Here is a 204,674-nt window from a genome sequence, read left to right as displayed (position 1 = left end):
AATTGGTTTCTTACTGTTGTACCTGTAAAATAGTCTGTAAATCCCACCAACTTTATTACTTAACCCAGAGCAATGTTTTGAGAGATTACTGGAGGGAAGAAATGTAAAATTATAGTGCTTCTTTTATGCTTAAATTCTCAGGACTACATCAAGGCTATCAAGTCCATAAAATGGTAAAGAAGGATGGAAGCAAATAAAAATTGAGGTCTTTAAATTATTTCAGATAGAGGGAAGAATTTTCCACTTACATAGAAACGTGTTTTCATGCCCCTGTGAAATATGGACACTACTTGCAGAGTGAAAGTATGTGTTCATCCTAGTTTACTTCTGCCTGAGGTATCTGGGATATCTCAAGAATAAATACGATGACGAATACCCTAACTTGTTTATAAACTCCCTGCTGCCAATAAGTTTTGCAACAGGCATTTCATGTTGAAATCACACCCCATCTTGCAGTGAGATTTGAAATTTGATGCTAAAAGTGATGAGCACACTGAGGATGTAATAAGCATAGGATGTTATGTGTAGGTACAAAATGCTGGAAGATAAAATGTTCCTTACTGGGTCTCATCCCTATTGCAAGTGGCACCGAGCTCACCACAGACTGGCAGGACCATGTCTGTGGTGTCGTGGAGGAGTGCAAAATGCCTGCCTGGCTAGTGGATGATTTCCTGGCAAGCAGAGTGAGACACTGTGTTTTCCATGATGATGTCTCTCACCTGAGACCTGAGCGTAAGGGTCATTACAGTTATGACTTTGCTGCCATATGGTAGCTTACTTTCACTGCTCCAGAATCATCTTTTTCTAGGCTAAAGAATTCCTTTCTTAGGAGGAAATAATATGTCAGTGTTAAATAGAGGGCTAAGCAATTAAACATGCCACTGTTGAAAAGCTTAGCTGAACTCTTGCAGACAGCCTCCATTCTGCCTGCCTCTGGTAGGACAGCTGGAGTGACCAACACTGCCAGGAGTGGAGCTCACCACTATAACTAGCACTGTAACAAGATCCAGGAGCAGAAAGAACTGCTTTTTTCAAATATTTAAAAGCAATAAAAGCTCACATAGCTTTGTGATGTGCTAAACTCTTGTTGGCTCATAGAGGTGACAAGGTGAAGGGGGGGTGGGAAGAGGCTGACGCTGGCCCAATGCCAGGCACCCAGCCATGAGCTGCTTACACACTCCCCTCTGCAGCTGGACAGAGGAGAGAAAATTTAACAAAGGGTTCATGGGTTTATGTAGGGACTTGGAGAGATTCCCTGAGCAAGTACCATCATGGGCAAAACAGGCACAACTTAGAAATATGAAGTGAACTTACTACTAACAAATCAGAGCAGGATAAAGAGAAGTAAAATAAGCCCTTAAAAACCACCTACCCTCCACCCTTCCCTCCTTGCCAGCTCTACCTCCTACCCAGTTGGCACAAGGAGACAGGGAATGGGGATTACCATCAGTTCATCATCCATGGATTCTCCTGCTGCTCCAGGAGAGGATTCCTTCCCCTGCTGCACCATGGGATCCCTCCCACAGGAGACAGTTCACTAAGAACTTCTCCAGCATGAATCCATCCCACAGACAGCAGTCCTCCCCAGACTGCTGCAGCCTGGGTCACTCTTCCATGGGGTGCAGTCCTCCAAGGACAGGCTGCTCTAGCCTGGCAGCAGGGGCCCTCTCTCCACAGGCCTCCCACAGGATCACAACCTCCTCCAAGGCATCTGCCTGCTCCAGTGTGGGGCTCATCTATGGGCTGTGGGTGGATCTCTGCATCCCTGTGGATCTCCATGGGCTGCAGGGGCACAGCTGCCTCACCATGGGCTGCACCATGGACTTCAGGGGAATCTCAGTGGTGCCTGGAGCACCTCCTGTCCTTCCTTCTGCAAGGAACCTGGTGTCTGCAGGGTTGTTCTTCTAACATGTTCTCACTCCGCTCTTATCTGGCTATAGTTACAAGTGCACAACAAATTTCGTTTTGATTTCTTCTTAAATCTGTTATCACAGAAGCATTGCCACCATTTCTAATTGGCCCAGCCTTGGTCACCAGTGCATCCATCTTTGGAGCCACCAGGGATTAGCTGTGCCAGACATGGGGGAATCTTCTGGCAGCTTCTTACCAAAGCCACTCATATAGCCCCTTCTGTTACCAAAAATCCAAGCTGTGCAAACCCAGTACGCAAGGGCACCAGCAAGAGCTTGCAAGCTAGATTCCACTTTGGGTCCATGGTGGTGGCCACCCCCTGGCACAGCCTGGTAGGAGGAGGGGCAGCTGGGGCAGCTGCATCTGGCTAGTGCTGGGGCAGTGCTGCCCACCACTGAGGTTTTGAGGGCTTTCCTTTCACAGCAGTGTGGCTCTATAGAGTCAATGCTCATTCGGTGCTGAAAAAGTCATCCTGGGATGATGGCATGTGAAGGGAGTGATGTTGTCCTCCAAAATGAATGATGTTGGTGCCTACTCCATGATGAGGAATGAGGCACAGCAAGGGGAAATGAATAGAAAATCCTCTTCAAAGGTGTACTGACATGAGCTATAATGCTCTTATTAATCCACACATTTGAATGGCAATGCACTGCAGGGATGAAGCCAAGGTACAGGGCTCATAAATCAATCACTACATAGATATTCAAGTTCACCTTTGGGAGATACAGAATACAATTCAACCAGTGGCTTGTAGTTGATCTGGCCAATAAGATCTAATGCTAGGCCGTAGTACAAAAATTCCTTCTTTAAATTCAAGGGTTTTTTATGCATACAACTTTCATTTGAAAACACATGTGAGATCTCTTCAGCTGTGAGATTTGCAGTGGTGTTTTTGTAGTGTGATGACTATGAGGAAGTAACAGGCAACAGCTTTTATTAGACCAGATAGAGGTGGGGACACTTCTAGGCACACACAGAAAGGCTTTTATGCTTAAAACATTTAACACTTTTGTATGCTGCAAAGACATTAAGAAGAAAGGAAATACCAAATGACACTTTTGAAAAACATGTTTACTGCATATGGGAACAAGAGAGTAGGTCATGGAAAAAAGATCTATCTTTTTATTTGTGGAAATTGAACTTTCTTCTTCACTCCAGCTGTTCTCTTGAGGAGTAACTTCTGTCTAGAAACTACTTACTCAGCATCAAATAGCTATTTGTATATTCCTGCTGCCATCTCTTAAAACAAGCTATATGACTGTTCCGCCTATGATGTTAAGACCAAGTCTCCTTGGCTGAAAAACCAAGGTTTTTCAAAATGTTATCAGATTTTTACTGCATTTGGTTTCCCTGCATCATGAGGTAGGGAAAACACATTCTGTCTGGGCATGATGTTTGTGTAAGGAATCTTTGCAAGGAGATGCTTTATGTAGAAATTTAATGGCAATCCTGAAATGCTTCATGTGATATGGAAAGAATTTAATTCTCTTCAAACAGGACACATCACTAGGCTAAAAAGTCTGTTCCTTTTATGCACAGCTTTTTTTTCCAAATCCTTGCCATAAAACCAATATGGAGATGTGTTTTTAAGGAAAGAAACCATGTGTCTTAAAATTAATTTTTTATATTCCTGTTAACTTTCTGTCTCCCTTCCTCCATTATTAGATTTTTTGGTTATGTGATTTCAAGCCTGTGTTGGCCAGCAGACATTAAGCCTGGTAAATCACATCTCTGAGATGTGTGCTTAGCTGTAAGCCCGCACTCCTGTGCTATTCCCCTCAGTTAAAGAGTAAATCCTGTCTGCCTGTGAGTGCTGCACTAGCCACTCTTACTTCTCACTAGCAGGTGAACTTATTTGCACAGTTCTGGATGATGTTTATATAGTGTGACTATGTTTGCTAGGGAGGAGAGGAAGGTTTGTGTGGAGGCAGCGGGGGAAGCAAATTCATCTTCATTGCAAGCGAGTAATGGGGAAAAGTGTCAGTGTTTTTGTCTGCACTCTCAAGCCAGGCAAAGAGGAAGCAGAATCCATGCCATCTTCACACCTCTCAGATTTTATAAATTTGACAGAGACCCTGGCTTGCAAACAGGTCCTACCTCACCAGAACTGACTTGCTGGCATCATCTAACAGAGCAACTCACACCAAAGCTCCTGGCTGCTTTAGGGATGAGGAGAGCTGTACTGGAGGAGCAAGCATTGTGCCACAAGGGTCAACCAAACAGATACACAGCTGGTAGGGGAGTTAGCTTTACAATTTCTTCAGGTCAAAAATTACGTTTGGAAATGCTTTTGAAGAAAAAAGATTATTCCAGCCAGCCTGTTCAATTTTGTGCATCCTTTTGCATTTTGCCACCTTTCCTACCCAGACCTCCCAAAATGTCACTTGGAGAAGATGTGACAGCCTTACCCTCCTTACGGTCAGCTCCTGTGAGTCTCTGAGGGAGCAGGTCATATGGCCTCTAGATTCACCTGTGTACTTGTAACCAGCCCCACAACTCTATAAGAATAGGCTGATTCAGAGGATTCATTATTTTCAAGCACTGATTTCAAGCATTGAGGCTACAGTATTACTCTAATCCCCAGGCTGAGGTAAACAACAGAAAGCTACTGACTAGCTAACTCTACATAGGATAAAAATTCAAACCACTGTGTTTCTGTAGCGCACCTTAATCCTGTTTTTCATTGAAACCTCTTCACATGGAAGCAACTTATTTTTGTGATGCAAAGGTTGCCTTTTTAGGCTGAGTGTTATAACCTGGTTTTACTGTTCTCAAGGAATCCAAATCTGCATATTCAGGGACAATATAATCTGGTTTTTCAGGGTAACAATTTTTTACAATTTATTTTTCTTCCAGGGAGAGTGCATAGAACATCTCTCATTTTCTGTTAAAGAAACCTAGCCTTTATCCTTTATCACATCCTTCCTTCTCATTCTGAACCAGCCTCTTTCCAGCAGCATGGGAAATTCTCAGGTTTTGCTTCAAAGGCAGTGAAAAAATGAACTAAGTATCAAAGACATACCCAGTTATTAAATTAGTCATGTTTCTACAGTATCTGTGTGTCCTAATCCACTGCTCTCAGTTTCATTGCTGGATGAGACCCACAAACCCATTGAATACGTTACTACAGTGATAAAGAGGAATTACTGCTAGATGGGCTGGGAGATTTCACTTTATTTAAATGTTAGTCCTCACCAAGTCTCTCATAACGGAAGTTGTGATGATAGTTTCTGACATTTTCTAGGAATTTAATGGTTGCAGAAATACTGAACTGTGGGAAACTGGTAGTGAGGGGAAGATGTGCCCTATTTTTATTTTAAAAAAGGAAACCAACAAAAAACAAGTAGAAAAAAGAGGAAGAAAAGTGTTTAGTATCTTGAACTACTTCTAATGATCAGTAGTCCTGTCCAACATAAATCCTTTTAAATTACAAATGAGTAGCTCTGACAGGATTTAATACTTGCCACAAGGACACCACTGTGAGTTCTATGGCAGAAGAATTTTAAATTATTCATATATTATTATCACAAGAAAAAGTCTGTTATAGCCAATGCAAGTTTTTCCCAAAAAGTGGAGACTGGAATAGCCTACAACTCAATCCAAAGAGACTTGAAAAGAAAGTATATTAATTGCTTAAAGAGAGAGCAACATTTTGAAAAACAGTTGAAGTCAAATAGGCTTTATTACTTTGTCAAAGAAAGGCTTTCTGTTTTATATAAATATGTCTGTCAAGATACTTCCTTTCTGGGAATTGTAGCACACAATACTCCAGTTAAATCCAGAGGAAGTTGTGCAGGTTCTGGTCTACCAAGATAAGAAACTTAAGGAATGGCATAGACAGTAAGAGTTACAGTGAGTATATGTGTTGGTAGCTGGTGTGCAGGGGCCAGATCTGTTATTTGAAATCTCAGTAGTTAATCTCCTGAGTGTGGATTTTGACTTTGCAAATGCACTTCCATGCTTTAACATTTATTTTTTTAGAAGGGAGTGTTAATTGTGTTTACTTTCATGTATTTAAAAGCAGGTGATGTTATTTGCTTAGAACACTGAATTCCTCATTGATGAAGGTAAAATGTTTTTAGGACTCTGACTGAGCACTTGAGCTCAACAAAGTTGGTCTTAGAAAATGTACTAACCTTCCAGCCTTTTGTGTAGAAAAGAGAGGCAGGATATTAACTTCCCTGTGCTCATCTGCTCATCACTTGCCATTGCTTCTTCCTCAGCTCCACTGAAATTAAACCAAAGAGCTATCAGTACACATGAGATGGGATTTTCAATTCTGAAGTCATACAGAGAGAAAAAGAATTAATTCAGTGAACAGCTGATGAAGAGCCTGGATGGTGTTGGGAAGCATGGTGGGGTTGGCAGTGTGTGGCTGCAGAGGGGTGGTCCCACAGCAGCACTGGTTTGCAAGGCTGAGTTGTAGCACTGGGATGGGTGAAGGCTGAGAAGAAAGATTGTCTTCACATTTCCCGTTAGATGATTGCTCCTCTGGGAACTCTTAGCACTGAAAAAGCCCTTGTGCCTTCCTGAGGATATCATGATGTCAATAGAAGTGTGGGAAATGATGGTACAAATTACTCATACCTGCCTATATGAGGATTAGAAGATTTTTGAATATTGAAAAGCAATCACCTTGTTGGAAAGTATCAATTGCAATCTTACTTGCTTTGTTCATATTGTTTTCCTTTGCAGTAAATTTCTGAAGCAAAGTAAATTCATTCTGTCAGTTAAAACTGAAAACTGACACTTGCTTTCACCATTTGGTCTCTATCTTTGTCACCCTCACTTCTTGATCTTTCCCCTGATTGCCTTCTGGAAGAACCCAGTGTTCCTCCACGACTGGGAGGGGGAGAACAGATTAGGGCTAGCCCTAACAAGGGGCAGACTGAACTGGAAGGGCTGAAGACCAGCAGGATGCAGCAGTCTGTGGGCACTGTCTTCCCAAGAGCAGTTCCTGCTCCGTTTTCATGCCCACAGCCCCAGCTTTGGTCTGCCTGCTCCACCACAGCCACCCCCATAATTTCACCAGGGCTGCTCTGAAGAACAAGCAACAAAGGCTAATCCTGGGTGATTATTTGGAGAGTTATTTTCCACAGGCTTTTGTCCTGTTTTGCTTTGGGATTTTCTTCTGGTTTGGGTTTGCATTTTTTATTTCCCCAATATAAAATTTAAGCCAGAGATGATGGATCAAGCCAAACCTGTGGACAAAGTGCTTTGAACAGCTGTAGTTGATAGTTGACTGAGCTTTGTGAATATTTTTTTCCAAAATAAAGTCTGGAATAAGCATTCTTCAGTTCTGCTGTAGCGGTTCTTAAATTTCATGTGGAAGACAAGGCTTTTGACTCCAGTCCCATAAATCTACATCAGAAAACTAACTCTGCATAGGTGAAAACTTGCCATTTTTAGTGTCCCCAAAGATGCAGTGTAGCTAAGTCCAGCACAACAGAGATAAACAAGGTGCTGTGAGACTAGCCATGAGAACAGCCATGGCTGTGAGTGGGACCTGTGCTGCACAGCACTAGTATGTGAGTCTTGTGGAAAAATTTATGAAGCTTCTTGGCTTGTGATCAATCCCTTCTTGGAAGGATTTTGTTTCATCAATGCTAAGTTTTCCATGGGGATTTGAAATTTCACATTTACTGTTTTATTTATTTCCATTTGAAAATAACGTGAGAATTTGCCTCATCTAACTTCTAGAAAAATACTACCTGGAAGCAATACTAGAGGGTTTCAGCTAGCCAGGGCCATAATACACAGCTCCCCTGGTTAAAAAGTGGCAATGAAACACATATTACTCCAAAATGTTACAAGGGCAAGATGAAGAGAAATTATCTGCTGAATCTCCATCTTTCTTACCTTACACTTAAGAATCCTTACCTTTCTTTAAAGTGAAAATAAAAGGCATATTGGCTTGCCATTTTCTTTTTCCTTTTTATTTGTTCTGTAGCTATGACTAGTCCAGGGTCCCCATATTTAAATGTCTTCTAGATATTGTCTCAATACAAACAATTTCTGTTGCCTCACAGCTGGACATAAAGTAATTGAAACCAAATGTTGCTTTATTAACCCCCCTCCTTCATCCCTGAGATCTTGTTTTTTTTCAAGAATAGTTAATTTGTGTTTCAGTTCCCTTCTGTGGACCAATAGCACTTTATTGCTAAGCATGCTGATAAAGAGCTGAAACACTGTCTTGCCAAAATACATGTACATTCACCTAAAATTCTTACATTTGTCTCTAATTTCACTTTGCCCTCTAGTGCCCATTCTGTTTTTCTCCCACACTGCAAAATACTGCATTGACTGAAATACATCAAAACACATTTTTACTTGACAAGGAGATTTAAAAGGACAGCTATGAATTAAAAAGAAAACTTAATGATATGAAAGTTTCTGAACAATTAGTGGGCTATAAATTAACTTATTCCCATTGCAGACAAGTTAGGCAATAAAAACTGGAACCCCTCACAGGAATACAGCTGAAAGTTATTTCATGCTATTTCCAAATTCTGGTAAAAGTAAGACCATTTCAATAACAGTTTTCTGCATTGCAAAACCCACCCTAGGATATCAGAACCAGAATGGTAAGTAGGCTGAATACAATTTTGTTGTACAGGTTTGAAGAAGTACAAAAACAAACAAGCAATAGAAATTAGACTGGAAACAGTCAAACAGTGGCAGGGTGAGTCCATTTCAAATGCTGCTAGTTATGAAAAAAAGAAATATATATTTTGTTGTAACATTTATGGCAAGGTGTCTGATAATTTCCTCTGGTTTTTGGTCTTTTTTGTTGTTGTTGTTCTGATCATGGTGAAGTTGCTAGTTGTTTTTATTTTTGGTATTTCAGCTTCATCCATGAAATCCATGTCTGCCATCTCTTCTTTACCTTGCATTCATGAGTTGTAGAGAGCATGGGCGCCCTGCAAAAGAGACCTGTGTCATAGATACAATACCTGAGACCCCGTGCACCAGCACCGCTGTTCAACCAGTCCGTTTTTATCTCCTCTTTCTATGATACTTTTTGGAATGGCTGGAGCTCAGAAAAAGCTTTAAACTTGTTCTTTACCTGATGCTTAAACCAATCTAGCAATTTCAACCCTCCAGGACTAACACCACCCTCTTTTGGGATCCACAGATATGCTCTCTCCTCTGCTTCTTCATGCCAGACCCAGAAACCTGTGCCAAATGTACATCAGAGCATCCACAGATAGATTTTTTTTTTCTGTTTTAGAAGTCGTTGGGGTTTTACCGAATTTTTAACTCTGTTCTTTGGGTGAAAGAGGCTTGATGTAGCTCTGTTGCCCTCATAGCAAGTGATTAGGGAAAACCCACTGTTTGAAATGGAATTACCCAGGGGCAGTTTCCCAAGGGTAAAATCCAGGCCCAGTTTTATTGCAAGCTATTTTAAGGAATTTGGTTGTATTGTAATTATTACTGAAGGCTGTGTGGTTTGGAGGGGAAATTAATTGGAGGGCTATACATCTGTGTGGCTCAATTTGTGAGCAAAGGGAAAGAGGCATATTTCATGAAGCAATAAAGCACAGTACTGGGTGGTGATGATTGAGGTTGCAGTAGCCAGGATTAATATACTCATGAGCAAGTAGAATGTGCCACAGGCAGATGTGGCTTTAGGGTACTTTTACATAGAAAACTTACTTCAGATAATCTTGTGAAAAAAGTTGAAGTGAATTGGAAATACTGCAGGAAGGAGTAAACCATTTGCCCCCAAACTGTTAGAGGCAATATATTTCAATTAAAAGTAACACTGTCCAATTGGGAAGTTACTTCAGAAGTCATAACTACTGTGAAAAAATGTACTATATAGATGAATCTTTCTAGAATTATTTTGCATCTTTGAACAAAGCAGATGCTAGAATTACTTGAATGTAAACAAAAAAATTACTTGTTTGAAAGAGAGGATACAAACTTTCAAAGAAAATGCATACTCTCAGCCTAAGTCAGGATGACATAAATAAGCAATGCACTACTTTATCTTCAATGCAGTCTGAATCAGTACAAATCTAGCAATTCCTGTAGGGTGTGGGATGGGTAGTTCATTCACAAATATTTGATTCTCTACTTGTAGGTGAAATAGAGATGGAAAGTAGCTGCATGTTTTCTCTGCAGAAAACACCATAAGATGTCACTATCTGTCAAAGGCTGCAATATCTTTCTAGGGAGTAACCCTCACTGAAAATTCTTATAGATTAATTTATAGCTAGAGTGGGCAGCTTGCTTACCAAGGAAAAATATTTAATTACATTGAATAATGCATTACATTTGCAAAATTAAATTTCAGAAGCATAATTATTTAAATACAATAAAAATTAACTAGAGCACTGCCACAAAATAGATCGTAGAATAAATAATAAATGTTATTTATAATGTTTGTTTATAAATACTATAAATTATGTGAGGTTAAAATCTTTGTACCTTAGTTTTTAAGTTTCCTTGTCACCTTGTCAATCAGTTGGAGACATTTCCTCATTTCTGCACGACTGATCTCCCAAGAGCACAGGTCATGTTGTTTGTCTTTAAGAAAACAGTCTATTTTTTGGAAGTACTTTTTCAATTTCAGCCTGCTGACTTCTTTACTCCAATGGCGTTGGGTGTGCTTTTTGATTACACATTCCTCCAATTGCTCAATTTGCAGATAAAGTCCATTTTGGAGCTGATCCAGAGCTGTTCCATCCCAAGCAGCTAGAGTCAGATTTTTGCTAAAGATATAGAAGATATGTTGGAAGATCTGTTCAATGGCAACTCCAACAGTCTCTTTCTGCCTGGGCTGAAGAACCTGCATAGGAAATCTGAAGGACATTTTCTCTCTTTGACATTGTTGAGGAAATTCTTTTCCCATTTTATCCAAGAGTCGCAGGCTGTTCTCAATCACTTTCCTTTGCTGTAAAGGGAGGTGGTGGCACTGAAGGCTGGAGGTGATGGTGGTGCTTGACAGTATGAGGCCAATCTGTATCACGACCAAAGCATTCATGGTAAGCACAGGCTCTAATGTTCCTTCTTTCCTGTGTATAAATTCTGAGTGCTATGCTGGGTGCTTTGAAGTTATTTGTGGACTCCCATTTCTCCAAAATCTTGACATTTAATTATTCTGTAGGAGAAGTTTTCTTTCATCATTTGTTGGTTTTTAAGGTTTTCCCCCCTGTGTATGCTTTTGACAACACTTTCATTTTCTGCTTTATGACTTCATAGTCTTTTTTTTTGTTTTGTTTTGCTGCTTTCTTTTAATTTCAGCTGGATATTAGAGTATAATATATATATATGTAAGTTTATTTATTCTCTCTACTCCTAAAATTCCATTGGATGTGTAATGAGAATTCAAAATAAAGTGTTACAGAAACACTTCTTTTCTTAATATTCTAGCAGTGGAAGAACATGCTGAAATAAAGTAATATTTTCAATGATGTGTCAGGGACATACTGAATACTACTGCCATCTTGTCTCCTATAGTATGATTTATACTTCCAAGCTTCCATTAAGCTTTCTCTACCTATGTTTTTCAGGAAAAGTGTTTTATTTCTCCTCACTTTTATTTCTTATTTCTTATCAAGAAATATCATTAATACATGTGTGTGTGTGTGTGTGTGTGTGTGTGTGTGTGTAATTAAAATGTGCATTAATATATGGGTTTTGATACATAAACACTGCTAATTAAATGAAGCCTTGATCTCACTTAGACACCATAAATGCCTTGCAAATACAAACACACTGACAGGGGAATAATTGAGGTACTTGGATGAAATACTTTTTTCCCCTTATATGAGTAACTGACCGATAATTAATATCAATGCCAATTGATATATTCAGGTCTGAATTCGAACAATAACTGGGAAGAGAATGAATAGAGATGACAAAAAGTACAGTTCAGCCATTTGCTTTCCTATGCCATTTAATAGAGGTTGTTATGACTATCACAGTACTTTGGGGTATAAGGCCCCTGTTTTTGACTGTGTTTTGGTGAAAGCTAGTCTTAAACTGCCATTTTGTTGTCCCCCCTGTCTCCTGGCAATAGTCTGTAAGTCATTCTGTCTGAATGAAGAGGTCAGATAAACTAGTTTTTTAGTTTGAGACCTGGCTGAGTATTTTTTGTATAAAAAGTATAGAAGACTGGCAGAAAATAAATCCCCTTGGCTCCCAGCTGGTCCTCAGAGAACAGATTTGCTAGGTGTAGCTGGGCTTAATTTCTAATTAGAACCAACTTGTGACTGATTCTAAGTCCAGTCACGTTCAATGAGATTCCCAGAGGCACCAATGGTGTGGGTTACAGCATAAGTCTGGTGTCATTTGTGATCACAGGGTCACAAATAATGCAGTTTAATGATTCAACACAGTCTGGTCAACCTGACTAAGAACTTTCAAGAACCCAGATTCACCAATAGTTCAGTTTATTGGGGCATCGAGTTATAACTTATCGTTAGATTTCCAGAGATAGGTTCACTGGACATTAAAAAAGCATACAGTGCTATGTGCAAGTGTTCTCAGGTTCACTCTGACAGAATTGGGGGTCAAATCTTGCCAAAGAGGTGTCCCTTCTTTGGGGAGGAGGGAGGACCAAGCCCATTGTCTTGTCTGCAAGGTGCTTGTGTTGTCATCCTCTGCCATGAAGGATTCCAAATACCAGTTTACACATATGGGAGAAGGGAATGTGAGACTGCAGCCAAACACCATTACTGCCAGCAGGAATGCAGACAGGGAGCCGCCGGTTCACGTGTTAATGAAGGATACAGAGAGAAATTGCAAAACCTCAGTGGTCTTGTGCAAGGGTGGAACACAACACAACAGGGACTCCTTGGTGCAACTCCCTTTTTCACCTGGCCAATTGCAGCAGTAAGGGTCAACTACAATCCTCCTGATGACCTGTCACCCCGTCAGGAAGCCATCCTGCCCACAGACATCCATCCCTTCATGACATACCTCATGGCTCTAGGCCTAGCTCCTACAGTATTTTTGTTCTGTTGTTGCACCCACTCTATATGGTTGGCTTCATTCCCAGTCTGGTAGTCACTCCGAGAAGATTAATTATACTGTTTTAGAGCTTACTTTAGGTTCAGCATGTAAGTATTTGGGAGGCTTAAAAAATGTTGCTTTAGCAAACTTGGACAGGATGTACTGTCAGTGTAAGGAAAACTGTATCCCCTATCACCTATGACAACAAAGAGTAACAACAATCAGAGTGGTATACAAGAAGTGTAACATGAGATGAAATCTTTTCACTTACTGGGAACATTTATTAGTTTGGAAAACTGGTCTGAAGTGCCAGATCAGAAATCAGTAAAAAACTTATGTACTTTGAGAAAATTATTCCCTAGTGCTGCAACAATTTCCATAAATTATACACAAGTATTTTTCCAAAACTGTAATCATTATATGAGTTTAATCATTCTAGTGATTTAAACAGATAAGCTTTGTCATATTTATTATATCTCCCAGACACACAAGTTCTTACTTTCCTCTTGCAAAATAGTTTTGTCCAGGTTTCCTTCTTAGTGAAGAGCTGAGGACACCATACTGAATGTCACAGAGGAAAAAAAGAGAAGATGGTCTCTTCCCTATTTCTTAAGAATATTGGGTAGGTCCAGGAATCTTATTCTGTTTATATGTTGTCTACACTTTCTTGCAGAACAGTTACATTTGACTTACTCCACCAGGGTTTGGTTTCTGTTTGGTTTTGTTTGTGTGTGTGTTTGTCTAGTAACAGTAAATTGTTCCTCCACGGAACCAGCCAGTTTCTTGATTATTGCACTAAGCAAATCATAGTAGTGACATTGCGTGATTCAATACTCAATCTATACTAATCAGCTACCTTTACTGCTACATTCAGGAACAAACAATTGATTAAAAGTAATGACTGGAAGTACTAACTGAGTGATGCGAAACTGCAGCACAGATTACTGCTTATTTCTCTGCTTGTGGGTGAAGCACAGACCAACCACTCTAAGCTGGAAGGAAATGAGGAAAAGAGTTGACAAAACACAGCTCTGTTCCCAAGTAGACCTAACAGATCATTATTTTGGAAAGGTTATCTAGTCTTCAATTCACAAAAAAAGATTTGCTCCTAAAAGATCGTCTAGCTATGTATGTGTTCATTACAGGAAGACTCAAGCTAAACATAGGCACAATTTTGTCTTTCTAACATGTTTAAAATGCTGTAAATTACTTCTCTACTGGAAAGTTTTCATTATAACACAGTAGAGGAATTAAATTAGTATTTGCTATCCATGGCTTCGTCTCAGGAACCAAGGCAAACAGAAAGGCTGAATTCATCTGTGTATAGGATGGCAAGTGGAGTATTGAGACAGAACATTCCTACAAAATGGTCATCTTTTGACGTCTTATAACTACCCTCTGTTGAACCATTTAGTCTACACTAGATATCATTTTATTTTCTCCATTCAGTCAAAACACTAATTTTAAAAAGTCAGTGTGTAACAAAGGAGTTTGAGTAGGTTTGGCTTGGCACAAGACAGCTTCCTCCCCATCTAGCTTGACACTGCACATGTTAAAAGAAAATATTTTTCTTTGCTGTGCTTTTCATACAGCTGTATGTGCCAGTCTTCTCTCTTATAGGTGATAGAGTGGCTTGGGTTGGAAGGTACCTTGTAAGTTCAGTGAGGAGTGCCTGAGGGAACTGGGAATGTTTCGCCGGGAGAAAAGGAGGCTCAGGGGTGACCTTATTGCTCTCTACCACTGCCTGAAAGGAGGTTGTAACTGGGGAGGGGTGGGAGGGGGGGGTGGTGGTGTTCACCCCTTCTAGGGATGGGACAAGAGGATACAGCCTCAGGTTAAGGTTGGATATCAGAAGAATTTCTTCATGGAAAGGGTTGTTAAGCATTAGAATGAGCTGCTCAGGGAAGTGGTAAAATCATCATCCCTGGAGGTGTTTAAGAAATAACTGGATGACAATCTTGGTGCCATTGTCTAGTTGACAAGGTGGTGTTTGGTCAAAGGTTGGACTTGATGATCTCAGAGGTCTTTTCCAGTGTAACTGATTCTATTATCATGTGATCATCTAGTTCCAACCCTCCTTGCCTTGGGCGGGAACACCTTCCACTTAACTGGGTTGCTAAAATTATCCTACTTCAACCTAAAGTCATTGCCCTTTATCCTACCACTACATATCCTTGTCAGAAGTCCCTTCCCAGTTTCTGTATAGGTACAGGAGAGTACTGTAAGGTGACTCCAAACTCTTCTCCAAGCTGACCAACCATAAGCTGCCTCAGCCTATTGTTACAAGAGAGTTACGAGAGTCCATCCCCCACATCATCTTCATGGCCTCCTCTGGACAGTCTCCAGCAGGTCCGTGTCCTTCCTGTGCTGGGACCCCAGAACTGGATGCAGCACTGCAAGTTGGATCTCACAGAGCAGAGCAGAGGGGCAGAATCCCCTCCCTCCCCTGCTGCCTTGGTTGCAGCCCAGGACACAACTGGCTTTCTGAGCTGCGAGTGCAGTTACTTCATGTTCAAGTTTTCAGCCAGGAGAACCTACAAGTCCTCCTGTGCAGGGATACTCTCAGTGAGTTTTTACTTCCCACTCTGTACTCATGTCTGGGATTGCCCTGGTCCATGTGCAGCCCCTTTCACTTGGACTTGTTGAACTACATGGCTTCTTGTGGGCCCACTTCTTAAGTTTGTCCAGCTTCCTGTGGATGGCATCCCATCCTTTTACTTTTGTGTCACATGCAGCACCCAATTTCATGTCATCTGCAAACTTGCTGAGCAGCACTTGATCCTCACAGTGTCATTTATAAAGATCCTGTCTTACAGCTCAGGGGGGTGAGCACACAGAGGGCAACTGCTCTTACTGTTCCAGACTGAGGCAGAAAAAGCATTCAGTAGCTCAGCCTTTGCCTCATCACTTGTCACAGTGCTTCCCCACGAATCCAATAAAGTTCTGCCTCTTCATCCTGGTTGAGGTGGATGATCCCTGAGTGCGCAGGGGCTGGGAAGTGGGTGAGGGAGCTGCAACCCTGCCACACCAGGTCCTGTCCACCCATCCTGATGCCCACGGCCCCAGGCTGCGGTGGGAGCCAGACGGCTCCAGTGGCAGCAGTGCTGCAGCATGGACTGAGCTCTAACAGCTTCTCTAGGAGAGACCCCTCAGCTCTGTTACACAGCATTTAAATCCATATATTTCATGTGCTCTGTGTATCTATATCACATATTTGTATTATACTGGTATCTTCTTTATCAGAGATCTGGCAAGGGATCAAATGCCCCCTCAGTCAGTTTGTGGGTGATACCAAGTTGGGCAGGAGTGTTGATCTTCTCAAGGATAGAAAGGCTCTGCAGAGGGCTCTGGACAGACTGGATTGATTGGCCAAGGCTAATGGTGTGAGGTTTAACATGACGAAGTGCCAGGGCCTGCCTGTGTGAATGCCCCTCATTCTGGGTCACGACAACCAAGCAGTGCCACGGGCTGATGCCAGAGTGGCTGGAAAACTGCTCCTCAGAAAAAGACCTGGGGGTGCTGGTCTGCAGCACTGAACATGAGCCAGCAGTGTGCCCAGATGGCCAAGAAGGCCAGTGGCACCCTGGCCTGTATCAGCAACAGTGTGGCCAGCAGGACCAGGGCAGGGATTGTCCCCCTGTACTCAACATTGGTGAGGCCACACCTTGAGTGCTGTTTCCATTTCTGAGCCCCTCACTGCAGGACAGACATTGAGGAGTGTCCAGAGAAAGGTGAGGAAGCTGGGGAAGGGTCTGGAGCACAAGTCCTGTGAGGAGCACCTTGGGGTTAGTCTGGAGAAAAGGAGGCTCAGGGGCTCTCTGCAAGGAGATGGTACTGAGGTGGGGGTCAGGCTCTTCTCCCTGGTAATGAGTGACAGGACAAGAGGGAATGGGCTCAAGTTGCACCAGGGGAGGTTTAGACTGAGTGCTAGGAGAAATCTGTTCATAGAAAGGGGCTGCCAGGCATTAGAACTGCCCAAGGGAAGTGACTGAGTCACCATCTTTGTGGGAATTTAAAAGATGCGCAGATGTGGTAGGGATATGGCTCAGTGGTGGATTTGGCACTGTTCAGTTATGGCTGGACTTGATGGTCTTGGTCTTTTCCAGCCTGAAAATTATTCTAATTTGAGCAGCACAAGTTTACTCATCCCATTGCTTCAACAAGAAAATTCTACCTTTTTCAAGAGAGTGTTACAGAATCATGGACTTCCTGAGTTGAAGGGAGCCACAAAGAACAGTGAGTCCAGATACTGGACCTGCACAGAATCATCCCCAAGAGTGACACCATGTGTCTGAAAGCATTGTCCCAATGCTTCTTGAACTCTGTCAGCCTGGTGCTATGACCACTGCCCTGTGGAGCCTGTCAGTTCTGAACCACCCTCCCAATGAAAAACATTCTCCTAATATGGAATATAATGGTTAAGGTTGGAAAGCACTTTATTTTCAGAGGACCATTAGAAAACCATTTTTCATACTGTATGATCAAAAGAGATTTTTCTGTATGACACTTTCAGGAATTTTATTGTGAAAGGCTAAAGACCAGAAATGGTGAGGCAAAACTTAATATTCTAAAAGGTATCCCTTGCAGAAATTCTGTAGTTTTGCACCAGTTTCAAATCACAGCAGATTTTAAAATTATGTTCAGAACAGTGTGAAACACATCAATAGTGATGCTTCCCAGTTACTTGAACAGAAGAAGAGACCCTGAACTGAAACAGTATATTCAAGAAGTCAGCAATTCTAGACTAATACTGTTGAAAAGAAAAATTAGTTACACAAGGTTTGTCTAGAATATATACTTTATTATTTGCAGTCTGTGTAAATTTTAATATGTGACCGAATTTTCTACACCATTTTCTCTGTTTAAGCACATCCTGGTCTTTTCCAACCACCCAGTCAATTGCACCTTTAATATATACAGTCAGTATTTATGAATATTGCATATGCACCTATGAACTTAGAAAAATAACATGCAAGGAAAATTGTTACCATGAAACTGATAAAAAATAAAGATAGGTAAAACAGTCAATCCCCTTTTTAGTGTGTTATGGCTTTGCGCCAAGTATCAGATGTCGAAACAATTTCAGATGCTTCTTGTTAAAGGCACTTACTGTTCTTCAAATACACTTTCACATTTAGTTTCTATTGCATTAGGAAGCGTATCTCTGGGATCATACTTTCATAACACAGAAGAGAACAGTCCAAAAAGGCAGCATTAATAAAAAGGGAAGAGGAGGACTTACATTAAAATATGAAAATGCCAAGAATTAACACAAACTGTAAGGATTTGGTCCTTATAAAACAGGCAACAGCATTCAGGCAATAGTGATTTCTTTTCATAGACGCTGACAAAGTAATATCCCCAAAAAATGAACTCTTCCAGTTCCAGTGTATAGATATGTCTGAGTTGAGTAGCGTACCCTCTAACACCACCCCCGGTAAAAATACAGCTTTTCAAGACTAACTACTGTTCCATTTTGGCTGCGAAGGAAGAAACCTCAGAAGAGTGTTGGACATGGACATGCTAGCAAGCCTACAACTCAGTGTCCCTGTATCTGGAAGGCTGTCCATAATAGCCCTTCTTAGAGTGGTCTGCCAGCTGCCTGCGGTACTCCTCCTCCTCCTCCTCCACATCACTGCCGTAACTGACACGGTTCTCCAGGTAAGGTCTGACAGGAGGTTTCTGGGGTTCCGGAGGCCTGGAGCTAAAACAGCAGAACATGGAAAGAGAAAGAGATCACATCTACTCCCATTATGAAAAACTGAAAAATAGTTGTGCTTAATATCTGCTTTATGGCCACATACAACTTAGAAAGGCAGATGGAACAAATGAAACCCCTTCTAGTCCATAAAAAACCTGCATGACTATGGTAAACCTATCTGGAGAGGCATCCTATCTCCATCAAGCTGTGGGATGATGCTCAGATTTGATGTACACAACCTACCTGGAAAAATGCCAAATTTAAAATTTTAAACATCCCCGCACACAGACATTAATAGCCTTACACTACACTATGTTCCCTGAGCAGAGAGGTTTTCAGCCTTGCTACTAACCCCAGCTGACATCTCCCTTAAGTAGTTTTGCACAGGATTTTTTCTATGCCTCCTTCTTCTTGCATCCTCTGTCTTCTGTCTCAAAGTCTAAAGATTTCTTACGTGGCATTTCTTACATTGGTAGCCTTTTCACTCAGATTGGTAGCCTTTTCACTCAAGGCTCTCACTAAGGCTCTTAGCCTTAGAAGTGGGCAGAGACAACCCATATATTTGCTTTTTATGCACTCTGGTGCTACACATTTGACATGACATTAAGTGGACACAGAAAAATAGAATTTGTCAAGGCAGGGTGTCTCCTCAGTTTCAAACCCTGTGATTTTTGTAAACCCATGCTCCAGAAAAACAAGATGGTATTCTCCTTACATCTTTCTCCCAGGATTTAAATACTCACTTGTAGGCCAACCATTAACACTCTTGTAAAAAGCCAACAACACTGATTTCTATATGTAAGCAACACTCTGCAAATGTGGTGAAAGATTAATTTGCATTACTTTTATAAGGCTTTCAATGCTATATTAAAAAGAATGCTTTTCTGAACCTGCCAAGAAATCCAGAAAATACCAGTTTTGCATCTTTGCATTTTTGATTTTACTGTGACATCAAAGCATTTGACTCACTAGCAAAAAAAAAGTTCTATTTCTATTTGCTGTTGCTAGGATGCCAGAAAAAATTAGGAGTCCTGAAGAGCAGAAAACAAAATCCATAATGCAGTGGTTTAGCTCTTGTGTAGGTGTCAAGTCCTAGAAATGTGCAGTGTGTACAGATGACACAGTGGTCAACCCATCCAGAACTTACTGAATTTTAATGAAAGACTATTACTTCCATGATATTTGATGGGTCACCTGTATCAAATTTCATCCTTAGTTTACCTAGCCACACTACATATCTGTAAAGAATAAGCATTTAAGTAATTAAGTGTTGTTAGGATAGACTAGCAGTCATCAAGTATCTAGCACAGGTAGAATGGACATCAGGGGACATGAATGCAGGCCAGCTTCTGTAATACTGATTGGGCAAAAAACTGGCTTTGCAAGTATTTCACTGAAAGAATATAGCGTTTCCTCCTCAATGACTCAAATACTATAAATGATCTTACTATAAATGAACTAAAAGCAAAATAATCCTGGAATGAGTTCACTGAATAGTTTGCTAAAGTTCAGCCCCACCTTTATGATAATCTTCGAGGCGCCACAACAAAATGATATATCAAGGCAGGATGACTTGTATGCACAAAAACTGGGAAGATTAGTTTTCCTCCTGACAGTGAAGTCAGGAATCAGGACAGAATTCTTGGAACTGGATACACCTTACCTCATCGGCTGGGGCCAGTTCTGTTCAGACTTCTGTGTTTTGACAGGGACAGCATAAATATCTGGATGCTTCTGGGCTATTTCAAGCTTTAAAAGAAAGTAGAAGAAAATAATTGTTCTTTTTACTTCTTCCATTAGGGATCCTATATTAGGATCTAGGATCTAGCAGGTCACTGCTACATCTGAAACAATTAAAGCATGAATTGGTAACATCTTATATTGATATTCCTACAAAAATAAAACCTTTTTCTAGAGTAGCAGCTAAAATTCTCACACTTGAGAACAATGGATTGCCAAAAGCAACAGGATCAGGTTTTTATAGTTACAATAGGAAACCTTAAAATATGACCTCTTTTTATACACAAATACACACGAGTGAGAGTGTATTTCTGCGTGTGGCTTCCCAAACTTCTCCCTCCAAAAGCAACACACCACAAAGGGCATGATTTTAGTTTTCTGGACTCTGCCCATTCTACAGGTCACAAATTACAAGAGGGAGAAAGGCATCTCTTCATACCCTGGCATTTTGGGCCTCTTGTAGCTCTTGCATTCTTTGCATCCTTGCCTTGTGATCCATCTCCTCAAATATTTTTACTTTCCTCAGTACTGATTTTGGAGTATTTTCTTGTTCGCTTCCTTCCTCTTCCAACTTTGCTTCCTCCTCCTCCTCCTCCTCTGCAGGCAGGACTGCTGGCTGAGAGTTTCTCAGAATGGGACGCCCAAAGGCAGGTTTCACAGAAACAGGTGGTGGCGCTGCTTTAGCTGATACATTTGAAGTCTCACTGCTGATAGCAACATTACTTGATCTGGAGTCATAGTTCTTAGGGAAGTCATATGGATCCTCTTTGTTTTGTAACCTTCCCTACAAGTATAAAACCCACAAAGATTACATCAGCAACTGCATAATTTTAGTTTCAAAAGAAGGCTTTAACCTGAAAGTAATCACTTAGCCTATGTTTTATCATGGTCAATCTTCATATGAATGTAACACTTCAAAGATATTTGAACTGCTGCAACATTTTGGGCATATGGTCATAGACTACACATCAGCCTATAGAAGACCAGGACATTTAGACTTTTTAGACATTTGTTTGTCCTATTAGTTAAGGATTACTGGTGCTTTGTGTGTTAGAGTACAGCACAGAGAACACTGATGTCTCAAATAATATTACACTACTGCTTAATGTAGAGTATCATGACCCAGAATTTAGAAGTGCACACGCCCAATTCTGTTTTATATTCAGCTTCTGTTTTCCCTGTGCATGTCCTCCTCTGCCTTATCTTCATTGTCAAGGCACACTTGGGCTGTATTTTGAATATTTTGCGCATACGACAGAAAGGTCTTCAGGGTCAGGTGAATTCAGGTATTTCTAAAATAGAACTTAGTGTCCAAACACTGTAATTTCTTTCCTCTTGCATCATTCCTGAGCAATGTTTGAACAAACAGTTAACATAAATTTCTAGTGATGGACAGGTGGTAGATTCTGATTTTGTGCTTCACAGTAATCACAGTAAAAACATCAGATATGTTTTTCCTGGTGATTAGCCTACTTTTAATCTTGCTGAGTGAGAAAAGTGCCTCTCAGTTTGCGAGTAGATACAAAAGGAATTTACTTTCTTATTCCATATGGAAATTATGCATCAGAGATTACATGTATTTGAGAAGAACTGTTACCCAGTAAGTCTCTGCTTGATCCTGCAACACTTTCTGTCATTTATTCTGTCTACACTTCAAATGTTTTCTAGTCTCTAACAATGTCTATTGCTCTTTCCAATCTGCCACCCTGGAGAGTTCTCCAGAAAGAGGATGTCTGTATTCAGACTTGCTTCTATAAATTTACCTTAGGTGGTTCAGGCTTGAATGCTGGAGGTGGACTTGGTTCTCTAAGGATCTCCCTGCTACCAGCTTTTCTTAACTGAGCCCTTGGTTCTGGGGTAAACTTTTTTAAACTCTGTGAAAGAAAGTAAGAGATAAAATCACTGTGGTAGCCAGTAATTCAATCATTTTTCCTCTCTCAAGATTACAATTTTGGGAACAGCAACCAGGAGTCAAAAGACTGCCAGCAACCTGACTACAATCACTGGAAATGTGATTGAGAAGTTCAAGGTCATGAGACATCATCAAGAAATCTATAAATTTAGGCAGAAAAGCAGAGCTATTATTTTTCTCTTCACAGTGAAGCTCTAAAACACTACTAGAAGCAAGGTAAAGCTGCTGTTAAAAAAACCCAAAACAAAACAAACAAAACAAAACAAAACAAAAACATTATATTTAAGCCATACATAAAGGGTTTTCAGAAAGCCCAAAGTTCAGTCTTACTGAAAAATACAATCATCTCACCTCCTCGTGATGCACAGGTTCAGAGGATCGGCTAACAGATGAAATCCTTGGTTCCTCCAAAGGCTCATCAAGTTCATTGTCAGTGTATGCTCCACCTTCTCCATCTGTATCCTCTAGGTCGCTGATCAGCCGACTGTCACAGCTCAAATAGTCAGCACCCATGGCAGTAAGGTAAGACATACGATCATCTGCATCATCTTCCATGCCATCCATCTAGAGAACAGTCAGTAAGAATTCAGGAACAAAGATTAAATAAATAAGAATTCAAGTCCAGTTAGGACTCAACATCAGGCCAAACAAGCCCTTAGGAGTGACTTAGTGGAACTGAAAGAAACTAATGAAGAATCACAATGAAAAGTCCTGTAAAAATTTATACCTCAACATCATTCTCCCCTAGCCCAGCATTAGTGATGAAAGCTCCAACGTGTTACAGAGAGTAATACTTTATTTTTTGTTACAGACATACATCAACTAACAATTTGTTTAGCCTATTGACCACTGGCAATGAAAATTTGAATGATTTTTGCTGGCAAGAGATACTTTGAAACATCTGTACAGCTTTAGAGAGTACAGAGTGACTGCTTACCTTTCCTTCTGATACCCATACTGCTTCTCCTTGCTGCTGCTGAATTGTATCCTTCAGGCTACCATACCAGCTGTCGTTGGCTGAATTCAAATTAATGGTTGCTGTAAAAATTGAAGGAAAAGGTATATATATGCACAGGAAATGCAATGCAATCCTTTATCCATTCTTTACTGTTTAACACCTTTTGGTTTAGGTGTGTGAGAATGTTAAACAACCACTTCATTTAGATCATTGACAGAAGCACGGTATTTTTGTTTTATTTCTGGTCCATTTCCAAGCTTATTAAATCACTTATATTTTAATGGCAGTATACCAGCTCACAATTTCTTCTCCATTAGAATTTGGCAGAACAATGAACTTTGAAAGAAGTCAAGGAAGGCATTACTCATGATCATACCTTCATACTCTTTTAGTTCCAGCCTGTATGAGTTAATATGCAGAGCAGTAAGTAGATGTCTCAAGACTTACAGAGTCCCAACACTACTCTCTTAGTAAGCAGGTTAAACATTCTTCCTTACCTGTAAAGAGGTGGGAACAAGTTTTCTTCAGTTTGTTTGCTTGCTCATAAAGTTTTCTTGAGCTCTTGTTTGATGTAGAACATAGCCTTTGTCTCATGGTCTTCACACCCTGCTTACTGTCTGGGTTAAAGAAGACCACAATTGGAAACCACTGGGTGTAATTTAGCAGGTCCACTGCTTTAGGAGTGACATCCAACAGAGCATGTTTATCCTGTTAACAAGAAAGGACAGTCAATGTGGTGCATGTGGGAGCAAGTGGAGGTGACTGGAGCATGGGATCCTAAAAAAATAGGATATTTGTCCAAATAAGAGCACAACTTGTGGAATGTTTTCCCACAGTCATACCGTATTTAGAATGTTAAAAGCAAGTGGAGCACTGCATGATCATAAAGCCTCTGGCAAATTCAGAAAGCATATAGTAGAACAGATTCTCCTATGTCCAAATTTAGAATGGGCTTGAGAAGGACAACATAATTTCTTATATCAAGTTCAAAACCATAAAAATTACCAAAAATTGCTGCTGAACATTTTCAAAACAGGTTTATCATTAAGCTTATTACAGAAATAGATGCACTGAAAATTTGAGTACTCTCAAAGTTCTAGGAGCAAACAAATCAAACACCATGCCTTTGAGCATAAGCAATTTTCAGAGGAATGCCCTACCTGCTCAATGATTTGCCTCACAGTGTTCAAGCGCACTACCCCAGTTGACTTCTCCGAACCTGCATCTCTGGGCTCTGTCTCTGCAAAAACAACATTTTAGCTTATCTAAAGTGTCTAGGCAGCTGTGATTATTAAGTTACCCATTCTCTCAGTTAAGGATGAAAAAGACACTAAGAGGAAAACTTACTTGCTGTCTGGTACAGGTGAGGCAAATCATTTGACAACTTTTCCATAGCGACATCTGCAATAGGGCCAAATATCACCACAGGTCTCTTAAAACCAGCTGAAAGAAAAATATGTGGGGACAAGAGAAATCTAATAAGACTGGTTTTATATATAAAAGACAACACACTCAGTTACTATGCAAAGTTAAGAATTAAGTTGAAGTTATTAAAAATATATTTTAAAAAAATATTTCTCAGAGGTTTGTGCAACAGCATGATAGAGAAAACTACTTTTACCAGCTGAGAAAGTAAGAAACTGCTTTCTTTTCAACAGCTTTCTTACTCCTTCTAGTGGAATTGTATTTAGAATATTCTACATCTGAAAATGTACAGATCTTCCTTTATCTTTCCATCCATCAAAACTCCACGAACATTGAGACGGTAGGTTTTGTGTGAATAAAGACATAAATTATAAACCTACTGCAACGCAGCTAGAAGAAGCAAAGATATGTAAAACTGTTACTGCTTATGTTGAAGCAAATGAAAACAGTCTTCAGAGTCAATGGGGGAATGCCATTACCCCAAGTGTTCATCCTAAGGCATTTGGGATCTCTTTGAAAATACTCTTTACTGTTTCTTTTGTTCCAGAATACTGTCATGTGCTACTACTCAGAAAATCAGCATGATCTGCTCATCACTAGAAACATAGCTAGTTTACAGTCATGGAGATAGACCACATGAGGCATGATTATATTTAGACTATTGAAAATACTTGGGTTCTATTTGCTCTGATATTTATGAAGACTGAGATTGATCTTAGGCATATGGGTTGTGCTTTCAGAGCTAGCCAAGAAGAATCTGAGGAAACAAGGAAAGCCCTGCTGTTTCATTCCCTTTTTCATTTCAAACCTTAAAACTGGCAGGTGCTATTTGGAGGCAAGAGAGAACAACAGCAGTTTAAAAGGGTAAAAAAGGTTTCTTGTAGAGTAATTAGTAGCATCCAGAAATCTCCATTCTGAGAAAAATGTCAACCCTTCGTGTTTTTCTAATTTAACCTTGTTAGAAGTTGTTAGAAATCACTTTCTTAGCTGACCAAACATTTGGATGCTAAAGCAGCCATCAATAAATGGGCAGCTAGCTCAAATAAGTCTCACCTACCTTCACGCAACTGGACGCGCTCATAGGCTGGGAATTTTGTGCTCACAGATACAATAGCTGTCAGATCTTCACGGCTCTTCCTCAGATTCTTCTTTGCTCCAGATCGCTGGCCACGTGTTCTCCAGAAATCTGCCCTATCACCTGAGCCATCTTTTTGGGCATTTTGAACACTGGCCATCTGTTCAGCTCTGACAGAGAAAGCAGGGAGTTCAGAACTAGTCAGAGCGCAAGGATGCTTTCACTGATGAAGAGTGGATTCTGAATTTGCAACAGACAATTTGCCAGATAGATAGGAAGGAGTGGAGGTAAAAGCAGACAAGTTCAGGTGCCTTTGCCAACGAGGAGCAAACACATTGTCAGAAAAATGTGCTCCAACCTGCCACAGCTACAAGTTGCTGGGCAGGAATGAGGTCTTAAATTGGTCACTTACATAAGTGTAAACAAAAGAATGCAAATGCAAAGAGGTGGTGAGAGAGGACAGCTCAGAACTGAAGACTTAAGAAATTACTGTCACTATTCTCTTCTCCATTAGGCCTCAAAAGTTAAGTCACTACAGCATGGAAACAAAGGTTGGTTTGGTCAGATCAATTAATAGAGAGGAGAAAATGTACTCACAAGGAAACAGACAGGGGAGTCACACAGGAAGCGTATTTTGTAACTTGTGTGTATCATGTAACTGTGAGCTCTTTCTTCCATTATGTAATCACAACCACACTAAAGAACTCAAAAGCTACAATCTAAAATTTCAGCTACAGTCTGGTTGTGGTTTTAGAGTTTACGTTCTTTTCTTCTGATTAATTTTAATACTTTTATGCATGCACACATTTGAACAATTATTATTTCCTCCCATGAATTTTGATTAGGAAATCATATTTAAGCAAAAATGTTGCTGTGGCTCACTCAATATTTCACATAAAAATACAGAGTACAGCTACAACAATAACAACAACAACAAAAACAAACAAACAAACCAAAAATAAATACTTGAAGAATACTTGTATATCCACAAGGATATACATAAGAAATTCAAGCACTGAATTATTTTAAAATATTAATCATCAGAGTATTCTTGCACAAAGTCATGAGCTTCCTATGGTGAAGGACTTTTGTTTGCTTAGTTTTTTTGTTTGGTTGGGGTCTTTTGTTTGTTTTGATTTGATTTGGTGAGGGTAGACAGACAAAGAAGAAGGTGGGGAGAAGGTGGGGAAAAAAAGCAAAAACCAAACAAAAACAGGACCCACCCCCCATTTTCTGGAAGAGGAACTGAAGCAGCTACTGCTCAAAGCTTGATTGATTGCTGAGACAGAAGCTCTAGGTTTGTGATGCAAATAATAGCCTGATATGTAGATAATATCACCCTCTCTCACTGTCTCCTTGCATAAAGCCATGGTTCTAAAATATGCAGATTTTATAGGCACAATTCTTGTAAAAGTGAAGACAAATCAATTTATTCATTCTTGCAGAGGGGAATAAAAAGGAAGAAAGGTATGACATACGAAACAAAAATTACTTGGAGGGAAAAAAGTCTTACCTCTAACAATGGGTAGGAAGATATGGTTCCTCCTTACCTGCTCTTATTTGGAATGAGGCCCTTTTCCAGTTCATTTCCAATTCTTACAGCCAGCCAGTTTCCCAGTTTGCCATCATACAGGGTATCAACTACTCTAAAGATCTCCCCTCTGGTGAATGCTAAACTCTGTGGTGACTCTTTTTCACACTCAAAGTGACTCCTTATGAAGAATGAATCTCCTCTGCCACAGGCCATGATGTCTCTGTAGACTAAAACAAGACCTCTTAGTTTGCATCTTTTTACACTTGAAAGAAGGATTAAGCTGTGATTCTAGATAATACAGCTTTAAAATTCCAAGCATCTGCTCAGAAAGATGTAAAAACTCAGGTCTACATTCCCCTACACACACTGATCAGGAGTGTTGCATATTTGTATGTGCACAGCCCTTACAGCTCCAGGGCAAAATGCAGCTATGGTACTACAGTCTTGCAGCAGGCTATGTCTCCCAAAAGGAAAGCAAGAAGCTTTTCTTGCTCCTTAACCGCTCATGAATAAAACTGTCCATTTTCTGCTGACCAAATCCCTTCTGACTGCCAAGGCACAGCAGATCTTCTCCCAGCTGTTACAGACAGAAAAGCAGAAGAAAAAGCAGTACCTTACCCCTTTTCAGAATTAAGAGTTGCTATTTGATAATAATAAAAGACTTGGAGAAGTGCTCTGAAAAACATCACACATGCAGCCTTGTATATATAGAACACAGCTATCTTCTCAACTAGTGAAAAGGAGATAAACTAAAATGCAATCAAAAATAAGCACAAGAGAGATTATTTGTGGTTTCACTGACAAAGCACAGCTTAAAAGATTCACAGATACACATACACTTTTTTCAAAGTACCTACCTTCATATTTGCTTTGAGCCAAAATTGTCACGGTTTCACCTTTGGGAATTTCTAAGAGATACAAAACAGCTTCTTCCCGAACAATGCCTCTGAAGTCTTGAGTGTTTACCTATGCACCAAACAAACATTGTACAACAACTGAGAAATCAACAATAAAAGGAATAATCACAGATTTTTCTTTCATCTGAAAAATCTTAAATATTATCTTCCCTTATTATTTATATATCTATATCTATATATCTATATATCTATATATCTATATATCTATATATCTATATATCTATATAAAAAAGTCATTATTGTCTCTTATGATTATGCAATCCCAGCTATTAACAGTAATCTTCCTGAAAGAAAATGTTCTGGTCATACACTGCTAGATTGTTTCTTCAGCTTTAACAGCCTCTAGAAGGGGTAAACAAAAAGAGGCAGAGGGAAAATTATGTTAATCTTCCATGTGAATTTCCAGAAGAAAAAGCAGAATGAAGTGATTAAGTGGCACAGATGATATAAATCAGAAACTTCGAAAATAAATCATCATAACCTGAATAAACTGGAGAAAGAGGAAAGAAGAAAATTATGATGTCCCAAATTTTTCCCCCTCCAAATCTAGGAAGAAATATTGTACAAAAAATTTGTTGTCTCATCTTGCAGCATTTTTCTTGACTAATATTTAACTACTCCTTCCACAACACTATAAACAAACTTAAGTTTGGTATACAATTCTCCTTCAAAAACTCATTTCTGTAAGATCCCTCCACCACATATACCCCCTTCCAAAGCAATAATTTGATTCCTAAGATCATAATTTCTCCCATATTTCCACTAAGAAGCAAACTAGAGTATACATAAGTCATTTGCATTTCAGGGACACATACTCATACCTTAAGAATCTGATCTCCTTCCTGCAGTCCCTCCTGATCAGCTGAGGTACCTTCTTGAATGCCAGCAATAAATATTCCTACATCATTTCCACCAGCCAGTCGTAGACCCACGCTGTCTCCCTTCTTGAATCTCACCATTTTTGTATTAGGACTACAGGATTTACAAACAGAATAAGGAAGTAAGGCCAGGTTGCAAGGATATAACAATATTAGGATGCTAAAAAAAAAGCATCTCCTCAACAATATAATATTAATAATATTCTTATCTCCTTTCTTTCACTATACAGGCTGCATTTACTGCTGTATTTCCTGCCTTCAGTGAAGGCAGGAAGCAGAGAATCTACATTTTTCAGAGTGGAAAATGAACTAGGAATAGTGATTAAGTGGCATGCACCGACCTGACTGGGCAGGGAAACAGATCCCTGTTTTTGAGACCCCACAGTAGCTCCCTACCTAATGCTTCCTCTGTCACATTAACACCTGAGCTGAGTTATGAGTAATCATAATCACTATTTTTTCTTCTGTAATATAAAGAACTGTCATATGAATTAAACTGATACCTATTTTCTTTACTATTTAACATGTTTGCTATAAGTCTTCAAACTTTCTTGTCATGAAAGATATTTTCAAACATAATCTACTGATATGTTAACAATCAGTCTTTTCACATTGCAGTGGGAGAGACTGCGGGACTAGGCTCAGCTTTTTTGCTGTCAGAAAAGCAGTATGCTGGAGTGACCTTCCAACTCAGAGGACACTACTTATCTGTCAGCCATTCTCAGTAATACCCTAAGCCTGTATTATATTCCCCTTCAGCAAAATAATCACTTGATTAATTTGCACATCAATGACAACATATGCAGGTTGCAAGCCAGAAAAGGTCTGAGAAGAAAATCCATCTAAGAAAATACACCAAGCTACAGAACATTTTCAAAATTTAAGGCTTCTCCTGACAATTCCAATGCTCATATTCCTTCAATGTCTGTATTTGGAAACTCTCAAAAGCAAGCATGTAAATTGATTTCCTATTAATAAAGAAAAACCACCAAAAAACAGAAAACAAACTAAACCCTATAAACAAACAAAAACCAAGTAAAAACAAAAAAACAAAAAACCACAAACAAACAAAAAAACCCACCACTCTCACATATGTTTCCATGCAAGCCCAGAAACACAGGGTGTTCTATGCCTTTGAGGTAGATTCCAGGCAGATATTTCTAAAACCAAGTAGATCTCAAATATCATCAGTTAGCAGCCATGTCACCTCTTCTCAGCATTAAGCTGTAATGGGAGTATGACTCCAGATGGGAGAAAGAACACAAACCCATGCAGCCAAGAATCGTGTAGTGGTCATTGGAAGAATACTGAGTGCAAAAGAATTCAGCAAGTACAACCTTACCCATATATTGCTTCATCTTCTGGGCTGGGTTTAAGAATTGTTCGTGTAACTGCTTTTGGCTGAGGCACTAAATATTTAAAAAAAAAAAAAAGTTACTGAGATATTGGAAAAGGCACACATTGCAGGAATTTTTAGCTATCGAGTAGCAATCAAACCCTCCATGCCAAAGATTAATACAGATTTAAAAATCAAGCATGATTGACTAAAATTAATTTATTTCTATTTTTTTATTCTTGAAAAATAAAAAACATTCAAGGAAGGGATACACAACTCTTTCAGGAAAGTTAGATCAGACTTAATTTGTCTGCTTAGGACAACAGTCTAACAGTAGATGTTCTAGGAGAGTATTTGCTTTTTTCAGGTGGTAATTGTAATAAGCAACTGCTGTCAAAAAATATCAGGTGTTTCTTCCCTGCACCACAAAGCAAAGACAAACCTCTTCTCTGTGTGTCAGGATGGGGCTGACATGAAATGCATACCAGTTTTGTCAACGTGGCTGAGGGAATTGACATTTTGTGGCCAGGGAAAAAATAATCAACTGAAACATTCGGGGTCTGACCTGCTGGGTCATCTTGGTACTTCAGTTCTTTGTTTGAGTCTACAGCTGTAACAGCAGGTGTAGCAATGTCACCAGTTGATTTGAATGGAGTAGGCATTGCTCCCATTCTGGACATCCTACTGGAGGGATCCTCTTTTGCACTAAAAGAAAGAAATAGAAAAAAAATGTCATTAAATCAGATAATAATGCATGTATTGGAATCACTTCTTTGAAAAGCATGAGAAAAATGAACTAGAGAAGACCATTTCTTACTTTGGTTTCTCTTTCAGTTTTTCATTGGATGAATGTGAATCTAGATCAGAATGATGCAATCTGTCATCTTGAGGGGAGAATGATCTGTTTGACTCTATTTCAGAAATATCTGTAAAGAGAGTGAGAAATCAAGACATGCAGGATTTATTTAAGTTAACTGCTCACCTGGTCAATATGTGTATTTGCAAAGTTTTCACAGAGGACACACTGAACATTTCAGCCCACTCTCATGTCAAGTTGGATTTGATGAAGATTCAAAAAGTGCCTTTTAGCACTTCCACCCCTCCACCCTCCCAAAGTATTTCAGGAAAGTTTCACACAACTTTCAAGAAACACACTCATGTCACACAACTACTTGGAGTATACCACAGATGCATTAGCTAAGTGCTAGCAGGCTTTAGTTTGAGGTGTCATGGAAGTTTCCAAACAGAAGAGCACCTGCACATCAACGGTCCTCACATCATTGCCCTTCAGTGGCAAAGAAAACAAGAGTGGCCCTTGCATTTGAACTGCACCTCAGACTTCACAGTAAAATCTACAGAAAGTTCCACCCCACATTTGGACACCAGAAAAACAAGTATGTTGTTCCACATAATATAACATCCTGCTCTCCCAAACATTTTGAGCCTTTCCCAAAGCAAAATCAGGCTGAGAGATACAGCTCACACACTTGTATAGAACAGGTGCTGGGAATAGAAACCAGTTATCCAGGGGCACTTAATTTCCTCTTGCCCTGACATTTCTTCCCTCCATTTGAACCATTTGAATGCTGCCATGAATGTTATTGTCCTCAGAAGGAGACAGCAGTCCAGTGCACTTGTTTTAAAAAAAATTATTAAGGCAACTGATTTGCTTGTTCCAAGAAGTAAGACTGATTTTGCCAGAACAACATTGGTCCTTCTATCTCTGCCCCTTCCTAAAATGTAATTATATGGTTACTACAAAATTATTTTAACCTAAAGGAAGGGGACTTGTTGCTTAATTGAGTATTACTTAGGTTTGTTTATGTTTCGTTGTTTTTTAAAAGAACCTAATATCACTCTACCACAGCAAAATATAAGCTCCATTTTGTCCTTGCACAGAGTCCAGAACTTTGGATCCACATTAAACCTCACCATCCATTTCTGAGTCACTGTCGTTCAGGGAAGGAATGTTGAGCAGTGTCTGCTTTCGGTCCCTGAGAACAACCAGCTGGAGTTTCCCACGAGATTTCTCAATCAATTTTCGGGCATCAGCTAAAGACATGTTCTCTGTCACTGTACCATTGATCTGGACAAAAAGGCAACAATAACAAACAAGTCTGCATTGTGCTCAAGTTTAACAGTGAACTTGACTATAACATGACTTAGTTCAGAATAACCACTCTAATCAATGCTGTCAAACTGCTAGCAGTAAAACCAGAACAGACCTTGAGAATGATATCTCCTTCATGAAGGTTGCCATCTTTGGTTGCTAGGCCAGTACGAGTCATTTCTTTTATGAAGATCTGACTTCCAAGACGGAGTCCATACTCTGGAACCAAGAAGATAATCCACTGTAGCTTAAAAGATGAGCAAGGATGCATTGTTTTAAAAACTACACAGTATACACGCATCAAACACCATTATGCCATGAGAAGAAAAAAAAAATAAAAAATATAGGCCTAGTAAAACCACTTCACCCTGAGGCGAGTCTCTGATACCTGTGCTGCCATTACAACATCAACAAACAACCCAAATCCAATTACAATTGGACGACTGGTCTGCACCTTGAGCAGCAAAGGTGTTTGGCCTTTGTTCTGGAGCTGCTCATTAAAGTACTGGACTAGCTTCTCTCTGATTCATATTTTGTATGGCATAGAGGGGGAAAAGGGTCAAAAAGCACTAATAAAAGTATTTCTTTTCATCAGTTGCTGCGTGGTGACCCTGTTCTATCAGTACTCCAGGAAATGCCTTGGTTGTTTCAGGCAAAGGAATTTTTTTTATTCCCCTGTCCCCTTTTCTCCCTGTGATCTAAGTTACTTGGGTCAGTATATTTACTACTTACAAAGAAGGGCAACATCCTTAGAAAACATGCATGCTAGAAAATAGAATGTTGTTCTGCTTTAAAACATTTCAGCAAGTCTGCAAAAGTATCCATGTGAGTGGCAGATATTATTATGGTATAGCTAAACATAAAAGTTAACAAATGCACCTTAAACTTCTTATTTGTATATATATGTATGCATTATCTTTACAAGTGGAAACATTACATGCAGAGGAGGAAGAGGGAAAAAGGATTGTTGCCAGAAGCAATGAAAAAAAGTAATTAGCTCCTGCATATGAAGTTTAATTAGCAAAAAATTTTTGAAATTACAACAGGGCAGACTAGGAAAACAAACCACACCCCCACCCCACCACCCCCTCATCCCCCCCCCCCCCCCCAAAAAAAAAAAAAAAAACAAAAAAAACCAAAACAAACATAAAATTATGTACAGCCTAACCTGAGCTATGCTTTCCAGCACTTCATTCCACAGTGAAAAAAATGTCAGGCTTATGGCTTTCATTTACACACTTCAATACTCAGCAAACAAAGGCTGAAATACTGCTATTTCAGTATTTCAGCTGCTGCTGCTTCAGTATTCTTTAATGACCAGAACCAAACTATATTATTAAAGGCAGAGTCTGCTCTTCATCCTTTCTAGCTTACTCTTTTGTAGTGTGCCAAGTGTAATCTGAATCATGAACAGATTCATGTTTTCCATCAGAACCAGAAGAAAAGGGCAGAGAAAATGGAAAACCAAGGACACAGTGGCTTGAAAAGACTGAAATTATGTGGGTGAACAAATCTTTGTTCAAAGGTAAAGTTGAAGGTTCTGGGGAAAAAGCATCCCTAATCAGCCAGAAAGAAAGAACAATTTAAACCATCAGTTTAAAAAGTCAGCACTTAACCTGCAAAAGCAGAAAGTAATTCAGCTCTTCTCTTTTCCCCATCAAAACCCATACTGTACGGGAAGTTGATGCCTCTCCGCCCCTATTATACACACCTTCATTATGTCTGCCTTTTGTTAGGAGAACACTGATTGGTGCATGCTGATCCTGTGGCCCTAGGTACTCATGTTGGCTGTGTATTTCGGGAGAAGGACTGCGGGAACGAAGCCTGTCCTGACTACGACTCCTCATTTCCCTCCCATATCTAGGATCAGATACAGATCCATGACTGTAACTGGGTGGGCTGTAGTCTCCTCTGTAGTCCCGCTCATAGCCAGCATCCCTGTCGATGCTCCTTCCTCTGCTCTGATCCCTTCTATAGTCTCGATCCAAGCTCCTGTCAACGCTCCTGCCACGACTGCGATCGCGGCTGTAGCTGCATTCCCTGTCACGGTCTCTGCCCCGGTTACGCCCTCGGTCGTGCTCATCTCTATAGCTCTGGTCCAGGTTGTTTGCCCAGCTTTGGCTGCGCCCCCCGTTTCCACTGTGCCAGCTTCTCTCACTGTAGCCACTTCGAGCACTTTTGCCATCAAATTCTGCATGGTCATCCATAACATCTAAAGCTCTGTCTTCATAGTCAAGGGAGGGGCTTCTTTGCAGGGCAGCAGTCTGCACTTTCCTTGGTCTTTTCACTACCTGTTCAGCACAATGGAAAACAAACTCATATCAAAGATCTGAATGTGAAACTGAAGAGATCTATATTCTTCATGTTTTGAATGTATGTTGGGGAAAAAAAAGAAAGAAGAACAATATTCTATTTATTATTGGATGAGCTCTGTGTACGCAGAACATCATTTGCCTCACCGTTCGTTATTCAGTAAAATAAACATTATAAAATAAACATTTTTTTCCTCAGTTTTTCAACAAGATCACTTTGTGATATTGTTGATTGATTTCCATTTGTTTCACCTGCAGAAGCTATGTCTTTGTTTTATTTATTTTGTGTTTTGCATCTGGCAAAAGCCTGCTTTGCTTTGTGCAGTTAAATACACTTTACGGAAGAAAACAAAAATCCTAACTGGTTCTGCAGGTACATACCACTGTGCACTGAATACATTTGGAATTTACTTACAATGGTGGCCACTTTTCCACTTTTTCTAAGCTGCTGAACTGCAAAAGAATGTAGAACATTTTCCATTGGGGTCCCATTAACGATGACCACTCGGTCATTTTCTCTGAAAATGGGAAGGGAGATAAAAAAGGAAAGAGAAGATTTTAGAGGAGTCTTCATGAAAACAGCAGAACAAAATTTCTTTTTCTTTTTTTTACAGAGGAAACCTATGGATTTAATTCTATTTAACAAGGAATTTTGCTTTAAAAATGTATTTGCTATAGCAACTCTACAATACCTGAATACTAGAAGCAGCTTTCAGTACATGTAAAAATTAGATATTGAGCAGCACTATCTTTGTGTACATACTGTGTTCAGCTTAAGTACCTTGCCATAATGTTTTTTAAAGGACATTTGTGATGAGTAACAAAATTTTTATTTAGCTCTCTCAGGACTCCTAGTTTTTCACACCTAGTGTTAGATTTCTTTCACATAAGAATTTCACAAAAGCTTCAGACTGCTGTAGCCTTATCAATATTTAGGCAAATACTGACAAGTACAACTGCAGTACATTTTTCTTAAAGTCTGGTGTTCATGTCACATCTACTATGTAGAAAGGTGATTGGGAGAAAAAAAAACAACAAAACAATAACACACAAGAAGTCCTCCCTGCCCTAAAACATAATCCAACTGAGATTACTAGTTTTTCTGTTCAGACCTCCTGCATATCAAATAGACCACTAAAAACTAACTTTTCTAGCCCCCTATGAAATAGCCCCACAACACTGATTAATTCAACAGCATAAATTTCATAAAGACATTTCAATGGAAAAAGTGGAAAAAAAAAACAAAAAACCCAAATTACCATTCCTCATACTTGTCATATTAGTTTATTCCGGTGACTACCCTGTTATAGTCAGAACATTAGCTCAACTAATTACTGGTTCCTTTGCCATTTTCTGCTAGATAAAAGAATTCTTTGGTGCCAATCAGTTTGGTACCAAATCACATCACATCACAAGCTTCTTTTCAAATAGAAGATTATATACTCTAAGCCTCCATCTATAAGGCGTGAAGATTATATACACAAAGCCTCCATCTATAAAGCACTCTAACTCCTAAATGATTTTTTCATACTCTTCCAATTCCTTTTAGTGGATGAGTATGCCAGAACAGCGTACTATATTTCAGTATCAGTTTCTTCCAGGTTTATGCAAGAATTAGAATAGCTCTCTGGACAGTCTGTACATCCAAAGCTAGCATTTAACTTAATGCTATATTGCAATATTATGCAATGTTATGTCAAGAGGCCCATCTACATGTGCTCATTTTACCCTACAAAAGATGACAAGAGGGTTTCACCCATACACTCTGAAGGTTAGACCTATTCCTTGATTTGTTGGAGAAATAGCTTTGCCTTCATTTTTCTTCAGAATATGTTTTGTCTGAATGTGCCCAAATATCTTGGTATTCCCTTGCCATCATCAATTCACCTGTGATCTTTCATAATTTCTGGACATGATTTCATTCCCAAATCACAGGTGATTATGGAACAAGATGGATGACAGTGGGATGTGCAGGGATCACTGCTATAAAATGCAGAATTTGTACACTTACGTTAAAAATTATTTGCTATGTGCTTTGCAATTACCCTTTCATTTAGTTATGCAACAACAACTCCCATCTCAGCCATTTCATTTTCTGACCAAAAAAAAAAATTCATGGCAAAAGGGACAGAATCTATTCTCTTGATTTATTATTGCTGCATGATTATTTGACATTCTTCCAAATCGTCTAGTCCTCATTTGATATTTCAGATCAAAGGATGAAAAACTGATATAGGACAGAATCTCTCAGCCTACAGATTGTTTGCACATGATAGATGCTGCCTCACCAAGGAAGTGATCCGAAGATGAAGTTGATTTTCTCAAGTTATCAGAAAGACAACAGAAACTCTTTACTTCCATATTTTTTTCTTTCAGATATAAACCAAATATTTAGCAAACTTTCTCTGGGCTGACTTATGTCCTTTTTGGAAACGAATGATTTCTCACTAGTGTTTTCTGGAAGAGGAGCATGGAGGATGTTTCAAGATACTAATTATTTTGACTGTTTCTTTAAAGGAAATGCAATCTTGAAAGACACTAACTTAAATGTTAAAGACTTTTCAACACCACCACTGAAATGTAATGCCTTACCAAACAGCAACTAACACCTCTATGTAGGGTTTACTTGTTTTTGTTGTTTTGGGGTTTTATTAAAAGAGACATCTAGATAGTCAAGAGGGCACCAAATCTTGAGGTGATTAAATCACCAGGATTTCAACCATATCTGTCTAAAGGCTTTATGTATTCTACAGCCATGCCCCTCAAAAAGCCAGACAAAGAAAAATGCGCTTACTGAAGTAATCCATCTGCTGGACCACCTGGGAGAACATCCGAAATTACTATCGATGTTTCACCGTTTTCAAAATGAGGGTTATCTCTGCCGCCAGAAACTGCAATCCCAAATCCTCGTTTTGAATCCTTTACAACAAAACCAAATTCAACAAAACTTGAGTACATTGACAGGAATTTTGACAGGGAGAAAGAAGAGGAACATGAATGTTCTCATGATGGCACTCTAAGAAGATACTATTTAAAATATGATAGCTGCATGCAGAGTGCTGCAGAAACACACAGTACCTATAGATTTAAGAAAGATTAGGCTTACACATCCAAGTATCAAGATGACAACTTCCTGTCTTCCAAAACATCTACAGCCTTATGATTGTTAGTAATTAAATAAAGGACTCACTAAATTTGCCTGCATTTTGCTTCACCATCCCGAGGGTTTTTCATACAAAATTGATTGTTAGGTAAATCCATTTTGTTAGTGATGCTTGGGAGAGTGAAATAGCTTTCCCAGAATTGCTAAGTAGCTTGTGACAACTACTTACTCCTCAATTAAAATAACAAGATCATAGTTGATTACAAAGAGCAAGTAGTGAACTTCTGCATTATCTATATAATCATCCTCTGTCACAATCAACTATTTTAAATATGTAAATTATGTCAGTCCTGTCATCATAGAAATAACAGAGCCATAAAAGACCTAAGATAGCGTTCATAAAAACAAAGAAGTGCTTCACAGAATGCCAAGGGAGAACGTCAATAGCACGAAACCTGAGAACTGTTAGCATAACTGAGCTGCTGACAGCAAGGTGAGCACAAAACCACAAAAGTTTAACTTTATCAGCTCTTTAACATACACATAGTATCACTAAAAATTGCAAGTTATGCTACATTTTAACAAAATTTTTAACATAGTGGCAAAGTAATACATCAAATTAAAGTCATGTTTTTCCCCCAACGCTCACTCAGCATGTGCAGTTCATCATATGTCACCTTGTGTTCCACTCATGCTGATAGTAATTTATTATTTCTTTGAGGAGGAAAAAACCAATGTGATTTTCTTTTAAAACAGCACTTCACTTGCTACAGCTTAGTTTTACAGGAAGCAGTTTGATGCTTTACACCAAAACAATGATTCAACATAATGGTGAAATTCAATGGTAGTGGCTGATAGAGCAAGTTCAGTAGCCCTATGCCATCTCAGTAGCCTAAGTTTGTCTCTATGGTAAAGAAGTAATGCTAATTTAATCATTGAAATCAGAGATCTGAAATGCTGGAAATTAAAGGAACTAAGATCCTTCTCCTGTGATGTTTTTCCTGTCTACGACTATAACCTAAAAGCAAACCTCTTCTCAACCACACTTTCTCACATGAAACAAGCTATGTAGAAAAGATCACTATTTCACTTTAGGTTGTCAAGTTCAGTTCATTGCAGAAGATGTGAAAAAACTTGAACAGCTCAGTGCAGGCTGCTCACTGAACCCAGACCATGAGAACAGCTGGGAAACTACCACCACCAAAGCCGAAGTGCACGTCATATACTGTAGTGTCGCAGCCTCGCTATTAAAGAACACAGGCACAAGAGCTCTATTTTCTTTAATTCAAAAGGACTCCACTTGATACTTCCTCTTTTCTTAAAAAAAGAACTTTTAAAGTGACACCTATAATACATCTGTTTCATAAGTTTTAATGGCTGTTTTCCCACTGGATTCTACACTAGTATATATTAAAATATATTTCAAATACAAAATCAGTGGAATACTGTTCAGTGATTGTTACAAAGCTTGGACATTCACCACAACCTGCTTAATAGAACCATTTGCTTCACTCTTAAGACTCTTCAATAATGAATTTAGCTATGTGGCTGACATGATATATTACACTGTTATTAGAAAGACCAAACAGTAGCAAGTATGGCACTTAAATTGTTAGTTGCGTTTGCTCATAACATTAAAGAATTATCATTAAAGGCTATTGTATGAGTAGCAACTAAGCTTTAAAATAAAAACCATATCTGATTTGGACAATACATTAATCCTACTCTAGACTCAGGCATGCTAATAACATCTATTGCAAAACATATTCAGAGTAAACCAGTGCTTGAATATTTGAAAACTAAAAATATAACAGGCGCTCACTCACCTTTTGTAAGGTCACTGTGTACTGTTCCCATATCAGCTCTTCCATGCCTGAGGCCTGCTGCACACAGAAACCAATTAGTAAAGCACACAGCATATAACTATTTAAATTAAAATGTTAAATACTCCACTAAAATGCAGGTTCAAAAATAAATTGTGTATTCTAATATTTTGGGAGAATTATTATGAAATGCATGCATTTCAATTAATGAAATTTTTTCTTTAAAAAGGAAAGAAAAATATAAGGTCCAGGGTGGTAGAATACCTTCATATTTTACTGATTTAACAGCTCATGCTGATTTTCTGGAAAACCCCTATTCAGTAAAAGCATTTAATTCAGATCAACTAGCATTCTATACCCCTGATTCAAATAACACTTAAAATACTCATGGAAGACTTTTCTGTCCCAGTATGCAGTAAGATTAGTAGTTGAAGCTGAGGTTTTCAAAAGGAACTAGACTTCAGGTCTTTTGTATCTTGTTCGTGGATTTAACAAAATGTTTTGTCTACTATGAATTACATAACTAAATATTTATGTTCCCATCAAGAAATTAAATTTTACAGGAAAACAGAATATATCACTATGTACTACAGGTACAGCCATTTTGTGACAATTCTTAGAGACCTTTTTTCCTCACATTTCCAGTTAAAACTGATCGCTTTATCTTACATGATATAATCTGAAATCTTTCCAACACCACAGTTTAAATATAATACAGAATAATCACCCAACTGTGATCCATCATATAGAAGACAGCCAGCCCCTTCAGTGTCTGCCCCATAAAACTAGCAGAAAAATGAGCCACTGCACAGCAGAAAAATGACACTGCAAACACTTCAAAATGGAAACCATCCATTGCAGAAGAAAAATCCAGACACTGCATATTGCAATGAACATAGTGAAGCCATAGGTTTTATTTGTTTTTTACTGAAAGTAGTCTTCCTTTACATCAGAAAACTGAATTTCAGACAGAACCTCAGTTGAGACTTAGTGGTCTTTTTAAAGGCATCATAGGGAATACTGACAACAAAACTCCAAAACAATAGACACAGAAGTAACACAAGAATGCTATGCTTGTACTTTAAGGGATCCCTCACATTTTCAGAGTAAGACTTCTTGCAGTGCACAACTGTTCAGCAAACTATGGATGTTATTTCTCATATGCAAAAAAAAAACAACCCTTCTTGCATAGTTCCAGTTGATTCTGCGCACTACAAAGAGAAACTAGATTTACATTTTCCACTGCACATTCACTGTACTGAAAAACAAAATAAGTCCTGTTCAGAGATCCTGAAGGAATATGCAAAACATTCAGCATTCTTACCAGAAATTTTACAACACTGAACAGTATTAAATTTCCACTGTTCTGCCAGAAAATGAACAATGCTTTATAGTTTCCAGAAACTCTGGTGTCTAATTAAACAGAAAATTAAAAATATATGTAGGAGATGATGGCTTATATAAAAAGTAATACATGTAAGTAATTGCTTCTAAATTTTGACTTGTCTAGATCAGACAAGAATGTGTTCATAACTATTAGTATTAAAACATATGTGTCTTGGGGATGAGTGTTGGATGAGTTGAATCACATAGTAAAATTATTTTATTTGGTATTACCATTTAACCAGCTAACATGTCTAAACTTTCAGCTATTGAAATTGAACTCACTTGATATATTCCCTTAAACAGAAAATCTTTGCCACAAGTGAAAAATTCCTCCTTAACTAAGCTCTTCTTTTAAACTCAAGTGATGCTGCCATAAATGGAAGTGACTAGGCTTGCTTGTCTGGCATGTAGGAAACAGTTTACCTGCTACTGACCCTTCCTACAGTCCTGCTTTTCTACTTATTTTTAAGCGCTGCAAAAAAGGTGTCTATGCTGAAGAGGGCCCTCAGTGTCATTTAAATTCCATCTGACTTCACTGGATAAAGTTTTAGGAATGAAAGTCAGCACCAAATAATGGGTAAATTTTGAAGGACAAGCAGGTAGGTCCAAATTTTGTAGAAGGCAGAAGATGGAAAACGTTTTCCATCCTTCTCTTGGTAAAAAAGCCTCAACAACTTACACAGGTAACGCGAGCATCACTTAAATTCAGTTTGCACTGTATGCAGCTCCTACCAACGCTACCTCCCAGCCAAGAATAGGTGCAAGAATAAGGCAGGCAGAACACAGCCAGGGGAAGTTTAGTGCCCATGGGGACAAAAATCAAGCCTGAGAAATGACTGCTAATTCAGTACAACACTGCAGGAAAAGGACGGAAGAAAGCACTGTAAAGATATCAGGGACAAATGTATGGATATGAAACAGGAAACTTATGGGAATTTCCTTCCAGAAAACTAGGCCTTCCATGAGCAGTGGCATAAGAACAACCTTGTGCATATGTGGAGAGATATATTGGGTAATGAAGCAAAGCATCATAAGCCTACAGAGTTAAGTTTACTTTACTCTGACAAATAAGTCTTACAGTATCAGGTCAAAAAAAAAAAAAAAAGTAGTAAGAATGAAAGAGAAACTACTGCCTACAGACACTAAAATTAAGGTCTAGTAAGATACCAAGCCTATAGTGCATCTCATTTGTACCTAGAAAAGATCCTTGTAGTATCAGTGACTGTTTCTGGTACATTCTGGTAAATTTTGGGGGTTTATTTTTGCCTTGAAACTGTTACTGAAAATTCAGTGAGAGATAATGAAGCAATTCACATTTAAATTTGCAAGTATTTGTTAAAGTAACCCATTTGTTGAAACTGCTCCTTGGAAAACTGTCTCCCATTTGTTGTACTCTGCATCAGGGAAAGAAAGCACACTATGTACTGGCAAAGCTGATTTTGTACAATGTAATTACCAAGACAACATGACTAGTTCTGCTGTAGTGATAAAGCAATGCAGGCTCTGCAACACAGTTCAAAGAACTGAATGGTCACCTTGCCGTAAAGCAAAAACAATCTCTAAACAATAATCTCTTTAACATTATAAAATGTACTGCTGCTTGCCATTGTCACGATGCTAACCCATACCGTCAGAGTAATGGAGAAGATTGAGAGGGAGGGAGAGGCTACAAATGTTACAAATCATCAGTTGGGGACTTGATCAAAACTAGGATCTAAATCTCCACCAGAACTGCAAAATTCCTGTACTCCACATTTAGTGATGTGACTCTCTTCTGAATGCATCAAGTGATGAGTTATGAAAAGCCTTCATCACCTTGCCAATTTCTTCATACTTCATCTGTAAGGAAACACAAAGGGATCCTGAGCAGCTTGTGCATCCCTTACAGGATCGCAGTTTCACTGCAAGATTGCACACCAAAACACTGGAGAGAGAAAGGCAGGCAAAATGGTTAAGAACCCCACCTCCAGTTACTAACAGTAACTGCTTTACAAGTCCACCCAGGCTTGACACAAACAACAGGCTACCTGCAGTAAATGCAAATTATTGTAATTAGCTACTCTATATTCATTAGGGACTATAGTCAGTCCATTTCTAATTAGAACACTGTAGTCAGGATTTGCTTAAATCTGTCTAATGCTAATATACTAAAATGTCAGGTTCTTTCTAAATACCCAAAATAGACTGTTTAGCAGAATCTTTGGAAGGAAACTAGTAAAAGTGCTAAAATGGCCAGTGTGCAGGCAGCTGTTGCAGCACTAACTGATAGTCATCAGGAGATTTACACAATTACTTGCTACTGAGAGATCACCAAAGACAACTTCATTCACTCCGAAAGAACAAAACCAGAAGACCTGCCACAACAATCATCTGGCTATAAAACTGAGTTGCAGAGGGGAGGGATATATGAGGGGAGGAGGGGAAGAAAAGACGTGGAGCAAGATGCAACAAAAAGCAACTCACGTGCCCTTTCAAAATCCCCAACTTTTTGACTGCATGTGACCACATTCTCTGCAGAGCCTGAGCTGTCTTCATTGTTGCAGGATATAATCTGTGAGGGAACGCCGTACATCCCGTCTTTTCATCTGTTTCCACCACTCAACATGGTTATGTAATTCTAATACAATAGTGGCCTACATACTCAAACAAATCCTGCCGTCAGTTTCACACAGAAACACATCAAAATCACAGCAAGGAAATGTACTGGGAGTTTTACTAATTCCTAATTTCAGAGATTGCAGGAAAATGCAGTGCTGTAATCTTATGTTTGTTTGTTTTTAAACAAAGTGTTAAAAACAGATCACTATGCAGCACCTTATTCTTCTTCCAAGTACCTATGGGTTCACCCCACCAGGAACCTAATTTAAACTTAAAAGAAAAAAAGGCTTAAGAAGCACAGTGCAGATGATTTGAAAATTCATATATTGGCTATAATATTTTACAGTTTCTGCAGAACTGTGTGGGCTTGGCTGCAGCAAGAAAAAGTAGAGATAAATACAAAATTATACTCACTGCAAATAACAGTATTCGCCATCAAACATTAAGTAAGGTATCATTTATAAGAATGATAAGCTAATTGCACAGCCAAACAGATAGGTTACTTTATTGGAAAATAGGTCAAGCTATCACTGCCATTTATGCTGCATGAATGCTGTGAAATTTAAGCCTCAAGTGAACTTTTTCCCTAGACTTTATGTAAGTTTCACAGGCAGTGAACAGGTAGGAGGACATGCCAAATTTTGTGCACAATGCTCACCTAAATCTCCATGCATAGATTTCATTTTTCACTAGTAGACCAATTTTAACTGCTAAAAAGTATTAATTCAGACAACAGTGGAAAATGTTAAGGGTTGTGTTGTTCATTTTTTGGTGGAGTTGTTTGACTGGGGGGGTGGGGGGAGGTGAATAGTGGGTAGGAGGGCCACAAAGGGACAATGCATAAGTTTAAGTTTTTACATCCAAAATGAAGACTGAATTCAGCATTCTGCATTTTGACTGTGACCCCACCTCTGCACTAATCAGCAGAACTAGGATGAACAGAGGTTTTGCATCTTCCACTGAGCTGCCAAGAGTAAACACCAAGGGGATCCAGGAGAGGCATACAGACACCAGCCTCCAACTCAGGCTACCCACTTGGACACAAGTAAAACTTTAAATAAAAATTTGGTCAAAATAGTTTAGAATCTCCATCTGCATTTCTAAAGAGCACATTCCTCTCAACAGACTCACATTCACAGCTTCCAAAACTGGTATTTATTTATTTATTAATTTTACAAAAAGGGCAGGAAAAAAAACCAAATGTAAGTATGTCTTTGAGACTTCTCTAGCCCTGTTCTGTTAGCTTTTCTGTTTTCCTCCCCCTTGCTCTGGAAAAGCTTCAGATACACTCCAAATAGAGAAGGAAAGACCATGATGACATAAGAGAATAAAAATGGTGAAACATTACCCATGAGCTGTAGCAGTTAGAACAGTAAGGACTCTTCTGTCTTGGTTTTGGACTATCCTTCTTCTTTTAAGGAATAAAATGAGAAAAACTAATGAATTGTCTCCACCAACATTTAAAACAAAATTTTTCTGAAAAAAAAATTCAAAATAATCAGGAAAAAATAATTAAAATAATTAAAAATAATCAGGGAAAATAATCAGGAAATCTAGGAATGTTGCTGCAAGTGAAGAGACCAGACAGTTAGCAGAGAGATGCAGGTGTCTGCATTTGGATGTTTCATTTTGAAGGAAAACAGTATCTCCAGAATAGGAATACCTCAATTCATTTCTTTTAAAGTGAGATAGGAAAAAATTTCAAACAATTATTGTCCCAGACACTGTGCTTTCACTTTAACTATATGCCTCTTCACAAAAACTAACTGTAAAGGGAAACTAGAACCCAACTTCACCCCTAGCACAAGATTACAAAGGCAATTACAACCCTTTTACACAAAACACCTATTATCCACAGATATTTAAAACAAATTCATTTAAAAAGCAAGCTCAATTCCAATGACAAATACACACTCTGGTTCTTTCTGTGAGTCTATCCTGATAAAATGTTCCTGAATCATGCGGGGAAAGAAAATTAAGCATGATGGTCTGGTTAATAGACTGGGGGAGGTGAAAGAAAAAAAAAAAAAAAAGAGCTCTCAAAAAACTCAACAGAGCAACCTCAGAATGCCACAACAAAATCTTACCACAGCAGGCTGCATCTCTCCACTCATCCCGGTGAAAGTTTTACACCAAGCACTATGTTCTGATCTCTTCCTCTACAGACAAGGAAGAAAAAGCGTATTTCCTCACACATAATCTATAAAAGCAAGACATAATCTATCCAAGCAAGTAGAAAGGACACCTAAAACATTCTTGTTGGCTCCATTATGGAAGTAACGCAAAAAAGAGCTCTTTGCCCTCCAACTTTTCCTGTCCCCCTTTGTATGCTATTATGGATGTAAGCATAGAGATCTTGAAAGCTGAGTCCAGGTTTTCCCTAAAGACAGACTTGTACAACGATGATCAAGAACTTCAAGCTTAACTAAAAGCTACCCACTTGTAAAAGACAGAGGGGCAGAGACTCTTCTAGCTACTGACAGGAACAGCCAGGTGCAGGGAGTCCAAAGTTGCATCAAAACCTAAGTATTCCTGGTCTCAAAGACCAGGTACACTATCAGAGAAATCAGAAACTGCCCTTACATGTCACCTGCCCTCATAAAGATAATTATGATGAACAAAAAAAGGATGGCCTTTTATTTACAGGTTTTCCAAGATCCTGATCCGCTTCAATTTCTGGATGACACTAAAGAAATGCCCTCTGTAGAGAGTGGAGGCTCAGTGAAATGAGAAGCAATCTATACATCAGGTATGGTGTGGAGCACCTCACCTTCACTTTTCCAGTTGAATGCCATAGCCTAGGTTATTGAAGACGCCTACAAAATGATGGGGATGTAACACAAGTAGCCAGAGTTTGCCAAGTATTTGTAACATAGTGAAAAGAGACTGAAGAGGAACAGGACCTTTACCAGGCCTTTCCACTGCAGTGAGGAATCCACTTGAAAGAAGGCTCCAACTGACCTGTTCCCATGAATTATCTGTGTATGATACAGCAGACCTTTGATTAAGATCCAGGAAAATGCAAAAAAAACCCCTACTTTTACTCATGGATCTTTCACAATAGAGCCAACATCTTTCACAAAAGGAGGTACCTTATTTTCTATCAAAAAATGCTCTGATTCACAGAAGCATATCCTATTTTTTCATAAAAGTTCCTGCACCAATACAGCAACTCCCAGAAGAGCAACAGATCTTCCTCAAGAAACAGGTTCCTAGAACAATGAATGGCTCAAATTAAAGAAAGAGAAGTGATAAAGAATGGTTTACAAAATATACCCACTAGAAGTAAAAGATAACTGCTCTTCAACAATGGCAGAAACTCCCTCTCTCCTCCTAGGGGCACGAAGAAGAAATATGGTACAGCTCCATATTAAAAGATCATCAATTTTACTTCCACATTACAATAAAATCAAAATGGTTGTTAACATCACAATGGGCTATATTATCAAGATGCAGGAAGTTGGGGGAAAAAGAGTCACAAACTGTGCACATAAGTATACGTCTGCAATGGAATGGAAATTTTTGAAGGAGAAGAAAAAAAAATTAACAGAAATGAGCTGTGCAGAGAATCTTTTTTTCCTCTTCCTCCTAACAGAGAATTATCAGTTATACTGTATAAGGTTTGCTTTCCCCCAAAGTACTCAACAAGAACACATATTTGCAAAATACTTTTTCTGTACTGGCAAGGTAACAAACACACTCATCAGCAGCCTGGTCAAGTGGAAGCTGTCCCTGCTCATGGCAAAGGGGTTGGAATTAGATTATTTTTTAAGTCCCTTCCAACCCAAATCACTCTATGATTCTATTTATTATCAGGCTTTGTGTCAGATACTTTTCCCTTAGACAGTGCATGTAAGAAACAGCAACCTGAAGGGCTGCCTAAAAAGACCTGAAGAAAACATAAATTGAGCATAATGTTTTAAAAAATTTGTTTTTCATAGGTAGATAAGACAGAACTATGATAAGTTGAATGTCACTATAAAGGAACACAAACCATTTTTCACGTAAAAGACAACATATTGTTTAAAGCTTTTCTTAATCATATTTCACCCAGAAGTTATACCATTCAGTTGCTATAAATTGTAAATTCTATCTAAAACCGTGCTGACAAATACTGCGTGAAGTACAACAAGCCTATTCCGGGCATTCATAAACCAATCTTTACTTCTTCAGTTTTGTGAAAACTTTTAAAATTATCAAATGAGAATGGCTAATTAAACAATAATGAAAGGGTCTTTTGTTTCACTTCTTTCAGGAATAGTATGAATCTATCATGACAACAATACCCAGAGTCATTACCGTGCTGAACACTATTTCACTATGAATTTTGCTTCCAGTTAATAAAACTACTACTTCTTACAAATCACCCAGCACCAAAGCTCTCAGCTGCAGAGCCAAGAGCATAACTTAGGTTTCTTGACTTCAACTCAAGCAGCCTAAGTGTTGTGCAAGGAAGCCAACACAGAGATTTTCTTCATTTTTGTCAAATAAAAGTCTTGCAGGAAAACAGCCCCAGTAATTAGAAAACAGGGATCAACCTTCTCCCACTGTGGGAGTTGGAGCCTGCAAACAGGTGAGGAAGGACTCCCCGGTGGCAGAACCTGTATTCATTTCTACCTCTTGTTGCACTACAACACAACAAACGTCTTCCAGACTGCAAGCTGAACCAGAATCCACTCCTATCCAGAACTTGGGAGATGAAGGGCAACAGCGCTGTTTATCAGATTATTGAGAATATTAATTGATAAATGCATCTAGGACTCATTTGCATTGTAGCTCTGATATTAACATTCACGGCATAATGCCCCAGATCTCCAAGTGCACAAAAAAATTGTTTAACTAATAAGCCCAAGGGAATGCAAAAAGGTTTCACACACAGAAAAGATCTATGCTGATCCGGATCTTTGACAAGTTGTGTTCTTTTCAATGCAAAATATATCACTTCATCCAGCTCACAGTATTTAAATGACAAACAATCTTAAATGTAATGAAGGCTATCACACAATCCACCCAGGGCAGCAGCAACTGCAGTAGCATTCTTCAAATGGCTCACAGTGATGAAACAGCATCCCCAGCTGAGAAAGTTTTTATAGGAATTTGTCCAAGCACAAGACCAAAAACTACCACCACCCCTCCCCCCCCGCCCAAAAAAAAATTCAAAATCAAACCAAAACAAAAAACACAGGGATGGTATTTGAGTTTTGTAAATATTTAACTTTTCTGCAATTCCAACACAGAAAGAGACTAACCTGGACACTGAAAAGAAGAAAGTCAATAACACGGCATAAGGCATACTGTTGCTGGATTATAGCATAGGACACATAATCTCTAGATAGTTTAGTTTTGTTCCAGCTCCGTTTTAAAGAAACACCTAAATAAAAATGGGAAGGCCGCACATATAAATATCTGAGTAATGCATACACTAGACTCTTTGGGGGAGGACAAAAAACCTTTGGGGGGCAGGGGAGAGAAATATTCTCTAGAAAAACTGTATTTCCTACATATTTTGCCAAACATTTACCAATTATACTGAAAATTTTTAGAAAGCAGGGCAAGCATTTTTAAAGGAAGAAAACAGAGAACCAGGATTTTCGGTGGGTTGTATTTTTAATTTGTTCTCTTGCTTTCTTCTTCTCAGACTTCTCAAAGTTTCCTTGTCTCTAAAATTGAGCACCTTTGGACAGTTCTTACAACACCAACACCCCTTTTCATCTTTGGCTATGCAGGTTTTCCTTCCCAAACATACAACCTCATAGGCTGGGTACAACTTCCTGTGGTAAGAACTAAACACATTATTTCTCACAATAACAATTTCCACATTCCTCCTGTTCATTTAGATGCAGCCCCTTGACTCACTCTGTGAATTCTGGTGTTTAGTTCCTTAAAGGATGCCAAGACAGCTTTCTATAACAACAAAAACATGCTCATTTTTTGTCACTGAATTACTCTCTTACCATTTCTGTCAGCTGAACTGGCAGGCCAAAGGAGATGGCAGAACAGATATTAGAACTCTGCAGTTTAATTCAACTTGGACAGCAGATGAGGCTTCACTTTTAAGGATGCACCATGAAAACAAGATTTTATAAAAGGAACAGATTAAATCATAGAATTGCTTAGGTTGGAAATGGCCTCCAAGGTCACTGAAACCAGCTGTTAATGTAACACTGCCAGGATCACCACTAAGCCATATCCCTAATAATATACCTACATGGCTTTTAAATACCTCCAGGGATGGTGACTCAACCACAACCCTTGGCAACTTGGTTCCAATGTCTGATAACCCTTTCTATGAAGAATTTTTTCCTTATATTCAAATTGAAACATTCGTCTGGCACTTAAGCCTATGTCCTCTCATTTTGTCACTAGTTGTCTGAGAGAAGAGACCCACCCCCACCTTGCTACACCCACTTTTCAGGCAGCTGTAGAGAGCTATGATACCATCCCTGATCCTCCTTTTCTCCAGGCTAAACATCCTCAGCTCTCCCAGCTTCTCCTCACAGGATTTGTGCTCCAGACCCTTCACCAGTTCTGTTCCCCTTCTCTGGAAATGCTTCAGCACCTCAGTATCTGTCCTGCAGTGAGGGGCCCAGAACTGATTTGAGCAGGGCTGAGTACACAGGAACAATCACTTCCTTCATCCTGGTGGCCAGACTACTGTGGACACAGGCCAGGATGCCATTGGCCTTTTTGGCCGCCTGGTCACACTCTGGCTCATGTTCAGCTGCTGTCAACCAGCACCACCAGGTCCTTTTGTGCTGGGCAGCTTTTCAACCACTCTGTCCACAGGCTGTAGCACTACTTGGGGTTCTGAAGTAAGTGTAGGACCCATCCTTTGGTTTTATTGAGCCTCATTCTGTTGGTCTTGGACCACGGATCTAGCCGGTCCAGATTGCTGTACAGAGCCTTCCTACACTCCAGCAGATCAGTTGGACACTCTTGTCCAACTTAGTGGCATCTGTCCAGACCATCAACTACCTAAGCAGGACCAGACCCAGTACTGAGCCCTAGGGAGCTCAACTTCTTACTGGCAATCAGCCCCCTTCACCACCACTCTTTGGGACTGGCCATCTCATCAGGAGCATGTGAAAAAAAGAAACAGAGAAAAAGACTTCTATGGAAAAGACAGGAATACAGAAGTTCCCAAGTAGCTTTCAGTCTACTACTTAAGAGTATGAGAAAATTTATTATATATTTATTGATTGTTCCACTGTTCTGTGCTGGTGTGTCACCAGCCCAAGTCCTGTGTTCAGTTTTGGGCACCACACTATCTCAAAAGATATGAAGCTATTAGAGAGCAGGCACCCAAGATGGTGAAATGCCTTGAGGAGCAACGGTATGAGAAGCAGCTGAGGTCACTTGGTCTGCTCAGCCTGGAGACCAGGAGACGGAGGGGAGCCTTCCTCACTGTTACAACTTCCTCATGAGGAGGGGCAGGCACTAATCTCTTCTCTGTGGGGCCCAGTGACAGGATCCAAGGGAATGGCCTGATGCTGTGTGAGAGGAGGTTTAGGTTGGATATTAGAAAAATGTTTTTCACCCAGAGGGTGATTGGGCACTGGAACAGCTCCCCAGGGAAGTGGTCACAGCACCCGCTTCACAGAGCTCAAGGAGTGTTTGGAAAATGCTCTAAAAGCACGTGGTGTGATTCTTGGCAAAAGATATTTTTTATTTACACGTATACGCACGCTAAACATACGCCCCGTGACACAGACGAGCAGAAAGCAAGCCTGCTTCCTTGCCCTCCCGCCCGGCTCCTGGGGCACATTACAAAGCTCACAGGCGCCGGGAGGAGCAGCGTGGCCATCTCCCGCTGAACGTGCGGGGCAGTCCCGCACTCCCGAGTCGGGAGCGGGCAGCGCCGACCGCACCAGCACTGCCCCGCGCTCAGCGCCCGGCCTTGGAAAAGGGGAGGGGGGGAAAACCCCAGCGTTCTCATCAGGCCAAAATCCTGTCTCAAAACCTTCCCTTCGTGGTAAATGAGACAAAAAACGGGACGTTACAACAAACTCGTTAGGTGCTTTTGATTTCTTTCTTTCATCTCAAGCCCATACCCTATCTTCTGACAGACTGTATTTGGGTTAGTTTTTTTGTTGTTGTTTTTATTGATTCTGGTTTTATTAAGTGTCTTTTCTTACCACATTTATTTCAGGAATTGGTTGGACTCTTTATGGAAAGGAAATAAACATATTCCCCATGCAGTCTCATGTTCTGGGGGAAAAAAAAAAAAGGGAAACATCTGGTACTCCAAAGGTGAACCTTGCACTAATGTGGACAGACACCGAGACGCCATGAAAATAGGTACCTGAAAATTAGCAATCCTACATTTTAGCACTTAACTACAAAAACCAGAGTTATAGTTGCATTTTCAGAGTGAAACTTTTTCTTCCAAACTGCTTTTTACCTTAACTTAAACATTTTACACTTTCAGATAGTACCATGAGGTCCTTTAAGGTCCTGATTTTGCTGACACAAAAGAGTAATTTCTCATTATACCAGAAAAGTAAACAACACACACACATTTTCTAGAATTAATTCACCTGTATTTCACAGTACATGTGATCTCTGACAGTAAGAGCAACAGTTAATCATTTCAACTGGGTATGCAGAAATTACCAGGGACTGTGCTGTCTTTTTAAAACAGTGACACTTATTGAACAAACTAATCCTTTTAGCAAGAGATTCACATTCTCATTCCCTCTCTAATTATTGTGGAAAGGGGCTACTACAAAAGCAGTCACCTGAACTGGTTTGGTGCTACCCACAGCAGGTCATAATTTGCCTTGATCAGAGGCAGGGATGGGGGCAAAAAAGCAGTATGTATGCAGCAGAGTGTAACAAGTTCACAACATTAAAACTCAGCATCAATTTACAACTCCCATATGTTATGCCAATTAAAAGTACACATGCAAAACCTTTCAGAGATGAGTGGCAAGCAGGAATGGAGTAGTTTGCACTTGTTACAGCTGAATTCTACTGGATTTAGATGCATACATATGCATCATAAAAACCAGTACAATATCCCATTACAAATGAAACAAAAGCTTGTTCAAGATGAAGAGGGGGAAAAAAGAAACTGATTGTATTCAAAACACAGCTGCAACATATTCAGGTCTTACCTAGTGACTATCAAAATCCTAAAAATTCAGCTTAGACCTATTCCAGGAACAAGTTCTCTCTCTTTCGCCCAACAACAGCTCTCTCATTACCCTGGTAAATTGTTCCAGTGCTCCCCCAACAGGAAGCAATCAATTCTTCAGAATCTGTGAGGGAGCAGCTTCAATTAAAATGGAAAACTGCCATTTGGGGAAAAAAATAAAACAGATCCTATTTCCCTGTCATCCTTCCCCCCCCCCTTTTAAATAATTTAATTTTTAGAAAATAGTTTATTCCTCTTGAGAAATAGCACTCTAGCAACTAACATTCTTTTCATGACATCAAAAGATGTCATCCTTTTCAAATATTGCTTCACAGAGGATAGAAGCTGGTTTTCCCAAGTGTTTTGTGACCTACAGCACCAATCCAGAGGAGGAGCCTTAGAAATGACAATTTACTCTCCCACAGGTGTTGAAGGGGCTCTAAAGAAAACAAGCCTCACCTCCTGAGGTACAGCTTGTGCTTAGTCTTCCAGTGAAGTAGATTCCTCCACCACCCATTTTTTAAAAACTCAGCGAGGCTCGAGGAGGTAAAAATGTGGAAGCCAAGTGATTTAATCTCAAGATCAAAAATAATTGAGGTAAAAGGCTGACAAATCAATTATACTTGAATCTTGGATATGTGCATACACATTTGAAAGTGGAGATTTTATTTGCTGTTTCATTTTCTGAATGCTTTTCCATGACTTTCACCCTGTCACACAATTATGGTGCTAGGAAGTTTTTTTTTGTATACAATTCAGGAAGGTAACTACTGAAGGGAGGTTGAACTTTCAGTTCATCTGATCAACACTGGCTTTAAAAGCTACCTCCAACTTAAGTCAGCCCGTTACTTTAACTGTAAACCTAACACATTTCTTTACAGTCACAATGTTTCTGGACCTGTTCCTTGGGATACCCACACAAATGAAGTCTGAGAATTAAACTGCTACAGCAAATTGTGCATAAGCTGAATTCAAGGGGACTTGACCTTGTAATGGCATAATAAAATAAAATTTCAAAGGTTTGGTTCTGCTGTGCTTGCAGTATCAGGATTTTATGGCAAGGTAAATCAGACTCTGTTGGTGTACATAATCAATTTCCTTAAGTTGGATTTCATTAAGAAAAACAATTGTTAACTGTGAAATAAAGTAAGTGCAGCCACCATTTCTTAAGTGCCTCATTTAATGAATTATTTATCCTCTGCAGCTAAAACATCACTTTTACTCTTGTGGCATCTTAAAATTTTAAAAAAAGAAATAGAAAAAGACCCCAAACCACTGAAGCACCATATATATTACGTTGTACAAACTTCTAATTATAATTTTATTCAACTTCAGCAGTACATTTTGTACTGCTACTGTTTTTGAATGTTTCATCTTCTTGCAGGCATAGACCAACTCTAGCATCAAAAGATTGTTATTCCATTGGTCATTCAATACCTGCAACTTTGCAATCTGAGAAAAACAAGCTGGGTACCTGTCTACTACTTCCTGCAACTGGCTTTAAAAGGCCAATTCATTACTGGGATACAATCCAATCAGGCCAGCATTTATATTTAATCATCCAGTCATAATGCAAAACAATTCAAACACTGGAACAATTGTTACTTTCCAAGCTTCATCCCAAACCAGATTGTCTATCCCTGTTAAGGTTTCTAGTAGCCTTTGTTCTCACTCCATTAATAGAAACAGGACGTGTCCTATTCTTGGAAACATCTTGCTTCCAGTCAAGCATTCCTGTGTGTATGTGTCTAAGTATGTAGTCTTACTACACAACAGTCACAGTGCTTTATTTTCTTGTCTGAAGGAAATAAACCTGAATATAGCTCTGTGTAATGCATAAAATTTAATGGCACATTTGATCATATCTAAGTCTAAAACCCCATAAAATTTACACTATAACAATGCATTGCATGCAACTACCAATGCTATATCACAAACCTCACAGAACACAAACTCCAAACTGAAGGTTACATCGACCAAAAGATACCAAAACTCTATAAAATCAAGCTGTTTTGAGCTTGAAGTCATACATTCAGCATCATTCATATATACGCCACGCCACAACAAACAGCTCAATTTATTAGCCAACTTTTCACTGTTTTCCAGTCACACTAGTCAAACCTCTCTGCATTCCTTTCCTTCTACCACCACATTCCTGCCTTCAGGGTCCTAAGCAATTCACCTCTCCCTCTCAAGATGCCTCTACTCAGTCATGCCAGAGAGCATTGCTAAGTTCACTCCTAAACGTTAACATGTCTTGCACATAACTAAAATGAAAACAAAAATCTGTTGCAAAGGGGAGTTCAACAATTTTTCTGTCATCCAGAAGGTCTTATATTGATATTTACTGCTATCTATAGGTCTTATATTGATACTCCTCACAGTGTATTTGGAAAAAGAGGAAACAAATAATCACTCAGCCCCTCCCAAGACCTTACATACCATGAGACAGTGGATTAAGCCAGCTGCACCTGCTTCAGTAAAACACATTCGGAATCCCTTTACTCACAGCAAAATTTCCTCCTCAGAGTCTCAAAAGAAGTATAATTATTTTTTTCAGATGACAAAATTAATCATATAGCCACAGCTCTGAATTTTTCTGGGACACCAGAAACCAGCAACCCATCATCCAACATGAAATAGTATCACACTGAAATTCACCCTTACCTGATGACACTGATAAAATACTCAGGCAAGAAAACAACAGAAGGGCAGCTGAGAGTGGTAAAATTCAAGAATTTTCCATTCCTTTCCCTTGATCCTTTTGCAAGGCTGGATGTGAAGTATACCATGCAGTTATGCATGACTTTGCTAACATCGTTATGAAGAATTTGCCACATACGCCTCCAGTGTATGTAGAAATTATTCCTGCCAATAGTGTTAATGACAGCAGTCAACAAACAAGAGGTAAATCAACAAGGGGCAGAGGGGTGAAGTCAGCTGCCCCCTTTCTTCCATATCAAGATAGTAACTTTCGCGTGTCTGGTTAATTCCTGTAGCACTAATCCGAGTTTATCTGCAGCCATTCTTTCTTCACTTGAAAGGATGCCAGCAGAACAATTTAAAATTAGGGCCCTTGATGCAATATTCCTATCGAGTCAACACTTCACATGCATGAAACATCAATGTAAGTAACTTCAGGCATCACTCCAACCATTAAATGAAACCAAACTGACACATCCCTATGAATCAGGGCACTTCCACTGAACTTCAAACTGAGTACATAAAGAATAAACTAACCAGAACAAGCTCAGCAAGCGACAGAAAAAGAATCATTCCTCCTTTTGTAATTTTCATAAACCACATGAGGCTTTGAAAATAACTAAGAAAGAAAAACAAGAGAATCCTTTTGCATATGTGGCTGAAGGGAATCTGAACAGCTTAGAATAATTAAGGTTTAGAAACGCTGCCATTAAATAACTACCCAAAGCAAATCTCATTTTAGTAGCAACTGAAAGTTCATTCTCAACTGAGTTTCGGAACAGAAAGTTTTCTTCTTGTGGTCTGAGCCACATGAAAGAGCATTACACACTTCAAGAACCTCCTGACACACAAAGCAGAAGCACACCATAATAAAGTGTTCTGCTTTTTTCCCATCTGAAAGAAACTGAGTTTATGCACCTGCTTGTAGATGAACAAGCTTTATAAACAATGAAGACAAATTTAATCCTTTTTCCAAATTATTGTGATCCAAGAGTTTCAGTTCATTCTAACTGCTGCAGAATATATTAGGAACTTATCTACTGGCTTCTACAGGACAAAGCAGGAAAAGATAGCTTGGAAAAGGAGCTGGAAATTAGGTCAAATTATAAAACAGGGGGGAGAAATTAATAAGATTTAACTAATTAAATTCAATAGTTCACCACCATAGCAACATTAAATAGACATCATAATAATCTGTCAAAAAAAAAGCCATTCAGAAAATTGCAAAACATACTTAAGACTTTCACATATGTGAGAACTAGATTATGAGTATTTCACATACACGAAAGGGACAGCAAAGAGGGATATATCAACAGTACTCTGGTACAGGGGGGTCTCACATTCTACCAATAGCTCGACATGGGTCTCTGAGGTACAAGACTCCTCACCTTCTTCCACCCTCTTAACCTATCCTTAAATCTTTCAGGTGCACTGGGGCACTGCACACAAACAGCCAGGAAAGAATTGATACCAAATCAGAGCTGAGTGCACAGCAGCTATTGGAGATATCAGTAGGCACCTGTTGAGGGTTAGTTCTCTCCCTTTTTCCCTCTGTGGAATTTTCCCCATTGTCATGCTAAGATACCTGTTGACTGGGCCCTGGTGACAAGGGGGAGGGGACGGGAGGGAAGAAGCAAGCCCCGCGAGATTCAAACAGCCAGAAGAGGAAGTGGAAGGCTGGGCCTCGGCCCATTTCCCCCGCGGAGTTCGGACGAGAAGGACGATCGCTGCCTCTCCTCCATCCCAGCGTCGGGAAACCATCATCGGACCCTGCCCGGCTGTCTTCTCGCTGTGAACTACCACCATCCAGCACTCTACTGATCACCAGGACCCACACCGTGAGCGGAGAGCTCTCTCTCCATCTCTCTCTCCCCCTGGGACAGCGCTGCCATCACCCCCAGCCCTCCTGCAGCTCTGCGGGACCCGCCCGCCCCCAGCACCGGGAACTGCAGCTCAGGGAAAAGGTGCCTGCAGCCAAAAAACACTGGGACTGAGTTACTGTTCTGTTTGTGGGTAATTTCATAGCTGTTGTTGTTCTTGTTTGTCTTGTTAAATATACTAGTAAAGAACTGTTATTCCTACCCCCATATCTTTGCCTGAGAGCTCTCTTAATTCCCAAATTATAATAATCGGAAGAATCACATTTTCTTTCAGTCCAAGGGGAAGTTTCTGCTTTCCTTGGCAAACACCTGTCCTTCAAACCAGGACAGCACCTGTCTGCAATCCACACTATGTCTTTAGAAGTCTGACACTGGGATTTTTTTGCCCTAATGTAACACATCCTACTGAGGTAAAGCACATACAAGTATTTGACAACTGCCAGCAACTGAAAGGGAGATCTTGACAAAGTACCAAGTCGGAAAAAACATCCCCACTGAAAAACTTGTCGGAAACTAAGTGTTACAAAATAAGAATTTACAGTCAAATTATAATCATTACTTAGCCCACAGGAAAAGCTATGCAAGTACAGTTCCACACAGAAAAATAGAGTTTTTATGCATCATCTAAAGAGCATGCACCCACATGCTAGCAATTAGCTATGCTACTGTCACTTCAATTGCTTTAATAAGGTATCAACTCTATGAACAGAATAACCAAAACCACTGACCAATTTTTATTTCTGGAATAAGAATTACTAAGGAAAACAAAGAAATAAAAAATGTTAGTTATTTTTCGTCCTGTTCTGCAACTCTCCAAAATGCTTCTGAAATACTGATTAGACAGGCAAATCCTCAGCCATGGCCACTAAAAGAATCCCACATTATCCACTAGGTTTTTGCAAGTGCTGGAACACAGAAAGAAGAGCAAACAGTGCCAAGTGCTGACCCAGGCAGCAAGCTGCTCAGTTCAGTCAAAGGCCAACAATTTGCTTCTCAGAGCTTTGTTTATGGAACCTAGAATGACAGTCTAGCTAGACATCCTGCATTATCTCTGAAAAGTTCATACTGACTAAAAGTCATAAGGGGTGAGCATTCAGAATGCTCTCTCATCACAGAATAGGCATGCATCTGCAATCAAAAGGTAAGGCAGGGTAAGAATATACATATTATCAAGTCATAAATAAATGAATAATGAATAGGGGCATTATTTCTTGTAGCTGTATTCAGATGCTGCAGATAGCTGTTTTTTTCCAAGTTGTGATGGTTTGTTGTTTTTTTTTTAAATACTGTGGGTTTTTTAATAAGAACCATCCAAAACTCAGTTATGAAACACTCCTGCAGTATTGTTTATCAGATCTAGAGATTCCACTGGCAAAATACACAAAAAGATACTGCTCTCTGATTACCTAATAGAGCACAAGAGGAGACACAAGCACCTGGAAAGCTGCTGCTCATTATCTGCCTGTTTAGTTAACTGCTAGAACTGCAGGCCTTGAAGGAGCATTTTCTTCTTTACTTTATTTTGAAGATCCAGGATAGAGACAACTGAAGAGTTCATGAAGGCTTTCCTACTACTTAGTAAGTTAGATGATGCTTTTTTCTCATAAAGCATTAAGAATAATTGCACTTACATATTGTTTTCCACTGCACACTCCAGTTAGGATGCATTCAGGAGCGTAAATCTGCCTGAAGGGCAATATTGGCAGTATTTATCTTTCCTATCAGCATAGATCACACAAAATTCTTAAGAGTACTTAATTTTCATGGCAAGAAATACATTCCAAATATGGCTTCAAAAAATGAGGCAATTCTAAGTTCATTTGCAATTTTAACCACTATGAATTGCACTCAGAATTCCTAGTACAATTATAAATTTTATATTGTTTCAGAGCTCCATTTGGAAAAATAAAGATGAAGCTAGAATTCATAGCTGTAGTATCTCTCCTCTCTTTTTCTACAAAATAATGAGCAAACTGGTATCTTTATAAAAGAAATGAAATTGTGGCCTTACTAGCAACTGCATTATAAGGAACATAACCATTGCAGTAGCTATACTGGCCATGTCTCCCCACTTAAGTTTAGTTCACATAAGAAACGTGAGCCTTCTCACAGTCTCACACAATCAGCAGAGGGAAAGAACAGCCAAAGCTCCCATTTTGCTGACAGAGAAGCTGCCACTGAATTCATAACCAACATAACCAACCCATACTGTATGGACATACAGCTGTAATCCAAGAAGAAGCTTTAACCAAACCAATTAATTCTTACTTCTTTACATGAAGGGTAGGCCCTAAAATGGTTTGCAGGAATGCCATACACTCAGTTGAGACCTGACAACCCAGACTTTTTATCAAGCCCACTGAAGTATCGCCATTAACTTCAAAAGGATTCCATCAATATTGATAAAGCAGGCTGAAAAATGTTGCTATTTGAGACAAATGGAAGGAGACAGACAACACAGTCTGGTACTAGATTCGTTTGAATATACTGTGAAGTGTCTTACTTTGGGATTCATTCTATAATGACTATAGCTTGGTTTAAGTGAAGCATTTAAGCTATAGCCATATGAAGTGTACATGTGTAAATGCAGGCTTTGTAACTCCTGTTGATCGAATGTGCATGAGTCAGACTTTCCATCCATCTCAGGAGCAACACATGTAAACTTCATCCCTAAGAGACCCCCGCAAGGCAGGTTACCAGCAGATTATTATGCCTGTTTCTATTTCTCTCACACGAGCCATCAGCAAATGATTACACCTACTTACCAAATGTACTGGAGCAACAGTGTCAAATACACTGGGATCTGTGTCAAAGGGCTTACAAGAAGGATTAAGAAGAGGTGAAACACTCAAATACAGGTGAGGATGAAGATAAGAAGAATGGAGTAAGTTAGCCAGATTAACTGCACAACCTCTGCGGTGAAACAAACCCTAACCAAACAAAAACCAAACCATCCAACCAAAAAACAACCGAAACACACAGAGTAAAGAAACAGTCACATAAAATAATCAACACTGCAAGGATACTTAAGGGTACTGATTATTCTGCTAGCCACAAAAAAAAAAGTAAGAGCCATAAGTAAGTGTTTATGGCTTCCATCCATGTTTTAGTGGGGGTGGGGGAATGACTACAGGTAAGTTCAGTTTTCTGCATGCCAGTATGCACACCGCAGCACTGATCCACTCCTGATAGGCAAGGTGCTGCCTGCTACTCTATAGCCACATTTATTACTACAGTGGGGGGAGCGGCTTTTCTTCATCAAATTTCTTAGTTTGTTCCTCCACAGAAACTGGGGTTATTTTCGGTTAAAACACTGACCTACACCCTTAGCCCAGACAGTATTTAAAATACAAAACGAGGCGTCGCCTTCGGGCGCCGCAGGAACCGGCCAGCGCCTCGGAAGATCGCCTGCCTCCCCGCTCCCATCTAACAGGAAAAAACGCGGTATTCCCACCGCCGGCGGCTCCAGCATTGTCTCCGCCATCCCGCGCCGTGGGACGCGCGGAGCAAACCGCAGCCCTGAGCGGGTCCTCCCCGCTCATCCGCAGGGCGGGCGGCCCCGGCGCGGCCGCAGGTGAGTCCCGCGGGTTGGAAGCACACCTGTGCGCCGGTGTGACCCGCGCTCCGCCCGCCGCCGCTCCCCTCCCTAGGGGCCCGGGGCAGGGGGCGCCGGGGTGAGCCGGGCAGGAGGAGGAGCGCGCTGGGGGCCGGGGATGTTACCGACCTGCTCCGCCCCCGCCGCGGGCTCGAGAGGGCCGCTCCCGGCCGAGCCCTGCGTCGCTCCCATAGTAACATCGCCGGGCCCGCCAGCCTCGGGAATGCTTCTCCCGCCTCCGCCCCGCGAGGGAACCGGCCGGGCCGCTGCGAGGGGCTGCGGCGGAGCCCGCGGGGGCGGCCGGAGCCCGGCAGGACAAAGCCGGCTCTGAGCAGCCCTCCACAGAGAGACTTTGTCCTGCCGGGGCCCGGCCGCCCCCGCCGCCAGCCAATCATGCCTGCAAACGCCCCGGGGAGGCGAAGAAACACTTCCATTCTCCCCGGGAAGAAAAGAATTGTTATTCCCCATTAACAAAAATATTTCTTATGTTCCTGCCCTTGGCAGCGGCCAGCAGCCGACGCCTGTCACAGAATAAACGGGAACGATGGGGCCGGTGGCCCAAGCCCGGGCGGCATTTCTGACATGAGGCTTTCGGACAGCATCCACAGTCCTGTTCCGTCAAGCAGACATGCGCCAGTCACGTCTATCTTTTCTGTCAGTGTGTTTTGAGGAGAACGTGGATGTGAAAGCCCCCACACAGCTGATGGACTCCTCGCGTCCACAGCCTTAGTCAGATTTCCTTCCCACCATCTAACAGCCTTTCACATCAGTCTTGAAAGTCCACACTGCTGCTATTAATTCAGAGGCCAAATTGCTTGTTTTGGGGGCTATAATTACATATTCTTTAAAAAAGCATGTAACTGAGTAAACTATTCTCAAGAGCTTGCAGAAATGAGTGGTCACTAAAAGCCCCAAGGAAGAAAAGATGGGCAGAAATTCAACCACATTATATTCAGAAATAAAGGCTTCTTTCCCAAGTGCTGCTGTCTTCCTGGCTTTATGCTATTTTTGGTGGATGAGGCAATACTTGAATCAACTCTTGAAAGGAAGAAACTGAGAATGAGAACCAACTGTAAGGGAAAAACACTTAAGCCAGTGTTTAAAAAAAAAAAAAAAAAGAAAGAAAGAAGCAAATAGCCTGTTACTTTGTATAGCCTACCCTCAAACTTGAAGAGAATAAGCCCAAAAAATGCCAAAGCACGAACTTTGCTCTTTCTTTCCTGTTGTTCCTCCTCTCAGTTACACCAGCGATACCATACAACTTTTTCTGCAACACTAACAGTCCAGTATATAGCTGAAGTCAGGACCGCTTGGAAAAAATAAAGCGCAGGGAGACAGGTTCTTCACACACATGGGATCCAGTGATAGCTTCTGACATCAAGAATTTGTCCGTGAGATACAGTATGGCAAGGCAAAACAGCTGTCACTCTCCACACCACTGCACACCTCTGCAAACTGGATGCAAATTTCCAAAGAGCACTGTTTGGAAACATCAGCATGGAATGTTATATCACAGCATTAGCAGAGAAATCCACTGTCCAGTACTTGTTGAAATGACACGACACAATGAAAACAGCATAACATTGCTGCAGACGTATTTTTAAATGCAAGAAACAACATTTGCTTTAAGATGGGTGGCAATATACTTTTTGGAAAGAAGTGCTTGTCAGACATGAGGAAAAGGAGAAGCCACCAGCAGATCTCTTGACTGTCATACCTTACACACATACAAAGTTCATGGCAGCATAAAGTAGAGCACCAGCCTCACAAAGCTGCTTCCTTCCACACAGGTTGTGGCAAAAGATGAAGAGCTACCACTTGGTTCCCCCACTAGACATCGCTTCCTAGCAGGCAGTGCCAGTCAGAGCAGTCTAAGGGTCTGTCTATCCTGTCCAAGGGCAAGAAGGACTATTTGTGGCTCCAGACAGAAGCTGTGGCTCAACTTAATGCCTCCTTCTGGCATGTTCTGTGACTTCATCAAAGCCACAAAGTGTTATCACTAACGGAGGCTACACTTCCCTGAGCTGTAGGGAAGCAAGCAGGGTTAGCACACTAAGCTAGCCTGAGGCAAGTGTAACACAAATGCAGGAACTGACCACAGCTACGCAAGCCAGATAGGCTGGTTTTCAATCCCTTACCAAAAAATACCATCTGGGAAAGACCTATCAATCAGTTTGTCTCTATTTTGTTTCCTAATTAAAGAAAAACAGTAACAGACGGAAAATAATCCATGTGGACTTATCAAAATATTCCCCACGTTTGCCCATAAAATTTCTGACTTTCAAGAGCAAAGTACAAATATCCTTTCCTGCTTTCTTTTTATTTTTTTTTTCTCAAGCTAAACAGTTACTCTGCCACAAAGGGCATATAAATCATCCCATACCAATCTGCAAATGTGAGCACTAAGTATCCTTTAGTGCTCACAATCACTCTAGAGCTTGGCCAAATGCCCAGATGCTCATAGTGATGGCATGGACTGGTGTAAGAAACAGTGTAGTAATAATTGCCAGGTTTCTTATCCTGCAATTCAACCACCAAGAACAAACTTTCAGGTCTGTTCTTTGACCAAGGTGTCCTCCCAAGGTGGATATGTTGGAAGGCCTTATGAGAGGAAGATGTTGCCAGCTAAGCAGCAAATGGAAGGATACCAATGTAAATAGTGATACAAGTTGTATGAACTCCTCCAGTACCTCAAGTCTCTGCCTCCTGTAGTAGGAAAAGGGGAACAGGTTCTCAAAGCATTCAATTCATCTAACAGCTATTCCATGGGAGGACAGAATCCCCATTCTCTTCCCCTGTAAGCCAAACCATACCAAACCCCTAACATGCAGCTCAAGAACATTGTTTACCATTAGGTATAACCTCTCCTGTCTCATCTTCTCTGAAATACCACAATACTGCCAATATGGAACACCTACAAACTAGCCAAAACTCGCTTGGGGCACAACACAAGCAACACAAGCAGAAGAGGGGCAGGAAACCCAGCCAAATGGCCTGAGCATGCTGAGTGTTTGGAAGCATGGCTGAATGTGCATTTCAATCATTGGCCTCCCTTTGAAATGGGAAATTCAGGTCCAGTTACAGTCAGTCCTGCAAGGGATCATCATGAAGAGTAAAGGCTGGGCACCAGCTCCATGTCAAAAGTATATGAAAACTGGGCTACACATTCCCAGTTCTGTTCTCTGCAGTATTTAGGACCAGCTATTCTGCATGTGCAATAACTCTACAAAACAGCATCATCTGCAGGGGATTTCATGGATTGTTATGTCAGTGTACAGAAATTTTAAAATTAACTTCTGTGGAAATATTATTGGTGTTTATGAAAAACATGCAAATAACTTACAGCAAACACATTTCCCATTGAGATTTTTAGTTTAAGTAATCAAGGGAGACATTGTTTGCCTACAATCAGATTGAATCTATGGTCTGTGTAGCACTAATTTAGAGAGATCCCTTGCTGTAGCCTGAGTCATGCAAAACCTAGGATGTGTTCCATAAATTATCTAATGCTACTGTGAATGAAGCAGTTGTGCCACTTCTAGCATCTACAAAGGGAACACCCATTTAACAATACTCTAGAGGATGCAAATTTAAAACAAGTAGCTGCTCTCACAGTTATTCCAGCCAACTGAGTAAGGATATTCTGCAACTTGCTTGCAGCAAGTATGCTGTGATGAATATTCTCTCCACCTCCTCTCCACCATCAAGCCTTTTAACCTGTCACTATGACAACCAATTATTTTTCTCTTTCTTTAAATGTTAAAGTTCAACACTTGGTAGTGCTGCTAGACAGCATGGCAGAAAGGAAACCTCTTTAAAGAGCTGGGAACTGATTTCAGATAGAGATACTGGGAATGCAGGCTGCTAGTCTAGTTGTGGAAATATCTGAACAGAGATGTCAGTTTTGCTCTTGTTTTTAAGCAAATGTTCATGATCCTGTCATGAGAGACACTGCAGAAGTTTCTAAAAATACCATGTTGTCAAACAGCCTTTCCCCCTTCCCTTCCAGGCAATCTCTTTAGACTGCCATTTGTCATCAGCCAGCAAAATCACACAAATCAGTCCTACTTAAATGATTCATAAATCCAATTACGTCTGCTTCTTTATATAGTAAGCTGGGCCCTAACAGATTCAACCTTCAGGATTAGAGGATGTGTAGGTAGCTGACCTCTGACTCTCAGAAACTGCTCAGGAGCTCCATACATATGGTTCAAACATGCAGCTCTACACAGGGGTTGTCGCATATATGGCACAGTAATCCTAATCTCTGTCTTGGGGGGACTGGAGATGAGACACCTTGCTTACTATCTCAACACTTGCTACCATGTGCAGGAATGAGTCCAACGGAGGGACACCAAGATGGTGGGGGCTGAAGCACTGGCCCTGCTAAAGGAGGCTGTGGCAACTGGGCTTGTTTATCTTGGACAAAGGATGGCGTCAGGACACTCAGCAGCAGCCCATTGGTGCTGACAGGAAGAGACTGAAGAGATAAAGCCAGGTTCTTAGCAGTAGTGAAGATAGATAAGTGACAGTGGGCCAAAGTTCAAAAAAGACAGGTTCAGATGTAAATAAAGGGAAAAAAATTTCCCCATGAAGACAGACAAACCATGGACCCACTGCAGAGAAGCTGTATGGTCTCTGTCCTTGGAGGTTTTCAAACCCAACTGGGTAAAGCCCCAAGCAACTTGCTCTGATCTCACAGATGACCCTGTTTTAGGCACAAGGTTGCACAAGAAACTTCCTGAGGTCCCTTTCCACCTGAATTATCCTATCATTCTGGAGTTACTGCATGACTCAAGTGCCATCTTAAAGCAGAATGATGCAAAGGGGCAGATTATCCTGCCCCTTTGTCTCCACTTCCAAAATACAGTTTGTGATTACACAAGGTAAAGATTTTGGCATGCAGCTGCAGGGTCTGGTCTGTTGGCTGTCTCTGATCTAGTGTAAGGATGAAGAGCTATACATACTTTCCAAGTCTCAAAGTGGCAATACTAAGGCCGTTATTTTAGAAAGCATAGATGTCCCAGGAAGAAATCCAGAGCCCAACATACACAGTATCCCACACTTCATACATATTTTTAACAGGGTAATTAACACTGCCAAATCCTCTATCATTTATGAGGCCACCTATTTTGATGTTTTCAAGAGCAGAAAATTTTAAATATTTTTAAACCTAGACACAGAGATTTACTGAGACACCTCAAACTGCTAAAATTTTAAAATGTAGATAATTATTTCGAGCAAGAGGCAGCACTGCTCTAAGCCAATCTTAAACTCAATTTCAAGTTCACAAAAAATTTTGAAATACACACACTGCTACATGCTGAATAACTAGGAACAGCACTGGACATTAACAGTATGAAATACAGTAATATATATTTTTATAATGCAAGGTAATGCGTATTTTCCTCAGTTCTACGCGATCTCACACATTACAAGTCTGTTCTGCTTTAAATCAGAAGACTGTTTTGTTTGTTGCTACTTTCTTTTTGCAAAGAATATGGCAGTTAGAAAACACAGATGTATAGCATATTCATGGGAGGATAAATAAAACAGCATGAGAATATGCAGAAGTGTTTGGTAACAAGTTAATAAAAATCATAGTTGTGAGAAAAAGAAATACAGTCTATTTGTTCTAAACATATTTTCATCTGGGTAATGTCTTAAATTACACTGCAGCTCCTTAAAAATTACACTAGTGAAGCAAGCACATGAAATAATTTGACCTACCACTAGAGAGCAAAGCAGGGTCTTTAACACTGACTCTGCTTGAACACACACACAGCCCCCCACTCCATCCCCTGTTCTACAGACTGGGCAAATTTAAACAACTTTCCCTGGTGTAGCACTTCAACCTCTGCTACTTTAAGAAGTAACAAAAACTACCACTGTTACTCTAAAGAGTGAAATAAGAATGTATTTTAAACAAATCCAAACCACACAAGTGTGTACTGTTTTCTCCCTAAACACCATATAAAAGTGTGTATCAACACTTGAAAGAAAATCTCTTTCCCAACCCCAACTTTTTCGTTTTAAACAGCAGGCACATTCTGTTTGAACATTCATTTTGCTTACATCTCATTTCCTTCCTCTCTTCTCTATGTCTCTTGACTACTTCTGGCAAGGCTGTGAAACGATCCTCTGCTTTTAGCTATCTATCTGCCTTTCCCCTAGAAGTCAAGCCCTACAACATCAAAGCTTTACTATGGGAATCAACTGGCTCAAATTAATTAAGACAACACAATAAAGAAAACAGAGATCCCATTCTCATGGAAATCATTATGCTTATTAAAAACAAGCAAAAGAATATGGAGATTACACAAGATGTAACATACACAAAGGTGTGTTACTTTTTTCCTGTTATAGATGTTAATTTTAAAAACAAAGCTCCAGATAGCAGTTCTTCAGCCAAGTTAGTTCTTTAGAGCACAAAAACTATGCTTCAAAGCTTTGCCTCTCCCCATCCTATTTATACTGGCAAACCTCCTGCTGATGAGCTTATTAAGAAACAAAGCAGTTCTGCAGCCCTATTCAGAAACAGCAAGGTCCCAGCTGGGGTACTAATGCCCACTTTTGGGTGATGTTTTTTGCAAACGACTAAAGTGAACTGGTAAGAGTCTAAAAGAGAACAGCAACAATCAGGGAGAAAGCAGACAGACACAGCGATACCAGTCATTCACTTGCCAGTTCCACAACCCCTAGAAGCCCACAGACAAAGCAGCTGGATGCACCTTGTGAGCCATCTTGACCTTGCTGATAAATGGTTCTGGAGTTTTTTTTGCTAAGAGTAGAGTTCACAATTATCCACATTCCCTAATGTAAAGTTTGCATACCCTACCATAGAAAGTTTTTGTTTTGAAGCAAATGTCAGAGGCCGCTTAAGACCTCAGGTGAGACATTCCTGCCTAGCTACATTTCACTGAAATTATTTTATCAAATTTTCCCTCACTCCCAGAAAATTAAATGGAGAACTTTGGTTAAGTATGTCACAGATTAGAAAGTCAGGTCAGCAGATATGCACATTTTTAAGTAAATTACTAAAGCAGCAATAGCTATTCATCTCAGAAATGAAAGTCAATTATAGTTTTGCAAAGCATCAGCATAAAAACTTTTTCCTCTTTTAAAATCATCATCTGCTAATGACTCACAAAAACAATCCAAGCATGTTCAATCGACACATTTTACAGTCCTTCTGGAAGCACTTAAGAAAAGATTTCAAAAGAAAGGTTAATATGCCAAAAGGATTATATTTACCTTAATGATGTACTGTAAGAAAATATGCAGCAAAACAACTCTCCCTGTGTGTGGCTACTCTGTTTCCCAGGACTAACTGAGTCACTAAGCAACTTCCATGAATATTACCCTTTGTGCTTAAAGTAATATATTTATCCCCAAGTCCATGCTAAATATTTGTATTTGCTGAAGACATCATCATAGATTGCATCCATTCTTTACCAATGTTTAGGTAACAGATGAACTAGTACAGGCCTGTGCATTATTATTTGCATAACTTCAACAGAATACTGACTTCACAGCAGAAACCTCTCCTCTTCTGGAGGCCTGTTGTACATCATCAAGTTCTCAGCAAGTGTGCATGTTATTTTAAGTTTCTTTGAGAAGTCAAAAGAACTAGTTTAAATTTTGTATTACTCCACTAGGTACAGTTTCTTGAAACCTTATAAAAATATAGCTAAAAGAATATACATCTTAGCACATGACGAAAATACATAATTTTAAAGGAATGGCTAGGTCTAACTGATGCAACTTGACTGGTACCTTGGGAGGAATGACAATTTTTGAGTGTCGTTGTCTAGTTGCTGTGCAATGCTTTGGGCTCGATGTACAGCTGTGTTCCCAGTCCCACTCGCAAGGAGATGGCAGTGCAGTAGTTTGCTCCCTGGAAAACAAAGTTTCATTTAAGTCACGTGTAACCACAAAAGAGTCTCTGTGAAGCCTGGAACACTGAAGTCCTAGAGATAAAGAGGATATAAAATGTTTTTCCCTGCTTAGATTGACATGCTTTAGCTTCCCTGGCAATCAAGTGGAAATGGCACTTGAAAAAAAGGAGATATGCAGCAGTATTTACACACAAGCCTACAAACGCAATCAATGCACTTTTGCCAATGAAATAGGGTACTGACAGGAAGCATACTTATAGTCACTTTGTTGCACTGGTCCGCCCCACAGACTACCAGTCTTTTTGTTTCAGTTTAGTTTTGGTCTGATTGTTTACCTTGCACAAGGCTGCGCAGAGGAAAGCTAGTAACAGCAGTATCTTGAGCATAACCTCAGCAAGAACAATAGGATACATGCTCTCCCATTAGATGATAACTTAAGAACTTCAGTTGCCAAATGACAGAAAGGAAACAATTCCCAGTGTAATCCTCTTCCTCCCCTGTCCAACAGGTTTTAGTTACCCCTCTTGGGCACAGGTAGCACACTAGCTTCCACTCAGCATCCCTGTCACAGGGCTCCCCCTCTCCCTGACCGCTTGTCTAGTCCTTGATTATCCCCTGCAGGAAAACAGAAAACAAATCATTTCATTAAGATAAAGAAGGAACTTTCGACAGAAATAGAAACACAAGCTAGTGATTTGAGGTTTGGTGGTAGCTTAGCTTTGTTTTTAAAAGAAAACCAACATGCAACTCAGTGATTTTAATTATTCTCTCAAAAAAAAAATCTTTCCTAAGTGTTCAATCTTCAAAGAAGGATATAGCCAGACTCCCCTACAAAAATATATTAGCTATTCTTTTAGCAGGTTTGATTTTGTTTGCTTGTTTCTGCTCCCCTTCCCCCACTCCCCTCAATGTATAGATGTCTTTTCATTATGGTTAATAGTCCATTAGCCATTCCTAGATGGCTTGAGAAATGTAAGAGGGAGATACTGAAATAATTCTACAGAACTTCCCCACCTGTCTACAAGTCTGTCCCAAGATCTGATGTTTCTTGTATGTGAGACCCACTTTCTTCTGAGCAAAAATGTAATGAGGTCACAGGTTCAAAAAAGGGAAATTAAAATTTCTAAAATATTTTTGAAAGACATTTTGTTTCAAATTAACTTTTAAAAGCATGCAATAATGAAACCACCTGCCAGACATCACACCTTGAAACTAGAAGGTTATTTTCCCCTTTCTCCCCATGCTCTTCCAGCATAAAAGCATCTTTCCAAATGAAAACTACAGTTTTAAATCAAGGCATGATTTCAAAAGTTGCAGAACAAAATCATGTTTAATCTGAGTTTATATGACCACCAAAGAGCAGCACAAGCTATACTGTGCCTTTGAAACAAACTTCAGCCTTGTTCTTCTGGGCTGTGCACAAAATACCATTCTGGAGGCTGCAGAACACTCACACAAGGAAGCTAAACATAACTACCGCTGCTGCCACCATTTTCCCTTTGTCAAACTTTATGAAAATCAATCTATCTGTCACAGAAATCACATCACTATTCCAAGCAAAGGTGGAGGTAGAAAATGTAACTTTGCAATGTCTTTGATAGGAAAATATAAATGAATACCTTAGCAATATAATGTTTTTATGCTTCAGAAAGGCAGATGGCTTTCCTGCTTTCTTTTGCAAAGTAGTCTGGGTTTTTAACCAGAATTCTTACAACTTTCAAACAGTGGCTCTGGACCTAGCAGTACATTCAAGTTCTAATTTTTATTTTAAGAGATGTTTAAGAAAAATAAAGTGCATAATTTTGCACCTGAATTTGTGCAGTGAGGAGTTGACAAATGAGGACCTCTATACCCTTTATTCCATTTTAGGTTTTGGAAATTGTCTCATTATGTTTCAGATTTTTTTCCTATACACACACACACCCTCACTTTTGTAAAATTTTATTTTTACAAAGAATGTGACAGGGTACCACTCAAAGTAGGGTGATAAGCTGGTCTTAGCAAAGTGTGTTATTAAAGTGTTCATTCCAGTCATATGGAATAAGCAGTATCCAGATACAAAAAGAACAGTGCTTTTTTTGTCAACTCGGTTTACTTTGACACAATTGCTGGTTACCAACCTTTCGTTCCCTCAAAGTTTTAATAGAAACATAAAAGGTATCCCTATTACAGTCCAATGACAACAGCTCTGCTGCTTTTCTGAAACTGTTGGAATGGCAAATCCAAACATAATCCAAATACATCTTAACCAGATTGAAATTCCAAGTGTGTACAACAATCACGTTAACTAAACCTCTCCCAATAGCAGGGAGATGTCCAAATAAGAATGCTGGAAATAAAAACAATTTTTAACAGTGTATTTTGTGCTTTGATACTGACTAATACTCAGTAATAAATGAAAGACAAACAGTCACAGTTACAAAAGAAATAGACATTACATTTAATGTTTCATTTTTAGAGGGCTTGATTCAAGCTGTGACTCTGGCCAGACTAACCTACTTGAAAACAAAGAATTCTACAAGAATATATCATTACTTTCCAGCACAGCTTCTCAAAGCAGCAGGAGAAATTTCAGGTACCATTTTATCAACATATGAAGAGCAGCTGAAAAAAATCAAAGATTTGCATGTACATAATTTATATGGAACAATCAAAGGAAGTCACAGTTCAGCACACTGCTGTCCTGAGCCCAAATAGACTGCACTGAGAATCCCTTTTAATGGGCAAGCTTTTGACAGAAAGCCCTACAAGCACTCATTAACATGACACTGGGAATTTAGGACCAACTAGAAGAATACTTGTGTTAATTAAAAAGGCACAAAGCTGTTTCCATGGGAGTATTTCCTAGACTAGTTTTTGCGGTTCTGGTGATAGATCTGGAGAAAAAAAATCATACGGTACTTAGTGATTTATTTGAGTTTACTGTTGCTATCACCATTAAAGAAAGCTCATTTGTGGAAAACTTACAGGATAAATCTGAATTCAGTTATAGTCAAACAGCCATAATTATAATCCAAGTTTTTCTTTGAAGTCCTGCTTACACAGAACTATTCCAAACCAATAGAAACATACTAATTGGTCTTGGACAAAAGCCTCTCATATTTTGCACTGCTCTGTTATGTCTCAAACAAAGTGACAACATTCTATCATATTAAAAAAATAGGAAACCAGAAGGGCTGTGAAGACACCCATCCATCCATGCTACTCATACAGGGGCAGGTGGGGGAGAATGACAACACTGTTTTCAACAAACCACACATTTCTGGTGGAAACAGTTACATACAGAAGGATTTTTCTGAAGCCTAATACTCAAGTTGTGTGATACAAGAAAGCACTCATATTTTTTAAACAAAAATCAGAAAAACCTTCTTGCAGGTAAACAGTGTTCTTAAGTATGATGAACTCATGCTTCAAAGCAGAGAAATTGCCTGCACAGACAAAAGTGGGTTTTGTTTTCTCATTTCAGAAACTGTTTCTCTGACAGATAAAAGTTAGAATGTGCATATTTTTAAACGAGGGGCACCACACACATACATCAGGCTAGTAGCAAAAAAAAAATAAAAAACCAGTAATTTAATTTCTGTTCTGATGATAACACACCTGTTTATTCTTTCTGTTCTTCTGCAAACACCTCATTTAGAAATAACACCTTCTAGTTATTCCTCTAGCCAACAACAGGTAGTACACAGAAATCTCTAATGAAACCAATAAGTTCAACCACAACTACTGAAGATACAGAGCTCAGAAGGTACAAAAAATTATTACCTGCTTTATGAATAACTCTCCACTTTCTGATAACAAGTTTTAAAAATGCATGATTCAAGGTGAGCATAATTTTTCCCATAGTTACTCACTGATTACTTTTTAACACTTACCCTGGATGTTGCCACAGATTTGCATGTCTACCCTCAGGAAGCAGTTCCCTCTTGTTAAGGGGAGTAATACCTATTGCTGCTTCTAAAATAGTTATGTATTTCTTGTACCGCATCCTGTCTTTCTCAAGAGTTTCACCACACTAAGTTATCATCCAAATGCAGCTGCTGCAACTGAAGTCATGCCTCTTCACTGATCTGAAATGCTGTTTTTTAAAACATACTGCAAGTTTGAGGCATAAAAATAATGCTTTATTTTCCCCTCTCCCAGGCTAGGATAGTTAGTAGAAGAGAGAGAGAAACCAAAGAAAAACTCCTACCAGATTCCCCAGAAACGTCATTGTTACGTAATTCGATCTTTGAATAAGACACTAATGAAAATGATTGGAGAGACAATCACGGTTCTAAGCCTGGCCGGATAATGCACACTCTCCAATTGACTAATCCTTTGCTAAATCTCTGCTGTCTATAATCTTTCAACTGCTAATGGAGCACTAGGTAACTTCTCTGTCAAATCCATCCAGGGAATAAAACAGATTTACACAGAAAACTTGAGACCATTTTAGACAGGGACAGACAAAAATAGCTTTTCCTTGAACTTTTCTCATCAGGAAGCACCAGAAAGCTCTCTACCTTAGAAGGATCATGAGGGATTTAGTTGATCTATTCAGAAAAGGCATGGAGAAATACTTCCTTATATGGCTGGTACAGAATTAAGAGAGCTAGAAACTCCAATTATGATACCTACTAGTCATTCCAATGTGCCTCTCATGATGCCAGAAGCCACATCCCATGTCAGAATTGTTCTAGCCATGAGGTAAGTAACTGTGCATGCCAAAGACCTCAGGTATGAACTACAAAGGTAGAGACAGATGCACATATTGAAAGAAGTAACAATGACATTTCAGAAACACTACAAGGCTGTCAAATTGCAATATTCAATGAGATGTACTTGATTGTAAAACTAAACAAGGAAATGTTGATGTAATGCTTCTTAGTAAGAAATTAATGCTTATATGTATAGATAGATATACATAGTTACATATATTATACAAGTATTATGCACTTATGCAGTATTAGAGATAAAAACATAGAAAGAAGAGATGTGACAAGAAGACTAAAGACTGGAAACATGACTCCCTCTGTCAACTGTGCATATTACTTATTCCTGAGTATTAATAGCTATGTGTGTATTTCTATTGGGGCAATATCATATTGCATGTTACTTATTTAGAAACCAAGATAATTTCTTGTGCTGTAAAATATTTAGCTCTTAACAACAAGATATAACTACTTCCAGATCATACATTACTTACAATTGTTCATTAGCCATATTTGGTGTTTAATATTCAAACACACTTGTAGGTTATGTTGGCACATGCACACACTGAACTATCTCAAGTAATTACTAAGTCAAGCAATCCATGTGACTGATCTTAGCAGCGCAAAATAAAATCAAGCATCTTTTAGATTCAGGAAATACCACTACAATTGCCAGAGGAAAAAAAAAATCGCTTACATAGTTGCATGTTGATAAGGAGTATGTAGTCTGAAATGTAGTGATGTATTAAGAAAATTAATATATTTAAACGACATTAATTAAATTCAGAAAAAAATTACTTATCCATGTCCAAAAAAATAAAAATCACTTAACTACAACTTTAAACATCTGTATATGAAGCATTAAGAAGCTTAGGAAAACAAAGTAGTACTAGAAGCCTGCAAGCACAACTAACGTCATTAAGCCTGCATGCATCTTGACTTCTGAAAGCTTTGGTAGCTCTATCATAAAGGCTGTACCGAGAAAGAAAAGACAAGAAGTGAGCAGTTTTTGACAATTCCAGTACTTAAGGATCTTCTAACTATAGAAGTCCATGACAATTCTATTTTACTCAAAAGCAGAATTATTTTTATAAAATCCAGTCTTCCCTCAAAGTTGGTTTCATTAACAACTTCAGTATTACCACACCTTCTTCTATGAAGTTTTGGTATTTCTTTCTGTCCACCTTCTCCCTTAACACTTCTTTAACTCTAAATTTTCCCCTTATAGATGTAAGAAATATTTCTTATAAAACTTTCCCATAATAGTTTTTTAAAGCCAGTCTTATGCAAAGCCTAAAAGCATTATGTGCAGCTCTGGTCCATCTTTTTGTCGCTTTGAGCAAAGCATATTAATTCTGACTAGTGAAGGAGCCCCATGATTAGTGTTGTAAACAGGGAAGCCAAGCCCGCATAACAAGCACAAGTTACTCTCAAGTACTGCTGAAACCTCCAGGTATCTAGAGGGAGAAAGACTGACTCACAGTTTATCAACTTCCTTCAACTTTATTTAGAAACAGAAATTCAAAGCACTGTTATTCAAAGTGCTAACAAGTGCATTGTTAGTGAAGGATGACTTTTGTAGAGCAAACAAAAAGTCTAAAGCATACCTTCCTCCATTGTTTCCTGCTAGAGAATTATCACCCAGTCCACTTTGTTTTTTATCAGGAAGAACAGAAAACAAGTTTTATTGGAAAGAAAACAGTGCAATTTTCCTAACTGACAACACACAAGTGATCCCTCGAAAGTACAAAGTATTTCTGAGAATGGGGGAAGAATGACAGAGCTTTTTACTCTGATAAGAAACATTTGTGAGATCAAAGCAAAAGATTTATTTTGCTGTAATCCTTGACAGATGAAAACAGTCATACACTCTTAATTAGATGTAGAGCATACTTCTTGTAAACTGATGGCAGAGGCAAGATGACATCTTCAGTCACTTCAGACCCAAGTAAAAAAGAGACAGTCATTGCCCAATGCAGCCACAAATTACTTTCCATATTGTGAAAAACATATAATTCTGTTCTTTCTCATCTTTCAACAAAAATCTGTGGAACAGCTACCAATCAAAGTATTATCTTATTAAGAGAGCAAAGGAACAAGCTTCTCTTCCTACATGCTTTTGCTCAAGTGATAAGAACAACTGTAACAGTCGATTAACTTCCACAACACACATTTTATTTACACCACAACGAGCACATGTAAATCTTGATCTGTTAAAAAGAATCTTAAGGTAGGGGAGCACCAAGGATCAGACTGGGAGTACCGGTGTTGGGAGTGAAAAGAGGACCTGGAAACTTCGCTCTCAGATCTTCACCGATTGCAGCTGCTTTTGGTCCCTCCTTAGAAATCGTCCCTTCCCTGAACAGTCCATATGTTCCTGGAGATTCTCAGAATCAGCTTATACAAAGTTGTGCTAAGGAGGCTAGAAACACCAGTAGTCAAATCTGCTGGCTATTAAGCAGAGCTAGATGATGAAGCAGATGTTAGAGTCGAGAGTGCAAGCCGGACTACAGACACTCTTGTTGTTAAGAGTGACGTGCAGGAGAGATTTCTGAGTTTTCTCTAAAGCCTTAAAAAACCCAACCAAAAATTAATGAGGCAAGGTAAAGAACACATAGCTTGAACCAAAATGTGAAATGTTCGTCATGATGAGGCTGCATTGTTAAGGTTACAGTCAGTTTATCAATACTGATGTCAAAAATGAGTTTGGTACAATAGAGTTATAACAACACAGTACTTTTGGGAGGGGTATCATTGAGCCAGTCTTAGGATAAAGCCACAGAGGCCCAATATATCTGAAGTCATGAATATATCTCAGTATAACTCAATATATCTAACTCAGTGGAAATATACATAAAGCTAAGGAGACATCCTAAACCTAACACTTCACATGCATATAAACCACACCCTAGATAATTACACACCTTTAAGAAGTAAAAAGAAATTTCTTAAAAGCAGTTCTGGATTGCTGGTTCTAAACAAACAGCAGAGATAAAAGCATGAAAAGGGAGCAGGCGTTGGTGAAAAAACCCAGAACAACAGGGCTTTATATTTTGCCTTGCATACATTTTATTTACCCTGGTATCGTATCAGGCAGTATTTTTGTCTGTCGTTTTCACATTATTCATGTGAGAAGAGAGCGCTAATGAGTTTCGTTTTCTTCCTAGATTAGCAACCATAGTTATCTGAGGTTCTGGGACTCAGATGCACAATGACAATGCTGACCTAAATTCAGAAAGACTTGGGTAGCTCGTGTTTCCTAAAAACAAAGCCCGCAGCTGATGAATACACACCAGGGCAAATGCTGTACCAAATACCAAACCAGAGCTCCCATAGCTCACGCTGTTACTTCTAAGCTTGGATCTTAAGCATCCTAAATACATTCACAAATGCAAGGGCCATCTTACACTGAACAAAAAGTCTGCATTCTCATCTGAAACAGAAAACAATATTCCCTAATGACATGCATTTTCAAAAAGCAATCAGCTTATTAAAAAAACCAAACCAAACCAAAACAAAACAAATCCCAGTAACAAGCCAACTAAAACCCAACCCAAACATTTAACAGTTAATGTTTAAGGTATTAAATGACCTGAATATACTTTGCTGCTGCATCAAGCTGTTTAATTACAATGCTGCAGTTAGTACCTGTTTAAATTATGGAATATTTAAGTAAAAAATAACTTCAGCTCTCTAGAGTTGAATGCCAGCTTTGTCTGGTAAGAAAAACACCCCACAACAATAGTAAGAAACCCTCAACAAACACAAAAAACGACATAAAACAAAGCAAACTAACAGTAAAGACACCAATGCCCCCCCCAAAACAAAGCAAAAGAAACCCCAAACAAACCAAACTAAACAAAAAAACAAACAAACAAACAAAACCACAAATAAGAAACAAGCAAAAAACCCTCCAAAACCTCAAACAAAAATACCCACATAATTGCAACAGGTTTTAAATAATAATTTACCCACTCAGGAAAAAAAAAATTACTCTCTGAAGTGAGACTAGGATAACCCAAGTACTGGTAAAAGATAATTAAACAGCAACAGAAGGCTTCAGAGACTGGGAACAAGCAGTAAGCAGAGTTTACAAGAGAGCAAACACAGGTATCCAACATGGTGCTGTACTTTCTGAGGAAGAAGATAGGTTTAGATAATTGAGAAAAGTGTCCCATGGTTGAACAGCTCTATTCTGACAACGTTAAGTTCTCAATGCATTTAGAGTCTTTGGTCATGGGACTGAGATTGAGCGTTTGACTCTGAAAGATGACGTGCACTGGTGCGTGTATGCCAGCACAGTCATGCAAAGCCAGTCATCCTCACGTCACTGCTCCAACCTTTGTGGGTAACACACCATTGGCAAACATTCTTCACTATGGCAAGGTTCGTATGTTAGAAGACAAAATTATGCCGTATATACTTGCCAAAAATACTTGTTTTACAAATAGATTTTCTGATTTTTGAGAAGTTCATAGAAATCCACTGTAATTTGGGATGAAGATCCACAGCCCTTCTACAGCTGATGCCAAAGATCAATTGTCAAATTTTAAAAACTAATTTTTCCCCAGAAATGAGAATTTTTATACCTATTTGAAAATAAACTAGACTTGAAAATCTCTAACCTCTCAGATCTCCAGTTGTTCTAACATGTACATGCTCTGTTCCCCCGTCATTAGAATGACCAATTCCAAGACTACTAGAACAGGATGAAACTGATGCAGCCACAGTAAGACAAAAGTTACCCCATCCTTGAGTACGTAAATACTGTTATTTCAACAATTAGAAGTGAACAGTCTTGTAACACGAGATTTCCTTGACCCTACAAGGAAGTTCTGGAGAAAGACAAGATTGGTAACTATAAACACACACACAAAGGCTATCACCCAGATTTTCTCTAAGTTAAATGTAGCTTTGAAGTTGTCATGGAATATTAGGCCCTTCCCCAGTTGAGGATTACTGTAGTCCAGGAGCTTTCTAATGCTTTTAAGCATATAAGTTTTTTAAAGGTACAGCACATCCCATTTTGTGGACCATGTTGCTACCTAAACATTATTTTAATCAATAAGATTTCCTGGTTGTCCTTAGAGGACACAGAACCAGGAAAAGGGGGGATTAGGCAATCAAAAAACTATTGTACACTTAAAATACTTTGATGCTTCATTCTGCAGAGTTATATTTAGATTATAGATCATGCAGAGTGTTGGGAACACCCCAACTCTGCTGTACAATTCCCAACACTTGCCTTCAGTCTCACAAAAATCCAATGCAGCAGCACTAAGAACCTCAGCAGTTATTGACAGTGATACAGAGCAATAGCAGAACACAACACCGGTTCTCCACTTCACGGTGACATCTTTTTATGAAGGGAAGTCACTGCCGCTACTTGAAACCAGTGTTTAGGGCTTAAGATGTTTGCATGTTACAGTCCAGAAGCAATTATAAGAGTAAACTCACCTAAAAGTCAAACACATGCAGAAAACTTCCTCAGAAGCCTGTAGACAGCCCTTAAAATCCTCATAATAATGTTATACTAAGTATAAAACTTACTGGCCATGTCTAAGGGGCACACACATGCTTACTAAATGCAAAATACTTCAAAGTCTCTTATAGCAACCTGATAATCTCTCAATTAGTATTAATTCACACAAGCAACCCTCCTATGATTTCCAGTACCTGATTCTTGTCATATCAGGACTTCATGGATCCTGACAAGTATCACTATTCAAAATAGTTGATAGTTAAAGCCTTAGACGACAAATGCTTCCAAATTAAAGAAGCAGTTTTGCACATACTAGTTTCTCTTCTATTTTCCTTGAACTATAGGTGGATCACAGTTCTCAACCTTTACAATAAGACTTCGCAGGAAAAAAGAAAAGGTAAGTTATTTTGTTGCAAGTGATGTGGCCTTGATAATTACATCCGAAGGTTGAAACAAAGCAGACTTTTGCAGCCTCTGCTGGAGCACAGCTGTGGGGCCAAGAGCCCTTGAGTATCCTCTTAGCTGTGGGAACCGATATAAACCGAAGCTTGGGAGCAGATAATTCAGAGAATCTCTGTTTTAAGTGAATAACTACTAGAAAGTAACATTGGAAGGATGAAAGTTTTCTGATTTGTTATATGCCTCTTACACAAGTATGTTCAAGCAGCATGTACTTTCTTATGCTGGAAAAAAATATGCAAAGAGGTTTCGAGTACAGGGTAACTCAGGGCAGAGTTGCGTACTAAAGCAAGAGCATGCCACTGCCAGATCAACCTTGGCACTCCAGGGTGAAAATGCAATGTACCTGGGCTCCAGCACCGCCAACACTGCCGATGCCAAGGCACTTTAACAGGGCAATTAAGACATTTGTCTTCTGGAACTGCCTGTTCCTTTGTTTCACGGTTCCCTGTTAACTTGAAACTTCCCCTGACCCAGTTAGCCAAAACCCAAGGCATGGCTGGAATCCACTCAGGATGTGCCAACATAAAGAATTCAGGAATTCTCTGTGCAACAAAAGCAGCCCAAGCCCCCGATGGCGGGGGCATGCGCTGGCCGGGAGACCCGTCCTCCCCCCGGAATAACCCGGGTAAATAAACACCGCGACTCGCCCGTGACATCTCTCCCACTTTCCACGTAGTATCGCACTCTACCGGAAAGTACTTATCACAGAAAAAGTCACCGAGAGCCGCTTAATCCCGTTAGGGAAAAGCCGATCCCCGGCCGAGCTCGGCTGTTCGCGCCGCCCAGGTGCGGGACCGGCCGGGGGGGGCCCCTCGGGTCCGGCTCCCTCGGACAAAGGCGGCGAAGTGCGCCCGAGGAGCGCAAGCGAGAGGGCGATAAAACCCAAAGCACAAAAAAGGAACGAGAAGGAGAAGCCGGGCAGCTCGTGGCCGTAGCGCGGCCCCCGGAGCGGGGAGCGGAGGCACCGGCCGCGGGGGATAGGGGGTGCCGGGGGGCACCGCACCTGCCCGGGAGAGGAAAGCGGCGTGGAGTGCGGGTTCGGGGCGGGGATATCCTGCGGGGATACTCGCCTGCTCGCGGAGGGCGTCCGGCAGCGGGAGCAGAGGTCCCAGAGGCGCCCCGGCGCTGGGACTGCGCCTTGCCCTGCCCTGCCGCCCCGGGGCGGGCAGCCACGGGGGCGTCGAGTCCGAGTGCGGGGCTGAGGCTGGGGCCGGCTCCGGGTCCGCTGTGGCCGCTCCCGCCGAGTCGGGCGATTTCCTGCGGGGCGCGGGCGGGGGCGGCGCGGCCACGCCGGGGCGGGCTCCCGCCGCAGGTGCCGGCCTCGCCCCCAGGTAGGGAGGAGAGGGGAAGGATGGGGAAGGCAGGGAACGACAGGGGAGGGGCGGTGGCGGCCGGACGGGGAGGGCAGCGCGCCCCCTCCTTAGGCGTGCCCCCACCTGCGGCCGCCGCCCCTGCAATCCAGGGGTGCCTTCGCCCAGCTCCCCCGGCCCACGCCCGCACACACCAACACCCGCGGCGGCGGCAGGGGAACAGGAAATACCGGTCGCAGCCCGGTGCTCCGCGCCGCTGAGTCACCGCGGCGAGGCCGCCCCGCCCCCCGGCTTCTCTCTGCCCGTCCCGTCTCCCGGCAGGGGACCCCGGCTCCGCTCCCCGCCTTTCCTCTGCCCGAGGCACCCCGCGCTGGGCCCAGGCAGCAGAAGGGACCTGCGGGCCACACGGCGGAGCCCTGTCGCCGCTGGCACGGCGCACCGTCACCCAGCCCAGCGCTTGGGTGTGTTTTCCGTTTACATCAGTGTTTTGTTTGGAACTTGGGCTCACTGCCCATCCGAACCTTTCTAACGGCAAGACCTCTGAGACAGCCCTTAACGCCACAGCGCAGTGTTCCAGCAGGCCTCTCACTCTCCTTTTCCCTGTTCTTTGTCACAGAATAGCTGCGGCCACTTCACTGACAGTTCGACGGGGCTCTGCTCACATCATCACTCTCAGCTGAAATACACAAGACTAGCCGAAGGCAGAGTAGTTCCATTTTCAGGCCGGAACACCCCACGTCACTGCTGCAAGCCTACCAATACTGTTACTGAAATTGTAAGGTACAACGAGAGAAATACACTCCAGGCTGGCATTCCACAGGTATCAGCTTTCGGCATCACTGCTGTCCTGCAGCCGGGATGAGACCTGGCAGGATTCTTCGGAGTCATATTTCTTTTGCATTGTAAAGCATTAAATGTCATCAGGAATTCCTTATCTGCTGTCTTATCTGGTGGACTGTTAAACCCCTTTCGAGCCCCTCTAAAATTAAACAGCACACTCCCAGCCCCATCAGGCCTGCAGAACAAAAATCTACTTAAGTTTTCTGCCTTGTTGCTATTTGCAGGTGAGAAATACAATAGATTCCCACAGCATTTCTAATTCAGATAATTTTCTTTCTCAGTAGGTACAGTTCATGCACTGCATCTCACACAGAAAGTAAGATAAGGAAGGCAAACAGTATTCTTCATGAAGGGGCTGGACTTTGGAAGGAGGCCCTGAAAGAACCTATTTTATTACAGCAAATATGAAACTGCATTCAAATATTGTATGGAGAAAGCCTGCTTGTACTTATTGTTAATAATTAACATGCATGTGCATACACTGGCCTTCAAGTACCTATTTCAGTCTAAAAGACCCAACAGCAAAAATCAGAGAGGAAAAAAAAATACTAATTCATGGCTAATTCCTAAACTTGGTATTTTCAGCTAGACTAATTCTATGATCACGTAATACAATATTGCTTTCATGCAGAATCAAGGCACAGAAATGGAAATTCGGTTTTACTTCCAGGTATGCGTCAAATCACTTGGTTTACACTGGGGTGGGTGCCTGTTTCCTTAATGAATGTTTTAAAACTTCATTTGTTAATTCTCCAAATTTTCTGCAACAGTGGCCTTATGATACTTCGTTAATGGTTTTAAAATGATGCTAAGAGGAGTAAGACTATGGACACATTAAATATATAACTGATTTTTTTTTTTTTAGTACAACAGTAGAGGACATTGATGGCTAGCAGAAGAGCCTACATCTGGAAAGTAACAACGTTTGTAAAGTTATTCATTGTGTTACTCATCACATAATTACCAAGATACAAACATTTTTAAAATCAATTCAGCCAACTGGTGAGGGTAGCAACATTATATGCTTTATTTTAAACAACTATTTTTTTTATCTAAACTTGTCTTTCATTAACCTGATTTCCAAAAAAGTTTTTACTTAGGAACTGTTTAGAGAACTTTAATTGTTCATGGCTCTATTTATCCTATCCCCAGCAAAGCAGTCTCTACTGGCCACCTCCCTCAGTAAAAGGCATGAATACTGTCTTTGTTCTAGAACTGCCAGCAATACAATTTGCATAAAAGACAATTTGGGAGAGAGACGGCTGCAACACCACACAATTTTTTCTTATCTTTATACAGGAATTAAAAAAAAAAATCTCAATAGCAAAATGGACTCGAACATGTTTGATTGATTACAATTATAAATACTGTTGTGGGGTAAATTTAAAACACCACTCCCTAAAGGGCCACATGAAGTAGACTGCCCGACATCTCTCCTTGCCTTGTCAATGACATCAGCTGTTGGGGAAAGCTAATTTCTCCCTGACAGCCTTTGCTTCTACCCCTCTCATTCTTCCTTTATGATTTTGAATGTTCTTCCAGGTATTTGGCAAGCCTCTGCCTTTCTTCCCAGGACTCCTACATATTACAGAGCTGGTTAGCACAATCACAGCGCTCAACCACTAACCAGAAGCTAAAAATAATCAAACACAAACCTTCTTGTAAACCCCCTTTCTCTTATTCTGCTTCCTCCTCCTCAGGACAGGCCTTTATCCCATTTACTGAAGCTGCCAAAAGACACTGGGAATTTTAAGGAAGTAAGATGTAATGATTTTATCACATGGAACAATCTTGCAAAGAGGTAATGTTTTCTTTCAAATAACCCACAAGTGGAAAACAAACACCAAACAAGAACTTAGGCACATAACTCTTGGCAAACAAAGGTGGTATTTTGCAATCAATGTAGATTGTGTACAATTGCTGTAGGCTTGACTACATGAAAGAACTGAGACTTCCAAAAAATTCCTGGCACATAGGAACAATGAATTTTAGAAAGGCTGGACATACTAGGTCTTTCAGAGTGTAAGCCAAAACCACAAAAAAAAAAAAAAAAAGGGTCAGATTAGCAGTTGGTGAAAATTCTGGTATTCCTAAAAAAAGCCCAACACACCCCAGTTTATATGCTGAGCTTGGGAAGGTAGTAAAGCTGTGTATGGCAATACTCATCCTTCCAAAATATTTTGCATGTTCTCCTTCACTGACAATGGAGTAGCCACATTGTGGGGAAAAAGTGATGCCCGTAACACAGTGATTCTTATTGATATTGTCTGTGCATCATCTGTATTTAATGACTCCTTCTGCTATTTCTTTTGGGAGAGGTGAAGCAAGAAACTACTGACAGGATGTCAGGTGGGGAACTTATAACAATCTTTTTATTCCCTAAGTTATCAAAGTAAAAAACAGTACAGAAAGTGTTACTTGTCTTGGGGCAATAAACAGTCTGACATTAGGATCAGAACTCATTCTGTGCCTCCATGGGAGTCCTTATCCCTAATTACAATTTGATGCAAGTATTAAAGCAAAAAATGAGTCATGTCCTATGATTCATTTTGTACATTGAGATAAAACTCATTCTAACTTGCTGACACTATTTATCTTCACCAGCTAAGATGAAATCAATTTGTTACTCACATACCTAAACCCAGGAAATTGTTTGCATAAATAGCAGGAGCATTACAGATGAAGGGCAAGGCATGTAAACTGTGAGAGCTGAACTGCTCTTATAAAATCCACCTTGGGCCACAACTGGACAGAATCTTTCCAGTACATTTTAAGAAACAGAAAGAATTCGAAAGTATGCACATGTCTGTGGCCCTCACCCTCTTCAGCACACCCTCAAATCTCCACCTTTACATAATGAATTAAAAATTCTACATGCAATTTTTGTTTTTTGTATAAACATTTCATCATATGTAAGAGATTGGAGAATGAACTTCCAAATATGAATCAGATGCATGTTACTGGTTATACTGCATGCAAATACTTAAGAAAATAATTATTGGAAAAGTCAATTGTAAAAAAAAAATATACATGGTCAGGCAAAGGAACTACCAGATATCCTTGATTCAAACATCAAGTCATTAACTTCTACACAAACTGTGTTAAAATGACTATGTGAAATTGCAGGAGATTGAGCTAAATATTATAAAAGTAACTACATAAAAATATGTATTTCCATATGCTATAAATTGTCTTCAGTGTTCTAATTTCAGAATAGCAAAAACATTCTATTTCTACCTCCCTGTACTTTTTTAAAAAACATGCTTTACTCTTTATTAACGAGATCTGGGAGTCATTGTATTTACCTCATCCAGTAGAGCTGAAATTTATATTGATGGTATGCAAACAGCATGCATCATTAACCAAGAGCTACTACCACTGAAATGTTTCTGTTTAGTAGTGGGAAATAGCAGGTAACAATGTTTATATTCTGAATGCAAATACTGGACAAGAACACTATACAGTTATTGCTTTTCAATGACAAAAATCAATCCTTACCTGTCAAACTAGTTAAAGAATCATGCCAAACTAACTACAGCATCAAAGAAACCAAGAAGAACAATACTGCGCACTGAACATCTTTTCACACAATCTCCAAGAGTATGGTATAACTCTTCCCTCATGCATTAGTCAGAAACTTGGTCCTTCCGCTTTAAATAGGCAGTTAAAACCTGCAAGTTGTAATATCATAACAGTGCAACTACTGAAGTAGTGCTGTTCATGACTTCTTTAAAATGTTTTTGTTGTAACATCTGAAGTATGTAGCTTATTTCCTTCGCATACTTAATAATGTGATGAAGACAGCTTCATCAGCCTGACAACAATACTTGATTCTAAGAAATTTCTTCATCAGCACAGTGCCAGGGGAGCCTTGCACTATCAGCATAGTGCCGGGGGAGCCTTGCACTATCATTGTGATCCAAGATAATCCAAACCCACTTAAGAAATGCAGTAGAATAAAATTAGTGCAAATTTTCACTACCCCAAACTTATTTTGCTCAGCTAGAAAAAAAGTAAGTACTTTTTCAGAGTACTTGAAATACTTTTTTCAGAGTAACTGAAGAAAAAAGAACTTCCATTACATGCATTATGACATGTCAAATGTGATCATGATGTGTTCCAATAGCCACAAATTTTGAGGCAATACATTCACAGTACCACAATTTATGTAAATATAACTCACAGGCATATCTTGTTTTGGGTGAATGTTTCAACAAAAGTTCAATGCTTGTGTGCTGTTCAGGAGCCACTAGGTAGTCAGTTCTTACATGCAAACAAGTCTATAAACACTAAAAATTCATGACTTCTGTAGAAAGAAAGCAAAAATTAAGCGACAGGATGAGCGACAGGTACTACATGGGCACAGATTCAAGTAGCACACAGAAAACCAAAGATTGAGCACTAGAGAAAAAATATATTATTTTCATTTTTGTTGCACAACGTATTGACGCCAAGAAAAACAACAGATTTAAGCTCAGGTACTTCAGCCCAAGAAAGAGTTTCGCTTGAGGTTAAAGTCTTTAAACTTCCACGAGGTAGAATACAATCAAGTATCTTCTTTCCCAGAATACATTAAGCAGGACAAATCCAATTTAGTTTTTAAAGCTGCAGAAAACTCTTTTGATAGTAGTTCATGAAGAGATACTCTGTCATGAGAATATACCCAGTTCCGTCCAGTCCAGTCATAGCGCTTGGGCCCACTAGAAAAAAAACACAACAAAACATCACACACTGATTAAGTACAGATTATTACAGGAGACCTGCTGGAAGCCTGTATGCATAATGCATGCCACAGAGTGCCCAGGAAAAGGAACAGATAGCATGGGGAACATGGGTGGGCAGTCTGAGAAAGTGGAGCAGAAAAGGCCTGATATGTCAAGAACTACTAAGCCATCAAACAGATATATCTGAAAGGTGACCAGATACATCCATCACTCCTAGGGGAGACAAGCACTTTCCCTTCCTGCTTTTGGCACTGATTTACCCACACTTTCTTCCTTTATCTCATTCTTCCCTCACAGATATAATTTTCTGGCACAAAATATCACAACAGATATTTGTATAATGCTGAATTAATGCCACTGATTAGTTCTTGCAGATATTCTAAGCACAGCAAAGCACAAATATTATCATTTTATATACAACAAAATAATTTAGCACCTGAAAGCAAATATACTGGCATGTGGGAGATTTATAACTAAAATATTATATTCTTACTAGCTTGGTTTTTCCAGATATACATTAAGCATCAAGAAAGAAACTTGAACCCATGGGTTCCACTCAGGACCTTGCTATCCACCCAGTTTTCCATATGTCAAATGGGAGAATGACTGAAAGGTACTCACTGCTGTTTATATCAGCTAAGCAAAGAAAACAGAAAGGAATTAAATGGTCATCTGGGATAAATTGAGAAACCCTAAATCTTGCAGAACTTATGCCTTGGAACCCAGTCAACACACAGTCTGCTAGAAGACAAACGATCCTATGCATACCTAAGAACAATCTGCAGGTTCTCTCGCTACAGGCATAAACACTGATCTGAACCTTGACCATCCTGAGTTAATAGTCAAATTATGAATTTTCCAACCGCTAATCAATGTATGGGAAGTTACAAAAGCAAGCACAAAACCAAGCCACTTTCACTGAAATCTCACTGTATCAGAAGTAGTAACTGAATCAGGGTGATGTGCTCCAGTTATTTTGCTAAGTATTTCTTACCTCACCTCTTCAGCACTTACGTTTATACTCTACTGAACCTAGAGATGGAATTGGATCCTGTCATTCATGAAAATCAGGTAAGACAGACCATTTCATCAATGATGAAGAAATATATATATTATCTGAACTGGTTTTAAATGTTATGCAGTAAATATCAGTGATAAGGTTAGCATATGAAGCACCTTCATAGTTGAAGTATGAATCTCCAAAACACTGCACAAATGTGACTTTCAAATTAATAGTTTAAGCAAAGATCTGGTGAATTCTATAAATTGCCTACCAAGTTCAATACAGATTAAATGTATTTCTCATGGAAAGTCTGCATATATGTTTTAACTATAAAAGAATTAAAATATCACATTAAGATATTGCTAATATTCTGTAAGGTTGAAAAGTCTTTTCAGTCACAAGCTTCATTAAATTACTGCAATCACACTACTGCCAGGTTGCACACATCCCCTCATGCCCTTTTTTGGTAACTATCAACTAAGTAAAGATTTCACTTAGGTGTACAGATACTCAGTAGGAAACAAATGGCAAAAAAGAAAAATTCCAAGAAAAATATCTCACATCTTGACAAATTTGTTTCCCTTGGGATACATTCTTAAAGACAAAAGGTCAACATTTACTGTAAAAATGCCTCAAAACATTCAATGGAAGCAGTTACTGGCAGCAACATTTGTTTCTTTCACTTCCCAGCATACTGCAGTTAAAGAGATGACAGTTCAGATCATACAGTATTTGCTGGAGTTGCCTTTCAGAAGTTAGGAAACAAGTGAACACACTGCATCATGTTCCAGGAAATAACACTGTTTATCTAATACCAGTTAAGGGAGTATAGAGAAAAATATTAACTTTTTTCATCAAACTCCACATTCTGGAGCATGTATGCCTCAGCTCAGTTAGAGCTAAACAGACAGGAATTAACTGAATTTTGGTTTTCATAAAGAGAAGCCTGTGTGTCAGTGACACAAAAATCTTGTAAGCTGGTTCCTTCACCAGTAACACTAATCAGCTCCCTGGGTTCTTTCCCAGGGATAGTGGCAAAGAATAAGATTTTTGAAGGGGGACAGCTACAGCATTTTCTTACTAGTCTGGCTGCCCTCCCTGCTGAAACCAACCAGAAAACCTGGAATGGATCAAAACATAGCATTAGAAAAGGCAGAGGAAGCAGCTAGCTAAGGCTCTTGTGAAGTAGAGATGTTTGACAAAAACAACCAGTGTGGGCATACATAAACATATACAGCAGGAAATCCCACAAGCTTAAAAGGGAAGGAGCCACCCTGCTTAAAACACAAAGAGAGGTTTAGATGATGACATCATCATCGCCCTTTTTCCAAAAGAAGCTTTGTTTGTTTCTTTTTAATCATTGCTGGTTATATTTCCTATGAGCAAGCTATATTCCTGTAGACAATGGTTTTGGGCTGAAACAGTGCATGAAAACTTTGTTACACATTTCCTGTATTAATTTAGTTATGCCAATAATACTGCAGTATGCCCTGAACCCCTATACCAAGCCATTATTGAACATTCAGATAATATCATGTTTTGAGAATATACAGAGTAGAAGGGTTAGTTATGAAGGATATTACATGATCATGCCATGCTATAAATAAGGGGAATTGCATTTCCACCCAGTCTGCAGATATTACATAACTAACTTACCTAGTGGGTGAGGACAGCCAAATCTGCCGGTTTGGTGTTTGCTTATTGATTACATATGTTCCCATGTCTCCACCCAATTTTACTGTTAGTACTCCACTCTTAAAAGATGAAAAAAGAGAGAAATAAAAAATTTGTACCCTGTTAATTTGACAACAATTACTTCATCTTCAGTGGCAGAAACTTACATACCTGTATCAGATTCTCAACCATCTCCCAAACAATAATAGCTAGGGAGAATGATCATTACATACTAAAAATGTAAGTTAATACCTACTGTATCTTTGAGTCTGATCTTTACTTTAACACTTCTTGTCAGAGTTTGATTTTAGCGTTTGTACCATTCACAGTGATGCTACTTAAATAATACTCTTGAGCTTGGACCTGGCATCTTGAAAGGACCAGACTACAGCAATTCATTTTGCAATCATTAAAACATAATCCAATAACAACTTTTTTATATTAATGAACAATGCAGAACTAGTGTGCTTCAAAGTCAAGAAGCTTTATGTGTCATTGCTAGATTTCTGAGCCAGGCAATTTGACTTTATTTTTCTTCAGTAACTGTAACCATTTAACAGGGAACAAACACATTTTTTTCTTGATAATTCTGATTCATACCTGAAAAAAGTTAGTTCTAAATTCCACAATTCTTATTTTCAATGAGTCTGGTTTTGCTTTTGGTTATGCCACCTTTAGACCATTATCCTAGTGAACAATTATTTTCTCTTTCTTGCTCAAATTTCTTACTGACAACATGATTCATGTTTCTTGTAACTGACAAAAATATTTTCTGTTCTAACTTTAAGAGTGAAGAAATAACAGCATTTGGACTGGAGTTAATCTAAAGGATATCAATTAAAAAGGGAAATATTTCTATAGAATGCAATGTGATGATTCAGATAATTTATTTAGTTCTCAGTATTTCAAATACTTCAATAAAGCCTCTTTAAGGGTATCATACTTTTCATGCTTTAGTCAGAAGATACTGCTAGAGCTGCCTATCATTGCTTGGGCTATTTGCTATGTATAAACACTCACTATGGGGAAAAATACTTTCAGGTATGAGTATCTACTGCCTGCCAACATACTCTGTAGCACAAGCAGCAACTCAAAGCTTCCCTCTCCTACAAAGTAACTCAGTTTTACTGGCTTTTGACATACCTCAAGTATCACCAGGCATAAAGTAGTACTCTCAGGATCTGATTTTTTACCTTAGTTTCCATGCTGTTTCTGTGCTTAAGGCATTTATATGTGACCAAAACAATAAAAATAAAAGGCTCTCCTTGTTAAAAGTCCCATCAGGTTTGCCCTGCCAGTTATTTCTATTGGACATTAGTACAGTGCACAGAAGGACAAGAACAAGCAACTTCTCTGGTCATCAGAATTTCAAGTTTTCCATGTCTCAGTGGTCTTAGAATTGTTGAGATACAGCAGAATAAGAACAGGATGGAGGATTAGGCCTGCATAATGATGTACAGGTTTCAGCATTCTTCTCTATGGTTTGTAATGCCATATTAAGTACTCAGCACATTATGTAATATGTTGTTATGCTATATGTTTCTATAGAAATAATACATACATAAATATATGTGTAAGTATATAAGTAAATAGATTTTCAAAGAGTTAACAAAAATCATACTACTATTTATACCATGTGTCAGCTGTTAGAGAGTACTGTTGCTCTATATCCTTGCAAAGTATAGAGGCTAACCTCTACTCCCGTGTTGAAAACACCTCCTCATACCTTTTACAGTACTTCTGAAATACTAGAAAATACAACTTGAATTTTTTTAAGAACTTAAATTGCAAGATACTTTTACCATGTTTTAAGAAATGCTGCTGTAGGTTTTTGTACTACTGGATGAATGCTTGTTAGTTCCTTGTAACAAAAGTATTCTCCTAAAGAGAGGTTTCTTTCCCTGAACACAAAGATATAAAATGCTCAAAGCAATCACGTTTACAACAGGGACAGCAGACCTTTATCACATTCGCCACCTTGTGGCTTCCTGCAGCACCGACCCTGTTTGTTTACAATTAAAACTTGCACTATTTAACCTTCTGCTTTCAACAAAAATGACAGCATATTAATTGTTATAATCCCATCTACATACTAAAGGGCCACCCGTAAAAATTAAGATGTCAAACATAATCCACCATACAGCAGATGGAGAAAAAAATTATGACACGATTCATCAGCTTAACATAATGAAGTGTCTAAAAATACTAGAGAGGTAAATTTCAACCATTGCTAATTTTTGTCCTAGGATAGTTGCATCAGGCTAATAGGTGCTGATATCCTCAAACATTCTGAAGAGTAATGGTTAAACAATGTTTTTTACCAGAAAAGCAATTAGCTGCAATATTATCTACATACTAATTAAAGCAACAAGTAGTATTTGCTAAACAGAAAGTTACTGGCTATATATTATTTTATACCCTAGCTATTAGAAATACAGAATGAAAATTATGATGACAAAGCTACACACAAAGAAGACAAAAACTATATAGACTTTTGTTTTGGTTTTGTATTTTGCACAGTGAAAGCCAAACCATCCAATTCAACATCTTGGAGCACAGAACCTTAACTGATAGTGCCAGGACAAAGCAATCGTATTGTGGCAAGACATGAAGAGGAAGCAGTAGCTGTGTGGCCTCAAAAAACTGCAGTATTGAAAGACCTGCGCAGCAGACAGTAGTGTAGGCACAAACAGCACTCCAAATCATGTCCAGCACTGTAACACACAGATCACTTCAGGAACTGATACATAAAAACTAATAAATTGCCTATACAAATAAACCAGACATTTTTATTCTGAGTCTGTCGCTCCTGTAAAAGAACTTGGGTGGCTGACTACTGAAGGCTCCAGCCATGCAATGTCTCCCATGACAGCAGCCTCCTGCCCACATATGCTCTGGTCTCACTACTGCAACAACCTATCCAACACTGCACCCGCCTGTTGTTTCCCTCCACAACAGACTGTCATCAATAAAGCCAGGATAAACATATACTGCACCTGGTTAAGACAAACGCTGCTTCTCTGAATTCACGGCAATCAAAGAAACAGCTACATGTCATGTAGGCCTACCATTCTAGTATACACCAGAAGGGAACTGACTGCTATGCAGATATCTATGCCTGCTTAGGAAAATTTATGGACCAATGCGAAATTAGAAAACAGTTTCCATCTCCTCTTGTGTTTATTTACTATGCTATATTATATCTTTCTCTATACATGAAAAATTTTAAATCCCTAAATCACACGACAGTATGTGTTACTTTTCACCAGAATTGCTGCCCCAGACAGTGCACAATAAAGGTGTAAAAACTTATTGTATTTTCGGTGTCAGCACTAAGGTGACTAATTTAAAATTCACATTCAAATAATAGAAAAAAAAAAAAACCCTACACTAATTACAGTGGTAACATTACATTTAAAACATACCCCTAAAGAGACATCATAATCTTCTGGGGTAAAAGGTTTATCTGTCAGGTCCTCAAAGAAATCTGCTAAGGAATCCAGTGTTTCTTCAGCCAGTTTCTCATAGGTGGTCTCATCTAAAGAGCTACAAATGACATAAAAGTCTACAATTAGGAGGAAAATTAGACGACAGCATTTTTACTATTAATAAAAGCATACCAAGACCATGACTTTGGATGAAACTCTAACCATGAAATGATCTTATAAAACAAGTATTCATTTTTCTTAAGGTGATGTAGGTGATAATCCACTTTATCATGGAGGTGAAATTTTGAAATTAATTAGTATTAGAAATCTCTTAATTGAGGAAAAGGTACTTACTTCTTTAGATATACTAACCCCCATTTATTAAACAGCATCAAATTTCAAAATAAGGCATTTTCATTAAAGGAATTGGTGTAAGAATTGCTTAGTTTTCTACTCTACAAATAGAGACAAAAGCATGTCCCATTTAGAAATATATGTCATTTGACTACAAAACTTGCTGTAGCCATCCACAGTTTGGAAATGTCATTGTCACATGTCATGTTTATGCATAGCAATTGCTTTCTCAACTGGAATTACCCACACAAGTGGTAATTAGATGTTATTTAAATTGTGCTTATGAACTAGCACTTATGAATTACAGTCTTCTCCAGAGAGTCTCAAAGCACCCTTGTGGCCATTATGTAAGGTTTAAAGCACTTGTGAGATCACTTCTCTTTTCCCCTTTACTGGAACAAAATGTAGAACAGTTTAATTAACCAAATGTAATTATATCACATAAGTTGCTCCGTCTTTATCTATGTCACCTCTAAACTGAGTGTTTAAAGGTGTCTCCGCACCAACAAATACTTCAGTAAAATAATCTCAATTTTTGCTAATGCTTTTGGCAATGAAACAGCTACTATGGGCCAAATACATATCAGTTGGTAATAGAAAACATATATTTTAAAAGAATTTCTTATCCAATAACTAAAATATGCTGTATGTCACTTATGTGAGGGACACCAAAAAATGGGTGTCTCCTTGGGGCATGGAGAACAGAAAGCCTTTGGATTGGGCAGGATTCATGTACTGGTTCAGGGTCCACTTCAGGCACTTAGAGGCAAGAGCCATTTCAAGTATCTGCACAATCCTTTACTGTGTCTCCCAACTGCTGCATCAGAAGGGGAGAAGTCTCCAACAGATACTGTGTCACCTCCTCTCAGAGCAAGCAGAAATTTCACATCCTCTGGCATATGTGAAATGGTGCTAGACACCTGTGTTTAGGTACATAAGTTATTTGCTAAGCGATTTCCCAAATGCACACAAAATGCTTTTAGCTGAAGCGCCAGCTGTCCTTTACATCAAATCAATATTACATTACTTTGGTAGTACTAATGTACGTATATAAGTTATTCTAAAATGCATAACCAATATTTTCATATTAATACATCAAAATGCATTTTACCTTGTGTCACTCACAGTTCCTACATTTCTCAAATTCATGAACCAAACAGTCCTGCTCTTCACATCTGAAGAAAATTGCAATTGCTGTTTAGAGTAAGCAGAGGCAAAATGGAATTAAAGTTAAAATGTAAATAATTACAAACTATGTATTTATCATATAAATTAAACTGCTTCTTGAAGTCCTTTCCATTCTCAAGTAAAATGTATCACAGGGCTAATATGGAAGGAATTCTAACTTTACTATTGCCATACCACAGAATTAACGAGCAGCTTCAGACAATTAAATGGCTTAGGGTCAGATTTTCCTAAGTATGCACTACTCAGATGCTGCACTACCAACAGCATATGTCCCTCTGCTGGAAGTCAGGAAAATACCAAGTTGAAATAAACACAAACCCTGAGCCTGCCTTAAACACAAAAGAGCCAGAATCACTTCAGATTCCAGATTTCCAAATTATGGAAAAGCTGTATTGCCATACCAGCAGAATCAGAAAAAGGAATCAAATGGGTAACCCCAATGAGGGAAACCAATATGCATGAAAAATAAAGCTAATCCCCACGTCAGACACAGTAGCAGAATTACTTAAGCTATACATCAAGAAAGGAAGATGGCATGATTTCAATTTTCTTCCAACTGGCACTGAACATTCGGTTTAATGGCAGAACAGCACACAGGATTACTTTCTGTGTACTCATGAAAGGTTCTGAAGACTTCAGACTGAGCTGAAAAGCAAGTGACGTTTGCAAAGGAGCACGCAGCCGGCTCCTTCCTCCCTGTACCACCCGCGGCTGAGGGCGGCCAGCACCGCCTTCAGCGCCTGGAGAGGGGCAGCGGACGAGCGCACCAGCTCCCGTGTGCGGCAGCTCCGGAGGCACGGAGGGGAGGAGAAAGCAGAAGGCAGGCGGAAGAGAGGGAAGGAGAGAAGAGGCCCGGCGGCGGCGCTGGCTGCCGCGGGCTGACACTGACCTGCTCAGAGCCGGCGGCCGGCTCGAGAATCCCCGCCTGTCGCCCTTCCCCCCCTGCCCGCCCGACCCAGCCGGCGATCGGCCGCTCCGCCCGCCGCCGCGTAGGCCGCGCCTCGCTCCCTCCGTCCGCCCGCCCCTCTCTCACCGTGATCCGGCCGCTGTTGGTGGCGGCCGTGCCCGCCCTCGGGACGCCCCCGGTGCCGCTCCGCCGCCGCGGCCCCGCCGCCACCGCCCGTCCCGCGGCGCGCACCGCGCCCGCCGCCCCCGCCCGCCACATGGCGCCCGGGCCGCGGCGGAAGCGGCGGGGCCGGCCCGGGCCGGCGCGAGACCCCGCCCCCCTGCGGCGGCGAGAGGAGAGCGGCGGAGCCGCGCGGGCCGGGCCTGGCTCGGCTGGGTCGGGCTGGCGGCAGAGCCGAGCAGAGGGGCGGAATGGACGGATTTCCTCTTCTTCCCAGCCCCTGCTGGCTCCTCAGCAGCCTCAGCAGCCCCAGGATAAATCAAATCCAAGGGCTTTGCTACTGAGATAGCACAGGTGTACTGGAGCCGATCATGGTCTGTCTGCCCGGCGAGGCTTTCGAGGCGGCGGCGGTTTCCCGGTGTCCTTCCCCCGGCACTAGCACGGCCTGGCATGGCTGTCCCTAGGAAACAGGTGCTGGGCCCGGTGTGCTGCTCAGGCTCCCCTCGGGGAGATCTCGACCCCGACGTGCCATAAAGACAAGGAGCTGCAGCGGCCATTGAGGGCGGCCGCCCGCGCTGAGCGGCCTCTCCTCTCCTCTCCTCTCCTCTCCTCTCCTCTCCTCTCCTCTCCTCTCCTCTCCTCTCCTCTCCTCTCCTCTCCTCTCCTCTCCTCTCCTCTCCTCTCCTCTCCTCTCCTCTCCTCTCCTCTCCTCTCCTCTCCAGGCTTACAAGGAGCTGGAACCTGGGAAGAATAGCAGTTAGAGGCCACACTATGCACCAAGTATTCACTCAGGGACCCATTCTAGGACTAGTTTATGTGACTGGAAGTATTCTTCTGATCTGATCCTGCAAGTAAAATGTTTCACTGAGTCAGTAAAGGGAAAATAAAGCACATAATTTACCACTCCCGACGTTTTCCACTGTTACATAAATGCTGGTGATGCCATACCATCAGCAGTATGTGAAGATATAGAGTCTCAGCCAGACATGTCTTGTTACTCAAACTGAAAGAAATAAGCTAGGTTTGCCAAGTAGATGAGAGGTAAGAAATAATTCCTATAAAAAGGTTTCTTAAAAAGCCCACACAGTTTCTGTGGAAGCAGACCCTTCCACAGACAAGACCAAAAGATGCAGCCGTTGCAAGTAAAACCAAAAATATAAAAAGCATACAAGTATTCAGAAGCTTATCGGTGGTTATTGTGTGATGCATTTTTATATTTCAAAAACTCCTTATTAAAGTAAGCAGCTGGGTGCTCTAAGCCACCTGATCTAGTTGAAGATGTCCCTGCTCATGGCAGAGGGTTTAGGCTAGGTGACCTTGAAAGGTCCCTTCCACTCCAAACTATTGCATGATTTCCACTGCATTAGGGAATAAGTTATCAAGTTTCTCACCAAGATTTGTAATTTGGTAATATTTTTCTATAAGCCAAAATTATTTTACTCTACACAAGGGGGAAAAGTTCAAGCAATTCAAGCCACTTGGGCAAATTTCAGCTGAAATTATGAAGTCTGTTTTAGTTAAAAGCTGTTTGTACTAAATTGTTACCTAACTTAGCCAGTTTCTTGTCTCTTTTCGACAGACTTCTGTCTTTCTTTGATGTCTTCTCAGTTGATGTTCTTGTTGTGTTTTGTGGGGGAGGTTTTCGTACATCAAGCAGATTTAAGATACCCTTTGGGTCCTTAAGAACAACCCATTCTTAGCCCTGCTAAGAGAAGCTACTTAGTTTCTACAGGAATAATGGTTTACAGACTGAGATAAGGCTTGCAGGATCAAATTACTTATATCAGACCACAGAATACATTGGTAAGCAAACGACTGATTTTTCATAGCTTGGTAGGGAAGGGGGAAAACAGCTAGACGAAGGGAGGAGTACCTGTTCTTTTATGCAGTATTTAATCTCTTTAAAGATGGTGCTTATTTATATAGCTTGCTTTCCCTGTAAAAAGAACCTTGGATGTTTTCTGATATTATCCAACTAGTTCCACAGTGATTTTTCCCTAGTCATCCAGGTCATGCAGAACTCTCATAAGAAATGTTCATCTTGTGTTTTTAAGTTAATGACAAGTCAATGATTAAATATTTTCTCTAGTACTGGCAATTTCACATACCAAATATTTTAAGAAGTTAACAACAGTTAACTTTAATTAAAATGTAAAGTTCAACAGTTAATTCAAATGTAGAGTTCAAGTTAGTGAATTTTACAAGATGCCACTACCAAGTAAGGATCAATCACACAACTTCTAAAGGGCTCAGATTAGGGATTAACAATTTAAACAATGATTTTCTTAAGGTTTTTCATCTTGATTCCTGTCCCTTAGGTTAATGTTGTTCATACCACAATACTGGTATCAGTACCTTTTTATGTTGGTGAAGGAGTTCCAGATGCAGAAGCACTGCAGGGTCAGGCCTCACACATTCGGTCTGGAAAGAGCTGATAGTTTTTTTACTTTAAGCAAATGTATGCTTCACTGGAAATGTTTCAGTGAATGGCTTTCATGAAGAACAGGGGGAGTGCGCTACTGATTGCTCTTCTGTCACTGTCTAATGGAAGGTTTTGGATGATACCGTTGAGTTATATGAAATTAAATTGTCTGAAGTATAAGCAGAGTCAACAAGAAATTGGGATCTATCCAAACATTGGGATATGTGTGCTTTCAAACCATTGAATTGTACTACAGGGACACTAATTGGGTTGGTTTGTTTGTTTGTTTGTTTGGCTGGGGGTTTTGTTTGTTTGTGAGTTGTTTTATTAACTGAGGGCAGCTATTCAGTGGTACTACCATCAAAGGCAAAACTTCACCTCTGAATGCCATATGATTAAGTCACAAGCTCAGATAGCAAAACTTTGAAATTATTCCATACCTTTCTCTAAGCTGGCATCAAACCTGTGCTTTTTCATTCTGAGCAGCTTGCAAGGCCAGAGTATTCAGATACCACTGCCCACAGAGAGCCCATGCTTGTGACTTAATTCTTCTTTGCTCCCTGTGGCAAATTTGATCTGGAGAAACAGACCAATACTTTAAGACTTCCAGGAGCTGATTGTGCCTTCTGTATATTATTTTTACTTGATATGATCTGCCTCATCAACTCTACTGCTATATTTATAAGTCTTAGTATTTTCATCAAGTGCTACCAATGTGATACACCAAGGCAACCAAAATACTTAAACATGAAACTTGCACATCCCTACATACTCCTGTGCTCTTTGATGTTTGAAAATTTATACCATTTTATGCACTAGAGAGCAAAATGGGTTACAAGTTGTTGATCATTACCCACCCACCCACCCACACACACACATACACACCCCTTTTAAGTGCTCATGCTTTGGAGAAGGTTTCCCCAGTAGGCTCCATAATCATACAGGATTTTCTTTTTCAAGTGTTAAATGACTGTTTTGATTTATAAATTACTGGGTTCAAGGGACTATACACAAAATATGTCTCAGAATCGTTTAGTATGGACATTCAGGTTTTGGAATGTTAGAATTGTTACATTCAGAATTGTTATAGTGAAGTTATGAATTCTCCGGGTTCTTTGTAAGGACACATGATTCAGATGCTATAGTTACTAGGTAATTGGGGAAAAATTGTCATGGGTGTTCTTTATGAAGGTTAATCGGGTGCTTAAATGTTTTTCCCCAAATAATACTAATGATAAATACCTTCTTTGCACAGAGACCTATTCTAAATATCCTGTACACTATGCATGAAGGAGCAGACACTTGACAGAGATGTACAAAATGTTTTTACTCACAAGACATGCAATTTGTTTTGCTTTTCTCAGAGGAATTCTGCAGAAAAATTACCTTGCTGAGATTAAGCAGTCTAATTTTAAAGCCTAGAAAAATGGTAATCATGAGATACAAGCTCCAAGTGAAGCCTTAGACTCTGCATACTTAGAAAGTGAAAAACTCAAAACTGCTTTAAATTTCTCTATACTGTGCATAATTAAGGAATTATTCTTCTTACTTGTCAGCATTACAGAATTATATCAAAGTAAAATAAAAAAACCACACCACCACCATCCCCCACCAAGCCAAAACAAAAAAATCCACCACACCAAATCCTTAGAAGAAATATTCTATACAGGTACAGAGGAAAAGTTCTAGGACTTAAAATACCAAGTTCTGGGTTTGTCAATTTAACAGGTTTAATATGCTTACTCCTAGAAGACTTGTTATTACCAATAACTTCGGTAGCTTTCTAAGTGACACTTGTGCAAATTTTTAAATACACCACTTCATCGAAGCATGAAATCTTGGACTGATGATCACTGGCATTTGGGGTTATCTCCCTGTTACTTGGGAAATTAGGGAACTAAAACAGTTTCTGTAGTTCCCCTAGAATGATTACCCATACTGAAAAAACTGAAATGGTTTCATAAAGCAATGCCTGTTGAGTATGTTACTTTGGCTTTCCTGCTCTAATTTCAAGATTCCCCTTTTCATTATAGGGCTGGTAAAGACAGATGCCATGTTTATCATATCTCAAGAGGCCTCTTAAAACTGTCTCATGAAGGTAGAGAAATGCAACAACAATTAAGTCCATTATAGTTCAATAGTAGGATGACAGCAGTGATAGGCTTTAGAATAAAATCTTTTATTCATCAATAAAACTATAGTTTACAATAGTATTTTCTAAATAAATTATAGAATTCCTCTTTTACAAGAAATAAAGCAAAATCAAAAATATTTCAGGGACAATATATGTACACAACATAAGGCCTTGTTATAAATAACATTTTTATCTACTTTGTACCAACAGTGAAAGTATCTTTACAGGTTAATTTTCATATGGTATGTGCAGAGATTTGCCTTAACCCTTGTACAACATCAGTTCCAATTTCCAGTGATGTGGACCTAAGCAATTGGAAATGAGGGAGTCAAAAATTAAATTTATTTTACTCATCACTGTGTTTATTTTTAAATAGGTAAAGTAGGTAATAGATTTGGTTTGTGCATAGTTACTCAATGCATGCAAATGAAACCACTAGAGAGCTGATAAGAAAATTTCACTTCAAAATGCAAAAAAGGTGATTGGCAATATTGTAGAAAGCAGCCTGAATACACAGTTCTTCACAGTTGAGCAAGCAACAGCAAATGACTGCAGGGTGTGGAATGTTTCATGTCATTTTTGTCAAGTCCATCGATCCTTTCTGTGGTTCAAAGATCCTGGCACTTCTTAGAATTAGTTCCGTTGATTATTACTCTTTATCTATTAGGCTCAGCAAATTCCTCCTTCTTAAATGAGGAGTGCAGAAAGTGCTCTTCATTAACCGTGGTCACTTCACTTAGTTTTACTCAATGTATTCTTTGTTACTGGAAATACAGAAATGACAAGTTAAGAGTTGTGTATACTTGTTTTCTTACAGAATTATAAACAGGTAATGTCCTTCTTTCTCTAAACAGGCTGCTGTACAATTTGGCAGTCATTCTCTTATGACTTTGACCCCTAATCAAAAGCATTGGGTCTCTTTTCTTGTACAACAGTTAACCCCTATGGATTTGCAGTACAATAGTATTATGTGAACTAGAACTACTTGCTGCTGCAAAATGCTGAACACTCTGGATGTCAGACAAGACAGAACAATCTGAGAGCACTCAGAAATTTGCTACAGCTTATTTTTATCTTGCAGAACTTTAGCATTTACTACTTAAATGTGGCAGTCTTCATATGTCATGAATGTAAGTGCTGTCAGCTTCCACATAATGCTCTTTCCCCAGATGAAAAATCATACCTTACAAAAAACTTTCAGGCACAGTTAATGTTCTAATCAATGCTGTAGCAATCATTCTATTTCACACACACACACACACACACACACACACACACAAATTGTTAATAATCTTAATGCATTAGAGTTTTCTACACTACCCTCATGTAGTAGAAATAGTTGATCACTTCTTGGCATCCCTGTAGAGTTAGAGATGAATTGAAAAGAAACTGAATGTCTTATTATGACAACTCAAACTAAGGATAAACTGACAGCTGAAGAATATATTTCAGTAAATTGAATGCATCTCAGCTGATATACCCAAAATGGAGCAAGATGCAAAATCAAAACAAAGGGATCTGTAATGACCTAACTCTAAAACCTTATTAAAAACATTTCAAAGATGTAAGGTTCAATTTATTAAACAGATTTTTAAGGTCACCTTTACATTGTGCTTTTTGATACAAGCACTTAACTGACCTTTAAATAGTTTGACAACAGTCTAATTTTGATTATGAACAAAAAAAATCTCTGAAGGCATTTCTTAAACTTATCTCAGAGAAAAGCAACCAACAGATTTACATCAATATTTTTGTTGTGACTTCTAGCACTAGCCCTTGAACCTTAAGGAACAATATTTCAATATTGTTCTATGAAAACATCCTACAGTATAGTGCACCAGTCTTAGGGCGTTCATAATCACTGATGCCACTGAACACAGTCCCAATTTCTTGGGTGCTGTTTGCTCTCTCTCTTAGGAACTGTGATCTGGCAAATAAAGTTGACTGACGTATTAGCACCTGAATGTGCTAAAGCAGTAAAGTACTTAGGAAATACAGAACCATTTCATATGTGAAGTGAAATTATTGTATGAGTGAGTAAAATAAAATGAAGTGGTATTTAAAATCAGTGTGATGTAAAACCAACAAAGACTTTTTTTTTTTTTTTTTTTAGAATCAGTTTGGAAAAAGAAGTTGAAAAATGCTAGTACCAATAAACAAAATAATGTTATATGAAACAAGACAAATTAATCAGAATTTTCATTAGCATCATCTTGTTTCTGTCTGAAAGCTCAAATATGAATGACTGCAGATCCATTTCTGACAAATATAGTGATCACTCAGCACAACTTCTGAACTCTAGACTTCTTACTGCTTTTCACTAAGGGTGCTATCAGTATTACTGATGCTGGTTTTATAGTATTCCACTAATTATGCAATGGAACCATGAATTAGCTTATTCACGTTCCCTTTCCTCTGACCCTTCCAAAGCATTTCAGTGAAAAATTCTAAGAAAAGTTGCATAATGGAGTTGGAGAAAAGAGACCTGACAATAACTTGTAGCAACTACTAACTGCATGAGTCAATCACAAAAATACTGTTGATGGTTCTAATGCCATTTTGAGAAGATGAGATTTTCAGATGTTCATATTTATGTCAGGTACAGTCCAGTACTGTACTATTCTGGAAAGAAATCCATCTATTTCAAGGCACAGGAGGTGATCCTCTAGGCAACACTGTATCCACTACACAACTTTTGGGGTTACATTGATTACAGATAAAGGAAACTGTGGGGATTTTTTTTTATAGAATCAGAGTTTGGCTGTAGCAATTTGGTCCAAAATTATAAATAACACACATGACATTACAGGAATCATTCCTATAATCACTGCCTGAGATGTCTCACACTGTGTGTATAATGGATTTACTATGTTTGAGTCTACTTGAGGCTTTTTGTCTTGGAGCATTTTTGTGCTCCAGTTCTCTTTCCATGGAAATGTTTTTGAGCTGATTGTTTTCCTCTTATGGTGTTTTAAAAGCCCCAGGCATGAGAACATGTTGTTCCATGATAATACATGCTGGCATTTTAGTGCTTGGCTTCCTCAGGCAACGTATTACTTGTGATCTGAATTGGTACTTTTTAATCTAATAAAGCTCCTAATTCTTATGTCTGATTTTCATGCAGGGTTGACTAAAATGTTCCTTCTTACATAATGTTTCTTCTGTAAGAACACCTCTGTCAAACTACACTCAAGTGCTTGTTTGTTTTTCACCTCTGACCAGATTTCAGTTTTATGAGACACATAGGCCTCTTTTTCTCCTCTCCTTTTTGGGCTAATGCATGGATGGATACAGGGAAAGCACAGATAACAACAGAAGAAAGGAGCAGTTATTACTGATAAAACAAGTTAGTTTGCCTCTTTCAGCCTTAAACAATTTCTGTTTTGAGGGGAGTGCTTGATTGGCTCTACCATGCTCACATAACATTTTAAGGATTATTAATGCTCTTAGGGGAAAGGAAGGATACTTGTAAGTAAGAATGTCTTAATTCCTTTCTCATAGTCCCAGAATTCAGGTTCAGTCTACCATGTTTCCAGTATCAGTTCAGTCCACCAGTATCTTCAGAGGAAGTGGTGAGGAAGAGAAACTGAAGCTTCTGTGTATTCTGTGCAGTGTGACTGCATAACTTCTAGCTTGTTTTTACATGTATTCTGTCTAGGAATTGCTTTACTTTCAGCTGCATTTGTTACTATTCCACAACAGCATCCTGAAGAAAATGACTCTATGACTAGAATTTAATTGAGATTATGGGAGAGAGTACAGAAGAAAAGGAATACTGAAGAGTAAGAAGAGTCAGAAAGTTTTGACAGTTTCTAAACAGGTATTTTATAGACCAATATTTGTAAATCTGCTTACCTATGCATCTGCAACAGATTTGAAATACAAAGTTAATTTTCAATATTATTTTAAGACTTCAAAATTCTATAATAAAATTGTAATTTGGAAATGAACCACACCATTAAGTAATTGTAAATGTTATAGTATAATATATGCCATTCATCTGACACAAATCATAGCTACACTAACCAGGATCTAAATACACTGGACTTGCTTATCACTACAGTTATTCCATTATTTTATTTTACTGAAGGCCTTATCAGTCCATATCTTCAGTAGCAGTGATATTTAAATTATATATAAAATGTATTAGCCTTTCCTTTAACAATGGGAGGCAGTGCTGAATTTCCATGTGAAAACTTCTGTACTACCCAAGAATTTTTCATTGTAGCTAAATATACAGAAGTATTCTGTAAGCAAAAAATAATTCATTAATGAAATCCTATAGGCAGGACATACATTTATTTATTTAAATCCTATATTTACCACCAGATGACTTAACAAACACAGCATCACAATGGAACAAATTTAAAAATTTGTCACTATTTACATGCATGTTCTTTTTCAGCTGGAAGTGTGAGGGAAATCAAGCCTACTTGAAGTAAATAAATTAAATACCTAAGCCTTACTACTCTGATTTTACTGATACTGTAGTACACTATGTGTCAGCTATCTTTATAAATAATTCATGGGAAGGCTAAGAAAACACAGTAGGATGGTTTATAATAGCACACGTTGCTTTTTTAACTAGAGAAAACTCAGTCAAACAATTTGAGACTTCACTGCAGAACAGTAAGGTGAATTTGAAGTTATTCCATACTTTTTAAGTGGAATTACCACTTTTAAGGCACTCCATAGTTAACCTGGGCTAAGACCTTCAGGATCAGTTTCACTTGTTGATCATAGACCACTCTTAAGGAACTTTTGTAAGATTGGACTTATATCTTTTACTAATTAAATTCCATAGCACATTGAGATACTGTTATGCTCAATAGCATTTGCTGACAATGAACTGACACCAACAAATAGAGCTTCAAGGGAATTTTACAAATTATTTACAGAGGAGGAAGAAGAATACCCTGTTTTGTGGATTTCTACCACAAAATGCTAAATAGAAGTATGTTGACTTCTCTGTTTCTGGTTTATATGCAAGAAACCTGTTTATCTCAGACAGAAACATTTGTTTCAAACTCTTTGATCTATCATTGTGTTACATATTCATAAAAGCAAGAAGCCTTTTAAAGTTATGCAGAGAAACATTTCAAATTTAGAAGGTTTTTCTGTATCTCCTTCTAGCTTTTATTTATTATTTATTATTTATTATTATTAATTGTATTATTTATTCCTTATATTTAATTGATAATTAAAATTATTTGTATGAATTAATCAGTATCATAACTATGTTACTAGAATAACTGGAAATCATTTAGATAGTCTTACACCTACTGCTTATTGCGGATAATGCTTAGTCATATGACTATGTCATAAAAGCTGGATTTCTTAAGCTATTTTCTGGGTTACAAGGTTTATAAGAGAATAAAACAATATAACTTAAAAGTAAACTTTATTTAAGAATGTAACTAACAGTGCTTCTTAGAGTGGCAGGTGAACAAAACGCTAGTTTGAACTTGGTCTTTTTCCAGAACTAAGAAATTACAGGCTCAGACCAGCATTCAGTTGTGAGCCCAAGATGTACCTCTACTTCTGTCCTGGAACAAAAATTCATGCTGTTACCAGGTACATTCTGAGTTTTGACATCGGCAGCCCAGTATGTTTGCATGGAGTTCCCTTAATGTAATATTTCAAACACAAGCCCTTAAATCCTATTACCTGTAAGATCCTTTTTGTTTACAACCTCTGTTCAACCTCATCTTACTTGACTATTAGAATTTCCACACAAAACTGTTGAGAAAAATACAATTTTAAGCTGCTCTTTATAGTAGATTAATACAATTGCATTTTACGATAGTTTTATTTCTATACATGGGACCAAAATTTCTTAATTTACAAGTGAACTATATTTGTCCAAAGGTTTAGCATTTTACCATTTCAAAGCAGAAGGCAAAGACATCAAAGGATTAATGGTATCCAAAATTAAGCAAGTTAAAGTATTTTTCATTAAAATATATAGTGGGTAAGACTACAGCAGCTTGCTTTGTGGTAGAAGCACTAAGATTATTAATCACAGACTTAAAGGAAAATCTGAGAATGCCATTTAAAACTACATTTTTCTGCTTGCATTTTGCCCTTTTAAAAGGACATCTTTTAACCTTTCCAACTGAAGGTTAGATCAGCTAATGCAATGTCATTGATTTGATTTATTTTTGAGATGTATGTTAGAATGACTATCCTGTTCCTAGTGTTAGCAAAAACATGCATCTTCTCCCTCTAACGTGCATTTAATCATCCTCCTATAAAAGCAAAATTGCCTTCTGCTCCACACTTATACTTTAGTATCGTCAGGTTTTCCCAACCACAGGCTAATTGCTGTTTCCAGGCCCAATGAAGGATATTGCAGGGCATCAGGAAATAACAGATCAGTAGACAGAACAGTATCCTATTTCTGTTTCTTCCACAAATACCTCAGGATGCATACAGGGTACATGTGATTAAGTTACAGCTCACTTCCACAACCATCTCAAAACAGTTAAGTGTGTATCAATACAGGATGTGGGACACGAGAGGCAGGGATAAATAACTTCTACAGGTGGGTTTGCTTAAGAAGTAACATGTGCTTAGCTATGGTATCCAATTTCCTTGAAGCTGTCAGTTGTTGCATACCTAGACAGTTCAGGTGTGTGCCATTACCTTGATTATTGACTTCTGAATTTGTTTTCCTTCAGGAAGCTGAGAAAGGGTGCTGCAAGTTCCAAAAAGCATCTATGATTCTCTCCATATAAGGCCTATTTATTCTTCCAGACTGTCGGAGTTTCCCCTGGTCTTTCTGACCTGCCTCAGCTAACTCAGGGTCAGAGAGACAGGGGATTTTTTATCCGGCATGGACAAAGGCAAAAGATTATAGGAGGCTCTCCTTCCTGGGATGATCCAAGTTTATTGTCCTGAAGAGTTCCAGGGAGAAGAGAGAGAGACATGGCAAACGCAGGGTATTTTCGACTCCAACTCAGGGTCGGAGGAACCCCGGGTCACAGCCACTCAGGGCTGGCCAGGGGGAAAAGGGAGGAGTTAAGGGAAGGGGAGAACCATGATACAAACTGAGAGGGGAAACAGAACAAACCCTCCTCAGTGCAACACAAAACCATAAATGTGCATTACAACACCAGACCTTTGCTCAGGGGAATAAACACTGCATGACATCCAAAGCTGGGTTTTAATTATTCTTCTGTTGATATTCTTCAGTGGAATATACTTACTTATACTATATATACTGCATTCTCCAAGACGTAATAGTAATGTATGTTCTACAAACTGAAAACTAACTAAAGACATCATTATCACATGTGAAATTCATACAGACAGCTTTACAAAAGGTGTTACCTGTGCCTGTCACTAGATTCTCAGAGGATTCCACCATCCACCCTACAGATTTCAAACCTAAGAAATACTTCACAGTGCTAACCAGTTTTTTTATTAAATAAGACTGTTGCTTTATAAACTAAATTCAAAAGCTATCAAGAAGAAATGGTTTCACTGTTTAAAGGGAGCCAAAAGAACCATAGATCAGCCCACACTGAAGGGACTGTAAGAGGTCATCTGATTCAACCTTTTTCAGGAAAGGGAGCTTGGATGGCATTATCAATCATCACTGTCCAGCTGCAGACCTCCTGTGATGGGAAATTTACTGCATCCCTGGGGAGGTTGTTCCAGTGAATCATTCATCATTATAAAATCATGCTCATTGTAAATCATTCTCTTCAAATCATTCTCATTGTAAAAACAATTATTTCTTACATAGAGAAGAAACCTCCCTCACTACAACTTGCATCCATTGCCCCTAGAGAAAAAGAGGATCTCGATAGTATTCGTATTGTAGTTATGGTTTAAGTTCTGGAAAACTGTGTTAAGATCCCTCCTGAAAATTCTGTGGACTAAAAAGACTTAACTTTTACAGTCCTTCCTCAAATGTCAAGTTCTCCCCATCCTTGACCATCCTCATGGCCCCTCTTCAGTCTGTCCACATCTGTTTTGGAACTGTGGGGGCCAGAACTGGATACACAACTCCATGTGCAGTCTGACAAGCGCTGGTGGAGTGGGATGATCACATCTCTCTGTTAGCAGTGCCCCCATGGGTGCAGCTCAGGATCCACTTTGCCTCAGTAGCTGCAGCAGTGCACTGCTGACGTGTGTCCAGGTGTTCTCTGCTGGGACCCCTGGGCTCCCCTTGTCAAGGCTGTTCCACAGCTCATGGGTCCGAGCCTGGCTGGGCTCATTGGTTTTGTGCTCCCAGGTGCAGGACTCTGCAATTCTCCTGGTTGAACTTTACACAGCTCTTGTGGCTCTGTCTTGCAGCCTGTTCATATCTGTAAAAGGTGGCTCTCCCTGCCAATGTGTCCCTCTCAATACCCAGTTTAGTGACAAAGCAAACGTGGTGAGGGTGCTTTTGGTCCCATCATCCGGATCATTCATGGAGATGTTACAACATGGAGCCCAGTACTGATCCCTGAGGGGGGGGGGCATGATTGTGACAGGCCGCCAGCCTCAGTAAAACAAACTGATCACCTATGAGATGATTCCTGCCCATCTCACAGATCACCCCCATCCAGTCTGTATTTGACATTTGTCTAGGAGGAAGCTGTGGGAGACATGACACAAGTCAAATGCTTTACTGAAGTGCAGGCAAGCAACATCCACTGCTTTCTCCATATTGACTGAAGATGGTAATTCATTTTAGAAACGTGATCAGGTTAGCCTGGCATGATTTTCCTGTGGTAAATCTGTGCTGGATTTTCCCAGTCACTTGCTTCATTTGGTTGGTAATAGTTCCCAGTCATCACTGGCAGCTTGTTCTGCCACTTTCCCAGGAACTACAGTAAGGAGTCCTTGGTCTTTTTTGGGCCATTCTTATAGACACATATGAGATCTGCCCTCTTCCAGTCGTCAGAGATGCCCGCTGATCTCTGTGAATTTTCAAAAATAATAAGACTGTGTCCCTGCAACAATATCAGCCACTTCTGCTGACATCCTGGGTTATATTCCCTCCTGGACCTTGCATTTATGTGGGTTGAGCACTCGCAGCCCACTACTGGTAGGTCAACATGTGTGTTGTAGCTACTTGATCCTGGGAGCTATGGTCTGGCCCTACTGGCAAAGAGGGAGGAAAGAAGGTATTGAGAACTCTCTCTGCCAGCATTATCTGTAATTTTTTTCCCTGCCCAGTCTAGTAATGGGTCTGTGTATTCCCTGGGCTTCTGCTTAACTGCTATTTTATGTTACAATGTCAGATGTAACCAAAAGTATGTATCCTATCACCATCTGTTAAAGCCAGGTGGGGATGTGTTCTTTTGTCTCTTTCATGACTCATCCCTGATAACTCCCTCTGGTGGGGGATGTCTTCTGTTAATGGGCCATCAGGTCTCACTGCACAACTCAAAAATTACATCATCCTATGTTGAGATGCTCTGCCCAGGCAGAGGAAACAAGCATTCCTATCTGGATATAATCTGAGGTTTGGAACACCACAAGTGGCCTTATCCACTGGATTCTCAGAGGACAGGAGCTCCATAACCACCACTGGACTTTCAGAGGAAGATCAGACCCTTCCACAGGATCACAGCTTCAACAGAACCACATCTACCACTTCAACAGGATTGCAGCCACCATTTAAATCAGACTGCTACCAACACGCTGACCAACAGGGTGTCAGATTATATTCTGACTCTGTCAATGTTTCTGTATTACTGCATTTATTTTCATTTTCCTGTTAAACTGTATTTCTGACTTGGGATTCCCCACTGGTTGGCTTTCAATCTAGTACAACTGCTTCTGTATCTGATCAGTCATTTCTTCTTGCTATCTCTGGCCATTTCCAGTTCCAGTTGAACCTTGAATTTCATGTGTGCAACTCTACATGCCCTAGCAAGGATCTTGTAGTCCCCAGTGGGTAACTGATCAGCCTTCTCTAGAGGGTATGCTCCCTTTTTGCTTTTAGCAACACTCATTGTTAACCTAGGCAGTCACTTGTTCTATCTTCTTCCTTCCATTTTGTAGGCAGTGAACTGTTATTTTGCTTCCAGCAGGATATTATTCAAGAACTCCTAGCACTCCCATGCTGTTTTGCTTTCCACACATGCTTCCTGTTAAATCCCTCACATCTGGGCTCTGAGTACACCAAAGCCAATTTATTTAAAATCCAGAGCCTTTTTCCTAATACTGGTCTTTGGTATTTTCAGCAGGATCTTAAACCCACAATGTTGTGATTCCTGCACCCAAGGCTATGATTTGAAGTTGTCTTTTCAGTTTGTGAGCAGTAAATCTAGCAATACATTGTTCCTAGTCAAAACTACCATCACATTTAGCAGGATGCAAGTCTTCATGCATTCCAAGAATTTAATTGACAACTTGTGCATTGCTGTATTGTTCTCCCAACAAATGCCTGGGTAATTGAAGTCACCCATTATGACCAGGTTCAATACTTGCTGGAAGAGCCAAAGTAAGTTTTTGTCAGCCTCGTCATCCTGCTTTGAAGGCTAGGAACACCCACATAAAAGAAGATCCTCCTTTGTGATGACCCATCTAATCTTGATCCTTAGACATCTGATAGACATTTTGTGGTCTCCATAGGTTACCTTCATACACCCAGATTTCTTTTTTATAAGTACAGCTCCACCTCCTCTCTTTATCTTTGCAAAAGAGTTTGTAGACATTTATTGTGATCTTCCAGTCATGTGAGTCTTCCCACCAAGCTTCTATGACTCCTTTCACATTGTAACTCTCAGACTAGGCATGAATCTGAAGTTCCTCTTCTTCTTATGCTTTGGTATACATGTACTTGAGGCAGTTGGATTTAGGATTCTTCCTTTGCAAAGTGTTGAGAAGCATTTCCTGCTCCTCTAGTCCACCTACATGCTCATCCATGCTTTGCTTATGAGCATTCAGGAGTCACAGCTCTGGATCCCCCTCTCAAGTTACGTAGTTAAAAGCATAATTCATTAAGTCAGCTAATCTGCTAGCAAGGTTAGGTTGTGTGTGATTAGACGTCTGTCCACTACCCAAAATATTTCAGGATTTCTGAGACCCTCTTTGTTGAACAGATGATTCAGGTCCATGTTGTACTAGCTATGAGCCAAATTAGCAGAAGTCCTATAGGAGTAGATTGATTTAATGGGCTACTTGGGGTCACAATTAACTAAATCAATTCTACGTCTAATTGGCCACTGGTACTTGCTACTGTTTTGTGTCAGTGGAGGCAGGACAGACAACTCCCCTATGTGTGCTGGACTACTAAATTAGTAGCTATTAACTGTACTATACACACTCAAGATTTGCTGGCTAATCAGAAGGAAAAAAACCTCAGTGGCACAGCCTACAGAAAAAAGAGAATGTGACAAGCATTTCATCTTGATGTAAGATCAGACACAAACATGTTTCATCTAAACACAGGAAAATCTTTTTCTGGACAGATAATCAGTCTCTGGAACAACTTCTGAAGGGATGTGGCAGAGTCCTCATTGCTGGAGTTTTTTGAGCTGTGGTGGAAAAGGTTGTTAGATAATCTTCTCCAGGTTCCCTTTTCCACAAAAAGTTGGACTGGATGATCTCTTGAGGCCCCATCAACCTGAGCCGTTTTATGATTCTAAGATAGTATGGATTTCTTAAGACAAAGATCAGGTAACTCTAGGGATAAGAGAAATAAAGAATGCAATAAATTTTATCTATAAAGGAGACAACCATGAGAAACATTTATTAGAAACATGAACAAACTTTCCTATTTTGATTCTTCATCTCTGGTACAATTCTTGCCTTGGGAGTCAAAGAGAAATATTACTAGAATAATGTCAGAATTGTTTATGATTTATTAAAATAAGCCTTTGGAAAAAAATGCCAAGCTTAACATACCTGCCTCCTGCATTTATACTGACAATTTCAGAACAGCCTAAAGGAATTAAATGCACAAAACTCACTCAACTGGAACTTGAATTGGGTGCCTTTATGTCTGTGGAATGTGAGTTGTGGGTACCAAGACAACTTTCGAAACACAGTGACATGAAGACAAAAAAAAGATAGACTTGACCTTATCTTTCAGTAGTCAGTTAAATTGCTCACTAGGAACTGAAACAGCAAAGAAAAGATACATTTTTAATCAGCCATCACAACTGGACAATCCTTCAAAACAGAAAAGTGGGCCATTTATGTACTTCACAGTGAGCTCTACTGGCTTCAAAATCAGTGACATAAACTCAGAACTTTTCAATTTGAGAATTTAATTTCTCCATTGTGAAGTATTCCATATAAAAAGGAAAGATTTTGTTGTTATTGTTGTTTTGGGTTTTTGGCTTTTTTCCCTCCAATAGAAGACAACAGAAAAGACCTACCATTAGAGAAAAACTGAAGAATGTTTTGGCATACTTCATTATCAATGCAATAGTTAATAGGTATATAAATTCTTGCTTTGGCAAATCATACCTTTGTAAACTTACACGTTTCATAAAAAAATACCTCAATAAACCTCTGGATCTTGGAGTAAGGCAGGTATTTTAGACACTGAACCTGAGTCAAAGCAATTATAGGTGAAAAATCCCATCAGAAACAGTTTGACAACTTACTAAGTAGACATCCAAAACTGAAGCATTATCATTCTCCATTTCCAATGTGCTCTGTTCTGAAGTCAAATAGATGGCACTGTCTCCCAAAGTGAATGTTGAACTCGAAGGTAACCCTTTACTGCAAAGAGAAGGGAGAGTACAATCAATCAAAAGTCCAAGTTACATATCAGTCATAAATTAAAATTTAAAAGTAAGTTTCTCTATTAAACATAGAAATCTTCAAATATTTGGAAAAAAGGAATGTAAATAAACAAATATAGATACGCTGGCAATGGCTAGATAACTGGAAGCTCATATCTGACTAATTGTACAGAAACCTCAGATTTTATTTTTGCATTTACTAAAATTTCATCAGAAATTAATGCTATTCCTGAACTTCAATATTTATTTAATGAATGAAATTATGTCACACTAAATATCACATAATTTTATTAATCTCAAGTTACATTAATTCCACATTACACATGGTGTAAATTTTGGCAGCATTTTATAATTCAAAAATAGGGAAAAAAGAGTAAGCAATTAGGCACATTGTAAAATTACTAACATTGGACTTTTCCATGCAGACACAGGTCACTAGCAGCCATAAGTTCAGAAGGAAAAGTGGGAGAACAAAAGTGTATTGTAATTAGTACACCTATGCAAGGAAGAGATGTTTACAGAGCAGATGCACTGTATTACTTTATTCACTGATTGTTTTCTTTCTTCTCTGCCTTAAAGAAATAATGCAAAACTGCAAAAACAATTTCACAGAAACCTCATTTTGTAACACGGTCAACAAAGCTGAAACTCTCCAAGGTGTTTTAATGGAGTTAGTTGTCCCCTACTGCATATCTTGACTACCTGCCAGAAGTTAGGCTCCCAGCTGCCTTGAAAACTCAACTGTCAGTTGTTCAGAAACATATTTTAGAAGTTCTTATGTATTTGCAGACAAAGTGAGAAACAAAATTTCTGAATTATAACTTGGTTTGGAAACATTGTTACAGCCATCAATCCAGATATGATTAATTTCCCCCTCCCTTTGCACTACTGTAAGTATATTTCAGATGGGATAGAACTTCGGAAAGGGCAAAACTAGCATACAAAGTTCAACATGCAGAAACTAGCATGTAAATTTGAGATTCAAATGCTCCACAAAATAATGAATCAATGTCATACTGCAACAGAGCTTTACATTCACTGCATAACAATGTTCCTTTTATCATATAATGCACTGGACAATATTTTCAAAAGCAAGACTTTTTTCTCTTGCACTAGGATGACCCACTGACTTAGCACTATTCTCATATGTGTAACTTGAATGCTATTGAGCAGTGTAAAAGAGTAAAAACAAACATCTTGTAATTAATCTGTTAACAGTGATACACATGCTGCCAGCAGTTGGTAACTGAAGTTCAAATTTCTTCAATAGCATCATCATAGGTGCATTTACTGCCAGTTTTAATGCAGACTGATTTTAATGAGACTGATAAGGCAAAGACATATTGGGGTGGCACAGGAGAGAGCAAGTGAAATCCCCACACACACCACAGTGTTTCAGAAAGAACAACTCAGAAGAACAGAGTTTTAATGTAGTTTCTACAGTGCACTGTTAATTCTTAGGTTGAAAAAGAAAAGCCAAGCCAAAATTAAAAAAAAAGCACTTTTACTTTCTCTCATTCAGTAATGACCAGCCACAAGGAGCATGCTCAACTATGCTGTTCCCGTCCTCTGGCTAAAACATTCTATTTGATCTTGGTTCTTAATTAGGAAAACAAAAAAAGAAGCAAAATATTTCCATCATTAGAGAACTGGGAAAGCTAGGCCACAATTACATGTTACTTCAATCATGGTCAAATTTCCATTCCCATGGGGATACCCCCAATGTCTCAGTGTATCTGTTCTTAGCATTTAAGCATTCTTTTTCTTCCACCCAACTGCTTATTATCATGAAGCATGCATGAATTTAATCCACTTTGAATCAGATTCAGACAAAGTTGTCTAAGCTTCAGAAGCTAACAGTAGTGTGTGGACAGACAGAACACAAACTTAACACACAAAAATTTGTTTATGTAGAACACCAACTGGCAAAAGGGGTGCTTAATATTTCTTACAACAAAAAAAACCAATCCCTGCCACTGGAAAAAACAGCAGAATAGCATTTCAAAGTCTGGATGCTTCAGGAAGCTTAAGATTTCTCTTGTATAAGAGAAAAATCTCATAATCCCTCAAAGCCTTCCAAAATTTCAAGTGGTCTCCACTGAGAAAGAGCAACACAAACATACAAAAATTGGAAAATACACAGATGAGAAGGAAGAAGAAGAAAGAGAAGGCAGAAGTCCAGACTACATATACATCTTACAGAAATGAGGCACAGAATGCATAAAGAGAAAGAATTAGATTTCATATAGATTTTTTTCCCTTAGGCTCAGGTGTATCAGAAGAATTCAGTAGTCCTCCTTATACAGCCCACAGTATCTTGGCATTGCTCTAAAGAGGGAGGTGAAGCACCCCTTTATGCATCATGGGATTGTATTTGGGTTTGAGACTGAAGAGTCATATGAGACCTGCTGAAAAATACATTGAAAAAAGACTTTCTGTATTCTTTAAATATTTACAACATGAATTTTAAAAAATCTACAGTTTGAAACATTTCTAGAACACCATTGACATCCTTTAGCTCTTTGGAATTTTAAAAGCAATGTCAAGTGAGACAAGAATCATAGTGTTTAGGGCATTCAGATTTGTCATCTTCAATTTAATTTGTCAGTACATAATAGGAAAACTTTTCCTGGAAGGGAAAAAAAGTCTGTTATCACTTCTGTAAAAATAAGCCATAGTATACTATCTAAGTATTATATTTCCTAAGATAAACAAATAAACCCTTTCAAACAAGTGGTTTTGGACTAATAATTACATTTTTGAGTAGAAAACAGACCCTTTTGCTACTAAAATATCTCTGCACCAAATATAAACCTACTTGAGGAATGAAAAATATTTGAAAAATTTAATAGAAGCAATAAATTGTCAAGTCTGTTATTTTACTAAAGGAATACTTGACATTGCCTATGTCAAAAGTACTTGACTGAGAAACAACTTCATGGAAAAGAAACCAGCTGTCTTCTGACGAACAAGAAAGCCTACATTTACTGAATAGCATATGTCATGATTGTATTTTTTTTCTTTCTGTTTTTGTTAGGTCCATTAATTTTTGTGCTGAAAAATACAGCCATTTCCCCCTCTCTACTGCTCTTTCATTTATACTAATTCCTCTTCACACTGTCTGGATAGCACCTTGGGTTTCCTCTACTTTTTCAACAAATGAGGAATAACTTGGTGAAAATAATCAGTTTGCAGCCTGGAAAAAACACTCCTACTACTGCTGCTCAGTCTCTCTTTTTCATCACTTTAATCACAAATCCCAAAAGCTTTGCATTTTCTACCAATTAGTTATGCTAGCTCTAATCTGTACCAAGCCAGCTTTACAAAAGGCCTCCTCACAAGACACAGCCTCAGGAGCTGGCTCCACCTCAGCAAGTCACCTCTGCTTAACCTCAGCAGCAGCAGCAGCAGTTTCTCTGTTTCTACCACAAATGCTAAGCACTCTCAAGGAGAGATTGTGCTGATTGCCTTTCTTATGTTATAAGCCATTTGCCTCTTCTTGGGGAAGACTGAATAACAGAAACAGAGGGTAATTCTGAAGAAAAAAGCCTACCCAAATAGCAAATACGGTGTGTGCTTCAAGGTATCCAAAAGTATTAACTGTTCTCTGTTTAATGAGGAGAATAATAACATATTTTTTCTAAGTACTATGGGCACATATTGCCCATTAGTACGAGTCAAGGAGCTGTACAAATATCACATGATTACTACGTACACAGGGCTCTCCTCCTTTATTACCTCAAACCAGAAATTTCTGACAGGTTACAAGCAAACTCTCTACTTTGTTACTTTGATGGACAAGGAAAAAGCCTGATGAAGAAGATGCCAAACTGTAATTCTATTAAATAACAAAGCAGAGTGTCATAGCCAACTACATATTTAAAGATTGAAAGCAGACTCACATTTGTAAAGAAATCCTTCATTCAGGCTTTGTTTCAAAGACTGCTCCTAGCTTTTTGTTTATCAGAGGCAAATGGTAAAATGACGAGTCCTGCATCACATAATTTTCTAATACTAAAAAGAAGAACTCTGGAAAGAAAAAATTCAGATCTAAATCTAAAATTCAGTGCCTCATTGTAGTACAGATTTTTTTTTTTTTGGTGGGTTTATTTCTGTGCTAGTTTTTCGTATGAGAGGACTGAAGTTCCCTCAGTGAACCATAAAACCGTAAGTCAAACTTCAGATGTAGATATTATTTAGTGCCAAGAAGAAGGAATGGCCTCCCTGAACTGATGCTAAAAGAAGTGGGTACAAAAAAGCAGGTACCAGATTCTTCTGAAAATTAGTTCAATACTGAGCATGCTTAGCAGCTTTGTTAGCTCCTAAGAGAAAACCACTAGCTATGACAGGGAAGCTAATCCTCATGAATTGTGCATACTAAGATTGTGACACACACCACTACTTAATGAGAATTAAAAATTGGTACCAGGCCTATCTGAAGATGGTGCACCTAGACCAGCAAAGGTGTCAGTTGGTAAGCCCCTATGACAGATGTCTTGGTGACAGTGCAGATGTTTTGGCAGAAGATGTGGAGAGAACCACACCTCTGTGAATGCTGGTATCAGGTCTACTGTGTAAGACAACATGCCCTCTTGTAATGATGAAGTCCATACCTGGACTGCAGACACTAGCAATCTGGTAAAATAAGCATGCCAATCACACAGCTGGCAACATGTCCTGCATTAGAGGTCATTTCATTGACTGAATCTCAACTAGAAAAGCAAATTAGTCTAGATACAAAATCAAAGTACAGACCTGCTAAAAATTTATTTTAGAATTATTTTGGAGCATCTTTATAGTAAAATGTAATGGAATTACTCATAGGTTTTCTGTACAGTTAATTTTTAGAACGTAAAGAATATTTGAACTGCTTTAAATATGAATTCTTTATTCAGACAACTCCACCATTCTCTTTACCTGACTGATGCTGATACAAAGCAGTTGTGTAGTTTTATTTGATGTTTAAAGCAAACAAAACCCTCCAGTACTCTGTAACTTTATTTTTATCAAAGAAAAAACTTTGTGAAAGATCATGAATATTGAAGTCCTACAGATAACTTGACACAAGCTGAAGTGAATGAGCTCTATTTCTACTAATGCATATTCATCAGTAGTTTTACTTCCTAAAGCTTGTATAGAAACATTTTTGTTCTGCAATTAAAACTTCATCTTCATTACACTCCAAAACATGCGTCATTCAAACTTTTATAGCAGATCATCAGACATATGGAAGATGCCACATCAGTGAGATTTATTTCAGCTTAATAGAAGTAGAAGCTGTAAGTATCACACACAGAGCCACAAGGTTGAAAGAAACCTTTAAGATGATTGAGTTGAACCCAGCCCAACACCTCAACTAAACCATGGCACGGAGTGCCACATCCAATCTTCTTTTAAACACAACCAGGGATAGTGACTCCACCACCTCCCCAGGCAGACCATTCCAATACTTTATCACTCTTTCCATAAAAAAACTTTTTCCTAATATCCAACCCAATTTTTCCTTGGAGCAGCTTAAGACTGTGTCCTCTGGTTCTGTCAGTTGTTACCTGGTGAAAGAGACCAACCCCACCTGACTACAAACACCTTTCAGGAAGTTACAGACAGTGATGAGGTCACCCCTGAGTCTCCTTTTCTTCAGGATAAACAACCCCAGCTCCCCCAGCCATTCCTCACAGGGTTTGTGTTCCAAGCCCCTCCCCAGCCTTGTTCCCTCCTCTGGATGTGCTCAAGCATCCCAACATCCTTCCTAAACTGAGGGGACAGAACTGGACACAGCACTCAAGGTGTGACCTCAACAGTGCCGAGTACAGGGGAAGAATGACCTCCCTGCTCCTGCTGGCCACACCGTTCCTGATCCAGGCCAGGATGCCATTGGCCTTCTTGGCCACCAGGACACACTGCTGGCTCATGTTCAGTCGGCTGTCGACCAGAACCCCCAGGTCCCTTTCTGCCTGGGCACTGTGCAGCCACACTGTCCCCAGCCTGTAGCACTGCAGGGGGTTGCTGTGGCCAAAATACAGGACTCGGCACTTGGACTTATATCTCTTTCATCAAGTAATGCTGCAAGTAATTTTACTTTTTATGCAAATACAGTCATCAAATACTTAATGGGAGGTAAAATCCTACTGCCTCAAGATTGCTTTTAAAATAACTTGATTTTTTGGGCAGCATGCAGTTTATGGGAAAGAACTATATTTTGGCACATTAGTGCATTTGTCAAATTTATACATTGAGTGGTTCAAGACTCCAAGTTATTCCAAACAATATTCAAGATGCTTGAGTAGCTGCCCTTCTTGATGAAAACAGGCAAAGAAATGGCTCAGTACACAGTAAAGAGCTCTGCAAGCAGGCAAGGTGACACAACACAGCACCCCTCAGATGCACAAGGGAGCATCCACAGATGATCTCCCAGCAAGGCTTATTGGCTTAAGCATGATATTGGACAGACACAGCTGAAATATATTCAAACATAAATCACATTCAGCCTAGATAAGTAGCATCTGCACAACTTAAAACATTACTGTTTTTATACTTCCTGGGTTAAAACCAGAAAGGCTCTAATCACATCTGTGGATGAAGTTTCACAGAAATTTACTTCAGAAAATGGTTGCTGTAGAAGAATTTAAAGCAGACCATTCAGCACTGTACATTTCAAATAAAGTACAATTTTTCCTTTTCCTAGCACATCACCATTCTCTGCAGCTGTTTTAGGCAACATCCAAGTTACGAGAAGTACTTTCTACCCTGGCCTTAATATAGTTTGATTTATGGTACAGACTAAGGCCTATGCAATGTTTAGATATCCATTTTCATTTTGGAACCGGAAGAAAAATTAATATAACATTTTTTGCCATGTTTATGCTTTCTATTTCATGATCCCCAATTACAATGCATATAATAACAAACAAATACATCATAAATCCTACAGGCACCCCTCCTTCACTGGAAAGGTTAAAGACTGAGTTACAGAGACACTTGCCCCTTCTGCTTCTAATTTTGCAAAGCCCCCTTCTGTTGAGCACATTAAACTTCTAGCAGAACAGTAGGGAATCCTCTAACATATATGGTCTTTACCTGCTAGAATAGAGTGTAGGTTGATCACGTTGACAGTGCTCACCTACATTCAGGGAAGAAGAAGAAAGTGTGGTTGCTAAGGAAGCTGCTTCAAAAAGAGACGAAGTGCTTGGCACTAGATCCGGCCGGTGGTGTGAACCTAGCACTGCATATGCAGAAATAAAGAACAATGTTAACAAATTCCATTTTAAATTGAGCCCAGGAATCTTCAGGTAAGTATATCAGCTCTCATAGCGCCCTCATAAGCTCCTTGAAGTTTCCTAATGTTTGAATTGATGAGCTGGTAGTATTCACATGCCCCTACCCACACTCTTTTGTATTACAGAGTGAATTTCAGCTGCTAACAAGTACATTCAGCAGAATACAGAGCAACTCCAAGGTCAAATATTAAGCAGAGGCATGAGTTATGAATTTTTCTCAGTCCTGGGACTATTCTCATGCTACCAGGGCTCATTTATCAGATTGGATTAGGCAATTGGTTCTGCTTTCATCATGGCTGCAGGCAAGTTCTGAAAGAGGCAAAGCTGTATCTCTTAAAAAAATTCTGGAACAATGAATTGAGCTTCAAAACACCTCACGTGACACCCTTGTTTAGAGGTCACTGAAAAGGATAGCATTGGCTCTGACCTTAATTTACTACCTGGGCTGAATACATTGTTTTAGGATATCCTGAAATCTGAGTTTAACATCATATTACAAACTTTGATTCTGACTTCGTCTTGCTCCTGAAGGTCCATTTTGCCAAATGTTATTGACAACTCTCTCCATAAGAATAATCTGACTCTGGTTTTGAGAGATCAGCCATACTGGTGGTGTTCTAGTTACAGGACTTCTAGAGCTTATACAAAATTTTTAAGAACATAATTTAGGTTGTTGAATTGAAAGACAATACCTTCTTCATCAAGGCTGGCATAACTTTGTCCTTCAGCAAGAATGCCATGCTTTTCATCCTTCCACTCCTGGCTAACTGCACACACTATTTCTTGTGATGCTGCCTTTAGGGCTGTGATAGAATTGCACCGTTTCTTTGAAGGTGAAGGCTTTAAAGCTGCATTACCAAATGAACAAAAGTGTTGAATGATGTCATCTTATCTTCCAACACATTTTTAACAGCATATGAAAAATTAAGTCATATAGAAAGTCTAGGTTTTGAATACAGATGAAGAACTTGTCCAGAAACCTACTTAACAAACATTACATTAAAACTAGAGTGAAAGGTATTGTTATTTCATCTGCAAGAGAAGTACTTTTGTCTTTTTCAGTTTCTTACTTCTTACTATAGGACAATAAGTCAAATCACTGGCAACACTAAGTTAAAAAGCTCCCATGGAGTACCAACCCATGTCATCAGAGAGAATGATACAGAAAAAAACCCTCAGAAAATAGGAAAATGGAAAAGACATTTGGAGTATTCTGAGAGGTTATAATCATTCTTTTGAGCTGTTAACTTCTTCTATGCAATGATACTGCAGAATTTCCACTTCAGACTTATGTGTCAAGCATTTCTTTTGGGTACAATAAACACTTCCAAAACCTTGATAGCCTACACATTCAGGTATCAGCACCACTTTTATAATTCTTAGCAGGGCCTGCCTATTTAAAAAGTATTTAGAATTAAACTCTAGAACTGATTATTGCCACTACTACTGAACCATGACCCCCATCTGTAGTTCTTCTCCAGAAAGATGTCAGCTATTTCATTTAGTGTTTTTCAGCTGCTGGCTGCTGATCCATATGCATTGGTTGCAGAGTTACTTCAGATGCACTATAATACTTCTTTCATTGCTTTACTATGAAGTTCAAATTAAACACATCATCTCACTTGGCTAAAGACTGAAAAAACAATCAGATACATAGTTCCAGGGTATTTTTAAAAAGTAACATAGTAGCTGGTGAGCTAGCCTCTGCCCAAGGCTAAACCCTCTTATTAAGTTTTTGTTGTTAATTATGCATGGTTGTTCTGTGCACTAGGGGAAAAAAAAAAAACAGATTCAGAACAGGGCTTAAGTGTTTAAACTGAAATGTCTGACTCAAAGCTTAGAAATAATGTTCCTGAAGACAGGAACACTCCCAATTTTTTATGAAAGAATAATAATGCATTTGAACTATTAATCTGCATAAAAGCACATTAACAGCCCTGTATACAGAGGAGATCAATAAGAGTAGGATACTTAGGTTAACAGCCTGGAAAAATGATATAGATTAATTAAGATCAAAGAAAATTGGGCATTATATCCTTTAATTGTACATTGTAAACTTTGAATATGGATCAGGTTGTGTCTTGTCCTGGAACAAATCTAGCAGTCAAAATTAGAAATAAATAGGGAAAAAAAGACTCAGATGTTGAGGTAAAATATATGGCATTTATTTTGTCAAACAGGAGTATCAAGTAGTAAGGAGCAGACACACTTTATTCTTTACCAATACAGAAGAGTTCCTTCAATAATTGTCTTGGACAGCAGAACTCCCACCTGTTCTTTGGCAAAATTATTCTAAGATTTAAAAAGAACTGAGTCTCAGGAGACTCCATCCTCTTTTGAGGTGAATTTTGCTTCACATTTTGTCACATAACATCAGATTCTTTTATTTTATTATTAATCAATTTTTTTCCAAAGGATTTAACTTTCAACACTTTAAATTGTTAATTTATTCTAGTATTTGTAGTAATTTCTGGTAATTTCTAGTAAGCCTCTCTTCCACCAGCACTCCAAGTCCTTCTCTCCAGGGCTGCTCTGCATCTGTTCATCCCCCAGACTGTGTTGGAACCAGGGGTTGCCCCAGCCCAGATGTAACACTTTGCACAAAGCTTTTCCAGGCTTTGTTGAACCTGGTCAGGCTCCCATGTGTCCATTTCTCAAGATTGTCCAGGTCTCTTTTGTCTCCCATCACCATCCTTCTCTGCACTTGCAACACTTCAGACTGAGTTTTCTTTCAGTAGCACAGTCAATTTATAGATAAATCATCCATCAATTCATTAATATTTAAAAGACTCACAATAAGTCTTATTTTCCTGAAAAGCTGTCATAACATATCATGCATACAGGGAATCACTACTTGGGGTTAAATCAAATTTTGTCTTTTTTTTTTAAAGTTTCCTTCATTCTATTTAAAAGATCTTAATTGTTTTAGTATAGGTACTCTCAGCCTTCTCCTTTCATCTGGCTATCTTTTTCAAATTTAGGATTTCACAAAATAATTATCACCCACATTTCTGCCTTCTGTTGCATTATCAGTTATCCCTCTTCTTTCTTATGCCTTTACACATAATCATGTTTGTTGTTCTGATCTGCCAGGCCTTTTAAACTGGTTTCTATGGGGAGGCTAAGAGTTCACAAGGTCAATTGGTCTTTAGGAAAATGGTATCATCTTTAGATAACATGCAGAGCAACAAAGGCCAGTACAACTTCCAGTGGTAGAAAAGGTAGTGAAAATAAAACTTGATCTGAACTTTTGATGGGAAAAACGTGTAAGTAGGTGTCTCTAAAGATTTATTTATTTTAATTTGCAAGACTCTAAATTAATTTCCCTGAGTTGAGTCAGTTCTTCCTGGGATAGTAATTGGTCGGTGATCTCTCCCTGTCCTTATTTGAACCCACCTGCCTTTTGTTATAACTCTTCCCTGTCTAGTTGAAGAGGGTGAGTGACAGAGTGTCTAGGTGGCCACCTGAAGCCTACTTTAGACAGCCCTGATGTGACAAAAATACATAGTACATAATTGTCTGTAGTTTTACTAATAGAGTAAAATCCCAACTGCCAGAAGTTTAGTTTCTTGACTAGAGCTAAGAAAGTGCTACATGATGTTGAAGAAAAGCTTGTTTTCTTGCCAAGACAAGAGCGTTATAAAATTATGATTATAAAAGTATCTAAAAGAGTAGAAGTCACTACATTCTTACCTTGAATTTTTTTGAAAACTCTTGCATTCATAAACTTTAAAAATCTGTCTGCATAAAAACTAGGTCGGTGAACTGAAACAGTATCCTACAAGATTGAAAAACATCTCAGTCACATGTTCCACAAGTACATTACAAGTAAGTTTCCAAGAAAGAAGCTGGACACCTCAGGCAAACTATATTATGCATTTTAGGCTTAACAAAACTACTGAATCATCACTGCTTTTTTTTCCCTTTTGAAGGTTAATTCTTCAAGAACTTTTTAGGTATTTAATTTATAAAATTATGAGTTATGAATTATACAGCTATATTGTGCAAAATCTTCCAAGCGTTTGAAATGAATTTTTTCAAATTATGTATATTTTTCAGTTACAGATTCGTCAATGTTCTGCTAGGTGGCAACACTTGTGTAAGTTATAAGGACAAACTAATATTATTAATTGTTATTTGAAAGCTCAACAAATAAAATCAGAGCATGTATTGGGAAGATTTCAGCAGAAGGTCAAACCACATGGTGAGGTTAGACTACAAATATACCAGAATTAGATTTTTCCTGGTCAACATGGGTCAAAGGCCCACCAGCTAAAATATCAGCCGTTTTAAAAAATAATAAGATCTACTTACCCCATCATAAACAAGAGCTTTCCAAGAATGTTCCAGCTTCTTCATTAACCTAAATGTGCAAAAAACTAAATCAGAACTGCTTTATAAAACTTCTATTTTTACTGGTAATTTCAGAATATTTTGCTCACTGAAAATCCATTGAAAGTTGAAGTTCACCTTACCTGTAAGACTGGAGAATATCAATAATACCCATAAATAAAAGCAGCTTTTCACCTTTATGGCTTTTTGCTGGAATACCTCCCATTCTAAGAGAAACAACATAGTTAGAATATCTTTTAAGACATCTCTGATCACCAGTTACCAGTTATATTGTACCTACTTGTCAACCCAAAGAACAGACAATATTTAAGCCAGATGCCACAGTGCAAAGTCAGCCAAATGTGAGTCACCTAGCATGCAACAGATTTTAAGTAGAAAATTTTAAGTATCTGGGATTCACTAGTAAATATCCATCATTTAAAAAGGAGAAATATTTTAAGATATTATTTAGATGGATATATTCAGATGATCTGAATATTGGAAGAAAGTATGCATCAGTTTCTTGCTAAGGAAAATAAGTAACTTTAGATAAGGGAGAATTTTCTCACTTTATAGGTAATAAATCACAGAGAGTTTGCACATTAATCAAAGTCTGAAAAGGTTGTTTAATATATTTTTCACTAAAAATTATGTATTACTATGCTTTTCCAAAATTTCTTTGCAGAAAGTTGACAGATAAAGCAACAGTATAAAGCTGAGAATCCTGCCAACATGGGCTTCCAGTTGGTCTAAGGTCTGTACTGAGCCATGAACCGTCATTCTAAGACCCTCTCTTCCTACTCCAAGACCTAGAAAAATGGTTCATTTTACAACCTCAGCACTGTTTTTTGATCCACTACCACTGTGTCAGTATGAGAGAGGCAGTGCAAAGGAACCAAGGAAGGACTACACTTGTCAGGACCTGAGTAGCAGTATATTAGCTCAGGTGGTCTGGGAGATCAGCTAGTGCAATATCTCTGTCATCATACAAAAGCACTGGCCATCTTCTGTGTGAATGTGAGTTGTAAAAACCAAGTAAAATAAAGCTCTGTCTAATTATAGTCTAGAGTTCTCAGTGGCTGGAAACTCTCACTGAATACTAAATATCATAATTCACTTGTTTGCTGTAGGCTTAAGCGCAGATTTCTATATCATTAATTATATTTACCTACACCACTCCTTTGAGAACCAGGAGCAAAGTAAATCCTTAATTTGAAATTAAATCCTAATTATAATAAAGGACTGATTAGATGTAATGCTGAATGGTGATGATAATGCTTTCACAGCACTTAATATATTAGGAAGGAAACTGCAGAATAATGATTGTCTATATAGGCAAATTTCTATTTAAGTTTTTGGTAGACAGAAAAACATCAGTTCTTAATCTCAGGAAATATAGGACTGGCACTTCAGTGGCTGATGATATCATTATATATGTTGAATATACTACTTCAAGATGAAAACAACCCCTGTAGGAATATCCATTTCAATGTTAATTTATAGTTTTTGTTTTGGTCTCACCAGACCGGTTCAGATAAAATTATATTATAGTTGGGACTCTTGTAATAGCTGTCTAATAACACCTTTTTTATAAAAGAATGCACATGTGCATATGCAAGTCACACTGAACTATTGCATATTTAAAGATGGCCATTCTACTGACTGACGTTCCAGTTTCATACTTTGTGGCAAATCTTGATGATGCAGCTTTTGGAAAAAAAAAAAGGCTCAAAAAAAGGCTCCTTCAGTTCCTGGAATGCAGTGTACTCATTAATATTTTCCCTGTCAATACTTTTAATAGCAACCTTAAGAGCAGGTTACAGCACTTACGTGTTTGTTGTCTCTGTGGTGACAGAGTCTCCAGATTTCCCAGGGCCCTGTATAGACTCCATTGCTGTGGAATACAGAACTTTCTGCCCTCCATGGCGTTTTGCATCTGATGCACTCCGGGAACACTCTCCTTTTTCCTTTATGTTACTGTTCAATATGTGGATCCCCAGAAGCAGACTGTAATCCATGATCTTGAAACTTTCTAGAACCTACCAAAGAAACCACAAAAGAATTACACAGCAGCATTTCACAAACCTGAGTGAAAGCAGGCTCTCAAGGCACAAGCTTATCTTATCAGGAAGTGTGAAATTACAGTTAAACAAAAACCTTTTACTATCCCACACAAGTCAAAGTGCCAGTTATCTAATTAGCTGAATACTCTTGTAACAAGTGGGAAAGAAAGATGCATAGTTGAAATGTAACCTGATGTTATTTTGTAGTCAAGGAAAATAATTCCAGGCAGCACCTTTTCCTTTATAGCAAATAATCAATTAATGGTTCCATCATATACTTATGAACAACACATTTTTAAGATTATCTCTAGTCCATATTCCAGATCTCCCAGAGCATTTTTGCCTGTACTCCTCTCTTATCTCCCTTTCACCTCCTATTTATAACAGAGATCATACTCTTGGAGAACTTTCAAATGTCAACAGAAGTATTTTTTTGTTGACACTCTCTTATTAGCAGCTGATGGGACTGGAGTACAAAAATCACGCACCTCTATACTACACTAAATAGTGACTATCTAAACTCAAAAGACAAATTTTACTTCTGAAGTGTGACTTAATCAATAAGCCTTCTCTTCTAGCTCTACCAACCATTTCTGTCTCTGGCAGCATGTTCTATCTCACACAGAAGTACTTTAATTTGTTTTTAGTCAACCACACCATTACGAAGTCTGGCATGCTGTCACTGAAAGGCAATGCAGCTTAAGTCAATACCCAAACATGAACTACAGCAAGCTGCTTTAGTTAGTAACATATCTAGTAACATAACCAAACTGTTCACAGCAACAGTTTAATGTCAGACAGCAGCTGTGTTGAATGCCTTACACAAGGGCACTACTAAGTGGAGGGAGAAACACCAGTAACAGCCAGGAGGGGTATGCTGTGCCACTCACCTCTCCTTTACCTCATGCAGCTCAGCCGTGATTCATATGTTTTGGCACATAGTGCCCAAAGATAATGGTGCAATTTTTGTCACAGAATCAAGAGGCAATAGTACATCTTTTTATGTGAACAAGAAAAAAAGTGATTTTACAGAGATAAGAGAAGATTCCAAGTTTTTTTATGAAGATTATCCAAGCATGAGTATTTTTGGTTAAGCAGAAACATCCTCTCTCTTAATGAAAAGAAAAAAAAGTAAAATGCAATTTCAGCACTTGCGTAGGTTTAAAAACTATATGGCAATAAATCAATAACTTCATATGGACCTGTATGTCTAATCATAAGGCTTTTATACCACCTACCCTAATTGCTGGAAAAATACTCATTGCTCGGATAACCAGAGCAGTGATGAAACAAAGCATAACACACTGTAATCTAAATGTAGAAAGGCATAAAATCAGACCTGATTCTCAGTCTCAAAGAATGACTTTAACACCATGGGTTGCTCTTACCCACAGGGATCCTACACAGCTGTGCCTTAGCTCAAATGGAACAAGAAAAGATCTGCTAATGTATGCCCTTAGTAGTCCTCAGAATCTTCTAATGACAGAGCATCTTCTAATGACAGAACTCACAGAGGATTTCATATGCAACAAGAAAGTGTATTCTAACCACAAGATCCTGAAATTTTATTATGTCTTGTGTGGAAATGTTGGTGGTTTACTATCATAAATGGCACAAATTGCATGGCTAACAGGTACAAAGGCACTTGCTGACAAAAAACTTCTAAATTTATTTTTTATTGCTTACTTTTAGCTACCCTTTACTCAGACTTTCTCAAAAAGAAATTACATTATCATGTATTCATTAAAAATATGTAATCAAATGTTCTCCATCAAATGCTGAAAGTAAATTATGGGTAGGTTGAAAAGTAACGCCTTAGTAGTACAGTAAGCAACACTTTTCATGCGAAACCAGAACAGTGGCTAGTCAGGCTTGGGAAAAGCATTGCCACATTTATTTTACATTCATGAATTACTGCTGACAGCTCTGCCTTCAACATATCCTTTACTGCATTTTGAATTAGTTCACATTAGAGACATGATTTTACTGCACTAATTACATAACCTAGGTCTAGAATTGGATGTAGTCTCATGGGAGGCTGTACTATAATATGCTGCTCCTTCTTCCACAGGAACCTCTTATGTAATAAATTTAATTCCTCTGAGTACATCAATTCATCGCTGCCACTTAAACCCAAACTACGTGTAGAGTAAAACAGACTGTGCCTTGACAATTTATGATTTTGGTGTAGGATTACTGAAAAACATCAAAAAACAAGCTATTTTGTTATCACAGTCCATTATCAGACTGAAACACCTTCACATCCAATGGATTAACTGCAGTACAAATTGTTATAAACAGCACACAGCATAAGAACCCTTATCCATCAAACACTCTGTTCATGACCCTACTCAGAGGTGGGGTGGCATTGTACTGCCCACAAAGTGTCTTCAGGATGTCATGACATTATCTGGCCCTGTCTGCCTACAGCTTTCATGCACAGTTCTGATTACTTCCCCTTAGATATGTGATAACCAAACCAACCACTCCTTACGCAAATGAACCTTTGTGACCATATCTAAGCATGTTTTGTTCCCTGTTTGTTTCTAATGAAACTTCTGGTAAGAAATAATTAACCAGGATAACAAGGAAGAATCTCATAAATCAGCTCTCAACAGAACTTTGTCTCAAACTCCTCAGTCTGTATTAAGACAGCCATTTTACTTCTTGATAAAAGTAAATCAGTTGGATTTACAGCTGAATATTTCTGAAGGGTTCACACATATGAGTCTTCATTAATATTTCAAATACTGTGACAATTTTAAAATATGCAAGCAATATTTTGCACACACAGTTGTACAAAATAATCTGTTTCAACAAGGACAAATTACAAAATGCAGAACATCAAGACATTTCTGGACATGTAACATTCTATGAGAATATAAAAATGCACAAGTATTTTCCTGCACTGAGGTTTGCAGATACTTTTGATGATTTTTGGACTGTTTTTGAGATGCAGCAGCAAGTTTTTGCTACAAAGGCACCAAAATGATAAACTAATCTAATGAAAAAAATCCACTCAAATAAATTGCAGTATTTCATGGCTATATTCATAGCAAAAGAGAAAGCCCTGCAAAACACCTTACTCTATAAATGTGAGATCACTAGAAATTGACATAAACTCCTAGAAATACACTATTTGTGTAGCTAAAGGGAGGAAAAACCCATGTAACCATTCTGACCTATACCTTGCTAGCAAAATGACACTGTGGGGTTTCAGCAAGAATGATCTTAATCATGCTGTGTACTAACAAGTAGTGTATTTGAAAATGACAAGTAAACTTTCAGTTCATTAACTTAACATTAAATTGTTCTTCTTGGTAATATTTATTATAGGTGCTAATTCACTAGCTACACAGATTCTGTCAACGCAGTATTGCCACTTGGTCACTAAGTACTACTGTCAAGGCTGACTTCAGCTGCTCTGAAAACTTGCAGATGGCAAGCAACACTCACCCCTTGTAGCCTTAAGCATTATTTTGTTTCATACTACATGAAAACCCACAGTAAAATGGCATTACAAAATATGTTGTTTCAGAACATGAAAAATTAACTTTCTGAATCAGATTATCTTTTCTCAGAGCTAATGAGATGTTAAAGTATTCTGTGAATCATCTTAGACTTGGTTATGCTCCACTATCTCAGGCAGTGACTAACAGCAAAACAAGTATTTCTGACATGAAATGTCATTTTTATTTTATATGCAGCCAGCCCAAACTACATAATATCTGACAGAGAAATCTGCATTTACATTTGTTATCCATACAAAACAGCATGCAAAAATGTAATCAGATCATTTTCATGAAAGGGTCAAGAAAAATATGACTCAAAAGAATTACAAGCTTATTTAATGCAAGTATTAAACTGATAACTATGCAAGGAAGTATTTCTTCTCCTACAAGCATTTTGGAAAAGCAACGTAAGAATTAACACAGTAGAAAGACGAATGATTTTACAACAAATCAATAATTACTCTTCAACATTATAAGATACATGAAATAAACACAAATTAAAGGACTGTCTCACAAAATAAATGTTTCTTTGCAACGAGTTCACAACTGTCAGTGCCTAAAATTGGGTCTGGCTTAGAAAAAATCTATCCCAATAAAATGAATCACCACATTCCCACCAAAACATATGTGGAATCACTTCCTATTTCAACAGAATTCTCAAAATGCATTGTTAACCAACAACTCCAAAACTAACAATCTGGATTCTGATTTTACAAGTAAAAGAAACAAGAAAATCCTAATGTCAGTTGGTACTATGAGAGCAATAATATACAAAGATACAAGAGATCTACAGCATCATGTTATGGTCATTCCCCTCAAACTACCATTTCTGACAGACCTTTCAAGTAAGATTAGTATGCTGCATCATGCCATCTTTTATTTCTGTCCTATGCTGCAGATTAATATTTCATTAAGTTATGCCAACACTACTGTTTTTAAGGATATGCTGTAGAATAGGTCACTGAAGTTATTTGGCTTAAACAATTATCTGTGTAGACGCCTTGAGGTAGAAAAAAAAGGTTAAAACACACCCTGCATACACTACTAAGGATTTGAAAAATTCTGTGGATAAATTTGGTTGTACAAGGTCTCCATCCCAGTTGCTACAGCACCAAATAGATGTGCATTCACACCACAAAACTTTTGTAGAAACTGGCTAAAACACTAGTGATGAAAATAATGCCCAAATCTCAAATTTAGGAGGTGTGACACTCTTTAAATTTCCTTGTCTTTACAGGCTTCTTAGTTAGTCACTTTTAATTTCTCAGGAATGTAATTTCCTGAGAAAAGTCCAGTGTTCTTTGCCGTAAAGGTAAAATGCAGGCTTGCAAAAGCCATTCATTTCTCAATAGTAAAAGCATCTTCAAATTATTTTTTTGCTCTTAAAAAATACATGACCACAATTTGATTAATTGTTACTGCATCTCCAACAAGGCAAGAAAAGGATAGCTACAGTAAGTATCAGCAATAATCTGGAATTTGAAAGCTAGTTCAAATTTTCTTTTGTGTACATCGTATACATGATAAACTCATGAATGTTCCATCTTCAGGAACACTGTAATATGTAGCACTCCTTGGTTAGGTTAAGATGCAAACAATGCAAAATGAATTGTGAGCAAAGTTTTCAGACCTTGTCACCTCAAGTGTGAACAAAACAAGCAAGGGGTGAAGGAGCTGAACAATTCTATCAACCTGTATCTGTCCCAGCAGAGATAATCCGGAGGCACCAGCCCATGAAGGATCACCACAAGCAACTCAGCTCCATTCTCTAACTGGGCAGGTCATGCATCTCCTCACCAGCACTACCAGGAGGTGTGACAGGCCAGAACTGATACTCCAGCAGTGGTCCACCACTGCAGCACTGCATTCCCTCAGGAAGGAAGCTGTGTGTCAGTTGTCAAGACAGTCTGTGTTGGCTGAGAAGATGTATCAGGAGGCCAACTCAGCTAAGCCAGGAAGCCACAGCACAGCTGGAATGTGAAAAGCCAGCATACAGGACAGGTGAGGACAGACAGACTCTATTCCTAGTCTAGGAATAGAGAAACATTGTCTGGGCATCTAGGGATAGCAGCTGTGATCAAGTAAGCCAAAGGCCAGATAGAGTTGAGACTGGCAAGGAATACTGAGACACAGAGAAAAGCTGACCAAGGAAAACATGGGTCCATTGCTGAACAGGGCAGGAGAGTCAGTGGCAGCAATCACAGACCATAGCAGGTCCCCAACAACACTATCCTTCATTACCAGGAAATTCTGCCAAGGCTCTGAACTTAGCAATGGATCTTAAGGAGGAGAAGGGCTAGCATCCAGGGATGTTTATGTTTAAGAAGTAGAGGAAAAGTCCATTGCTTCCTGATTCTGATTGCAAATATGAGCAATGGAAACACAATCCAAATTTAAGCAACACAGAAGTGAATTTCTTAGTCCTGAAATACTGGAAAGGTCAAAAATTTTCTTTCTTAATTTTATTTATCAGATTTTTATATAATAAATTATTATTATTATTATTAAAAATTAATGAATTCTTAATTTCAAGAATCAGTGTAGTGTAGCATAGTGCCTACACTCACTTTCTCACTTTGGAGTGGTAAAAAGAGATGACAAGTTTTCAAGTCCTAAAAAGCTGGTCAGTTATCACTCACACTACCCATCCAAATACCTTATGGGCAGAAAAAAGCAGAGGCAACACTCATGTCCTTTTCACAAAATGGAGGGAATATTTTCAGTCTTTTTAAAGGCAGAAGTAAAAGGCAGGTAGTCAGATCCAACTGTATTAGCTGAGCAAATTCAGCTATATGAAAGATAAAGTGTCTGCTCCTTCTGTTTTACAACAGAGTAAGACTTGTTTGAATAGAAAAAGATGTTTTTTATATACATATAACTTTCAGTGTGTGTGTATATACGTATATCTACAGTTACACACAGACATATACTTCACTGTGTATATGTGTATTTATGTAAATACACTGATTACTCTAGGATAATTTTCTTCTTTATTTTTAATATTGTAAAATTTAACTGGGCCTTTAAGAACTCTAGACTAACTTTAGAGTTGTGTATTTAAGATATACACTGAAAATAATTGTATTAGCACTCAAATAACATGTAGCAGGAATTTTCCCAGACTTTCAAAGAATCAATAGGAGGCCCTTTATATGCAAAAACTGATTGATTCCTGTTTTTACTTTTCAGTTCAGTTCCATCTTTTAGATTCCCTCTATTATTTCCAATACAATAGATTCCCCCAGGCTTTGACTGGGTAAGTAACCTTGGACAAGTGGGGGATGCACAGAAAGGCATCCAGATCCCCAGATGTGACATACTGATGCATTCTGTGTCATCACACATGGTAGGAGCTCAGGAAATACTCACAGCAAGAGGCTACAGAGAGAACAATGTGTCGTGTTATATAAACGTCTCATGCTGAATATGCAGCTGAACATTAGGTCACACAGCTTTACAAACCAATCATAAGGCATTGCAGACTTCTGTGATAGTTAAACAAAAAATTCTATTCATGGGCCAAAACAATGCTTTCCATCTTGTACCACAGGTGGCAGTGAACAACAAACTCTGACATTCAGGATGTCTCTTCTATGTGGTGAGTTCAGACTACCCATTTTGCTTTTTTATTATGAAATTCTTACAGTTTCCCTCAGACAAAGCAAATTTTTTTCTCTCCAAAACACCAAGAATTCTGGGAAGCTCTGAGAGATCGGGAGTCTCCTTTTTCCTACTTTATATTTTCTTACCCATGCTACAGGAAAAAACAAAACAAAACAAAAAACATTTCACAGCAATTCTCTGTCCATTATAGGAACTGATTCCATTCACCCAGGTTCTCTCAAAGAGCCATGATAGGACAGCTTTTTATATGACAGCTTTTTCTTCAGCTGAGGAAGAAATTACCTTTCTCTAAAAATAAGACTGCTGCCACTAGGCCTGCTTTCCCATTCCAAGCTAACCAAGAGACAAATTCACAGCAGCTCTACATACAGTTTATCATATCAGTTTATCATAAGGGTTCCACAGTGATAATTATGCCCTGAGAAAAAAGTAATTAATATTTCCAAATTAATAGAAATTCTCATCATCATCAAATCTACTGGACTTCTTTCCTGTATTAATCTGTACTGCCACAGGTGGGTCAGTGTAATCCTGGATGTACAGAGAAATAGAGGGATAGCCCTGGAAATTAGGGTTGTGCTAGATGACAAACTTAATAAGTCAGTAATGTGCCCTGGTGTCCAGAATGTCCAGCTGTATCCTGGGGTACACTGAGCACAGTACAGCCACCTGGTTTGAAAAAGGTGATTGTCCCACTACACTCAGCATTTGTGCAGCTTCACTTCAAGAACTGCATGCAGTTTTGGGCACTACAGTGTAAGAAGGATATAAAATATTAGAACATGTCCAAAGTAAGGCAACAAAGATGGCAAAAGGACTACAGGACATTATTTGTGAGGAGCAGAGGAGGATATTAGGTTTGAGGGTTGCAGAAAGGGTGGTGCTGGTCTCTGGTGCCTGGTGATAGGATGCAAGGGAAAAGCTTAAAGATGCATTGGGGAAGTTCAGAGTGGATAGAAGAAAAAGTTCCTCAGAGATATAGTGTTCAAGCACTGGAACCAGTCCTGCAGTGAGGGAAGGGCTCATGGTCCCAAGCCTGTTGGTGTTCAAAATGTACATGGACATTCTATTCTATGACTATGATTCTATGACTACTCTATTCTATTCTATGACTACTCTATTCTATGACTATTCCATGATTATGATCTCAGATCACAATAGCTCAACTAAAATACAGGCTTCATCAGTGCTCTGACATCCATAGTTATCCCTCCTTAAATAGCACTATTTATAACAAATAACCTGTACTAAGTAAATTCAGAGCAGAGGGTGAACACAGACGTTTAGATATAAACTCACCCGACAGTCCCGCTGCAGTGTTTTCATTAGTGCACTGTGTGTTTCAGAGTCAAAATACAACCCTTCATGCATATCTTGCAGGAAATCCAGGTCTTTGAATGTAGGGTTGGACTTCTCCCTCTCTTTTCTTGATGCTCTTCGTTTGTATGTAGAGCCTTTCAAGTCGTATGTGAAATGCATTTTCAAGGCTCGTGGCAAAACATTGTTCATGACAACAATTCTAATATTAATGCCTCCTGACTGAACACAATACAGACCGTAAAATTTGGGAAGAAGAGTCCTTGGATTCTGGTTCAGATTCTAAAACAAAAGAGAAGGTTTTAGATATATCTATTTTCAATGAGCTTCCATGCTTAAGAAAGGGAGTTTATTTTAGCAGTGAAGGACATTAACAGACATGAAGAAAGATGTGGATGTTTTCTTATTCGGCATAGTTTTTCAACCAGTTGATTATTTTTGTGGGTTTCTATTCCAGAAAGCTAGCACAGGCACTGCCTTTTTGCCCGGAACTTACAGGGGACAAGAACAGAGCAGTAACTACATTTATCATAGGTTTCTCCATCTCACAGGAAAGAACAGACTAGGCCAAATCTAAAAGTATCCCAAAGACTTAATTTCATTTTTTCTGACCTGAACAACCTTTACATTTTACCTGCTGCAAGGAGTTTGGGTCAGATGTAGTTCTCATTGTCTTGACTTGGATTCTGAAAAACAGAACCCCTCTCTGCATGAGGCTTTACACACCCACACTTAGTGCCAAATTACTAAGTTATTTTCAAAGGACTGTGAGGTCTTAACAGGACCACAACTGACCATCAGAACAGAAAAGTGTGAAATAATCAAAATTCCACAACAGGAAAAATAAATTAGGTTGGAGTAGATAACAGAGGTGAGAGAGAAAATTGTCCTGAATACAACTGTTCTCAGTCTTTGGCATGAAAAAGGAAGAAGGGGCAAGACTACTTCGGGTCTTACTAAATCACAGTATACAACTATCAGAAGCAAGCACTTTCACAGAAATAATCATAGTGATTGAAGTTTTGTACTTTGGAAACAATTGCATAGCAGGGAGGAAGTTCCCAGAAACAATAAAAACTGGCCTTATATGTACTTGCAATAATGCAAACTTATGCTGAGTGGATTATCATGATCAGGGACAACAAAAAGGTACCTGCTACCATTGTCCTTTTTGATGTGTCAGTACACACTTTTTATTTCTTTTTTTTTTTTTTTTAACCCACAGTGAATCCATGTTACTTTAGTGCAATAATGACAACATTCTTCAATTTTAGTATGAGCAAGAGGGTAATTTTTTAAGTATTTACTTCAGAAGACAAAGCAAGAAAAGAAAGTGAGTAAATCAGTCACAGGACTAATAACCGAAAATTCCATGTATCACCCAGAAGAATATCTGTTTGCATATATGAGTGGCTTTTGTTAAAAAAAAAAATAAATTCTTCTTACTTTTTAATCAATGGCTTTCTCTTCAGATGACACACAAAACCCAATACAATGGACTTAGAATTAGCCCTCAAAAAGCTCAATTTAAAAATTAAGTATTGAACAAATTACATGGATTAAAATATCTTTTTCATCATTACTTTAATACATGAGAAATGAAAATCAGAAGTAGTCAGAAACAAAAGGGAAACTGACCGGTCTAGTTTCTTTGTCCACTCTGAGTGAAACGCAGAGGGTAGACAAACACAAAATGGAGAAAAAAAAACTGAATTAGAAATTTAGAAACCTTATTTTGTTACTAGCTTATTAGAAGCAAAGTTCGGTATCAAATTAGATTATGACATTCAGTTTGAATGCTAAAAGATACCAATTCTTATCTTAAATATATTATTGATTTATATATATTCTTTCTGTTGGGTGTGTAGGGCATGAAGTAATAGGGTAAAAATGTAAAAAATATTACAAAAAGTACAGATAAAACCAGTGAAATATTTCAAGACAAATGAAATTGAATCTTCAGAAATGTGACAGGAAATAGGAGAAATAGAGATAAGATACACCCTTAAATTACTTACCATATAATAACCTGGCAAAAGCTTCTGGAGAAACTCAGCTTCTTTGTGTTGAACTGTTTTGATGATGAATTCATCACCACTAGTTACAAAAAATAAGGACCCACTGGCACCTGGGTTGGATAATTCAATTAAAGGTTCACTGCAGATTGAGTACTGGAAGAGACAAAAACTGCTTTTCACTGTCAATGCATGCATTACCCAAACACAAGTTTAATATGAAGAACTGCAGGCTCAAGCAGGCACAAGAGAATCAGGTACAACACTACTGCTGCTGGCTGAGGTTTGGCAGATCACTCTGCCCAGGCCATGCTGCACAGCCATGGAAGAGTATCTGGCAGCTGAGCATATGATCCCTCTTCATGTCCCAAAGCAACAGGCGAATGTTCCTTTGGAGAGAAGCCTATGGTTGAGGTTGAAGGAGTCAATCTCCATGCTGTCAGCAAATTGTCATAGCAAATTCTGAGTCAAAGACTTTGAGAAGACATTTTCACTTGAACTGTTTTCTTTTCACTTCCATTTCTTGAAAGAAACAGATACAAGATGGTAGAAAAATAAACTGGGAGGAGATGCTTCTCATTATAGATAAGTAGGCAAATTCTATTCTGTGCAACTGGGATTGAAACTATTAGACTGATGAAATTGGTATAGCTATAGCTACTAATTTTAGTACAGTTACTAGTTTTTAAAATATTTTACTATGATTTTTTATGATTGAAAACCAATTGAAACAGAAAAAAATCTCAATTCCAGTAAGCAAGAAAAACTGGAATTTTAAGGACCACCATATTGCATATTCATAGAGGCCTCACCTTCCACAGGACACATTAAGAATTACAATCACATTAAGGAGGAAAAAGATACCAAAGACTATCCCTTACTAATAGAACCATATTCATATAGAGACTAATGTATATTTATTAGGTGTCCACTATTCCAAACTTCTTTCAAATTAAATGGAGGTAGACATTAAGCTCAAAACCATAGAAAAATCTGTTTATATTAAACTTCAAAACAGAGATACCTGAAAATCTAATATGTCCTTTTATGAGCACTTGAACTAAAGAATCATGTTTCCTATAAACCCATGCCATTGCCTTAATGCATCTTCTTATCCTAGTTCCAGCTAAGGCTTACAATTTTAAAGAGAATTTTACATGATATATAAATATCTCCTCTCCCTGCTTCTACTCAATTCCAATTAATACAAAATCCTTTCTTGTTAATCCTGTAGTTGCAATCTTTGACAGACAGAATGACCATGCCAACCTATAACACTACAAACCTCTTGAGCAAATCAGCAGCTGTACTGCAGCAACTGCATTTTTCTTGCCAAAATATTTAAATCTTCATGAGCAGTTGTCACTCTAGTAAACATTTGAATGCAATTATCCTAAACATTAAAGCTCGATAGAACAGTACAACCTAAGCACAAGACATTGACCTACACTCTGTGTTGGTCATTTTCCAGTGGTATGCATTTCTGTAAAAAAGTACACCCACCAAATGCTGCTATAAAAAGGGTCCAGCTAGTTTTGACTGGACACCTCTGAAAGGCAAATCAAAACCAGAAAGTAAGAAAACCCCAAGAGCCTGACAACTGAGTATTTATGATCAAGACATTTCACTGCAAAATGACAGTACTCCATGAGGTTTTCAGTGACAATTTAATTCTACCAGCTGTTCAAATGTATTTATGTTTGTTATCCTGACTCCTACAGTGTTTTACTGCTCATCCTCCTTGGAAAAGGTGAAGCTTTATGTCTTGAGCTTTGTTACTTCAAATTAACAGTGTAAACTCACATATGCTTGCTGTAATGTCTACTCTTCTTATTTTACTTCACATGCCCTTCAGCCACAGCTGGACAATTATTTACTGCTTACCACATACCACTTGTGTGTTTTCCCATGCCAAGGTTTAAAAAAGACTCTGCGATAAGTTGCCTTTACTCGGAAATTCCCTCAGGGAATAGTCTTTGTACATAAATTGACTGTTACAAATCTTATTCACAGTATGCAGTCTTTGTATAAATGTTAATTTCCGCTACTGCAAAGGCTTCCTTAGATGGAAAAGAAGTTGCAGGTGATAACAACTTTACTCTTGGAAGCACAGTCTTTTTAGCAGCTGGCAACACAGCCCACATACTTCAGCTTTTGCCAAGTCCATAAAAAGAGATAAGATAAATGACACATTACATAATGACACTGCTGTCACTCATGATGTCCTGGTCTCTACATTTGATGGATGGGTCACTTGGTGGATAATGAATTGGTCACACTCTAAGAGTTGTGGTCAATGTAAGAAAGAAATTCTTCACTCTAAGAATGGTGAGGTGCTGGAGTGTGTGGTCTAGAGAAGTTGTAGATGTCCCATCTCTAGAAGAGTTCAATACTAGGCTGGATGGGGCTTTGAGCAACCTGGTCTAGGGGAAGGTGTCCCTGACCTAAATCTGGAATAAATCATCTTTATGCCCCTTAAATCTAAACCATTCTATGACTATGATTTATAAAATTCCCAAACAACTTTATTTCCCTAATCCTACCATTTATAATTCAAATTAATTATCTTTTTTATATATATAACTATGGTCATGAGGACAAGTAACAAAAAATCCTTACATAGCACTAAAGAATTAAAATAAGACACCCACGTGAAGACACCCACATTCAACTTAATAAAAGCAGAACCAGCTAAGTTTTGCTTTCAGGCTTATTGTCTATATAGGAAGAAAACGCCATTACAGCACACCTGAATGCAAGAGAACCAATTTATTTAGTAGTAGTAGTGTATTAATATTTCAGAACCATTTAATAAATTTTTCTTTTTTTATTCAGCAAAGCCCTTTAAAATTATTTTGGTTTTAAAGAAACTGTTCTTAATAATGGAACAAAATATTTTAAAACTCATTCCAAGAAGTGTACAATAATACTCTGACATATAAAGTTGCTAATTTGTACCAGGACTCTGATTTCTTGGGTGACCCACCATGAAACAAACTGAACATTGGGCAAATATCTAGAAGACGGGGAAACATCTAGAAGAAAATCCTGCTCAGCGTTCATCCTACCCTTCCAAAAACTACAGGAAAAATAAAATAATGGATACTTGTCCTAGCAGTGTACAAAGCAGTCCCATTAAGTAAAGCCTGCTATTACAACATCCGCAAATTTGCAGCTTTTTTTCTTGGTTCAAGTGAACACTAAAAGAATAAGTCTTAATTCACGGAATAGAGAGAACAAAGGAGGCATTCTAAAAGGCTTAATTTTTAGTCTGCCATCTATGTTCCTCAAAGCTAGACAAGAACACTTGCAGACCACACTTTGTAATAAACTGCATAAGTAACACAAATCATACAAAAGGACTTAATTAGAACTGAATTGATAAATCACACAACTACTGATCATAACTTCTCCAGAAAAATTATCTGAATAACATGGATGTTGCTCTTGTCAATTAACAGAGCAGGTTTTTTATACAAATAATCTCAAAAAATTAAATTTTTTGTAAACATTAAATATATTCACTACTTTTATACCCCTCCACACAGAAAATTTCTTACTGATTAAAGGGCACCCTTAAAGGGCACCCTTTAAGAATCCTTTCCTGCCACAATGAAACCAGCATGCTGTATAATAATTTGTAACTCAAAGTAAAACTGCAGGCTCTTACCAAATAGTCATCAGGCTTGATGCCAAAAAGTTCTCTGAAATAGCGGAAGGCAAGAGGTGCATATGTCTTGAATCTGAAATCAGGGTAATGATGAGCAGGGGTAAGATTGCTCCCTTCACTGAAAACAAAAACAAAACAGACCAAATCACTGAGCAATTATTAGCAGCTGGTTTCACCATAAAGCTGCCTAACTTGACTGTTTGCCTGCTCAGGAAAGAGCATAAATTTAGATAAAACTCTCTATCACCATTAACCATTAATAGAAATGTCTGTGAGAGACACTGCCAGCAAATTCCTTTTTCTCACCTGAAAGGAAATTCCTATTTTCACCACCTGTATGCATTTGCATAAAGATCATGTTTAAACATGAACAGGACAAAGTCTGCATTCCAGAAGTCCTGGGTAGAGACTGACTCCACTGAGTATTGAAACTCTGGTGTCAGGGTCGCTGTGCTCAAGATTGCTCCAACCACAGCATCTCCCACCAGCCCTTCTCTGTTTGTAAGCAGCGGATCCAGCAGGGCAGCTTCCCCAGTGGGCTCACTTCCCAGCTCTGTTGGGAAGTTATCTTCAGACACTTCAGGTGCCTCCTCTCTGATGTTGTATTTCCAGCAGACATCTGGCAGTTTATAATCGCCCACAAGAACAAGGGCTGACTATCATGAAACATCAGCCATCTGATTGTAGAATAGTTCATCTACCTCCTCATCCTGGTTGGGTGGTCTATAACAGACTCTCACCAGGATATTTGCCTTTTCAGCCTTCCTCCTGATTGTCACCCATAGGCACTGAACTGTTCTTGAGCTCTGTAAAGTCAAAACACTTCCTTATGTACAGAGCCACCCCACCACCTCTCCTTCCTTGCCTGTTCCCTCTAAAGAGCTTGTAGCCATCCAGTGCAGCTTGTAGCCATCCAGTGCAGCACGCCAGCTGTACCACCATGCTCCTGCAGTGGTGACTATGTCATGGCCTTCCTGCTACTCTATGGCTTCTGTTTGTTACCTGTACTCCTTAACTCTTTTCCTAGTTTTATATTTATCATCTCACTGTATTTTTAGCTCGAGTTGCAAAAGTCTTGAGATAAATACTAGATATAAGGTAAAGAAAATATCAGCCGCAAAATGCTGCTAGATTTAAAAAAAACCTCTATGGTTTTTCTATGCCCATGGATTCATTTATGATAGAAACTAGGTCTTTTAAGCAGGAGTAAAGTTTTACAATGTGATTTCAAAACAAACAAGAACACCTTTTAGACAAAGTTTGGGTACTAAAACCAGCCAGATAGAAACTTTCTAACACATTTTTGAGTATTAGAAAGCAGGCCTTTATTACAGAATGCTGGTCACTCTGGGGATCTTTCCTCTAATCAAGGGCATGGAAGTCATGTGAACAGTTTATATAATACACACTGATTGTATATTCATTAGCTATCCCTGCTTGCATTACTTTATTTGACATAATCATACCCCTTTTCAGAAGTCCTTATATGATTCTTTGCATCTGTCTTCAATGTCCAGTGTCCTTTCTGTGTGGCTGTTTCTTGACCCTTGTGTCTGAGTAAGGGCAATATCATTGTTTTGCACAACTTCTACTTTGCCAGCCTTCCAGAGCTGAGCTGGCATCCTGCGTTTTGTATGACTTCTGTTTGTCTAGGTTACATCCTTTATCTATTTCTCCAAGGCTGGGTTGTTGTGTTTTACTGTCCTTGATAAGAGTAAAATGCTGTTCTGTTTTACTGTTCTTATCAGTTTGGCCAGTGTCTGAATGGCTTGATAAATAGAGAAATACAAAATCCAAGACTTGACACAGTTGCTGAAATCAGCTTTTCCAGCACTTCTTAACTCATTTATTGTAACTAAATCATTCAGTAATGCAGAATGTACCATTATGCTGGGCAAAAAGAATATCCAAAGGACACCAAAAATTTTAAAAGGCTACAAATTCATGGATGTGAAAAGCAATAAACTTGCAAATTAAGCAACATTCCTGAAAAAGATAATAAAAATTAAATATAGTGAAAGAATTTAAGAGCTTTCATCCTGTACAATTAATGCTTGTCATATGAACTTGCCACCTTTCATTAACAATAGCTTGATGACAGAAGCCTACTCATCCTACCTAGGTGCCCCTGCATGCATGCTGCCAAACCCCCACGTAAATGAATTATTTCAGTGACAGCAAGTGAACAAGCTTTCTCAGGACACACATTACACTTCAGGCTCTTGAACAGGAGATGCAAGGAGTTAAAAAAACCAAACCGATTTCTGTCTGGAATTCATACATGACAAGATGCTTATGGATGATCAATGATACATTAAAAGACTATAGAATACTCCTGCTTCTTGGAGTGCTGAACCTTTCAGGTAATAGTGAAGGCTGCCTGATCCTAATGAGCTCCTCTGATCACTTTATATTTACTTCAGTACTCCAAGTTATCAAAATTAAATCAACATATGTTTTATTGTTCCAGTATAGAGTTAAAATGGAAACAAGTAGGATACAAGCTAAAGATGGTAGTGTTTCTTTACAGTTAAGATAGAAAAGGGATCTTTCATAAGGCATTTCAGCTGCTCAAAACACTGCCAGATTTGTCAGACATTAAGTTTTATATAGCTTATTCTGACTCACTGAATTTCTGTCCAATGTGAGGATGCCCCAGTGGCCATATAGAAACCAATGCAGTTTACCCTGTAAACCTGGAGTCATACTTATAAGTGCATTTAATTGTCATAAGATGCAGAAAAGAATAGAACAGTGCTCTCTATTGAGGTACCACATAATTGTCAGGAAATATGAAGCACCCAAACTTTTTAATGAAGTTCAACACTTTGGTACTAAATACTTTTCTAATACTAAATCTGCTATGACAGTAGGACAGTTCTGAGCCAGTTCATAATTGCATATGGAGTAGAATGACCAACACTGGGTCAGCAGGTGAACAGTAATGCATAGGAAGTAGAGATTCATTGCAAAACAGAGCAAATATTTTGGAACAGCTTCTACACAGAGGGCAATTCCATGTATTTAGAGCACATCAGTTACTTTATTACAGATAGAAGAGTCAATTTCTGTATGCAGACAACTTTTCTTATTTTTTATGAAATCATCTTTAAAAAACACCTTCTGTTTAAGGTCTTCAGGGTATTTTACCATACCCTACGGTTTCTGTTAATTATATTAATTAGTTTCAGCTTCACTTCCAAGCAGACTAGTTTACAGATCCCAGCAGTAAGCTCTTCAGTAATTCATGAAGCAAGCTTGACACAAATTTAAGATTTCTTGTTAGTACTCTGGAAAATAGTTTTTAATGTTTTTTTGATGGTACTTTTAACAGAAAAAGCACCCTCACTTCCAGTAATTTCTTACAGTAATGGAAACCTTTCAAATCTCTTATCAATTTAAAGCTCATATGACAAGTATGAATTGAGTATGGCCTTGCTCTTGCTGGAAAAGGACAAATTCCACTGAACAGAATGCTTGATATAAGTACATCCCTACTCTATTTAGAATTGTTCACATTCCACTATATTAGCTATTGAAAGAATGTATTCTGTGGTTTCTTGCCACATTTTCTTGATGCATTTTAGAGTTTCACTCTCATGGGATTGAAGTGTATGTGCAAAGCACTACATATAATGATTTTTAATCAGTCTAGGGAGTCTCAAGGGGAAGATTATGTCTTTGAACAAGAAAATTGCCCATGATCTATTGACAAAAACTTAAATCTGCAAAATGGTGCTTTGGACATAATAAGAAAGGCGGTAACCATGTCATTTCCCTCTCAGGTAGTTTAAGCACAGGTCTACCAGAAACACAAAGACTTTTAAAATTAGCTCTGATTCTGGCAATCTTGAAGAATTCAAGTATTTCTATATGAGCTATGACAAAAAAATACAGGCTTTGGAAAGATTAGGAAGCAATTGTATCTTATGAGGTACTTAAATAACATTAGCTTTATACCACCCAAAAGATTCATAGGCAGACTAAAGAAGAGAGACTAATTTTAAAATGCAAATTTGGTTTAATACTTAAACTGTGTTGTTTTTTTTTAAATCAAGCACATCTACAAATGACAGTAAGTGCATCTTAGCCTGTCTCTTTGTATGCAGAGAGGGTATTAAAGCATAGGTGGTGCAATAACAAACTAAAAGTGAAGTAAAACTAATAACATTTTTAATGGCTAACCTCATGGCTCTAAAAATTTACTTAACAAGACACCCAGATACATTTCTTGGCAGCTTTTCATTGCTATGGCCTCACCCTGGTAGGCTGTGCTCAGGAGATACCGTACCTATCTGAAGGGGCAGAGAAAGCCAGCTGCATATCTTGGTAGCAAGCCTTCATCACTGAGGACTGTGAAAAGGCTCTGATGAAGCAGATAACAAATGTTAATCTGTAGTTGAGTCCCCATGTATAACTTTCTTGTGTGTATTTTGAAAAAACTGAAGAGGAGGAACACCTCAGCTGTTTCAGTGAAAGCAAGTCTTTTGTAGATTGTAAAATCAAAATAAAATGTCTAAAGCTAAATGCTCCAAACTAAGATTATCTAATTAAAAACTAAGATTATCTAAATAGCAGCTTCACTGCTCTTGAATACAGCTGCTTTTTAAAAATTCATTAGAATGTGTTTCAGCTCTAAAAACTGTATCACACAAATACATACTGCAGGTCAGGTTGTCTTTGGTATGTTCCCTGTATGTAATTTCAGGAAAGCATTCCTTCATTTCCCACATGAATTAAGTAGATACCATGTTTATCTGTACAAATAGGTGTGTCTGTGTTTTCTTCATATTCTGGGTTAAAGTCCAGTGGTAATACCATTTTTTCCTCACTTATATTTTCCTAAACTTTCAGTTACCAAATGCTGTCCTAAGTGGTTCCCTTCAAGTCAGCTTTGAAATACAGCTAGGAATAGCAAATAACTTAAAGACAAGTCAAGTCAGTCATACCTAGGTAACATCTGAGTACAGAAGCATTTACTTACAATTAAGAAGATATTATTATTTCATAACCAACTGGAAATACTATTAAAATATAGGATCTCAGAGCACTTGAAAAGTAGTGTAAGCAGTCTACATAACCATACAGCTCTCCAGGTTATCAGAGGTTTACAAATAATTTGTTGGTAACAGAAGTAGCTGAGTCCAGTAGTTCAAACCACATTTTGCTCTTATCACCAAAGTATCCCCATTTCTAATATTTGTTTTGCATCCTCCTGTGTTATCACTCAACTCACAAACCATAAAAACCCTGTCAGAACTTGAGTCATTCTGTGTGTCTGCAACCAAAGCACCAAGGAAGAGCAGCAGCACTTTATCAGAATATTCAGGTCCCTTTATCTTCCTTGTGAAACTGCCCACTAGAAACACTATCATGGTGCAAGTTACCCAACAAGTCATTGTTAGTGAACACTCAAATACTAGTCAAACTGAACCTGTAGAGCATTATATACTACAAATACACTACTTAGCCCATCAGCTAACTTATGATACAGGTTTGGTACAAAGCTATTTCCAAGCATAACTATTAGTTTCCTCAATCAGTCCTCAAAAATATACTAGAAAGCAGTACACTTCAGGTTTAGATGTAGGGTAGAATCCAGACTGGACAAGTAATGTTTTTACTTTCTTAGTACTTTTGACTACTTATTTGGGCTGTTTTTCAAATGCTATCACAATACAATAGTAAGCTTCTGACATCAAAGAGCAGAAAGATTATTAATGAATAATCTTTCAATAGCATCACAAGAAGGCAATTTGTAAATGAACTAGTTCAGTACACAGATTGTAGCTGCAGAATGCATACAGGTCATCAGCATCCAACACTTCGCAGATCAATTAGAAACCACAGCAACTGTTCTTAATATGCAGGGTCTAGACCCTGCAAATAAAAGTGTATTAGCAAGGGAAGTGCATAAGACTGACTAACAACTTGCTGCAAAAAAGGTCAAACTCAACAGCTGTGTTTAGAAGCAGCCTCCATCTAAGAAAAGAAAAAAATGCAGGCTGAAACATACCATCTTGCTTGAAACATTTTGCATTTCTGAAACTTCATAGTCAAAATTAGCTGATATAATGGAGCAGCTTCTGTCTGGCTTCTCAGTCACCACAGAAAGTGCACCTTCTCCTGTGTCTGCTAGAAGAGCTTAATAAGCTGCCTACACTGCCAACTTACAAGCAGCTGCACAGCCCCATGGCCCAGTGACCAGTTTGAGCCACCACTGCCTGCCAGAGCTAGGCTTGCAGATGAGCAATGAGCCATTCTAACCAAGGCCATCTCACTGGCAGCCAGCACCACAGACAAGTCAAAGGGCTGACAAAATATTGCTGAAGCCACATTGTACAAACAACTAACTGGAAGCATATTGTGCCACCAGGAACTGCTTCCAGCCAAGAAAAACAGACAAATATGTCCCAAACAGCTAGTCCCAGGATAGAGCATAGAGAGCACGTGCAGGATGAACAATCTTTCCACTGAACCCTCCAACCACTCTTGCAGCAGCACCAACAACACGTAAGCACCTCTGCAGCTGGATTTCCAAAGCGGAGTTGAAAAGCCAGAAGAGAGGTTACTTGGAGTATTTTCCTTTGTGTTTTCACTCTACTCAGTGAGTAGGGTGCAGACTTCAGCTATATCTTCAGAATCAAGTAGGTCAGTGCAGGGTGCATTTTCTCCATCCTAGAAGCAAATCTGCATAGTACCACTTTATCTGGATGGTGGTTCTCAGTGAGCATCATTATAGAAGCTTCCAGTAGTACCTCATTTTCCAAAACCAGCACGTTTTACAAACTTCTGGGGAGCTTGAAGAAAAAAGGATGAGAGGCCCTCCACCATACAATGTGCAAATGAAAGCAAGCACCTTTGCAATTCAAATCTACCCACTGTACAGAGAAACCTGTACTTTACTTCCAGAAATAAACATGTTAAATTAATCTGGGCTAAACTCTGACCAATTTAACACAGTTACAGAGTAACTCTGGACCAGGAATAACCTGCAATCCATTGAGTTACTTCTGATTTAAATAAGTAGCTCCCACAATATGCTGAGCAGTTATGTTCAGATCTGACCTAATCACTTTTTTCCCTGGCATTTTCTCCCCTCTTAATGAATCCTGAATGCTTCAGTATGACTACTGAAACAGATACACAGGTTGAGGGTTATCTTAGCATCTGAGAGGTATGCAGAAATTATCCTCTTCAATGAATAAAATTCATAAACAAGAGTTAACTATTGTCCCCTAACTATAAAAGTTATAAAACTCTTCTCACTGGTGCACGGGCTGCATTGCATTTCTACTAGCTTAGGTCTATCCTACCCCTGCCACCCTAACAGAGCCCCTGTTGCTGTCAAAGAAGCAGGTGTGCCTATGACTGAAAAACAGTCTTCTCACCTCACTGCCAGACACAGGTAAGCAGGGAAACCATGGAAGGAAGGTGGAGCAGGACACCATGCGAAGAGGCAGGTTGCTGTCAAGTTGCCAAAATGAAAGGGAAGTTTATCTGACAGCCTGTTTGAAGTTGCAGATTAATTATTTGTACCCAAAGCAAGTGGGAAAGTACTGTGCCTTGGTGGGTCAGCCCATTTCAGCACCACCCTTGCCGCACTGTTAGGCTCTCCTTCAGCTGCAAACTTCTGCAAAAAGTTGCTTCAGGGTACTTCCATGTAGAGGTCAACTCACTTCACCTGCTGGTGTAACTAATTTCCACTAATTGCTTCAACCCAGACCAATCCATAGAGGACAAAAAAAATAGTCATTACAGTAATGACTTTTAACAATGCTGCCATCACATGTAGGTAGACCCCTAGGAAAAAGTGAAGAGCACCTGAGGTGCACCTTGGGAGTGCAGCCCCAGCAGTAAAGAATGTGCAGCCTTGGCTTTTTACTTCAAACATGGGTAATGAAGTTACCTATTGACATGATTCAGGACCAGTCCAGATAATGCCATCATGAAACAACATCCCAATACCCTGAACTAGCAAGAAAGAATCCCATATTAATTTTGTGCAAACCTAAAATATTAAAATTTATGCACAATAATAAAATTTCTGGTTGAGTATTTTTAGATAAATAAAAGTGGATGTTACACTGAGACACAGCAAGGATTTGAAATTTGACATTTCTGTGCATCTGCATAAGAAATCAAGTGTTATTTGAAGAGATTGCTGCAGACATCCAACTTTTACTTCCATAGACAATGTTGTCAACAAGTGCTCTTTTGGAGTGGCTCTTGTTTACAGTCAAGATGTCTCACTATTGCTTAGTACCTAGCTATGAAAAAAACCCCAAAAACTAACAAACAAAAAAACAACAAAAAACAAAACAAACAAACAAAAAAACCCCAGCAAAACACACAAAAAACCCCAAAAAACAAACAAAAAAACCCCACAAAACCAAAAAAACAAACAAAAAAACCCACCACAAAATAAAAAACACACAAAAAACCCCCCAAACCTACACTGCTTTGGCCATTACTTTAATTTGTCTAGTTTTCCTCAAAATCTTTATTTTTTATAGGAAACAATCTGGAAAAGTACTACTAAAGCTTTTCTGTTAAATTTTACATGAATGTAATCAGTCTTGTTGTTCTGCCTTTTGTTTTTGTTTTAAGGGATGAAGGGATGTCTCCGAGCTCTTTCTTAATACCAGTACAAAACAAGGAAATCTCATTTCTGTGTATTCATGCATGCTAGTCTCACAAGAAAGAAGGCACATGCAATGCTATGGACTACAAACCATTTTATCTTACTTATTCCCTTAAAACTATGTCTAAAACTATGTTTTTCTCTTTCACAAACTGTGATTATAGTGTATGAAAACACATACATATGGTTAGCTTTTCTATATCTACCTAATGTACAAGAGAAAGATTTGTGCACAAGCTCTATCATAAACACCAAAACAAGGATATGAATACTCTCAATAACTTAGAACTAATGCAAAAGCTTTATTTCACATAAGATTTTTTTTTTCCTTAAGGATATATCACTTCAATGAAAATCAAGGAAATTTACATGAGGAAATTCCCAAGTTTCAAGGATCTGAAATTATTTTGTAGACTGTTAATTTAACTCTGTTTAGTGACACCAGTAAATACTAATGATTATAAATTATTCAAAACAGCTTATGAAGCAGCTCAAAAACTGCACATGAACAAAACTTAGACTAACTGATACAAATCAATCCCAAATCCAGGAAAGAGTACATAGATAACATGTCCTTACTGAAATGACTGTATTTAACACTTTTGAAAACCCAGAAAACACTCAGAGTAAGCCTTTCTGGTTTTGAAATACATTTCTCCTAAACCTTCTTCATCTCCTGTTAGCATATGTAACTTGGGCACTGTACTTCATCTTCTGAACACCAAAAATCAGTAAGACCTTGACTTCCTTTCTAAGCATAACTATTGTTAAAAATTTTATACCATCAACTTGTCAGTGATACCAGCTAAAGTGGCAAAGCAGTAAAGGTGCACAACCTGTAATCAGCATGGCTTGTAGGAGCTGAGTGTTGTCAGAGACTAGAGCCCTGGATAGAATTTTATAGTGTAAATATAAGGCAAGGTTGCAGTATAAGTTTTTATATTATACTTAAAATGGCAGGACACAAATTTTCATAAATTTTAAAACCCTCAAAAAAAGCCAAGGATTATTTTCAGAAACTAATATACAACTAATCAAATGTGAATGTCAGATCCACAAATCACTTCAAAATAAAATGACAGCTCATTTAATTGAAAGTTTCAAAATTACTTTCTCTCTCTATAAATTGTAAGTCTCAAATCTTCAGATGAAGTGTGACTTTTCCAATTATCTCCCTATCTTCATTTTCAATGACAACATGAATACCAGAAAATTTTCAAGTTTCATACCATCATACGTTAACACAATTTTGTTAGAACTGGAAAACAAACCTGATTCAAGATACCTAGTCAAGAGTTTAATTTTGAAATGTTATTGAAGAAAAATCCAATATGCTTGCTCTTACCTTGGTAGAAAGACACTTTCCACTACATAGAAGTCTTGCATAAGAACATCTCTGTCTGGTTTTGATGTAAGATTTCCTACCGTGTATCCTATTCCCAACTGGATAGCACCTTTAATAGCTGAGGATGCAGTCTGTGTAGAAAGTAAGAATTCAAGAATCAGTTTGCTAACAGCAGATTTCTGTTCTTTATCAGTAATATTATAACTAAACACTTTGCTTATTTTCATAATAATAGCACCCTGTCATCTTTACATCCTAAACCTCAGTGAATTAACAGATTTTAAATTAAAATATTTAAAATAATCACTATGTACTTCAAATTGCCCAAATAATTTAGACATGTAGTTGTAAATCAGCACAGAATCACTGAATAGCAGGTTGGAAGGGACCTCAAGAGGTTCAAGCTTTCTTGACAAAACCATGATCTAGACAAGACAGCTAAGCACCCTGTCAAGCCAAGCCTCAAAAATGTCCCATGTTGGGGATCCACCAATTTAGGAAGATTATTCCACTGGCTGGTTGTTTTTTCCACTTGTGTTCAAGCAGAATATCACCAGGAGTAACTTTTATATATTATCCCTTATATTTTCCATGTGACCCTTTTTAAAAATAGAGTATCTTTTTTTTGTAACCACCTTTCAAATACTATAACCTGGTGATCCGTTTCCCCTCAACCTTCACTTCTCAAGGTCGAACAAACCCAACTCTCTCTCAGTCTTTCATATGTCAGGCTTCCTAGCCCTTTGATCATCTCTGTGGCCCTTCTTTGCACCCTCTCCAGCCTGTCCATGTCTTTTTTGTATAGTGGAGACCAAAGCTGACAGCAGTATTCCAGGTGTGGCCTGACAAACACCGGCAAGAATGGGATAATCTCTGCTGCTGTGCCCCTGTTGATGCAGCCCAAGATCTCACTGGACTCCTTTGCTCCAGCAGCACACTGCTCACTGCTCACTCATATTGAGCTTCTTGCTCACTGGGACTCCCAGGTCCCTTTCCACAGAGCTGCTCCCCAGCCTTGTGCTCCCAGCCTGTGCTGCACTCCTGGATTTGTTTTCTCAGATGGAAGGCCTTACACCTGTCCTTGCTGAAATTCATAAGGTTCTCTGCTTGCTCTTCCAGCCTACACAGGTTTTCCTGCAGCATGGCTCTCTCTTCCAAAGTGTTCACTCGATCCCCAAGTGACTGTAAGCACTCTGGATGACCCTTTATGAAGACATGAAACAGCATCAGGACCAACAGCAATCCCTGGGGGACCCCACTTGTGGCAGGTTGCCAGCTGGAAAAGGTGCCATTTAGCCCACTCTGGGGGCTGCCTGTGGTCAGCTGCCCACCCACTGCCCAGGCAGCTTGTCCAGGCTGTTACATACCAGCTTCAGGCTGCAGGAGACCATAGAGAAACCCTTGGAGAAACCCAGGCAGACACCGTCCATGGCTTGTCCCACATCAACCAAGCAGGTTACTTTGCTGCAGAAGGTTTGTCAAACACAATTTGGCCTGGGTGAACCCCTGCTGACATTTCCTAATCACGTGTTTCATCTGACTTGTGATGGCTCCTAGGAGGATTCTTTCCATAATATTTTCCTTTGCCTTAGTTTTAACCTTCAGAGTGCACAACCAGACCCAAACTCCACAATATTGTGATCACAGCAGCCAAAGCCATCACTAAGTGAGATATTACAAAGCTGGTTTCCTTGGTTAGTGAGCAGCAAGTCCAGCCGCGCCTCATTCCTGGTTAGCACATCTAACATTTGTATCAGGAAGCAGTCCTGTATGCATTTCAGGAACTTGGTGGATCTTGTGAACTGGTGTATTGCTCTACCAAGAATGTCTGCATAGTTGAAGGCACCTAAAATACCCAGAAGCTGTTATCCAAAGGTTGCTTAACCAACCCTGATTAAGTGTGTCTTTGCCCTTTTCATCTTGGTTTGGAGGTCAGTAGCAGATGCCTAATCTAAAATCTGCCTTAGGAATTTCCCTTCTGATCTTGACCCAGAGGCATTTGATAGGGCTTCCACAGTCACTGTAGTTTCTATATGTTCATGATTCACTTTTAACCCAGAGCACAACTCTTCCTCCTCTACTTTCCTGCCTGTCTTGACAAAACCTATAACCATCATTTGTGATCCTCTTAAGACATTTGCAATCTAAGAGGCCACTCAAATTGCTTCAGGATCTTGAAGCATGCATTATATTCTGGAAAAAATTGTTAATAAATTCCAGGTTATTGTACATTCATGCCAAGGCATCACAATGAAAACTTATTATTTAAATGGTGTTTCTAGATGCAAATAAATGTATTTATTACATTCTGCCTAAGAGTCAGTGCAAGAGGTCTATTCACTGTGGGGAATCCAGAGAAAAATTAAACGGGAAAAACATTTAATCTCTTCATAAAAATCTACCCTTGTAAAGTGCAGTGACTAAATTCAACAGCCAGAGCTTGCAGGACAGAGATGGCTTCAAAACAACAGCATGAAATTCTGATTCTATATATGTGTAGATTGAGACCATCTGTGAAACTTTCCTGTGCTGAATAGACAGTCATGCAGCATGAACTTTAAAAAAAGCAGAAGTGAGTAAAACTTGTCAAGAACAGAATTTTTAAGAAAACACGGAAGGAGTGAATAAAGAAAACCATTAGGCAGGGAAAGAATGCTATGAGGAAGGGATTATTTTCCCTTGCATGATCGCCAGTTTGAAGACAACATGTTTGGATCCTTTTTTCAGGTTTTACCTCCTACCCACCATACAAGCAACAGACTAACAGAAGAAACAAGCAACACCAGAGATTTCATGATCAGAACCATTTCAGCATTTGAACAGAACCATTTCAGAAATGGGAATTACATAAGAAGTGGTTCAAGTATACAAAGCTACTCTTGTTACAGTTCTTGGAACAGCATATACTAGAGTAGCTGCTAATTTTTAGAAAAGAAAAGACAAAGATGTGTAGCTCTTAAATAATTAAGACTGCACACCAAGCAGAATTTATACTTGCGTAAGAGGTTAGAACCAGTGATTTGGTGGGAACGAACAACGTTCCATTCTGAAAGTGCTACCCTGACTAGTAAAAAGATTTGGCTTTGTGTCATAAGAAGAGTCACATTTTTCTTTACTTGAAAGGTTTCTATTCATGAATGATTAATGCCCAACAAAAGCTGTAATTATGTAACTTTGATCAAACCAATACACATACAAATAGTTTCTGCTTCATTGCTGGATGCCCATCTTGTTCACTGCCACAGTGATTATATCTGAAAGAACAGCACACAGTACAGTACAACAGAGGACATTCCAAATAAAACCTGACAAAACCCATCAAACTTCAAAAACACCTAAGATACGTAAGCTGGCAATGTGATTTCATAAGGAAACCTCTGGATCCATCTTTCAAGCTCATAAAAATATCGGGAGCTTTTTTTTTTTTTTAAATTTAAAAGATCTACAGACTTGCAGACTCTGAAAGGCAGAATTCAAGGTCATCTACTACAATGACACAGGCCTTTCCTACCAGGTTACTTTCTTGTTAATTTCCACTCATACTCAAGAGTGTCATTAGTAACCACCCATCATTTCTGCAGCAACCACAGAAGTTGGTTTAGCAGAAAAGTAATGTTATAAAATCATTCAGAATACTTTTGCAAGTGCTTTCAAACAAACTGAGAGTCACTACAGTATGCTGAAGGCAACTGCTGGCCCAAAGTCCACTCTTTGTCAATCACCACTAATACCAAAGGCTGGTAACCCAGTATGTCCTTAGCAACTGACAAGTACTTGTTTTCACAATCCATAAAATAAAAACAAAACAAGCCTTGGAATTTGTATTTAAAACATCAATTGTCACAAATTTTTATTATTATTATTATTATTATTAATAATGTTATTATCATCACTAAATTCAAAGAAAAGATTAAGAAGCTGCTTCTTAAGCCTTAGGGGAAATGTTCTTGAAACATCCATTTTATTACTACAAAAATATATTTACTGGAAACTGCAAAAACAACTGGAAAAATAGAAGTCTCTTGTGATTTTTTCCTTACTTGGGCAACTCTTTTAGTGCCCATGAAGACAGCAAAATCTAGTTTCAAACATAAGCCCCTTATTTATTTCAATTTGTCTTGAATACTCTCCTGCTGCAAAGCAAACAACAAAATTCATCAACCTTCTGTGCTGTGGGTTTTGTCAGTCTTTTAGAGACTGAAATAATTTCTTCTTCCTATTAGCTTCATGAAGAGGTACAGAAAATGGCCCTGAGATCACTTACTAGCTGTAACCATAAAGCTTACAGTGCACAGTGACAGTACTGGGACTCCCAGATCATTTAACCTGTTATCAATCTTCTGAAGCTCAAGAAACATTAAGGATAATAACCAGCAGATGGAAGTGATTAAATTTGTAGCAAATGGTGTACACTATGACACCTATCTTTGTTACATAAAGGGGCACAAAGTAAAACTTCTCCCATTCTCCTTTTGCTGTTTAGGATATTACTGTCTGCTTTGAGGCTTTTATCCCTGCATAAAAAACTGAAACTGTCCTCATTATGATGAGACATACCTTTGTCTCTTTTTGTAAATTGTAACTATATATTTTTTTCTGTATTTGTAATATAGCTTTTCGAAAAGAGCTCATAGATATGAAAATTATACACAGAGTCAAAGTATAACAGCAATATATAAGATAGAACAGAAGTATATAGAATATTTGATTTGCATCACTGATAAATATTCTAGCACTCAATGCACTGTTCTCTTAAATTACTTTCTCTGCAGATTGGTCTTCCACTTGCTCTACATTACTCTAAGCTGAAATCCTTTTTCAGAGTAGCAAAATAAATGAAAACTTAAATCCTCTCAAATCAGGTCTTAAATTCGCACATGATCCCACAAATACACTAAGCAGGATTTAGACATTGTTTTTCCTACAAATAATCACTTTCAGGTAGCCTTCTAAAACTTAAATGTGTTATTTTCATAAAATTAAGGTGTTAATCAGACACACATAATGCGTAACAAAGGCAGTTCACATCCAGATAACAAGAAAAAGAAAAATCTAACTGAAACTATCTAACAATTGAACAAGTTAGGGACAAGGCTGTTGAAAGGATTGAAAAAGACTGTTCCCTAAAGTAAATAAAAAAAAAATAATTAAAGGATGGCAAAAATACAGATACTATAATTTCAGAAATTATATTACAAATTGGCCAATAATGGTTTCTTTTAGAGTGTGAAGGTTGTAAATTACTGGCAGACCAGACAAACCATAAAAGCGTCAGTAAATGGACAGACTACATAGTATACAAAGATTTTCGATATGGTAAATGTATTTATTCTTTTAAATATTTGTCCTTATAATTTATCGGTAATTGTATGGGACTATTAATGGCATAAATCATTTAACAAATCATGAGCAGATTGGAGCTGAGCAGGAGGATATATGCTTAATCAATTTAATAGAAATTTCTCTCTAGTGTCATTCAGTTATTTTTCCATTCATCTTTCAACTCTCAATTGCTTTTTGCCAAGTCTATATGCATTTCCCACAACACACTCATGAAATGTAACTCTAACCTTCTAGGTTACTTCAAAAGTAGACATCCTAGGGAAATCCTTTAGGACTTCATGAATATGAACTTTGTCCTTGTTTTTGTGTTCTCCCCTTTTATAACATTTTATTGCAGCTGAAGTTTGACCTATGAACTTTCTGTAGCAAAGATGGTGATTTTTCCAGAAGACAGCTGGTTTATTGTAGGTGCCATAAAGTGATGAAGAGAAATTAACTCTGCCTTGGAAATTCTACCTCATTATCACTGTGAAAAGCAAAAATGATGCCTCACCTTCTCTACTGCTGTCATTCAAACAGGTTTTAAAATCTACCAAATGAAACGGCACAGACACCTAGCCAACATAGTTCTTTATAAGAGAAGGGGAGAAACAGACATCTGAACAGAAACCTTCAGTGGGTAACACTGCTTTGCAACCATGCATCCCACAAAGTACTTGTCACTTGTTCATTTCTCTCTGCTACAATATGGGGAGAAATCTGCTTTCATGTCCCACACTATCCCACCCTTCTCCTCTTTGGAACAGTGAGCTGGACTGGGGTAGAACAGCTACTGCCCTTCAGGGAAAAGTCTCAGTGAAATTAATTATTAAAAAAAAAGGGAAGAAAAATATTCATAAGTCTCACTTGATCAAAATTGTTGAAGCTGTAAGGCTTATGCCAGATCTGAATTTTCTACTACAAGTAGAGGTTTGTTCTTCAGTTTTGCTAGTTACCATAAACACCAGGAATCCTGGATACCTGCACAATCACTTCCATGCAAACACAGTTTATCTTTTCCAAACTTCTGAGAAGACATCACCTGCCATAGTTGTGTAAACTCTTAAGCCAAACCATCTGAGGAGAGTGTCTGGTGAAAAACAATGTATCTTCAAGCAATATTTTAAAAGAGCTTGCTTAGAATATTAGGAAAGTTCAATTAGATTCAAGACGTAGACATGGTTATTGCCTAGTCCATTGCTCCTGCGCTAGATCTGTCTTGTCTTTGAGTATCTGCTGTGCTTACAGTATCATTGAAACAACACTTCTTGACCCTGTTTCCACTGAAACTTCTGGATAGAGGTGGCTGCCCCATCTCAGCATGCTTTCTGCTGCAGACACATAGTAAATCACAAATAGGGACATAAAAAGAGAGTTACCAGAAAATCCCATTGAAATAACTTATCTTACTGTTTCCCCACAACTTGTAACCATGGGTTACTACAGTCACAGCAGGCCTCCAATCTTTCTTCAGCTCACACGTCTCTCTTGCCCATGATAGCCAATGATTCTGCAGGTCAGACTTCATGAAGGTGGACTCCTGCCCATCAGGTGTGTGTCTGTGAGATTGTTACAGCTCAACTGCAATCTGAATTATTTCCTTATCCAAGCAGAATCTGATCTCCCTGAAATCCCTCCCAGATTTTCCAAAACTGGATTTGGGTGACTCCATGGCTTTCAATTTATTTTTCCTCCATTTCAAAACATTTATGCTTAAGCTTCAGTAGCACCCATGAACCCAACTACTCTGGTTGTTCTATCTTTGAGGAAAAGAATTTGAGACCTCTAAGCTTGGAAGTAGCCATAGCTCCAGGCAAAGTCACTAAAGACATTAATTTTAGTATCTTTGTAGATGCATAAAATCTGTCATTGAGGTCCCAGTGCGGAAAACCTCCAGTGGTGAAATTGTCATGTCTACAAGAAAAAGTACCCTACCTGCAGGCATTAGATGCAGGTATATGTCAATGCTAAAAGTGATGGAGAAATGCAGCTTGCACATGTTTGCAAGGTCTAACAATAGGTAGGTGGCTTCCTTTATCCAGGCAAATTTCCCTTGCTCCTGGCAAAGTGACTCATGATACCCCATTTTGAACAGGTTATATTAACTGCTGGTAATATGCTAAACAGAAGAGTTGCAAGCTATCTAATGACAAGAAACAAACTCTAATTATACATTTGTGTGGCAGCCTTCAGAATAAAAATAGAGATTGTGGCAATCCAATAACAGATTTGCATAAGTGCACATTTGCATGTATTTTATTTTCTGGTGTGACTTTCTTCCAGAATTCTAATGTGTTTTGACAGACCTGCCTGTTCCTCATTCTTGCCACCATCCTATTCCTAAGCAGCAAGATGCTACTGAAATCTGATTTGACAGGGAGCAGACTCAGGGCTTGTGTGATTGATGACATTGCAATGCAACAACTGCATGTGTGTCAGCAACTTCTCACAACAAAGTCTACAAAATAGGGAGAAGATGAAGAAAAGCAGCAACTGCATACTTCATATGTCTGTGACTGGATATGAATATCCAAGAGAAACTATAGTCTAGTGACCTGCTTTATGCAAGCATGCAATGGAACAAATAACCAGTCTCTCTTGTATCGCTTACCCTGTTTCTCTCTGACAAAAAACCCTCACAACAAAAAAACCCCACAGACCCAACCAAACAAAAAGTCCAAACCAAAAACCCAAAACAAAAGCAAAAGAAACAAGACTAACCCAAGCTAATCATCAAATAAACCTCCACCCTGAAAGAAGTGACCACAGTCTGCACAATTTACAATTTCTTTGATCTCAAAGTTATTTTAATTCGCTACCTTAAAAGCTGCATAGAACATATACCTGTGAAGCCTCTCTTTCTTTAACTAAGTTCTTTGATCTGGGTGCCTGAAATACTTTATTGTTCATATTCACACAGTAAATTTAACAACTTCTCAAAATTTACAAATAGACAGAAAACTCATAAGTAGTTTCAGATTATAATGTTTGTAAAAAATGCATGCAGATGAACAGTTTAGCAGCCCCACCTTAAATAACACCATCTAAAAGAGAGAGAAAAACCCTGTTTTTCAGAAGAGGGGGGGGGGGGAAATCTAAAAAAAAAAACAAAAAAAAAAAACAACCCACCAATTAAAAAATCCCAAAACAAACAGAAAGTTGTATTCCCTCTTCTCTCAAGACTTTGACTGGATAATAACAGAGAATTAAAAGCCAGAAGACATTTATGTCAGAATGCAGCAGCGGAAAAACTGAAAGTTAAAAAGAAAACAGTGAAAAGAAGCATGATTCATAACAGAAATCATGCTCTGTCTTGGTCCAGTTATGCATTTCAGAGTCTGAAAGGATAGGGTGGCAATGCTCATGCAAACCCTTTCACAAGGCAGCAGTAATGAAAGAAATTTCTTGGAACTTCAAGATGTTTACATTCATGCAGATAGCAGGTCAGCTGACTACTGTAGGAAATTGAAGAGCTGGAGATTTAATTAATTCTGATAAAGATGTTATCTACCTCTATTTTAGCTGAGATGAACAAAGTAATTTTTAAAAACTGCAACAATCTGAAATTCCAGAAAAAAACTTGATAGCCTTACAGACTACTTCTTTTTCTGGAAAGTTTTGTCCTGGATGAAGTCAGAGGCACCCTCCTGGAGATTATTTGTTTTCACCTAACTCAGGTTAACTTAAAGCAGTGAAGAACAGTCGTAAGTACAGAAGCTGGTTATATATGGATAGCAATTATAACTAACTAACATAGATTCAGGAACATATGGAACATATTGCACTGCAAAAATTCTAGCGGTCAGAAATAAACTTTTCCACTGTAAACAGAATTCATTTTTTTCCCCACAATGAAGAGAGAAGTAATGTCTTTGGAAACTATGCAAGGCCAAATATGCTAAAAAGCTACAGGCCACAACACAAGCCAAGGTACTGATCTCTGCTTTTGTAAGTGGAGGGGTACAAGCTTCTACACTTTTATTATATTAAAAAAATAGAAGTCTCCAAACAATGAGAATAGGTTAGCAAGCACAGTCTGATTTCAGCACTGAATTAGTGTCCTGCCCAAGTGTTTCCGCTGTGGTGAAGTAGATTGAAGCTGAAAAAGCACCAGCTGAGGAAACAAGCTCTTCCCCAGCCCAAACTTCTGGAGAAAGTGGCACAGGAAGTTCTTTTTCAATCAAGCAAGTGTAAGAGTACATGACTGGAGAACTGCAAATGCAGCAGTTGTGGACAATTTAAGACAGACAGCTTTTGGCTGCATACAAGCCTTCTGAAGAGAAGGATCTCTCTGTGTAACTTACTTAAAACCACAGAATTAAATGAGAAATTATATGCCTCATGAACACAAGTCCTACCAGGCTTACCCTATATTTCCAGACATACACTATTGATACATGACTCTGAACATCCATTAAAAAAAGAAACAATATGTATGGAATATCTGAAGGAGGGGAGGATCATTGAATCACAAAGTGGTTTAGGTTAGAAGGGACCACCAGTGAGGTCATCTGGACCAACCTCCCTGCTCAAACAGAATCTTCAAGATTTAACAGAATGTGCTAAGCTTCAAAATAATTTGGCTTAAGAAAAGAGAGACATTGTTAAAAGTGAGGCATCAGGCAAATATATGCTACCAGTTAGCTCTGTATGGATAAATTTTGGGGTCAAAATTTATAAATATTTTATTAAACTGATCACAAAAAGGAGGAATATGATGATAATATTTGGTAATAATACTAAAGTGTTTGGGTCATATGCGGCACAGATCTTAAACATAAGACAACTGAAGGTGCAATTTTATGAAAAGGAAGTAAATTAGCATAAGATATGACAATTGGTGGTTCAGGGACAGAATTAGAAGGTGATAGTCACTGTGATCTGTCAGTATGATGTGGCTGTGAATCCCAGGTCTTGTCAGAGGTACTTGCAGTAGCTACACAGTAGAATTTGTACCATAGTGAGAAGACTCTACACAGCTTCTGCTGAAAGGTTGTGAATTTATAGTTGAAAAGGAAGAGAGAAGAGTATGTAGGACAACATGGGGGAATGGAAGCTTACCTATGGCTACTACTAGTCTAATCTAGCAAAATGAACCTGCAGAAATATTCACTTCAGGAACTGAACATTTCTTCCTTTCTCATATTAATTGTCATGACAAATTTTGACTTCTGTATTTTATAGTATTTTTTATAGTTGGGAAATTTAAACTAACTTGTGTTTAAAACAAACATTTTCTTTCATTTCTGAGAAAATTATCTGGCAATGTAACTGCCAGGAAAAAGGGTGGGAAAAGAAATAGCTTATTAATCTCCTTGACTTTATCAGCAGAACTGCAAGCAGCACCCAGAAATTAAAAACCCTAATCACTGTATGTACTGCATAAGTATGTCAACCTCTGTGCTAGATTACAGAAATTAATTTAAAAACATAATCACTATTTCTTTGACATGATCTGTCAAAAGAATGATTAAATTCAGTAGCTAACAATTCAGTTGTGTAAATATGCGAAGAAAAGTTTGCATTTATAGCTCAACTTAGTTATCAAAATTGCTAGTGGACCTAAATAATTCTGGTCACAGACAATCAGTACCAGAAAAACAAACCTCAAACCACTAACAGCAACATCTAATGCATGCTTCTACATTAAATATGTCCTCTCTTAAACATCTCTTTTTAAAAAAACACTTAGCAAACAGATAGTGGTCTGTTTGGCAAAGGCTAGAAAGCTGCTTTGCTTTTCAAGTTTGTAGTCCAGACACATCATATAAATATTCAAAGCATTTGTAAACTTAGTAAATTTCTTACAACGGTGTTTAAGCCCAGAGATGTATCTGTTGCTAAGAGCAAAGAGCTGCCATCAATCTAGCAAGATACTTTAAAGCTGGACTGAACAAATTTTAAATAGTCAGCTCTGCAGTGGACACAAATACCAGATGATTTCACAGATGGGATAAAATAATTTCAAAAACCCTAGGGAACATGTTTTATTTTTTCTTGGCTTTAGTCAGTTCTGAAATATATTCACATACAGCAGATCTGAATTACTGATATGGAGGGAAAAACACAAAATAAAAAGGTTGAAGGTTTTATTTACCTTTTTATATGTTTTCTCTTCATTTGGCTTTCCAGCAGTAATAGCCCCATTTTCAGTAACAGACGACATCTAACAACAGAAGCTTAAGTTATAAAGAAGTCATTTGCTTTACAAAAGTAATTGCTCAGAAAAATCATATAATTTATTATTGATTTTTGCTAAATTCAAACACTTCAGAGGACAGCACACTACCAAGATCAGTGACATATCTAGGATACTCTTGTAAGTATTTTCCATACAGACTAAAAGGACAACACTGGCCAGGCAATATTTCCTGCATATGACTGAATCTACATGACTCTGCTTATTTTCCCTGCACCAGTACAGAGTGAAATCTTGCTCTTCAGCCTACTGTGTGAGATGCTCTTGAAAGGGCAAAGTTATGAAGCTTGTGAGCCAGATACTCAGTGGTATGTCTCAGTAGACTAAGGTCCTTAGCTGCATCAATATGTTGTATCTCCTTAAAGTAGCAAGGAGATCACAGAATCACACAGAATTCCTGAATTAATTCTGAGTTAAAGGGACCCACAAAGATCACTGAGTCCAATTGTTAAGTGAATGCCCCATACAGGGACTGAAGCCACAGGTAGAGCACGATGCTAATAATGCCAAGGCTATTTGGCATTACATCTTATTACAGCTGTAAACACATTCTAGACCAAGAATAAACCATTTTGATAGAGATGACCTTGGTCAGACACTGAGTTTGTCTGTCAAAGCAAATAAAACAAAAAGGCACAATGACAGGTTTTAAAATAATTCTAGGTTCTACCAACACTTTCACAATAGAGTTATACTTACCCTTACATACAACAGGTCATCTGGAGCTGAGAGTGAAGATCAAGCCATTCATTGATGGTGTTGTTTTCCACAATCTGTTATAGAAAAATCTGTCATCACCATGCCTTAAAAAATTTCCATCTTGCAGAATAGCTGTAGATTTCCTTTTACTATTATTCTTCAGCCCAAGCAAGCATTCAGCTACAAGTGATGCTCTTCAAGAATCATGTCAAATAACATTGTTACTATACTTAGAACTTACTAAACTTACAACGTACTATAACTTGGTTAATATACTTAGAAACTAGCAGTATTACACAGGAGGGAATCAGTGCAGAGTAATTCCTTTTTGCCCTAGATATTTCACACCTGTGGCACAAGCAACTCTACAATAAAACAGTTATGTAGAGCACTACATACACATGCTCTGGAGAGTTGTGCAATTATATGTGTTATTAATCTTATTGCTTTATAATCTCCAATCACTTATAAGAAATAGGTTTGGAAGACACAACATTGAAAAGTCACAGATAACAGATAAAAATCCCATGATACCTCAAATGAGAAGAAAATCTCATTTTGTCTTTAAGCAGTACAAATAACGTCTTGTGCATAACTAAAAACTGTTTTTTAAAAGTATTCTCAGGCCTCATTCATAATCTCAAGTGTATACTTAACAAGTGTGGGTGGAAACAACAAATAGAAACTTGGAGTTTCTGAGAAGAAAACAGTGCCTCCTTGGAAAAACACGCTACTTACATTACATATCAGTATTTTCTTCCTGCAGCTAACTACATTCTTTATTGTAGCTTCTTAAGTAATATGTCCTAATCAGCAATTCTGTCATTTGGATGTGCATTACCAGTCTCCTATACATTGAACTCCTGCTTAAAGGCAACAACTTAGTTTTTATGGCCTGTAAAATATGCCTCACTCACCTACATTTGCACATTTAAAATTAGTATTTAATTTCACCCATGCTTAAAACTACCAGTACACAAACAAAGGCATCAAGAACTTGCTAAAGCACCTTTTGTAGGAAAATAAATGTCATTTTAATTACTAGCAGAAGACTTTAAATAACTGATCACTGGGTTAAAACACCAATCCCCACCCAAGCTGGGTTAAAACACCACCACCCCACCCTCCACATACCTCCTGAGACTATTGATACAATATGATGTTCCACTGCACACTAAACTTCTTAAATTATGAACCCATATACTCAGCAAAAGCCAAACATAAATGGAGTATGGAACCTTTTTTCAGTAAGTTAGCTGAAGAAAGAACTCATGCTAGACATGGGAGAAAAGCCTGACTTTTTTCCCAGAATAGACAGAAAAATTATTCAAGAACACTTCACTCACATGAAAATATACCACTGCAATGCTGACAATGATACGAAAACAGACAATGAGAGACCAAGTTCAGTAACTACCAAGTATAAAAAGCCACACACCATAAAGAAGGTAATTTTTTCTGGCATGCATTAGTTTATTTCCTAAAGTCATCTAGAATAGAATTATCTCTGTTCTAATGTTTTGAGAAACAGAACACAGCTCTATCTTAACTGTGGTTGTGTTAAACAACTTTCAAAATCTGTGCTGTGAAAACCATCTCTTGTTCCATGCTAACAATTTTTTGCAAAGCAATTATTACTTTGTTTATTTTCTTCCTGCCTAGAGCCACTGAAGTGGTACATGGTGCCTTCTCACATGCTTTATAATGCACAGAGCAACAGCTACTGTCTCAGTTCTGATGAGGTTTAACAGTTCAAAGACAGGTCACAACTTACAATTTTGGAGTCACTTCCAGGCCAAGCTACAAATATTTGATTTTTTTGTCACCATAGCAGGAAACCACTGTAACTAAAGCACTGAATCTCTGTACGTACCCAACAAAGGAAAAGCTCATAATAAAGACATGGCTGGTAGAGAGAAGGAAATCTTTTCACTTCAAAAATATTGTTGTGTGCTGACTTTGGCTGGGAAAATGTTAATTTTCTTCACAGTAGCTAGTGTGGGGTTACATTTTAGATTTGTGCTGGAAGCATTGTTGGTAATTCAGGGACGTTTTCTACTCTTGCACAGCGCTTACATGGCATCAAGGCCTTGGTGCCCCCTGCAGTGAGCAGGCTAGGATGAACAAGGAGCTGGGAAAGGAAACAGTCGGGACACATGAACCCAGCCCCAAAGGGATATCCCAGACTGTATGGCATCGTACTCAGCCATATAGAGGTGGGGGAAGAAGGAATGGAGGATAGTCAAAGTGACGGTGTTTTCCTTCCCAAGTCACCATTAGGTGTGATGGGGCCCCTGCTTTCCTGAAAATATCTGAACACCATCCTGCCCATTGGAAATGGTGAATGAAATCCTTGTCTTGCTTTGCTTGCATGCACAGTTTTTGATTTACCTATTAAACAGTCTTTATCTCGACCCCTGAGTTTTCTCACTTTCACTCTACTGAGTCTCACCCCCATTCCATCGGGGAGGCTCAGTGGCTGGCTGGACTTAATCCAGGACTGAAAGATGTCCGTAAAGATCTCCTCTCCAGCTTCCTAGATGCTATCCTACCTGATGATAATGGAAGAGAAACATTAAAGTACAGTAGGAATTCGAAGAGTATTCTTCCCAAATACAACGGTGGTGGTAATGAAGAGACGGGGTCTTCATGATATGCTTGCAATAAGCTCTAGTTGTATTCCCACACAAATACTCTTAAAGAAGTCAACATTTTGGTCACAAACCTTATGTGCAGCAAAAACTATTGTGACATGAAGAGTTTTGGAAACAGAAGTTTACAGCCTTCAGTTCCAGCTTTCTGCCCTGAACTCCTCCTAGTCTTAAATGCAGACTTTAAAAATATTACATCTATTCAATATACACTTCAGGGAAAAAAAGTGTTTCACAATATAGTTTCTCACACTAGAATCATAGAACCACACACTTCTTAACTAATATAAACTGCAATTTCCGTCACTCTGGGGGAAAAGTGCCATATGCATTTTCCTCTAGAAGTACAGGGGAAAATTTAATTTCTCTGATCAGCCAGAAGCCCACAATGTAAACACCACCCTGCCCACCACATAGCTGGCATTTTGAGAACTGAAATGACAGACAGCAAATGTGAGCTTCCTACCCAACTCTGATTCCTTGTTCTTGAATTTTTAATTTCATGCTCCTCATATAGCCAAAATGTATTTTTTACTAACAGCATAAGGTATACCTTTTTCCAGATTATAAATGACTATCTGTTTTTACACAGCCTCAGTTGCTGAGGCCCAGGTCACATGAACAGGTATTGGTGCTTACACTTGAATGGCCTCTCAGCTCAACTTCAAGTTAACTTTAGAACTCCCTACATCTTCAGTGAAAGCCAACATCCAAGAAAAATACTGTTGCTAGATTCCTACAGGCCCATGTATTAATTTATTCAACCAAAAATCAGTTCTGCTTTCTTTCCATTACCATGAAAACATTTTTTTTGAGAATGCATTTCTTAGCATATTTAGATAATTTTCTTAAACAAATCCTTTTTTAAAAGCACTACTAAAACATGCTGTTGAGGAATCACACTCCAAATAAAAGCTACGTAGCTTTCTACTACATGTACTGCCTTGTTCTGATTGGTCGTTAAAATTGAAATATTCTTCCTAGCTTTTAAAACAGACATATCCCTGGGTGTACTGCTGTCAGGCTTCTGCAACGAATTAGAAACCTCACACAAAAGAAAACACATAACTTCTCACAGGTGTAGTCTTTTCTTTTAAGTATGAGGAGTAAAAACAGAAGACAAAACAAGATTAAATGAAGCTTTAAATTTTCCAGTGGGAAGAGGGAGAATGCTAGAAATTAAAGAATACAAGAAACAATCATCCATGATTAAGTTTAGCAATATACAAATAAAATAGACAGTACGGTGCAGTTTTTTCAGTCTGAAACACACAAATGTATTTTCAAGAGACATTTTGGGGTTTTTTTTGGCAAGTGAATGCATTGGGATGGAACACACAATTTTTTGACTCAATCCAGAAGCTTCATTCTCATAGTTCTGTGCATTTCAGATTACCTATTTATTTAGCCATTTCTTAATTCTTGAACAGTTCTATTTTGCCAGGAGGACACAAAATCCTCAGAATGTGGCAGATGACTTTTTAGAAAAGTACAAAGAATCTTATATTAAATTCATACCAGTGATACTAACTCAGAACCAGACCAAAAAAAATACCAGAATAGTAATTTTATCTGTCGTAGGTGACTAGGAGTTTACACACCAAGACTGCATTCTTTCTTGATCACAGCAGTTTGTCAGCACAACTTGTAAGGATGTTGACAAGAATTTCTAGTCCTACAAACAGGGTTTCTAGTGAATTCCATTAAAAAGAGTAATCAGGTCAAATTCCATCACAGCTCCTGTCCCCCCTCTGCTACTACTTTGACACAGCATCTTCTAATACAACTATGAAAACCACAGTCATTTCATTACTGCAAAACTCACTTTTACTGGTGAGATTTTTCCAGACATATTTGCCCTATGGAAGCTGTGAGAGTAGCTTTTAAGTCAGTTCTTCGATTCACTAAAAAGGCTTGCAGACTTATGAGGCAGCATTCTTCCACCAAACCATATTAGGGACAGTCATACAATACCAGATTTTGGCTCTAGTGTGAAGCTGGAGACCTTTGTTACACAAAATTGTGTCAGAAGGGGGAAATCTTCTAAGACCAAAATGCTCTACAGTGAAAAAAAATCCATGAACACATATTCATTAATAAAAAGCTACTCTTTTCATACTTGCTCTCCTGTTTCCCCCACTCCCAGCTCAAGTACCAAAAAACCATTCCTGGTATTTTTGTAGCTACCTGAAGGCAGCTCTAAGATCAAAAGGCACTATGAAAGCTAACTCACCTACTTTTTTGAAATTATAAAGACTTGAGTTCATACCTTTTTAGGCACTAAGCAAACTTCTCTTGCAGATGATGCATTTATAGAGTCTCCCTCCTGTCTGGATTCTCTGCCAACTAATACAATATGCACAACAGCACTGGATTTCCAAATGAGATCTCATCTTATCTTGTTTATTATTCCATGAAACTTGCTGGTACTCTGAACCACTGAGAAATTTAGTTGACAAACTTAGGTCAATCAAAATTGCCAATAGTTTTTTTCCCCTACCCTCTCCAGTAGAATTTGTACAGTAGGATTATTTATCAGATTATTTGTAAATGGAGGGGTTTGGGACACATAAAAATTGCCTACATACATCTTGTTTCCAAAGAAAAATCCAACCAAAGATATCGGCATACTATCAGCACTGTTTTCAGAAGCTCAAGAGGAAAATTATGTGTTAGCTTCTGGTGAATAGAGGGACTTATATTGGTTTTATTACATTCTAGCTTCTTAAAGGAGCTTTTCTCCAAGCTTTAAAACAATGCTGACTATAATTTTCATGGTTTAATTGCCTTCCTTCTGAGTTTAACAGACAATGAAAAGTGGTGTTCAGGAACCTGCAAGCATTGCCAGGCAGAGTGCCAATACACAGACCTAAAGAAGTGAAAGCAGCATAATTTAATGCACAGAGTGTTAAAAGGAAGAGCACATCGAAGATCTGACAGCTTTCTCAACAGTCATCACAAGTTAACCCCCTCACCATAAACCTTATGACTTTTAATGTCAGAGAACATTTTTTATATATGTGCTTGGACAGTTGCATAGCCTTCAAATAAAAGTTGAGGTAATGTATGTAGCCACTCAGTTACTAGAAAAAAATATATATACAATTCAGTGCTCTATTTGTTTTTTTAAATAATATCTCAAACACTAGTCTGTGGAATAGATTCACTTTGTACCAGAAGGACACACAGACATCTAAACCTGTATGATCCCATATCTGAAACATCTGAGGAGTAAAAGATATATAATATTTTATACTGATGTATCCGGGGAATGAAGCAAATGTTCACATGTTGCAATGGACTCAATCATTAAAAAGTGATGAAAAGCTTCAAATCTAAAAATACTGGGATTTTGAATCTGAGAGCATTTAATCTACCCAATCCCTGTAAGGCCTGTCAGCCTAATAAAACTCTACTGTCAACTACTGAGACTTTCACTCTTCGCAGAAGTACTGAATGATCTCTTATGTGTTTCCAGGCATTACTGCAAAAGTAGAGCAAACTTTTTACTGCATCATAAATACCATTAATTTATGCCACTGAAGAGGTAATTTTTGAAAAATCTATACTTTCTCTCTATCTGGCAGGGGGAAAAAATATTAGATGAATTTAAAGAAGGAGGGAAAAAGTAAAAAAACCCAAATAATTAGGTCTGAAACCTTGTCAACAGCTCCCAATTCACAAGTGATTATGAAGGTTTTAAGAGCGACTGAAAGTAAAATCTTCTGTGTAAAATTTGTGGTAGTACTATCGTTGCGCTTGTTAGCTGTTCTTGATAATTAATGCTAGGATGAGCAATTTCAGAGTGACCAGCTAAAAAAACAGATCAGAAATTGTGTAGCCTGCAATGCCTAACAAGAAAAGCCAACTAAACAACAAAAAAATCAAAACAAAAAGAAGCCCTGATTAGTCTACCACCTGTTTTCTTTTTAATTTTGCCTCAAAAGTAATAGGATGAAAATCAGAAGCAGCAGAGTGATGAAATTCACAAATAAAGTAAAAGGGGAAAAAAAATTCTCATCTTCCCCCAGTCTTTGCAATAACATCAGGCCAGCACAAATGCTACAGAGAAAGCAGCAAGCAAAAACTAACACAAAACTGCCATTTCTCTAATCTCTGCCATTTCTCCGTCTCTCATCCTCTCTAAGCCATGTCAGCTGTCCACGCCACTTTTATTTACCTAGCTTTAATAACATACACTCGTTTCAGTGCCCTGACAGATCTTTTAGTCTCACAGCAACTAATCCAAGCACAATGCTAAGATTCTGATACTGTTTGTTTTCTACAGCTGCCCTACCATCCTTCCTCCCCCCAGTTTCAGGAATATGGCATAGTAATTGGATATATTTTAAAAATGTCATAATATGAGTAGTATTTTTTTTTCCTTAATTTGCTGGCTGGATTTGAAAAGTAACTTATCATACTATTCATAGTATAAAAAAAAGTATGTTCATATTGTAATTCTTTGATTTACTGCAAAGGTCAGATCATCTATCTTCCTCCTTTAGCTTTCAGATGGGAAAAGAAATGAAAATATTGAACTTCAGAAAATACTGCCTTTGTCACAATTTACAAATACTCAGAATACATCTGATTAGCCAGAAGATTTGACAGCCTACAAGAGCCCCTTCCTCTTCCATTTAAAGTGGTGTACCAACCTGTTCTTCAAGGTGAAACATATTACCATTGTAATATCCAGGATCACAGATTACCATTGTAGTATCACAGGATAACAGCTACAACATCACAAACTACAGCTACAAATGATATCCTTTGTTTAAAAAATAATCTGCTGTGATTGTTTCAAATGGAAACTTTTTTACAACTATCCAAGTAAAACTGAAAACTCATTGAAGGAACCAAAGTGTAGAAGTCCTTGGAAACACAGCATACTATGCTCCTTCAACAAAGGACACAGATTTTAATTTGTAACTTCTGTATTTTGTGAATTCTGCATGTGACAGATAACTTGACAGGAAGAGGTGAGTTAGATTTAAGGCCCTTGGAGTGAAGCCCTGGATTTGGAAATTCATGGAGGGGGAACAAAGTCTATCTCACTGCTTTACTTCCTGTTAACCTACTTAACATTTACTGTCAAATACTGTCAAATATTTCTGCTCTCCCCAGAAGTGCCTAAGGATCCCTTACATCTTGCAAAACACCATCTGTAAAAACAGAGCAAACTTTCTACTGTGTACTGGACAGTGTTATGTTAAGGTCTTAATAACTAAGGGACTTTTCCAAATCAGTGAGCTCAGATCAGCAATCAGAAAGAACAAACATTTGATCTCTGACATAACTGACGTCACATTGTGTATCTTGCAGAAACTTTTAACAGGCCCTCCTTTTACAAAGTGAAATGGCCCCATTAACTTCCTATTATTTTGTAACAGTCTGAAAGCATACAAAGCAAAAAGGTGTATTTGTACATAGCCAAAGACTTCCCAATTGCTACTTATGTTTTTACAATTCTGATTTCATGTGCCAATAACAGTACTTTTTAGAAGACTAGCAAGCTTTCCATAAAGCCATCTGGAATTACAAATTAATAAAAATTGCCAAGATGGGGTTTTCTTTGAAACAACTGAAAGAAGGAAACATCTTCCTGCTATGCTATATACAGCAGCATGCAATATAAGTTAGGGTAGTACCACAGTGAAGGGCACAGGAAGAAGATTTGGCAGAGCCCAGAATCAGAGTTCTGCTCCTTTACTTTGGTGACTTTGATATGGCAATGGACTATTGTTACTAACACATACCAGACACTGCACTTTGAGATAAAACTGCCACGTAATGCATGCCGTCCAATAAAATACTGCAGCATGCTGAGACAAATGGTTGATAAGGAAAGCAAAAGCACAAGGAGAGGGAAAATTCTTCTACATTTGTTTTTGGTGGTACATGCAAAATAGAGTAATAGGGATCACATGACATTGTGGTTATGATTTTTAAAAGAAAAGCACAGCAAGCTGCTTCACTCATATAAGCAGCAGGTAAGATCCATGGGGAAAGAAACCTCATGAAATTTCAAAGAGGAGATCAGTAAAAGTGTCAATTTCTAAAGGCATGCAAATAATCCCTGAGTGGGGAATAGATATAAAAGAGGAATTTGGTCAACCCAAAATCTTTACTAATCTGAAACTCCAAAAATAGTCATTAGAGAAAAGAAAAATAGGTCAAATGGACTTTGAGAAGATTAGGTACAAAAATAGCCTGAACATGGATGATAAAAAGCAGAAAGTTACTTTGATAAGAAAAGTTTATGTTTGTAACAACAAGAACTTCACAATAGTTGTATTACTCTAGTTTGAAACCTTTCTTTTTACTCATCTACATTTTTCCATCTCAAAAGGAGGTCAACCACACTCAAAACTGCTATGCAAACAAAACTTTACAACAGAGGTAGGAATAAAAAATGGTAATAGGAATTCTTTGCTTTAAAGAATATTTAGACTTTTGGGTGGGCAACACAAAAAAAGCTGTGGTTAAAATAATTTGCATGCACTCAAACAGATGGCATAATTTGTGCATCAGTTCTACACAGGTAACTCATAAATGACACACTGTTGGAAATTTTTAGGCTGTTTGCATATTAGCATGTAACTATTCACACCAAAGTTAGCAGAAGGGTGTGTCATGGAAACGCTGAACTCAGTGAATGCATGAGTGGATTATTATGATCTTCGAGTTCTCTTTGCTTTCTTCTCCAGGTCCTGTAAGTATAACTTTTGTACATATAGCTTTTAATGAATGGTAGTTAAGCTGTTCAGCAGTCAGATTGTCTAAGAAATTAATGTATTTCAAAATTCCATTTTTGTCTCCAGTTGAAGGCCATTCCATGAAGCTGCCAACAGTCAGTTGAAGAGTGGAAGGGATTACCCTGGAAGATGTGACAGGTAATTTTGATTGATTAGACTACTGTTTAAAAAGTAGTTGAAACTGCCTTGAAGGAAGGAAAAGATCTGGTTACTGCCATGACTCCTCCTGGCTTCCATTGAATCACTAGGTATCCACCACTAATGGATATCTGCAACCATTTCAGCTGGTCCAGGCTGGTGTTGCTGTGGTCCTGCCTTCCAAGTATGCATTCAATAGCATCATTATTATGCACCAGCTATACTCCTGTCCCAAGAGAACTCATCTAGACAATTAAACTAACAGAAAAAGTAACCTACTGAAGAATATTAACCATAATGGAGCTACTTACAACAGCTTTTTCATGGTCACCCCTAAGATCAAAAAGAAACCTGTGAGGGAATGAGGAAGGTAATGAAAAGTGTTAGAGCCTTTATCCACGACGGAGGAGACACTAATTGCCTCAGCTGTTTCCAACACTCACGTACTTTTGCATAACCTCAGAGTCCCCAGTGCACTAGTGATAATACCAGGAAACAAGACTGAGAGACAGATGGAAAGAAGCATTAGCAGCAGCACCTGATGGGCCAGGCAACAGGACCCCAACAGAGTTCAACACCAGCTTGAGGGAAACAGAAATGCATGGCAAGGGTTAGGTTCTCAAATGTACATTCATACAGCAATTTGTTTTTCAGGTGCCTAGCCTGTGTGAAAAACAAGGTCACTCAAGAATGGGTATAGACCAAGGATGCTAGCACCAAATACAAAAGTTGTGTGTAAATTCAAGAGGAGAGATACTCTAAGGTAATCTACTCAGTAACAAAAACTGTTACAACCAATTAACCCCCCACATACCATTTTCCTTCAGGAAAGCTAAAACTGCAATTAGAAGTTTTCCTTGGCTCCTACAACTTAATTTTGGTTAGCATTTAACAGAAAGCTCACTTTACTCCTGAAAAGGATTTGAAAAAACTGTCTTGTACCAGCCTCAGCAGAGAACAAACCACACCTCACCAAAATTCCTTTGATTAAATTAAGAGCTCTCAGTTTCCTATAGAGCAGAAGTTCCTCAGATACATTTTCAAAATCACTCACAAAGCTATAGAAAAGGAAACTATTATCCCATTTTATGAAATTCCCTATAAAGCACAAAAGCTGCAGTCTTCTTGGTTTAAAGGAGCTAACACATTTCTTTTTAAACCACAGAGAAAGCTTCAAGGGAGAAAAGAATAATTTCAGAAGCTGCATGGGATAAAAAACTCAAAAAACATGATTTATACAAAAACATGAATTTCTGAAACAAAATTCAATACAGAACTGCTCAGCATGCAAGGACATAGTTCTATTTGTCAGAGCTCCTACCATCAAACCAGGACAGATATTTTGCAGCCACTAGAGTCAAACTACAATATGGGAACCAAAAGATTTGTCAGAATTTTTATAAAGTTATTCCATTCATTGACTGGAATGTGGCTGCTTCAATGTAAAGGTTACAACTGCCCTTAGAAGGAACCATATATTTCTGTTGATGATCTTCTGCCTTTTCTTTTGTATATCTTTTATATAAGTTTACATATCCTCAGTACTCTTAGCATGCATACTTGTAATTCCTTAGGTCTGATAACTTAGCACAGTCCTAGTATTCTGTTAGGCCAGGAGACCAAACATCCTAAAGGCCTTGCAGCAGGAGGCCAGAAAACCCTACACTACCTTGGGAAACCAAGGTCCTCTCTAGAACATATCCTATAAACGAGAGATTTGGCTCACCCAGGAGGGAATTCCTTGGGACAGAAGGCTATCACACTATTCATCCAGGCCTCCCAATGGGGCAACTTTGTTAGATATGCTAACTTTTAAGGTCTATAAATTGAATATGCAGTCTATTGTGTATGGGCATTGTGGTGCATTCCACCTTGTCAAAGTGGTGCACCAATAAGGATCCCTATAAAACCAGTGAGATAAATATCCCTTAACCATGTCTGGCTCTCAAATTTTTAAGACCAGGAAAAGGCAGCACTGTTCTCCAAGCAATGTCTTGAATGAACAGATCAGAATGGATGGGTGACTACTTTTTTCCCCAACAGTATTCTTTGGCACTCAGCTGAATTATGAGCATATCTGCACTGTAATATAGAAATCCAAACCACATCAACACACATACCTACCCTACTGACATCAAGCAACATGGTAAAAAACATGTACAGTCATTTCAAGGTATGGACAACGCGTCACAGAATTTTTAAATGGCAATACAAATGCTTTCAAATAAATCCTTAAAAGTAGTTATTTCCAGCCAAATGACACAAACAAATTGTTTTCCAGCAGTCTTTTACTTGCCAAACTGAACTGAAAAACCTGTCCCTGAGCAGTTTTGGCAGTAAGAAAGTAAAATGAAGTCATTACTAGATGTTTTTGCCAGTTCTGAAACACTATTATTTGTCAGATGTTGTTTATACTCCATATATAGTTGCACCACTTTGAACAATTTTGTACTAAAAAAATGCAAGTTAACAAACAATATAGAAGCATCACCACAGTCTCCCTTCCAGGAACTTCTTTGCAAATGACTAGCAGAATTTCTTTAAATAACATAGCTGGAAATACTACAGGAAAATTCAAAATCTTAAGCTATCACTATAAAGAACACATCTTCATGTAAATTAGCCTTTTCAACTTGAAGTGTCCATGTAAACATGAACAGGACTTGAAACAAAAAAAAAAGACAGTTTACCACCAGTATCAAGAGTAAGCAGTGGGTGATAACTCTGTAGAAGAGCCATACACCACCTCACACCAGAACCTGTGAGCTCTTCTAAGAAAACAAATGTAAGTTTTCCCACAAATTAAAAGGTCTCTGAATTCTTGAGAGGCTTAAATAAGAACGTCCTTCATTCACACAATAGCCCTTTGAAACAACATCTCTACCTCTCACTGCATCATTATAACTGCATCATTATAAGTAGGTTAGAAAAGGCCTCCAGTATTATCTGTAAGTCAGTTAACAGCCCACATCATAGTTTTCAAAAGGTAAAAATGCAGCTTTCAGCATTAAGAAAGAAAAAACCCACACAATTAATCACAGTTTTTGCTCAATGTATACTGCTTTATGAATTGCTAACTAGAAAAACAACAAAATTCTGTCAAGATGAAACATGTGTATGAATATTATAAAGATTCCATAGACTGAAGTGAAAAAAACCCAGCAATTCAGTCCACATGTTCTCCCAGGAACAGAGTATTCTTACAATTTAAGGTGTACAATGCAATAGACTTTTTTATTATATTCCTTATCTGGCATTAATCTTCTGGAACATGTGATTAAATAAATTAAATATGCTTTTTCAGCCTATGATTTTACTGGCTACTGAATTGGGGGTTTTTAGTCCAAGACGAAAAAGATCAGTATGCTCAACAGCACATATTTTAAATGTATTTACAGAAAATTCCTTTTCAAGAGTTGTTGTTAACAATGTGTAGCCCCTGAAACTCTCTGTTTTCTATCTTGTTCCTGGGAATAGGGAGCCTGATGATTAGCTATGTAAGAGAAAAGTAATATTCATTAAAATTTCATTCTAGCTGGCTATGCTTTTACTTATAGAAATAAAGCAGTGTTCAGTTTTGCTTGCAGTATCACAGCATTATAACAGCACTGAGCTGTAGCCTAGCATTAGTAACTAAGGACTGCCAAATAAAGGGCAAGAATACTGCGAGACAAGAGCCAGCCAGAAAACCCTGCCTGCTTACCCTTCATCCTCATTCTACCAGCAAGGGTAGCCAGAGAACAGACAGATGGTCTCTTCACTGCAGGAACAGGTGCAGCAGGTCATCACAAAAATGGTGATGGTGGCCGGAACAATTTTCTTGTGGAGCACGGTATTACTCAAATGCTTGTAAAAGGCAGCCGTTAGCTTAAGAAAACCTTTAGTTTTAGATCAGCTGAAAGCCTTTACTGAGGTTTACCAGCCTTGGCTGCTGTGTTTGCATGTCTGTGTGTGAGTTAGTATGTGCACAAGCAAGAGTGACAGAGAGGACGATGGCTAGACACTAAGATGTCTCACAAGGCCAGTCTGAAGGTGCAATCACATCTTAAAAAGCTACTGTTAACAAGCAGTGACTAACACTGGTCTCACATAAAAGCTGAAAAAAGGGGATGTTATCCATATCGCCCTTCAAAGCAAAAGGTTTTCAGTGAAAAGCATTGGTTTGGAGATGCAGATCTGAGCTTGGAGGAGAATGAAGGAGTTGCTAGGTGATGGTGAAGTAAGACTATGACAGAAAGAAGATGCACAGTCTGAACACAGCAGCAGATGGCAAATCCATCTCCCCTCATAGGGGTAAGGCAGTAGTCAGGCAATGTTTTTTGGTAGATGCTTCTCTTGGGAGTTTCTTCAAATCATGGTAAATAATTTGATTTTCTAATTAACTAATTAGAAAAATTATTTTAGAACTAATCCTTGATATCTTGTTCTACCAAAAAATGTTGGTGGAAATTTAAACTAGGTGCCTGTTTTCATCCACCTGTCTCTGAAAAACCTCTTGCATCAATGGGTCCAAGATCACAAACTCAAATGGGTTTGGAAGGATCTCCTTCCATACCATTGAGTTAGCACGGGTACACTGCAGAACAAATACAGCTCCCAAGAACTGACATGTATCAGTCTGGGGGGACAGAATAGGAATCTCCAGGTGTATTTCATACCTGCATGGCTTGCATCTCTGTGAGGGTGTGTATCTTTCTTTGCTCAGAAATCAGCCAAGGCTCATGGAACATTCTCTCTCTGTCTCTCACTTTGTTCATTTTCTTTGCACTGTTTATGTTCTCACAGCAAGAAGAAAACTAAATCTAGCTAAAAAGCATTCTTTCTTTCACTTTGAAGACTTTCATGGATAAAATAGACAGGAAGGGTGCAAGTGAACTCATGGAGCAGTTTGGGATGGGAAACAAAGTAAAAATAAAGAGCAAAAAAGGCAAGAAGGGAAGGGAGAGACTCAACAAGAGATTGTACACATTTGAATAGGAAGAAAGGAGGAATGAGAAGCAGTAGTGGATGAAGAGCAAGTGAACCAAAATAGAAGGAAAATACACGTTAACAGGAAACACATGCATAGGAAATTATTTCTGCTTTGGTCTGCTAAAAACAGGCCTTCGGTGTTATTATATTTGAATGGTCTAAAGAATACTGAGGGGAAGGGAAAAATATTTTAAAAGTAAAGCGCTGATAGTTATATTGTAAGAAAGAGAACAAAGAAAACAAACTTCCCCCTTTCTTTAATAAAAGAAAAAATAATAAAAAAGAAAAATGTCCCAAGCATATTTTAATGCATCTCTGTGAGGAATATATCAAGTACAGCAATATTTGCAGATGGATCAATCTGAACTACTTATGCATAGCTTTGGCTAAAACAAAAGCAAAGATACACAATGAAAAAATCAGTAAGATATTAAACACTGTTTCTACTACAGTACATGCTGTCAGTATTGGGAAACATCCTCCTGAATGGTTATTTCAAATACATTGATCTAGTAGAGATGATGGCTGTGGGAAATAGAAAAGGTAGAAAACTCCCAGAAGCTGCGCAAAAGCAAAACTCAGAATAGAAGACTCAGAAGCCTGCCCAGTCAGGCAATTAAGATTTAATAACTGTTCAAATTTGTGATGACCCTCCAAATGGTGTTTTTCCAAGAAAAACACACACATCTGGAAGTCCATGTTCACACTGATCGATAGCAAAAAGTTACATTTACATATTCTCTGTTTGGATAATTTCATGGTTACAAAAGGAATCTCTGAACTAAGGGAAGCAGTCAAAGGAGGAAGATGCAAACCTCCACTTGGCAAAAGATCTGTGTTACACTATTCTTGCAAACTGGACAAAGTTGTAAATTTTAATTTCTTTCCAACGTCTCTAGCCAAGGTCCAAAATTAGCCTCAAGGGGATGAGAAGCCCAATCACAATAAAAGAGAAATGGTTTGAGTGTGGAGGTAGCTCTGCAATACCTTTATGTTTATAACAGAGAGCCTTTACCATGGACACTACTGCTCACACACCCTTTCTTTTCCTCTGTCAATCATCTCACACAAGAGATCACAGATTAAAGAAAACAGAAAGTGCAAATGCTGTATGCATAGGTTTTTCTTCCAAGCCACATGCAAGCTTAACCATAGACCCTGAGGTATAAGCACAGGCTATCACTACTGTAATTTACATCTCATGTAAATTTCAGCCACAGTTTCAGTAATGAACATTCGTGTGTGAATTTTAGTATAGTAGTTTATAGGTTCATAGAATGGCTTGGGCTGGAAGAGATCTCAAAGATCATGTTTGGTGGCATGGCACCTTTCAGTAGGCCAGGTGGCTCAGAGCCCCATCCAACCTGACCTTGAATACTGACAGGATGGGCAACCAGCCCCATCACCCACATAGTAAAGAATTCCTTCCTAACATCTAATCTATCTTCTCCCAGTTTAAAGCCATTAGCCTTTTGCCCTTGTCACTACATGTCCTGTCAAAAGTCCCTTGCCAGCTTTAGGTACTGGAAGATGCAATGAGGTCTCCCTGGAGCCTTCTCTTCTCCAGGCTGAAAAATCCCAACTCTCTCAGCCTGTCTTTGCAGGAGAGGTGCTCCAGACCTCTGATCATCTTTCTACAGATCTTGTGCTGCATGTCTTCATAGCCGTCTGGATAGGGAAATTGCTGTCCTCCTACTTCTGCACTGGCAGAAGTTGTTATTTTGCACACTAATAAAATACTTAATATGAAAGTATTTCTATGACTGAAAGAGCTTTGCATTCTTTCATTCTTGTATTCACCCTACACTAGCAGAAATAATGCTTTATTGAACCAGAGAAGGGGTCCAGCTATTGTTTTTTGCACAGGCCTCAAGTCTCGTGATGTCTGTCAGAAGGCATAAATATGAAGCACCACACTCAACATGCAGTGCCTGGGCCCTCTGTTTCTTATCCCACAGAAGAGGAGAAACCATACAGAAGCCTGAATTTTTCTCACACTGCCTCATCCTGGACATAATCATGTAATTTCTAGCTACAAATGTATCATTCATCAGGTTTGTTCCTTTGTAACCTCAGTGAAACTGGTAAAAAAATATTTTTTAACATCTGGACTATCTTTGTGATTTCAAATTATCTACAGTCCTGCTAGACATTGTCTAGCTTAATCTCCAAATTTCACCATTAACTATACTAATGCTCTCAGGATAACCTGAAACACATTTGTTTTTCCAATTTTGCATCTTGTTGTTATATAATCCTTACTAATACATATGTATATTCCTGGTAAGGGAAAAAAATACAGCATGCTTTCTCCCACGCCAACAGCCTGTGTCAAAAGAAATTTCTTAATATTTTTGGACACTAAGACATTCCATAAATACATTCCAAGTAGGCTTTTCGCAGAGCACACCATTTTATCAGTGTTAAATTTGAGATACAAGTCCAAGGGCTGCCTTTGCAGCTCATTAAATCAATGCTATTTTGATGGCATGCTGCAGTATGCATGCTCCTATATGAGAAAGCTCCACCCCACCTTCTTGCACTCTAACTTTGATAGTACACACTTTGTCACTCCCAATACAGCTTCCTGCTATCACTTGGCACCATGCACCATTATTTCCACTGGCCTGTAATATTTTCAAAAATGCAAAAATAATGCCAAGAAATACTAAGGTCCACATTTACTCCCCTGAGGTGTGTTTCTGGAAAACATTTATAAAATAACTAGGAACAACTTTCAGTATCACAAGAAATAGTTCAAAAATAAGAGGCAAGTGGTTTCTGAAGACATGTGTTTCCTTTACCTCTTGCATTACTACAACCTTAGTGAGATTGCTTTGATGCTTGGCTGCTTGCGGAACCTGGTCCTGCTTTTTTTTATTATTATTTAGTTTTGTTTTTTAATGAAAAAAAAGGTGGATGTACTTGTGTCACAAATCAGAGCCCCACCTCTACTGCAGTAGCTTCAGAAGTAACCTCATAGAATAAGAACAGCCAAACTAACCCTGAGGAAGCAATAGCATACCACTTTGTTAGTAAATGCATATCTTAGATTTATTGCATTGTTTATTAAGAACACAATAAAGTAGTACAAATCCAGAGTCTCCTAGCCTGACAAAGTTCAGCCCTCGTAATTATTTGTAAAATATACTTTTATCATATGTTTATATATACTTAAATAAAAGCAGTATTTATTCTCATATACATGAAGCCTCTCTTACCCCCATTTTAGAGCATAATGAAAGCCCAAAATATTTCACATCTCACACACAGATCTCTGTAACAATCACCCCCAAACAAGTACATTATCCAAATCTCAAGAGAATGAGGATAACAAAAATAAACCCAAAAAATAGGAGAGGTAGGTTCACCACTCCAGAAAATTACCTTGCTAAATAAAGTACAGGCAAGTGAATTATTGGTGCATCTTTATGCAGTGCAGAAAAGCCAGGGGAAAAAACATGTGTGGTTCTGCAAAAGACTAGAAAATGGAAGGTTTTTCATCCAAGATCCTCAGCCTGATACTCTCTCTCCCCTTTTAAGATTTTCCACTGCTAAAACTTCTTATTGTCAAATGACATGCATGAGTTACCAGTAGTACACAACTCTAAAACAGGCACTTCATCTCTGAATGACATTTAAGGAAACTCCTTGAAAAAAATCTAGAGCAATATCACATGAAAATTTATAAAAACTATGTTTATCTTGAAATAACAGTTTTTGAAGCTGCATTTAGCATAGACTCAAAACAAAGTCCTGGATTTAAGAAATTATGGATTTGAAAAAAGAGAAGGCCCCAGAGGCTGCATCTGCAATATGTTGCAGCTCCAGACAGAAACACCTGTACCACATTTTATGAGAGGCCAGCAATAAGCACAGAGGAGACATATTTTAAAAATTCACAAAAGCAGCTCAGTTTCTTAAAGTCCCATATGACAACAGTGTATTTTGAAGTTTTAACAGCACTTATTACAATTGCTTCCAGACCAGAGCATGCTTCTTGAAGCACCATGACAGATAGGAATCTTTATTTTTCTTTACTCTGGTTGTCAGGCTTAACCATCAGTATTTGCAAAGATCAGGACCACAGCTTTTCTCACCTTTCTGGATAACTAAAGAAATCTGAAAAGGGAGTGCTTATTGGTTTCATGCCTGCACAGCAAAACTCTATAAATGCTTCAACAGTGCAACTGGAAAGAGTCTTTTTCAATTTCAGTGTATGAGTTGCACAAAAAGTGCATTAGGAATTCTAACATGCTTACAAGAAGCTTTCTTCAGCTACAACTTCAAGGAGGCAATATGCCCCTTACCAAAAACATCTAGATTTGCTTGTAACAGTGGGACAAGTATCAAGAAACAAAAATCATTGTTGTGGTTGAAGCATAAACATTGATAGCCAAATAAAACTGGGGTGGGAGGAAAGTCACCCTAATTCACACATTTTCAAAAAAAATGTTGCTTAAAACTACCTCCTTATCAGCCATTCCTACCCCCCAATAATGTAATTCAAGACAGAAAAACTATACTGTAAGTACTCACAAACTTGTGGTCAATCTTAAATTTTAATAGAAACAAACAGGAATTTAAAAATACCAGTCTTTAGAGCAGACCTTTGAAAACAGCATATGATTTTCATCTCTGTAAAAGCCCATTTTTAAGCCATTAGGCAGGCATATTGGGATGAAAGAAAATACATAATATTTAAATCTTATTTGAGTTCAGAAAAGCCCTTCATAAGCAAGCTGAAGAATGCTTTTATACATGCATATACAATTTGTATACATGTATATTGCATATTCTGTCTACATTATTTGTTACATACTATACCATTTAGTTTTATTATATCATAGAATGGTTTGAGTTGGAAGGGACCTTAAAGTTCAGCTATTTCTACCACCCTGTCAAGGTCAGGAACACCTTCCACTGGACTGATGGCACACACACATATACTGTACATATATACACACAAAGAGATAAAGCTTATGAAATACAATTTGTTCCTAACATGCAGTAGCAAACAAAAAATTCTCAACTGAACATAATATCAGAACAGTGAAATGGACAAGCAATTTGTTCCCATGTAACTTTTATAATAAAAAAGACATTTTTACTAAAGAGTAGTATCAAAAGGAATAGGACACTATAAAATAACGGCATAATGAAGATATATTCTTACATATACATTCTTACAATATCTGAAACACAAAACATATCAAAGCAAATCTAATACTATATTTCTTTAAATCATGGCATAATATGAACTATGAATCAGTGAGAAACAGATGTAGTTGGTGTTGGAAACTGGTGAATTTTCATTAAGAGAAATTGATTGTAACTTTAGTCTTGTACTGTATACAAATAAATTAAAATTTCATTGTGTGGCACTGTAACAATATTAGATCTGAGTGACTCCTGGCTTTCAAGTTTCTATATCCTATCAACTAAACAGACAAACTACTTTGCACTGCATTTTTGTAAGACCTTGATTAGCCAAAAAATGCTGTCAATTACTGGCATTCTTAAGCTTCATTGCTACCCAAAAAGAAAAAAAATCCTTGTCAATAGGAGGCACAGGAGCTGCAGTGCCAGCCGTGTTTCATGAACCACATCCCAATCAATCCAATCCTGGCTGAGCAGGAATGAGAATTTCTCTTCCCAGTGAAAACCAGATATGTAGGGATACAGTTTGACATTGTAGACTGATTCTTAAAGATGGCCATGTGATGCTTTTTGGTGTTAATTCAGCAGAACACAACACAATTACTTTATCTCATACATACAATTCCCAGGATACTTATGAGTAATATTCCTTGCAAGTTGGCTTTTGCTAGCTGCTATCAGCGCAACAAAGTTAAAACTGGAACAAATGGTATTTTTTTTTCCTCACTCTACATTTAATACCAACTGCACACACATAAAATGATGGTTCACTGTCTGAGCATTAAGTTCACTAAAATATTTGCTTTCCCTTCAGAGAGCCTTATTCTCTCAAAGATAAGGAAAATGAACAGATGGAAGTATCACAAATGACCTTGTAACTTCCCAGCATCACTGCTGGCTTTGCCAATTATTTCCTGAATACCAGGTTTGAGTCTCACTTACATACACAGTGTTGTGTGTCAAGAAAACGTGTGTGGCAGAACAGAATATATTCCAATATTTCTCAGCTAGAAATAAAAAGTTACCTAATAGAATAGATGGCAGGAAATACAAGGCCCAGTAGATAACACAGATGTTTTACAAGTGAAATCCGACCCTCCTGCTGTAGTCTCTGAGAAAGCCTGCGGCAAAAGCACGCTCACAGCCTGTGTTTGCTTGTCCTGCTCAGAGACAGGCAACAGGCTCTGCTCTCTTGCTGCACGGTGACAAACCACAGGAAACACACGGACATGGGCGTCCTCATGGGATCTTACCCTTCCCTGCACTCACTACAGTGTTTCTGTTCTTCTGTTAGCTCCTACAACTTGCTTATTTAGTCCTTAAGAGCCTCTCACATAAAAGGCTGGACTTTTGGGATCCTCACTTCGCCAGAAGGAGCTGCAGCAACTCAGTGGGTCTTATGGAGTTAGACCTGGTTTTTCTCCTTATATCCAAGGTTTAAGGGACAGCTTGTTGCAGAGGATCAACAACTTAAGTGCAATTTTATAATAAACAAAAACTTGGGTAGCCCAGGTCTTACGTACTGCACTGCGTTAAATGTTTTTACCTCCAGAGCCTTATACAACAAAGCTACACAAACACAACTGAGGGTACAAGAAACAGCTGCATCTTGTTGAAGTACTCATTTCCATATAACAGCTAGCTGCAATTCTTCAACAAAATGTGAAGTTTCATTTTGTGCTCTGTAAAAATTGTGTTTGAAAATTTACATTAATTTTAATGGTAAAGACACCATGTCCAGCAAACCTCATAAAAGCTTTAAGAAAACCACCTAAGATTTTTTCCTTGTCCTTCTGAGTTTGGGGAATATCTCTGCAAATCCCAACCTTCAGTATAATAAAGACATACTATCATTCTCATTTTGCAGATTTATACTACACAGTATTTCTCAGAGTTTACAAAACCCATTCTAAATATCACTTACAGCTGATGGGTGAGAAGTAACAAATTCACAGAAACCAGGTTTATACTGAGCATTTCTAAGGTCCCACAGAAAGACTCTGAACATCCACCTCCCTGTATCAACAGCTGCTGCTCATTTCAATTAGCCAAAACACCCAAGTCAAACTCTGCTTCCAACCTTTTCAGTCAAACTTTTGCTGCACTTAAATGCAATAATCCCCACTGTGTCACATGCACTCTGCATAAAAAGATAGATACCAAGAGCACTGCAAGCAAACATCCATGTATTTAATGTGGTTGCTACTAAAACAAAGTTTAAACCCAAGCAGTTACTGAATTCCAGCCAGACATTTGTCACTAGGATCCCTAGAAATTATTGCAAATGCAAAAATTAAGTCTCATTTTTTACTGAACCTAGTTACTTTGTCAAAGTATTTCATAAAAACACATATTTCTAGCAGATTTCCTGTCATTTGTGATGCTTTAACACTATACTGCAAACACTGAGAAAAATATTTACATTTGAACAAACAAACCCCTGAAAGAAACTTACGTCTCCATAATTACACCACAAGTTTGAAATTAAACTCTTTCTGCTCTGAAGATCTATGTAAAAATCAAGAAATGATTCAACACAGTAGCAGCCAACAAAAACACCCTAAAGCATTTTTTTTTTAACTCAGCATTTATGAACCAGGACTTATCATTGTGGATTTTATTCACAGGTAAACTACATTCTTCTAATATAATGCTGTGACAAAAAAAAAAAAACCAAAAAAAACAACAACAAAACAAAACAACAAAAAACCCCACCAAAACAAACAAAGAAAAACAAAAACAAAAAACCACCAAGAAACCCAAAACCAAACCAACAAAACAAAACCAAAAAAAAAACCAAAATCAACCAACCAAAATAAACCCAAAAAACCCCCCACCAAAAAGCCCCCAAACAAACAAAACAAACTAACAAAAAAAAAAAAAAAAAAAAAAAAAAAAAAAAAAAAAAAAAAAAAAACCCAAAACTCCAAACAGAACAGAACAAAATACCCCACGGCCAAAAAACCCAAAAAAATCCCTCAAAAAAACGCAACAGCTTGAAGCCAAGCAAAAAACTTAACTTACTTCCTGCCACAGTCTGATATTCTATATCTAACTTAATCTAAAATTGTTACTGGCATTTTAACCTCCAGTTTAACCATACTAAACAGAGGATGTACTTTTGTGATTTCACACTTGCCCTAGGTAATGGTGTTATTGTGGTACTCCACATTAAGTCAGAAATATACTAAACATCAAGACTGAGGGAATTTCAGATCTTATTTGTTAACTGCATAAATTCAACTCAAAGTTCTATAATACATGTATGAACAACATACAAAATAGATCAGATAATTTCAGATGAAAATGAATTGAATATGGCTATTTTAGATTTAAGCCCTTCCTTGAACCCCAACCAACAGGGAAGTCCCTCTCAGTTTTGGAAAAAAACTATACAGCTTGACACTGCTGTGTCCCCGTGACTGCTGAAGCCTTTCTGATCACAAAATCAGCCTGGCACAGGAACGTATTCATAAACAGGTAAAATTATTGAAGCTCCAGTAGGACCTGCAATGGAAAAGGTTTAAAAGATGTCTTATCCTAATTACTATGACTTATATTTCTACAATCAATCACTCCATTGTTTTTGGTAGCCTGTCTCAGGGTGAGGGACAAAGACCAACACAAAGCCAAACAAAACATGAGTGTCTTAAATTGGATTATGACTTGGCAATAGATGCTATTTTTTAAAAAAAAATAAGTGAAGCAAATTAGCTACCAATACCAATTAGTACAGATGGGGGTTTTTATCCTACAATTCATACTGCCTTAATTTAATAAAGAAGATACTTGCTTCCTAGTAACCTTTTTGTTCAAAGAGAACTTCTAATTACTGAAATGCAACCTGATGTGAGAAGAATGAAACATACAAAGCTACACTCCTTTTAATGGTGTCACATCACAACCAAAGAGATCAGGCAGTCCCTCAATCACAGATGACTTTCACTACCCTTTAAGTTTAACATAGACCCAAACCAGGCACAGACTATGCATGTGCATCAGTTCTCTATGGTACCACATAACATGTCCCCCAGACACCAAGCTCCCCACCATCAGCACTGCAGTGATGCCTGCCTTCTGCCAGCTCTGCCTGGGGCACATCTGCTCACACCACCGTGCACAAGGCTGATCTAGGAAACTGGCAAGACTGCCATTGGGAAAACTGCTAGCAAGGGGTCCTTACCCACATAACAGAAGTGCTGACAAGTCACCACCAGGCAGAAGACCCATTTCAACCTTTGCATCAGGGCACGCACCTGCACCCAGCAGGGCTCCCCTTGTTTGTCCAAAGAACACCTAGATTCAGATCTCACCACTTCAGCTCCAACACATCTCAGAGGGTCAGAGTGGAGATGAGAACAAGCCTGCATAGCAAACAAAGGGAATACCAACAGTGGGATCACACAAAAAGGTCTTCATCAGGTTTCAAATTTCTATTGTCACAGATTGTCACTTCATACCAAACTTGGAACTGTGAACCAGTGGTGATGCCTAAAAATCATAAAATCACAAGCCAAACAATATTAAGATGATACAAAGCAGTTACTTTTAATGAAGGTCCTTCGTGGTGCAAGTACGGCAAAATGCACACATAATACAGGACCCTGATAATTTAGCAAGTTTAAAAAAAAAATAAGCATACTTAACAGAAATCATCCAATTAAAAGGATAGTTAATTAAGCAATCCCCTCACTTTTGGTTCTGCCCCTATTTAAGCCCCTTCCACGTCCCCAGCTCCTAACCACACATTTATTATATTTATAATATATGGACAAAATGAGACATCCTTGGTTCACTACAGGGGAAAAACCAAATAAGATTCCAGGAAGGTTAGATGATTGTTCTAAAATCTAAGAGAAGGGGTAGGGCAGTACTACAGTTAGTTAAGGACATGTATAACTATGTAATAGTCTACAGAGCTGCGAATATATGGAAACTGCATAAAAAGCCAAAAGCATTCTGGCATCAGTGGTAAGATACAAAGGGCAATTTTGAATCACAGATAGTTAGTGCACAGATAGTTAGTGATAGTTAGTCACAGTGATAGTTAGTTAGTATAAGGAGTCCAGATGAGTGACAAAGGTAACTGCACTAAGTAATAGCTCATTTGTATGTTCACGGCTGCTTACTAGTTAATAATTGACCTCCGCATATGGTCAAACAGTTATTAAAAATTATCATTATTACATCACAGGTAAATAAATTCAAGCACCAAAAAATTGGAGGTAGGATATTCCTGTGATGCACGACTGCTTTGGGGCTGCACCAAAGTCATGGTTTGATCAGAAATGCACTTAAACTATAGCAGTCTTTCTTGAGCAAGTTCAAAGAAAAGTTTCACAAAACACAATTACTACAAGAATCCTTACACAACATTTCCTCTGGTAAAATTATGGTAAAGAGAGTACTGCTCTTGGATGATCAGTTTGTTATGTCAATCCTCCACCATGTAGAGCTCCTTCTGTGACATAAAGCACACAAAACAGAAGCTGGGTAGATTCAAACACTTATCAAAAGTAGGAAGAGACTTATAAACTCAGAATTCAGTAACATGCAAGACATATTCTGTTTGGGCTTTAGTACAACAGACTTCAGATCCCAAAGAAATATGGCTAAATCTAGATACTGGAGCCCCCAGAGACTGAGCATATGATGGCTCTTGTTTCCATTTTAAACAACATTTTTAATTATTTATAAGGTATGAAACTACTGCTAATGTGCATTGCTGAAACACAGAGATAGCAATCTTCTTATATGGTGTTAAATTGTACATTTGTCTTATGACATTATCAGCCTTCCCACAGCAAGCAGAGTATCTTTTAAAATTAGGACTGACACAAGCACATGTCACAGATTCACCTTCTGAAACAAGCTTATAAAGAAAAGTCAGAATACTAATCAGCAAAGCAGTAATTTCATGACTTACTGGGTTGCTACTGGAAAGAGGAAGCGAATTGATCAGCTCAGCTACTAGCAGAACACAATGATCTCAAGCTGGGAACCAGTAACTCTGAAGAGTAGTTTCATATATGTTTTTCTTCTTTTATCCTGAAGCTTTGTGTGCTCACTTTTGTTAATAACAGCCCAACAGGAAGGCCTGTGCTCACATAATTATAACAATAATAATAACCTGGTCTGCTGAGGTAAGAAGGAAAAAATGAAGGAAACACTACCCTCACTGCAGGCTGTATGGGCTGCAGGTGACTCAAAGTATTCATTTTCTTCTCAAAGTTTCCAGTTTTGCTACTCTGCTAAAGACATGCAGTCAAATAACACACAGTCCAAGATGGGGGTCTTTCTGCTAGTAGTAACACTTCAACATAAGTGTATGAAAAACCCAACTAAATTCACACCTAGATAGACACCAACATACAAGAAAACCTGGTATGTTCTCTAGCAGGATAGAGAAACCTAGAGAAAAAGAAGCAACCTTGTAAACACAAAACAAAGGCCTGGGGCAGTGGTAAAAAATACCCAGTCCTGCTAGACACTCGAATGTTTCTTGGCTATTTTGCATGCAAACACTACACACTGCATTGAATCTGCTCTTTCATATGCAAACAATTAAAATATTTCTCCATGGACAGGTCAAAATCAGTTGCCTGTGTTCTACATAATTCCCAACAGAGAGCTTGGGACTGAGCAGAGATGACAGTTTACAATACTCCAAGACTTAATTAAAGCTTTGCAGGCCAACAAGTAGGACGCTCCTCCTACTGCTGGAATTTCTTTTTTTTTTTTGCCCCAAAAAATTAAGCATAAGACTTTGAATAAGAAATACATTTCAGATGAGAAACAGTATGGGAACCATATTAACCTAAATATTTACAGTTATAAACTACTCATTCCTTAGATATGACTCTAAAAGCATATTTATATATTTTAAAAAATAAAATTTCTTCAACAGCTAACATTTTAGTAGGTATTCCTATATAAATAGGCAATTAACATTCACATTATCAATTAAGACCTTCATCTGATTGGATGGATTGTTTTATTGGAGAGGTCTCAAACTCCTCCTTCTCATTATCAACACTAAAACTTTGCACTGCTTTGTCTAGTTATATCAGAATATTAGAATATCTCTTAAAATTACACAATTATTTTTGCATCAATTTTAGGTACTTTTAACACCTTATACTTAGATTCCATTATTTGCATCCCATGTAGTAACACCCTGTGTTTGTTGCTCTACCTAGAAAACAGACATCTTTAAGAGTCCCATCTCTGCTTTCTGCATATGCTAAGAACCATTACACTGACAGGCCTGAAGATTAGTCTCAGAAGCACCATAATTCTGCATGCAAGCAGCACCACAAATTTCAGCAGAAGTCCAACAATCACAGAAAAACTGATCAGAAAGACTACCACCCTTACTCATTCACATTCCCAGTAATTCAAAACTACTTCTAGTGGAAAGCTCAGCAAAGCCTCTAAGCAAAGTTTCCAATCTAGATTTCTACTGACTCTAAGAAATACATAATAGTGCTCTTTCCAGTGCAGTATTTAAGAGTCCTACTACAGCAGTCTATGAATAGCTGGCAAAAAAAAAGTTTATAGTGTAAACAAAAACTGATAACATTAAACATACAAGTATCATTATTTAACAAGATGACTTTGTTACATCATCATGTTTGTACTAGAAATAAAACCAGAAACTGTGGACTCCCATGAGAAGATTTACTGTTTTCTAGCCAGAAAGCTCTTCACAATACTTCTTTTGTTTTCATGTTGAACAAAGTGACTCAACTTGGTGGACATCTCTCTTCTCTCCCAGGAGCTTCCGTTACCACTCAGAATGTGAAAGTTTCTTTTCCTCCAAGTTGAGTGGGGTGTAAAGAGCTGAAATACCAGTCCCTCAAAAGCTTCTCTGTGTGCCAACCATCATGCACTGTCACATACCTTATACAGTTAACCATACTGACTCCACATCACCCAAAATCATGCAAAGACACAAGTTGTGGCAGAAGTTGGGAAGTCAGTTTTGTCATCAGGATGTGCTACTTCATGCAAGGTAAGACACATGATCCTACCTCTTTGCAGGCTACTTGTTTAATCACAGAAGCACCACTGAATCTCTCTGCAGCCTGGGGACCAGGAGCTGGGTCACCTGGGTAAGAGGCAATCTCCACACTGGACCACCCCCTCTGCTCAGTGAACAATCTCACATAAAATATACCACAAAGAAATACAGAAATCCCAATCAGCACTCACAGGTTTGGATCTGCTGATTATGCATTGCACAGTGAAGAGAGTATAGTGATCTTTACCTTGACTCATATGCCAAGAGACTACACTGCATGGCAACCTCTCTAACAGCCTAGAAGAGAATTTTCACCCTCCATACTCATATAAATCCCTTCTAATATGGTCAGCAAACATATTGGAGAGAAAAGGCTGAATGGGACAACATATTCTCTTAGCAATGTTTTGTTAGAAATATGCATACAAAAATATTTGCATATTCAGACAAATCAGTAGTGAGTCTCCTCAAATTTGTAAAACTATACAGGAAGAGAAACAGACACTGAAGACAAAGGATCATGACACAGCTGACTCATCCCTTGACAGAGTTCTACATTACTCTTGTCAAAAAGCTCTGACTCACAACACATTAAGACCAAGACTTTAATTAGGCATAAAAGGGGAGAACATCTGCAGACACCAGAAAGTTGTCTTAGTAGTAACCAGGAAAGCCCAGAATCTTATCTTTTAGCTCAATCATCCTTTGAAGATTTTCAATATAGCTCTAATAGGAGCCCCACAAATTTCTCAGCTCCCTTTTAAAAATGTAACTTTATAGCTTGGGTTAGGGAAGGTACATAGCCAACAAGACTGTTCTTTTGACCCAAAATAAATATTTTCATTAATCTTCTAATTGGAGATAGAAGTGGTAGCTGCAAAGTGTTTAAAATGTTTTACCAGCAACTGAGTTCACTTGGGCATAAAAAAGACCAACAAAACCCCTACATTTCCCAAATTTTGTAAGCAAGCAGATTACAAACTTCCCTCCAAAACACTCAGAGATCAGCAGAAATCTTCAGAAAACAAGCAAAAGGCTATTTGGCATACAGCCTGTGAGCCTATTACTGGCATTAGTAATGAGCAAACCACAGTTGGAGATGGGCTATTTTGTTCAGTTATGCCTCTTCATGAGCTGAAAAAAAAAAGCCATCCTTAGAGCTGGGGAAGAAACGACAGCTTGTAACGAATCCAAGAGCAAACATTTGCTGGCTCTCATGGTCCAGTGGCTAATGGCAGGAGACTTCACAAGATTTTCCATAACTAAATGGCAATGCCATTCTAGCACTGGGAAACTTTTCTATACATGTCAGTCAGCAAGAACTGCAGATAGACATAGACCAGAGGCCAGCACAGGCTGCCAATCTTATTACAGACCTGGGACTACCATCAGGTTACTGCTGCTGGTATCTCCCTGCTTCCCCAGCTCCTGCTGTTGGGAATAGCTACACTGAGACTTGGAGAGTGACAGGCACACCCTTCCTACAGTTAATCACAGAATCATAGAATGCTTTGGACTGAAAGCTTTCTTAAACATTATTTAGTTCCAACCCCACCAGCCACAGGCAGGGACACCTTCCACTAAATCACATTACTCAATGCCCCATCCAACCTGGCCTTGAACACTTTCAGGGACAGAGTATCCACTATTTCTCTGAACAACCTGCTCCAGTAAAGAGTTTCACAGTAAATTCTTTACTCTCACAGTAAAGAATTTATTTGTAATATCAAATCTAAACCTACCCTCTTTTAGTTTAAAGCCATTCCCCATTGTCATATCACTAAATGACCTCATCAAGAGTCCCTTACCAACTCTCTTTCAGGACCCCTGTAGGTACTGATTTTAGGATCCCTTTAGGTAGAGCAGGAAGACTGCTCTAAGGTCTCCCCAGTACCTTCTCTCTTTTAGGCTGAATATCCCCAGCTTGTTCAGCTTGTCATCATAAGAGAGTTGTTCTAGCCCCCACATCATCCTCATGGTCCTCCTCCTGACTCACTCCAACAGGTCCACGGCCTTCCTGTGCTGGGACCCCTCCCTCCCCCGCTGCCCACATTGCTTTGGATACAGCCTAGGATGGGGTTGGGTCTCCAGCTGCAAACGCACATGGCTGGGTCATGTCCAGCCTTTCATTAACAAGCAACTATAAGTCCTTCTCCCCAGGGCTGCTCTTGATCCCTTATCCTCCCAGCCTGTATTTGTGCTTGGAATTGCCACAATCCCCATGTGCCCCATTGCCACATCCCCATTTTTGCCTGGACTTGTTGACCTTCATGAGATTCACATGAGGTTCTCAAGCCTGTCCCAGTGCCACGGGATGCTATCCCTGCCCTCCAGCATGTTGACACCACACATCTTGGTGGTGTCAGCACAGCTGCTGAGGCTGCACTCCATCCCACTGTCCCAGTCACCAACAAAGCTGTTAAATAGCTCTGGTGCCAATACCAGCCCCCAAGGACACCACTCATCACTGCTCTCTACTTGGACACTGAGCCAATGACAACAACGCTTTGAGTGTGACAATCCAACCAATTCCTTATCCAACAAGTGGTTCACCTACCAAATCCATGTTTCTCCAGTTTAGAGACAAGGAACAGTGGCAGTGTTTTGTGTAAGTCCAGGTAGGTGGTGTCAGGTAAGTCTCTTAACTATCAATTCTATAACCTTCTTATAGAAAATAATAAATTTTTTCAGGCACAGTTTGCCCTTAATGAAGCCATGATGGCTGGCACCAAGCATATCCTTATTTTCCATGCACCCGAGCACATTCCCAGGAGGATCTATGCCCTGATTTTGCTGGGCACAGAGGTGAGACCGACTGGCCTGTAGCTCCCCTGTAGTTAAGCTATCATCTAGCTGCGTGGATGTATCCCCTGGCATTTAGTTGATTCACACTGGTACTCATGTCAAGAACTTCCTGTGAAAACAAACTCACCAGGAGAAAAAAAGCAAATTACTTTCCCAGATAGTGAAGGATGGGAATCTCCGGGTAACGTGTGAGGAGAATCCAGGCCATTCATTCCCTTGGCAGGCACTGATCTGACCCTGAGCTTTGCTACAGAGTAGTAAAAGTAGCTGATTTTGCTACAAAGTAGCAGCAACAAGACTAAAAATGCCCTGATGGGCACAGAAAGTGGGACTCGGTCTGGGGACAAGGCAACACAGAGCTGTTAGAACCAAGCAACAGCTTCCTCCCTCGACTAGATTAAATGAACACTGACAGCAATTTCACATACTCAATCAACTTCTCAAGAGTAAGAGAAACTATCAGGTCTCAGCCTACGAATTCTACTTCTCTTATGCCTGCTCCCTGCCATTTACAGCCCACTCCACCAAGCACAACCCCACAAACGCAGGTTGAACCCACAAATCACCCCAGCGAAAAAGTTAGTTGAAAGACAGCCGCCCTTTGCGTTGTTTTCTCTTGTTCTTGCAAAGTTATTTTTAATCCAGATCCATTCAGTGATCTGATATTATCACAAAGCCTTACCAACAGTTCTGCAACCACAGCCAAAAAAGTGGCAAACTGCTATGACTGTTGTAGCATTTTTAGTCAGCTTTGTTTGGTGCTGAAGCAGCATCTCATTAAACTCAATGCTCACCAAGCTGTAATCTTAAACGGCAGCAGCTTTCTTCAGTTCAAATGGCACAGTTAAGGTTTTGGAGTTATTAACAAGGCTTAATAACTGTCAACTGCTGCAAATTACACCAAGATTTCTACTGTTGAATGGTACTGATTTTAAGTATTTGCGCAATCAAAGGATCTTTGTGTTTTGGTGTTCATAATGTATAATATAATTGTGATCATAAACTAAAAGCTCCACAAAAGGACATCAAGACTTTTCAATTTATATTTTTCCTTCCTGTGATCTCCTAAGTTGCAGAAAGATAAAAGGAGCCGAGTGGAACCTGATTCCAGAAGCCAGATACTTTTTTTCATAGGATGAGTTTTATGATTCACAGTGAAGTGGTCTCCTTTAGTAGAGATTAAAAATCATCTTACCAACACTGGGTCTTGATTTGCAGTCACGTGCTTCTTATACAGCACTGAACCAATCTTTCACCTTCTGTGCCTCAGCTCCAGGGTCTGTAACATGTGTGTCCTCTGCTCTTAAAGAGACATTTAAAAAGGTACATTACTATCCACAGAATTTAAAATACTACAGAAAAAGGATCACATAAAAAAACAAAGGGTACCAACCAAGGGGTTGACCAGGTGGCACACAATTACAAAATACATGCATCTTGAGCTAAAAGAGCTAGCAACAAAAATGAGCTCATTTAATAAAATGGCCATCATCCAGCACCTGCTTTACTAGACAGGCATCCTATGATTATGAAAATGCACAGCACCACAAAAAATTTTCCAAGTAACTTAGATTTTGATTATGATGCAGATCATAGCTGTGACACACTGAAGAAACTACTGCAAGCTTACTCTTAATTTCTAAAAATTTCATATTTCAAAATACGTAACACAAGCACATCTAGACAATAGTGAAAATAAACAAGGCACTTGCAACATTTGCAACTTCCTCCTACTTCACTGAACACATATTAAACAGACCAGCTTTACTGCAAGAAGGAAATAACAATAAAATGGTAAACTGTACCTTGTGACAGGTTGATACGGTTTTCTAGTCACAACTGGAGAACGAAGAGGGAATTCCCAGCTCACTGAAGGACTTCAAGTTCTTGCTCACATACGAGGAAAAAGGCTTTTTCTGGACTTTACACACGTGAAGAACAAGACAACACACAGGACCACATAACCGCAGCAGGAATCTGCAATGACAAATCAGACACTTGATCTTTTTAAAGAAAATAAAATTCAGAGTATCAGTAGTGTGAGCCCAAAACAAGTAGTGACAATACAAAACTGATTCAAACACAAATTACACTTAGAGAAGAAATGATCCAAACTGTACCTAGCACTGAATGGCAGGATATCCAGCAGAGAAAAACCATGTTCCCATGAAGAGCATATTCCCAGTTCCTGCTTGCTACGGCCCAGCAAAGACTTAACTTAAAAAGCATTCCATTGCAGTTGACTTGTGTAGCGCTTGCTATTAAGCACTATGGGGTTTTAGTCAATAAAAAACATACCAAACTGCTCATCAATATGCTCCTAAACACACATTTTATTTTGCCTGATCACTGAAGTTTGCTTTTTAGCTTCTACAATATATAAATTTTAAATATGGCATCTATAAGCAGTAGAACCACTCAAGAAAAGACATTTAAGGTCACAAAGTCCAGCTGTTAACCTGACTATGCCAGGTCCCCCACTGATCCATGCCTGCACATCTTTTGAATGTATGATGCCTCAACTACTCCCCTTCTTCTCCAACACCTGACCACCATTCCAGCATAGAAATTTTTCCTAACACCTTATCTAAACCTCCTTTAGCACAGCTTAAGGCCTTTTCCTCTTGCCCATTTGCTTGTTACCTGGGTAGAATGACTCCCATTTGACTACACCCTCATTTCAGCCTCTTCTGGACTCCCCTGAGGTCCCTGTTTTCCAGGCTAAATAACCCCAGCTACCTCAGCCACTCTTCACAGGACTTGTGCACCAGACCCCTCACCACCTCTGTTCCCCTTCTCTGGACATGCTCCAGCACCTCAGTATCTGTCCTGCAGTGAGGGGCCCAGAACTGAGCACAGGATTTGAGGTGTGTCCTCAGCAGTGCTGGGTACAGAGGGACAATCACTGCCCTGGTCCTGCTGGCCACAACATTGTTGATCCAGGCCAGGATGCCATTGTCCTTATTGGCCACCTGGGCACTGCTGGCTCATGTTCAGCTGCTGTTAACCAGCACCCCCAGGCTCTTTTCTGGTGGACCTCTTTCCAGCCATTCTGCACCAGCCTGTGTCACTTGATGGAGCGGTTGAAGTGCTGGACCTCGTATGGCATGTTGAACCTCATACCCCTAGCCTTGCCCATCAATCCAGCCTGTCCAGATCCGTCTGCAGAGCCTTTCTACCCTCAACACTCCTGCCCAGCTTGGTGTTGCCTGCAAACTTACTGAGGGTATACTTGATCCTCTCATCCAGATCATCAATAAAAATCTTACTGAGCTCTTGGAAATATCTCTTGTGACCAGCCACCAGCTAGATGTAATTCCATTTACCACCACCCTCAGAACCTGGCCATCGATCCAGTTGTTTTAACCAGCAGAGAGAGAAGCTGGACAAACCATGGGCTGCCAGCTTCTTCAGAAGAATGCTGTGGGAGATAGCATCAAAGGTTTCAGTAAAGTCCAGGTAGCCTACATAAACAGCCTTTCTCCCATCCACTCAGCAGGTCACCTTCTCATAGGAGGTGATCATGTAACCAATGCAATCACACTGCAACACCAACAAGTATATACTCTTGAGTCACTGTATAAGACAAATCTTTAGGCAGGCTCTCAGCAACTGCTAGCACAGCACTATATTGTGCAGGGTGCTGAAGAGGGCATGGAAGCTGTGCCAGCTCTTATCCACCCTTAAAACCAAACCTGAGCTGGGGGGGAAAGGGGGAGGCAGTGCCTTGTAACCAGCTGCCCAAGGAAAGATTGTTGCCAGTTTCTACTTTAAAGTAGCCAAGAATGCCAACACACCTAATGTGCCTTGGTTACACAGAATATAAACACACTGATTAGGTACAGCGAGTTCAGGACTGGAAGAATTGGTAAGCACATTTCAACAGTACACGGAGCACATTACATGACCACAAAGAAAGCAGTTTCTATCGTTTCTACTGGTGTTAAAAGTATCAAGAGAATCCTTTTAGCTTCCTACAGGCTAGATAAGAAAGGGAAAAATTATCACCATTCCACAAATTACAGTAAAGCATGTGAGCAAATGCTTATTCTTAGGCACATGTTTAAACTCTTCCACTATCAAGAATATCCTAATATATAACTGATGACAGCCATTATCTAGCACCCAATGAACTCCGAGAAAGGAACCTCCTGGTTATTTTCATGGTTTAATGATCAATTCCTAGACTTAGAATACAATTTTCAACTCCTGCTTTTATCTATTTGCAGGAAGGGAGGAATCAAGGGAAGAGATGTAACAGAATAAAGTAAAAATTATTAAGAGGAACATTTTTACAATCCTGTTCTATTAGTAAGAATAAAATTTTGGCTAGTAAATTATTAGATACAGATCTTTAAGAGCAAAAGAGATTTGAATAATTGTGTTTAATTTTGGTTTTTCCGAATCAGTTTTTTAAATGGCTATAAGGAAAAATCCCAATAGATTATGGGTAGGAAAAAATATTTGTTTGGAGAAAGAAATGTGACAAATTAGGTATTATTTATGTTTTGGAAGAGTCAGAGTAACAATTACATTAGGCATTCATTAGAACATGTATTCTCTGCTTTGAAGATGGAAGAATTTTGAAACACAGTTAAATGAACTTTGTCATAAAGAATCTCCACCATAATAAACCATGAGATAAACATCCTATAAGTTTACATTACTACATAAAAAAGCCTGGTGGGTACTACAATATATATTCATAAATTTCAGAACTGCCAATGCTACTTACATTAGTTTCATTTTAAGAAGAATTTCTTTGGTTTTAGCAGAATTTCTGTGGTTTTCATCTAAGCCCTCTTCACCTGACATTATCCAAATGTTAGTGTAAAATCATCGACATAAACATATGACTCTCTAACAAAATAGACGGAACAAACCCTCTGTTTCTTCACCTTAAATAATGTCCTTTCAGAAGTAACATGAAACAAGAATATTTACATTTCCTCAGGGAGAGATAAGTTTTCCTAAAGCAACCATAAAGGTACCATAGCTTAGCTTTTAAGAGGCAACAGCTTTAAAGAGAAAAGAGGGGGGCAGAGGATAACCCAAAAACCTCTGATCACCTAAGCAAGTTCAGTATTGAAGAGATTTATATTTTACAGAATTCACTTCAGGTACTAACAGGTAAGTTTACTATCTAAAGACTCTCCTGCTATCGGACTCGATTCAGCAAAATCAGCGTCTTGGGCAGAAACGCCTCAGTCCAGCCCCGGTCTCCCTGCAGCGCCCAGCCGGACCTCCACAAGGATGGGCTGCGCGCACCTGGAAAAGTCCGTTCAGCTGCAGCAGAGTAAAATCCCGGAATGGCCAGCGCCTCAGGCATGCAGGAATCTACCTCTCACCACTCCCCCACAGGTTGCTGGGTGCTCTTTTTCCTTAAAGTCTTGCAACCCGACAATTAAGAGACTTAAAAGTCCGTGGAAGTTCACAGAAAAATCTCCGCCCTCCCAAAACGAAGACAGACAGACAGACCGACAGACACACAGAGAACAGGAACGAGACACGTTTTTCGCCGGTCCTTCAGGCCTCGGATGCCGGCGGGGCTCCCAGCAGGGACAGGGACCCGCCGGCCCGGCGCTGCTCAGCACTCACCACAGCCCGGCTCGGGGCCCCGCCGGCCTCCGCCCTGCTCCGACCGCCTTCCCCCCAGCCCTTCTCCCTGGAGCCGAACTGAACAGCGCTAAAAACATAATCAGACAAACCCGGAGAGCCCGCGCCGCAGTCCCCGGGCACGCCGCCTCCGCAGCCGGGGACGCACGGCAGGGCAGGGCAGGGCACGGCAGGGCAGGGCAGGGCAGGGCAAGCTCCACGCTGCCCACGGCCGGACCGGGACCGGGACCGGGACCGCTCCTGCGGGGCGTGCCCTCGCCGCCGGCGCCCCGCCGAGCACAGCCAGGCCGGAGAGCGGCACGGACCCGCCGCCGCCGGCCGGCACTGCCGCGCTCCTTCTCCTCCAGCGGCAGATGACGGCGGGAGGCGGTGCCGAGGGACGGCTCCTCCCGCCAGCGGCTCCTCCCTCCCGCCCGTCCCGGGGGCGAGGCGGCGGCATCGCTCCAGGGGGCGTCCGGAGAGCCCTCCCCTCCCCGCCGGCTCCGGTCGCTTCCCCTCGCCCTGCAGATGAGGGCGCTCTGGGAGCTTGTTTGTGGCACGGGCCGGGAGGGCAGCGGGGCTTGGTGGTCCCGGGTCCGCAGGAGACAGGGCTGCGAGGGGCTGTGCAGGGCTGCGTGCCGCCCTGAGGCAGTGGCGGTGCGCCCTGAGAGTGGCGGCACCTGTTGTGACAGAGGGGCTCTGGCTCCGCGGCTCACACTAAGAAATTTCTTCCTAACTACATTTCCTCTCTTTCAATTTGTACCCATTAGTCTTCGTCTTATCTCTCTTCCTGACAAAGGTTTCCTCTCCGGCTTGTCTGTAAGGCTCCCTTCAGGTACTGGAAGATTACTACGAGATCTCCATGCAACCTTCTCTCCTGCAGGCTGAACAGCTCCAGCTTTCTCAGCCACCCTTAGCCCCTGTTCTCAACTCCTTTTCAGCCCGGACCAGAGGGTCACCTTCCTTGCCTCTCATTTTGTTTCTCCTCATTTGTCACATATGAGTTCCGAATTCTGTTTCTTACATAAAACTGCTTTTGGGCTAGCCACCAGCAGACGTGAACCCTGAGCAGGACCACAAAAGAATAGCCATTGGCAGCATCCACCTGGTCATTCCCATCCATGCTGATAAGGCAGAAATTCCAGACTGTAAATTCACCCAGCATGCACTTTCCATGTTTAAGTTTTTCAGGCCTCAGGAAAAAACTGAGGGGGAAGAACTGAGAAGGAGGACAGTGAGGAAGGCTCAGTGTAAATGAATGACTGTGGATAGGAAGCTGTGAGAAAAAAAAGAAAGTGCAAAGATTTCCTGCTGATGAAAATGGGAGGTTACTGGGACTTCATGTGCAACACTGCTGTATGCAAGAGGATGTGTCTCCTACAGGGCCCTGGGGCTGAATTCCTGCTGTGTGAAGCAAGGCTGCACAATTGACTGCCTGCTCACTGCTTGAGAATGGTTAAGAACCCTAAACTGCTCAAGACCTTTTTGTTCCTGGTAGAATAGACTACTCTCAAGCTACACAACATGAGTGCATAATAGCTCTGTATTTATAGCTGTAATTGCTGATATTGGACAGGCTGACTCATGCACACTGAATTCCAAGTGCAAAAGCAACTATAGTGTGCCCATGTGTGTTAAAGAGAAGAAATAACATAGCGTTGCAATGTTATGCTTCCATTTTTCTTCTGTTTTCTTTGAGGTCATTACTTCATTCTGGTTTTTATCTCCCATGGTATTTATAAAATAATTTAGTCACAGGTTTACTCAAACCTATGTGCAATAGTCATGCCACTTAGAGATAGTGGCTGCGCTAGGTCAGAGCTGCAAGAGAGATTCCTGGTAAACTAGCTTCATCCTCTGATGCCGCAGCTTCTGCTTTTCACAGCAGTTGGAGTACAGTGGCTCATATACACTGCAGTCAGATGTGCCATCTGGCTCAGCTCTGAATCTTTAGAGTGGATGGCATTTTTTTAATGTATTCAGAATCTGCAGCTTTAGCTAGCTACTGGTTATATGAATATTTTTGAGAAAGAAAAATGGAAGATGAGAATGATCTAATACTATCAGGTCTTCTCAAAATTTCCTTTCAGATTTTCAAAGTGAACTACTTCATGTTGTGTTTCACCTCAATGGGCAATACTAAACTGTTTTACAGAACTCTTGCAGAGGAACTTTTAAGAACTGCAGATAGTGGTGACAGTGGTTTATATATGATGAACAGGCAATACCAAGTCCCAGGCCCTGTTCCAAGAGTGGGCAGAACTCCTGACTACTCTACTTTCAAAAAAGCATCCTAAAATAAGAGAAGGTTTCTTCTTCCTTCTTTGTGCCAAACCAAACAGGTACCTGAACATTTTTCTTCCACTCCTGCATATACTCTCTAACAGTGCTATAAGTAAATAGTGGTATAAGTAAATTCTCAGTAAATGACAGATTATGAATCTCAATGACCGTGTTTTTCTCCTCACGCTCCTTGGGTCTCCTCGTACTGGTCTGGGGTCTGCCAGCTATGTGCAGGTGTACAAAAACTAGACAGAGAGGACAGGAGTTGCAACTAGTTATGGTGGTAGATTGCTTGTTATAATCTAATTTTCTGCAATGATCATTTTAGTAGGTTGCCCTTGTCATGGTTTATCTCCAGCTGGCAACCAAGCAAAGGACAATTTAATAAGTAAAGCAAAAGCCATGCATGCAAGCAAAGCAAGACAAGAAATGCACTAATTTCCCGTGGGCAGGCAAGTGTTAAACCATCCTAGAAAAGCAGGGCTCCAACAGGTGTAACACTGACTTGGGAAGACATACACCATCACACTCAACCTCCCAGGTCTTTTCTCCCTTCTTCCCCCAGCTTTATATGCCAAGTGTGACACCATGGTATATTGAATCCCGTGGGTCAGTGGTCCTGACTGTGTCCCCTCCCAGCTTCTTGTGCATCTTGTTGATGGGATCCTGTGAGGAGAAATAAAGGCCTTGATGTTGTCTACATGCTGCTCAGCAGTAACAAAATCAACCCCAAGTTATCAAAACTTGTTTCCAGCACAAATCTAACTATTTCAAAGAATTTTAGCCCATCCCCAGTCAACATTCCATACTGAATTCCATGTTATGCTGCTTATAGCATACAAGCTAGTGAAGAAATTGCAGAAAATCTGAAGCTTTGGGGATAGTCAAACACATTTTTCTTCTTTGTATAATCACTGTTTGATGGGTTTGATGAAGATGTTTATATAGAAGGCATTTATGACATCCCATAGCAATGTTTTTATTCCACAAAATATCTGAGATGGGAAAAGTACTGCTATTTACTTTTATGCATGTGTGTCTGAAGACATGTATTAACAATATACTGAAGTCAGTTTTAAGACTCATAGTTCCAGATCAAAAACACTGTGGCTGAGTGCTGATCTGGTATAAACACGTTTTTCTGGTTGAGACTCCTTCAGACAATTTACAGAAATTAGCTTTATGCTGATGAGTTTTTTTACCTTTTTTACCTGCACAACTTAAATTCTTGATGTTATGGTAAGAAGCCTAACTGTATGTCATGTCTAAGCCAGAACTAGTTTATGCTACCAGGAGAGCCAGTGGTGCACAGCTTTGGGATGAATTTTGATGAAACCATCAGTAGTTGCAGCTTGATCATTTTGACAATGCAGAATATTTAACATTTTTCTTGTGTCTCTGTCAAAACTTTTGTATGAGGATGGCAGTACAGAGTGCTCAGTCACTGCAGGATACTAGAGTTCTAGTTGTCTCTACCAGAGGTGTGACATCAGATAATCCAAGTAATTTTTTTGCCTTTTAATCCATAAAATGGTGTTGATCTGAGCTACTAACTGCACAAGTTCAGAGTAAGGAGTCCAGCATACACACAGATAATATTTTAGGCCCACATTAGTAATTTCATTTTTGCTTTCCTTTGGTTATACATATCCAGTAATCATGGACCATTTTTTGAAGGAAAGTTGTTAAGTTACACATAGGAAGATCTACTTTCTGCAGCCTTAAAAAAATAAATAAAATTCAGAAAGGATTTCTAGAAATCTGCAAATGCAGTAAGAGTTGCCTTCTGAGTAGCAGTAGGTATTGAAACCTTTTGCACCAAAGTCTCTCTCCAGAATATGACTTAAGCAGAAGGTAAAACTTAACAAGCTGTTTCAAGACAGATAGTCCTGTGATATGTTCATTAGGTGAGGTTTTTTCCCTATAAACGTATAGAACTACAAAGATTTCTATTTCTTCTCTTATTTAAAATTAGCAATTTTCTTTACTATGATCCTTACTCACCACAAGTAAGCAAGATTATATTAAAAACCAGAACCACACAGTTTTCCACTTCTACTGATTTGATCAGCTTATGAATATAATAAAAGGGTATATATTAAAATAATATTGAGCATGCTCATTAAGGATACATTTTACAGGGGATTAAAATTTATTAATTTCTTATATTTGTCTGAATATCCAAGGACATTTTCTCCTTTCTGTCTAATAATTACAAATTTATTTTCTTACATACTATCAAGGAGAGGTGAGTTATGTCATATCAGAATGTCAACATTAGGCCTGAATTTTTATTTTCTTTTTCTGAAAACAAAGCAGGGCACAAGGCCTTTTAAAAGGGTCCTGAATGCTTTTAAGAAAACACACCTTATTTGATAGGGATTACCTAGACTTTTGATGACTGCTTTCAGATGATAATGAATCTTTGGTATCTAAAAACTGATAGCTTGTGTCATCCTACCCTCCCTCAGTTTTCTTTTACATTTGCTTTTTTTTTTTTTTTGACTCCACAGGCAATGTAGATAACTGAGAAGGACTAGGCACTTAGTTTTGCTGTAGTAATCAGGGAGCTCTTCGTACAGCTACTCACATGAGCCACTTCTAAATGAGTCATTTAGACAAGTTTTGTCTACAAGTTTACAAATCTATCATCCTGATCTCTTCCATTGAACAAAACTATCATCCTTGTACTGTTGGCATTATTGTTCTAAACAGAACAGGTGTGCTTTTCTGAAAGATGGGAAACTGTGTCCTCCCTGAATCACTTCCTTCAGCTTCCAGTACAACTAAAATTCCAAATAGATTCAATATTTCTGGATTACTCACCCAGGATTCCTTCTTTTTAGCTACCTGTATATCCCTGCATATGTGCTACTTAATGAACTGTTCTGCAATAACCTGTATTTTTTTCAAATTTTCTTGTAACTGTGAGGCTGCAGAGCATGCTGACAACTGGCAGACAGGACTTCCAGTCTGGATGTTGCCACTATTTCCTGTTTTCCTGAAGAAAATCACATAATCTAAGGCAGGTCTGCAAAGGAAATTGTATGTAAGACAAGAGGTTGTAAAGGTGTAAAGAGGTTGTAGAGGTTCTGAAGGTGAAAGAGAGAGAAGCAACCACAGAAAGTTAAAGTTCCAGCAATGCCAAACAGAGCATACAGAGTTCTGGCAGATAATTAGTTATGTTTTGCCACATGTTTGCTTGAAAACTGAGCAGTGTTGAGCCCTTCTAGTTGTCAAAAACTAGATGACATCGATTATGTTTCTCAGCTCAGGGCATGTGCCCAAAGTGATCTAATCACTAGAAATTCCTGTGAAATAACAGTAACAGAGAAATTCTAAATTCTTCAGTCTTTCATTTCCTGCTAGCTTTATTGTTTAGTGTATGTAGGTGCAAACTGGTTCAGAGAAGGGAAAGAAATAAGCAAAATGTTAGAATAAATATTGTCTGAATGTTTTATTGATTAGTCTTCTAGTTTCATGCTCTTTAAAATAACAGTGTAATGGCTGTAGAAATATTTTTAGATAGAGGGATGGTTTGAACTCACCTTTTAAAAAAACTGCTAGATTTAAATTGAGATTGCATTTATAAAGATTTTGCGTGTTCACTAATTAAACAGTCATTAATCAAAATAAGTTGCATTATTTGGAGTATAAGAATTCTGCTTCATATCTGAAGTAATCTGGAAAATGAAAACATATGTTTGCATCTTCAAATTCTAAAAAATACATTATGACACAAACCAAACAACCAAGCAACCAAAAGCAAGTATTAGCCTGTTGCATGTACCCTGCAGATTTTGTCTAATTTTTGTGGCTTTCTCCTTCTCAAAGCTGTGTTTTCTCTTAAAGACACTGAATTGAAGTATGGTAGTCTGAGTATTTCTCTGAAAATAAAG

At 38.8% G+C, this 204,674-nt stretch overlaps 4 protein-coding genes across 12 annotated transcripts; all 4 read right to left on the bottom strand.

Moving 5' to 3' along the window:
* Positions 1 to 10,345: 10,345 nt before the first annotated feature.
* LOC134056841 (interferon omega-1-like) lies at positions 10,346 to 11,287 on the bottom strand. The gene has a single exon (XM_062513736.1). The coding sequence runs from the start codon at positions 10,898 to 10,900 to the stop codon at positions 10,346 to 10,348; it is 555 nt and encodes a 184-aa protein (XP_062369720.1). The 5' UTR covers positions 10,901 to 11,287.
* Positions 11,288 to 17,710: 6,423 nt separating this feature from the next.
* Positions 17,711 to 45,918, bottom strand: TJP2 (tight junction protein 2). Its single transcript, XM_062514066.1, has 25 exons — positions 45,030 to 45,918; positions 43,547 to 43,634; positions 42,899 to 42,922; positions 39,701 to 39,754; positions 37,566 to 37,690; positions 35,187 to 35,289; positions 34,171 to 34,750; positions 32,575 to 32,678; positions 32,282 to 32,435; positions 31,167 to 31,275; positions 30,915 to 31,054; positions 30,356 to 30,422; positions 28,957 to 29,107; positions 28,076 to 28,184; positions 27,235 to 27,445; positions 25,667 to 25,854; positions 24,532 to 24,627; positions 24,345 to 24,424; positions 23,682 to 23,892; positions 23,164 to 23,264; positions 22,578 to 22,790; positions 22,078 to 22,188; positions 20,754 to 21,098; positions 20,238 to 20,323; positions 17,711 to 18,577 (listed from the first exon to the last, which is right to left on the bottom strand). Exons 2-25 carry the CDS (start codon positions 43,616 to 43,618, stop codon positions 18,406 to 18,408), a joined length of 3,606 nt encoding a protein of 1,201 aa, XP_062370050.1. The 5' UTR covers positions 43,619 to 43,634; positions 45,030 to 45,918; the 3' UTR covers positions 17,711 to 18,405.
* A 40,157-nt stretch (positions 45,919 to 86,075) lies between these two features.
* Positions 86,076 to 95,217, bottom strand: FXN (frataxin). Its single transcript, XM_062513367.1, has 5 exons — positions 95,086 to 95,217; positions 93,976 to 94,058; positions 92,508 to 92,628; positions 89,065 to 89,162; positions 86,076 to 86,381 (listed from the first exon to the last, which is right to left on the bottom strand). The coding sequence occupies exons 1-5, from the start codon at positions 95,215 to 95,217 to the stop codon at positions 86,228 to 86,230; spliced, it is 588 nt and encodes a 195-aa protein (XP_062369351.1). The 3' UTR covers positions 86,076 to 86,227.
* A 4,481-nt stretch (positions 95,218 to 99,698) lies between these two features.
* PIP5K1B (phosphatidylinositol-4-phosphate 5-kinase type 1 beta) lies at positions 99,699 to 198,827 on the bottom strand. Of its 9 annotated transcripts, none has more exons than XM_062513039.1 (18): positions 198,606 to 198,827; positions 194,703 to 194,874; positions 194,093 to 194,199; positions 162,392 to 162,465; positions 161,591 to 161,659; positions 150,172 to 150,302; positions 140,183 to 140,300; positions 136,516 to 136,668; positions 134,480 to 134,779; positions 125,812 to 126,020; positions 124,125 to 124,208; positions 123,964 to 124,012; positions 123,343 to 123,427; positions 120,342 to 120,497; positions 119,450 to 119,594; positions 112,232 to 112,349; positions 106,320 to 111,302; positions 99,699 to 100,438 (listed from the first exon to the last, which is right to left on the bottom strand). In XM_062513039.1, the coding sequence occupies exons 5-17, from the start codon at positions 161,657 to 161,659 to the stop codon at positions 111,093 to 111,095; spliced, it is 1,827 nt and encodes a 608-aa protein (XP_062369023.1). In that variant the 5' UTR covers positions 162,392 to 162,465; positions 194,093 to 194,199; positions 194,703 to 194,874; positions 198,606 to 198,827; the 3' UTR covers positions 99,699 to 100,438; positions 106,320 to 111,092. The 9 variants fall into 9 exon arrangements, with proteins under 9 accessions (XP_062369023.1, XP_062369021.1, XP_062369026.1 ...); XM_062513037.1 differs by lacking the exon at positions 198,606 to 198,827 and adding an exon at positions 198,496 to 198,595; XM_062513042.1 differs by lacking the exon at positions 198,606 to 198,827 and adding an exon at positions 198,496 to 198,595 and having other exon boundaries at positions 119,450 to 119,492.
* Positions 198,828 to 204,674: the final 5,847 nt, after the last annotated feature.

This window comes from Cinclus cinclus, chromosome Z (genome assembly GCF_963662255.1).
Source record: "Cinclus cinclus chromosome Z, bCinCin1.1, whole genome shotgun sequence".
NCBI classification, from domain to species: Eukaryota; Metazoa; Chordata; class Aves; order Passeriformes; family Cinclidae; genus Cinclus; species Cinclus cinclus.
This window is presented reverse-complemented; position numbering and strand designations above follow the sequence as displayed.

Excerpts from the sequence above, each read along its gene's own strand:
- PIP5K1B (XM_062513039.1), bottom strand. The coding sequence starts at position 161,659 with ATGTCGTCTGTTACTGAAAATGGGGCTATTACTGCTGGAAAGCCAAAT. Across the intron at positions 150,303-161,590 it reads AAGAGAAAACATATAAAAAG|ACTGCATCCTCAGCTATTAA; the intron begins GTAAATAAAACC and ends CTTTCTACACAG. Across the intron at positions 140,301-150,171 it reads GAAAGTGTCTTTCTACCAAG|TGAAGGGAGCAATCTTACCC; the intron begins GTAAGAGCAAGC and ends TTTTGTTTTCAG.
- LOC134056841 (XM_062513736.1), bottom strand. The coding sequence starts at position 10,900 with ATGAATGCTTTGGTCGTGATACAGATTGGCCTCATACTGTCAAGCACC.
- FXN (XM_062513367.1), bottom strand. The coding sequence starts at position 95,217 with ATGTGGCGGGCGGGGGCGGCGGGCGCGGTGCGCGCCGCGGGACGGGCG. Across the intron at positions 89,163-92,507 it reads ATTATGATGTCTCTTTAGGG|AGTGGAGTACTAACAGTAAA; the intron begins GTATGTTTTAAA and ends TCATCTTTTAAG. Across the intron at positions 86,382-89,064 it reads TGGCTGTCCTCACCCACTAG|TGGGCCCAAGCGCTATGACT; the intron begins GTAAGTTAGTTA and ends TTTTTTTTCTAG.
- TJP2 (XM_062514066.1), bottom strand. The coding sequence starts at position 43,618 with ATGAAGACAGCTCAGGCTCTGCAGAGAATGTGGTCACATGCAGTCAAA. Across the intron at positions 28,185-28,956 it reads AAGGAGATCAGATTCTTAAG|GTAAACACTCAAGACTTCAG; the intron begins GTATGAGTATGT and ends TTTGGTGCATAG. Across the intron at positions 24,628-25,666 it reads GCGCGTCCAGTTGCGTGAAG|CTGGTTTTAAGAGACCTGTG; the intron begins GTAGGTGAGACT and ends TTTTTCTTTCAG.